At 41.9% G+C, this 263,042-nt stretch overlaps 15 protein-coding genes, 1 non-coding gene and 3 pseudogenes across 28 annotated transcripts; 10 read left to right on the top strand and 9 right to left on the bottom strand.

Annotated features, from left to right (window-relative positions):
- Nucleotides 1–1,186: 1,186 nt before the first annotated feature.
- GTF3C2 (general transcription factor IIIC subunit 2) lies at nucleotides 1,187–21,800 on the bottom strand. 3 transcript variants are annotated; one of them, XM_036225130.1, is made up of 19 exons: nucleotides 21,375–21,800; nucleotides 13,492–13,761; nucleotides 13,008–13,329; nucleotides 12,138–12,423; nucleotides 10,003–10,097; nucleotides 9,563–9,640; nucleotides 9,316–9,414; nucleotides 7,985–8,080; nucleotides 7,692–7,803; nucleotides 7,367–7,475; nucleotides 6,272–6,297; nucleotides 5,957–6,086; nucleotides 4,209–4,353; nucleotides 3,946–4,107; nucleotides 3,666–3,753; nucleotides 3,277–3,405; nucleotides 2,822–2,974; nucleotides 2,565–2,672; nucleotides 1,187–2,256 (listed from the first exon to the last, which is right to left on the bottom strand). In XM_036225130.1, the coding sequence occupies exons 2-19, from the start codon at nucleotides 13,736–13,738 to the stop codon at nucleotides 2,038–2,040; spliced, it is 2,604 nt and encodes an 867-aa protein (XP_036081023.1). In that variant the 5' UTR covers nucleotides 13,739–13,761; nucleotides 21,375–21,800; the 3' UTR covers nucleotides 1,187–2,037. The 3 variants fall into 3 exon arrangements, with proteins under 3 accessions (XP_036081023.1, XP_015984497.2, XP_015984496.2); XM_016129011.2 differs by having other exon boundaries at nucleotides 7,985–8,212; XM_016129010.2 differs by lacking the exon at nucleotides 21,375–21,800 and having other exon boundaries at nucleotides 7,985–8,212; nucleotides 13,492–13,781.
- Nucleotides 21,801–25,561: 3,761 nt separating this feature from the next.
- On the bottom strand, nucleotides 25,562–30,151 carry EIF2B4 (eukaryotic translation initiation factor 2B subunit delta). 5 transcript variants are annotated; one of them, XM_016129014.2, is made up of 13 exons: nucleotides 30,043–30,151; nucleotides 29,618–29,661; nucleotides 29,145–29,280; nucleotides 28,735–28,938; nucleotides 28,398–28,480; nucleotides 28,068–28,159; nucleotides 27,718–27,832; nucleotides 27,443–27,519; nucleotides 27,176–27,278; nucleotides 26,785–26,912; nucleotides 26,486–26,663; nucleotides 25,912–26,092; nucleotides 25,562–25,793 (listed from the first exon to the last, which is right to left on the bottom strand). In XM_016129014.2, the coding sequence occupies exons 1-13, from the start codon at nucleotides 30,071–30,073 to the stop codon at nucleotides 25,594–25,596; spliced, it is 1,572 nt and encodes a 523-aa protein (XP_015984500.1). In that variant the 5' UTR covers nucleotides 30,074–30,151; the 3' UTR covers nucleotides 25,562–25,593. The 5 variants fall into 5 exon arrangements, with proteins under 5 accessions (XP_015984500.1, XP_015984499.1, XP_015984502.1 ...); XM_016129013.2 differs by having other exon boundaries at nucleotides 28,735–28,941; nucleotides 30,043–30,149; XM_016129016.2 differs by lacking the exon at nucleotides 30,043–30,151 and having other exon boundaries at nucleotides 29,618–30,006.
- A 102-nt stretch (nucleotides 30,152–30,253) lies between these two features.
- Nucleotides 30,254–36,007, top strand: SNX17 (sorting nexin 17). The gene is made up of 15 exons (XM_016129022.2): nucleotides 30,254–30,533; nucleotides 30,998–31,072; nucleotides 32,091–32,208; nucleotides 32,709–32,773; nucleotides 33,038–33,148; nucleotides 33,251–33,341; nucleotides 33,497–33,584; nucleotides 33,832–33,901; nucleotides 34,171–34,263; nucleotides 34,355–34,558; nucleotides 34,696–34,821; nucleotides 34,986–35,063; nucleotides 35,212–35,286; nucleotides 35,371–35,412; nucleotides 35,504–36,007. Exons 1-15 carry the CDS (start codon nucleotides 30,471–30,473, stop codon nucleotides 35,615–35,617), a joined length of 1,413 nt encoding a protein of 470 aa, XP_015984508.1. The 5' UTR covers nucleotides 30,254–30,470; the 3' UTR covers nucleotides 35,618–36,007.
- Nucleotides 36,008–36,109: 102 nt separating this feature from the next.
- Nucleotides 36,110–39,588, bottom strand: ZNF513 (zinc finger protein 513). The gene is made up of 4 exons (XM_016129020.2): nucleotides 39,336–39,588; nucleotides 38,931–39,092; nucleotides 37,370–37,957; nucleotides 36,110–37,279 (listed from the first exon to the last, which is right to left on the bottom strand). Exons 1-4 carry the CDS (start codon nucleotides 39,388–39,390, stop codon nucleotides 36,453–36,455), a joined length of 1,632 nt encoding a protein of 543 aa, XP_015984506.1. The 5' UTR covers nucleotides 39,391–39,588; the 3' UTR covers nucleotides 36,110–36,452.
- A 538-nt stretch (nucleotides 39,589–40,126) lies between these two features.
- On the bottom strand, nucleotides 40,127–57,710 carry PPM1G (protein phosphatase, Mg2+/Mn2+ dependent 1G). Its single transcript, XM_016129070.2, has 10 exons — nucleotides 57,334–57,710; nucleotides 45,296–45,365; nucleotides 44,736–44,821; nucleotides 44,267–44,399; nucleotides 43,170–43,585; nucleotides 42,468–42,602; nucleotides 41,913–42,147; nucleotides 41,417–41,546; nucleotides 41,019–41,121; nucleotides 40,127–40,745 (listed from the first exon to the last, which is right to left on the bottom strand). Exons 1-10 carry the CDS (start codon nucleotides 57,451–57,453, stop codon nucleotides 40,539–40,541), a joined length of 1,635 nt encoding a protein of 544 aa, XP_015984556.1. The 5' UTR covers nucleotides 57,454–57,710; the 3' UTR covers nucleotides 40,127–40,538.
- Nucleotides 57,711–63,288: 5,578 nt separating this feature from the next.
- Nucleotides 63,289–63,407, bottom strand: LOC118606003 (annotated as a pseudogene).
- A 6,950-nt stretch (nucleotides 63,408–70,357) lies between these two features.
- NRBP1 (nuclear receptor binding protein 1) lies at nucleotides 70,358–80,771 on the top strand. Its single transcript, XM_016129078.2, has 18 exons — nucleotides 70,358–70,458; nucleotides 73,151–73,380; nucleotides 73,568–73,690; nucleotides 73,909–74,010; nucleotides 74,381–74,470; nucleotides 74,618–74,658; nucleotides 75,028–75,122; nucleotides 76,572–76,655; nucleotides 76,854–76,912; nucleotides 77,083–77,181; nucleotides 78,608–78,740; nucleotides 78,917–79,022; nucleotides 79,167–79,217; nucleotides 79,312–79,447; nucleotides 79,618–79,671; nucleotides 79,761–79,824; nucleotides 80,087–80,142; nucleotides 80,220–80,771. Exons 2-18 carry the CDS (start codon nucleotides 73,171–73,173, stop codon nucleotides 80,322–80,324), a joined length of 1,608 nt encoding a protein of 535 aa, XP_015984564.1. The 5' UTR covers nucleotides 70,358–70,458; nucleotides 73,151–73,170; the 3' UTR covers nucleotides 80,325–80,771.
- KRTCAP3 (keratinocyte associated protein 3) lies at nucleotides 80,771–82,536 on the top strand. 3 transcript variants are annotated; one of them, XM_016145373.2, is made up of 6 exons: nucleotides 80,771–80,959; nucleotides 81,103–81,287; nucleotides 81,371–81,430; nucleotides 81,600–81,806; nucleotides 81,928–82,265; nucleotides 82,386–82,536. In XM_016145373.2, the coding sequence occupies exons 1-5, from the start codon at nucleotides 80,932–80,934 to the stop codon at nucleotides 82,258–82,260; spliced, it is 813 nt and encodes a 270-aa protein (XP_016000859.2). In that variant the 5' UTR covers nucleotides 80,771–80,931; the 3' UTR covers nucleotides 82,261–82,265; nucleotides 82,386–82,536. The 3 variants fall into 3 exon arrangements, with proteins under 3 accessions (XP_016000859.2, XP_016000862.2, XP_016000858.2); XM_016145376.2 differs by having other exon boundaries at nucleotides 81,928–82,062; nucleotides 82,153–82,523; XM_016145372.2 differs by having other exon boundaries at nucleotides 81,928–82,536.
- Nucleotides 82,537–82,548: 12 nt separating this feature from the next.
- IFT172 (intraflagellar transport 172) lies at nucleotides 82,549–115,116 on the bottom strand. The gene is made up of 48 exons (XM_016145370.2): nucleotides 113,785–115,116; nucleotides 111,096–111,239; nucleotides 110,778–110,890; nucleotides 110,313–110,352; nucleotides 109,945–110,010; nucleotides 109,671–109,750; nucleotides 109,360–109,447; nucleotides 108,355–108,569; nucleotides 107,351–107,474; nucleotides 106,836–106,931; nucleotides 105,825–105,986; nucleotides 105,416–105,469; nucleotides 105,073–105,176; nucleotides 104,813–104,898; nucleotides 101,961–102,073; nucleotides 100,936–101,103; nucleotides 98,216–98,352; nucleotides 97,871–97,978; nucleotides 96,416–96,500; nucleotides 96,035–96,127; nucleotides 95,450–95,527; nucleotides 94,959–95,207; nucleotides 94,706–94,784; nucleotides 94,373–94,493; nucleotides 94,043–94,187; nucleotides 92,667–92,756; nucleotides 91,995–92,092; nucleotides 91,684–91,819; nucleotides 91,482–91,598; nucleotides 91,035–91,177; nucleotides 89,877–89,970; nucleotides 89,656–89,720; nucleotides 89,283–89,463; nucleotides 88,934–89,043; nucleotides 88,686–88,815; nucleotides 86,772–86,870; nucleotides 86,458–86,567; nucleotides 86,264–86,327; nucleotides 86,061–86,147; nucleotides 85,668–85,784; nucleotides 84,997–85,107; nucleotides 84,703–84,822; nucleotides 84,079–84,174; nucleotides 83,822–83,881; nucleotides 83,638–83,736; nucleotides 83,179–83,332; nucleotides 82,897–82,988; nucleotides 82,549–82,690 (listed from the first exon to the last, which is right to left on the bottom strand). The coding sequence occupies exons 1-48, from the start codon at nucleotides 113,821–113,823 to the stop codon at nucleotides 82,601–82,603; spliced, it is 5,250 nt and encodes a 1,749-aa protein (XP_016000856.2). The 5' UTR covers nucleotides 113,824–115,116; the 3' UTR covers nucleotides 82,549–82,600.
- Nucleotides 90,109–90,227, top strand: LOC118606223 (annotated as a pseudogene).
- Nucleotides 115,117–115,782: 666 nt separating the features above from the next.
- On the bottom strand, nucleotides 115,783–118,935 carry FNDC4 (fibronectin type III domain containing 4). Its single transcript, XM_016145377.2, has 7 exons — nucleotides 118,562–118,935; nucleotides 118,234–118,378; nucleotides 118,032–118,147; nucleotides 117,564–117,768; nucleotides 117,010–117,099; nucleotides 116,560–116,684; nucleotides 115,783–116,396 (listed from the first exon to the last, which is right to left on the bottom strand). The coding sequence occupies exons 2-7, from the start codon at nucleotides 118,352–118,354 to the stop codon at nucleotides 116,361–116,363; spliced, it is 693 nt and encodes a 230-aa protein (XP_016000863.1). The 5' UTR covers nucleotides 118,355–118,378; nucleotides 118,562–118,935; the 3' UTR covers nucleotides 115,783–116,360.
- An 8,622-nt stretch (nucleotides 118,936–127,557) lies between these two features.
- LOC107511174 lies at nucleotides 127,558–160,783 on the top strand. Its single transcript, XM_016145357.2, has 5 exons — nucleotides 127,558–127,796; nucleotides 143,568–143,610; nucleotides 144,246–144,300; nucleotides 144,522–144,617; nucleotides 145,025–160,783. The coding sequence occupies exon 5, from the start codon at nucleotides 145,035–145,037 to the stop codon at nucleotides 160,671–160,673; it is 15,639 nt and encodes a 5,212-aa protein (XP_016000843.2). The 5' UTR covers nucleotides 127,558–127,796; nucleotides 143,568–143,610; nucleotides 144,246–144,300; nucleotides 144,522–144,617; nucleotides 145,025–145,034; the 3' UTR covers nucleotides 160,674–160,783.
- Nucleotides 138,610–138,716, top strand: LOC118605844. Its single transcript, XR_004952252.1, has one exon. It is a non-coding gene; the product is annotated as a U6 spliceosomal RNA (small nuclear RNA).
- Nucleotides 160,784–161,064: 281 nt separating the features above from the next.
- On the top strand, nucleotides 161,065–186,597 carry ZNF512 (zinc finger protein 512). Of its 4 annotated transcripts, none has more exons than XM_016145362.2 (14): nucleotides 161,065–161,269; nucleotides 161,788–161,846; nucleotides 170,482–170,669; nucleotides 171,360–171,455; nucleotides 171,742–171,825; nucleotides 172,476–172,600; nucleotides 173,144–173,230; nucleotides 173,651–173,749; nucleotides 174,350–174,517; nucleotides 176,914–177,108; nucleotides 179,960–180,061; nucleotides 180,911–180,973; nucleotides 182,120–182,218; nucleotides 184,609–186,597. In XM_016145362.2, exons 1-14 carry the CDS (start codon nucleotides 161,240–161,242, stop codon nucleotides 184,915–184,917), a joined length of 1,704 nt encoding a protein of 567 aa, XP_016000848.2. In that variant the 5' UTR covers nucleotides 161,065–161,239; the 3' UTR covers nucleotides 184,918–186,597. The 4 variants fall into 4 exon arrangements, with proteins under 4 accessions (XP_016000848.2, XP_016000849.2, XP_016000850.2 ...); XM_016145363.2 differs by having other exon boundaries at nucleotides 161,145–161,269; nucleotides 170,485–170,669; XM_016145364.2 differs by lacking the exon at nucleotides 180,911–180,973 and having other exon boundaries at nucleotides 161,145–161,269.
- Nucleotides 186,598–190,497: 3,900 nt separating this feature from the next.
- Nucleotides 190,498–192,436, bottom strand: CCDC121 (coiled-coil domain containing 121). Its single transcript, XM_016145365.2, has 2 exons — nucleotides 191,899–192,436; nucleotides 190,498–191,471 (listed from the first exon to the last, which is right to left on the bottom strand). Exons 1-2 carry the CDS (start codon nucleotides 192,324–192,326, stop codon nucleotides 190,520–190,522), a joined length of 1,380 nt encoding a protein of 459 aa, XP_016000851.2. The 5' UTR covers nucleotides 192,327–192,436; the 3' UTR covers nucleotides 190,498–190,519.
- A 2-nt stretch (nucleotides 192,437–192,438) lies between these two features.
- On the top strand, nucleotides 192,439–206,999 carry GPN1 (GPN-loop GTPase 1). 2 transcript variants are annotated; one of them, XM_016145369.2, is made up of 14 exons: nucleotides 192,439–192,548; nucleotides 193,652–193,745; nucleotides 195,138–195,177; nucleotides 195,961–196,027; nucleotides 196,764–196,801; nucleotides 198,513–198,591; nucleotides 198,783–198,877; nucleotides 200,020–200,065; nucleotides 200,736–200,882; nucleotides 201,587–201,669; nucleotides 202,928–202,967; nucleotides 203,615–203,705; nucleotides 204,807–204,914; nucleotides 205,738–206,999. In XM_016145369.2, the coding sequence occupies exons 1-14, from the start codon at nucleotides 192,492–192,494 to the stop codon at nucleotides 205,821–205,823; spliced, it is 1,071 nt and encodes a 356-aa protein (XP_016000855.1). In that variant the 5' UTR covers nucleotides 192,439–192,491; the 3' UTR covers nucleotides 205,824–206,999. The 2 variants fall into 2 exon arrangements, with proteins under 2 accessions (XP_016000855.1, XP_016000854.1); XM_016145368.2 differs by having other exon boundaries at nucleotides 192,440–192,602.
- On the top strand, nucleotides 199,573–199,688 carry LOC118605711 (annotated as a pseudogene).
- Nucleotides 207,000–208,218: 1,219 nt separating the features above from the next.
- SUPT7L (SPT7 like, STAGA complex subunit gamma) lies at nucleotides 208,219–216,690 on the bottom strand. The gene is made up of 5 exons (XM_016145367.2): nucleotides 216,395–216,690; nucleotides 214,395–215,008; nucleotides 211,265–211,589; nucleotides 210,076–210,313; nucleotides 208,219–208,896 (listed from the first exon to the last, which is right to left on the bottom strand). Exons 2-5 carry the CDS (start codon nucleotides 214,805–214,807, stop codon nucleotides 208,634–208,636), a joined length of 1,239 nt encoding a protein of 412 aa, XP_016000853.1. The 5' UTR covers nucleotides 214,808–215,008; nucleotides 216,395–216,690; the 3' UTR covers nucleotides 208,219–208,633.
- A 96-nt stretch (nucleotides 216,691–216,786) lies between these two features.
- LOC107511175 (solute carrier family 4 member 1 adaptor protein) lies at nucleotides 216,787–236,598 on the top strand. Its single transcript, XM_016145360.2, has 14 exons — nucleotides 216,787–217,650; nucleotides 217,870–218,062; nucleotides 219,488–219,610; nucleotides 220,462–220,522; nucleotides 220,874–221,013; nucleotides 225,282–225,442; nucleotides 226,191–226,260; nucleotides 226,639–226,825; nucleotides 230,418–230,529; nucleotides 231,043–231,283; nucleotides 232,934–233,020; nucleotides 233,740–233,807; nucleotides 235,147–235,216; nucleotides 236,255–236,598. Exons 1-14 carry the CDS (start codon nucleotides 216,991–216,993, stop codon nucleotides 236,302–236,304), a joined length of 2,223 nt encoding a protein of 740 aa, XP_016000846.2. The 5' UTR covers nucleotides 216,787–216,990; the 3' UTR covers nucleotides 236,305–236,598.
- The last annotated feature ends 26,444 nt before the right edge of the window (nucleotides 236,599–263,042 follow it).

Below are 263,042 nucleotides of genomic sequence, written 5' to 3' on the forward strand. Positions count from 1 at the left end.
GAAAAGGACACTTGTAAGAGGAGGGGATAGTGCCAGAAAAGGAACAAAGGAAGAAAAGTGCAGGAACTCATAGATAGTATAAAATGGATATATTGGGAGGGAAGGTTAGAAGGGGAGTGGCCTGGGAAAGAAAGGGTTATGGTAGAAAATGAGAGCAAGGGCTGAAGGCATCTTCTGGATTTTCTTTTGGCAGTCACGACTAAGGCTGAGACTCAGCAGCAGGACAGAGCTGCCCAGCACCAATCTACAGACTCAATAGCGTGGGTCCCCAAGTGCCATCTTTTTTTTTTTTTTGCCACGGAAAGTAGGATTTCATAATGCTATGTCAAGGGTCTACTGTATAGAATGGGCAAAACTTCTCTACAACAGAAGGCACTTCTCTACCAGTCAGCTCAAAAACAACTGGCATAACCTGAGCTGGATCACAATAGGATGGTGCAATATTTGACTCCTTTGTACTGGCGTGGGTTGTAGTCCCTCTGCTACTAATGGTCTGGGTTGCCTCCAGGTCCATTTCCTCTTCTGTACAGGAATGGAACTGAAGTACTTGATTTCTTTCTTAAAGGATATTTTCTGACATATGATAAATTCCCTACACTTAAGAGGCAGAAAGCTGTTCCCAGATATTTATTTGGGCAATAAGTCTAGAGTGCCAAAGGGCTTCGTTCCAGGTAGGCACTAAACTAATCTCCACTTCCTTCAATAGCAGCTGGCTATATATTTTTCTCTATAATAGTTTCTGAGGTCATCTGACTACTTACCCCAAATCTCAGATTATACTCCTATACATTCCAAGACTATGGTTTGCCTGCTTCCCATTGCTGGGGTACATCTTTGCTTAGGAGGCAGTATTGCAGTCATGATGAGTCTGCAGCATCCCACAAGAGGACTCTAACAAATGAGCTATAATTTAGCAGGTCCTCAAATAACGTCATTTCATTCAATGTTGTTTCATTACAATGTTGATGAGATGCCATAGGAACTTAACTCTTGTTTATATCAAGTAGCCTATGGTAAAATTGGTTTTGTTATACATTATTTCAAAGTTGCAGAACCTATAGATGATGTTAAGTGAGGACCTACTGTACATTACTGTATTTAGGCTCTAAACACTTCCTATATAGTTGAAATAAAGTAGCTAAACATGTTTAATAAGTATCAAAAATCATGAGGTATAAAAGAATGGTTATGGTAACTGAAGATATTTAATCTAGAGAAGATGTCTTGGGAAACACATGATCGCTATTTTTAAATACTTAAAAGGGAAATCACAGGGAAGAATGACTAGATTTCCTAATACCCATGGTAAAATTTATAGAGGTATACTCTCTGACTTGATGTAAAGATATTTTAAAACCTGACTGTCTACAAGTGCTCAAGTAGGGTCAGATGACCAGTGATTGGGAATATTTCAAAAGCAGGAGCAAGTAAGATCTGAGCCACTGTTCTATTGGTCGGATGTTTGTGCTGTTCCTTAAATAACTATTATAAGCAGCTTCAGTCCAATAAATTACTATCACCCTGTCATGGACCTGTGTGTTGGTTACTCTAAAGAGGAAGGTAGGGAGGCAGTCATTTTGGATCCTGCAATATAGTCAGACAGGGGCCTTCATGCAGATACCCTTTCCAGTTCTCCAAACATCCACTCGCATGTGGTCTCAAAAACACCCGGTACCTTTACTTAGCTTTACCCACTTCACAATAGGCTCAATATGAGCCATTTGACTCCCAAGCATATGTCAGGCCTGAGTGTTTCTTGTGAGCCATAGTTTTAGGCTGAGGAACCTTGAGAGTTGAGGAGGGTGAGCCCCCCTGCCCGCAGGGGGCTGTGATGATAAGAGAAGTCTGTGGAAGGGGGGCTGTGATGACAAGAGAAGTCTGTGGAAGGAGAGGTATCTATGGAATCCTGGGGAGGCAAGTCTAAAGGTCCAGGCCTGGCAGCATCACTGTCCAGGAAGGCCCCAGTTCCTATGGCCTGTGCATAGGGGCCATTTGTTCTTGGCAGACTTCATTCCAAGGGTCCTATGTGGATCACAACTAGGGACTAGGTAGAAGGCAATGGCTGGTTGGAGAGAAGCCAGGCTCTTTAGTAGGGGAGGATGGTTGGAACATAGCATTGAAGTGAGCTCGGCTTTCAAGTTGCATACGATGGCCCAGTGGGGAGGTGAGTCCACGGAGAAAATGGATCCGAACCAGCCCCGACTGTCCCCCAGATACCAGCCATCCATAGGAGTCCAGGTTTGGGCTAAAACGTACCTGTGAAGAGAATAGAAAACCAAAGAAAGATGCTCATAGTTGGTGCTTTCGGGTGAATCCTAGATGTAAGAACAAACAACAAGAGCCACAATCTGAAAGGCGAGCACTATGATGGGGTAAGGCAAGTAAGAATGAGAAGACAATGAATGAGGTACATCTATCATGCTCTTGAAGATGAGCCTGCCAGAGCTATTTTCCCTCCTTAGCTAACTCTGTTGCCTTTTCATCTCTGATTTCACTGAGCACAGTCTCAGAGCTGGAAGAAAATGAGAGTGAAGTATAGAGACGATGAGACCTACGATTCTTACCTTATGAATAGCCTCCAGCTGCAGCCTGTCCAGGCAGAGCTGCGAGTGTCCCTCTCCCTCCTGCATGCGTAGCATTGGTTCTCTATGGAGCAGGTCGTGGAATGATCCCTGGGGAGGTTTGTAACAGGAGAGGGAAAGCGAGCAGCCTCTTAAGTTTTGCATCTTTGTGCTGGAACTTCTTAGGATCCCCTACCATACAAGGACTAAAGTTTTCTACCTTTTCTAATGCCACACCCACTTTCCCGGTCTCAATTTACCAAATCTGTGTCTTGAAAAAGCAAGTAGTGATGGTTGACAGTTTCAGGATAAGTTCGAGCCTTTGGAGGGTTGGGGGCCCCAGATGAAGCAGAAGAGTGGCCTTGACCTTCAGGATTGTCCTGATATGGCATCAGATCTGCTTTATATATAGGCTAGAAAGGAGACCATGAGATTAGGTTTCATAATACTGAAGACAGAATAAAATTAAAAGAGAAAGAAAATTAGTTTTGGGCAGGAGACTCTTAAAGATGGAAGAAAGTAATGTGTTTAGACATATGTTCAGATGCACTAGGGTAGAGAAGATTACATGCAACTCTGTGCTAAGACTTCTGGGGTTAATATCAGGGCTGGGAGACTAATCTGTACACTAGTACTAATTTGTAGTACTAATTAGGGAAGTCATGTGGATTAGGACCCGTGAGACGGTGCTACCATTAAATAGTCATATACTTACGAATCTTCGCTCTATAGGTCGCTTGACATTTATTGGGTTCAGTGCCATATCAGGCAATATAGCTGCAATGAGCTCCCCGGATATGTCTCCTGCGGCTATTGTCCCAAGCCAGTCAGATCCTGAAAGACTCTAATAGGAAGAAATGGATCTCTTTCATTCATTCATTCATTCATTCATTCAGTTCTATAAACTGGTAATAACTGAAGTCTCAGGTGGGGAGAGACACACACACAAACAAAAATGAGTTTCTCATAACCCATATCTTTGATGATAAAGTTACTACAAACCTATCTTCTTCTCTCCAAAACTACTATCTTTTCCTAACCACCATTAAGTGGGTAAAGGAATTGTTTTCCTGTGTAATGAAGGTTTTGTAGAGAGGGGCTCACCCAGACGGTGCCTTTTCGAGGAGCAGTGAAGTAGGCCTTAAAACCAAGGTAACCAGCATCAATGTAATGAATCCCACAGAGTCCATAACTATAAGAGAAAAAGAAAGTAAAATCTTCCTTTTTCTAAAATTAGATTAATTTCTTCTCCCCACTTCCTTCCAGAATTCAACCTCAGTGAAACAATCCCCAACTCTCCTCTCCCCACAACAATCTGGCACACTTTGCACCCCAACCCTTAGGGCGTGTCCCCAGAGCTCCTCCTATGTCCATCCTGCCGTACGAGGCGTAACAGTTGTCCTGAGCCACAGTGACACCATTGTAGGGGAGCAGCCAGGCCAGCTCTGTACTCAAGAAGCGCTTGATTGAGTTTATTGGTTCATAAGGTCGTCGAAGATCCCAGAATTTGATTTTCCGGTCGCTCCCTGCAGAGACTATGAAATGACTGTGGAAAGATGGAAGAGGGAGAAAATCAAATCTGAAAAGTTTGGAAGAGTCAGTCTACCCCGGCTTTACTTCCTACTTCCACAGCTCTCCTGCTCCAACCTGTTGGCTTTGCACCACTGGAGGGTACGCACAGCCTGGTCATGGGCTAGGAAACACTGGAAGGGGTAGAGCTTCAAGGAGCCATCAGAGAGTCGTATCCGCTGCAGTGGCGAGTTAGTAGGAAGGTTCCAGAAAACCACCATGCCTGAGGTAGGGACAGAATGTGTAGGTATTAAGGCAGGTTCTCTCTTCCTCACCCTTATTTCTTTCTCTGTCTTCTACCCTCAGATCTGATCCCTTATGAAAGGATACAGGGATCATGATTAGTAACCAACATTTCTCTGTAGTTTAAAGATTAAATCTAATATTTTTAGTTCTAATTCTCAGCCACAAAAAAAGCGATAGCTTAGTCTGGGACCTGTAGTTGAAGGATAAGTTGAATGCGCCCAGTAGCCTCTACTCTCTGTTAAATAAAAGTAAAGATATTTTTAAAAAACATAAATCCTCTAGGGCAGATTTAGTAAACTACAGCCCAGGGGCCAAATATAGTCTGCTGGCCTATTTTTGTAAATAAAGTTTGACTGGAACACAGCCATACTCATTTGTTTACCCAACGTCTATGGCTGCTTTCACTTTACAATGGCAGAGTCGAATAGATCTGACAATAGCCAAACAGCCCACACAACATAATCACTATCTGGACCTTTACAGAAATGTTTGCCAACTCTGCTCTAAGACAAAGAACAGGCAAGCAGCCAAAAGAAACAAAATATAAAGGAACAGAAAACAAATGGACAAACAGAAATTAACTCAGCTGACCCAAAACAAGTTGACCCCTGACCAGGCTGGCAAAGGAGGAATTAATCAAAAGTATAACTTTGATAAAAATAAACAATAAATTAAAGAACAATAAGAATTTAATAAATAAAGTTTTAGAAAAATATGTGTAGCTACAACTTCTTTTATACATAAATTCAGGAAATGTAGCACCTATGAACTTTTCTTGAAAAAAAGAACATACTGACAATAAATTACAGCTAAGCGATATAAATAATCCAGCAATGGAGGGGGAGACAGATAAAAGGACTGGTAGAGTTTTACAATTATTTCAATATAAAATTAAGATTAAATGACTTTGGGGATTAAGATAGCAAAACAGCATCAAGTATCATGTACCTTGACAATGTAAGACTAAAATCATCAAAAGAAACAGAATTAGAAGATGTGGGAGGGATGATAAGAAGAATATGAATGCTCATTGCCTTAACCCAGGAGAATAAAGTCTATTGATGTCTAAAAATGAACTTGTTATTAAAAAACAACAACAACCTAGTAACTCCAACTAGTTAATATTATTTATAATCTCTTTGATTCTTTTTTAATCTTAAAAATATCTTTAAAGAACTACTGTCTCTGTGATAAAGGAACATTTATTGGGAGCTTAGTTAATCTTTCAGTTTCATTTGTCTTTTTCTTCTGTAAAATTAAAGTTTAATTAAACATAATATCTTTTATTTTAAAACAGCTTATAGAGTATGATCCCATTTTTATAGAATTACTTCTCTCTTCATCTAATCTTGTTACCTTTATATATGCATAGAGAACTGCATGAAATTATGTTCATCTACTCAATTATTTTTGAGTGAAAACATTCTAGTGACTTTTTTGTTTGTATTTTTTTTACAGTGCTTGAATATTTATAATTACGTAATGCCTAACACTAAATCAAAGAAGAAACAACGACCCAAAACAAGCACGTATCAAAGCTTAAAGAGCAACAGCTCCTTACGTTTTGTTTTGTTTTTTACCATTATAGTATCCAGCAGCCAGGTGGTGGTGGGGCCGCGTGGGCATCCAGGCCAGGCTAAGGCACTGACCACACTCAGAGGGGTCTGAAGCTTGCATAGACCCCACCTGAAGAGTTGCCACACATTGTACCTGCAGAGACAGAAGAGACAGGACTAGGGTTAGGGACACTGACTGTTTGGAACTAAGACTCAAATCAGTGTTTAATCCAGCAGGATGGAGAGATTTTTCAGAGTTAGAAGGAGATACACTACAGAATCAGTAAAGGAGGCTCTAGAAGACGGAGCCTCAGCGAAGACAGCAGGTTCCTCACTCACCTTATAGATGGCGGGTTTCATTGCATCTGTGAAGAAAAAAGAGCAGTAACTGACACTCTGGATCCAGTGGACTAAGGTTCTAATCAGCCTTGCTTAGATCGGCACTCTGCCCTTTCAATAATGACCTCCCCCTTACACTCCTATCTTTCCACCACCAAATGTATGAACCTTTCTCTGCCCTATCTTCTTTTACTCTCCTGTTATACCTAGTAGTATCCTTCCTCCTGTCAGAATGGCTGATCCCTCCACTCTGCTCTCTTCTCATCATCTACCACCTTTTCCAGAACTTTACTATTTGGTTACTCTTCCTTTCTCCTGCATTATTCACTTTCTCTCTCCCTAGGGGTCATTCTCATATTCACATGTAAACATGCACTACTGTCTCCTATTTAAACCAACCAAACAAATAAAATCCTTCCTTTACCTCCAGCCGCCACCCTGAGTTATGTGATCCCCTTTACAGCCACACTTCCGGAAATGCTGTCTGCCCATTCTATCTTCACTTCCTCGCCTCCCACTCCCTCCTCAACCCACTTCTCCACCAGACCATGAAATACGGGATTTCTCAGAGTTTGAACCTGGATGCCCTCCTCCACACTCAGTATAGTTGAAAAGCAAATAAATTAAACAAATAAGAGCTGCCTGTTGCTCATCTTCAGCTCTATATTCTCTCCCTCTCATCGCAACAAAGACCGTGTTTCTGTGTATGTGTGGTGGTGAGGGCAAGAGAGGCTGAAGACAGGATTAGAGACAAGCCCCATCCACCAGCCTCAGCCTGCAGCAGCTCTTTACACATCCAAGTACCTGGCAATAAGATGGAGGAAGCCTGAGAACACAGGAGAATAGGGAAGAGGGAGATATGAAGGCAATGTGTTGAAAGAGTGCAGTTCTAAGTTTACAAAAGAGAGTACCAGTTGTAGGCTGTAAAAGAGAGAGGTCAGTACGAAATGTGGGAAGTCAGAATGGGAGGTGTGACTGAATAAGGTTTTGTACTAGAAAGACGGGGCCTAGAGGAGTTTCAGGGGAGATGGGACAGGCTCTACTAGGCTCTGGTCACAGCTACAGCAGCCCCATTCTCCTTGCTGTGCTACTCACCTGGAGGCTGCTGAGCTTGGAGGGCCTCAGGATGGGGCAGACTGAACAGCAGCACCTTCCCGTCTGAGCAGGCGAGAGCCAAGAGACCCAATCGAGGCAGGAGAGGAGCCTAGAGGGTGAGACCAGACCTGCGCTGAAGCTTGTTGCCTCAGGCTTCTCTCAGAAAACTTTGGAGGTTCTGGTCTCTGAAAATATGATATGGAACTGCTAGAAAAAGATCCATCCACCACTCTCCAACCTCCCTTCCTCCAATTCTGGGAACGCCCAGTGCCTCTTTGTCCTGGTTCTGAGTCCTAGGGCCATCCCATAATCGACTTGGAGGTACCTTCCGAGGGGTGCCTGGAAGCTCCCATGCTCCACTGGGGCAGAACTTGAGGTCCCAGATGCAGCCGTGGTCACAAGCAATGCCATAGACAAAGTGCGCCCTGTTGCCAGGACTGAGGAGAGAAAGCACGTGGGGAGAATGGGTAGGAAGGAGAGGCCTAGGGCTGCCAGAGCCTGTGGTCCTCTCGTCTCAAGCCAAACCAAGCCCTTTGCACCTGTCCCCAAGCCTGCCCAGCCCCATCGTCCTCTCCTCCTCAACCACCCTCCCATGGCAGTGTCCCAGCCCCACCTCACCAGCTTTCTTGCTGCAAGGTCCCAAGGCCCCAGAGCTGGAGCAACCCAGGGCCCGAATGAAGTTGGCTTAGTGGGTGTGTTTCATTCATATCAGGGCTGGAGAAAAGGGCCACATACTGTGAGGCTGCTGCCCCCTCTGGCACTGGGCACCAGTCCAGAGCCCAGAGAGGTCCCCCTGTGAAGAAGGACACATCCCAGCGCTCTGGGTGTGCTGTGATCGAGCTAAATCTAGAGAAAAGTCAAACATGGGATAAAGAAAGGAGTTAATAAAAGATAATAAAAACTTCGTTGGTGAATGGATAAATAAACTGTGATACATCCAGACAATGGAATATTATTTGGCACTAAAAAGAAATAAGCTTGATATCAAGCCATGAAAAGGTATGGGAGAACCTTAAATGCATATCACTGAATGAAAGAAGTCCATCTGAAAAAGCTACATACTATATTCCAACTACATGACATTCTGTAAAAGGCAAAACTATGGAGAGAGTAAAAAGATCAGTGACAGGTTTGGTGGGGAGGGATAAATAAGTGGAGCACAGAGAATTTTTAGGGCAATGAAAATACTCTGGTGATACTATAATGATGAATACATGTCATTAAACATTTGTCTGAGCCCATAGAATATACACCAAAAATGAACCCTAGTGTATGGACTTTGAGTGACTGTGATATATCAATGTAAGTTCATCAGTTGTAATGCACCACTCTGGTGGGGGATGTTGATAGAAGGGGAGGTTATATGAGGATAGGGGCTAGTGATATACAGGAAATCTCTGTACCTTCCTCTCAATTTTCCTGTGATCCTAAACTGCTCTAAAGAAAATTAAGCCTTAAAAAAAAATGGTAATAAGGACAGAACGGGAGCTCCATGGGGAGCTAGTATGAACTGGCTTAAGCAGGCGCCAGAATATCAAGAACAGTCTACAAGTGAGAACGGTCCCAGCCACCTTTTGTATTTTCCTCCTTTCCTTCCCCAAGTCAGTCTAGCTCTAGCTTACCTTCAGAGATGATGGGGTGTGCATTTTGTTTACTACAGTGCTCTCTCTAGGGCCAGTCTCTCAGAGAATGTTCTGAGTAGGTGTGACCTTGTAAACAGGTTTAACCTCCCATCTCCTTAGCTTCCCTGTCTGGCCAGCAGCAATGAGCACTGAAAAGTAGAGGGGACTGACCAGATCTAGCCAGGACTCTTACCCTTGGGACCAAGTGGACCAGCATCAGGGGAAGAACTGGGTCAATCTGTCACCCCTTTCAACATGCATTTTTCTTATTTACATCTCCTAGAAGCAGAAAAAGAAATGTAAAATCTCTTTTGATGTAATCTTCACCTGTTTATTCGGTAGAGTGTGCCATCTTCAGGAAGTCCTTCCCGGTGTACAGAAAACAGTGGAGACTTCTCCTCCTGGGGCAGGTAGGGAGCTGCCTCACTAGGGAAAAGCAAAGGGAACAACAGCCTGAACTTGGAAAAGTGTCCTCCATCCCAGGATATTCATCACAACTCAAGAGCCCTCTGCCACCCTTCCATCATCAGTGGGGTCACCCCCTCTAGGCTTCAAAGATGTCTCTTCGACTTACAGTTCAGATAACAAGTGCCACTTCCAGGCTAAAGGAATCCATTCTGCAAACTCCCAGTATGAATGCTTCTGTTCTCGGCTGAGGAAACAGAAGTGTTAGTGAAGGAGGAGAGAAATTCTGGAGCAGTGTTGTCCAAAGAAAGTTTCTGTGATGATGGAGGTGACCTATTATCTGTCCAATATACTAGCTGCTAGTTGGACACTAGACATACGACTAGTGCAACTGAGAAACTGGACTTTCGAGTTTATTTAATTTTAATTAATTTAAAATTAAAGGGCCATGTGAAGCTAGTAGCGACCATATTGGACAGCACATATCTAGAGCTCTTGCCTATGAATGTCTTCAGTGTTCTGCCCTCTTTCCCACGGCCCCACTTCTAGATTACCCTTTGCACTCCACCACCAGCTTTTCATCCCCAGGCCCCATTTCCCAAGTCTCACAGGTCCTTGGTAAGATGGAGGCACTTCCAAACAGGAGCCATGATGTGATTTGGTAAGCCATTGGGAGCCACTCCCCGGCAGTGTGGCTTCTGCTTCTGAGGATTGAATTGAAGAAAGTGTAAAGGTAAGAATTTTATAGGCTGGAGAAAGTCCCTAGGAGACAGCTTTTACTTTTCTTGGTACTACTTCCTTTCTAACCTCTGCTCACAATCTTAAAAGGTTTATGTTTCAACCAATACAATGACTTCTCTACCTTCCGCTTCTACTCCTCTCCATCAAAACTGCAAAACCTTTATCTATTTTCTGATCATCTGCATGCACTTGATTCAACAGGTTCCCATTTACTTCTTAAAACTCCTGTCCTATGGAGCCTCTCCTTATTCCTCCCACCCTTCTAATATTCCTTCATGGGCTCTCCTTCCTCTAATAGGTTTAACTGATGATGGTACAGCCCAGAGCCTCCCTCATTTTTTTGCAACCCTCTATATACATATCGTTGGTCATCTTGTCCCATGGCTTTGATCACCATCATTACACCTGATTATCAAGTTTATATCTTAGAAAATTTAAACCTATTCGGTTTCAACTTTTCTAGACATATAGGGTGGCATTGAGCCATACTAGAGTATGAGGCAAAAGGAAAAATCAGTAATACAGTTCCTGTCTTTATTTAAAATTTTGATATTTTGTTCATTATAGATTTGTTGAATTTTGATTTTTTTAAATGTTACATCAAAATATTTATCTTGATTTCTGAGGAATCTGCTGCTCCTCAATGTTGCACTGGAGACAAGTAAGGCACTAGTCCTTTATGTGTGACCAGTAACCGGATATCCCTAGAAGAATGGCAATGGCTGACAGACTCCCCCAACTCAATCTGTCAGAAAGTGAGCTCATCGCTGGCCCTGTCCACCTTCACCCTTCCTGCATCCTCCACTCTTCCTGTGTTCCCAAGACCAGTGCATGAGAGCACCATCTAAACTGGAAACTCCCATGCCTTCTTTTCCTTCTACTCCTAAGTACTATTAATGCTCTTATATGCCTCTTGAACCTGCACCCCTTACCTCTCCTCCTTCACTGCTTGATTCTGGCCCTCACAATCTCTCATCTGGATCACTGAAAGTGTCTTTTAATTGTCAACTGCAAACTGATCTATTTTCTTAACTGACTGTGTTATTTTTCTACTTAAACACCTTTGTTGTATAGAGTTTTTATTTGGGATGATGAAAAAGTCTAGGAAATGGATAGCAATGATGGTTGACAACACTGTGAAGGCACTGAATGCCACTGAACTGTACATTTTGTAAATGGTAAATTTTCAGTTATATATATTTTACCACAATTAAACACACAGACAGACACCTTTGTTGGCTCCTCCCAATCTTAGTCCTTTCATCCTCTCTAGTGTAATCTCCCCACCACTTTACACCCAGCCCTATACCGCAGCCATAACCAGTTCCTGGGAAAACCCATCAAACTTCCATTCACCTTTCAAGACCTAGCTTCAGGGTGGGTGAAAAAGGGGAAAAGATTAAAAAAGTACAAATTGGTAATTACAAAACAGTCATGCGGATGCAAAGTATGGCATAAGGAATTTAGTCAATAATACTGCAATAATTATATAAGATGGGTACTATATCTATCAGGGTGATCACTTCGTAAGTTATATTAATGTCTGATCACTATGCTGTACACCTAAATCTAATATAATATTGTATGCCGACTATAATTGAAAAATCAAAAAATTATTTTTAAAAGAGGAAAAAAAAGACCTAGCTCAACTACCATTCCTCTGTGAAGCCTAAGCAGTTAATCACCCCTCCTCTATATGCCCAAAGCATTTTGTTCACTCCTAGTCTAGCACTTAGCACACTGAACTTTGAGAGGCAGGATTCTTGTCTAATCCACATTTGTGTTTCCCAGCACAGAGCAGATACTCAGTATACGAATGAATGATCTTGTTTACTCATATCCTCAGCCCCTGCAATTTCAACTGTATTTGAAGTTGTGCTTTCCTTCTTTTACCTCTTTTAGCCCTCACTGTTAGTAGGCCAAAGCCTTCCTCTTGGGCACCCTGCTGACGCCCCTAATAATCCTACTATTTCCCCATCTTCTTTCTTGTCCATTCAGGTTACCGCTGAAGTGGATCCTCGTGGGGTGCTTCGGGGCATGGCAGGCTCAGGGTCAGATGAGCTCTCACTTGGGGCCTCGCTTTCTTCTCCATCTTCAGCCTCAACCTGGAGAACGAAGTCTTCATCCCGTGCGGTGTCATCCTCTTCTTCTCCACCTTGACAGGCTGCCTGTTGCCGGGTTTTCTTTGGTTTGGTGGGGCTGCTCACCTTGGGGCTCTCAGGACAGGATACTGGAGCAGGCAGGGCTGTTGAGAGCTCTTCAGCCAGCTCCTGAAGATACAGAAGTGCCCTGTGGGATGGGGCAAAGTCAGAGCCATACTCGAACACTTAACTAAGAGCCCACTTTTCCAGACACTTGGCTGATTCTTATCTCACTGGATCCTCCCGGCAATCTTGTGAAGCAGATATTAATTTCCCTTTCCCTTTTGATAGAGACGAAAAAACAGAAATCCAGGAAAGTTAACTGGCTTCTCCAAGATAGCATATGTGGCATCTAAACCCAGGTCTTCTGACTCTAAGTCCATAGCACTTTTCACTCTCCCACAGTCAAAAATCATGAAGGGCAAAGGAAAAGAATGGAAGGGCACAAATAGACTTATATATATTGGGTGGTAAAATTACAATGAAGACCTGGGGGGAAATTGTGAAAAATGTGATAGGATACAAGGTACAGAAAGAAACCTCCCAGACAAAGTTAGCAACAGAAAAATTGTGTTGTGGCCAGAGCTAGAAGAATGCTCAAGCCTCCAAAACCCAGACACCGTTCCCGCTTACCCGATGCCTCATCTTGTCTTCTCATCACTCCAACATCTGCCCCACCCTGATCCCTTCACCCCAAACCCCCTCCACCAAGCTGTGCCCAACAATCCTTACACTTGGGCAGCCCTTCGGCGGGGTCGTTCCCCAGGCGGGGTCTCAAAGTCCTCAGGGGGCCTCTTAGGAGGTGGAGACTCTGGCTGATCTAGGCCTTTGGACAACTTCAGCAGCAGCAGCTCTGCCTTGGACTTTCGACCTCGTTTCTTAGGCATGGGAGTGGATAGAGGGTTGGATTGATCTAAGAGACCAGGAACCAGAGGGGCTGATGGAGGATTAGGTTGTTGGGGCCTTTTTGGGCCTCTCCGTGTCCTACCACCTCTCTTCCGGCCAGGCTTTGAGGCCTTGGGCTTTGAGACTTTTGACATCTCTGAAGAAAGATCTGTAGAGAAGAATATGGGTCTGTGAAATGACACCAGAGCTCAAACCTCTTTGGAGTAGACTATACCATACCCAGGTCTGTAAGGTCCTATGAGCTCAACCTGCTCACTTTCATCTTAAGCTAAGCATGGGGAGAGAAACAGATGAAAGGACAGGTACATACCTTGCTGTTCCAGTCTGGAGAGGCTTTCCTGCTCTGGAAGGAACTTCCTCTCATCGAGAGAATCCTCAAATCCAGACAAAGGGGTGGGTAAAGACATCTCTACAGAAGTCTCCGTACTGGTTGTTTCTGAAGAGGTCTTGCCATCAAGCTGGTTTAGCACCTCTTGTCCAGGAGAGTCTACTATAGTCATGTTCCCCACGGGGCCGGCCTCCCCCAGGGCAACACAGCCGACCCCGCAGGTATCCATCAGCACCCCTAAAATGGCAGCCCCTGCATACAGAGACATACAAATGAGTTGAAGGCAAAAGCTACTTGCATTGGCTCAGAGTTTTCTATTTTCCTGCATTTTCTCCCCTCACCTCCACCCTTCCTAACCAGAAACCTAAGCTCTTTGATCATTCATTCATTCATTTAACAATAATTACCAAACATCTTCCACATGTCAGGCACTGTTCTAGAAACTGGTAATATAATAAATAAGCAAGACAGACAAAGTCCCTTCCCTTATGGAATTTACATGTTAGTGGAGCTGATAATAAATAATAATGAAGCTACCATTTATTAAATGCTTACTATGTGCCAAGCACATACTAAGTGCTTTATTTACATTATTTAATTTAAAGCTCATAAGTTTTCTTACAAGGATACTACAATGAATGCCTAGAGCTAACATATATCTTTGTGACTATTAGTCAAGGAACAGATTTATTCAAAAATAAGTAAAACAGTTCTCTAGTGCCATGCCATTAATCTTTCACCTGGATGGGGGAGGTGGTAGGCTTTGAGACAATTAAGGAACATCCTACTATGTTAAGAGACCTTTTCCACATTGAAGAACAGACTAAAAAATAGTCATGCATTTTCATTTTCTTCAAACCCAGGAAATTAGTTGTGAACCATGGATGAAAGTAAATGGACAGAGGTAAACAAAACATTCATTACCAAACCAAAAACCTAAGCAAATAGAACTGAGCAAGGGCATAGTTTTCTGGTCTGTGACAAAGAGAAAAAAATAGCTCAAATCCCCGGAGGAAACCTCCAACAGGTCTTTCTATGTCTTGAGCATAAAGAAATCATCAGCTTCAGTGGCAATGTGTGTAGTAATATAAACTCCTTAAGAAATGTCATACAAATTAAAGTCCCCCCAACTGTCTCTCTTAAAGAAACTACAATCTAAGCAGATTATAAACTGTAACGACAGCGAACCCTCTGAAGCAGGTGCTGCGATAAAACATAAAAATCATGTGCTAAAGATAGAATACAACAATGTCAAGGTAAACATAGGTCAGTGAGAATTTACCTACATTGTTCTTTGGTAAATAGCAAGTCATGGCAGAGCCACTCTATTCAAAATTAGTAATCAGCAAAAAGGATCCAAATGGGATCTATGCATAGCTACTACAGAAAGAATATGACACAAACAAATGAAAAAAAGAAAGAGAAATGTACCTTTCAAAGAAAGTCTCCAGAAAACAGAAGAAAATTTCTAACAAAAGCTTCTATATTTTCAAAAAAACAGACTGTATAATTCGAAAAACAAGAGATCAAAGAAAAGATAAAACAATGGCAATGTAAAAAATGAGCTGGCAGTCATGAGAAACTGAGCAAAAGAATAAAATTATAGAAACGAAAACCAGAGATGCAAAATGTTGAAATTATACTGCTGAAAAGGAAATGAATGATGTGAAGGATGGGTTTCAGAAAATGCACACAGGTTGCAAAGAGATAAAAGTGATTAGTGAGATGATATGGATGGAATAAAGAAAATGGGAAGCCAACATATGAAAAACTGATAAAGAGAAGAGAGAAGAGAAATGGTAACAGAAAAAAAAAAAAACTACAAAAATTGAATAAAAGAAAATTTCCTGAAATAAAAAATAGAATACTATCCTAAAATGAAAGAAGACCTCGGTCTATAGATCCAAAGGGCTTACAGTGTCAATGGGAAACAAAAATCAACAAAGAATCAACCGGATGAAGAAATAACTTAATGAACATACTAAATTTGTTCTACAAAGTGGGGGAAAAATCAGGGTAGCCTTAGAGTTCTCAAAAACAATTGATTCCAGAAGATAAAGAAACATTAAAACAATCGAGAATTCTTTACTTAACTGGGATGTCATTCGTGTAAAAGCAACAAAATGACGTTCTCAGTGTTTAGGAATTACAAAATTTATGCATAGTCCTTAAAAATAATCCACTTGAAGACCTACTTTAGCCAATTAAAGATAAATCAATATAAAGAACTTGCTAATGGAGAAGTTGTGGTATAAAGACTGGCAATAACCATTTACCCTAGTCATAAAGGCAACTGAGTTTCAACAACCATGATAACCACAGCTATAAAACAGATCCTAACTTAAAAATTTTAAAGGCCCCTAATGTAAAAATAACAGTGTTCTGGTTGTAATGGACCAAGACAAAAGAAGTATCCTAATTTTGCTTCTAAGGCCAGTAAATTAAAAAAATGTAAGTTTATCAATACCATTTATATGTTTAATACAACTAAAAACGGTATACTATATTGCTTCCAAAATATGCAGTAGGCCATAAGAACCAGAGGAATTTTTTAAAAGACTACACAATAAAAGATTAATAAGGAAGCACACATACAGAGATGATGGAAGCAAGATAAAACATTTAGTATAATAAACATATATCAGATAAATTCAGCCATTAAAAGAAAGAATAAAGGATGTGGTGCCATAGTGTAGTGGTTAGCACGTCTGCTTTACATGCAGAAGGTCCTGGGTTCGTGTCCCAGTGGAGCCATAGTCCATGGTTTACGGCCATGACACCCTGACCAAGCCTGATGTCTTATCTCGGAAGCGAAGCAGGGTCGGGCCTGGTTAGTACTTGAATGGGAGACCACCTAGAAAGACCAGGTGCTGTAGGCATAAATAATAACAAATAATAAAAAAGAAAGAATAAAGATTCAGATTGATTTAAAAAGTCAAACAACTACATGCTTTTTAAGAAATGTCTAAACTAAAGGAACTCAAAATGCTGAAAGTAAAAAGAATTAAAATATACCAGGCAAACGTAAGCAAAAAGAAAAGTTTTGATGGTAATGGCAAAGTTGAATTCAGGAGAAAGAGTATTAAATGGAACAAAAAGAAAGTACTTTATAATGAACAAAACTTCAAATTAGGAGATGGCTCCATAGTGTAGTAGTTAGCACGTCTGCTTTACATGCAGAAGGTCCTGGGTTTTGGCCCCATGTGGAGCCACGGACCATACCACAGGTGTGCCAGGTTCCCCAGGTGCACGCCATGAGCGTGTGGGGTGAGACACTCCGCCTTCCGAGATCCTGTTCTTGAAAAAGGGAGACACCCGCCTTCAGAGATTCAGTTCTTAAAAAAGGGAAGTGGCAACATCCATAGGTCAGGGATGGAAGTTTGGGGGTGTGGAATTAAAGAAGGGAGAAAAAAAAAGAAGTTGGGGGTAATTAAAGAGAAAAGAAAGAAAAAACAAACTTCAAATCATATAAATGCCATGAACCTTTAGATATCGAACAATACAGCATCAAAACACATAAAGCAAAATCTACAGGAAATTCAAAAACTACTTCCTTTAATCATTGACAGATCAAGTAGGTAAGGACAGAGAAGATGTGAATAAAATGAATATTGCCCTCTATATTGGTCAAGGTTCAGCTGCACAGAACACAATCCTCTCTAGTCAGTTCAAGCTAAAAGAGGCTTAATAATTAAAAGGTATTAAATGATTCACATCAGTGGGTCTCAAAGTGTGGTCCAAGAACTGGCAGCCTCAGTAACACTTGGAAATCCTACCCCAGATCTACTGAATCAGAAACTCTGGGATGGAGCTAGGCCTTCAGGGAATTCTGATGCACACACAAGTTTGAGAATCACAGATGGATCATTAGGAGGGGTGGAGTGGGGTGAGGGACAGTTTAGGAATAAGTGCTTGTCAAATTGAGGAGCTGTTTTAAAGCTGCTGATTCAAGAACCACATGGCCTCTCCTATGCCATGATGGGGAGCCACCTGTTGAATCAAGAAGCTCCTGCTTACAGCTGATGGCTCCATAAACAGGTTGCCTCTGCGATAATCAGAAAGTGACCTGAGTAAATGCGGAAGACCATTCTCTGGCTCCCGGATCCAGAAACATACCACTGCCATGATCTGCACCAGCAAAATGCATACCTTCTGGCCTGCCTCTCTCCTCTCTAAATTCAAGTCCAAATTTGAGTTCTTCAAGAGCACATCTGATTGGCAAGACCTAAATCATATTTGGAATCTTGGATTGTAAATTTCCAGGAAATGAAATTTCTAGCTTTCCAGGCTCTCAAGAGGAGGCTGCTCATTCTCTCGCATCCCACTTACCCCCAGGAAAGAAAGTGGGATCAGTGTTTTCTCAATTCCGCTACAATGCCTCTTCTTGACCAGCAGTCCTTCCCCTCCTGTAAAAACCTTGTTCCTTTGAAGCTTATAACATTGAGGTGAAGCACTGCTAATCACTACACTGTCACACCCTGGACCTTGTCATCACATAAAACCTTTTAACCTCCAAAATCACTAAAACATCCATTATCTGATCACAACCTCCCATCATTACAGCTAGACTGCTCAACTACTATCACTGTATCTATTCTTCAACCATATCGAGCCACTCTATCCATTGATCTCTCCAATTTCTCCCTATGGAGAGATCACATCCAATCTTGCTTGGATTCCTTTATTTTCATCAGATTCTTCTTATTATGAAGTTCCTTTCTTGTCTTTTTGTTCCACACTCCTGGCAAAATTCAAGTCCTGGATGAACCAAATCATCTGTCTTCTCCATGTGTGCATCTAAGCTGCCAAGCGCTAGCAATCACACTTTCTCTCTACTCCAGTGTCTTATCCCCTGGTTCTCAGCAGATGACTTTGTGATTTCTGAAACAAAAACCAAAGCTAGTAGATGGGAGATACTTCAATTTCTTGTCAAGTAGCCTAACACTCTCTGCATCTGAACCCTTCCCTCATCTACTTTCTAAGGCTAAACCTTGCACTTGTGTTCTAGACCCATTACCCGACACCTCCTAAGGAAACTGGAGGTGTTTATCCTTTCCTTTCCATTGGTTCCTTCCAAACAGCCTTTAAATGTTTATAATTCTCATCTTAACACACAGTTATCCTTCAACCCATATTCCTCCTCCAACTAATATCCTCCTCTTCCCTCTCACAGTTAAACCTTTGAAAGAATTGTCTGCCCTTACGTTTTAATTACCCTGCTTCATCCTAACTAGCATATTGCCCCCAACTAATCACTGAAGCGAAAGTCATTAATTACTGTTAGTTAATCCAATTGACACTTCTCAGTCTCCTTTAACTTGACTTCTCAGCAGCAAGGAGCACCAGAGACTACTTACTTCTTTTCTTGAAAGACACTTTTGAGAAGCAATTTAAGTGCAGTAACCTTCCAAATTTTTATAAATGTTCCTCAATCTTTTACAGTTATTTCAATAACACCTATTTGGCAGCTCTTTTGCTTGTTTGCAAACTCATCTCTTTTATGTTTCCAAAGCATTCAACTTAGTTTGCTTTCTTTTCTGTTTTAGAATTGTTTTAATAAAAATTTCACTTGATACAAAAGTTATAAATGTGTAGAATATAAAGAATAACAATAAAACACCTGTTTATCTTCCATATCTCAGCTTAGTTTTAATACAGACAATAAGTCATACTCAAATTCCTTTAAAATTTAAATATATAACATAATATATAAATATAATGACAAACTAACTGACACAAATTCAGGAATCAATACGAGTCTTGGTAAGTATTCAACTGAACTAGTGGGAGTAGAATGACTAGGCCTAAAAGAGAAAAGCCTACATGATTTTGAGCATTCAGTGTGCCATGGGCATCGGTCTGTATGCTTTACAAAGGAAATGGGGAACATCGGTTAACATAAAGTTAAATGGAGATCAGCTAAGAGAACTTCTATGTATGCCTTAAAGATTTTCCATACTAGTATGCATACATCTATCTCATTCTTAATTACTATATGCTGTCCCATAGAATTATAGCTTATTTAGCTATTCTCCATTTAAGGATAATCGAGTTATACTGTTACAAATAATACTGCAATGTGTATTCCAGTAAAGATGTCTTCATTAATGAAAAATTATTTTTCTAGAATGAGCACCTGAAGTGAAATTAGTGCGCTGGGTTGAAGGATATGCACATATCTAAATTTAATGAAACCAATTTATATTCCCACTAACTGTATTGCAGTAAGCATTTTATCACCCTTGCCAATCTTTAATTTTTGCCAATTTGATGGGTGAAAGAATTCTTCCTTATTGTATTTTCATTGACCTGATAATAATTGAAGTTAATTTCTTTTATATGTTGGACATTTATATGTCTTTTATGACCTACCTGTGCATATACTTTGCCTGTATTTCTAGGGCAAATTGATCTTTTCCTCACTGATCTGTTGAGTTAATTGTGTTGCAAATAGTTTCTCTCTGTATCTACCTTTTTTTTTTTTTTTTAACTTTGTTTATAATGTTCTTCTGAAACCGAAGTTAAATTAGTTAAATTTCTCAATTTTCTTTATGGTTTGTTTTGTGTCTTAAAAAGGCATTTTCTACCTTACTGATATAAACATATCCTATTTTATTTTCTTCTAATATTTTTCTAGTTTTGAATCTTACCTGTAGCTGAAGGCAACAGCACCATATGATGGTTAATTTCCATTTATGACTTCACAATACAAATTTTGGACACAGTAAAGGAAGGATGTTTAGTAAATTTATAATAGAGTTTATAAAATTTTACATTTGTATCCTGATTTGTCTGGGTCCCATGCTGTTCCAGGCTGCCAGCCTGACCTCCTCAGCCAAGGGAAATAATTAGATGTTCCTCAAATAAGGAGTTTCTTTAAACACACAATTTCTAATAAACTGTTTCCCAAAGTGTTCCTATGGTACAACTGGTGGTATGCAAAACGATTTTCATGGTACGAAAATGAACAATTTTGACGATTGTTTTTATTTTAACTTGTTTAAAAAACTGTAACAAGCCCATGACCCCCATGGTTTCACCTATATTGGTTAGAGACTAAAGCACTTAAATTTTAAAAATAAATCAAAGAACTATTAAGAAAATAATTGTACAGTTGATAAGAATGGGTGGCAAAAAGTGACGATGTACAGGAATGACTTAAGTTTGTGTAACAATACGCCACAGAGGCAAAGAGGCTTGTCTATACCCTACGCCACTCAAACAAAGTGGGTTATCAGGGGTGGAGTTGAAGTCGTCACCTCTACCTTCCCCAGCAGGCTGCCAACTTGCTATGTGATAAAAGGACCAAACAGGGAAACATAACTGGCCCTTGGCTACGCCAATGGGGTTGCAGCGCGCGGGGCACAACCCCCAGGGCTAGAAAAACCTCAGTGAGGAAGAGGCTACGACATAGCAGAATGAGGAGACTGAACCTCAACTACTAGAGGAGTGACCACCTGCCCGCTCTCACTTCTGGGCGTGGGGGCAGCTTTCACCACTAGCAGGTGCCGAGGTGAGCCCTGAATTGTCTAAGGCTGAGGACTACTGTACGCTCAGAGTCGATGGAGTGTAACGTGAAAGGCACCGAGGCAAGAACACAGGATGCCGCGTTACGGACACCGCGTGGGGGAAGGAGGCAAGACCCGTTGTTAGCAGAGATGGGGATGCACGCTTGCCACCGTGGGGAAGAAAGTGGGGAGGATGATGGTTTCTGTAGCGGCGCGGGGGCTGGAGGGCGCGATTTCGTGCAGAGAGGGAATAGCGGAGCCGGGAGTTCATTCCCAATATCTTAGTGCTACGGCAAAAGGAGAAGGGAGAGAAATAATCGTGAGGCCCCCCCGCACACCCCGCTGCGGTACACTCACCCTCACCAAAGTCCTTCCGGAAGTCCAAGTTCGAAGATGGCGCCGCCCGTCTGGTCGCGGTTTTATGACGAAATCTGATAGCTACTCTTCATAGATGCTCTCCCATTCCCCCCGCCCTGCCGCCGCAGCCAGTGCAAAGGTAAACACGTCAGCTTGGTTGGGAGTTTGTGCCCAAAGGCGTTTTTTGTTAGACTATGTATTCCATGATGCAGTGCGGGGAGAGTTCCCCAGCCCTTTCAGAGCCGGGTAAGCTCCTGGGCTTCAGCGGAGCAGGGGACGCTGAATGGCCTTATGGGAACTGCAGTGTCAAGAAAGGAAGATTGACGATTGACGCCTGCGCAGTTGCTCTGGAGCGCTGAATATCGGCTGTCCTTCAAGACTACCGGACTATGGCCCTCAGGGGCAGGCGTGTTTTTTTTTTTTCTTTTTTTTATACCCACAACAACTGGTCTTCCTAGGTGGTCTCCCATCCAAGTACTAACCAGGCCCGACCCTGCTTAGCTTCCAAGAGATAGGACTTGGATGGCATGGCTGTAGACCAAAGGCTGTAGCTCCACTGGGGCAGGAACCGAGCACCTTCTGTGTGTAAAGCAGGTGGGCTAACCGCTACACTATGGAACCATGTCCTGGACGTGGATCTTAACCTGCAAGTTTAATGCTGTTTGAGCCGAAGACGGAGGCTGGGAGACTAAGGAACCCTTGCTGCTGGCAACCAAAGGACGACTCTGGCCTCCGGTGCGCAGCGGCACTCCCCCTCCCTCCACACACACTAGTGAAGTCAAAGATGGGCGGGACATGGAATCACAATGAAAGGGGATTTGGGGAAAGGACAAGATAGGGAAAGAGCAGGAGTAGAAAAACCTGGCATGGGGATGGTGCACTCGAGTTACACTGGAGCTTGGCCCCTCGCCTTGGTCATAGGTTTTGCCCCACTTCCTCACTGGGAGGTGGGATAGGAGAGAATAAATTTCTACCCTTTCCTGAAGCATTTAAAGCCACATAAATTTCATACGTCTCCACAAATCTAGTGGGAGTGAACAGGATGTATGAATGATGAACTGGAAGGGATGACGTAAACCCTTTTTCTTCCCAAATAATCTCACTCATTAAATTTCATTTACACAAAACATTTAAGAAAAGCATGGGAAGAGCTAGCTAGGATTTATAAACTGGAGTAAAGGGACTCCCATCTCTTCCCCCATTCGCCCCAGTGACCTAAAGACAAGTTAAGGCTGTACTGTAGTTTAGGAACAACTTTGTGAGAGCGCAAACCTGGGTATACTTGAGGCTTCGGTTCCCCCAATACATCATATCTTAAATGCCTGTCTGATGGACAGCTCTCGGTTTCAAACGTTTACTTCTGTTATGAAAAGATCTGTCTCCTCCATTCCTGTTGCCTCAGATTAGGCTATCTTGGACTATTGCAAAATCTTTTTATATTAATAATTGTATTTATTTTTGTAATAAGATATTCACATGGCTCAAAGTTCAAGATAAGGGTGTAAAGTGAAGACTCTCTTCCACCTGTCTCCAGCCTCCCAGACCACATGTACACAAGCAGTGTTTCCTGTTACAGGTCCAAGATATTTTATGTATTTATATGCATATGCAAGTATATATCTTTCCCTCTTTTATTTTCAAAAGCAATTATACACATCTTGCACTTTGCTTTTCACTGAGTGTACCTTGGAGACTTCCATTTCTGAACATAAAAACCTCATTCTTTGTTATGACTGCTTAATATTTAATTATATTAATGTAATTTAACTTAGTCTCTTATTAATATTAATGGCTATTTAGGTGGTTTCCAGTCTTTTGCAATTATGAACAGTGCTGCTGTAAATAACATTGCACACAAGTTACTTCAAATGTGCAACTATAAGTGTAGCATAAATTCCTAGAAGCAGGATTACTGGACCAAAGTTTAGGTGCATTTATAATTTTGATAGGCAATATAAACATTTAGCACAGATTTTTGTGTCAACGTGTCTTCATACTTCAAGTGTTAATTGTCAGTTATAGTATTTGTACATAACACCACACCACAGATTTTTTTCCTGGTTGACTCATAGTGATGAAGACACCCCTGGTGTTTAAGTGTCCAGTAATTGCCCAGGAAGGGGCCATGAGTTTTGGAAATCCAACAAAAGCAAACCATATGGTTCTTGCCATGAGGAATTTATCATCTATTGGGGAAGTAATGTTCAAGTAACACTGAAATAAGACAACACTGCATCAACCTTTTAACTGCTCTGTTTCTCGCTTCTAATCTCTACCAGTTAACTTTCTAAAGCAAAGAGCTGACCCTGTTGAACCTCTGCTTAATTTTGATGACTGAGTGGTATGTTCAATATATAAAAACCACAAATCCATAATGATCTTTTTAAAAAGAAAAAGCCAAAAAATCAACTAGTCATTGTATACCACTGGAAGTACCTGGTGATCAATTCCTGAAAAATGGCAAATGAAGGTAACAATTAAGTATTTATCCTGCCTTTCCAGTGTGAACTGTAATTCAGAATAATAGATGATGAGAGGGAGTTCTTTAGAAATGACTGTCAGCTTGTAAATGTGAAAAGAATGATAGAATTCGGAGGGAAAAAATCACCATTTTGTATCATCTCCTAATGACAATCTAGGCAACAATCACCAGTGGACAAAACCACTAAATGAAAGCTTGTTGGGAAACTAAAATGTCTGGACCTACCTAACACTGAAAATGGAACGAACAACCATTATTTGTCTCCTGATGTGAGGAAGTATGAAACATGGTCAAACTGGTTTCTCAAGTCGATGCCATGAGAAAAGAGGAAGAGAGGGGAAGACTGATTTTGATTACAAGAAATTTAAAACAATAACCAATGTGTGGTTTTGTTTGGATCCTGATTCAAGCAAACCAACTATAAAAAACCATTTTTGAGACAAGGAATCGATTATGGACTAGACAACAACAATGTAATAAATAATAAAATGGTAAATTTTCCTTTTAGAGATTCATAGTCAAATTTGTAGGAGTGAAGTGATATAATGTCAGAGATTTGCTCTAAGTAACTTAAGTAAGGAAAAAAAGGGAAACAAAAGCAAATGTGGCAAATCTGGACAATTATTGCATCTGGTGATGTGAATTCTTTGTATATAACTTACTTTTGTGCTCCTTGAAATTTTTCAATAAAACACACACATACACTAAATGAACTCTCCATTTTTTTTTTTTTTTTTTTATTCTAACCACAGTGGTTAGAGTCTTACTCTGGTCCCAACCCAAACAACTTTTGCAGCTTTATCACTTACTGTCCACATAAGCCTTGGTTCTAGCCTCACTGCTCATTTTAAGGCCTATTCTGTCTTTGTGTCCAAGTTACTTCCTCTGGTGATCTGCCTTCCCCTTCTTTTGCAACTGGGAAACTTATCCATCAAGAACTAGGTCAGAAGTTACCTGTGACTTACTAAGACTTACTAAGACTTACTAAGTCTTCTCCAACCTTATTAGATTTCTTGGCATCAAACTTGGTTGCTGTTCATAGGAACTCTGTTCATACTAATAGTAGAATTTATGCTATACTGTAGATATTGTCTGTCTTCATTCATCATGATGAGTGTTCCTTAACGGCAGATCGCATAAGAGTTAAGGGCACAGTCTCTGGTTTCAGAATGCCTGAGATTGCATACTGGTTTAGTTACTGATTGTGTTATCCAGGGTAAATAACTTAACTTCTCTGTGCCTTAGCTGTGTTGCCTTGGCAAACAACAACTTTATGCCTCAGTTTTCTCATCTCTAAAATCTCACCATAGAACTGGATTAATCCTAAACAGATAAAAAAGGGGTTAGAACCATTTGACACACAATACTCAATACTAAGAACACCAATAACTTATTACTAATATATAATTATTTAATATAAATGTTAATATATTAATTCGTAACACTAAAGCTAGGGTTCTTATTTGTCCTTATATTCCTCCCATATCTAGCTCAGTGTCTGACACACAGATGCTCAATAAATGGTTGATGACTCGGGATAGTTTTTGGTCTTCCACACTAACCTTCACTTTGGCCCCAAAGCACTGGTATGGAGCTAGTGACCTGAGAGAGTCTCCATAAAGGTCTGAGGTGGGCAGCAAGTGCTAAGAGGGTTAAGAAGTCTGGACTCCTAAGTGTTGATGATGCTAAAAGAGACAAAGGCAGCTGGGCGTACGGAATACATCTTTATTGACCTACTCACTGGTCACTACTCTTGACTCGTAAGACAACAGGTACAGAACTACATGGGATCATCCCCAGCTCCGTGATCACCAGGTCCACGAGCTCTGGAGGAGTCACATCATAGACCAGATTTAACAACCGTAGGGATGGGTGGTTTTGCCAGTTAGCCAGAGCCACATGTTCTCCTCGCTCACACAGAAGGTCATCAGGGTCATCTACAATGGGAGGAGTACTCATTTACATCCTTTCAGAAAACAAGTTGTTTAAACTCCCCTCTCCCCAAATCTTCTCAGGTCCCTGGAACCTTCTCTTTTGCCCTCCTGGGCCTCTTACCTAGCTCATTGGAGACAAAGGCGTCAGTCTGCACACGCTCACAGAACTTGTATGTTTCACAGCAGACTAGCACTGGAACATTATGGGCTCGTGCCACTAGGGCCAGCTGTGCTGTCCCTACCCGTGACATCACAGACCCATTGGCCAGGAGTGCATGAGCTCCCAATAGCACCTTAGAAACCTATTTTGGAGAGTAGAGAGGAGAAAAAAATGTCATATGATCAATGCGGAAAGAGGTTCCCCACTCCTGCCCAGGACAATATTAAGACAATGAATAACAAATTTTAATGCTGACTCTTGGAAAACACCTGACCAAAATGACCTACCACACCTCCCACAGAAAAACTAAACTCTGAAGGTATTTTTTGTCTTGTTCCCTCTTGGTGGTTGCTAGTTTAATATGTTCCTCAATAGCTAGACTGCTATAACATGCTGTAGAGGCTTTCCCCATTAAATATAAACAGGACTATATAATTCTAATCTTTCTAAATAATTGTAACCCTTGGAAGGTGGCATTGTCTATCCTGGTAAACCTTTTTACTCCAACTTTGGAGTCCCTTTCTTTTGCCCTCACCTCTGGGAGCACATAAGAGGCTGCAGGAATCAGCAAGTAGGAGGCAGGGACCCCAGCACGGACCAGAGAACGTAGCATGTGCCTTCCCTCCAGCCGTGGCCTGCTGTCCACCACTACCACCCGAAATCGCCGGCCCTCAACCCAAGCCTCCTGAAGAATTCGTGAAACCAGAGATGAGCTGGAGTGAATAGAGAGGATTGTTATAATGTCACTAACTCCTAAAGGGCAAAGGGGTCGTCCCTTCTTCAGATCATTTCAACCTCCCCAACCTGTACTCAGTCATAACGTCTGGACCATACCATCCATATACCAGGATCACATCTCCATTACTGATCTTCTTATAAGCAAAGCGTGAAATTGCCTGAGCTGCCAGCACAATCTTCTCGTTTACGTAGCGATCAATGGCTGATCGAAGTTCTGACTTGGCCTAAATGCAGTCAGATGGACAGGGAACAAGAAATGGACACATTTCTTCCTCTGATGATCGTGCCAGATTTTTGAATATGTGCATAATGATGGGCTCAAGGGGAACCTAAAGGGGACCCAAAGTTGGCGCAAGTCAGAGAGCCCAACCACTTCCTTAACCCTTGATCAGGGCAGAATGGCCGAGCTGCCCCTCCTAGGAGTCCTGAATATGTTTCTCAGCTCTACCCCCAGGTGCATGCCTTGCTCATTCCTCATATTCATCACCTCCTCTTCCCGCTTGGAGCTGCTCACACCCGTGATTTCCTTGTTAAGGAACTTGATGGCGTTGCACATACTCGCCGACAGGGGACGGCACTGAGTCAGGAAGCTAGAACAACATTTGTGTGACTCTTAACTTAAAAGCTTCCACATTTAAAAAATACTTTAAAAATAAGACAGAAAATAGAGAAATGAAAAAAGAGAAGAAAAAAAGAAAGAGTATAAGAAAAGAACTAGGTGAGCTAGGAGTGGACTTGTTATGGCTGTCCTTACCTGAAGTAGGGCTTTAGTTTGTTCACTAGGTCCCTTGAGAGTTCCTCATTGGGCGGTGTTGTGTAATCCTGAATCACCTATAGTGTACACAAGTTGATCAGTAAAATGACCCCTAATAAAGGTCTCTGAAGGGGGGGATAGGGTAAGCTTCACTGAGGAAGTGTTCTAAAGGTGGAGTCGTTTCCTCTTTCCCCCAGATTAATTTAGGTTATAAAAGCTAGGGTAGTTTTGGGGAAGGTGGGGATGGGTCATAAGAGGGGACAGGTGGGACATACCTGCTGCAAGGCATGAAGCAGGGCAATACACCGGGCATTGGAGCCACTGACCAGGCCCTGGGAGTACTGTAGGCCGAGTCGCACCATGGCTGGGTGGATCACAGAGGATGGGATGCTGATGGGATGGCGGTGTCACACACTTTGCAAGGGAGCTTGAGCACCTACTGCCCACCTGCCCCTGATAAAAAGGAACTTCCTTCACTAGCACAAACACCCCCATTTTTTCTGGAGTTCTGCCTTGTGTTCATGCTTCTTCCCATAAATCCAATCTCACATTTCCAGTCACTTTCACTACAGAATTACTAAAACCCTTCAGGTGTAAAAGTTATGACAATTTCATAAGATCCTACCTCATATACTGGGTCAAAGAGTTTTGTCTGCTGTACTGGGGTAGGTGGGAGAAGAGACTGACTTTAGATCCATAATCTTTTCGTGTCGGAACCTTGAAAAAATAGGAGAACAGGACCAATGCCCAGAGTTTAAAACATGGGGTGAATGTGCTCGCTTCAACAGCACATACACTAAAACATGGGATGAAACTGGAAAGGAAGTAAACAATGAAACTACTTAAACCCAAAAACCCGGCCATCTCCAGGGTCTCATTTTTCCCCAAGCACCTTTCCTCCCTCTATCCCGTCTCCCTAGGCTCTTTCTGGCCACAAACCAAACTCACTTCCTACCTGTTGTCGCTCTGGTTTTTTAATAAGCCGCCTCAGAAGTGTAGAGTCATCAACCTGCCTGTGCTCAGGAAGACGCTTCACTCCTAAAAGATAACAATCATGTTTTCAAGACTCTGTAGGTGATGTTGGAAAATATGTTTTTATGGCACAGAAGGCATCAAGAAAAACTGGACAGAGGCAGGAGAAAAAAAAAAGAGAAGAAATAGGGATAGAATGAGGTTGAGGGGAGAATTCTGAACTCTAGAAACCAAGAATGGGAGAGCTGTTTTACTACGGAAAAGCCTGAGCTAACCTAAGAATTAGAATCAATAGAGATCTTGAAGTGAAAAGAAGATACCTGAGGGGGTTTCTCCAGCTGTGCTGGGGCAGGCCTGAGGAGGTGTTCCTCCTTGTTCGCCTTTTCTTGCCTGTTTCAATGCCCGCTGGGCCTCCTGCTTTGCCCGCCGTTCAGCACGAAGTTCAGCTTTACTCCGAGCAGCTGGAACTTTCTCCCCAGCAGTGCCCAACTGATTGCTGGATCCTGGCAGTTCTTTGGTTGCCCCTACTAAAGGTAGAAGGAAGAGATGTCCAAGCCTCAAGAAGGTAATATTTATGCCCCCATCAAAGCTTCTCTCCCTATTTATCTAAACTTTCTCACTCTTTTCTTGCTCCAAACAACTTTGTCCTGTCTCTCCCTCTTCTCGGTCACACAGTCACACATCGCTCTCCCAGCTCCACACCCTGGCCCTTTATAAAAAGCCCCTGCACCTTGACTTTGGGCTGCAGATAGAGGAGAACCAGTTTCTGGTTCTGCCCCCTTTTCCTCCTTCCGTTTCTTCTTCTGCTGTTTCTTTTCCTTCCGCAGCTGCAGCTTCTCTTCTTGGGTCATCTCCCTCCCTGCTGCCTGAAACACATGGAATACTGCTCTTCCCCAACAATCTCAAAGGTGAATAAATAAAATAGCTAAGTATGTCCACAAAGTATTCTCACAAGAATTCCCACAAGGCGAAGTCCCTAATCCTCCCTCTCACCGGGTACCCATTACAAGTTTACATCCTACAGGGATCGAAGCTTCTCTTCCAGGGTCAGGGTCACATACCGTTGGCGCGTAAAGAATTCTAAAACCTCTTAGCTTTACCGAGAAATAAAGTGAGACAGGGATGGAGGCTGGGGCGGAATGAAGTTGACATGGCCTCCTACATAGCGTTTGACAGGCGGCTAGGGAGAGCACACTCACTTACCCCAGGCCGGGGAGAGAGCTCCGCCTTCATCCCGGATCCCGAGTCTGCATCAGAAAACAGGGCACAGAGTGAGCCAGAGAGGCTCCGGGAGGGTTTGGGGTGACACGTACAAGGCGCTGCTGGCTGCTGGGTGGGCATGACCACGACTCCGCGGCCAGGCTAGAGGCGAGCCAAGGATCCGCGTGGGGACGCACTGCACGGCAGGATCAAAGGGCGGGCGGAGGAGGGAGAAAGGAGGAGCACCCACCCTTCTCATGGGAACCAGCCGGTGCGCGACTCCCGGCTGCGCCCGAGGCAGTGCGGCCCAGCGTCCGGCGTGGCGCGGGAACTTAACCACAGCGGCCAGAGGGGCTCAGGGCCCAGCGGCAGCTGTCCGGGATCTGTCGGCTCACGTACCTGTCGGAGCGCCCTGGCCCTTCACTTACCCTTGCGAACAACCACAGCCACGGCAGCCATCACCCTCGTTCCTCCGTTCCGCCCGCCGCAGTCACAGGGACTACAGCGCCGCCTGGCCGGACACTCTCGGCGCGCAGCACCAAGCCGACTACAATCTCCGACATGCACTGGGGCTCCGCCCCGGGCTACGGGTGGCGATGAGGGCCATATTAGGTCTTCCAGTCGTTGCGGGCTCCTCCTGCCCTTTAAACTACAGTTCCCAGTATGCTGGCGATGCTGGGCCCCAGAGCGTAGGTCCCACAGCCCTTCCCACATCCGATCTCAGCTACTCCCCCGCCCCTACCCCCCGCAAAATGGCGAGTGAGGCTTCGGGGACTCGCTGAGCAACGGAGGCGAGCGTGCAAACCCTCTGCGGCCCTCACAGTCCGGACCCCGGCCGGGCTCTGCCGCAAGGAGCATGCACTTTTCCATTCCCGAAACCGAATCCCGCAGCGGAGACAGCGGCGGCTCCGCCTACGTGGTGAGGAGCGGCGGGAGCCAGGCCGGGCTGGGGCGGGGATAACGGGCCAGAGTCCTTTCCGAGCGGCCTCGGAGGCCAGGCCGCCACCCTTCGGGCCCGGCCGCAGTCTGCCGACTCCCGACGGCCTTGCTGGGAGCTTCTGTCACGTCTCACAGTCGTCCAGAGGTCGCCCCAGCTCCTGTAGGTTCTTTGTTCTGCCGCGTCGCCTACCCATGCTGGGCCGCGGCTGCTCTGGTGGGCGTTACTGGCCTGTTGGGGAGGGAGACTGCGACACCAGCGCCCGAGTTTCCCCCAGAGGGTCCTTCTGCTTTGGGACCTGACCCTGGGGAAACAGACTGAGAACCCCTTGAAAGGTCTTGGCGCGTTACTCAGGCGGAGCTGTGCCAGGCAACTTATGCTCAGGGTTCTCTAAGGGGTCGTCCGGGTAACGACCCTAAAACGCTTGCCTACTTTTGTGTTCTCAGGCCTATAACATTCACGTGAATGGAGTCCTGCACTGTCGGGTGCGCTACAGCCAGCTCCTGGGGTTGCACGAGCAGGTGGGACTAGCACCCCTGCCTTGAGGCAGCTTCAAGCCCTTCTCTACGAGGCATCAAGATCTCTATTTTCCCTCTCGCTTTCCTGTAGGCTGTAGTTCCCCTTTAATCACTGCCACAGGGGAGGATCTGACACCTTATCTTATCGTTTGACATTTCCGGGGACTCCCTAAGAAGCTTAATGTCTGCCCTCTAACTGCTCCTTTCTATACTCATATCTTTCTTTCTGCTTCCTCTGTCTCCTGGCTTACTTCAGGGTCCGCCTGGGCAAGGAAAAAGCGACCTCCCTCTCCACCTTTGCACTGCCAAAGCACATTCCTTCTGTCATCTGAGCTGCAACTTGAAATTTTTTTTCCTGCTCATACAAACCATTAACCTATTTCCTTCTGTGTTCTTTGGCTCATTTCAGTGTGTGTAGCTGTTCTAGTTATCCTTATGTATCTGTGATTCAATGTTTCTCTGTTCTCACCAGTGTGAACTCTTTATTTAATTCAGTTTAGAGTCCTGGTTCTACTGGTAACTAGTTGTGCAACCTTGAGCAAGTTACTAATTTCATTGAGCCTCTCAGTTTCTACAACTGCTACAACTGAAAAATGGATTTGTTGATTTGTAAAGTCCCTATACATCCCAAGATGTTTTGTGGACATACTTAGCTATTATTTAACTATTTGTACACTTAAATTTTCCTTATAAAGCTCTTCGTGTCCTATGAGGGTGTAATGAACAGTCTTGGTAGATAGTCAAGGGGCTCCCTAGGCCCTGGCCCCATACAAACCCTCCCCACACTGTGAAGGAGCTGACTTGGACACAGTAAAATAGGAACGAGCTTATATCTAGGCGGAAAGAACGGCTTTCTTGGAATACTGTCTCTGCCAAAGGAATTGCTTCCCAGATGACCAGCATAGATTGGGGATCAGGGACTAAGGGAAGGGCAGGGGAGCCCAAAAGAACATGTGAGTGTGGATTGCCTATTCTCATTTGCTGTGTTTATGTGAAGGGTTGTATCTCTTTCTCTAAATAGCTTCGGAAGGAGTATGGGGCCAATGTGCTTCCTGCATTTCCCCCAAAGAAGCTTTTCTCTCTGACACCTGCTGAGGTAGAACAGAGGAGAGAACAGTTAGAGAAGTACATGCAAGCTGGTGAGTGGTTGGAGGGAACTTTAGGCTGGCTGTGTTGAGGACTATGGGGAGAGACCAGGCAGCTGGTACTGTAGAAGGTTCTAAATTCTAGACCTGGGAAGCCTCTTGTTTGATCTGTTATTTAATTAGCAAAAGCAAGCAGTATGCAAGGATGCTTTAGATACTAGCAAAGCAATTTGCGCACTAATGCCTGAGAAATACTAGTATACTAAATAATCTTAAAGCGATTTAGATTTAGATCTGTGGAGAGAACTTAATTTGTATCTGATGGGCTTTTGATTGACATCATTGTTATTTCCCTAGTTCTGTAGACTGGACTCAACTAGATGGCAGCCAAGGGTGGGGCAGGTGAAGAATTTATGCAAACAGTGAGTGAGGTGAGGCCAGTTGGGGATATGACAGGCCACCATCAACCCAGGAAATGAGGTCTGGGAGGACCTACTTGGAGGAGCCAGGAAGGAGTCCTAAGTTACTGGAACATCATTCTCTTGTCCCCACAGTTCGGCAAGACCCATTGCTTGGGAGCAGTGAGACCTTCAATAGTTTCCTGCGTCGGGCGCAACAGGTAAGGCTTTGAGTGGGACCAAGGTTTAAGGGAAGTACCTTTCTGTAGGTCATGTCATTATAATGAGGTAGCTACAGAGGAGTCATCCTGGTTTGCTTTTTATGGAATGGGGCTTTTGCTGTATCAGTGAAATCAGGGAAACCCAGTAATTAAGCAGCTGAGACTAGACACCAGAGGGACCTGGACATGGGGATGGGTCTGAGCTGGATTCTGTACAAGGGTTAACAAAGAATGCCTTCCATTCTCATATATGCCGACAACCAGGAGACACAACAGGTCCCCACAGAAGAGGTGTCCTTGGAAGTGCTGCTCAGCAATGGGCAGAAAGTTCTTGTCAGTGTGCTAACTTCAGATCAGACCGAAGATGTCCTGGAGGTGAGGTGCTTGTTCTGGACTGCCCTGCACCCCAGGGTCCAGGGTTGGGGCAAGATTGGAACCAGCCAGTATGATGAAATGCACTTCCTTTCCTACCCTCAGGCTGTGGCTGCAAAGCTGGATCTTCCAGATGACTTAATTGGATACTTTAGTCTCTTTCTAGTTCGAGAAAAAGAGGATGGAGCCTTTTCCTGTAAGTTTCTCCATACTTGACTGCTTCTTTGTGCTTCTGGTAGTGAATTTGCCTCCCTGTCTCCCCCCAGAATGTGGCATTTCCTCAGGGCCTCCCTCTTGATTTTCCTCCCCTTGAGTCTCATGACATTTTCCTTTTGTTTTTTTAACCCACAGTTGTACGGAAATTGCAAGAGTTCGAACTACCTTATGTGTCTGTGACCAGTCTTCGGAGTCAAGAGTATAAGATTGTGCTAAGAAAGAGGTCAGGGCTGGGCTTGGAGGAGGGAGAGGGTGCTAGATTGGCTTATTGGGCCATGTATTGAGACAGAATAACCTGGCTAAGGCGGTAGCACCGGGTGTTTCTAGCAGGCCTTTCGAGCTGCCTCCCACCCCACCACCATTAGCCTAGTAGTTCCAGATTGCTCCTGTTTTGCCCCTATTTTCCATTCTACCTCTTGCCTTACCCCCAGCTTAGCCCCATTACCCCTTTCCACCCCTTGGCCTCACAGTTATTGGGACTCTGCCTATGATGACGATGTCATGGAGAACCGGGTTGGCCTGAACCTGCTTTATGCTCAGGTGAGCTTGGAGCTGACTTAGAACCCTTCCCCTGAAAATGACTCTGGTGTCCCCCTATGCCAAGAAAACTCCTTTCATGTTTTTCTTCCAAGTTCATGGGGAAGTTCTAAAATACTATCAGGGTACCTGGCACAACTTCTACAGTCCCTACTTTATAAGCTGATTACAGTCAAGTACTCACTGCAAAGAATGTGGACAGAGAGAACTGGACACTTTTCTGGACCTCTGACAGGGGACTCTGAACTCTCCACCCCTTGTCTCCACTATAGACAGTATCAGACATTGAGCGTGGGTGGATCCTGGTCACGAAGGAGCAGCACCGGCAGCTCAAATCTTTGCAAGAGAAGGTCTCTAAGAAGGAGGTAAGCAGCCGTGCCTGCCTTCCAAGGGCTGCCTTCTCCGAGCTGCCCTGCTTCCCCTCCTGACGCACCCCATGTGATGACTGGGTTTCAGTTCCTGCGGCTGGCCCAGACACTGCGGCACTATGGCTACTTGCGCTTCGATGCCTGTGTGGCTGACTTCCCAGAGAAGGACTGTCCTGTGGTGGTGAGCGCAGGCAACAGTGAGCTCAGCCTTCAGCTCCGCCTGCCTGGCCAGCAACTCCGAGAAGGCTCCTTCCGGGTCACCCGCATGCGGTGCTGGCGGGTCACCTCCTCTGTGAGTTGGGGTAGGAGGGGGAGGTCTTTAGGATAAGGACCTGGTAAGCCTTGAGCTTCAGAAATGGTCTGCAGTGAGTCATAGAGGGAGGCAGCTTGGTCATAATGAACTCAGCCTAATTCCCCTTCCTCTCCCAGGTGCCATTGCCCAGTGGAGGCACAAGCAGCCCAGGCCGGGGCCGGGGTGAGGTGCGCCTAGAACTGGCTTTCGAATACCTCATGAGCAAGGACCGGCTCCAGTGGGTCACCATCACCAGCCCCCAGGTGTGAGCGCACCCTCAGACCTCCTCTGGACCCCATTGCACTGCCTCTCTTAGATACCCAAGTCTAGGGTTCCCAGCACTCCATGTGAGTTGGAGCCCTTGTCTTAGGGATGCTGGGCTCAGGATGACAACTCTAGTCAGGCTGAGCTCTCCTCTTGCCCTCAGGCTATCATGATGAGCATCTGCTTGCAGTCCATGGTAGATGAACTGATGGTGAAGAAATCTGGGGGCAGTATCAGGAAGGTAAGCAGCAAGCGTGGACCAGGCAGTTTCGGTGGTTGTGTTCTCCCTGCCTCGTCCCAGGTGTGAGGCTTTCCCTGAGAAGGGAAGTGATGGAGATTCCACAGGGAGTGATTCTGCCCTTACCAGTGCCTTGTGTCTCCATCCGCAGATGCTACGCAGGAGGGTGGGGGGCACCCTGAGACGCTCAGACAGCCAGCAAGCAGTGAAGTCCCCACCACTGCTTGTAAGTGTTACTCCTTATCAGTACCCCAGCTCTCCCCATCTCCCCTCAGTGAGGTTTCTGACCCCTGTGCCGCCTCTTCCCCAGGAGTCACCTGATGCCAGCCGGGAGTCCATGGTCAAACTCTCAGTGAGTTTCCCACGAGGGTTGGTGAGGTTGGTATTTGGAGGGGGATCTTGGGAGGCTCGAGCCCTCTGACCCCACCCTGCCTTTGTTACAGAGCAAGCTGAGTGCCGTGAGCTTGCGAGGGATTGGCAGTCCCAGCACAGATGCCAGTGCCAGTGATGTCCACGGCAATTTCGCCTTTGAGGGCATTGGAGATGAGGATCTGTGATCTCCAGTTCTAGGACGTCTGCCCTCTACCCCAGAGGAGTGTTCAAAAACTTGCCCTATGCCTGTATCTCCCAAGCTGGGGGGTCTTTTCCTTCCCATCTTCTCCTTTTCTCTTCTCGGCCACGGGCCTCCTAACCTACCTTCCCCTTCCCTTCCTCCTTGGCTAGCTGTACAAAGGATTATCCCCTTTTCAGAGCTGGCCCTCAATGCCAAATTAGCATTTAGTATTTTGCACAAAGTCCACGGGACCATGGCTACCTGCCTTGGGGAGGAACCACAGCTCCCCCCAGCTGCTTCTGGCTTCTTGGGCCATGGGCCAAGGGGATGGGCAGAGGTCTCTGTATGGTCTGGCCCAGCTTCCCATCATTAAACTCAGCCTGATTGCTGCCTACCTCTGCTTCCCTCACTGCCCCTGCTCCCCCCTAGTGCGGGCTGCTGTGCTAAGGGTAAGGCCGGGCTGTGTTTGCCACTGCTAACTCAGCATAGACATGGCTTTGTTAGTGTTTCCTTTATTATAAAGCACTGAAATAAGTTAAATAAACAGGTGGGAGGCTGGGCAGTCCCCCAACCAGTTCCTCCACAGCCCCTGGGAGTAGTGGAGGTAAACACAGGGCCCTTCTGAGCTCATGAAGTGCATCAGTCAGGGCGAGGCCCCCTGGTCCATATGGGCCCCCTGCCCATGGGGTTTGGGCTGGTCCATATAGTGCCTAGGTTAGTCTGTATGGAGCCCCTGGCCAGCGGGGGAAGAAAGAGAAGGTGGTTTCTGGTCCATCTGTATAAAACATACAGGAGGGTCAGGGCTAATCCATAGGGCCCTGGCGGGAGAAAGGCCTAGTTCAGGGTGAGTCTGTATGGAGAGCACGGCTACCAGTGGTGCCCAGGGCTGTTGGACCCCGAGAGCTCAAAACGGAAGTGGGGCTGTGAGGTGGAGCCCAGCCTTCAGAGGCAGAGAGGCCCGGTCCTCCTGCCCCACCATGCCCATGCACCTTCTGGTGGCGTTTGTAGTTGTCCCAGTGGCCTGTGGTGTAGGCGCAGGTGGTACAGCGGAAGGGCTTCTCGCCTGTGTGCCGCAGCATGTGGCGTTTGAGGTTCATACTCTGGTTGCAGCTGTAGTTGCAAAGGCTACACCGAAAAGGTTTGTCCCCAGAGTGGATGCGACCATGACGCTTGAGGTTGGCCAGGTTGCCACAGGCATAGGGACAGAGGGGGCACTTGTACGGCTTCTCTCCTGTGTGGACACGCTGGTGCCGTTTCAGGTTATCCAGATGAGCAGAGGCATAGGGACAGCGGGCACAGCGGAAGGGCTTCTCGCCACTGTGTGTCTTCATGTGCCGGGCCAGGTGGTTGGGATAATGAGTGGCAAAGGGGCAGAGACTACAGGCAAAGCCTTTGTCACTGGGGCCCTGGGGCCCCCCACTAGCACCTCCTCCAGCCTCTCCTCGCATGCAGCGCCCACACATGGCAGCTCCTAGTCGACTACCCTCCCCCTCCTCCAGCTCTTGTCCACAGTTCCGGCAGGTCCAAGGGAACAGCAGCTCTGGCAGTGGTTCTGATCCAGTCCCACAGAGGCCCTCCCCTTCACCCTGCAGCTGCCCACAGTCCGGCAGGAAACTGGCACCACTTGGCGGCACATGGAGGTTCAAATCTGGAAGCAGCAGAGCATCTGTGGGAAAATGAGACCTGGGCTATGAATCCAAGTACCCCTATGGCCACCAGCCCATTTCCCAAGATTCTTTGGTCCCTAGCTTTTTACCTTCAGGTCGCCGGGGCACTGCCCCCTCCTGCTCTGTGGGACTGGGAGGCCGGGTTGGACGTGGAGCACAGCAGCGAAAGCCACAGGTCGGGCAGGGAGGAGTGGGGGGCCCCGCATGGGTGCGCTGATGCCGCCTCAGGTTGCCCAGGCTGCTGCAGGCAAAGGGGCAGTGGGGACAGCGGTACGGCTTCTCGCCAGTGTGGGTGCGGGTATGTCGCGTCAGGTTGACGAGCTGGGCTGAGGCGTAGGGGCAGCGACCACAGCGGAACGGCTTCTCCCCGCTGTGTGTCTGCATGTGCCGCTTCAGGTGGCTCGAGTAGTGGGACACGAAGGCGCAGAGGCGGCATGAGTATAGTAGCCGTGGGGGCAGCGGGGGCCCCCCACCCGGCCCTCCTGCCCCACAACATGGCCCCTCACCTGTCAGCCCCCCACACAGCTGGCAGGCTGGGCCTGGCCTCTCACCCCTGGCCTCCCCTGGACCCCGGGCTGGCTCCTCAACTTCACTCTCGGCACTTAGTGCCCGGCCACCCCCAGACTCGTCGTCACTCAGCCCGTAGGGAAGCCCAGGCCTGGCCCCCAGAGAGTCTCCTGGTGAGACAGACAGGAGAAGAGACATCAACATGTGTGTTAGGACCAGGCTCCAAATTCCCTCTCTCGCTGTGGTTTCCCTATTTGCTTGGCCCCACTCTTCCCCCTTCAATCATCCCAACAAGTCAATATGAATTGTGTACTACCTAGCCTGGACTACCATAGTGAAGACAAGAATCGTACCTAGTTCCACTTAATGGAAAAAGATCAAGGGCTCAGTGGTCCACAGACTGAATCAGTAATGTAATTAACTACTTCTTGAGATAATGTAAAAATACACAAGGCAGAGACCTGAGACTTTTTTTTAAAACTCTATATTAGTAAAGTACCTTTATAGTATGGAACCGATTATAAAATCAAAACTCTCAAGACGCAAAATTTGGAAATAAAAACGAAGTAATGTATAATACTTCTAAGCCTAAAGGATGGATTCTCTTACATGGATTCCTTCAATGACTTTCAAAAATATCCTTCATTAGTGGCATGAGTGGGTAGAGCAATTTAGCATGGAGTGGTACTAAGATTACAGGGAAGAGGAATGTGGAAGGGTACTTGAAGGTAGAGTAAAACCTCAGTACAAAAAGAGCTTATGCTGCAGGTGAAAGGGAGCTGGACATAAGTACTAGCTTAAATGAGTTGTTTCCCTGAAACTCAGAAATAAACTCATGTAAGGAATGGGCTAAGGAGTGGTATATGGTTATAAGGATATTTACTTTTAACCAGCTGCTCCAAGTGATTCATTCACTGTCCTAGTCATACCACCTTTGGACCAGGCCCCAGAACACATCAACAAAATGATGGAGCTGATTGGACAATCGGGCAAATGAAGAAACTAGCTCAAACCTAACCTGAAGCAGCCCTAGGCTGTTGGCAGGAAACGGTGTTTTGCTCACTGACACTAAGTCCTAACCCACCTCCTGAAGGACTAGGTTTCAGTGGTAACTAATCCTTAACCAAGTCTCACAAAACCCACCTTCAGAGTCTCTCTCGAAGCCCATGAGCTGGTCGCTGTTGCCGTCACCTTCCTCCTCTTCCTCTTCCTCTTCCTCCTCAAACTCCAGATCCTGGCCTAGTAGCAAATCACTCTCCAATACCAAGGCCCCTGGTCCTTCGTCGAGGGAATCTTCGGCATCCACTGAAGAAGGGACGGGGCTTGTAGATTCTCCTTCAGGAGCCATGCCCATCACCCGCGCCCAGGGTCCAGTCCTTCTGCACCGTACTGCCAGGACTCGTAGACCCTCCCGGATTCCCCTAGCACCTCGGTAGGAAGCTGGGAGTCTTGATCGCCCACCCTATCCCTCAGGAGTCCTCCTCCACCCCGACCTAAACCCACTCCATTGACCCCACCCCTGTTCCTCCCCTCATCGCGACCCCTGACCTTTGACCCCCTCGCATTTCACGGGTTGCGGGTGGCTTTGCTTCCTTCGGGGCATCGTGACCGGCTCCAGCCCGACGAGCCTCCGGCCTGCGGCCGCCTGGCCCCGCCCCTTCCAATTCGGCCCACCTCCCGCCCTTTCTCTCAGGGCCCGCGGGCCGCCCCCATGCAGCGGCGCGGGCCCCGGGCAGCCCCTGGCCCTGGCCCTGGCGCCCAGCTCAGGCCGCTCCCGCCGCCACCGCCACCGCCGCCGCGTCCATTCATGGAGCCCCTCTACCCCCCCTCTACGACCAGCTGGTACCTCCGTGCTCGCTTCCGCTTCCGCTGCCGCAGAGCCACACGGGACACGTAGTCCCCGCAAATCAGAGGCGGCAAGTCTTTCGCAGCGTGACCAGGAAGTGATTGTGACGAAAGCAAGCAGCGAGCCAGTCACAAATCACAGAGAAACCGGCTGGGGTGGATGCCAGAAACCCAGCCCTTGGTTTCCCTGTAAGGGCCGCCCGGCGGGTCCTGACCCCTCCCTAGAGGAACAAGGAAATCATTCCTGACTCCAGTAGGGGGTGAGGATGAGCCGTGACGCCAGACTAGCCTGCCAGCATCTTTGGGGAGTTATAATACCCGGGTCACCCCCCCCCCCACACACACACACACACACACGCACACACACGCACGCACGCACGCACCCACACGCGAACTGCACAGGTAGGGGCTGGGTAGATGCTGGGTCAAATCTAGGGTCCGGCACCCTGGGTGGCTCAGACAGGACAGCAGCAGAGAAAAAAGGACACCATGGGCACAATTAGGTTTTGGCCTTTAGTCTGAAAAAGTGTTGATTGAAAGTGTACAACAGAGAGCAGGTGCAAGCGGCCGGGGGCCATGGAGCCGCCAATAAAAAAGAATGTCCTTAAATAAAGTTCACAGAGTAAAAACCAGAACCGCCAGTCCTTCCCTCCAACACAACAGAGCACAGGCACAGAACCGGCGATGAGCCCCAAGGAGCAAGAAGGAAGGAGGCTGGGGAAGACAGCAGAGGCTCCCGGGTTGCTGTGTGGAGAGAGAGCCCTCTTTGGAATGGGCTGAGTAAAGCAACTCAGCTCCCCCTGCACACCTCACAACCACTGCTAAGGCTAAAAGAAAAAGACAAAACTCAGTCTCAGGTCCAGAGGGCTCAGAAAACAGTCTCGGTGGGCAGGGGTCTGGAAACCGCTAGTCCCGCTTAGCCTTCTTCTTGTTGTCACTGTTGCCATTTTCTTCAGCCCCCTCAGTAGAAAGCACCTCCTCCAGTTTCCGCTTGCCACTCTCTGGCTGAAGCTCTGCTGTATTTCGGGGCTTGAAGCAAATGATAATGCAGGTCATGTTGTCACACCCTGTACCATCCCCAGAAGTGTCTGGTGCCAGGCACTGATCCAGCAGCTACGAAAACAATGGGAGAGTACAGCTTCAGGGTTTGAACATATTTCTGGAAAACTAAAGTCCCACTAGAGGGCTGGCCCTGTCAGATAGGGTGGCAGAAAGAGGGAAATAGGCAACAGGTATCACTAAAGAGCCCATTTGCTAGTCCATGAGGCACAAAGATAAGGCCAGGAAATGAGAGAAGATGGAACTTTTCTAGTCAGGGTTTGGCAACTGGTCTTAAGAAAAGCTTGTCTGTGCAGACCACTCATTATCCTCTGTTCTGGGACTCACCTCTTCCACAATGGATGACAATAACCGAAGCTCCCCATTTTCATCACGCTGGCTGATCTTTGATTGAATAAAGTCTATAACTTCCTGGCTGCTCATCACATTCCTGGGCAAAAACAATAGTCAGAATTGTCTTTAGTCCCACCAAAGCAGAGCAAAGGAGTATAGACAGAGGTGACAACCTGGGCCAACGTGAACACCCACAGAGATTGTCCTTAGCTCTGCCTCAGGCTCGGGGCCTTGACACCAAGATATGTGCCTAGGTTCTAATCCTACAGCAGCTTGAGTAAAGGTGCTGAACGTAGCCTAGAGGAATGATAAAGCCAGCACAACTCAGAGGCCCACACGAGAAGCAATGCTGCAGAAAAAAGGAAAAGTTAAGGCATTCTGCTAGTGCTTACCAAATGCCATCACAGGCAATAACCATGAATTCATGGTCATCGGTGAGAGTCAGCACTTTGATGTCAGGAAGGGCTGAAATCATCTGTTCCTCAGGTGGCAAGTTCTTGTTTCTCTTATAGAAGTGGTCTCCTGAAGAAAAGAAATGGTTGATGAGTAGTTTGGGCACTTCCTACAGACTTGTGTTTGACACCTTGCCATTCATTTTCCTTCTTCACAAAGTTCCATAACTTAGTGGAATAGGGAACTGAGTTCTAGTTTTTCTAGTTCCAGCCTTGACTTTAGGTTGCTGAACCTTATATAAGTCATTAACCTGTCTTTTTCATCATCCAGAAATAACTATCTTACCTATCTCATAGTGACATTTAAGTGCAAAGGTAGTAAACAGAAAAGTACTCAGAAAGATACAAGGGCTATGAAGATTAAAGCTTGCCACTACATTGTTTGGAATAGCGAACAAGACCCCAGAAAACTTTCCCATAGTTTTCTGGCCCTTACCAATGGCTCTGGAGAGGTTGAGGCCCCCGTTGACTCGCCCATCCATGGTGACCTTGCCACCAGCATTCTTGATGCGTGCTAGCTCCACTTCATCCTCTGGTTTGTGGTCATAGGACATGTCTAAAGCTTTGCCAGCCTCAGATACCACACAGCGAGAGTCTCCTGCATTGGCTACAATCAACTGCTTCCCTCGTATCAGAGCCACCACTGCTGTTGTGCCACTGTCAGAGCCAGGCTTAAGAGGAAGAAAAAGCATCATGGGAGCTTCTGGACACAAGCTCCTCATGGGTGCTCCCCATGCTTTCTCCTCTGACTAGGACCACCAAGAAAGTGTCAACAAACAGGAGGAGCACAGATTTTAATCCTTCTTCAGACAACAGCATGCTTCTTCCCTTTTCTGAAAAAATTCTACCCAAAAGACCTTTGCAGAACCTCCCCATAACCATGACTTCAGTACGAAGATAACAAGGGGATCCCCACTCCCAAAATAAAAATCAGGGGATGCATACCTGTCTCTTGGTTTTTCTAAATTCACTGTTTCCCTTTCCCACACACCTCCTCTTTGCCTTCCATTCCAGGCACCATCATCTCCTCTTCTTCCTCATCCTCTTCAGCCTCCTCAGTGTCATCTTCATCTTCCTCATTCTCTGCCTCTTCACTGCTGTAGCCATCTTCTTCCTCACTGCATTCCTGCCAGAGGGATGATCCCAGGCCACTGAGACTGGGATGACCTCCTGCCTACCTCCTCTAACTCCTACTCAAAACAAGAGGCTCTGACTGAACACAGGTCCTCAAAACACTGAAAGATGCAACTATATGATCAGGACATAAAATCTGAGGGAGGAGAGAAAACTAGGATGGGTATAACTGATATCCTGAACTGGGCTCAGCAGTTACTATCAGGAAGCCTTGGGGAAGGCGAGGGCTATCAGCAAATAACACCTTCCAGGCAACATGACCAGAAAATAAGTTGCCAAGAAAACAACCAAATAACCAAAGTAACAACTACCATCCTCTTGTTCTCTCTCTAGGAGATAGACTCTGAAAGGCCAGAACTAGATCTATTTGTTAGTTTATCAACAAAGAAAGAAGAGGGCTAATGGCATCTGTGTTGGTGGAGATAAGGAATTCAAGAAAAGCTTAGTATATAGTGGGTCTTGGGGGATAATGTCAAAATAGAAGAGTCAAAAGCTATGGATGGCAACCAACGGGCCTTCTCTGCAACTTGAGCATCTATCTGCCTCCATAGGCCCTTACCTCGCTGTCTTCCTCTTCCTCCTCCGCCTCATCTGACTCATCCTCACTGTCCTCAAAGAACTTGGACTTAGCAACTCGAGGCAGCTTGTCGGAGGCTGAAGAGCAGGAAGGCCCAGCCTCACCAGTGGGAGTGCCAGGCTCACCACCTTGGCCTGCCTCTGTCCCACGTTCCGAGCTGGAGGAAAGGCCTGTGTGGGCCTTGGCTGTGGGGCCATTTTCCTCTGAAGAAGATTCCCTAGATGGGTCCTCAGATCCTGCCTCCCCATTGAGGCCCTGGGACCCTGGTTCCTCGCCTGTCCCAGCTCCAGATTTGCTGTGGGGAGCACCCTTGTGACAGTTCTGCCCGTAGCGTGTCAGCAGCTCTTCAATAGTCATGGTTGCCTCTTCATGCAGCAGTGCAGCTTCCTCATTGTCCACTGCAGGTAAGAGGCTAAATCAGCGCCCCCATGCCAGACTCCTCATGGGTTTAGTCCCTCTCACTACCTCTACTGCCCTTGAGCCTGAGTATCAACTTCCCCACCACTTCCTATTCTTAAGGCTCCTCTCACTTATCAAGTCTCAGAAAAACATGCCTTTGCTTCCTTCGTAAGTAACATCTGCCTCCATAAACTTTCTTTGGTCTTTGTCTTTCACCCACTTTAGTCAAAAGAACACCAATTACTATATTTTCCTTATCACCTCTCAATCTTTATTAGTAAGTTGGAACCTCTATGCTGGCTGAGGACCTAGGAAGCCCATAGTTTAGGCCTATGGCCCAGGCTTAATGACTGGCTGCTGGGGCTAATAACAGCTCTGGTCTTGAAAAAAGGTGGCATAAACATTAATAGGAATCAGAAAGACCCCATTACAATGACAAAATAAATAAATAAATAAATGCATATAAAAATGTTTACAACTACAGCACTAGGCACTCAACAAAGGTTAATTCTTTCTCCTTTCCATAACCAAATGTGGTGCTGGAGAACACAGGCTTATTTACGTGAGGACTCTCCAGGTTCCTAGGAAGTCATCCTCTCTTAGAATTTATATAGTAACATATACTGAAGAATAGTACTTTAAAATGTTTTCTCCCTCTCAAACAAGGGAGCCATACTCACCATCATCTTCATCAGCTACTTTTTCTTTTTCATCTTCATCCTCAGTGGGTCGCCCTGCAATCTGCGCTAGCTCCTTAATGACTTCCTCAGTGGTCAATTTGGCATCGATAGCCAAGAAGGCATCTTCCAAAGCCTGAATAAAAGCAAAATAGTATGATGCAAGTGCAGGAAAAAATACAGCAGGTATAAAATGAATTGCCTATATACGACTCTGCTCACAAGGTTCGGATGCAAACTAGGGTGTGATCCGCCATACTAGGAGACACTCATATATAAATAATAGTTAGGAGACCTGGGAATAACAAAACAGCTCTAAAAAGGCCCAAGTGGGAATAAACTCGTTTTAGGCAGAATACTTTAAGAAGAAATGCAGCAAGAAGCTATGTAGCAAAGAGATAGGAAAAGCCAAGGACTGGAAAACAAGGGAAAACCTACGGAAGTGAAAAATGAATATTGTGGGAAGACAGACCTTCTGTAGCTTGCCTTCTTTGTAGGCCTTCTGATCTTTGATGATATCAGGAAGATATTTGGCACAGTACAAGGCAACTTCCTCCCCTAGAAGAAAGGTAAGGTCACCTGGAGCACTGCTCCCCAAACACACAAAGTGATATAATATCCGTATGCCATATTGGAGTGAACTCTCAAGGGTTGAGATGAATATCTTAGCATAGCTCAGAGCTATTTGAAAGACAATGTTTAGGAAGTTGATTCAGAAAACAGACTTCACCATCACCTCTCTCAGGGTCATATTAATATATCTTTTGTCTTTTCTCATTTATACTAGTTTTCAGTGAAAAAGAAAAAAAAGATAAATCCAAGAGGCCTTCTTGGATTAAAACAAGGCCTGGTGAGATTATGAACCAATACATTGCGAAGGAAGAATGTCAGAATGGAGAAAAACAGTACCAGGCAAGAAATGATGACCTGAGGATCAGAACCTTGGAAAATAAAAGAACAAAGGACTTGTTCTTGCTGTTAAATCTGGAATTGGGGTGTTAGAATGTTACCGATATGATTTGCTAAAGTTACCTCCATGTCCATCATAGACAGAAAACATGGCTGTCTCACTGTCCAGCTCAGGAATACAGTTGTGAGCATCCTAGGAAAAAGAAGATCATAATTAGCACTTCTCAAGGTTAAAGAATAGTCTTTGTGCACCTCTGGTCATGAGGATCAAGTTCATACCTTAATCTCACTAACCCTTCCCTATGTGGCCTAAAAATAAGAAAGGAAGATGGAATAAGAAACTAAGAAAAGAAGTACAGGGGAGAGAAGAAAAGGAAAGAAAGGTCACTAGCTCTGCAGTCTAGCAGCCTTGGCCTAGGAGGAGGTCTCGGTCTCAGTCTAGATGGCAGAATGTTTGGCTGTTGGAACTCTAGACCTGATCCTTTTGGACTTGTGGCAACTATGGGAAGAACCAGAATAAACAATCTTTAAAGTCACTCCCAGATTCATTCCATGAATAGTGAACTTCAAGGAAGAAAATGTTATGGAAGGTAGCAAAATGAGACCGTGAGGCACTACCATCTGGAAAAATTTCTAGAATTCTAAGACTGCCTAAGTGAAAGCACTAGAAATTTGTACAGCTATATACATTTACACCCCGTCCTTCTCCCCCCATCAAAAAATCCCATCTATATAAATTATTCCCTTCTTCCTTCAAAGTTTTAACTCACATAAGAAGTTACCCTTAGGATAGGTGGAGGATATATTCACAAAAGAATATCTTCCCAACAAATAATGCTACTAAACTACACTGTGTTTAGGACTTATTAACTGGAATTTACGATACCCTATATAATCGGCCTGCCCATCTCCTACCCCCAAGCCAGAACTGAGATATCATTCCATCCTGATGGTACAGCACACTGAAGAGAGGTTTGCAACTGTTTTGCCACACCAAATTCTGGTTGGAAGGCTGGGCTTGACCAAATTTTTCTAATAACAAAACTCTGACACCCCAAACTAATATTCTAGGCTAAGCCATAGTTCAGCCAAGACTGTCAGATGCAGGTAAAAATGTGCCACAGCTGGCTCTGCCCTATCTTGGAAAATAATCCAACCTTCCTTTCAGGTACTTTCTACAAACAAAAAGTTTCTGTAAGTTAGTAGTTCTCCTTCCTCTTTTTGACATTAGGATTTTAAAATTTCTAATTTTATTAATAGTTAGAAAATGTGAGTACAATGGTTAAATTATCCCTGAAATAAGGCTATGCTTTCATTACACAAGTCTAGAAGATAAGTTATTTTAAGGTAGGAAGGAGAGCATTGAAAAATAACCAGTTCTATTTTTCCTTTTGATTGCTCCAAAAGTAATGGGCTTCCCTGGATGGCCCTTGATGGCCTATCTAAGGTCATCGCCAACTGCCACTTAGCCTCATCCCCAGGATCTAAGAGCACCACAGACCAAAGGTCACCTTGCCCCTCTTCCAAACACTTTACCACCAGCCACGATGGCCTCCCTCCCTTCTAAGTCAGGGTTTATTTTACTGGGTCTTCTTCTCTCACATCTCCACCTTCTTGCCTGTTTTTATAATCGTCTATTCCTCCAGCATCCTCTACCAGTAGTTCTCAGACTTTAATGTGCTTAAGAATTCATTTGTGGACATGATTCCATAGTGTAGTGGTTAGCATGTCTGCTTTACATGCAGAAGGTCCTGGGTTCGCATCCCAGTGGAACCACAGTCCATGGTCTATGGCCATGCCACCCTGAACAAGCCAGATGGCTGATCTTGGAAGTTAAACTGGGTCAGGCCTAGTTAGTACTTGGATGGGAGACCACCTAGGAAGACCAGGTGCTGTAAGCATAAATAATAATAATAATAATTCATTTGTTCATTCATTCATTCATTCATCAAAAATTCGAGTATTCATTATGTGCCATGATGAGTTCCGAGTACTTAGGATGAATATCGGTGAATAAAATAAAGACTCGTACTTCATAAAAAACATATTCTAATGAGGGATACACAAAATAAACACAATAAATAAGTAAATCATATAGAAAAAGTAGAACAAAGTAAGGCGGACTAGGATGGATTACAGAAAAGCAGTAGAACTGAAATGGCATGAGACAGTGTGGTATAGGCTTACTAAACCCATTAAGAAACTGTATCTCTTAAAAAAAAAAAAACAACAAAACTGTACCTCAGTTACTACCTAAGTCATGCTGTGTCTAATTAGCTTCAGTGTCATATTAGCACTAATATTAATCCTGTTGATTTTGTAGTATGGTTTGTTGGCATAATGTCCATCTTATATTTGTATACATTTAAATAACATTAAATTAAAATCATTTTAGTAAATATCATTGTTCCATAAATATTGCTTTCCTTTAAAAAAAATTTATGGCAGATCTCTAAGATATTATTATTAAATAAGGAAAGCCAAGTGCAGAGTCATATATTTAGTAAGCTGCCTTTTGTCTAAAAAGAGGAAACACAGGGATAGATATCTGCTTTTTCATACTATAATATAAGGATACACAGAAATGGGAGGGCATGAGGGTGCAAAGGGATGGACTGAACAATGGGAATGTTTAGCTTTTTCAAAAGTAAATTAAATGCTTTTAAAACATATAACTAAACTTTAAGAAACTGGCCCAACTAATTCTACTTTTTTGGTAGAGGATGAGGAATAGTCATCCTGTACACTCCTTTCTAGTGGAATAAGAGAATCAACTCGTCTCTCTCCATCCTTCAGTGCCACTCTAGATTACAGCTATCCCATCTGTTTTGAACCCACACCTTTATTCAAACCATCTTTTTGACTTCCTCATCTGTTTCTCACAAGAGTATGTGTGATCTTGAAGCAGAATATCTAGTGCCACAGTGAACATATGAAAAAATATTTAACTTCAACAGCATCAAAGAAATGCACATTAAAAACAAGAAAATATCCCTTTGTGCAAATTAGGATGAAAAAGATTAATAATATCCTGTGGTAGTAAGAGTGAAGTAAAAACCCATTCTCATATCGTTATCAACAGGCATATAAATTAGTACAGCTTTCCTAGAAGGCAGTTTGGTAAGATTTATCGAAATTTTAAATGTCCATGTCCTTTAACCTAAGTAATTCCACCTCTAAGTTTATTTTATGGAAGTAATAAGGGTATAAAGATATGTATAATAATGTTCATTACAGTATTATTTATAATAAAACAATTATAGCCATCTAAATTTCCACAAATAGATTAGATTACAAATGGTATATCCCTCCTCCAATGGAATATATGCAGCTGTTAGAAATGATGAATATGTGTTAGTTTGGAAATAAGTTCACAATATATTAAGTAATAAAAAGAAAAAAAAGTAACTGTATGAATATGCTAGAGGTCTGGAAGATCATATATCCATCTTACTGGAGAGTGAGATTTGGGTAATAGTTACTTGCTACTTTTCTACATTTTTTATTTTTGTACAATAAGCCATATTGTTCCATTCTAAATAATAATGACAACAAAACAAACCTATTGGCCTTGACTTGCCATGCTGCCATATAACTCACAATCTCTGGCCAGCTATCTCTTGATGTGCCTTGATTTTATGCTTTTTAATAGAATAAGACTATCTACATAGCCCACAACGTCACAGGATGATTGTGAGGATGATGCTAAACATGTAAAGGTGCTTCATAAATTGGAATTTAACATATAAATATATGTTCTCTGAAATTTAGCATCTGGCTCACATTTTTCTTCTCTATCCTTATTCTCAAAGAGGAACGCGCACCATAAAGATTCATCTTATGCCTTGAGGTCTCGGGCCCTAGAACTACCCCACATTTCCTTCTCCCCCACTTCTTGGTGAGGCTTTGAATCTATACTATCAATTGTAACTTCTCTTTCTCTAAGCACTTCAATTTTCCCCTTTACCTCTTTGTTAATAGCCTCCTTACCTTTTGCCTGTCTTTCTTTCTCCTTGTCCCTTTTTGAGCCAGAGCCAAGTATTTCAACACAGTCTCTGATCAATCTAGAAAACCTCATCCAACCTTGTATAACCCGACCAACTGCTTTCTTTACCCCTAAATCAGAGCCACTAAGTACTGTAGTCATAAGATGTCATGAAATCATGTTGACTGTGGCCACTACTTCCATTTCGCATTTCTCTGTATTCTCCACTGACTCTTAAATATATTAACCACAGTCATGACTCTTAAATATATTAACCACAGTCATAAATCTTTCCCACACTGTTCAAATTATCAATGATATTCCCCTGTCACTCTTAGCAGATGAGCTAACCTTTCTTTACTTAGATCAAGGTCATACATAGTTCAAGAACTATCTCATCTTCCCTATTCTACCTCAAAATTTCTCCAGCTTTAATCTCTGCTTCACTTCTGCCTTGAAAATAGCATGTCTCCTCTACAGATTAACATTTCCTCTTAAATTCCTAATCTTCAAACCCTTTTTCTTCAAGATTTTACTTTACAGAGCAGGCAATAACCCTAATAGCAATCCAAATAACTATTTTTCAGGCTTCATTCTCTCCAGCCATTGTATATAATCAAATAGAACAAACCATGTCAGCTTTCTTGAAAGTTCTTTTGGGTACTGTGAAGAACTATAGTTCTATACTTCCAATTACCTGTTTCTATTGGATGTTCCTTCACCTCCAATTTAACATACACAAAGAGGAACTCAACAGTCTCCAAAAAAATCAGAGCTTCCCCCACAGGTTTCATTCCTGTTAATGGAATCTTAACTCTCCCAAGGCAACACCTACTACAGGTCCTCCTTGACTTCCTGGCTATCTTCCACTGTCCATTAATGAGTCCTGAAGAGTTTTCCTTAATAACTCTGTTCCTGGACTACTTTACTCTTAATAGTTTTTTTTTAACTCCTCTACTCTACTCTCTCTTTGACTCTTGTAATCCAGCTGCCAAATTCATCTTCCTAATATAACATTTTATTGCTAGAACCTTCAATGGATTCTACTGCATATAAGACTGATTCCACACAATTTACTGGAAATTTAAGGCACTCAATCATCATTCTCACTCATCTCTATAACCTAATCTCTTGGCTCTCTTAACCATTCCCCAAAATAAACTACTCCACTCTTGACACTGACCACTCCAGCCCGGCATAGTAAGCAGGTCTGCCTTAGAATCTTTCCTCCTAATACATGTTACTCTCTTATTATCCTCATTTGTCTGTTACACTATTTCCTTAAGGTCTGTTAGTCTCACCACCTCCAAGAGATCTTTCTCAATCATACCAATACTCTATGATCATTCCCCCCTCTAACCTTTTAATGTTTACTGCCTCTACCAATAATGTGGCAATCAGTATGTGCTATCCTGCATTGCTATCCAACATTCCATGGGGGAAAAGAGAATCCTAGGTCCAAAACTGTATTGTAAACTATCACGAAAGCAAAGACCATCTTAAATTTCTTTATAACTCTGGGGCCTATCAGTATGCTCTGCAACACAGCAGGACTTCCATGTGTGCATATATAATGGTGAGTTCTCAGATGCCTCAGGACAAATACCTTATGGATACATCCTCCTTCATTCTTTCATTTCCTACTCCAAACCCAGAGATGTATCATAACACAATAACCATTGAGATGGTCTGGAAGAGATGACTCAGCATACATAGGTCACCTGAGCCAGGGCTCTTAGGCTTTGCCTTACTAATTCATATATCACACAGACCCTTCTGGCATTCTAGAGAATCAGTGGATCTTTATTAATAAATCTGGTTATCCTCCTGATGTTAATCTCCTAAGGTTATAAATATATCCAAAACATTCCTGTATCACTAGATCAATCATCTGAATTTATGACACATAATCTAAATCTTTACACATCAAGATGAAAAAATTTGAAGGTGGTTGGGAAGGGAATTATGTTTTGGTATTACTATCTGACTTTTAAAATTATCTGTATGTGTTATCACTGTGCTATAGACTAAATGTTTTGCTTCCCCTAAAATTCAGATGTTGAAAATCCCCAGTGTGATAGTATTGGGAGGTGGAGCCTTTGAGAGGTCATGAGGGAAAAGTCCTCATGAATGAGATTAGTGCCCTTATAAAAGAGGCCCCAAAGTGCTCCCTTGTCTTATGAAGACACAGATAGAAGGCAGCCATCTATGAAACAGGAAGTGGGCCCTCATCAGACACCCTGATCTTGGACTTCTCATCAGTGTCTCAAAGAGATATTTGTATACACATGTTCATAGCCAAAAGGTAGAAACAACCAAAGAGTCCATCAACATATGAACAAAATGTGATATATATACACGAAAGTATTAGTCATCCTTAAAAAGTAAAGAAATTCTGACACATGCTATAACATGAATGAATCTTGAAGATATTATGCTAATTGAAATAAGCTAGTCACAAAAAGACAATTCTGTCTTTATATGAGGAGAGTTTATATGAGGATTATGGTTCAACATCTGAACTTTAGGAGGATGCAAAACATTCCATCTATAGCACAGTGGTAATACATTCATAATATTTTAAAAGTCAGATAGTAATACCAAAACATAATTTCTTTTCCAACTACCTAGAGTAGTCAAATTCATAGAGACAAAGTAGAAGAGTGGTTGTCGGGGCTAGGGGCAGGTGGAATGGGGAGGTGTTGAATGGGTATGGAGTTTCAGTTTTGCAAGATATAAGAGCTCTGGTGATTGGTTGTACAACAATGTGAATGTACTTAAGACTACTGAAGTACACATTTAAAAATAGTTGCGATGGTAAATTTTATGTTATGTGTATTTCACTACACACACACACACAAACACAAAAAACTTCCCACAAAGAAAAGCTCAGTCTCGGATAGCCTCACTGTTGAATTCTACCAAATATTTAAAAAACTAATACTAATTCTTCATAAAATCTTTTAAAATATAGAAGAGGCAATACTTTCCAACACATTCTATGAGGCCAGTATTATCCTAATACCAAAACCAGGCAAGCACAAGAAAACTACAGACTTAATAATATTAAAGCAGTAATACTCCTCAATTGATCTACAGATTAGCACAACCCCTATCAAAATCCCAGGTGCCTTTTGTACAGAAGTTGACAAGTTGATCCTAAAGTCCATATGGAAATGCAAGGGACCCAGAAAAGGTACAAGAAAAAGAACAAAGTTGGAAATCACACTTTCTGACTTGAAAACTTACCACAAAGCTATAATAACCAAAACAATGTGGTACTGGTATAACAACAGGTACACAGATCAATGAATGGAATTAAGAGTCCAGAAATAAATATCCTATTTGTGGTCAATGGATCTTCAATAATGATGCTAAGGGAATTTAATGAGGGGAAAAAAATAGGCTTTTTAACAAATAATGCCGGGACGACTAGATATCCATGTCAAAGTATGAAGTTGGATCCCTCCCTTACTCCATATACAAAAACATAACTCAAAATGGATCGCAGACCTAAATGTAAAAGCTAAAACTATAAAGCTCTTAATAGATAAACTGGATTTCAAAATTAAAAACTTTTTTGTGCTTCAAAGAACACCAACAAGAAAACAGAAAGGTAGTGTTGGAGACAAATATTTGCAAATCCTATCTGATAAGGGACTTGCATCCAAAATATAGAAAGAACTCTTACATCTCAGAAAAAGATAACTCAATTAAAAATGGATGAAGAATCTTGAGACATTTCTCCAAATATATATAAATGGCCAATAACCACAAGAAAAGATGCTCAAACATCATAAGCCATGAGGGTAAAACAATCAAAACTACGAGATACCATTTCACCTATACTAGAATGGCTATAATAAAAAGATAGACAATAACAAGTGTAGGGAGGATATGGAGAAATTTACATCCTCATATAATGCTGGTTGGAATGTAAAATGGTGCAACCACTTTCGAAAAGTTAGGCATTTTCTCCAAATGTTAAACGTGGAGTTATTATATGACCCAGCAATTCTCCAAATGTTAAACGTGGAGTTATTACATGACCCGGCAATTCTACTCCTAGGTGTTTACTCAAGAGAAATAAAACTTACTTCCACACAAAATTTTGCACATGAATTTCGTAACATCATTATTCATAATAGTCAAAACATGGCAATCTAAACATCCACCAACTGATGGACAAACAAAATGGCCATAAAATGGAATATTCAGCCATTAAAATGAATAAAGTACCAATTAAGAAAACAACATGAATGACTCTTAAAAATATCACATTTAGAAAAGCAGCCAGACATAAAAAGTGACATACTTATGATTCCATTTATATGAAATGTTCAGAATAGGCAAATCCATAGAGACATAATATAAATTGCCAGGATTTAGAGGAGGGGAGCTAGGTAGTGACTTGGTAATGGTTACAAGATTTCTTTTTGAGGTTATGAAAATTGACAGAGGTGATGACTACAGAATTCTGAATATATTGACCATTGACATGTATACTCTACATGTATATGGTAAGTTATATCACAAAGGTGTTTAAAAAGTGACTTGTATATATATTTTCAAATATTATATATGATTGATATATTCCATCTTTGAACTAGATGTACAGAGAAACAGAAAACGACTCCTTCCAGAATCAGTACTGAGTCTACATCATGCCATTAAACATCAGCGATAAAAACATCAGTGATGTTTTAAGTTCAGTTCTAAAGATCTGTGCTTCCCAGAAGGCATAATTTTAACAGCAGCTTAAAATAGGAAGAGCTATTGATCAAATTTGATAAATATCTACACTCGAATTCAAGTCCTTACCTCTCAAAGTACAATTCCAAGATGATAATCCAACAGAGGATCACGGGTGGAGAAGAAATTGCTAGGGGACTAGGCAATAGAAATAATTTATGTAAAATATTCTTGAAATCTTAAGGAATAAATTCTGATTGTACCTCAAGCCAGTTGTTTGAGAACTTATAAATGCACAGTACGGTAGCAAACAATTTCTCCATATTCATGAGCATATCTTTGGTATCATTTCATACTATCTTTGAATTGTGAAGAGGCACTGCATGCTAATCAAATAAAAAGAATGCCCTTTTATAAATGTTGTTTAACTGTATCCTAGACAAAGGAGTTTTGACCTGGTTCACTAAGCTACAGAGATGAGACACTAATCTGAGGATCAGACATAAATGCTCTTTATCCTCAGATGCCCTCTCTCAAGTGGAACCCCACAGAATGCTTGAGGTAGCTCATTTTATATTTTTCTCCATTAATAGAATGATTGAAACTGTCATGCAGATATCTTAAGAATTTTCTGCTAAACATTATCTACATTCAATTCTTTATGGCCATTAATAACCCAGCTTCTATATGGCAGTGAACAGTTAGCCTAATCAAGATTATACTCTAGAGGTATTGATACTGCCTTTAAAAAAACGGCAAATATAATTTATAGAATTTTTTAAGACAATCCTAACTTTCCATAGAAAGCAATTTTGTCACTTCCAAAGAACCTCACAACCAAAAAAGGTAAGTACCTTTGTCCCTTTAAGACTACATCAATAGCTTCTCGGCCTTTGGCTAAGATCAAGTGAAGACTACATCAATAAAAACTGTTTTCAAACAGTTGGACTTCTCATTAGCCAACAAAAACTCAGAACCTTTCCAAATATATTTCTCAAGCACCCTTCCACAACCTACCTCTTAACCCCCCAAATACATACCTCAACCAGCTTGAGGGTTCCTCCAAACCATGGAGAAGGAAGAAAGGAAGGGAACATCAACTGTAGTATTTTGATTACCCCTCCTCAAAACACCCTGGTTCCACAGCAACAGGGGCTGGAGAGAGGCAGAAAGTATAAAATGCCAGCTATTGATAGTTGCCATCCTTGCCTCAAGAAAAGGGGTAAAATAGTACTAAGGCTGAATCAATGCATCATCAGGATTTTAGCAACCTTTATAGTGTGTATTGGTATGATAAACTTACCTCAACTGAATCATTAGGACCAAGCAAATTAGGTCAATAGATTTAATTGGTGGAATTAAACCCTAAAGGTTAAGAGGAACAGAAGCACACTTTGTGAACAGATAAGATTACTCGAGAGCCTAGAAGTCATAATTATTTTCTTGCCATACCAAAGAAACTAAGTTATACTTTGGGGAGAAAGGAAACAAAGCCAGAAGGAAAAATACTTCGGAAGCAGAAAAGGATTCCCAAAACAGGATCTCAAGAGGATTTGTTTAAGTACATTTAACTGTTCAAAGGTAAATTCAGAAACAGAATAGAGGGAAGATTTTAACACCCTGAGCGGTTACCTCTCAGGAGGAAGATTAGTTTTTAAGAAATAGTCTAGCAAGGCCTCTAAAACTCAAACAGCATCTAATGAAAAAAGTCATTTTCTAATAACCACAGGAGAAATAAAGGGAAATGCCCTGCATATAAGAAAGCAAACGGCACAGAATCACTGGGCAAATGACTTGGAAAACTGAATATCCAAGCAACTCAACTGATAAAACTAGAAAGAAGAGTACTAAAGAGATGGGAAAACCACAGCAGAGAGGAAAATGGAAAATAGAGAATGAGAAATCTGAAGGAAAAGCCTTACTGTGAGATGAGACAGTCAAATCTTACATTAACAGAAAATGCCATAGAAATGGAACCTCCAAACTACCAACTAACCCAAACCCCAGCCTAGCATGTTTTCCTTTTGAAACTATATCCGGATATTTCTAACAGCTAATAACATTTACTGACTATTCAGTTAAGCTCGATACTGTGCACCACAATGACATATGAATACTATACTTCATGTTGACACAGATGATAAATGTCCAGTGTCTTGATTTCATCCTACAGATTATCTGCACCAAAACGTAAGTGTCCTAACTTTTCTAGGCCTCGAATTCTGAGCTGTAAAATGTGGAAGCCAAACTAGCCCAGATAAGCTACAGGATCCCCTCCTATCTTGAAACTTACACGTAATGATAGAACTGTTTTAAAAGTCTGCTGTGGGTATAAAATTTGAGTCTGAGAACAAACCTTTTAAGTTTATACTGTCATTCCAGAGCTAACCACAGGGAGGAGCATAAGATTTGAAGAAATTCCCAAGGGAGACAGTATTTGGCTGTTACCTGAAGCCCACCCAGTAAGTGGATAAATCCTCAATCCCAGACATAAGTAGAGCATTTCTCTGGCCCCTCTGCCTAGATCAAACAATACTCTTCACAAAGGCACATCTTACACATGTGTTTCTCCCTTTCCTTCTAGCATAGTTTTCCCTGTTCTCCTTTGTAGTTTCACATCCATTTTGTCCAATAGTACTCCTTTTTATCCACTTTTTCCTTTTCCCCATTTACCCAGAGTGAAGTTTTCTAGAAGGAAAAAATCACTTTTCTGTCAATTAAGACAAAAAATATCGAAATTATTGATAATTAAGGAAACTATAAACTACAACAAGCACAAGCAAATGACAATTACTAAGTTTTCAAAAAATCCCGAGGAAAAATATCAAGCATAATTTTTTGAAAACAGGAAAAATACTGACACATTTAAGTTTTCCAAAAGCCGTAAAGGGCCCTGAAGAGATTACAAGTAATTCTTGGAGGTCAGGTTCAGCCTCTGCAATTAACATGGCCAGGCAACTAGGTGTTCAGAACTTGAAATGGACTATTTACCCGGCTCCATTCCCTGTCAAACTCTTCGCCCAAATAGGTCTCTCACATATTTAAAATTAAAAAAAAAAAAATTTTTTTTTGAAGTAGTCATTCACATCTATCGCTCTTCCTTGCAAAAGTAAATAAATATAAAATACTCCTTTTCATTTTTACTTCCACATTAAACCTCACACCGTTTGCCTGGAGGGCTGTGCTGGCACGAGAGGATGGCGCGAAGGCACGGGGAGAGGGCGGTCAGTGGGCGGAAGGTGCTTCTCCCCACATGGCCAAAACCTCGCGGCCAAGCTGGCACCGGCACACGGTCCCCCAGCACCGGGAGCTCTCTCTCACCCACGGGCCCGCTCTCGGTGCCGTCCCCCGCCCCCCAAACTGCTGCTGGGGCCGCAGGCTCTTCCTTCGGACCCTTCCCCGGTGATGACCCCATCCCCCAGTTCCCTTTCTCCAACGGGTTCCCGCCCTACAGCGGCCAGCCTGTGGGCCCCTCCCGCCTCACCTCCATGGAGACACGCCAGCCTTGCATGGCGGAGAAGCCGTAGGGTAGCGGCAAGCGCGGTGCGCCTACCCCGTCCCCAGAGCACTTCACCGTGTTGGGCTGGGAAAGGTAGGCACCCATGGCGGCAGCTGGCCGGCGGCCTCAAGGGTAAGTTGAGCGAGGCGCGACCCGTGCCGGCGCCGAAGCCGGGAGCCCCGGGGACGCGCGTAGCAAGAGCTGGCTCGGCGGCGCGGCGACGCAAGGTGCCGGTGAAAGGCGCGAGGCCGGCCAGGAGGCGGTAACGGGACAGGAGCAGAGAGGGAGCGGAAGCGGAAACGGCGCCGCTCCAGACCCCGCCCGGCCGCCGCGGCGCGGCGCGGCGCTCGGGGCAGTCATTTCCTTAGCAACTCGCCCCGCCCGCGCGGACAACGGCCGGCCCAACGGCCGCTGTCGCGAGACCGGCGTGGCCACGCCCACCAACGGCTGCCGCCGGCCTCTCGCGGCCCCACGGGCTGCTGAGCTCGTGTAGGTGTTCCCTGCCGTCGCCGGTCTTTGCCCCTCTGCCCCGGCTTCTCGCGTGGTTGTCTGAAGCTCATTTTTGTGGTGGCGCTTCCGGTCCATCCTCCAGTGTGTCAGTTCCCTCTTTTCCCCACCGCACTCTCAGGCTCCGCAAACCCCCGTCCGATTCGATTCAGTTCAAATGGGCTCGTGAGCGCACAGAGTACCTGACCAGGCTTTATGAAGCCTATACGAGTAGAATGTGGGAGAGTCTTATCCGGCAAAAGAAAATAAAAACCTCTGTTTGTGATATCATTCGAGTTAAAATAGTGCAGAAATGTTTGTCACCTTTTATACTGGTGGGAAGAAACGAGAGGATGACGCTCTGTTGCTTGAGTTCTCAGGCTGCCCCAGGAGTGCATTATGTTGGAAAAGAAGGGAATAATGTGAGGTTACAGGGGTGAGGAAAGACTAAACTGCATTTGCGAAGATTTTTGAGGAAGCTGGCTGGCCTCGTTGGAAAGTAATTTTAAGTAGTATATTAGGATAGAAATGGTCATAAGTGCTAAAATGGGTGATTTAGACTTCACTTATCCTGGTGTAGCATTTTAGGACTGTTAATCTAGTTTTTGTGTGCAATGTAGATTGGGAGGAGAAGGTCTGGAGAATAATTTGTTAAAGGGCTCATAAGCATAAAGTGAGAAGGGCTGGGACTAGGGTGGTGGCAGTGGGAATAGAGATGAACGACTTACACAATTAGAAATCGACAGGATTTGGCAATAGATTGGATTCGGGGAATGGAAGGGGAAGGAAACGTTCTTCAAACTATGAGCAGATCGATATTGAAAATACAAGACTAAAAATGGCTTCCTCCTCCTCCTCAGAGACGTGCTCCAAATTCCTTAAGAGTTTACCAGACCCTTCATGCCTGAACCGATTCCAGCACATTTCCCCCCCTTTCCATTTCCACTACAATTTAGTGCTTCGGCACTATGTCCTTGGAGGTGCTTTCTCTTCCCATGGAGCAAACTTCCCCACCCACCCCCTTTATTTTCACTTCCTCGGGGAAGTCTTCCCTAATATCCCTACGCTAGTTTCAGTCCCCACTTGTTTGTCTTTCCTGATAGACTATAAGCCTTTATGAAGGCAGAAACTCCATCAAACTTACCACTGTATACCCCAGCAATATTTAAAGATTTGTTGAATGAATAAACACCAAGGTTTTGATCCTAAATGACAAAAATTGGTGGAGCCATCAACAAAAAATAGTGTGGTGTTGGGAGGATGCTAATTCTGGGGGAAAATTATGTATTCAGTTTAAGAATGACAACTAGATATACAAACATTAAAAAATATTGAAGTTAGACTACAAGAGTAGAAGAGATGTTAATTAGGCTTTTAGATCATCATAAACCTGGATAAGATCTCTGACAAAGCAGTATAAAAAGAACATGAGACTCTTTTTTTTTTTCTAAAAATGAAAAAAGCATGAGTTTTGATACATATTCCCTATGTGATTTTCTACAAGTTACTTATTCTCTCTCAGGCTCAGTTCCTCATCTATAAAACAGACATGCAATATCTACTTTTCCAGATTGCTTTAAGGTTAAGAGGAGCTGAATATTAAGTGCTGAGTTTGCTTGAATGTTGTATTGTTATTCAACCAAAAGACTACCATTTATTAAGTATCCATAATCACATGCTAAATAAGGGATGGAAATAACATTAAATTATTAAATTATGTTCTCAAAAAATAGATTTCCTGAGGGGAAATAATGGAAGAAAAATAGAGAAGGAGAAAAGCGGAAAAAATATGATTAGGAAAAAGTGAGGCCACTGGGAGGGCAATGGTGTCTCGGAGAGGGGCAATGGAGATACTAAGGGGCTCATGGAAAGAGATGGGAAGAGGGACAAAGAATATGAAGATTATCCTGTCTCTTCTCCATCCCCATTTCCCCTCAAACCACTACAGTACACTTTCCAAGGACACAAAGGTTTCATGCTTTGATGAGGGGGTGTGTGTGTGGAGGAGGTAACTAAAACAAACAAAAAAAACCCCACATTCACAGGTTTATTTTCCTGAGTCTGTTATTAAAGTATGAGTTTCAAAAATCTGACTAATCATACATAGTAACAGAAGCGACTCCTAAACATCTAGGGGCTGGCTTGAATTAAAAAAAAAAAATGGGTCTCTGAAATATACACCAAATTTATTCGACAAGGGATAAAGATATGGGATTAGTTTGTTGTATATAGAAAATGACTAATTCCAAGCATTTGGTAATTATATATATTCATAATTATATACCACAGTATCATCTTTGCTTTATTTTTTAAGAAATCACTAACTTGCTTATATATTCTTGTCTCTCGAATTAGTCAAACTACGAAGATAAACTAAAAAATACTAGACATTTTTAAAACCTTTTTTGAGCCTCTCATGATCCTCTTTCCAGTTACCTCTCATGAGAGAAAGGAAAAAGAGAAGGTGGTTTAAGCCAGTGTTTTCCAAACATGAGAAATTGTGAACCACTGAGATATGCTTCTGCAGATCCCAAGGAATTCAAGAGACCCCAGGCCAGGCAACATTGCCTTAAAAGTTAAATGTTAACTTTAGGCTATGATGTGACACCAATCCAATTGTAAACTTAAACACAAGATCATTCAAAACTATAATGTGTTAATCTAGATGATCCCAAATATGCTAAAATGCTTATATTATAAAACTTAAAGCACGTTTTAAAATTCTTATAGTGCCTTGGAAATACAAGACCCCCAGAGGGTAATAGACCATTGATTGAAAAACCCTGACCTACATATGGAAGATGTTAAGTGAGGAGAGAAAGAGAAAAGAGAAGTTGGGAAGTGGGTCCTCCAAACAACCCCTTAACCCAGGCTTTTCCTGTGGTTCCTAATTCAGTTTTTGACACTTCTTATACTTCCTTCACTTATTTTATACTAGTCATAAAATATTACCTTTGGAAGCTCAGCAGTTTTAATACTATATTTCTTCCTGTGTGTGATTAAAGGTGAAAGATTAGGGGGAAAGGGGGTGGGGTTAAGATTTAGGGCTAAAAAGAAGGAATACAGATATTTCAAAGTTACTAGGAGAGGGGAAAGAGTTCATTTCTGAGGTTCTGGGCTAGGCCATACTCTGTACTCATGTTTTAAAGAGTGCATTTTTATATTTCTAGAAGGCAAGATATAATTTTGAAGCAGTCTGCCTTTTATCAGAGACATTACCAGAAATGAACCCTCTATACATACATAAAGAAATACCCACCTTTATCCTAAAGATAGTTTTGAAACGACCATTAATCACAATTCAAATCTTTTGGACTGAGATACTGGGGTTAATTTATTTGTTAGTAATATAAACTATCTCTCAGGACTGTGTCCTTGCAGGAAGAAAGAGCTAATTTCTTTCCCCTAAATAATAATATAGACTTGAATGTCTCTTAATATCCTTATTTGTTTTTAGGAAACCTATGTATGTTTTTATACGAGTGTTTTTTCACGGGCAATGACAAAACTGGAGCCACCCTGAAGAGTGTGCCAATCTTATTTTTGCACCTCACATAAGAGGACATGCTGGACTGAACCACTGATACCTCACAAAGTGGTGTTATGTAAAGCCAAATTATCTCAAGTCTGGAAAGTGTCTCCTGAAATCACATCAACCAGGCCAAGGTAGAAGTGAGTTTTTTTCACACGAGGAAAAGATACTCCCTCAGTCAGACTTTCTAGAGTAGAAATAAGCAGGCCTTAAACTGGAAAAGAAAGATTCTGTTTGGACTCATGCCTGTTGCTGGCATTAGGATTCCAAAATGTGGCACAGTCTGGAGATTCCTGTTGAGGTAAGAGGGCAGACTGAGCCAACTCTGCCTTATCAGGAATCTGAAGAATAGTCACTTCTAGTGTCAGTCATAGACTTTTTCTTTTCTTCCTCCCTCCCTCCCTCCCTCCCTCCCTCCCTCCCTCCCTCCCTCCCTTCCTTCCTTCCTTCCTTCCTTCCTTCCTTCTTTCCTACCTTCCTTCCTTCCTTCTTTCCTTCTTTCCGTGCTTTCTCTCTCTCTCTCTCTCTCTCTCTCTCTCAATTTCTTTCTTTCTTTCTTTTTTTTTTTTTTTTAATGTCTGTGCCTCTGTGTCTTGTTAAATAGCCTGAACTGAACTGAGCTTTGGGGAATACAGTCAGGAGATCTATGTCCATTAGGATGGGGTCAGGTGCAGAGCCTGAAGAAGGTGGTGGCAGAGTTCAAGAACAGCAGTGGTCTGGATCAAGGACAGCTGGCAAAAGCAATAGTAATTTCCAGGGAGGATCTGTGGCACTCTTAGTCATTCCTCAAAATCCTTTGGTAAGAGAACGCCTTTGCCATATTGGCTACTGAGAACTGGGGACACAACAAATTGAATCAGACAGATTGGCCCAAGAGAACCATAGTATGTCTTAGAAAAGTCCTGCTGCTGCTTATAATCATCATAAGGGCAAAAGTTCTTAACCGAAGCTCATGTTCAAAGTAACAAGTGACTACACATTTGTAATCACTTAGCTTTACAATTTTCTTGGGACAAAAGAACAAACAGCAATAAAAAGAAATCTGCCAGTGGGGAATCCTGCTACCCTGTCCATCAAAGTGGCTTTCGTTTGAAGATTGTTCCGTCTACTCCTCTCAAATGTTTCTCAACCGTGGTAGTTTTCTCATGTGTATGTTTTAGCTCTGGCAAAATCTTGAGACGGTCTTTCTGGAGAGCTCCATAGTTCTCTTTGTGTACAGCTCCATCCTTCCTGGTACTCTGAAAATGTTAGCCACCTTAGCCTCCCTGAACTCCAAACTCTGTCCTCTCAGTGTAGTGAGATTGTCAGGCTCTATTTGGGTTTCCTTTCTACAAAGTGGTCTGAAAATGCTTTCTGGGCAGTAAGCTGGGGTACTCTTAGGATTTACTTCATTTGTTTTCCTTCTCTTGGAGATTACTATCCTGTTCTGCCTGTTAGCCAATGTCTGAAAACTATTGCTTTATATCTTTTGTCTAGTTTTCTAGATAATTAAGGCAGGAGGGTAAATTTGGTTGCTGTTATACCATCATGGCCAGAAGTGGAAATCTGCCCAATGAGTTTTATAAATTGTTATTTATAAATAGGCCTTTCAGTGATTTTTTGGGGGATATTTTAAATCTCTTAATTGTTTCTGCTATATCAAACTGTATTTTGCCTCGTTCATTCTGGGTTTACAGGGAAGTCTTTCATCAGTCTGACTGTTCTTTCTTAGGTAATCTGATTTTTTTCTCCCATCTCTGATATCTTTTATTTCTCTTCGTTCTTGGTGTTATGCAAATGTTCCTATGATGTATTAGTACTAAAAGCTCAATTTTATATTTATTTGTTTGTTCGTTTATTTTTTAGACAAGGCAACCCTTGGTTGACCTCACAGATTACAAGGACCTTGTCGATTTACAGTCCCTTATTTTTTTTATTTTTTACGCCTACAGCACCTGGTCTTCCTAGGTGGTCTCCCATCCAAGTACTAACCAGGCCCGACCCTGCTTAGCTTCTGAGATCAGATGGGATTGGGCTTGTTTAGGGTAGCATGGTCATAGACTAAAAGCTTATTTTTTAAATTTGAGGACTAATGTATTTCATTAATACTTAAAAATTCTTATCTCATGTTTTCAAACACTGTTTCATCATTATTCTCTTTTTCTTCTAGAACTCTCATTATACATGTTAGGGCTCTCAATCTATCCTCCCTCTTTCTTAAATATATACTGTATATCCTTGTGTCTCTGTGCTGGATTCTGAGTGAATTAATTTATTTTCTTTCAATTACACCTAGTTTAGAACTCTTTTTGTTTCTCTTAGTTGCAAACAATCGGGCAAGGAGTTCTTTTATCTGTTTTTGGGGAGGGCTTTGTCACTCTCTTCCCAAGCTTGTTCCAAAAATAAAGTGTCCTTATCAGATTCTCTCTGTAGTTTTCTTATTTACTCTCTTAAGACTGTTCTCCCTGGAGAGTTTCCTCTTCTCCCCCAGATGTAAGAAACTTTGTAAAAACAAAGATTAAATTTCAAACCGAAAAACCAAAGGTGAAGTAAAGGGAAAAAAAATAACATCTATGTTGGAAATCTTCAAGTCTTACTGGTGAAAAGTAAGGCATATGTCACAAAACTTGGAGTGGAAAAATAGTAGGATTTATGGTCCAATTTTCTATCTTCTGAGACTGGAGAGTCAGAGAAAAAGAGAGGTCAGTCTTCTCTGGTCTGTCCTTCTCTCCCTTCACTGCTAGTTGAATTCCTATTCATCCTTTACAACGCAGGTCAGACAGGCATCAGCCTTGCTGTCCATGAAACCTTATGCATTAGTTTCCTGTGGCTGCTCTAACACATTACCACAGCTTAAACCACCATGAATTTATTTTCTTACAGTTCTGAAGGCAAGATGTCTGAAATCAGTTTCACTGGTATAAAGTTAAGGTGTCAGTGGTCCTAGTTCCTTCCGGGGGATCTAGAAAAGAATCCATTTTCTTGCCTTTTCTTGCTTCCGGAGGCTGCCTGCGTTTCTTGGCATCACTCCAACCTCTTGCTTCCATGGTTACATTTCTTTTTTTTCTGTAGTCAATTCTCCCTCTGCCCCACTTTTTATGGGCATTTGTAATTACATTTAGGGCCTATACTGATAATCCAGGATAATTTCTCCATTTCAAAATCATTAATTTAATTATAACTGCCAAGTCTCTTTTGCCAAATGAGATAACAGTCATGAATTCCAGAGATTAGGACATGGATATCTTTGGGAATCATTATTCAGCCTATCACATCTTCCCAGGTATCTTTGATCTACGAAGTCAGTCATGGACTTCCCTGTTCAGCGTATGGAACTTTGTACTTATTTCTGTTGTTGCACCTGTTAGTATTGTAACTTTTTTGTTTACACAGATATTTTCCCAAATAAATATGAATTCTTTGAGGACAGGAACTTTGCGTACTGCTTAGCTTGGTGCCTGGTACATAGTCGACACTAAATAAGTTTTTGTTTAATTGAATTTTGCTCTCTGATCCAAGCCTGCCAGTACAGCCGTGAGCAGTGAAACAGTGGAGTCCTAGACTTCTAGTGCTAAAAGATCTCCAAAGCCTTTCCTTACAGTCTGATGTGTTTTTACAGGAAATAACTTTAGATTTAGGAAAGTTAACTTTATTACCATAACAAAGGTAAATTAAGTATATGAAAATAAACAGAAAAGGTATACATTAGGGCTTTTGGCCCAGGAAAAACTGTAGAATGACCTGATAATTATTTTAAATTTACAATATCCATGTGAGATAAGACAGGTATTACTTTTATGCCACTAAAACACAGAACAAAATAAATAATAAATTTGATTTCAATATAATTGAATACAATTGTGGAAATCAAGTTATCTCGGGTGAATTCTTAATTTAGATGGGCTGTTTTTTTATTCGATAGTGTCCCTATTTATCTATTATGTTTATCTTAGAGGTTGACTCAACTTCTTATGACAGAGGTATCGAGTTAAATAATGTCCCTATTTCATAACTTACATCACGAATCTCAGATGCCTAAGTTTTGAAATGATGTCCCAAGGAATCATTCCTAAATAGGGATAAGGCATGAGCTAGGGTGATGATTACCATCCTTCAGCCTAATGAAAGGTCAGGCTATCTGCATCAGAATTATCTGGGAAGATTCTTAGACATACAGATACTCAAGACTTCCCCACCCCACCAGGTTCATATTTGATTGATCCAGAAAAGATCCTGGAATGTGCATGTTTTAAAGCACCTCAGATCTTTCACAATTATTAAGAAATCTAGGTTTCTCTTAGCTCAAATACCTGCAGAAATGTAAGTGCCAAGCCTAAGGCAAAGGAACATTTTTGTTTCTTTGATTATGCCTTCATTTTGAAAAGAGATTCTTTTGGAAGAGAGGATCCCTAGAGAAATGATTTGATTCGGGGCATGATTAACAAGGAAGAAAAGCTTAGAGCAGAAACCCAACAGATTTTCCAATTACCTTGATTTATGGAAACTAAGATCTCTAAAGATTCTGGACAGCTTTATTGGGATGTAATTTCAAACCATAAGATTAACTCACTGTGAATTCAATGATTTTTAGTAGATTTTTAGGTTCGTGCAACCAGCATGTCACAATGCAAGCTATAGTCCCCTTGGGAGATGAGGTCAGCGGGTCACTCGGGAAGCTTGGAAATACACAAATAGATATGGGTAGTCTTAAGGCATTGCCTTTCTTTACAATTGTTTAATAAATTATTTGCTAAATATTGTTTCTTTTTTGGATAAAAAATACATGTGGCACAATGTTCAAAAGGCAGAATGGGTATATAAGTTTCCCCCTCACTCTGTCGCCCAGCCATCTGGCTTCCATTTCCAATAAATTGGTTCTTGAGGTGGATGAATGACCTGCAATAGAAATCTTTAGGCAAATTACATTTAAAGTGATAGTGGAGCATCCAATATTATATTGGCATTTGGGCAAGAAGTGAGGGCTAGAGATAAATATAAATATCATTCAAGTGAAATAATGGAAGCTTATCAGCTGATATAATTTCTAAAGGATGGTGTAGAGAGAACAAAGAATACAACTTTGGGCACATTAACAGGCTAATTAATAATTAGAGGGAAAGAACAGAAAGTAAAGATAGAGGAGAAAATAAAAGGATAAGACATTGAGAGAGAAATGAAATAAATCAGTATTATGAAAAGCAAGAAAGGAGTTTTAAGAATATGCTGTTCAATGATCCCAAATGCTAAAGAGGTCATGAAGATGAGGAATGAGAAAGGGTTTTTGGAGTAGAAATTTGTAGTAAACTGAGAGTAAAGCTTTAGTAGAGATAGAGATAGGAGGGGATTCATATTGTAGGAGATTGAGAAGACAATGGCATTTTTCTAGTATATGAAGAGCTTTGACAAGCCAATTAAAAAAAGATGATCAACCCAATAAAATATACACAAAGAACTTGAACAGGCGCGAAAATAAAGAGAAAATGCACCCGAGCAAGAAATACATAAAATAATGATGCTTGAACAACTGGATATCCACACGTAAAAAGTGGACCTCAGTATAGACCTTACACCCTTCACAAAAATTAACTCAAAGTGGATCACAGACCTAAATGTAAAGTGCAAAACTATAAAACTCCTAGAAGATAACAGGGGAGAAAACCTAGATAAACTTGTGTGTGGTAATACTTTTTTAAGACACAACACCAAAGATGCAACTCATAAAAGAAATAATAATCTAGACTTCAGTAAAATTAAAAACTTTTGTTTTGATAAAGACAATGTCAAGAGAATTAGAAGGCAAGCCAAAAAATGGGAGAAAACGTTTGCGAAAGACACAAAAGACACACACGATAAAGGACTATTATTCAAAAAAACTATTATACAAAAAAACTCTTAAAACAACAATAAGAAAACAATCTGATTTTTTTTAAAAAGGGCCAAAAACCTTAGCAGACACCTCACCAAAGAAGATATGCAAATGGGAAGTAAGCATATGAAAAGATGCTCCACCTTGTACGTCATCAGGGAAATGGAAATTAAAACAATAAAGTACCACTGCACATCCATTAGGATGGCCAAAGTCCAGAACACTAACGCCACCAAATGCTGGCGAGGATGTGGAGCAGCAGGAACTCTCATTCATTGCTGGTGGGAATGCAAAATGGCAAAGCCACTTAGGAAGACAGTTCTGTGGTTTCTTATAAAGCTAAACATAGTCTTAATGCAATCTAGTAATTGCATTCCTTGGTATTTACCCAAAGGAGCTGAAAGTTTATGTTCACACAAAAACCTGCACATGGATGTTTATAGGAGCTTTATTCATATTTGCAAAAACTTGGAAGCAACCAAGATGTCCTTTGGTAGGTGGACAAATAAATTGTAGTATGTCCAGACAATGGAATATTATTCTATGCTAAAAAGAAATGATCAAGCCATGAAAAAACATGAAAGAATATTAAATGTATATTGCTAAGTGAAAGAAGCTAATCTGAAAAGACTACATACTATATAATTTCAACTATATGACATTCTGGAAAAGACAATAAGATTGGTAGTTGCAAAGGATGGGTAGGCAGAGCACAGAGGATTATTAGAGCAATAAAAATATTCCGTATGATATTATAATGATGGATATATGTCTATTATACATTTGTCCAGATCCATAGAATGTACAACACTGAGAGTGAACCTTAAACTATGAACCTTGTGTGATCATGAGTCAATGTAGGTTTATTCTTGGTTAAAAAAAATACATGTATGTATATATATGCACATACGCATACCATTATAGTGAGTGATATTGATAATGGGTGGGTGTACATATGTGGTGGCAGGAATAATATAAGAAATCTATGTACCTTCCTCTCATTTGGTTGTAAACCTAAAACTGCTCTAAAAAAGTCTTTAAAAAGGTGTTTAACCTCACTCCTAATTAAATATATGAAAATTAAAATAGCAAGATATTTTTTTCTTAATATATTATCGAAGTTGAAAAGATAGATAATACCCAATGTTGGTTAAGAACGTTGGGGAACAGATACCTTAACATATGCTTGGTGTTACTGTTATTCAATACTTTTTTGAAGAGCAACTTGGCAATATCTATTCAAGTTAAAACGTTCTTAGCCTTTGATATGGCAAGCAATTTCACTTTTAAGAATGCATGAAAATCATTTTCACAAGTAGGCAAAGATGTATGTAGCAATATGTTCATTATGGCTTTATTTATAATAATGAGTGTTGGAAATAACCCCAATGTCCGTTGGTAGTTTTTAATTAAACACTGACATATTTGGCCAATGGAATACTCTACGGTGGTTAAAAAATTAAAGTAGTGGTATACATGCTACCATGGGAGAGAGTGAAAAGAGTAAATAGAAATATACATCAAAATCTTAATTATTGTGCTGAAGTAGGATTACAAGAGATTTGTACTTTCCACTGTAATTGTTAATTCACAATATTTGTAGGATTGTTGAGGATTAAATGAGTTAATGTATTATAAGGCAATAAAAACTGGAACATAGCACATAGAAGCTACTATCTAAGTTTTGTTAAATATTTTGAAATGTTTTAATTGTTTACAATAAGCATGCATTTTTAAAGCAGGACAAAATAAAATGAGGTGGTAAAAATGCTGGCAGTATTTGAGTATTTTAAACATGAATGAAAGGTTAAAAATAAAATGATAGCTTAAGGATGCCAATGGGTCCTCTATGCATAGTTGAAAGGGGATAGGTCGATAATGCTAAGGCCCAGAGAGAAAAGAATGGGAAACTATAAGGATAGTATTGACTGATATTTAACGAATGTTTACCATGGGCCAGGTGTTCCAATTGCTCTGGAGCCCAAAGGGAAACAAGGTTAACCTGCAAAGAGGAAGAACGTTCTTTCTTTGAGATTAGAATAAAGATTCTTAACCTCAATTCCCTGAAATTATATGCTAACTTTGGTGGGCACATGTATTTTTTTAAAATCCAAAACAAAGTTTATAACTTTCATTAGATTTCTGAGAGTGAGCTTTCTCTTTCAAAGGTAATAGAATCAAAAAAGGACGAACGGCTGCTTTTAAAATAAATATTTTGAGGAGAAGAGATGAGAAAATGAGAGTTTTGCTAGATATCCTATCAGTTAAATAGGATGAAAGATTCCCTTTAAGGGCAGTGAAATTTGGCGATTATGACATTCACAAATTCTGATGATGGGCTTATCCTCCTCCCTCCATAATACGTGTCTATTGGCATAATGAACTTCTATCCTTTAGGTTCCGTGTTAAGTTTTTGCAGATCACCCAGAATCTATTTTCTTTTCTCCTCCTCGCAATCTAAATTCTTTCCAAACGTATTTTCAAATAAGTCTTATTTCATGAATCTGTTTTGGATTCTAGATTTGGCTCTTATCGACTTTTGATGAATAGCTTAATGCCTGTAATTCAGCTTTTTGCATTTGTCAACTATCACTGATAATTTCAATTTCTTATGAGACTCAAAGGAGTTATCTGTGAAAACCTCTTGCAAAGTTTCGGCGAATATCAGTGCTATGCATTCACGAAGAGTCAACTATTTTGTGTTAATATGTTCAGTAATTTTTTAAACCTTTGTGAATAATTGGTGTCCTGCGCAGTCTCGCTCCCAAATAATAAAAGTGGGTGGTCTCCTCTTGGATTGAGGATACGTCTTTTGCTCCTTTTGTCTTTTAGTCAGACTAGAACTGTCATGGCGCCTTCAGAAGAAGGAGAAGGCCTTCCGTTCACCCAGCAGAATTATTGGGAGCACCTGGAGTGGATTGAGGGGTGTACAGAGATGAACCCCAGTTGAGACCAAAAACAGCAAAACCTTGGAGATGTTTCGGCCGGACAGGCTCAAGAGACAACCGGGTTAAGGACTACCCCTGCGAGCGACAGTCTGCCCAGGGCACCGCCCACCCCGGCCGCCTTGTCCAATGGAAACCCAACGGCAGTGCGGCACCGCCCATCTGTTGGTCCGGACGCCGCGAGGGCGGGGCCCACAGTTCGGTTGCTCTGCGGAGCGCAGCTGTGAGGGAGTCTGTCTGGTCCGCGGCCCCAGAACCCGAGCTGAAGCGGTAGCGCAGGCTGCGGGAAGCTGAGTCGGGAGGTGAGCACCGAGGGAAATGAGGGGTAGGCAGGGGCCCGGCGGGAGGACAGAAGGATCGGCCTCCGCGGCCCAGGGCGGTGGGACCCCGTCAGGCGGGTGTCTGGAGGCGGCCCTGCTCACTCGGCGGCCCAGATCCGGCCCACCGGAGCCGAGGGGCAGCCTCGGCCCCACAGTCCCTGCCCGGCCCTCCACCAGCTCCCCTGAGTGGCGGCGACGGCGGCCCGGAATTCTGCTGGCGCGGGGCGCGAGGCCCTGGGGTTCGTGTAGAACTCGGGCTGGCGAGAGGCGGGGCCGGCGGCGGGGGCGACGGCCGCGGGCTCGGCGGTCTGCGGAAGCGCAGCGTCGGGGCCGCGCCTGCTCGCGGGGTCGACGCGCCGACTGCGCGGGGGCGTGGCTTGCGCCCCTGGCGGCGCCGCGGGGCCCGCCCGTGATGAGGTGGCCGGCGCTCGCTCCGCTGGCCGGCTTGGCGGGTCGGCGCTCCCTTGCCAGCACCCGGCAGGGCGACCTGTTGAGTGTGAAATTTTTCCCTTGAGCGTGCTGTCTGTCTGGCCGCACAGTCTTGTAGGTCTCAGAGGCCCTCTTTGGTCCACTCAGTGTGAGCGCAGCCGAGGCCTGTGGCCTGCGAGCTGTTTCCGAGGAGTTGGAAAGCAGACGGGTTGCAGTCCAAGGAATCAAGTCTTGAAGGAAAACTTTGTAGGACACTCTACCTACATTGCTCAGAAGTGAACGCACTGTGCATATCGGGATGGCTGGAGGCGGCGAGGAGATTCCTTTTAGGGGCTTAAGTGGTCTTTTCCGTATATGATCTCATTTAAACCTCTGAACGACCCTGGACTAAACTCCTAGCTTTGCAAAGATTTCATCAGGGGCGGTGCGGTGGGTCTTGGGCATTGCCTTCATTTTTGCCTACTGGGGAAGGAGAGGACAAGCACGTTCCAAGGGCATCTCTATGACTGGAAACTGATGAAAGTTTGACTTTTCTTTTACCGTACTGTGGATTAATTGTCCGTGCCCTGGGTCTAGAGGTTTTTTTCAGAGTTCAATGTTTACAGGCTTCTTGTATTAAATTCCACCAGTATTTCGTCGTGTAATCTAGCTGGAAATTTTACTTAGTTCAGATTCAGGATCCATTCTATAAATATAACTCCTCTAGAAAGTGATCCATATGAACTTTTCTTACTGTTAGCTACTTTTCAGGGAAAGAAAGATGAAAATGGTCTCTAACTCCTTTTCTGATAGATTACTAAGACGTGCAGATTGTAGCTTTCCTGACCGGTTGAATAAAATCTATGATAGTCAAGACACTAGAAAATAACAGGAAAAATATCTTGCAAGATTTTTTCTATAGTACTTTGTTGCTCTCTGGTATTTACTAGAATGTCATCTAATAAAAGTCTCCTAACTTGAATTAAGCACAATGTAGGTTGGGGACTGAGAGGGGCAGAAGGGGCATCTGAAAATTCTAAAAAGTCATGAAGCTTTTTCAAAAGGTTGGTATTCATCAGAGGCTCCTGTATTCTGAACTGACTTAGGGAAGCAACTGTACTTTCCAAGATATCATTGTCATACTGGAGAGCACTCCTTTGACTCCAGCACATGTTGGTTTCAACTCCAAAGCCTTTCTAGAATAACATTCTATGGTTATTCTATTACTCTAAGAATAGTTAGTAACATTTAACTTTTGACAATTCTTTTTTCTTCAAATAGTCATGTTCTTGAAAAAAATGTTATACTATATAGTACTTTTTCCTTTAAAGGCTGTATCTTGAGTTATTTGTATTTGAAAGGAGTACATTTGTCAGATCCAGTGCTCCAGGGTATGATGCTTTTAAGTCATGTTGATTAAACGAAAGCTGACACTTTAAAGTGTCAGATCTGCCTTCAATTTGTGGCTCCATGGGCATGAGCATCTGTTTTGATTTTCACCATTGTATCTCAAGCACCTAGCACAGTGCCTGGCCCACAGTAAATATTTAATAAACATTTGTTGAATGAGCGAATGAAAAAAAAATGTTCACTCATACCCATTTGACACTCTTACATCACAGGGAAGGTGAGATCATCAGAGATGACATCACTAACACTGCCAGTCACCTGGCTTTGGGTAGCCTCACCATGGAATGGTAGGCTTATTCTGTGTGTAGAAGGGATGGATAGTAAATGCCAAGGTTAGTTCTAGAGGAATAAATCAGCTGAGGGTTTCAGGAGGAGAACTGTTTGAGTGCGCTACAGGTCTAGCCTTCAGGCTGGTTTAGTGGAACATTTTGGAGTCTGGAGTCATCTGTTCTGAACCGTGCCCTTGTAGCTTGGCTTTTGAGCTCAGTGCAGATAGGGGTAGGTGAGGATTCAAAGGAAAGGCTGTTAGGTGAGTATTTCCTCAGAATGAATGAGGGCCCTGATTTTGCTGTTCATTTGGATCTCACTAAGGGTGGGTTATACTGCCATAAATCTTATGTTCTCCCCTCTCCCTGCCTGGGGTGGGTCATCTTCAACCACAATAACTTCCCTTCTCTAGACTAGGAGAGTAGTTAATTTTTTAATGTTCGGACAAGACTAATTCTGATTTTGGATTTAAAGAAAGCATATGTTTTACTTTATTTTTAACCCACATGAGGTTTTTAGGATTAAATTTTTATAGATCAGTCCTGATCCTCTCTGTCTTCTCCTTCTATCCGTTCCCCAACCAATGTAGGCGTGAGTGTTTGTTCAAGCATGTCGGAGGGGGAGTCCCAGACAGTACTCAGCAGTGGCTCAGACACAAAGGTAGAATCCTCGTCTTCAGCTCCTGGCCTGACATCAGTGTCACCTCCTGTGACCTCCACAACCTCAGCTGCTTCCCCAGAGGAAGAAGAAGAAAGTGAAGATGAGTCCGAGATCTTGGAAGAGTCACCCTGTGGGCGCTGGCAGAAGAGGCGAGAAGAGGTAAGGTGATGGTAGTGTTACTTTTGGGAGAGTGAATTCTAAGAGGTGAGAAGCAGAGGGGCAAATTCACAGACAGGCAGACCAGACTTCAACCGGTCAGAGCCTAGGAGAAGATGATCATACGAAGCATTAAAATTGAGGGTTCATGAGGTAACTTTAACTCCCTTCCATTTGAATTTCTTCTCAGGTAAATCAGCGGAATGTACCAGGTATTGACAGTGCATACCTGGCCATGGATACAGAGGAGGGTGTAGAGGTTGTATGGAATGAGGTACAATTCTCTGAGCGCAAGAACTACAAGCTGCAGGAGGTAGGTAATGGTGAAATGATGGAGCTCATGGGGTGTTAGAATGCTGGCGTTAAAAAGGAATTGGTATTGAGAAGTTGGCTAAGAGTATGTTGGGGCTAGAGCATTTATGGGGAAGAGTATGTTGGGGTTAGAGCATTTATGGGGAAGGGTAGGGTAGGGAGAGCTCTTCAGGATTACAGTGATTTCTAACCTAGTGTCTATCCCAATGTCTCCCCCAGGAAAAGGTCCGTGCTGTATTCGATAATCTGATTCAATTGGAACATCTCAACATTGTTAAGTTTCACAAATATTGGGCTGACATTAAAGAGAACAAGGCCAGGGTAAGAACTTTTTCCTGAGCTTGCAGCAGAGACTAGTTACATTTATTGTTCCTTTTACATTCAAACATTAAAACAAAATCGTTTTGTAACAACTGGAATCAGTTGGTGTGGAGATGAGAGTAAGGTTTTGACTACCACCTATGCCTTTTGTTTGGTTATAGATTGGGCAGAAATGAATGAACTTTTGTTTCCTTTCCCATAGCTCAGTAGTTTTCATTGTCCTATTAAATCTAAGGAAGTGGTATTAACGACAAGAGAGAAACTTAACAAAAAACAGAGCTTCCAAATGTGACATATTTCTGGTGTGTATGTCACCAGGTAGGGGATCATTTCTACTATAAGGCCTTATTTGTGTGTTTTGCCTCTTCAGGTCATTTTTATCACAGAATACATGTCATCTGGGAGTCTTAAGCAATTTCTGAAGAAGACCAAAAAAAACCACAAGACTATGAATGAAAAGGTATGGAGGGAGAGCAATTTTAAGCTGGTTTGAGGATTTAAAAAGATTATGTTAATTATGAAGCCGACCAGGAAGGGATAGAGGGAATTGTATGGAGGGTTGAGAGAGGGAGATTACTGTTGACTCTTTGATCACATTCTTTTCCAGGCTTGGAAGCGCTGGTGCACACAGATCCTCTCTGCCCTAAGGTAAGTAGGATCTAGTTAGTGTCTTTCCCATATCTCCTGACTTAGTTCCTCCAGATTTCAGAGCACTATTCTGCTGTTCTTTGCTGCCTCTCCCCACTTTCTTTTGAGTCATATACTGTCAAGACTAGGCCCCCTTGGGTCTTTTAAAGGGTCCATCCTAATGCCCTAACCACGATACTGTCTTCCCACCTCTTTCTCCTAGTGCTCATCCAGCTATTTAACTCATCAGGTGTAATGGAGATTCAGAGTGTGGGGATTATTTTTGTGGTGACCAGCAGGAGACCACCAGGCCCTTGCTTCTCTTAACTCTTGGGTTCCCCCTGCCCTTAATTTCCCAGTGGCCCCTCTAACAGCCCAGTGCCCCCACAGCTACCTGCACTCCTGTGACCCCCCCATCATCCATGGGAACCTGACCTGTGACACCATCTTCATCCAGCACAACGGACTCATCAAGATTGGCTCTGGTGAGGGGAGGGAGAGGTTCTGGGCAGGGGAGCCTCGGGAATTTGGGACCCATGGGGGTAAGATGAAAAGATTGGGGAGAACAAAGCACAATTCTGAGGTGTGGGCTGGTGATAAGAGAAAGGAACTTTCTAGGAGTAATTCATAGGAAGAGGCCAGTTAGTGGAAACTGGGTAAATACAGAGATCTTGATAAGAGATTGGGAAAGGGCAAGAGATGGGTGTAAGGTCTAACTTGAGCCTCTGGGGCCGGACCCTACCAAAGGAAGTTCTAGGCTGTGCCTGCTGTGAGTGCTTTCATTTGCTGTGTACCTGTGTGCAGTGTCTAACATCTCTGTGTGCCGTGTCTGTGTGATGTTTGTGTGGCCATTTGTCTGGGGCTTGGCTGCTCCATTGCTCACAACTTTTCTCTGTTTTCCTCCCTCCCGCTTACGGGCTGCTCTGTTCCCAACAGTCTTTCATAGGATTTTTGCTAATGGTGAGAGCTCCCTCTGCCCCAGTTGGGGCTCTGTTTGTGCTTCTTTTGCTCCCCTTTGCGGCTGCCCAGTGCATGCAGTCGCGGGAGCAAGCCCTGTTCCCCTACCTTCCCTGCTTAATTATGCCTGCTTGGCTTCTTCCCTATCAGCCCTCCACCTGCTTGCCCTTCCATAACCTGCTTGTTTCCTGTGGATTCTGCCTGGCTGGCTACTTAGTTCTGGATTCTTATTCCCCCTCATCATCAGGCTGGTTTCCCCAAACCATACTGTGCTCCCAGACTTTCTGTGACTTGTAGTCATTGTTTATGATCCAAGTGAGTCCAAATCGGGCCTGGCCCTGGTTTCTCATTCAGCCCTGTGGCAGGCAATGTTGAGGTGGATAAGAGCACATAAGGGGTCTGAAATTTTTGGTGGGTTAAAAGTGAAACTGATTCGTATTGATTCAGTTTTGAGCTATTTCTGAGTTTCAGTCAGCAGAGGTGGATAAGGAGGAGGATATCTACTTGTTGTATCTTTCTTATTCTTTATCCAAGTTTCTGAGGTATCTAATTATCCCACATTAGGAAGGGCTACCTGTTATTTTATGCTATTTGCAGGGCGGATGAAAGAACTAGACCAAACATATTCATGTCTTCAGGGATTAGATGTACTTGGGCTTTGGGGAAGGTGAACAGGTCACGAGTAAAAGTTTTTCCTTAGCCTGCGTTGCTCCTTGACTAGCTCAAAGCCCACATGGACCTGTTAGTTTAGTGTGGAGCCTTTGTTATTGAATTAGGGACCTTAGGTAAGCAGTAGACCTGAGAAAAGGGAGGTAGGTGATGATCATGTTTAGTCTGTAGTTCATGATGGGAAAGGGATAAGTTTGCGCCTGTTGAGGGTTAGAGACTTGAGAGAATTTGGCTTTTGGGGGCCTTTCTGGAGTGAGACTATGCTTTGTTGATGGTGGTCAGATTGTGGGTGTCTCCCCTACTCCCAGTGGCTCCTGACACTATCAACAATCATGTGAAGACTTGTCGGGAAGAGCAGAAGAATCTACACTTCTTCGCACCAGAGTATGGAGGTGAGGCATCCAAGTTTTTCTGCCTTCTCCCCATGCCCCAGGGTTTCTACCTTATAACCTGAGGGACAGGAGTAACATTGCTGAAACTTCTAGCCTTCCTCTTGAACAGCATGAAAAAATTCAGGAAGCTTTCAAAGGCATTTTGCCACCCCCTGCTCTCATTCTCTGATTTACCAAAGCCTTACCTGTTTTCTCTAGAAGTCACTAATGTAACAACGGCAGTGGACATCTATTCCTTTGGCATGTGTGCACTGGAGGTGAGGAACCCTCAAGGGGGAGGGGTGGTGGTGGTGGAAAGGGGTCAGATTAGAAGATGGAAGGGGGAAATGGAGGGAGGACAAGTAAGGTACTGGTCTTAAGGGAGGGATTGTGGGAACACCGAGGTTCTTAGGTCTCTTCTTTTCTTTTTATCCCCTGCTTGCCGCAGATGGCAGTGCTGGAGATTCAGGGCAATGGAGAGTCCTCGTATGTGCCACAGGAAGCCATCAGCAGTGCCATCCAGCTTCTAGAAGACCCATTACAGAGGGTAAGTCTCTTCAGGGTCACTCTCTCAACAGAACTTTGAAGTGTCTTCAGTTGTTCTTTCTTTCTACCTACTGGGAATATGCTCTCTTCTAAGAGCAAGAGTACATAACACAGAGAGAGGACAGGCAAAAGCAGTGGTGTCTATCATGTCTTTCTGTATATATACGCAGGTTAGGGGTTTAAGATGGGTAATATGGGGTTAAAGGTTACGCATTTACTTTAAATGTATCTGTGTATTTAATTGATGGTTACCTCAGATAATCAACACACTCAGTCATCTTGATATTTTTAAATAAATCACTCAGTTTGAATGGATAAAATCAGTCATTTTGGGTTTTATATTTATATACAGTTGACCCTTGAACAATGCAGGGGTTAAGGGTACTGACGCTTCCTTACCTTGAAGTCAAAAACCTGCACATATCTTTGACTCCTCAAAAACTTATGTTATCCCTTGGTATCTGCGGGGAATTGGTTCCAGGATCCCCTGTGGATACCAAAATCTGCGCATGATCAAGTTCCTTGTATAAAATAGTTTAGAACAATACATACAGCTTGCCCTCCATGTCTGTGGATTCCCAACCACAGATCGAAAACATTTCAGGTATTTATTGAAAACATTCTATGTATAAGTGGACCTGTGCCATTTAGACTTGTGTTGTTCAAGGGCCAACTGTAGTTTTAGTTAGGGAAAGTGCCCTGAAATAATGAGCTAATATTTAAAGGATATAAATGTTGTGAATTAGTAGATACAGAAAGCAGAGTCAGGACAGGGGAGTCCAGACAAGGATAGTTTGTAAATTATTAGGTAAATGTGAAAGGAAGCAGGAGAGAAAAGAAAGGGTAGGGGGAAGCCTTGAGGCTATTGTGGAATATGTTTCTAGTTTATCGTTAGGGTCAGTTAGGGGAAAGATAGGTATATGACCTTGTTGGCCTTCAAGATTGAAAAGAAGAAAGCAGGTTAATTATATAGGAGGTGGGGAAGGTGGGGTTTAGAAGATGCATGGAGAAATCCAGCGTATTTAATAAATGACTGTAGTAGAAATTGTGGTACAGCGCTTGGGAAATAAAAAGATGGTGAATTTTATTGACCACAATGAGTAAGTTTGAGAAGACAGAAGGTAAATTTGATGAGGGTTAGAAAAGGTAGGCAGGCAATGAATGGGATAATAAAGCAGAAAATAAGGGGAAAAATCATAAGTCTGAATAGTAAAAGAGAGAGCTTGTGGTTAGCAGAAAAATAATTAAAACCAAAAAGACAATGACACCTTTTATGTAATACTTTATAGTTTTCAAAGTCTTTAGCAATTTGTTCCTTCAGCCTGAGTTGAGCACCTAGTATGTCCAAATCTTGTGCTAAATATATTGAGATAAAGGTGAACACAGTGGGGTGATTGTCAAACTCCTTCACTTGTTCTGTTTTCTAGGAGTTCATTCAAAAGTGCCTGCAGTCTGAGCCTGCTCGCAGACCAACAGCCAGAGAACTTTTGTTCCACCCAGCACTGTTTGAAGTGCCCTCACTCAAACTTCTTGCTGCTCACTGCATTGTGGGACATCAACGTGAGTTCCCTTGGCCCTCCCAGGAATTTTCTTCCAGTATGGAGCCTTGTAACTATCACTGGCATGCTGTCTTTCCTCTTTTACTTCCAAAGGGATTCTTTACCCCACAGGACCTCTGTTTTATGACATTAATATGATTATCCATCAATAACTTCCTGTTCCATCATGCCCTCCAGATATGATCCCAGAGAATGCACTGGAGGAGATCACCAAAAACATGGATACCAGTGCTGTACTGGCTGAAATCCCTGCTGGACCAGGAAGAGAACCGGTTCAGACTTTGTGAGTAACTAACTGAGAAGGTCTGAAAGGGACAGATTGGTTACCACCATCCTGAGGGTTTTGTCACCTGTCCATTGTCTGGGAATGGTTGAATCTGCTATTTTGCTTATTTCCATTTTTTTTTCTCTATCTTTGCTCTTCCAGGTACTCTCAATCACCAGCTCTGGAATTGGATAAATTCCTTGAAGACGTCAGGTGAGGGAAGAGAGAGAAGGCTTCCTTGAGGAAGCAGGTATGGGTGACTTAAGGTATCCACAGAGCCCATGTGACATATCTAATTTCCTTTTAGGAATGGGATCTACCCGCTGACAGCCTTTGGGCTGCCTCGGCCCCAACAGCCACAGCAGGAGGAGGTGACATCACCTGTGGTGCCCCCTTCTGTCAAGACTCCAACCCCTGAACCAGCTGAGGTGGAGACCCGAAAGGTGGGGCTGTGTGGATGTGGATGTGGGTGTGGTCACAGTCACGGTCACGGTGGAAGAGAGAGAGGACATCTTAAATAAGGCTTTGTCTATTAGAGAAAATAATGTGTTTCTATTCCCTGGCAAACACGTCATTCACTGGTCTCTAGTAACCCTCTGTCCCCTCTTCCTAGGTGGTGCTGATGCAATGCAACATTGAATCAGTGGAGGAGGGAGTCAAACACCACGTAAGGCTGAGGGCCAGGGCTGCTTATAGGGCTGGGTGGCCAGAGGGCAGGGCAGAGGAGCCTCAATTTCTCACTGTTCTGTTATCCAGCTAACGCTTCTGCTGAAGCTGGAGGACAAACTGAACCGGCACCTGAGCTGTGACCTGATGCCAAGTGAGTCTCTCCTTTCCCTCAGAGGATGGGAAAGTCTATGAGCGTTATCTGTGAGGGACATATTCAGGGGTGGGGAAGGTGACAGAGCAGTAACACACTGACTTACATAAAATGAATATATTAGCCCTTAGAATTAAAGGTGGATCTGACAGCTTTGCTTGTATCATTCTTTCCCAGCCAGGGTAACCTGACTGGGGTTATGCAAAAGGCCCTGTGCCCCTCACTCCCACACCATACTCACCCTCTCCTGTTGCTCTGTCAGATGAGAACATCCCTGAGTTGGCGGCTGAGCTGGTGCAGCTGGGCTTCATAAGTGAGGTGAGGTTTCTGCCTTCAGCTGCCCTGGCTACCTCCATTCTGCTCTCAGCACATCTCACTGAGCTCTCCTCCCCCAGGCTGACCAGAGCCGGCTGACTTCTCTGCTAGAAGAGACCCTGAACAAGTTCAATTTTGCCAGGAACAGCACCCTCAACTCAGCCGCTGTCACCGTCTCCTCTTAGAGCTCACTTGGGCCAGGCCTCTAATCTGAGCTGTGGCTGTCGCTAGATATGCTGCAGCTTCCCGCCCGTCCCCCCCAGTCAGTATTACCCTGTGAAGCCCCTTCTCTCCTTTATTATTCAGGAGGGCTTTGGGGCTCCCTGGTTCTGAGCATCAACCTACCCCTTCCCCTTTTATTCCTCCCCTCAGCACTTTGTTTACTTGTTTTGCACAGACGGGGGCCTGGGCCTTCTCAGCAGCCGCCTTCTAGTTGGGGGCTAGTAGCTGATCTGCCGGCTCCTGGCCTACCTGTGTGGAAAGGGGGCCCACGGGCGCTGGGGGAGCCGAATTCTACAATCCCGCTGGGGCGGACGGGGCGGGAGAGAAGGGTGGTGCTGCAGTGGTGGCCCTAGGGGGCCATTCGATTCGCCTCAGTTGCTGCTGTAATAAAAGTCTACTTTTTGCTAAAAGCGTCCTGTGTGTTTGCGCCTTCTCCCCGCTAGGGGGAGCGGGGCGCGGATGTTGGTCCTTCAGGTAGTGATCGGGCGGAACTAGGCGGAACTGGCCTGCGAGCAAGGGAGGGGCCGGGGCCAGGTATAACTGCCTGGCGGCCCTGCGCGGAGGAACGCGATGAGGTGCTGCCGTTTCTGCAGATTCGGTAACTTCCGGTCCCTTTGGTCTTGTTCCCCTGCACCCATTTCTCTACTTGTCCTGTGGCCTCCGGTTATTTTGGGGTGGCCAGGAGGGCCCTCTCGGTTCCTTTCTCCAGGCTCAGGCCTGCCCCTCCCCCATGCTTCGTAGACGCAGCCCGGGGCCCTTGGCGGCTTATGCGCGTGGGCCTTGCGCTGATCCTGGTGGGCCATGTGAACCTGCTGCTGGGCGCCGTGCTGCACGGCACCGTTCTTCGGCATGTAGCTAATCCTCGCGGTGCCGTCACTCCGGAGTACACCACAGCCAATATCATCTCTGTGGGCTCGGGGCTCCTGGTGAGATCAGCGCGCGGGCCAGAGTCGGGTCCTGGCCGGGCGGGTGGCAGAGAGCGGCTGGGGCATCAGGCTTTGTCTTCCAGAGTGTTTCCGTGGGACTTGTGGCCCTGTTGGCATCCAGGAATCTTCTTCGTCCACGACTGGTGAGGGGGATTTCTGGAGCTTTAACGAGGGGGCCTTATGTCAGGGAAATGGGGGGCTGACTCAATTTCATCTTTAAGTGGTAAGTGGAGAGGAGTCCTCTCAAATGGAGAGTGAGCTGGGAGAGGGCCCTCCCTACAGGCTGCTCACCTGATCTTCTGCCCCTGCCAGCACTGGGCCCTGCTAGTACTAGCTGTGGTGAACCTGCTCTTGTCCACTGCCTGCTCCCTGGGGCTCCTTCTTGCTGCATCACTCACTGTGGCCAATGGTGGCCGCCGTCTTATTGCCGACTGCCATCCAGGACTGCTGGACCCTTCCATACCACTAGATCAGGGGCCTGGACACTCTGACTGCCCCTTTGACCCCACAAGAATCTATGTGAGTGTTCTCAGTGTTTTTGCAGTCCACAAAGCCTTGATCTGCCCTTTTAATCACTCCAACTTGTCACTTCTGCCCTCCTCCCTACTAGTCCTCCCGATCTATCCTCTTCACATTTTAGGATACAGCCTTGGCTCTCTGGATCCCTTCTTTGCTCATGTCTGCAGCAGAGGCTGTTCTATCTGGTTACTGCTGTGTGGCAGCACTCACCCTCCGTGGGGTTGGGCCCTGCAGGAAGGAAGGGCTACAGAGGCAGGTAAGGATGATGAACAAGAAGGGTTCAATACAAAAGATGCTGAACTGTATAATTCAGAGCCAGAGTACTAACTACACCCCTCTTCTGCAGCTAGAGGAACTGACAGAGCTTGAACATCCTAAATGTAAAAGGCAAGATAATGAACAGCTACTTGTTCAAAATCAAGAAATCCAGGCATCACAGAAAAGTTGGGCTTAGGGCAGGTAATGGGCCATGAGGACTGTGGCCATGAGGGTGGGGGCAGGGAACTGCTCTTAACACTGGCTCTAGTCTGTTGCTATGCTGCTTGCCTTTCTACCCGGGCTCTCCATTCTGTCAAGCAGGTGCTGATCCAGAGACTCAATCCAGTTTCCCACTGACCCCTAGGATGATATAAATGGTTGTAATAAAAGAACTTCTCTTCTTGATTCTGATTCTGATTTGGGAGGAAAAGGGCACTGGGCTGGTGTTGGGGGTGATCTTGATCAAAGAATACAGTGGTCTCAGTTACTTACAAGACTTTAATAACAGAGAGAACTTAATATTCTTCCCTGAGTATTTACTGAAAGGAAAAGCTGGTGCTGGGTAGCCCTCCACACCACTGACTGATGAATTTCAGCACATCCTGGCACACTGGGCTGTGGGAGGTCTGTGAGTAAACAAAAAGAACAAGAGAGGAACTCATCAGTGCTGAAAAAAACATTCCTGCTATAAAGAAAATCAGCTCTAGCTCAGTATGCACAGCAGGGCTTAGGACCTGCACCTGCCTTCTTGACGATCCCACCCTTCCAGTGGGATTGTTTGTCCAGTGCTGCCTGCCCTCCCTGCCCCATCCTTCAGGTCTCCCTCTCTAACCTTGATAGCCATAAGGAACTTATTCCAGTTGTCCTTGTTAGCTGCCTTCCCTGGCCGCTTAAATTCAATTTTGTTCCTCAGAATGGGGTATCCTATGGGGGAAGAAAAAAAGATGAACTGAGGTTTGATAGGGATTGAGGGTGAAAACTAATTAAGGGGTAGAAAGTAGGATGTTCTTATCCTCTTCATCCTTTACTGAATCACAGTAAAAGTTTCTTGATCCAGCTGCTTTTCCCTCCTTTCCACCCACCACAGAATGGGGAGTGCTATAGGGTTCTGTACCTGTAATGAGGCAGGGCAGTGCCCGGACTCCAGTGCTTGCTGCCACCAGGGAAGCCTCATAGGCACCGCGCTCATCCCGAGGCAGAACCTGCTCCAGCCGCTGGTCCATAGAGACTGTGAGCACCCAGTCTCGAACCTCTTCTCTCTGGGCCTCCTGGGAAGAACAGAGGAAACAGCAGCTTTATGCAGGGCAAATGGAGGGTGGTGAGTGTGTGTGGCAGGGGACGGTCTCTGAGCTATCCTTTTAATGATAAATGATGCTCGTGGATTGGGGGTCACAGTCACGGCCTCAGCTGTTTCCTTTGCTTCTGCTTTTCCTGAAGGAGTGATGAGGGCAGAGGCCCTTCCAAGGGTGTTGCTGACTGATGCCCAGAGTGGGGAGGACCAACCTAAAGTGCCTCCTTTCTCAGTGCACTCAACACTGGTGAGGCCTCCTGTTCTCCAATCCTGTGCCCTTACCGGTACATGCTGCTTGGCTGGGAGTGGCACCTCAAAGGGAATGTCTGTATCCTGAAAGTCAGAGTGGTCAAGGGCATCCAGAGTCCCCTCTTCGATTGCCTGCAGCAGAGTGGGCAGCCATGGGATAGGGACGGCTTATGACAGGCAAAACCTCCCAAACTCTGGGCACTACTTCCCTACTCACATCAGTCAGATCCAAAAAGCGGTTGAGGAAGATGAATGCCATGTTCTCCCAGCCGACTGCCTACAAAAAAGTTGCAAGTGGGAGTGAGCAGCTGGGCTTAGATGCTGCTCCAGAATGCAGGCAGGGGGAAGAAATCAGAAAGATACAGGAAAACGATATTCTCCTTAACATCAGCCCCACACTCAGATGGGACATTATACCTTCCAATTTTTGATTTCCTTACCTCCTCTACCCCACCCTTCCTCATCTCAGCTCACCTTGGCAGCAATGCCTGCTTCATAGAAGGCCTTGTCTGCAGGTAGCAGCTGGGTGTGACGCAAGAGCGAAACTGAAAGCCTGGCAGCCACAGTTTCCTATGGATTAAAGTCAAAGCATTATGATCCTGGCACTACAGTGACTGAGCCACCACACCCAATTACCTTATAACTAAGGCAGCCACAGAACCAGAAAATCAACAATCAATATTAAACTGCTCTGGATCTCAAGCAGTTTGGGGTCTTAGTTTTTCCACTTGCATGGTAGAGCTGGGCATAGGTTATTTCTAAATTTCCTTCCAACTCTAGAATTCAATCATCCAAGTACATGAAATGAACAATTACTATCATGAATAAGCCAAAGGTATGTGTATAAGGGGTCAAAACAAATGAGATTTGAAAGTTTAAGCATAATGAGGCTGGAGCTATATGGGCACAGAGCCCTAAAGAGATCAAAGGAGTATGGGAAGAAAACCACCTCAGCAAGGCTTAAAGCTTTATTTAAACAGAGAGAAGTTAGGAGAAAAGTGGGCCATGCTTGAGAATCCAGAACTTGAATTCATTTGACTTCGTACATTTGAATGTGGCATCCTTACGACTCGAGTGCTCCTCCCCCCTCCGTCTTACCAGCTGTTTGACACTCTGGGCTGCAGAGCGAGTAGCATAGTAATGAGCGATCAGCAGCATTGTCTCAAATTCTTCGTGGGCTGGAGAGTTTGCCTCACTGGACTTCACCAGGTTTTCACACTAGAGTAGGAAGAAAGCACAGCCTGGGTCAGAGGAGTACCAGGGCCACAGAGTGGTCAACTCCTGGCCACCTGGACAGAGGAAGGTATAATAAGATATATATGCATGAAAGAAGAGACAAGGACAGGCACAGGTGGAGTAGCCTTATCACTGTTGTCGACCCGACTTCCTCACCAGGTTGAAGAGGACATCCCGAAGATCAGCCCAGTTGTGATAGGCCTCAGCACTGTTGGTCCCAGGAGAGCTCACCATGTCAGTGAAGATCCTTTTGTAGATGTTGAAGTTCTGAAGGTAGAGGGGGTAAAAGGAGCTGAGTGAGGCCAGTGGACGTGGGTTCAAAGATGGTAGAACAGGCTATAAATGTGTATGTGTGGAGGAGCTAGGGGCCAGTGATGTAAAATTGTGTTGATTATTTTTTAGGGAAGAGAAAAAAGAGGAAGAAAATAATTTTTTACTAACTGGTGCTGTGACTGTGGACAAATGTGTGAATGTGAATACATAGTCCCAGTGTGAATGGGCTAATATTCCAGAGAGCTGTGATGCTCAGATAGGAGAGCAGTAGCCATTCACCAGAGGAAGTCAATGAAGCCCTAGAGGTGTATGTGGGATTTATCCCTGAAAGACTATTCTCTGTGTGCCAGCTAAGAGCTTGGGAGGTAGTTGGTGTTTTTCAATGGTTAAATCCTCTAGAGAGGCTATATGCTTCAGAAGAGAGTAGGTGCAGTCTCTGGGCATGATGCTGATCAAAGAATCCTTTAAGACAGTTTTTGAGGGAGTGGGTGGTTCTTGAGGAGAAGGAAACAATCTCCTTGAGGATACATTCATCCCCAGGTGCAAGCCGGTACCTGTGGGTTAGCAGGGGCTCCGTGTTGCACATACAGGGCCAGTGCCTGGGCATAGCCACCCTCTCGGATCAGATGCGTCGCATACAAAGCCACGTACTTGTGCAGAATCTTGTAGTTCTGTCCCGGGGGTGGAGGAAAAATATGGGGGAGGATGGGATCAGTAAGCCTGGACAGTGAGGCTGGGGTGGTGACTTGAGGCTGCGGATTTGTTCAGGAGGCAAAGGGTATATGCAAGCCAGGCCTAGCCTGGCCTCTGACCCCAACTTCAGAGTGAGGAAGACTGAGCTCTTTGATATTGATTAGGCATCTTTGGGGTTTGGGCTTTGGAGAGATACAGCTCTGGGCAAGGGAACATGTACAGGAGGGCTGGGAACGGGAGGAAGAGGGCATTACCTGCTTGGTAGCCGTTTCAATGCACTTGTCCCACTGGCCCTGCTCCACATACAGGTCCAAAGCAGCCACCACATCCACACCCACCAGCTATGGATCAATTAAAAAGACAGAGTTATGCAAGGAAAGAGGTGACGTGTCGGGCAAGAGAGAATCTCTTGAGCCTCGCCACGTGTTCTGCCCCGTGCTAACTCCCCAAGCCTCACCGAGTCCACTTTGCCCTGGTTCTTGAGGAACTCTTTATAGTGCTGGTCCACATAGTCTTCATACCTGTGAAGGTGTGTAGAAATCTCACACTTGATGGTCCCGGGATGCAAACCTTTCCCATGAGAACTTTCTCCCAGTCTTTACAAAAGGAAGTAAAAGAGAATTTCCCAGTGAGAAGGGGGCGTGTGCTTACCGGGGATCTAACTCCTTGGCCACACGCTTGGCCTTGTTCCACTCCTCCCCCTCAATGAAAGCATCGATGGCTTCCTTGACCAGGTCCAGGTTCAGATAGAGCTCTGCGGCCTGAGGTGGGAAATCAGAGACTGGAGGGAAATCTTTCCCCTCCGCTTCTTAGTCTCCCCTCTGTAAACTCTCTCCTCTGTTTCCCCCAAACCACGTGTCACACCTGCCAAGAGGCCCACCTCACACACTTCCCTGCGCGTAGGCATCACCATTCCACCTGTCTCTGTGGAGTCGATGCCTTTTCAGTCCCCGCACCCTACTTACTGCGCTGTGCTTTCCAATTCCGATCAGCTGGGGTCCTACAGCCCGAACTACTTCCAGACTGCGTTGGGGCGGCAGAAACTTGATAGAGAGTTCAGCTGCCTGGGTGGTTGAACAGAAGATGGAGTCCTTGGCTTGATCTGGTTTTTCCTCTAGCTGCCAACTTCCTTAAACTCCCTCACCTTCTGCCCTCCTGGGAAAGGCCTGCCTCATGGTCCATCGGAGCCTTTTAAATGCCCATCAGAGAACCTATCTAGTACCTCTTAGCTCAGCCTCCTTCAGGCACTCTCTTTGCTGTCTAAGGTCACTGCATTTGGTCCTGCCATCTTTGACAAACTGGTTTCTCAAGTGCTTTGCCACAGATAGAATCTTGATAGCATAGTATAGAGAAAGACACCCTAAAATAGGAGTCCAGGACATTCTGTAAATATTTGTGTTGGGTTTTTCTGAGCCTTAGTTTCTTCATTGTAAGAGTGATGGTTGGTTTAGATTTGTACTATCCAGAATAGTAGCCACTAGTCACATGTAGTTAGTCCCAACCGAGATGGGCTACAAGGTTAAACACGCAGTGAAAGTCAAAGACTTAGCATGAAAAAAGGAATGTACAATATCTCAATAAATTCTTATATTAATTACATGTTGAAATAATAGTTTAGATATATTGGGTTAAATAAAATGTTATAATTATTTTCACTTGTTTCTTTTTACGTATTTGAATTCAGCTAATCAGAAAATTTTAAATAGCATGTGACATACCTCTGCGACCTGCACTACATTTCTATTGGATGGTGCTGGTCTACGTATCTTGGAAACACCTTCCAAACCTGTAACTCAGTAATTCTACAAACTCAAAATTCTATAAGCTCACTCTGTTCCCACTGTGATGCTGACATCCTTACCAGATTTTAACTTCCACAGGGTTTAGTTTAGTTATAGATTATGCTAATCCTCCTGGTCTTTTCCTCACTTATTCTTGCCTCTCTTTCTTTACCTGCCAAACCCTTCAAGGCTTAAAGTGCCCTCCATCCAGGAAGCCATCCTCTGACCAATCTGAAGGTCTAGTCATGCACAGACCCATGTAAACAATGCCCCAGAGTAAGACACAGCAGATGCTTAATAAATACTTGCTGATTAAAATCTGCTAAACTCTCATAACCAATCATCAGTCCTTCGTTCTACTTCCTTCCCCTCCAACTTTAAGGGGCTATTCAATCACAAGGCCTCAGAAGCCTAAGGGAAATTTTGCAAGGGCATCATCACATCAACATTTTGTTTAGAGGGCTGATCAATCTTGCCCCCTCATAACTCCTAATACCATATTTCCCTGAATTTAAAGCACATCGTTTAAACTGTATGTGTATCCTGATCTCAAAGATACTAAGATGTGATTTTATATATATGTCTTAGAACTGATGAACCATATTGGCTTGGCTTAATCTCCTCGAGGCTCTTTTCAGGAGCTCCTGGGGAGAAGACTCTGTTTTCTTCATGGCTTCCATCTGGCCTCAGCTCAGGGTCTAGATTTGCCCTTCCAGCTCTGGTCCCAGGTCTATCTTCTCCCTCACAAAGCCTCCCTGACTCCTTTAGCCCAGGAAGATCTCACCCTTCTCTGAACTGCACTTTGAATTATAGACTTTAGTGACCACTAAACGATCACTCAGATACAGTATTAATTAACTGAGCCACATGTTAGCCTAACTCCTCCCAAATTCTGGCTGTCAGGGTTCTATCTTACATGCCCATTTATAGCCTTCATAGGTTCTGGATCTATCAGCCAGCAAGCACTCAATGGATACCTACTACCTGATTGAAAACAAAAAGGCACAGGAGGAAAAAGACGAATGTCTGAGAAGGAATGCTGGGTGTGAACAGCGGCCTGGGGAAGCGGAGGGCCAGGAGAGGTGTGGCGGACCTCACCTTCATCCAGCACTTCTCCACCAGGCTGCTGCTTCCTGAGTCCCGCACTTTGAGGTAGCAGTCAACTGCACGACTATACTCTCCGGCCTGCTCCCACTGTCGCGCTTGTTCCACGAGTCCCTCCATGCCCCTGTAGAGGCGGGAGTGCTTATGACCAGGAATGGCGAGAGGCAGTGTGGCCTATCCTCTGCACACCTTATGACCCACTGCTTAGCCCTGCCAACATTTCCGGGCCCCCGGCTTCATACCTGGCCCCCTTCTTGGAAGCTTCCCGCTCATACTCTTCCTGTAGCGCCTCTAGCTGGCCAGGTACATAGTCCTTGCAAATCCGCAGGGCATCGCTCCATAATCCAGCCTCCTGCTCAGAGTTGCAGGTATCAGGAGGGTCGAGGCAGGTATGACAGCTTCCGACTGCTACACGTGTGCTATGGTCCACTGATTCCTGGCTATTTGGACCTCTCTTCTCATTCCTTTCTCTCCTTCCGCCTCCCCAGTGCTAACCTCCTGATCTTTCTCAGTATCAGAGGTCGGTGTAGTGTTCTGTGGGCTCTCATACACTCTCACCCTCCCCTCATGGGCCTGAATCCAGTGCCTGACCTTATAATAATTGAGGGCCAGGCCTGGTCTCTGGGCCCGAAGCAGTAGTCCTTCCGCTTTCTGAAAGTCCTTCTCCTCCAAGGCCCCCCGGGCCTGTCCCACAAGCACCTCAGCGACGCTGTCAGGGTCATGGGCCTCGGCCACACGCTGAGCAGCCTCCCAATCCTGGTTATGGACAAACCTGCTTCCAGATGGGGACATGGGAGAGGCTAAGTATAGGACTGAGGTCTCAACAGTGGGAGGCAAACAACCATGTCACTGAAGGGGTACAAGAGTTATTGGTACTAGCTTTAGATGAAGGTAAGGATGATAATAAAAGATCCTAGGGCTAGCCCTGGGAGGACAGGATGAAGGAATTCATGGAGCGACTCACATGAGGACTGCTTCCTTGGGTTTACCGGCCCTGATGAATTCAGCTTCAGCCTCTTCAAATTTACCCTATAGGGAAAGAAAGACAGCCATACAGGATGAAGAGACTGGCATCACAAGCAGTCATGAGACAGGAGGTGTGAATGCCTGGCAGCAGTGTGCTAGGGGTGGAAAGGAGGGCTCTATGGCCAGGATCAAAGCAACGGAGAAGAATCACATTCATACCTCGTCCTCCAGGTACATAGCATATCTGAGATGAATCTCAGGAGTTTTGTGCTTGAGGGCCAGCCGAGAGAGTTCAAAAGCAAATTCAAAGGAGCTGAAAGAGAAGGTGCAGATAAGGTTTGCCTACTCAATACTTTCTACTGTAAAAGGAAAAGAGGAAGAGAGGGCAAGAGAAAACAGAAACGGCAAGAATTGACGGGAAGAATAGGGACAGATTAAGAAAAACAATTGAGTCTATGGCCATGCCACCCTGAACGTGCCCAATCTCATCCGATCTCAGGAGCTGAGCAGGGTCGGGCCTGGTTAGTACTTGGATGGGGGACCACCTAGGAATATCAGGCACTGTAGGTGTTTTAAATAAATAAGGAAAGAAGGGAGGGAGGGAGGGATAGAGGAGGAGGGAGGGAGCAAGGGAGGGAGGGAGGGGGAGAGAGAGGGGGGAAGGAAGGAAGGAAGGAAGGAAGGAAGGAAGGAAGGAAGGAAGGAAGGAAGGAAGGAAGAGAAAGAAAGTGAGCATTGATATGAAGTGCTAGAGAAACAGACAGATGTAAAGGAAGATAGGCAGGCGGCCCTGTGATGATTGCATCACCGTGGATCAGGAGACACGTGAAAAAGCCTGTGTTTCCCCTGAGAGAGTGTGAAGGAGTGGATGGGCGGTGGGGGGGGGGGGAAGGAGGAGTGAGCCTCTTAGCACTGTGCTATCCTAGTGCTCCCCCCTCCTCCTGAGCCACATCTACATTAGCAGAAAGAGACTCTCGAAAAGAGTAAGGCTGCCCGCAGTGCTCAGACAGGATGCACATTACTACTGGCATTGCTAACATTTACTGAAGAAAAGCTAATTTTGCATTTAATGGAATCACACTTGCATTACTCAGAAGTTACTGGTTCAGTGCATTTTAGCTTTCAAAGCTGTTCTCTCTCTACCCTTCTCCTTAGAACAGCCAAAGATAAAACACTGTTCTGAGCCTTCGGGGAACGGGAGCAGAGTTACTAATCCATTCTTGCCTCTCCACAGGTCCTTCCAAGGATCTCTCTTGTTCATATTTCTTCACTCTGCCTTAGCTTTTGGAAGCACTTTTGAGTTATATGTCAATTTTCTTTTTCTATGTAGAGGCTCTGTCTGGAAAGGGGTCAGTTGAGAGAAAGGTAGGGCCTCACCAGTTGTCAGCAGCATGGTCAACAGCAGCTTCCAGGAGTCCCAGCTTATTAAGCAGTCTAACTGCAGCCTCTCCTCCCAGGCTCTTGGCCCACAGATAGGCCACATGTTTGTGGGCATTAGCTCCTCCATGAGCCTTGGCCACCTGTAAAGCAAAGCCATTCAGCAATCCTCCAGTGCAAGGAGTACCTGGCTGCTCCCTTCTCATCTCTGACCTGACCTTGGCTAGACAAAGATCAGGTACCTGGGTTAGAACGACAGCATCTCTTAAATAGCTTAGGGTCCAAGGATGGATTTTGGGTAGTCCACAAACCCTTAAAATTACATGAGAATTTCTGTGTGTAGGTGTGGACATCTTTCAAAGAAACCACAGTCAGGTTAGAACTAGATGGTCACTTGAGAGTGAGGAGAAGGATGGCTGTACCCCTAGTGTGGCTTGGACTCCTTACCCGGTAGGCCTCTTCCCAAAGCCCATTGGACCGGTACATGTTCACTGTTGCCTTCCATTCCTGGGCCTCGAGGTAGTGATACTCAGCCTCCTGTAGTCGGCCTTCAGTCTCCAGCTCCTGGGGAAAAGTGGGTCAGGATGGAGAGAGGGGAAGGTGGAGCCTATTTGAGGAAGAGATGGGCAGGGACAGGAGAAGGGCTCACCTTGCCCAGATGCAGGTGTGTGTCACTAAGGAGATCTGGGTGGTGCTTCCCTACCAGGCGGATCATGTCATCATACAGCTTGTGCTTTTTGAACATGGTGATGGCAAGATCGGGCTCTTCCACTGTCACGTACAGCCTGGGGATGGGAGATACACCTGGGGCCTCCTAGACCCAAGTTCCTGCTGCCAGATTGTTCCTAAGAAGTCCTATCACTGCCTTCTGGGCAGAGGGCACAAACCTTCTGACCCCATCCAACCCTCCAGCCCTAAAGACTCATCTCCCTCCACACCTACTGTGGGGCCTTGGCTCACCTTTCAGCCTCGCGGTACTTGCCCTGCTTCTCCATCTCCTGAGCCTGGGTGATGTACAGCACCGACACATCTTCTGGTCTCATGCACTTCATCGCCAGCTGTGCACATAGCAAGAGTAGCCTCAGGTGCCAATTCCCAAGAGAAGCAGAGGGTTATGCAGAGCGATCAGGGAAGTGGGGCTTAAGGAAACCCATTTTCTCAGGAACTCTGAACTTTACCAGCAGCCACAGGAGTTTGGTTTACACCCACTCTCCTAGTCAGCTCAGGGAATTTTAAGTACATAAGGAGTAAGGTAAGAACTACATTCCGCTAAGGCAGGAGGGTCAGAGGTACCCGGTGCTGGGGGCGCATGTTCCCGTTACCATCCTCCTACTGCATTCTGGGAGGAGGAGCGAGAACGCAGTTGCCCAGGTCACTAGAGTGTCAGGGGTGGTATTCCAGACTCTCCAGCTCTCAAACCCATCTGCTCTTCAGAATTACAGGTTTGGGAATACAGCCTCTCTTCATTCTTGCCTTTCCCTGCGGCTAGGGCTCAAAGTTACCCAGGCCATATTCCGGTACTTGCTCAGCTTTCTGGGAACACATGGAGGTGGGAGATGGGAGACTAAGGAAAGTGGCACCGCGGCCACGAAGGCAGAATTCTCTTATCGCGAACTCCATGCCCTTGTCTACCTTGTGGGCCTGCTCCCAGCGGCCGGCCTGGGTGTACATGTCTATCGCATCTTTTGTCCGGTCTCCCTTAATGTAGAGCTCCTCCGCAATCTGTGGATGAGAGAGGCAGATGCAAAATGTTAGAACGACAGAGTTAAGGCAGCCTGCAGGAGGAAAGAACCACCGTAGCCGGGAGGGAGCGGAGCCTGGGATATCACAACTGTACAGTAACAGAGGAGAAAAGATGACTATGGGTGTCTCGGACTTTCCACCGTTTTGAAAAAAAAGACCAGCCAAAAAACAGCATGAAGACAATACAACAGGAATTCAAAAGGGCCTCGCCTTAGGATGTGGAGAAAAGGGAACCCACTATTGGTGGGATTGCAAATTGGTACAGCCACCATGGGAAACAGTCTGGAGGTACCTCAAAAAATTAAAAATAGAACTGCCTTATGACCCAGCAATTCCACTTCTGGGCATTTATTTGAAGAAATCCAGAACACTAATTCGAAAAAATATGTGCACCTGTATGTTCACTCCAGTGTTATTTATAATAGCCAAGATATAAATGCCACCTAAGTGTCCATCAATAGACAACTGGGTAAAGAAGGTGGAGTACGTATAGACAATGGACTGGTACTCGGCCATGAAAAAGAATGAAATCTTACCATTTGTGACAACCTGGATGAACTTGGAGTGTGTTTTGCTAAGTGAAATAAGTCAGACAGAGAAAGACAAATACTATATGATTTCACTTATATGCGAAATCTAAAGAACAAAATAAATGAACAAACAAAACAGAAACAGACTCATAGATACAGAGAACAAACTGATGATTGCCCGGTGGGAGTGGGGTTATGGGGCTGGCAGAAAAAGGTGAAGGGATTAAGAAGTACGATTGCTAGTTACAAAACAGTCATGGGGATATAAAGTACAGCATTGTAAAAACTATGCATAGTGCCAGGTGGGTGCTAATTGGGGGGATCACTTCGTAAAGGATGTAAACATCTAATTACTATGCTGTATACCTGAAACTAATATAGAATAATCCTGAATATCAACTGTAATTAAAAAATAAAATAAAATAAAATAAAATAAAAGGCTTCGAATTTCTGCAATGCAAGGCAATTCTATATCATAACTCAGTTGGAATTATTCATGAAGAATCACTCACATTGGCACAGGAGAGTTAGAGACTTGCTCTGTATCTTTGGTAGAGGGGTTTGTGTCATGTTGGAATGAAATAAGGCAGTGAACTGCTTTCTTCCCATTCAGGATGGTGATGCTGCTGGGCCCCAGAAAGGATTTGGTGAGGTGGCTTCCATTTCCTGCTCTGGGTTCTCCCCCGTTATCCTGGACTGCATGGCCTCAGGCTGCAGAAAGGGGCTCTTCCTCACCTCATACTCCTGCAGAGATGCATAGTGTTGGGCCACCCGAGGATAGTATTTGGACGCAGTGTTCCGGTCCTGTAGATCTAATATATAAATTGCCTTCTTCCACTGGCGGGCACCCAAGGCAGCCTCAATTGCCTTAATGGAGCACCTGGCATAGTTGGGAAAGACATAAATAGGTCTGAGGAAAGGGGAAGACAGATGGGCGTAAAGAGGCACCTCGCACATACTCCACCTTATGTTTTGAGCTCTCTCTCCCTTTAGGCCTTAGTGCCATTACTTGCCCAGCACCTCTCGCCTCATGCCAATCTCCTTTACGTCCCCAGACCACCATACCTGGCTTCAATATAGTGATTAATGGCTGCATCGAGCTGCTTCTGCTGCACCAAGTGGTCGCCCCACGCCTCCTCCAGTCTCACCACCTCCACTGGGAACGCCAACCGAGCCAGCTCCACCGCTGCCGGACATGGAGAGGCAACTCAGCTCAGACTTCCAAGGAGAGGACTCAGGAAAAGTAAGACAGGGAAGTGAGGTGTGGAAAACAGGTGAGAAGTTGAGCTGTGGAGAACTGAAGCCAGTCATCCTGAACAGATGCACCGAAACAGGTGCTGGGAAACTGTTTGGTTAAGAGTCTACAACACTGAAGGATGGGTTGTGGACGGCTAGTACCTTTCATGAAGGCGTTGCCTTTACAGTAGCACTCCAGGGCCCGCTGTGGATTTCGAATCTTCTCAAAGAGATCACCTGCCTGTTAACACATACTATATCATAACAATACCCCTACTATATAGGGAATCAAGTGTCAATGCTAAAAGGAAGAGAATAGCCAGTCAGGGTGGGCTATGAACACTAAGACTCCTCTGGCTAGGACAGTGACACTGAGCCCTGGAGACAAGGGACAGGAACAGGAAGCCAGCCATACCCTTTCGTACAGTTCCCCCTTAATAAGGGCTGCGGTGATGTGTTCTACCAGCTCGGTGTTGGCTAGCAGTTCCTCTCGGGTCAGCACCAGCCGAGCAGCTCTGGCAGGGAGCCCTGCTTTCAGGTAGAGGCTGATGGCTGCCAGCCCATCCCCTTGGCTCTCCTGTAGTTCACCTGCTCGCTCCTCTTGCTGCGTGTCCATCAGCCACTGGTAGTAACCTCGACGCAGCTTCTCCAGGGCAGGGTGCCCCTGGACACACAACAGAAGAGAACTAGGAATCACATCCCTCCTTCTCGCTCTGCTGCTTCCCATGCTTCTCCGGTCCCACCATAACCACGGAAATCCTCCTGGACAGCAATGTTCTAAGTCCTCACCAGATCAGCTCTGAGCCCCAACCCCGCTGCAGTTCCTACAGCCTCCATGGCAAGAGCAGGTTTCTGATATTGGTGGAACCGAGTTCCGAACCACTGTGGAGAAGACAGAACCAGTACCTTAGCCTCAGCCACGGCGATACACTCGTCCCAACGGTGTAGCTCCTGGTACATGTCCATGGCCTCCTCGACAGCATTCTAGAGGAACCCGCGCAGAGGAAAGAGGAACATCAGGAAGATATGAGGATAAGAAATCAGGAAGCTCTCCTCATCCTGGCTAGGATGGCAGCCCACATGGCCTTTACTTGTACACAAGCAGAGGTGGATTTATTGTGAACTAAAAGAAACTTAAGCTTCAGGGCACCTTATGCTGAAGGAACCAAGGCAGTTTTACTTAAAAAGGGCTCCTCACATTGTACAAGCTTTGGACCCCACAAAACCTGGATCTACCTCCACGCACAAGAATTACAAAGACAGGCTCCGGAGTATGAAGGGAGACAGACTTTTTACGAAAGAAACAGTAATTCTAAGGAGTAATGCAGAGGAGGAAAATGAGGAGCAAAATTAATGGTATAAACATTTCTGAAAGTTCTCCCCAAATCTTCGGAAGCCCGGCCAACCGGTGCTCTTTCCTCCCCTGAGTTTGCCTCATTTTTTTTTCCCCCTCTGGTCTCTTCTTCTGTCAGGTCTCTCTTCTCCTATTACCTGTTCCAAGAAGATCATTTCGGCCAATTTGTAGTTCTTCTCCAGCATAGCTAGACGGGCTCGGACCTGATAAAAGTCAGTTCCTTCTCCACCCTGCAGGGAAAAGGGAGGTCCTGGTTATCCTGTTATTCTGTCTGTGCGGGCTGAGACAGGAAGGCAAGAGAGTCATGGAAGCTAAAAGATTTGGGAAGCTGAAAAACTTTGCGGGGCTTAGAGGCTGGAGGTTTGACAAGCAATTCCAAAATGGTCCAACTTAAGGTGCAGGTGGGGTGGGCAGGGTAGAAGAAATTAGCTATGGCTGGAAAGCTAGGAACCGTGGAGCTGAGGACTAAGAGAAATCTCAGCTGGAGAAACTGAGTAAATCAGGAGGATGATACTTGCGTATTCCCGAGACACTTGATCTGCAATCTCATTGGTCTCATGCAGGAACCGAGCTTTGGCTACATGGCCCAAAGCAGAAAAGCACCTGGAGTACGAAAGTAATAACAGTAATGTTATCATAGGATCATCATTAATTCAACGGCTTAGCACCGTTCTTACCAGAACTAGAGATACAAAGGGGTTAAGACAGATGAGGGCCTTGCTCTCAGGGAACTTACTTTCTAGCGGAAATGAATAATTAGTAGATGAGTAAACAAAGATAATTTGAGAAAATGAAAAAAAAATGTATGATATGATGGACAGTAACTGAGGGGACTATTTAAGTTGGTAGTCAGAAAAGGCCTATGGAGCTGACATTTGAGCTGAGACCTGAAATCATGAAAGAGGCAGTAATGGTAAGAGGAGGAAAAATTATTCCAGGCCGAGAGGACAGCTAGCATAAAAGCTCTATGGTAGCAGTGAGCTTGGCATGCTCGAAGGGCCAAAAGGATGCCAGTGCAGCTGGAGACCAGTGGGCAGGTTGGGACCTGGTATGACAAGGAAGAAGAGGCCAACTATCGTAGGGCCTTGGGACATGGCAAAAAGTTTCGCTTTTCTAAGTACGATAGTAAATTACTGGTAGGTGCTGAGCAAGTAAATGACATAATCAAATTTATGGGGTTTTTTGTTTTTTTTGTTTTTGTTTCTTAGCTGCTATGGGACGAATGGATCATAGGGGTATACGAATAGTCTTAGTGAGGTTACTTAAGAGGCTTTTGTAACCCTGCAGGTAGGAGATGGTGGTGGCCGGTTCTAGGGTGGAGACAATAGAGTTGAACAAATTAGAGATTCAGCGTATATTTTGAAGACCATGGGTCAGAGTCTCTAGGACTTGCTGATAGTCTAGCTGTGGCGGGTATGGGGGAAAAAAGGATTAAGGATGACTCCTGCCCAAAGCAACAGTAGTCGACGTTTACGGAGCGCTTACCATCTGTGCTCTCTTACTTGTTCTTCACTACCACTACCATTCTTCTCTACTGTCCTCTCAGGCAAATTCTAATATCCCTATTTTACATTGAGAAAATCGAGAAACCAAGGCTTCGGAAGATTATATAATCTCTCCAAGGTTACATAAGCGGGTAAATGGAACCAAGATTTGAACTCAAAGAATCTGGACTCCCAAGTTTGTCCCTATTAACTGCACTCGTATACCATACTCAGAATATATACATCGATGCATGGACTGTGGGGGTATGGGTGTTACAGACTTTGAAGGGGCACACCTAGTTACTCGAAGGGACAGCGAAAACAGTAAAAGACATAATCTAGGATTTCCTGTGGAAGGGTTCTATTACATTTGTAGGCATGGGAAGGGAAGCAGTGCCTTAATAATAGATAAGAGCAGCCCACACATAAAACACCCACGTGGTCGGCCCTTGTAGCCACTGGGCACCTCGGCCCTACAGCCCTCCTCACCTCTCGGCAATGTGTAGCTGCCTTGCCTCTAGTGCCAGTTTACTCAAGGTTTTCCACATTGCCTCTGTTTCTGGGGTCATTTCCAGAGTCTCCAAAAAGGCTGTTGCCCTGGGGAAGGAAGGAACCGAAGCACAAAGGATGAGTCCAGGGTCAGGAGGACAAACAAGGAATACTGGTGATGGGGCGTGGCCGGGAAGACCAGGCGATTTTTTGTCCTTTTTGTCTAATCTCTTTCGATCACTCGGTCCTGTTTAGATACGGCCAATTTTACAACCCACCCCAGGTTTTCCTCTCTCAGAACCAGGCTTTCCCATCACCTTGCTGGTTACCAGCCCATCCCCTCACCGGGTGTAGTTGCCGTCATCAATGGCTGTTCCAAACTCGATAAGGCCCTCGTCCAGTGTGTAGGCAACTGTAGTCACACCTTCGGTCACCATCACCTCGGTCTTTCCCCCGCCCCGCTCCAGACCTATGACATCACCCTGTAAAAATTCACCCCGCCCCGAATTTCAGGTTAGTTGTTTCCACTGCAGAACAGACCCACTCTCACCCAATGCTAGTGGTCGCACAGAGGGCATTATAGTGGCCCTCGTTTTCTTAACATTTAACTTCTCTCAAGAAGATAAAACTTCCTTATCGATGGTACTGTTCTTGGGTTAAAGCACACTCACAGCTATGAAGGCGCTAATGCATGGAGGTAAGGTGACGAAGGGTGGCATCTACGCCTGCTTCCAGTAATACTATAACTAGGTATTCTTAAGGATCCTCCCCTTAAAATACAGCTTGTACCTGGCATACTTTTTAATGCACTGCTGAGTTCAAATGGAGAAATCACAATGAATGCTTCCTACCCCCTCTGCCACCCTTCCCCCTGAAAGGAAGGAAGGAAGGAAGAAGAAATGAAAGCAAAATAGATGAAAGGAAAGCAAAGGAAGGGAAGAGAAAAGGAAACAGGTCAGGAAGCTAAAACCTGAGCAGGAAAATATGAGAGGTGAGCAAGTGGGAAGGGCACAGTTGCTCTGAAGGCAAACACAGTATTGGGAGAATAATAAACCTTGGGTCCTCCAGCAGGACGGGGAGGTCAAATGTGAGACTCCCTCATTAGACCTGGGATCCTCTCTTCAGTAAAGGGAACAAAATTAATATGCCTGATTCCTGCAGAAGCAAACACAAATCATGTCTGGAGGAAAATGTCCATTTTAGGTCTTTGGGATTCCAAAAAATTCAATGTGATATGAGCTTGTAATAAAAAAATATACTAAAATACAAGTTAACAGACCACTATAAAGAGTAAACAATAATTACAAACAACAATTTGGACCTCCAAGGATTTCAGATATTAAAAATATCAGTTCTTAAACAAGTCATGGAATATAAAATAATTATAAGTGGAATGTTTGAAGACCTAAAAGACAAAACAAAAAAATTAAGCAAGGAACAAGAAACTATCAAAAATGATCAGGCATATTGGAGGAAAAAATATATAACCATATAAAAAATTAAATTTTTAAAGTGAAAAACTCAATGGATGGTTTAAATAGCAGATTAGACAATGATGAAAGTGAATCAATGAACTGAAATGTGTACCTAAAGAAATTATCCAGAAGGTTGCATGGAGAGAGGAGAAAGGAAATATGAAAGAGGTTAAAAAAGGAATAAAAGACAGGACAAGAAATCTAACATATGCCTAATTGGAGTTCTGCTGGAGAGACTAGAGAATGCAAGAGAAACAGCAATGTTTGAAGAGATAATGGCTGAGACATTTCCAAGACTGATAAAAATCTGTATACTCAGAAGTACAGAAAGCATAATTCATACCAAACAGGATAAATACAATAGAATTTATATTAAGACACACTGCAGTAAAACTTCAAAACACCTAAGAAAAAGATTTTAAAAGCAACCAGAGAGAAAAGACAGATCACCTACATGGAAAGGACTGTTAAGATTCTCAGAACCACAAAGGAAGTCAATCAATGGGCCAAGAAAAATTAACTGCCAATCTAGAATTGGGTAGTGAGCCCAAGCATCTTTCCAGAATAAAAAGGTTTTCAGATCATCAAAACTGAGCATTTATTATCAAAAGACTTTCTTTCAAGAAGAAAAATAACTTCAGAGGGAAGACTGGCAATGCAAAAATAAAGGGTGAACAGAGAAACTGGCACCATGATGGTGAATCTAAACAAATTCTGTCTGTAGAAAATAATAATGTCTCACTTTGGAGATAATGAAAGAGAACTAAAATACTGGACAACGATGGCAAAGGAGAAGTCATCAACATTGAAGTCATGTAAGGTCCTTGTATTGTTTGTGGGTTTGGGGGTGTTGGGGGGATGGGTGTGGGTGAGAGGGTGATCCCGATCAACCTTAGTCTTTGTTAATTTAGGTACAAGGTAAATTTTCAAGGGTAACCACTATAGAAACAGGATGTGTAACTGCCAAAGCAAAAAAAAAAAAAAAAAAAGTGAAAAATGAGTGTTTAGAAAAGGACAAACGAACCAAAATATCCAACCTTAATCAGTCTAAAATGAGGCAAGAAAGGAGAAAAAAGAATATAGAAAAAGAACAAAAAGAGAGTATCAAGTGCTCTAGCCACACCCATCAGTCATCCTAGCCTGGCGCAGGGGCCTCTCTTCTATTTTCACGGGTTCCTCCCAGATTTTGGAAGATTACTTGAGTGTACGTGATATAATAGGATAGGACAGAGGGTCTGATCTGCAGTCTGAGAAAAAAGGAACTGCAACTCTGAATGGCTTATAAGGGAGAATCAGCACATGAGGACATGACAAAACTGCCCCTCCGAGCTGGGATCTTCCAGCCTAAGGGAATTCCTAGTTATGATGTGATGAATTCTCAGGGCCACTGTCAGAGAGACCCAAACTCCAAGCATCTAATAATATAATGTCAGGAGTCTGGGGCCTGGTTCACTATGCGGAAGAAGTCTAAGCTGATCGACTCCATCGCAGGAATTATGGGTGGTGGGCAACAAGTAACCTTTGGAGCCTCATCAGTGCTCTAATTAATCAGCCTGACACTATGTCTGAGGTGGCCTGGTGTTGACATACCCTTATAGAGGACATGGTGACTCTCTCAGGTGCCTCAATGTTGTACCACACACAGAGGCTATTTCGGTTCTGAGCTACCAGCACATCACTTCCTGGGACCCACTGCACGTAGGAGCAGAAGTTGAGGATCATTGTCTTAGAGCAGCTTTCAATATCATATAGATGCAACTGAAAATGGAAGAGGTAGACAGCATGATTAGAAGAGGTTATAAGGTGTCTTCTGATCTTGACCATTTCCCCAATGGTAAAATGTGGCGAGCGAACCCACCGGTTGGGTATATGCTGAATTTCAAAACTTATTGACCTGCAATCCTTGAAGTTTAGGCAGGGATGGCATATTCTGACTCTGGCCAAATAAGAGCAAAGATATACATCCTAGTAATTTGACTTAGGTGAAGGTCAAACTTTCATTCTGTGAATAACTCTGGGCTGGGGTTATCAGACTGGATTACAAAATTAAGGCCACCAGACAAATTAAATGGTCTGGAAATGTGACATGGCTTTCATATCCAATGAAAATAAAATGGAAAATCACCAGGTAGTCTCTCTGTCCCTGAGGCTGAACTCTCTGGTGATACCATGTTGAGATCAAAATCAATAAGGGTTAGGAGAACGCTGTCCTCAAGCCAGCTGCGATGCTGTCTAACAAGTGAAGCTAAAGAGCACTGAAGCAGTGGTTGTGGGGAAAGGTCAGCTAGGCCCGAGGAAGAGGGACACAGGGGTAAGGACGTTTCAGCACAGCACAGACTGGTGAAAACAGAGAAACCAACTCCCAGATTTCCCTCCTGACCTTGGTGCCATCATGATACCATCTCTTTATGGGTAATATTGGATGGCTTGTGATATCAGATCGTTGATATCAGATCAGATCAAAGAATGTTGATTCTTCTGTGCCTTTTGCTATGCTAATGGCATAGCAACAAGAAAGTATGTCCCATTCTGCCCCCCACAATCCCTGGTAGCAGCTAGTACCACATCCTCTACAGACAAGCCAATGCTAAAACCTTAGTAACAACCCTCCTCACACGAAGTTTGCGGTCCCTGAAGAGAAGCTTGTGCCCAGTCTCATTAAGTTCCAGCCAATCGACCCGGCTCTCATGGCTGACAGTGCCAATGTTGTAGCCACCAATCAAATCCACTAGAGAGTAAAGGAGACAGGGTTAAGAAGAGGCATTCCATATAATCATACACAGGACATGAGGCAGCCTGCAGAAGTCTGGCCTTATAATCATACATTGGGCTTTATGAATGTTTTATTAGTCTAGACTATGTCCTAAGGGATGCAAATGACCAATACAATAAAACCTTCTAAAATCATATAGGTTTTGTTTAACTCTGTAGTTAACTCCAAAGGTCTAGACCCATCAAAAAGAGTCTCTGGGACCCTTGGAGTTGTCTGATAGTAGTTTGGAACTACAGAACAACTGGCTTCTACTATTCACAAAACCCCTGGAAGGCAGTACTGAGCACATTAAGGAGGTGCACCAGGAAGAAAAAGCCGATGAATGAAATGACCTTGAGGATCATATTTGCTCCAAGGAGTTACCTGCACACTTGAGTGCCAGTGATGTAAGAGCACTGAGGGGCCAACAGTGGCGAAGGCCCACATACAGAATTGGAGAAACCTCTGACCAAAGTTAGGCTGGTCAGGGCAGAGGATGGATATTGTGGTTGGGTCTGAATCTTGTAGACAACATAAGAAATAATGACACTTAGGCCACGCAGGGCTGGGAGGACGCTTTCAGGGAGTCTCTTGAGTAAAGTCCATTAGCAACTCTTATTGATACACATTATTAATGAGCAATGTACCTGCCTTTGTTAGGTAAGCTAGAGCTAAAGACTGAATGCCAGCTAATGTCTACAACTGAGAAGACCAACTTAAAAATGAATTTTCTTTTAATTAAAAAGTAAAATGATAATGCCATGTTTGCTGTTCCAATTATAAGTAGAATCACAGAATGCTAGAGCTGTGGGGACCTTATTTCTGTGAACATCTGAAAATATGCACTAAATTATGTGTGTATCTTTGTTTTTCTGGGAAAAGATCTATACTTTTCATTAGATACTCAAAGAGGTCAGTGACCTAGAGAGGTTAAGAGAAGAACTCTGTCATTTTACATACACTGAAGATAAAACCTACAGAGTGAGGTGACTTTCAGTCTTGTAGCTCATTATTGCCACTAGAACTTAGGCCATTGGACTATATTATTATTTCCACTATAGATAACATTCTGAGCACAGCAATCTAATGTGAAATATAAAATTCATGAAATGTAAAGATACCTTAAAAACAGACCCACATGTATATGGAAACTTGATTTATGAGAAATGACATTACAAACAACTATGTGAAGAAAGGGCTTTCAATAAATGGTAAAACATGTGGAAAAAATAAAACTATATCCCTACTCATATTATACACAAAAATAAATTCCAGGTGAAAGCAAAATTTTCAAATGTTAAAATATACCAGGGAGTAGGGAAGGATTTCTTAAAAAAGACCTCGAAAAGCACAAACTACTTCTTAAAAAGTGATAAAATGGACACTAAAAATTTTAAATGTCTTAACATAACAAGATGCTGAAAAGGAGAGAAAAGACAAGTCACAATTAAGATAAAATATCAAAGGCTATAAATGAACACACACAGAACTCCTTAAAAGTAAATTAAAAAAAGACAACATGATTTTTAAAAACTGGCAGTTCACAGAAAAAGAAATCCAAACAGCCAGTAAACAAATGAACAACAACAAAATAATACAATGAGGTATTATTATTTCACATAAATTAGATTGAGCCAAATTACGAAGTCAGGAAATTTCAAGTACTAGAGAGAATGTGGAACGAGGGGAACTCCAACTGCTGGTAGGAACATAAATTGGTACAATCTCTTTGGAGAGCAATTTGGAAATATTTAAGGAACCTGAAGATGTACCTTTTCTATGATTCAGCAATACCTCTCTAGGTATAAACCTTAGTGAACTGAAATATTATAACAGTGAAAAACCAACGACTTAAATGTCTTCAATAAGAGGATAAAAGACCCCAGGTAAATAAAATAAAATGTTAGGATTTGACAGAATTGGGTATGCGTATACAAGTAATAATAATAATATTAATACTAATAGCTAACATTTATGAAGCACTTATGCACCAGGCATTACTAACCTAAGTGCTTTTCATTTGAGGTATATACTATTTTTACCCCCATTTTGTAGATGAGGAAACTGAGACACAGAAAGGTTAAGTAACTTACTGCAGATCACACAGGTACTAAGTAGAGACATGGGAGGTCTGACTCCAGAGTCCTGTTCTTTACAACTATATTATAAAGGTATGTAATTCTCTATACATCTTAGTGAATACTATGCCATTCTCTATACTTTTTTCCCATGCTTGAAACATTTCATGATAAAAAATTAACAACTAATAGATAAAAAATAAGATTTATAAATGAAACATCTGTGAAATGACAATAGTTTGTCATCACTAGTTACTAATGACAAAACATAAAGAAAATAAGGCCTCTTCAAGTTCTAAGAGTCTATGATCTATGAAGTCTAAACAGGAGAATTCATAAATTTGCTAATTATTGTTCTCTACAATTCTCAATTTTCCAGCCCTAAGATACATACCTAGAGAACATGAATAATTATATAGGCAGGCCTGTATATGGACCAGTATTTCTGCATTTAGACATCTAGATATAGAACGTCTTTATGGATTTGAATATCTGACATATCCACTATAGAGTAGGGTCACACATTTACCTGATGCCTCTCGGACTCCTGGATGCTCCAGTACACCCAATCCTGTGATATGGAACTGCACTATAAACATCCACTTTGTTATTAAAATTATGAGAGAGTCTTACTCACCTATAGCAATAGTCTTAATATCAACAAGATAAGCCAATTTCTTATTCTCTTCCATTCCTCGCTGACGCCTCTCATTAATACGAACACTGAAACATGAAGGGTAAGGTAAGGCAAAATGGGCCAGGGCAGTTGGGATGCTTACCAAGGGTTCTGAGGTACCATTTGGGATGAAGTTTTCAGATTAACATGAGGACATAGGGGTTAGAAGTCAAAAAGGAATTCTTTCGGGTTTTAAATTTTAGAGAACCTTGTGGGGTTACCTGATGAGGTGGGGGTTCATGAATTCAGTACGTACAGAACCCAGGGTATCATTACTCCCATATTCCACTAAGGTTAGCTCGCCAGCATTGAAGATCATGCATACCTGGGGATGAATGGAATTGTTATATGGTGGAAAGGCTGCATGAAGAAAGAGAAAAACAGTGGAGAGAGGTGTACTCAGTTCAAAGTGACTCCCACCTTTCTCTCTATTTTGTTCCTTTGCTGATTTCACCCTCCCCCTTTATCTGCTGTCTCCTTGACCCCTTGACACTTGCTATCCTCTGACACAGGAACTGGAAGGAGGCTTAATGAGATGGTGATGGTGACTCAAGCTCTACTCACATTTTCATTTTCAAAGAAATACTTCTCATTGCCACCAGATCCTTGCCAAGCGACCTGTAAAAGGGGGAGAAGACAGGAAACAATGTGGATAACGATTCAAGACAATGCTGAAAGGACAGGGTGAGAAGCAGAGAGATCGAGTTTGGGGAGGCTTTGACATTACATAAAAGAGGTGCTATGTCAGATTTTGCCCTAGTCCCTATGTTTCTGAGGGATGGTGTAAAAATGGTCCAACAGTGGCGATTCATGTTCCAGGAGTCTAAACCTCCTGGGTCTCATTCCCTGAAACCAGGTCCCCAACACCAGAATGTAAGAGCTTCCCAGGAATATCTTCTCCCTAGAAACTCTGGCTCCCCCAAAATACCAACTCAAGATACCCCCTTCCCCATCCTTCCATTTTGGTTCATACCTCGCTAAGACGATTAGTGTTCAGGTCCCCCAGCAGCAGTGTGTCTGACGTGTGGGCCACCAGATAACGTTCCTTTCCCAGGATTTTTACTTCTTCCACCTCATAGCCATAGTGTGACTTGAGTATCACTCGGGTCCCCGATGATAAGTTCTTCACAATCACCTTGGTAAGGGGACAAGTGTGAGATTCCTGGGCTTCCCCCAACCCACGAGAGTGATGAACATCCTGTGCCCTTTGCCCACCTCCACAGTGCTAAATGAAGCTAATATCTACTTTGCTCACCTGGCCTAGGATAGTGTTGGTAATAAGGACACCTGACACATAGTGCTTTACTATTTATGAAATGCTTTCACATGTTATCGCTTTTGATGCTTATAGTACAGATGATTCTAAAAGTTCCACTGGGTAAAACCAATCACTCTCCCTATGTTCCCACAGCTATTTGTACACACTTTCATGATAACTTTTACCACAGTGTATTATGTGAGTTTTTTGATATGTTTGTCTCCTCTGCTAGAATAACCTTCTCCATTAAAGGACAGTGTATTGTCTTTGAATTCTCAATGCCTATAACAGTGCTGACCCATAGTGTCTGGAGAAAATGAAAGAATGAAGTAATCAATTAATAATAAATGGAAGAAAAGGAGTGTAGAGACAGAGAAAAAAGAAAAGTGGGCTTGGGAACTAAGAAATTAGTTTACAACATTATACACAGTGAGTTCAGAGGCCCTAAAACTATAATAGAATTCACCCTTATAAGCTTACTTATCAACTTCCCCAGCTGACATCATCTGGGCAGTGAAGAGTTAAATCAGGAAGATATAAGTGGCGATCTCTATACATCTTAAGCCTGGTGTTTAAACCTTTTCTTATAATAAGCTGGAAGAACTATAGTAGGAAAGTGGCAGAGGTTAAACTGGACACGGTGGCTATGGACAGAAGGCAGACAAGTACTCCAAGGATGAATGAGCCGCGACAAGACCTTGGTGCAGCAGGCTTTTAGATGCTTACCTGGCTAGGTCCCACATATGTCAACTCGAACTTGTTCTTGTAAATGCTCCTTCGGAGGCAGCAGTCAAACTGTTCCACTCCACCGCAGAGTGTGCCCTGCGAGGGAAAGTGACATAAAGGGAAATACACACAGTACACGGGCATGGGGCGGGATCTAGGAACAGCCTTAAAACTCAGGTTTGAGAATCCAGAGGAGAGGTGGCGGAAAAAGGGTAGTTTTTGGTAGTTTTTGGAAGTGCCAGCAGGAAAAGAGGTGGCAATCACAGGACTCAAGGGCATCACATAGCGATGAGACATAGAGAGAAATCAGTCCTGCCTGTACAATTCTTTACCCCTTCTGGCCTCCAACCAAGTATGAATATCTCTTTCCTGTCTGTAACATCAGATTTTTAGGCTGGGGTCAAACGGGAAGAGGAGATTCTCTAGTGTCAGGAGAGAATGCTTTAGAATAAGGCAGGATTTTTCCTTGTTTGGAGAAAGTCACCAATGCAGGAAGGGGTTAATTTACAACATACCGCACAGAGTCGTGAGCCATCCCGCTTCCAGGCCAAGGCAGTGACAGTGTATAAGTTGGCGATCTCCTTAGGCTTCGCCTCTTCCCAGATACTTCTTCGAGGGCTCCAGTTGAGTACCCGAAGTCTGAAATAAAGTATGTGGCTTTTAGAAGAGATGGAGGCTGAGAAAAAGAGGGAAAGTGGGCTGGCGACTGAAGGAAATTTGTCTTGTTAAAGCAGAGAAAGAAGGAAAAATAAAAGAGAACAAAGACACCTCAGAGTCTATAGGAGAGGACAAAAAAGTCCAAAGGAAGTTGAGAAAATCGAGTCAAAAATAAAATGGAGTAAGAGGGATGGAAGTGGAGAAAACAAATGGAGAACATGCCTAGTGAAAAAAAAATGAGGGGTTAGCTGTAGACAAATATGGAAAAAGAGAAATGGTGGAATTAAGAGAAGAAAGGAAAAAACAGGGAGACACAAATAAGACTGAAAGAGACAGAAAGAACTGACAAAGCTGGGGCTAAAAGTACTCCGAGGAAGTGATGGGACCAGACCCCAGCTGTTTATCTACTGTTCCATCATTTATTCATTCGCCAAACATTTGAGCATCTATTATGTACTAGATGCAAACCTAGCCACTGGAGATAAAAAGATGAGTAGGCCCTCTTCTCAAGGGCTTTTCAATTTAGCCAGATAGATTTAAACACCAAAGCATAATATAATGTGATAAACACTAAGCTAGTGGTCTGAAAAGGGGCAATGGGAACACAAAGAAAGTAGAGCTAAATTCTAGTGTGGAATCCCAGGGAGAGGCATAGAGACACGACAAGAGCATATGCATTTTGGAACTGCCAATGAATGGCAGGAACAGGAAGAGGAAAGTGCATGAATTTAAACCTGAGAATGTCTTTCAGCATGCACTTGATTATGGTCCAGTCTCCCACTCTGGTTGCGAATAACTGGGCTAAGCAAAAAGTGTACACAGAAAGAAGGCAGGAAGGAGATGCACTGGAAAGGGGACCCACCTGTCATAACTTCCCAGCACAACAGACTGACCCCCTGGACTTGTTGCAGCTGTGGTGAACTCCCGCTCCTGAGGGTCACGGCTATAATCGAAAGTTTGTAGCACATGGCCCTCCTTTCCATAGGCCACAATCCTCCGATCACAGCCTGCAGCCACTATGCTGTGGGTTGCCCAAGCCAGGGCATAGGGTGGGCACGGATGGTTAACCAACTTCCCCTAAGACAGAAGTAGAGGGTTTCAATGTCTCTGACTCTGAAGACTCCATCCCGGAAATTTCTCATTCCTAGCACCTGACATAATCACTCTAACCATGCTACACTGCAGAAATCTTTCTCCCAACATTTTCCCACCCCACTACACCCTAACCCTGAAAGTTTCACACACTGTCTTTCTGCTGTATACTTGCACACACATATATATGACATATGTATGAACTTACTGACCTTGTGCTCAAGAGGAAACCTTAAAATAGTTGTGTGTTGCAGATCTTTAATGTGCACCTAATAAGGGCCCCGAAAGGGAGACGTTCTACACATTAACCAACACCATGTGGGCCTACAGAAAGCGGTGGCTCCTTTTTTCTTTTTTTTTTTTTTTCAGAGGGATAAATTTGATGATTACACAAGTAATTCTTACTATAAATGATTCAAACCAATGCCAAACATGAACACTCTTCTTATCCTCCATTTTTTCCCCTTTTAAACTCTTTCTTCTATGAATTTATATACATATTTTTCACAAAAATGAGAATTTTCACTTTTCATTACTTCAGGAGTCTATTTCCCTTTGTCTCAAGTCCCTTGCACCTGATTCACCCTTTCCCATAATTTAAGCTCTGGCCTCCTAAACACAAATCCTCTCTGTGGCCACAGCCAACTCCCTCTCTCCCTGAGGTCTCGCTCCTGTAGCCAACTCTTCCAGCATCTCAAAATAAATTCCTTAACATCTACCCTCCCCTATGAGGGCTCTTGGGATATCTTTATCCCAAAGCACCCATAATTCTTACTTGTGACTCTCCAGACCCTTCATCGTCAAAGAAATACCTAACGATGGTGCCATCTGCATGACCAGAAAGAATTCCTTTCCCAGAGCAACTGAAAAAGGGGGAAAGGAGGAAAGGAGAGAAATATAGGAAGAGGTTAGAGGGTTTGTCTCACCAAGAAAGTCCCCTTTCTCTGTCAAACAATGCCCAACCTGTGATTCCTACTACCGGTCCCCCGCACCTGGCACACTATGGACTCCCATTCCAGACTTCCCCATAGCGTTTTCCTACCATTTTCATGCTCTTGGGATGCCATACCACTCTTCCTTACTCACTTTGTTGTCAGTGACACCACGTAAGAATCTGTCCCGTAGATGGTAGATGACTTATTAGTTTTAGTGTTTGCTAAACGAACCTGAAAATGGGAGGATGGACACAAGTCTGGTTAGGCTACTTTCAATTTCGCCCAGGTCCTAAGGAAAGAAAAAGAAAAAAGAAAAAACTAGCCCCTTTGTATTCCCCACTAAGGGAGAAGATTGACCATATTCCTCTCTCCAGAAGCATCGTCCCCACCCACAACCTCTCCTGTGTTTCTGGTCCCTCCCTCACCTTCCCTTCCGCCAGTCCAAAGACAATGATATACTCTGCTGGCCACTGCAGGCAAATAACAGCACTCTGTAAGAAAGAAATAATGGAAAGGATAACCCCATTGATGTATGTTAGCACATTTATAACTGAATCTGAACAGCCTAGATACCCTGCCATGTGCCACTACCCCAATTGCCTGTAGGGAAGGAAAGGAGGGGACACGACTGGGCTCTCAGGAAGAAAGCCAATGAGAATGAGCAGCAGCCAAGTAGCACCGTCCTTGCAGTAGGAAAAGTCAGATACGCATGTTAAAAAATGCAACTCCTGGTTGTATTCGTAAGCAGGTATACTGATACACATTTGTTCATCCCAATATCCCTGAACTTTACCGTCTGGATGAACTTGTTACAGATGACTTTCTTGTCACCCCTGCCAAATAAAAGGAGAGAAAGCATATTAAAAACGACTTCTATAAATAAACTGAGACAAATAATGCTGGGGGAAAGGAAGAAGCAGCATGGACTTTCCTGGCCCACTAGTGTTTCCTGCCACTCCACAGGTGCCCTGAAAGGAGGGAGCCTGTGTAGCTTGGGAGCAGTCACAAAGATGCTACATCAGCTGGGGCTCCCCAGGACCTCCCAGGGCCTCCCTGTTGACCTCAGCCTGACTCCTCCAGGGATGGGATTGCAGAACGCGGAGGGCGGGCAAAGGCAGGGGAGCAGCAATAGACTCCGGAAGGCTTCTGCCTCCCATGCTCCAGTTTGGCTCCTCGTCCTCTCTATTCCTCTCCCCAGTGAGGCATTTCTTCCTGCCTTCCGCATCTTTTCACCCCATCTCCCAATTTCTATCCTCACCAATCTTCTCCGATCTTGTAGACATAGATGATGTTGTCAGTCTGTCCTATGGCAATTTTAGTGGAATCAGGAGAAAAAGCCATGCCCTTCACCATATAGCTCTTCCTGCCATACTAAGAGTTAAAGAAAAAAAAAGTAGTGAGTATATGTGAAAGAGAAATGGGAAGAAAAGTATGTGTGACTATAATGGGCTTGAGGGATTTATACTGAGAAAAGTAGGGGCAGGCCATGCCTATGGCTAGGAAATGAGTTAGGGAAGTTTTCTAGGTTCAAAAGGATCCATCAACTGGCTAAGATACACATGAGAACTCTCTTCACCTTCATGTCAGCTGGTTTGGTGGAGAATTTATCTCTCCGCTCCCCATGTTCATCATATAGCAACACCACTCTGTCCACTGTGCAGACAGCAAATTTGGCATTGTTCTGGGACCAAGCCATACAGGTCACCTTTGCAGCTCCATCCTGCAGAGGCAAAGGAAGGAAAAAATAAACCCAGGTGCTGGTCTGGAATGCCAAAAGCATTTCCAGTGAAAATTTTCTAGTGAAAATTTGGTCACTTTTCCTTAAAACAAAGAGATATCCATGATCCATCCTGGTCTCGAAGGCCATAAAACCCTAGACTGTGAGAACAAGGTGCTTCTAGAAACCCATAATGCAAAGGTACTAAGAGGTGACATTCTTAGTCAACTGTACCAATGTGTCCCTGTAATGGCCTTGTTCCCTCATATCCTAGGTCTGCTACTGAAATAAATTTAATTTATCTAAGTTTTGGTCTTTAGCCATTCATTCATTAACACTTTTTAAGTGGCTCACTGAGAAAGACACTTGGCCAGGGGCTGAGAAGGAGACAAAGAGAAAAACATGATTCCTGCCCCAGGATCTAATAAGATGGTACAAAAATAGGAACGGTTTCATAAGAGAGGTATGTCCAAGGCACTATAATAGTTTGGAGAAGCCCGAGATAATTTTATGTTTATATGATCAACATTAAGTTTTGAAGAATAAATGCAGCTGAGTGAGGAAATTATCTGAGGTAGAAGGAATGGTATGAATAAAGGCAAGCATGGTCAAGAAATAGTAATTTAATTTAGCCGAAATGATCTTGTAAATAGCAGAATAGAAGAGGTAAGGCAGGAAAAACAGACTGAGGCCAGCTCAAGGAGGATCTTCAAAGCTAGACTGAGTTTGGGCTTGTTTGATATAAAAGGGAAAGACTGAAAGTTTTGGAATAGGGAGTAAAATAGTCAGAGTTGAGATTTAGGATGAACAATGCCAGCTTATTTTTCTTTTTTTCCTTAACTGTTCACTACCCAGTTCACAAAAGCCTGAGTTAGAAGTGATCATCTCCCAGTGAATTATTCTTGGCACATCTCTCCCCTCCACCGCCAGCCCTGGTCCCCTATGATTCTGCACTAAGGATTTCCCTCCTTGAAATAAAAAATTTAGTTTGTTTTAATTGTTTGATTAATTTCCTGGGCTCTAGAGTGCAGGTTTAACTGTTACTTCTTACTTCTAATCCACTTGTCTCCAAAGTCAGAGGAAAAGAAAGGCTTTGTTTCATCAAAATCTTCAAACCAGAGTCAGAAAATAGCCATGCCACCACCATTACCACCCTCTAATTCTTGATTAAATTAGGTTAGAAGGGCTGAGGACTCCTCAACAACTGTTGCTGAGCATCCTTCATCACTTTGTCTGCTCCCGGACACTTGGCCCTTTCCTGCATTATGACATCATCTTATTTTGAAAATTGGAAAGAGGATTTCATTTCCAATTATTCCATTAAAGGAATTTTTAAATTACAGATTCAGAGGGCAGTTTACTGAGCAATGAGCACATAACTCTTTTGTTCTAATTTCCTTCTATTCTCCTAATGCCACATCCTCTGTGAAGCCTTCCGGATTCCCATCATCAATCAATTCTCCTTTCTCTGCAATACGTACCTCACAGGACTGTCATGAGGATTAAATGAAGTATGGAATAGAACCATAATAGCTAAACTTTAACAAGCACTTAAAATAGATTGGGCATTTTGATAAGTGCTTGTATTATCTCGTCTTACTTCATAACTCTAAAGTAGATGCTATTATTATACATCTTTTGCAGATGGAGAAACTGAGGCACCAGAAGGTTAAGTAATTTGCTCAAGTTTACATACCGTTTGCAGGTGGCAGGACCACGATTTAAATCCATGTATACCTGACTCCATAAACTGCAATTTTAACTTCTTTACTTATGCTGCCCGTGTACATATTAAAGTTATGGCAGATATTATTCTTATTAGCTTTGTATTATTCTGTCATTTGAATTTTTATGCTGTTTTTCGGTTTACAATGTTCTTTCATTTATTTCTTCCTTTCACTCTTCCCAAATCTCCTAAAGTTGCTATTATTATTAATCCCATTTTCTAAATGAAAAAGTTGGGTCAGTGCTCAGGGAGGCTGAGTGATAACGGCTAAAGTCAGCGGTATCAGGTCATTTATTTAAAATAGTTGGGGCGCTAGGACTTGAATTCTGGTCTCCCTACTCCTAAACCCAGCTTTTCTTCCCCATGTTTCAGGATTCCTCCCCCCGTACCCGGACTCTTCTGGATATGAGATCTTAACCGTTAGAACGAACAGTGCAGTTTTCTGCACTTGCTCTTTGGGACTTGAACCTAAAGCGCTTATTTACTTCGGTGTAGATTTGTGTTGTTGTTTACACGTGCGCCTCTCCCGTTAGTACGAGCCTCCTGAAGGTGGGGGCAATAACTGAGCTAGTTCTGGATCCCTACGAGCCCCAGCACGGGGCCTGGTACACACAACTGATGTTCAATGAAACGCAATGACAGCTACAGCAGTTAGTGGCTCATCTCGCCTACTGAACACTATCGACAGAACAGTCCAAATTATCGCTACAGACGTCAGTCTTCTGCACACAGTAGGTGCTAAACATTATTAATCTTCAGCCCTCCCACTTTTCTTGGAGCATTAAGGCGAGCAGGAGAGGGAAGAGGCACGCAACTCCTCACCTGAGGGCTCAGCAGGGTCCTCAGGTGCTTCAACTGCATGACGAACTGCTGTCTTTCAGATGCCACCAGACAGCGACAACTCCCGTGGTTACCTGGACAACCCCGCCACGCAGCCGCAGCGACGCCGCTGACGCAACTGCGACCAGAGCGAAACACAAGTCGCAAGGTCACCACGTAGATTCGCGGTGAAACAAACAGAGCGTGCGCAGGCGCAGTGAGACTTAAGGCGGGACCCTGTCAAGCTTTGATGAATTCTCTCCTTGACCAATCACGTCGCTCCATGCAAACTCAAGCTCAAGCCGCGCCTACAAGCAAGCCTGCAAACCTCGAGTCTAGTAACCGCAGTGCTTCTCGCTTTTTGATGTGCGGTAGCGTGATTAGTGCATTTTTTTAATCCTCACGACCCTAAAGGAAAGCAGGGCTGTTGCTATTCTAGGCCTTTTACAGTTGACGAAATTGAACCCAAATAGGTTATATGGGACCACATGGAATCCCATATAACTTACATGGGATCCCAAGGCTCATATTTAAACAGTAAATACTCAGTATGTGTCTGCCAGGTGTACTGTGCAGTGTTGCACATGCATTATCTCATTTAACCTCAAAACTGCCTTTTGAAGGGATAGCATTATTAGTCCCATTTTACATAACAAGAGATTCAGGATTAGAAGGTCATTGGCCCAAAGTCAGTTAAGGGCTGAACTGGGATTCAATCCAGAGTTGGTGCATTTAAACACCCTTCATATTTCTTCTCAACTCCTAGCTTATTTCCATCCCATGCTACTATACCCAGTGGCACTTGCATCCCAAGAAATGATGACGTGTCCAGCCTGAGAAGTGAGTGTTTTGGAACCAGTAGCCTGGAAGAGGTAAGGTAACCTGCTTCTAAATTAGGTAAATGGTGGGTTAAGACTGCTGCTTAGACGGAGATGCTTTTGTGGTTCAGAGTGAAGGGCAAACCAGAGCTTGGCTCAGAGCTTGGCTGATAGATTGTTATACCTTGTGACACCTGGAGCTGGAGCTTGGTTGAGTAGAAAACATATTGACTTCTTTACCTTTGTTTGGATTCAGATCCTTTTTGGAATCATTGGTCTAATTTCTTATAACATACCAGAGAGATCAAGATACAGAAAAAGAGAGTTATTCATATGCCTTCTCTGGAAAGACCCAAAGTTGAGAAGTCCTGTAACCCTCCAGAAAGTACAGCATATGCTTTCCGGCCAGATTCTAGGTTCTGAAGCCTTTCCACCAAAGCGGTTGCAAATGTCAAGAGATATTTCTCTCACTGGCACCAACAATTCTTGGAACTTAGGGAAGAGTAGAGGACAGCCCTATTTTCACAGAAAACAGGAAGGCCCCAGAGCTCAAATTATAATACTTCCGACAGGGAAGTTCCAACCCTTCAGCTTTATGTCCAGAATCTGCCTCTGGATCTAGTGGCAGAGTGAATGTAAAGTCGTGTATGCTTACAATTGTTATTGACTTTGACAGAATGAACAGACACAGAGACAGACAGAGACAAAGGGGAAAGTGAGGGCAGGAAAGAATGGGCACAAGAATGCACAGGCAAGAAACATGTGGCACCAAGGGACCCATTAGTGTAGCTACTTTCATTTGTCCTAAGATACTGTTCACTCCTTCTCTGAGAATTAGCTCAAGATTGATGGAGGAGTCAGAGGAATAAATGATGAGGAGCTGGGCTGCTGATTTGTCCAGTGAAGATAAAAAGGCTACTGGCCCTCTCATGTGACTAGTTTTCTCTAGTGCGGAAAGAATTTATATCTTCATCTTTCCTTTTTCCCCAACAAAGCAAACAGAACTAGGGCTGTAGTTTTCTACGCCCTCTTCTGGCCCCTCTCTACCCATTCCAGGCTGGAGAATGAAAGCAAGCACCTTAAAATGAGAGTCTGCACCTGTCAAGTTGATAGTGGCGTGAGGGGCCCTTGTAGTCAGGAGATAAAAGGTGGGGAAATGTCTTCAGTATACTATACAGTCAGCTCCAGTTTGTCCAAGAACCTTTATTGGAAAAATGTCCAAGGGGTGAGATCACCAGCAGCTGGGGGTGCTGCCAGTGGAGAGAGGGAGCACCTGAGGCTCCATGGAAGACATTGGAGTAGTGCAGTGCAGTGTCTGTCTTGAGGCCCAGACTATTCCTTTTATTTGCTGAGGGAGGGGCAGAACCTACAGAAACACCCCTCTCTGAGACCCAGAGGCAAGATATGGGGGCAGCTGGGGATGCTCAGAGTCCCGATGCAGGTGAAATGGGGGCCCCATTTGGGACCTAGTGAGATAGGGTTTAACAAATGATTCTCCCCTGGACCTGGGGGATGGAAGGACATATCCTATCTGATATCCACTTCCCAGGTCCAGGGGTGCAGACCCTAACAGACCTACCTTCTGGCCCTGCTCACAGTGGAAAGAGGACGGGTACCAGGCCTGAGATTGTGAGAGTGTCATTATCTTCTGAGAGACTGTGGGATTCTTCAGTCTTGGGCAGATCACCATCTTAGGCTCTCCCTGACCCCATCCCTATCCCCAGGTTGTAGTGCATCTCTCTTCTGGTTCTGTTTCTTCACTTATACGTCAATAGTGTTGATGGATGGTGACTTTTTCTGTGAAAGAAAATGGCTTGAGTCTCTAATTTCAGGAAGATAATAGACTCCTCCATCCCAAATTTCCATTCTCCCTCTCTTCTGTCCCTTCTTGGCTTTTCCCCTTTCCCTGCTGCTCCTAGAGGCAAAATCACCCTTCCCTCCCTCCCTGGCCCCACATCACCTGTCTTGACCCAACTGGCCTTCCCTGAGGACTTTGTTCTGGCCCCTTCCCCTTCTCCTTGGGGTTGTTGTTAGAGTCATTGTCCTTGATGATATCGTACTGACGGCAGAACAGCCCGATTACAGCTGAAACACAACAATACAATCTGAGCCTTGATTCCAACCTCCCCACTCACAGCCTTGTAGGGCAGTGAGATATCCACAGTTTCTAGAAAATCTGAGAAGAAAATCCTTGAATTCCTGGTGCCCGTGACAAGCACCATTCTCTTAACTTTCCTCTCTGGGCTCCCCACAGCCTCCTCTCCCTCTCTTCAAACTTCTCTTGCTCATCCCCCTCAACTAAGCATCTTCCCACTCTCATCCCCTTTTCTCCCAACGACCCTCACCACCTCCCACCTCCTCTGAGCCCCATTCCTTCTATCATTGGTACCCCATCCAGCCGCTCACTCACCAGCCCACATGAGCAACACCACTACAATGATGACTACTTCTCCAGTCTGTAGTGGTCGCTCTCCATCCAGACCCTCCACTGTGATGTCACCTGAGAAGGAAGGAGAGAGACTCCAGGCTGTGGGGCGGTTAGAGTTGTATATGGGTAAGGATGGAGATGCTGGGGATTAGAGTCAGGACAGACCCATTACAGGGTTGCTCCTGGTAGCCCCTCTTTGAGAAGCTGTTGGTGGACAGGTGGTCAGGGGCCAAAAAGCAAGAGGGCTGCAGGTCAGGTACTCACACACACAGGCTGCATCTGCTGTGAACTGAGGTTGGGTAAGAGGAAGTTTAAAAGCCCTTCCCCCAAACGATTCATTACCAGTCTGTCTATACCCGAATCCCTTGCCAAACTGCTTTCCTTCCTTTCCTGGCAGTACAACGAATTAAATCATCCTTCTATTCATCTAAGCTAGACTGTTGCTTGCTTTGGGGAAGTAAACAAGAGGCTGATGTCCAAATAAAAAGCCAGAGAATGCAAAGCTTTAAGGGGTGGGGAATAGCTGAGACCCTCACCTGGGCTTGAGCTATTTGAAGGCAGCCGGTCTGACCCCTTGAGAGTTCGGAAGTGCACCCGAGGCCCTGGGGGGCTCTCTCCCCGGAGGCCGATGCTCCTGACCTGCACTGTGTAGTCGCTGTCTTCAGCCAGGCCCCAGAGGGCACAGGCCCGAGTGGTGGTGTTCACCTCCCTGATCACACGCTGTCCAGGGCCATTCTGTCGCTGCAAGAAGACCATGAGAAAGAGAAGCGCAGCCTCACCCCAGTCCCAGGCCATAGGCTCAACCCAAATAACCTGAACATCCAAGCACTCCAACGGACTGGGGTGAAAAGGGCAGCTGAAGCTAGAGGACACCAGCTTCCAGATTCTCCCATTGCTAGGAGGAAGGTTGCCAGAGGTGGGGGCGGGGAGGGGAGATGGGAGGTTACCAAAGGAATGTTCAGAGATCCAAGGACACAAGTTGGGGAGCAGAAGGTGATTCATACTTGCTGGGAAATGGAGTAGCCAATGACGATGTTGCCTTCTGGGACGTCCCAAGACACAGTGGCCGAGTTGGCTCTGAGGTGAGTGACTGTCACATTCACAGGAGATGGAGGCCGGTCTGCAAGTGCCAGTGTGTTAACAGTTTAACAGTTTCCCCCCACAGACTAGTTCTGGTTAATCCCCATCCCGTCCCCCTTTACTCACCTGCTCGCACAAAGCCCAGGTCACAACTGACCAGCAGGAGAACCGTGGGGCTTAAATACGGGGAGAGGGGCATCAGCGAAGTCATGGTCCACACCGAGTCCGCTAGGAGGCACTGGGGCATCCGCTTGACATCCAGGCGGAGCTCCTGGAGGCGGCAGGGGTTGTGTGTGGCGGGGTGTCAAAGATGCCCAGAATGCACGGGTAGGCAGCAGCTCTTCCGGGCTCCCCAAGACCCACAGGAGCCCAGAAATCCCCCTTTCCCTATGCCTTCCCCGCCCCCGCATCACCCCGGCGCCCCAGTGCGCGGCTCTGCCTTGCTCACACCCACCTCTGCCGGTCTTCTGGGTTAGTCAGGCCTCGGGGGGCTGCTCGGTGCCCAGTGGGCGGCCCATCGCCCGACTTGGTGGTGCTGCCCCTACCCCATGCCGGCGCGGGCCCGGCGAAGCGGGCGGCGCAGGACTCAGCTGCAGGCAGAGGGCGGAGGCGTAGCGGGCACCGGCTGCTGGGCTGCGGGGCCCCCAGAGCTCGGACCCGCGGCGCTGTCTGTAGATGAGCAACGGGCAGTTTCAGCGCGGCCCGGCCGCTGTCCTGGGTACCCGGCGCGGTAGGCAGTGCGGCTGCCTCCGCCAGCCGCTGCAGCGAGATGTGACCGTCCCGGCGAGCCAGACGACTCCCGCAGAGCTGGCCCCGTTCTCTTCGCCGCAGCCTGGCCGGGACTTGCCGGCCCGCCCCGCCCCGCTCCGCTGGGGTTCCTGCCGCCGTCATCCCCCTCCCGCCCCTCCACCCGGTTCTCTCGGGGCTCCTCCCACGCCCCTCCCTTTGGCGCCCCCTCCACCCCCCGTCCCGGCGGGCCCCCATCTGTTCAGATTCTGGCCCAATCCCATGAGCCCGCGGGGGCGATGGGAAAGGTACAGGTGCGAGGGTCTCAGGCACCTGGGAGGGCCCCTCCCTCCCAGATGGAATTAGCCAAGTTGGGAGGAGGAATTGCATCTCCAGGGCGGGAGGGGACAGAGTGACGGAGATAATAACTGTTTTAACAATTTCTTGCAGACTGCGTCAGCTTTTAAGTCTCTTCCTCATTCATAATGTGATATCGATTCCCTTCACTCTCATTCATTCTTTCATTTATTAAGTACATATTTACTGAGCGTCTCATGTGTCTGGCATGTTAAGAGATGGAGATATAGGGATTATTAAGAATACTGGGTTTATAGGGGGGAAATTTGAAGAGCAACGACCTATATGTCTTGTCTTAGCTCTGCAATTTACTGCGTGGCCTTGGGGAAATTGGTTAATCCAAGTCTCAGTTTTCCCATATGTAAATTCGAGCGTCCAAAACATCACAGGGCTGTTGTGAGGATCAAATGAGACGATGTTGGGGAATGATCTTTACAAATCTTACAACACTGCGTGAATGAGAAGTTATTAATTTGCACTACTTTGTTACTTAATTCATTTAATAAACATACAATAAGTCCTCATGTTATTTCATGCTTTTGCTGAGCATGAGATCTACAGTTGGAATCCGGGTGTGGGTCCCCATTCTGTCAGCTGCATGATTTTTAACCACTGACAACGTCTCTGGGCCTCAACTTGATCATCTGAAAAACGATAGTTAGTATTATCTTCTTAGTGTTAATGTATCTAATGATACGGTATGTGAAAAGTGCATTGTTCAATGTAAATAAATGTTGGTTAACATATTTAGGACAGAGACTTTGGTTTTAAATTCTCATTGCGGTATTTCTATTTCTGTAGCACTTTCCCCTGTAATATCCAGTTCACTGTGCACATCTCTGGGGCTCTAAAGCTTTTCTGTTCTCTTACTTCTGAGAGGAGAGAGTGAAATGGGGCAAGTGGGGGCAGGGAGGACTGTGTGCATTGAGCATGTGATCAAGCCATGGCCTTGGGATTCTGACCTCTGTTGACCCTGAAGACGATATCAGGTTTCCCGATGCATCCTGGTCCCAGAGCACTCTTGCCCGGGTATCTTACTGCCCTGGGATTGGGCCTGAGTATGGTCTTGGACTTCTAGGCTCCGGGCTAGCCAGAGAAGAGGGCATTGTACCCAAAGGGCAAGAGTAGTGAACCTTGGGTCTTCCTCTTTGGGGGCAAAGCAGAGGTTGGGGAGGCCACGTGCATGCAGAGAGGGTCCCTGGGGTTTATCAGATGTCTGGGGGCCTCCTAACCAGGAAAGGGTACTGGTTAGAGGTGCTTGGTGGGGGGTGGGGCTCAGAGAGGCCAGGGTACTTCAATTAATCATCACTGTGGCTCAGATAAGGCCTTGCCAGCTGGAAGCAGAGTCAGTGTGACAGAAGGGTTTGAGTGGCTGAAGAGACAGGCAGGACAGTGTGTCCATAGCATGGGACCATGCTGGGCTCAAAACAATTTTAACATATGATTGAGATGACGGAGCTCAGCAAGTGGGAGGTGAGACCCTTCTTTATGTTGGCCTTCTGTACTGATTCCTAGAATCATTTCTCACTTTGACTTCCCTCTACCCCTAGGTTTCTGCTCTTCCCCTCCTCCTTCCCATCTTCCTTCTGGAACTTCTTTTACTAACAGTCTCAGAGTACAAGTGCAGGCTAAGTCCATGGTGTGTGTGCGTACTAACACTGCCCGCTGCCACTTCCACCTTCAGTTCAGTTGGCATGAATAAGGCTTTGGCTTCCTGCCTACATCCTTGTTCCCCCTTCCCTCTCGTTGCCTGGGCATGAGACAGTCCTGTCAACCACAGAGAAGTAAAACTTACTGACCTGGGACCTAGATAAAGCAGATGCTGAGGAAATTGTTTAATTGCTGGGGCAATGTAATACTAAGATCTTCCAGGAGGAGGGGCAAGCTATGCCCACATACCAGGTAATCCAGATCCACCCTAGACAATGCAAATAAGATGCCAGCCCCAAACTCCACCTTTACCTCTACCATTTCAGACCATGATCCCTAATTTTAAAAATCCCGAGTTCTTCTGCCCCACCTCCATTTCCAATCCATTGTCTTTTTCTTGTCTTCTGATTCCTGACCGTTTCCTGCAGTGACTTTACAATGAATCAGTTCTGACCACCATGGTACAAGTGGCTGGAGAAGTTCAGGAAGTGCTGGAGGTACTAACTTTCCATCTGTTCCCTGCCTAAACTTCTATTTCCTTCTATTTAGCTCTTTCGTTGGTCTCCATTTCTCTCTTTTACAGATCTCAGTTCTCCCTTCTCCCAGGTCTCCTTCTTGGATACTTATTGTCATTTTATTCATCAATAGTAATTTTAATAATTATTATCTGCATAGTAATTTATAATTGACAATGCACTTTCATACACATTGCCTCCACAAAAACCTGTGAAGTTGGTGTTACTATCTATTTTTTTTTTGGATGGGAAAACAAAGACTGAGGATAACCACAGTAGTTTATCCAAATACATCCAGCTGATAGTTTCTAGATAATGCTGCTTTCATTTATTTATACATTTAAAAATTTCATTTATTTATTTATTTGTTTGTTTGTTTGTTTATAGTTAAATGATAAAACTGTTTTCAATCATTTCTGAAATAAGTAAGGGTTTGAATAAATAGCTAGGTCGGAGTTGGAAGTCAGACTGAAATTTCTTCCTCATATCCAATATTCTCTTTGTTGTACCACACTGCCTTTGTTCTGTTTACCTTTGTAATAAGAAGATGATTAAGGAGCCTCCCCAATTCCTCTTCAGTTACTGGCAAAGAAAAGAATATGCTTCCCCCACCCTGAGCTAAGCTCTGGTGACCTGGGCATTTTTCCTTCTTCAGGAGCCTAACGGGGTGCTGGTGGTGCTGAGTGGAGGGGGCACCTGTGGCAGGATGGCATTCTGCATGTGGGTGAGGACTCTAATCCCTGATTTTACTTCCTCTGCCTTCTTGGGGTGACTCAGGACCATACAGGTCATCATAGCTAAGTAAACTCCTAGGTGAACCCTTCCAAAAGCTAGATATTACCATAGAGTCCCATTTCTTCTTAGCTCATCTGAACTCCACCAGTCTATTGCCAACATCTTTAGATCCCATGTACCCTCAATTGATCATCTCCAAGTAGCATCTTTAAATGCCAGATTCCAAGCAGTACTGGCTTAAACATTGGCCCAAGAACATCACTATACAGCCTCTAACCTCTATGTATTAAAAATGCAAGATGGTTTTTCCTTCACCATCATTACTACTTCATGTCCTCTCCTCTGGACAGGTGTCACTGAACCAGCTGATGAAAGATCTAGGACAGAAACTTCTTTATACCTACCTACTTTGTTGTAGGAAGTGATAGATAAGCCAGGTCGGCCTATGAAGATTTCATTTGGCCTGAATAGTATTTTTTAGAAATCAAATTTGAATACTTTTAGTTGGAGATTGTGTTGTTTCTTTAGGTCCTTACCATCGCTTACTGCCTTCTACTTGGCCTACTTCACATATTTATGTTGCCCGACTAGCCCTCATAGGTATTTGAACTTTTCATCCTTACGGAGTATCTACCATGGTGCCCAACAATGGCAGATGCTCATTCAATGATACTCTTCCCTTCATTTCTGTCTCTCACAGCAGCCTGTCCTAATAAACTCATAGGCTTCTCCTTCCCAGTGAGTGCCGCTGACCTTGAGTCTGTCCTCTTAGGTCTGTGTTGGCCTCTAGGGAGGGGACAGAAGAGTACCTAGCATAGGATCGAGGAACCAAAGGTCTCTGTTTCCAACTGACCTCTATAGTTTCTTCTCATGGGGACATGAAATCCCCAATAGCCAGCCAAAGCCTATTGCCTCCTCCTGGTTTTGTCCCTGACATCTCCACACAATAGGTTTGTCCCCTAGACTCCTCTTGGTGGCATTCACTCACCTAGCCTGCTCTCCTAGGTGGCTGCTGGAAAGAAGAGGGTGATTGTCATTGGCACTTTGATGGGACTCTCTGAGAGTGTGAAGATGGACTGGGTGTATTGATTTTACAGGAAGGAAGGGGATAGGAATGGAATAGCATGAAAGATAGATGGCAGGTACTAGAAAACAGAAAGGGTTTGCACAAGACATTACAATTTTATTCTCACTAATTTTCAGTTGAATGAACGTGGGAAGAGAGGGGAAGGGATCCTATCTCTGTGTATCAATCCATTCAATAACTAAGATAGGTGAACTAGTCCAGGAGTCAGCAAACTATGCTGGCAGGTCAATTCGGCTGCTGCCTAAGAATCCCCTGAGCCTAGCAGAGCTAGATGTGGAAGGAGGCACATAAGTAGAGCAGGACACTCATCTCAAGGAGCTTACAGTTTAGTCAGTAGTTTTTAAACTTTACATTGCAGAAGAGTCTATTGGGGGAAACTTGTTTAAAATGGAGGTCCATGGGCTCTCCCATTCAAAATCGGATCCAGTAGATCTTAACTGGGCCCAGGAATCTGCATTACTAACAAGCATAGTAGGAGATTCAGATGCAAATGGGCCTTGGGCAACACTAGAGTAATAATGCCCCCATCATGCCTCTCTAACTCTACCACCTTTTGGCAGGCCAGAGGGACTACTGTAGGGAGAACTCAGCCATCTTCTTGCCAGTGCTGGTTAGTTTTACCAGTGAGGTGAGTCTTTGGCGATGAAGGGTGGTGACTGGCCAGACCCCTGGGGAGACTGTGAGGGAACCTATCAAAATCTATAGTAAAATCGCAAAGGAGAGGGAAGAGTGAATATGGTTTTGTTCACCAAATCTCAGAATATTAAAATAAATATGGGGTGTCCCTAAGCTTATGAGGTTTTTGTTGTTGTTGTTGTTCATAGTTTATTTAATAGTTCTCTCATTTCAGAAAGGATTGAAGGCAGCTTATAAAGGATGCATAAAATTCAAGGAAGCATACATTCAAAATAGAACTGAAGACACAAGGAAAACATGGGCCAGAGGATAGAATGGGGTCAGGAAAATGCATTCCACAAGGATCTGTACTCGCATTTGAGGTGGGGCCCAAGCATCTATTTAAAGAAGAAGTAATGAGTGCTGAGTGACTTCCTCTCTTTTGCCCAGCTCCTTAATTTTAGTGCTCATTCTTTATCATTCCAGACACCCCTTTGGTCCCCTCTGGTTACTTAAATCCCCCACCCCGTTCTCCTTTCTTGAGAGTGCTGTGTTTCCAAATCGCCTCCCGTTTATTCTCTATCTAAATGGCCACTTTGATCTCAGAGAAATTCAGCACATTAAACCAATAGTGCTTGGTGTGGTCCTGTGGATGAGTTATTTGCCTTGAGAGTGTTTTTTTAAAAAATAAGAAAGTAGATTCTAGCCCTTGGTGTGAGAGCTTTGATATCGCCGGTTTGGGGCAAGGCCTTGAAATATCTATTTTTTGAAAGCATCCCTGGAGATTCTGAAGCACAGCCAGACTTAGGGAACTCTGCTAAATAAACCATTGGAGTGGGCCACCTGATGAAGCCTAGGACTTCCTGTCACTGGAGGCATTCCAGCTGAGGCTTATTGATTACTCAAGAGCAGTATTGAGTATTTAGTGGTGGTCTTGGGATGAGGGATGAGCTGGGTTCTTTCTGAGGTACTTGTTTCAACTTGATTCCAAGCTTGTAGTGTAATTCATACGAAAGTATAAATGAATCTGAAATATTCTTAACCCTGATCCTTTTAATGGAGCCCTTTCCTTCACCAAAAATGTATCTGCTGCAGTGGATGCTAATTTCAGGCACCATGACTAAGTGAAATGAAGGATTTCAAACAATGTAGGCGTGGAGATCTTCCAGCTGTTACTTAAATCAGTGGCTCCCAAATTTGGCTGATCTTCAGAGTCGTCTGGGAAGCATTTTAAAAATACAGATCTTTGGGCTCTACTCCAGAACTACTGAAGCTGATTCTTGGGAGTGGGGGTGGGGGATGCCCAGAAATGGGTAGTTTTTAAAAAACAAAACTCCGTAGGTGATCCTGGTGACCAGCCAAGTTTGGGAATCTCGGTTTTAAACCACACAATAAACACTCTCTCCTCTCTCTGCTCAGTCTCCTTTGTCTTAGGTCTCTAGGAAGTTTCAGAAGTAGATTGAGGACGAATGATAGGAAAACACTTTACACAATGAGTATGTGATATGTGAAACTTGTTTGTTCTAGAGGTAATACGGATAGAAAAAAATATAAAAATGGTTAAAGAAGGGACGGAAATTTTGCAGGGATGGAATGATAAGAGGAAGTTAGGGAGGCCACGTACAGAGGCAACTGAGGTCCTAACACAATGGATGCTTCACAAATATCCCCTAGCGAGGTAGTACAGGTCAACTACAGAAGATCCCCATTCTTTGAGTTCCGCGGTTGTACCTAGACAGATAACAAGCCTGTTGCTCTCTTGCATCATTAGCACATTGAGTTTTTTGTTCATGGTTAATTTATTTAAGAAATGTTTGCCCACCATTTGGTGCTACTCTTCATACCTTACAGCTTGGTTACTTGCATTTGGAACTGTTACTCCTCCCTCAGGTAGTGAGGAGTTTACTATTTGGAGAAATTTCCAGAATATATTTTCAGGAATGGGAAGAGCTTCTGCTGGACCCTAAGACTGAAAATAAGGTGCCGATCTTGATATTCAGATGATAGGCATTCCCCTCAGGGAGCCACAGTGTGTGTGGCTAGTGTGGCCATGGCAAGTGGGACATGTGAAAGGACCAGGATACAATAAAGTTCTGGTCTCAGGCTGAGAGTTGGCTTTGCTCTGGGATTAGATTGCTGAATGTGTTATTAACCCTTGTCCTTAGGGATCAGGCGCACAGTGTCCCTACGAGCTCCAAAGCACATCTCTTTAGAAGGTTGTTGACCTCTGACTCCAATCCCAATGTGGCCTTTGATCCTGACTCCCATCTGAGGCCCTTCCTTTAGGTCCTCACAGACAGTCCCCACGTCTGTCTTTCTCTGGGCCCCAGAAGCGACCCCATTGAAGACAGGAGTTCCACATTCCAACAAATAGCAGAGCGGCTGCAGAAACTGCAAGAGGAACAGGAAGCTTTTGTGCTCAATCCTGCCACTGGGGTAGGATCTCCTCTCGCTCCTACCCCCTTGGGATTGCTTGCCGCTTTCTGAGGGCCTCTGATTTTAGGATCTGTTACACCTTGTCTAAATTCCTACTATCGTGTGCCAACTAAAATGCTGTAAATCAAATCTTATTTTCTTGTTTCCTTTTTTTTTACCTTAAAATATTTTATTTCCACCCCTATCCTATCTCTTAAATCAGTAATTATAAAACACCTATGGTCTAGGGCAGTTTCTGTTTAAAGAAGCTTTGTGCATCTGTGTGTAGAACATATGAAATAGAATGGTGAATTGCTTTATGTCTCGTTTATATGTTTAAATTTCAAATATGGACTTTTTTTTTTTTTTTAAATGGTATGCCGTTTCACTCTTCTGCCTTTCTGATCCTCTCCAAAATTGGGGTGGGCCATATACACCTCAACAGCTCAGTTCCTTTTGCCATCTGCCCTTCCTTTAATTTTACGAAGGCCTTAGCCATATCCCTGCCCATGTTTCTCTGCGCCAGTGATGGGCACATCTGTGACAGTCTCCTTAATCTTCCTTTTACGAGATAGAAAGGCAGGAATTCCATATTACAAGAAAGTTCCATATCTTTCATTTCCCAGATGCTCATCTCTCCTCCTGCCTGTAATTGCTTACTTTTAATCTCCTTTCCTCAGATACTGCTTTTATCATTCTTTTTGCTGTAACCTCTTTATCTGTTTGATGTGTTACATATCTGTACCATTACAATGGGTGTCATCAGCTCCTCAGCCTGAGGGCCTCAGCGGCTCCTCCCAAATGAAAGGTGGAAGTGCCACCAAGGTCCTGCTGGGAACCCTGTTACTTGCAGCCCACAAGACCGTGGACTGTGGCATTGCAGCCTCTCAGAGATAGGAAGAGTCAGGTAGGGGGTGGGATGGCACAGGTGGGGGAATGGCAGGTCCAAATTCAGAGACTGGGCTGGTAGCAGCAAGACCGATGCCCTGCCACTCCTCTGGGGGGACGCTGCTATTCCTAGTACAAAGTCACGAAGTCCAGGTTCTTTCCAGTGGACCCTGGATTCCTCAGGTTCAGACCTAATTCCTGTGCTTACCTGGGACATTCAACACTAACCTAGCTTCTGAAAGTCTTTGATTTGGAGATGATCTAGGTCATGCAGGGTAGAGCTCATGCTGCTATAGGCCGACTTCCCTTACCAGGGTTTCTAGCCTAGCTTCCAGACTGCTCACTTACCTCTCCACTAACTCTCTGATCCCATCCACCTCCGAGCACTCTCTTGATGCCCTATTGGTCTCTTTGCTCTTTGGTTTTCTGCTCACTGAAGCCCTTTCTGCCCCTCAAGAACACCATCTGGCTCTACTCACTGCACCTACACTGGGGACCAGCAGAACTTAGTTGTAAGGGAGCTGTGCCTTCCCTGATGGAGAGATACCCAGGCTTTCTGAGGGGGCACAGGCCCACACTGGGAGCTTGTGACCTTTCTCCTAGATGCCTCCTGGAAGTCTACAGACATTTGAGAGGGCTCATCAGGTAATTTACAGTCAAAGCCCCAAGATTGAATCCCTGATGAAGCAAGGCGGCACCAGGTATGTGGAAATGTGTTTGGAGGTGGGGAAGTGGTCTGGGTGAGGAATGCCCTGAGAGCAGAGGAAACTCCATGAGACATGTTAACATGGTGAGGGGAACGATCTACAGGTTGGAGGGTTGTGGTAGGCTTTTTATTAGCATATTCCTATGCTGTTCCATCTTTCTCTGATCTCTGGCCTTTTTACACTGTGATCTCCCTTCTCGTGTCCTGACCCTTGGCTCATTCTCAGCATAGAGAAAAAAGGCCGAGTGTACCTGGTTGGCTGGCAGACCCTGGCATCACTGACATCATGGATGGAGTAGAGTGCATCCACACCTTTGATGCTGGTGGGACCTCAGTCCAGGCTTTTTTCCTGGTTCCTCCTGATCCAAACCAATTGGTCTACTATGCAAACTCTTTCCTACTTCCAACCCATGGAGGTTCCTCATCCAATGTCCAATCTACCCTGTCTAAATAGGCATTTCAGTCAAATCCTCCTTTCTTTGGACCCCTGCTCAGCCCTTGATCCCTCAGCTCCGTGCTTAGCTATGGCCTCTCATGTGTGTTATTCTACACCGCATTTGCCATTTTCCTCCCAGCCCCACCCACTGACAACCTCCTAAGCCTAGATGCTTCTTTTCCTATAACGCATAATGCAAGGCAGTAAAGAATATAGTATGCTACCCTTTGCATAAGGGAAAAGGGGATTTTTTTTTTCCAAAAAGAAATACAGCAGAGTGTTCAAATAGTAATGTGGAAATGTCACAAGGACATAGAGGCCAGCTTGACTGAGCTCTCGTTTTGAGCATTAAAATGAATGACGACAAGAATGGAATAAAACATATTTAACAACAACAAAAAATGCATGAGTTCATACTGATACTAAACAAATGTAGATGCAGCAGGGAGGGAAGAGAATGATTATCTTTATAGAAGAATGCCAACTAATAAATGTAGACAGAAGGATAAAAATAGAAAAATCACCATTTTAAAACCACCATAGTAATAACTGATTTAACCAAGAATCATCAGTGGATGGTAAAACTATTGGAGAAAAGACTGCTGAGGTATAGAATATGAAGAATGTAAGAGACACCACCTTGACCAAATGATCAAACCAATAAAGGGACAAATTGATATCAGGCATCTCTTGAAATGATACACTGATAAAGACACGGCCTCATCTATACAGTACTCCTGCCAAAAAAAAATTCACCCTAATATAATGAAGAAATAATCTGGCAAATCCAAAGTGAGGCACGTAAGATTCCTAAAATATCAATGTCATGAAGGACATAAACAGCTGAGGAACTAATCTAGATTAAAGGAAACTGAAGAAACCTGATACTAAATGCAATGTATTAGCCTTGATTGAATCCTGGATCTGGAAAATAAAAACAATACAGAGATAATTGGGGAAATTTGAATAGTCTGTACATTAGATAATTGTATTGTCTTGTCGCTTTCCTGAATGTGATAATTATATTGTAGCCATGTAGATAAATGCCCTTGTTCTTAGAGGATACAGTAATTTGTGTCAAGTGTCATAATACCTCTAATTATCTTTCAAATAATTCTGTGGGTAAAGAGAGATGAAGTAGATGTGGCAAAATGTTAATGATTGATGAATCTAGGGAAAGCAAATGGGTATTCATTGTTCAATTCTTGCAATTTTTCTGTAGGTTTGAAATTTTTCAAAATAAATGTGTGGGGAGAGTTTATATCAAAAATATTTCTACAGCTAAAGATTTACAAGCCCTAATGGAAGCCTCCTTATTTCAAACAGTTTTAATTTAGAAAGATAAAAACCAGAATTGAGCAAAAGACAAAAACCACAAAAAAAGGATAAATTTGACTACATAAAAATATAATCAATTTTTAATCTTTCTCATCTATTTGTTAACTTAATTTATAGAGACTGCACCCACTCTCTTTAGAAAAGAGCAATGTGACAAAATGCAGTGAAATGTGGTTTCAACTCACTAGAGGTTGACCCCTACACACTTGGGTGCATTACAGGACAGTCGGAAATGAATGAGTGTCACGTTGCTAGGGAAATCCAGAAACTTTCAGGGTTCCAAAGACAATTTACAGTTTGTAACAAAATACAAATGTGCTTTAATAATAGTTTCTGCCTTTTGATATTATATGAAATACTTAAAATTCTTAGGGTTATATGTGAATATTTTGTTGAAATAGTTAATTCATAAGAACTTTGAAAAATGTAGAGATCATTTTACTATCTCTACCTTTTATCAAAATTATCATCAACTTAGGTATGTGACTTGATGTCTAAAAGTTTTGGATTGAATTATGTAGCTGTAGAATAACAGTTATAGAAACACATACAAGAACCAAAGGTCCTTGATATTTAATAATATGTCAATATTTTGTTTACTTGTAGTTAGAAACTAACCTGAAAAATTCTTAGGTTTCATAAATATTGAATTCATGATAGCCTCAGAAATTAGTCTTTATTGTGTGGAATTAGAATATTTTATTCCAGCACAATAAATACACCCAGAAAAATCAAGATTTTGGTAGATGTAGATTAATTCATTATTATTTCCATCACCGTAAAACTTTAAATACCCACCTGCCTGAAGGTATTACTTTGAACATTTTCAAGCCAAATACTATAGGATAAAAGCAACAAATGAGCAAGACAAACAAACAAAAACTCATAGACACAGACAACAGTTTAGTGGTTACCAGAGGGAAAAGGGGGAGGGAGGAGGTAGGTAAGGGGAAAGGGGCTCAAATATATGGTGACGGAAGGAGATTTGACTTTGGGTGGTGAACACACGATGCAATATACAGATGATGTATTATAAAATCGTACACTTGAAACCTTTAAAAAATTTAAATAAAATGTCTCTATATCAAAAACATAGAAATAAAAAATAATAATAAACTGGAGAAAGTATAGAACAGAAAAAAGGCTACTGTTTTTGTTATATATATACTCTCTCCTACAAATTAGTAAGAAAAAAAAAACCACCAAAAGAATAGGTGAATATGCCCAAAAGATATGAAGAAGCAGTATAATAAAGAAAAAGGGTATTTTTAAGTAGCCAATCTCTATAGTAATTAAATGTAAATTGAAACAACACTAAACTGCCTTTTGTCTTGTTTTACTTTTTTTTGCTTTGCTGATTTGCAAAGATTAAAAAGAACAATGGTACCCAGGATATTAAGGGTGTTGGAGAGCAAGCAATTTCACACTTTGCTTGTTTATCGATCTCTTTGGCAGCCAATTTGACCACGTGTATCAAAAAGCTCACAGCCACAAATACACGTGCACACATACATACACACTCCATTTCTACACAGAATCACACAAACAAGGAAAGGTGGTACTTAGATAATTCCAGGGGAAGAGGACAGAAATGGCATCCCCAGCATAGGACACCTAGAAAAAAAGACAATCCCAATTAGGCATGACAGGATCCTTATCACTAGAATGAATGCTGCATTCACACATTAGACCACAGTTACATTCCCTGCCCAGTATTTGTGAGGAAGACTTGAAGAACTCTGAGGGCGCCGAACACCCTGTGGTGGTGGGACCCAAGAAACCCAGTGTGCATATTTTAGACCTCAGCTGTCACCTGTTTTGACAAATCAAAGTCACCCTTACTCATCATAGAACCATGCCAGCTCTTCAGTGCCGATGACTATTACTCTAATAGTAGAGAGCTGGCTCCCCCTTGTGCCTGAGAAATATTCAGCTAATAGACACCCAGGTACCCTGGGGACAAACCTCTCTGAAGCTCACTTGAACCTTTAGGCAGGAGGGTGACTGCTAAATAGCCAAAAGGATTTTGGTTTTATGAGGAGTAAAAATTCTTAGGGTTATATGTGAATATAACCCTCTATATATCTGTGGGCCTCCAGCCTCTCTCTGAGCTGTCTTTTCCTATTCTACATCTATATTTACATGACTACTATAGATCTTTAACCAATGCCCCTTTCCTCGACCGACGCTCCCATAGACCTTCTGAGTGTTTGGTTTTCATCCTCCACAATCACCTCTTCCTACAACTTGAGATGGGTAAAGTTAGAAAAGAATCCTGTGAAGGCTCTCTTCTTTTTATCCACAACTCTCTCTGATGCACTTTCATTGGATAAATTCCTCTCTCATCTTGGCATCATGAGCAGGGTCAAGTCAGAGAGGGCAAAGTACCCCTTGATTCTGTTGATGAGGCCTATTTGTGCAGTAGTCTTACTCCCACATGTGGAATTGATATGATACAGGGTCGGATTTACCCAAGGCCAGATACAGGAGACCTCTAGAAGTCCAGAGGTTTTTCTTTTGTTTGTTTGTTTTTTTTTTTAAACTTGCCAGGTACTTGGATGGTACAAAGGCATCAAGTGAATTCAGCTCTTATATGGTTGCGTGTGATATTCAGGTGTTATGAACAAGGTGGAATACTGCTCACATTGGAGGACTTTAGAGGCTGGCTACACTCTGGCACTGTGGAGGAGACAAAGATGACTAAGATCTGATCCCTAACCCCTAGGAACTCACAAGCACATATGAACAATTTCAACATAAGACAGAGACTTGAAGTGGGTTGGAACAGCTGGCTAGGTACAGAGAACTGCCAGAACGGTTTTAGGAGATTACAGGGCAGGCCAAGAATCGAGGAAAATTTCAGAAGAAAGGAGGTGCGGGCGGGGTGAGGGAATATCCAAAGAAAACCTGAGAATGTTTGGTGGCTTGCACTGGTGCGTGGATCCAGTATCAGAGAGTCAGGACATTGTCACTGGAACCTGAGCTCTAGGTAGAGCTAAAGAGAGTCAAAGATTTTTCTAGAGTAATCCAGAGAGAAATGGTAGGGTGACAACTTTTACCATTATTTGGAGAAAGCAAACATCTGAGGGCAAGAACAGCTGGAGAGTAATCTATTATCAACACGAGGCAGTAATTATGCTGAAATGACTAATGAGTCTATCCCAGAAAACTGGGTTGGATTGAGGAAGATGAAGGAAACAATTTCTTACTATACCTATTTGCCAGATCAAAAGTCAGAGGTGAAAGGGCAGAAGTTATTTGGATATTGCATATACTTCGGACTTAATATATAAAAAATGGAACCCATGACCTCTCCTCCACATCAGCTGCTTTTTTCATAACTGAGGTGGTCTTGAATATTAAACAGGTTGGTGCGAGGTCGCATGGGACAATAAGGTTGAAGGAGTCACGTAGGAGATGGAGGGGCTCCGAGCTGGCTCCAGGGATAGGCCCTACAAGCACAGCAAAATGTCTAATATCCAATCCAAATTCAGGTATGGTTTGGATAGTTGGGCCAAATCCAAGGGGCGAGAGGACAGGCACTGCATCTAGGCAGTAAAATGCTTCCATCCGAGACGAGAGGAGAATCGGGCTTACCCGTAAACTGGTGACTGAGGCGCTGTGGTGTGGGAGAAAGAGGCAAGAAGAGGAGCAGGGAACATCTTATAGTGCCAGAAAGTAAACAAATGCTCATAAACACAAAAGGATGGTGGGGTCATGTCAAAGGGATATAGGAGCCCACCCGAAAAAGTTTCCAATGGCCAAAGCTGGAAAAATTATAGCAAAAAAATAAATAATGGAGTATCGGACTATAACATAAAGTACAAAATAAGTATATATGAGTTCACAAAATAATTGAATAAATTAGAGGAGGAGACAAGTCTTCTTCTGCAAATATCCCAAATAATATATATAGATACACCCCCCTCAGGGAGATGGAGCTTAATAACCCCCCCACTCCCTACAACTCACTATGCTATCTTTGAAATTTTACGCTAAAACTAAAATTATTCCAAATTCCAAATTAAGTTTATTAAAAAAATAAAATTAAAATTCCTTACTACAATAATGTATATGTTGGAAGGGGTAAATAGAGCTAAAATATTCTAAGGGCCTTGATTTATCCATAAAGAAGACAAAAGTTTTGATTAATTTAAGAATTTGATAAGTTAAATGTGCATATTGCATTTTAAAAGCTATCCACTAAATTTGGGTTGGGCAAATTTTTTCTGTAAAAAGATAGATAATAAACATTTTCGTTTTTGCAGGTCCCTTGTGGGCATGTTATAACTACTCAATGGTACTGTTGTAGCGTGAAAGTAGACATGACCAATTGATAAATGGATATGGCTGTGTTCCAATAAATCTTTATTTACAAAAACAAACAACAAGATAGATTTGACCCACAGGCCATAGTTTCCCAACCCTTGAAAGTAAAAGAATGGGAAAAGATACACTATACAAATACTATCTATAAGAAAATTACTGTAGCAGTATTAATATCAGACAAAATAACTTAAGGCAGAAAGTATTACTAGAGATAAAGAGAGTCTCTTAATTCACCAGGAGTAGGTTATAATTTTAAATAACAATTTAAAATATATAAAGCCAAAATTTGCAATACTCAAAGGAGAATTAACTGATCCACAATACGTGGGAAAATTTACATGCTTGTCTTAGTCACTGGTGGAAAAAACCACACAAAAGGTCAGGATAATATAGTTTTGAACATTAAGATGAGAAGAATTGTCCAAATGGGCATAGAGAAATACTATTTCCACTGCCCCCAACACACACACAGGCAGAAGGGGAAGCTCTGAAGAAATATTATTTTTAACACTTGCCAAAAACATCTTAATTTTAAGTACACAACAAATATTTTCAGTTGACCATGAACTGGGAATAAAGTCTTAAAACATTTTAAAGGTTTGAAATGAAAGTATGTATTATAATCACAGTGTAGCTTTGTTAGATAACCAGAAAATCCACATTCCATTTGAAATTTTCAAAATGTACTAAATAGCCCATGAATCAAAGAAGAAATCATTATAGAAATTAGAAAATAGTTGGAATAGAAGGATAAAAATTGTACATATCATAATTTGTGGAATGAAGCTAAAGTAATTCTAAGGAGGAAATTTATATCCTCAAATGCCTGTATAAGGGGAAAAGGGCTAACAGTGAATGATCTAGGCATTTATCTTAAGAAGTTAGGAAAAACCCAGAAAAATAAATCAAAGAAAGTAGAAGTAGTTATATCTCAAGTATATTTCAATAAATCTGGAGGAGAGAAAACAAGTGGAAATAAGGAAATAATAAGGACAAAGGAAGAAATTGTTGAAATAGAAAACAAACATTCAGAAAGTTGGCTCCTTGAAGGGAATAATTAAAATGGACACATCTCTAGCAAAATAGATCAAGGAAAAGCAAAAAAAAGAGAAGACACAAATAATCAATATCATAAAAACAAAGCAGACAGTACTACTCTGGAATAACTTTATATTAATACATTTGATAATGTAGATTAAATAGAAAAAAAATCCTAGAAAATGTAACTCTCCAAAACTGACAAAAAATTTTACAAATTCTCAATAGTATTATAATCTTTAAATAAACTGAAATTTGCAGTTAAAAACTTTCACTCAAAGAAAACTCCAGGCTTGTATGGCTTGCTGACGAGTTGTATCAAATGTTGAGGAATCAAATAGTTCCAATCTTATACAAAATCTTTCGGAGCATAAAAACATTGCTCAACTCATGAGTCTAGCATAATCATGATACCAAAAACCTGACAAGGACAAAACAAGGGAGGAAAATTATAAGCTGGTCTTACCATGAAAACGGGTTAAAAAAAAAAATCCTAAACTAAAGATTAGCAATTGGAATGTAGTGCCAGCAATATATTGACTTATAGAAACGTGTTCACAAGTTAGTAATTATTGGTAATCAGTGAAATGTAACATAAAACCACAATGAAATACATTACTACATATACAAATTGGCTAAAATTAAACAGTTTGCCAATACCACATGTTGACATGAGAATAGCATGAGAACTGCCATTCACCACTGGTGGAAGTATTAACATAACCACTTAGGAAAAACAGTTTGGCACTGTCTACTAAACTTTTAAGTTACGTATACTCTATTACCCAGTAAATCTACTCTTTGGGCAGATACCCTAGAGCAGGGATCCTCAGAGTGGTCCCTGGACCAACAGCATCAGCATCAGCATCACCTGGAAACTTACTAGAAATGCCAGATTCTTGGGCTCCACTCCAAACTTACTCAATCAGCAACTCTAGGGGTAGAGCCCAGCGATCTGTGTTTTCAAGCCCTCCAGATGATTCTGAGGCATGTCAAAGCTTGAGAAACCCTGTTGCACAGAAATAGGAATATATGTCTACCAAGATACATGAACAAGGATGTTTTTAACACCATTGTTTATAATAGCCAAATACAGAAAACAAGACAAATGTCTATCAGTATAATGGACAAATAGGTTAGGGCATGGTTATGTAAAACAATGAAGTAGTAAAAATGAATAAATCTCAGTTATATAAGATAATTTACATAAATGACTCTCAAACATAATGGTGGGTAAATATTTAAGACACAAATAATACATTTCTGTATACATATAGAAAAAGGTTCTTATCAAACTGTACCTATATATTTTAAGAACCCAAACTGTATCTCCAGCCCTAACCTTTTCTTAAAACTTTGGGTTGGCATATAAGTAGTACCTGATGCATAATGTGTGCTCATTATGAGAGGTCTCATTCTTTATCATTATAATCTTTATAGTGACTCGGAGTATTTCATAATATGGATATACCATATTTATTTAACCACTTCCTTGATGATGGGCTTTTTAAGAATAGTACTTTGCCCCAATAGACTGAAAATTCTATGAGGTAAGAGACCATGTCTGTCTTCTAAGACAGTGCCTGCTATTCAAAAGTTATTTAATTGAATTGATTTTCCAGACTAACTTTCCTATAAGAAAAAAAAAAATGTCTTGACCAGTTTTATCTTTCTTGTACCATAAATTGATTCCTTATATACATCTGGTATATGTAAATATTCTTACATCTGGTATATGTAAATTTTATTCATGGTGTATTAAACCCAGAGAATCCAGTCAATTCGGGATGTAATGACAAAATAAATGTTCTAGACTTGGAAAATTAAACCATGGATTCTGGAGTAGAGGGAGCCTCTAAGATGATTTAATTTCCCTACGTGACATCTCTTGTCTCATTGCAACAACAACTAGGAAATGTGTCAAGCCTTAGAGTTTGGAAACCATGGATCTCGCATTTTCTGAGAGTAACTACTTAAAATATCCTGGCTTTTTAAAATGTACTTGATTCATTCTAATTTGTGATTTGGAACCTATGACACCATACCTGGACCTCTAGGGAATGACTGGCTCCAGAAAAGATGCTTACAGGGCAGGACAGGCCCCTTGGAAGTCCTGCTCCTTTGAAAACTTGTCTCCATATTCTACTTTATGACAAGTTGCCCAGCCCGAGCCTAGAAGAGAGTTGTAAAGGAGCTCTTCCCTGAGCAGTGGCTGTCAGAGCAAAGCCCATGGGCAGCCTCAGGTAAGGGGAAGCAGATGGGCATGGCTCAGAGAAGAGACTCAAGCAGCATACACAATGGTTGGAACCTGCCAAGTTCACCTTGGAATGCCCATTGTGATGTCATATGGAGTCACAGCCTTGAAGGAGAAAACTGTTTGGCTGAGAGGGGCATGGGGTTGAGTAATGGCGCCGATTTGGGGGCTGACCATCCCACTGCCACCATATGTCAGCCTTCTGTTATTATTTGGTTTACTTGTATGGGGGCTTTGGGTGCTGTGTTCTGGGAAACAGAGCAGGGAGCATGTGGCAGTGGAGACAGACTCTGAGGTATGTGATGCAACACTTTCTTGAAACTCACTGCTCCCTGCCCCTGAAGCCACACAAACTCCTACATCGTTGGCCATGAGGAAAATTCGGTGGGCGAAAGAGAGGACTTGAGATAATGCTTTTGGATATCTTCCTATAGTTACTCTCAAATCTTTTCCTTTTGATTCATTTCAACAAACTTTGGGCACATATTACATAACAGCATACTAGACATTGAAGAATAAAACATCATCCTTACCTTCTAGGAGATTGAGGCGAAGTGGGGAAAATAGTCAGACAGATATATACATAACTCAAGGAAAGAGAAAGTGATATTAGAGGTATAAATATGGCTAAAGAGATGGGAGATCGAGTATTTTTGACTAGGGGGATCTATGAAATGTCATCTGGGAGAGCTCAGTTTGAGTTGTGCTTCAAAGGAAGGGGTTCGAAAGGTAGGTTGGGTAGGTGCAGGAGAGCAGTGGAAGATTTTTCAGAATGAAAGAATAGATTGGAGAAAATCATGGGAAGAAGAGTGTTGGCAGAGTTTGAAGAGAGGTGAAGACACCTATCTGGATGGAATGTAAAAGTATAGGGAACTCAGTGAGAGAAAAGGTTAAAAAACTGATGGAGTTCAGATTGTAAAGAGCTTCGAATGCCAGGCTGAATACTTTGTAGTATAAATATTATTCTGTATGCAACTGAAAGACATCAAAGATTTTAAAGCCAGGTAAAAATGTGCTTAGATCTGTGCATTAGAGCAGTGTTTCTCAAACTTTAATGTGCACATGAATCAGAAAGCAGATTCTGATTCAAGTATGGCATAGAAATTGAGATTTTCCATTTCTAACAAGCTCCCAGGTGGACTGAGAACCACATTTTGAGATTGAGACTCGAAAATAACTCCAATAAGTATATATGGTAGTTAGTTCTCTGACACAGCTAAGCCAATAGGAGGTTATATTAATGATGGTATGAAGGAGAGAAAAGGAAATGAAAGAATCAGAGCAGTAAGATGGAAAACAGGCCCTGGCTTCATTCTCCAAATGTTTATCCATCACCACCACCATGTACAAGGCACTGTTCTAGGCACTATAGATACAGAGGTAAATGGAAGGGAAAAAAATCCTCTGTCCTCAGTGCTCGCTTCGGCAGCATAGATACTAAAACTGGACCTATGTAGAGAAGATTAACACAGCCTCTGTGCAAGAATGACATGCAAATTCACGAGGAAGTCCATATTTTTATAATTTTATCAACCAAAGTCAAATTTAATTTTAAAAATCTCTGCCCTCAGAGATGCGAAAGAGGAGGGGTGTACTGTGGCGAGAGCTTGGATGTGGGAAGTGAGGCAATCTCAAACTTCTTTCATTGTCATCATTTGTCAACCCCCTTAGGAACTTGAAAATCATTTTGTCTCTTTTTCATTACATATAAGTGATCGTAGGTAAATAATTTTATTTTCAGGTTGTTCACTACTTGTGTATAGACATACAACTGATTTTTGTGTATTGATGTTATATACTATAACTTTGCTAATTTCATCTCTTAGCTTTAACATAAGATTGTCATCTACAAATATAGTTCTATTTTTTCTTTTTCAGTTTGGATGCCTTTTATTTCTTTTTCTTACCTAATTGTTCTGGTCAGAGCTTCTAGCACAATGTAGAGCTGTAGTGAAAGCAGGTATCCTTGTCTTATTCTTCATCTTAGAGAGAGAGCTTTCAGTCTTTCACTATTAAGTATGTTATTAGCTGTGGGTTTTTCATAAATGCCCTTTATCATGTTGTCCCTTATGTCTCTTTTAACATGTTTTCTCTCGTTTTTTCTCTCCATGCTTCAATATGAATATTTTCTTCAGACTTCTCTTCAACTGTGACTAATCTACTGTATACTAATTTTTAGTTCTCTATTTTTTTTTCTGTTGTAGAATTTCCATTAGTTTTTATAAAATCGTTTCTAGTTTTTGGCTAAATTTCTCCATCTTGTCATCTACTTCTTGAGCATATTAATCATACATATTTTAAAGTCCATGTCTTTTAACAATGTATGGATTGCCTGTGAGTTTGTTTACATTGTCCATGTTCATCTTAGTTTTCAATCATTCACTCTTATGTTCTAGCAGTTTTTTATTTAATACAGACATGTTATAAGTAAAGTTGAGAGATAATTCAAGGCTCTGGGCGAAGTTACTTTCCTCTACACAGTAGAGTTATTTTTTGTTTTTGGAAGCCATTTAGAACAAACTCATCTTAATCCAATCAGGAATTGAACTCATCAGAGTCTGAGCTTCAATTTTTTGAGCCCATTTTTTTTTTCAGGTTTATACCTATTCCTAGGTATAATCCTTTGGGGGGTGGGGTCTCAACTGAAAGCTTGAGATATTTAATAGGGCCCCTCCTCCGTAGTCCTTAAAGTCATTTTTTTTTTTGGTCCATCTGCACCCATAAACTACTGAACGTTTTGCTTAGCTTTTCAGCCTGTCAGCCATGGCTTGAAAATTGACAACTGCTTTGAGGAGGAAAGCTGGGATCATTTTTCTACATTTTCTTTTTCTCTGGAATCTCGGCTCCTCCGGTCCTTGATGTCTTGATAGCTCTTCAATGACTTCAAATAGACGTTAAAAATTTATTTTTGTTTATTTTCATTTGGAGGATTAATACCGTTGTTGTAAACAAATCCTGGATTTCTTTTCTTTTCTCTCCATTTCCCCCCTTCTACTAGCTTGGAAGTTATCCATTTTGTTTCTGTTCTTTCAGTGGTTACTCCAAGAATTTCAGTATGCATATCCAATTCTCTATTTAGAAGCATTTTATTAATGCTGCTAAATCCACCCATTGAGGTTTTAATTTTAGTACTGGATTCTTAATTTCTAGAAGTAACATTTGAGTCTCTTTTAAATGTGCTAGATCACCTTTTATGGTTTTCCATTCCTTACAAATACATTTAAGCTTGCCTTTTATTTCTTTACAATATACAATATACATTATTTTCTAATCTAGATCCAATAATTCCAATACTTGACATTTCCATAGGTTTCCGCTTTCTGTTTGACACATGTGCTTATTTTTAAATATTTAACATTTCTGAAATCGAGAAATGTCTTAAAATTGATGTTGTTTCATAATTTAATTGGTAGTGTGTTTTATTTTCTTAGTAGCATGTAAAATAATGATACATTTTATAATCAGTAGCATCTTAGATTTAATGAAGTGCGGTTTTCATGGGAGTTTGTAAAAGCCTAGAATGAAGATCTTCCTCAGAGAGTATTTCATTTGCTTTTGACTATGACACTGCACCATCAGTCCAGGACCACTTTAAATTCATGGCTTGAGGGTTTTTTGGAACATGTAGATAACATGAACTTGAGCTGCGAATTACACAAACATTAACCTGTGGCTACGACCTCCCAGAGACTTCCCTTCAGTCCTTCGAACTTCTCAATGTCAAAGCAACTTTCCCTGCAGTTCCTTAGGGTTAGGACCGAGTGGCAATTTTGTCATTTTGAGGTTCCAGCTGAATGTGGTAGGGTCTTCTACTGGAATTTTTTTTTTTTTTTGCCTCGTGGTTTGTATTTTTGAAGTTTTATTTAAGAAGTTCTTCTGTGCTCTAGGTCACAAATTTTCTTCTACATTTTTTCAATGTTCCAGTCTTACCTTTCACATTTTAGTTTTTAATATATTTGGAGTCCACCTCTAGATACGGTATAAAAAAATGATCCCATTTTATTTTTCCCTTTATACTAAGCCAGTTTTCTCAGCACTATCTGCTAAAGGATTTTTTCCTCATTGATTTACAGAACTCCCTTTATCATATTCATTTGCTATATACATAAGCCTATCTTTGGGTTCCTGATTCTGTTCCATTGCTGTTTGCTCCTGCATATATTGCCATAATAGGTAGTGTGTCTTAATGTTTGGTACAGTAGGTTCCTTCTTTACTCTTCTTTTTAAGGTTGACTTAGCTATTAGTGGACATTTCTTTTGTCATATAAATTTTAGAGTTGACAAGTTCCCGAAACATTCCAACTGAAATTTAGATTAGGAATGTATTAAAGTAAAATTTCACTTGGGGATAATGATACCTTTATAATTTTAAATTATTCCAACCAAGAGCCTACAATGTCTCTCCATTTATTCAGATCATCTTCTATGTTCTTTATTAGAGTTTTCTGCATGAAGGTCTTCTATATTCCAGGTTAACTTAATACCTCGATACTCTATCATTTTTATTGCTATTGTGAGGGATATATCTTTTATTATTTTAAATTGTTTTTTTTTCTAGTTTTTTTTTTTTTTGGCTGCACTGGAGAAATGCTATTGATATTTGTAAGTTGTTCTTATATTTAGAAAACTTGGTGAATTCTTTTATTAGGTCTGATGGAGAAAGTCTTTGACTATCATTTCAATTGTTTCATACCTATCAGTCTACTCAAATAGTCTTTTTTTAAAACCACTTTTGGAATTTTATATTTTTTCTAAGAATTTAACCATTTCATCAGCTATTTCTCATTTATTAATGTATAGTTATTCAAACTATATTCTTTCTCCTTCCTCTTCTATTTCCAAGAAGATTTTATATTTACTTTTGCCTTCGGGACCCCTTTTATTTTCTGTTTGAGGGTTCCTGGCTATACACAGTGAGTATAAATTAGTTTTCTAAACTAGTATGAGGATAGACTCTTGCTTAAAATTCTCAGGGAAGACTTTTCCCTTACCCCTACCCAGAACTCGAGCTTCATTATTTGACGGGCAGATTTTTTTCTAGCCACCTTTTTACTGAGTGTGTAGCAATTTCAGAATCCTGCCTTTTCTCTCCTCCAGGATCTCAATTCCAAATGCGCACTTCACCTGGGCCTTGTTTTTGATCTCTACTTTGTCATTATCCCAAGTCTCTTAGTGACTGACTCTGCAAATGACCCAAGGCATTGGGTATCAGCTGACTTTCCACTCTTGCTTTCAGTTTCTCCTTACTTTTGGACTTGAGGTTTCCCTTACTCTCTTGTAAAGACCTATATTCTGCATTTAAAAGGATATTTGTTGTATTTTATTCAACATTTCCAAGTGTTTTGTGATAGGAGATTTTTTAGGTCTGTGATATGCAGAGATCATTTTGAGATAAATATATAAAAAGATCATTTGTAAGTATATTAACCTGTATTTCAACATCAGTTTTCCTTTTGCTTGTTGTTTTTAATCAATGGTCCTTTATGATCATAAATAATATGTGACTAATCATAAAATCAATTTAAAACTTTAAAAGTTAAAACTATCGCTGCTCTATGAGTATTCAACTGAGTAATAAACTGAATGACTGAATCATGAGCACATTCATGAGTTTCCCAGTAATTGCTGTGTAGGTTCTTTTAATATCCTCTCAGAGATTGATGTCTGATTTAAAGGAAGAAGTTAAAAATTGTTTTTGTATTTACAATTGTAACAAATGTCATTTCTGCCTTTAAAATGACCTGGAACGCCCTTGCAAAACATCCAGCAGTTTACTAACTACTGGTTGGGAAATTCTGACCTACAGGGCAATATAAAAATTCTGCAGTTTGGCATAACTTGGCTTCTACCTACCTTTTCAACTTCATCTCTCTCTACTTAGCAAACAGGCACTTGAAATTATGACTTTCTAATTTTGGTGATGTTCTCACTTGCCTAGAATATTCTTTCTTTACCTAAAATCCTTCTGCTGATTCTTCAAACTCCAGTACAAATGGCAACCTCTTGAGTAATTCTTTCCTTCTTTCCTGAACAGCTAATGATGTCTGTATTCCCTACCACTTATATTCTGTTACAGCATTTGCCACACAGTATTGTAACTATCTGTTCACATATCTGTTTTCCATACTAGTGTAAGTTCCTACGATACAGGGATCATACTTGTCTTTGTAGTCGTCACATTCCATACAACAGGAAGAACTTAGTAGGTACTCAATAAACGATTTGTGCATAAAGGAATGAGGTGGTAATTGTTGCTGTGGTTATGGATTCTAATTATACTGATATATTTTTCTATGAGATGAAATGCACTTTCAATAAATTCTCTAACCTAGACCATTATCTGATTTTATTTTATTCTTTGTGCTCTGTAGACTTCAAAGCAGCATAATTTCAAAAAGATCGAGAAATTCACAGGTCAGTAAGATATCATTCTTTATTCTTGAGCTGAAGGCTAATGACAGATCAACTGTGGGTTGCTTTAAGAAATTAGCTTTTAACAGCAGGTTGGGATGGGGAAAGATTGAAAAATATTACATAAATGATGGAAAGGTGCATATATTTTCTAGTATCTCTACTTCCAAAGAGATGTAAATGGCTCTATAATTCTTTCTGTGTTTCTTTTCTTCATCCCATTTTGTGGAAAGCTCAAAGAATCAGGACAGAATCTTGGTGAGATTGGAGAATGGAGAAGGGGTAACTTATATCGAGAGTTTGGTGTGGGAAGTTTCAGTACCTTTTTTTCCCTACCATAGACATTGATTAGACTCCTTTAGAGGAAAAAATATATATTATTACCTCTGTTTCCCTCACTTCACCTCCCTACAACCACGATTATTCTTATTCTTTTCAATGACTTACATCTGCTATATGGTAAAGGCAGCAAAGTATAGTTTAAAAAACAAACTAGGTTAAATCTGAGCTCTACCACTAATTAGTTTTATGATCTTGGGGATGACTTCATCTTTGTTTCCTTATTTGCAAATTAAGGGGGTTGGACTAGATAATGTCAATAGTCATGGTACTAATAAATTCTTCACCCACACTTCCAGCTCCACAGTGGGAAGAAAATCTCAGGCTGGGTTACATTGAAACTAACCTGACGTGGTGAGTAAAATCGATCTTCACTGTTTCTATTCTTTCTCTCTTCAGCCTATCATACTGATAAACTCTGTAAAGAAGTTAAGAGTAAGATACCTGAGACTCTGTTTGACTTCCCTCACTATCACAGTTGTCTCCTTTCTAAGCCAAGCCTCTCTTCTTATTTATTTCCTTACCAGTACTTTTAATGTCACTTCAATTGCACTGACATACTCTTTTGGATCTAGCTTTTCAGGACTCCCTCTGGGATGGACCCAGGAATATGTACTCTGGTCAATAGACAGGAGTCTTCAACAGATCTTCCAACATCTGGAAAGTGCAAGGTCAGGAAATGCAGTTTCTGAGTGGGTCTGAAGGTGGTAGAGTTTCTAAGAGAGAAGAAGGAAGGGAGTAAAGGAGAAGGGAAGGAGAGAGGAATGGAAGGAGGGAGCTGGAAAGAGTTAGATTTGGGAATGGGGGAAAGTTCTAGGTTCAAAGGCAGTTTAAGAACCACTGTCTATGGATCATTTCTGATTGAAATAGGGACAAATGCCTCCCCTTATCCCGGTGGAAGAATTCTTTCCAAAAGTTGTTGATGTTAGGGAAAGCAGTCATTTTTGATTTTTTATTCTCCTTCATTCTAACATATTTTGCATTTGAAATGGCCATTATCTTTCCCTTTTCCTACTTTTGCTTTTCCCACCTTTTCCTGCTTCAAAGCAAAACAAAACTTTTTGTTTTTATTCCTTAGATCAACTCTTATGGAAATGTGTTTGCCTGAACCACAGGACATGATTTCTTCCTCTCCCTCCTCTGTTTTTGCGGCTCAGGAGCCTAATCTACCCTGTTGTAACTGTAAGAAGGCAAAACGTTTCACTAACAGCACCTCCTCTGGATCATCATGCAACACTTCCAGCCTGTCTCACCTGCCTGTATTTTCTGAAGGAACAACCTGGCAATTCCGGAGCGATAGTTTACCTCTTTTATCCAAAAAGCAACCATCTGTGCTCAAGAATCAAGGCACATCCTTTCCTCCTTTTGGGGTCTCTGAGCTTGGGAAATCGCAACTCTTTCCGAATTTGGCAGCGCTTTCACCTGTAAGACCTCAAAGCTCTTTTATCAACTCTGTTTTTAAATCCCCAGATATCTGTAAACAACAAGTGAAAACAAAGAATGAGAAAAGGATCAAGAATCATTTGACATCGGATCATCGGCCAACTTCTGTTTTAGAGGAGAAATCAAAATTCCCAGTCCGGCTCTCTCCTTCGGCCAGGTGGGAGTTAGAGGGACATATGGCATGGAAGGTTTGTACTTTGCGGAAACAAATAGTGCCTCTGCCTGTGAGAGAATCATGGGCAATGCTGAATTATTTAATAGAGATACAAGGAGGAATCCCTGAACCAGAGAAACCTCAGTTATCTACACCCTTTCCTCAAAGCACTGAGCAAAGTAGCAATAATAAATCCCCGGACCTTCCGTCATTTCAGCTCCATGTGAACATTGGAGTGGAATCTGGATTAAATAGAACAGAAACAAAAATTTCACAGTCACTTATCCCAAATAAGCAGTCACAACCTGGAGATGGTCCCCAAATCCTTGGATCCAAACCCTTAGTTACATCAACGAGTACTCCACTTCCCACAAGTGTAGGAGTTGACATAATTCAACAGGAAACCACTTTACTGCAGAAGGACCCAAAACATGTGTTAGAGCTTACTATAGAGCAGAGGGTCATAGGTCTTCCAGAAAAAAGCACACAGCAGCATCAGACCCAAGTGAAAAATGTGGAGTTGACCCCAAGGCTATCATATCAAGTCACAGATAACATAAAGGTAACTCCATTGGCATTACTTCAAGTCATGGATTCAATGGGGATGATCCCAGAATCACATCCGGAAGGGAGAGAATCTGTGGGTTTGTTCCCACAGCCAAAGGAAGTTGTGAAACAAATGAAAAAAATGGAAACAGTGACTGTAACCTCAAAACCAGCATATCAAATTATTAAATCTGTGGAAGTAACCCCAAGGCCTCAGCATCAAGTTATGGAATCAAAGAAGAAGACCTCAAGACCACAGAAACAAGTTACAGAAAATGAAAAGGTAACTCCTGTAGCATTGCTTGAAGTCATGGATTCCATGGGGATGATTAAAAAATCACATCCACATATCATAGAATCAGTGGGAATGACCTTGAGACCACAATGTCAAGACAAGGAGTCAGTGCAAATGAACACAGATCATCAAGTCATACAACCAAGAAAGATGAGTCCAAGGTCACAACATACAGTCATGGAAACTGTGGAAATGACCCTGGGACCACAGCATAAAGTTTTGGAATCAGTGGACAGAACCTCAAAGGCACAAAGTCAAGTCGTAGAACAACCAAACATTATTCCAGGGTCAACATGTCAAGAGATAAAATCACTGGAAATGATCCCTAGGCCACTGCATCAAGTCATGGATATCATGAAAGTAACTCCAGTGGTACTATTACAAGCTATGGATTTCATGGGAATAATTCCACCAGCACAGCCACATCATAGAGAGTCTGGGGGTTTGACCCCAGGTTTACAGTCTCATACTTCAAATTTGACCCCAAGGGCAATTCAACTAGATGATTTGACTTCTTCTAGCTCTCCCACTACTATTGGTCCACCTGGAGTTGTAAAATTTGTGGGCTTACCTCCAAAGCCACCACCTAAAATCATAGAATCAGTAGGGAGGCCATCGCATCAATCCATACATTCCGTAAAGATAACCCCAATAGCATTAGGGTCACTAATGGGAGGGATCACAGTACCACAGTCACAAGTTGTAGAAACTCAGAATTTGACCCCAAGGCCAATATCTCAAATCAGAGAATCTCTGGAGTTGACTCCTGGATCATGGATTCAAGTGCTAGATTCTGCAGGGACGACTCCACAGCCACATCATCAAGGCACAAAATCTATGTCATTAATCCCAGGGACACCTCATCAAGTCATGGAATCTTCGAGGCATCAAATCCTGGAAAATTCAGAGAAGAGCCCAGGGCAAAGCCATCAAGGTATAGGAACTATGGGGTTTACCTCCGACACATGGCGACAAATAAAGAAATCTGTAGAGTTGTCACATCATCAAACAGTGGAATCTTTAGGGACAGTCCCAAAGTCATTGGGTCAAGGTACAGAATCTATGAGAATAAGCCAAAAGTCACTGTATCAAGTTACAGAAGCTGCAGTAATGACTACTACATCACTGCTTCAAGGTGTGAAAAATATTGGGGTAAAGCCAATGCCACAACTTAAAGTTATGGATTCTATGTTATCCCCAGGATTTCCAAATATAAAATCTGAGAAACTGGACTTTGGACCAGGGTTGCAAAGTACAAAATCCGTAGACATAAACACAGGTTCAATCCCACAAATAGTAAAATATGGACAGCCGACCCCAACTGTGGACTCTATAGAATTGGCCACAGAACTTCAACTGCAGAGTATAAAATCTGATGAGTTGGACCCCATACCTCAGCTGCAAAGTGGGAAATCTGTGCAGGTAGACCCTGGGTCTCAGCTTCAAAGTGCAAAATCTATCCAATTGACACGAGGACCACAACAAAGTAAAAAATCTGCTGAGTTGTCCCCAGCACCACAGTTGCAAAGTAGGAAATCTATAGATTTGACCCCCAGTTCACAGTTGCAAGGTATGGAATATGTTCATTTGGCCCCACCACCAGAGTTTCCAGGTATAAAAACTGTGGAGTTGACCCTACAGGATGATGTGAAATCTGTGGAATTGGCCCCAAAGCCACGGTTACAAGATATGAGGTCTGAGGAGAAAACCCAGGTATTACTTAAAGATGTTAAAACTCCTCAAATGGTAGCATGTAGGAGACTGATCCCTGAGACATGGGCAGAAGGTATGAAATATGAGGAACTGAGCCTAGGGGCACACAGTCCAGCAGTAAAATCTATAGAGTTGAATTCCAACCCAAATCATCAAGCTGCAGAATCTGAAGGATTGACTCCATGGCATCAAGTTTCAGAATCTTTAGAGATGATTTTAGAGCCAGGATATCTAGAAACAGAAGCAAAGTTGACCTCTGACACTCGTCACCATGAGAAAGAATCTGTGGGGCTGATACAATCATCTTTAGGAAATACCCCAGGGCCACTGAGCCATGCTTCAAAATCTAGGCAGATGAACTCAAGGTCATTCCAAGATATTCCTGAGAAAAAGTTCCAAAGTGTAAAAGCCATGAAGGAGGCTCCAGTGTCACAATATACAATACAAGAATCTCTGGAGTTGGAACCAAGATCAGAGATACGAGGTATGAAATCAGAAGTATTGACCTCAGAATCCCAAGATATAAAGTTTGTTAATCTGAATCTAGGACAATATTCAGAATTTATGAATTATGAGGAGTTGATCTCAAAACTACAATTTCAGAGTATGAAATCTGTGCCACTGACCTCAGAACTACAGCCCCAAAGTATAAAACCTGAGGAGTTGACTCTAGGGTCATTAATACATGTTAATAAATTGGTGGATTCAACTGCATCACTGGAAGAATCTAGAAAGTTAATTCCTGAGACACAGTTATTACATACTGAATCGAGGAAACTGACCATGGAACCACATTTACAAACAATGAAATCTGTGGGTCTAACTTCCAGATCAAGGCATCAAAACACAGCACCTGCAGAGTTAGCTTCTGAGATCTGGCTACAGGAAGAGGAATCTGTGAAGTCAATCCCACAAGTCATGAGAACTGCTGAGATGATTCCCAGGTCACATTTTGAAAATTTCTCAGAGATGACTCGAAAGCCAGGCTATCAAGACAAAGAAATTGTGAGGCTGACTTCTGAAGCTTTGCACCAAGTGGCATTAACACAAAAACCAACAGGTCCAGTTATAGAATCTGCAAGAATGACTCTAAGGCCACATCTTCAAGTTACCGAGTCGTCAGAGGTTCCTTTACAGTCAGGATATGAAAACACGGAAACTGCGGGATTGTTGTCGTCTCAGGTTGAAAACATCCAGGATGCAATGCCAGTACCACCATATTCAGAAAAAAGATCTCCGGAGTTGACTTTAGGATCAGGGGTACAATATGAGAAATCAGAGCCAATACTGCAAAATTTGAAACCTGTAAAGTTAACCTCTGAGTCATCCCCACTAGTTGTAGGATCTAAACAATTTATTACAGGATCAAAACCGCATGTTATGGAGTTGACTCCAGAGCCACAGCCCAAGGGAATACAGTCCAGGCAGTTGGATGCAGAGCCACAATCACAAGATGTGGCATATGTTAATTTAATCCAACAGTCAACTACTACGGGAGACGAAGAATCTGAGAAGCTGATACAAGAGCCAGTACTACAAAGTTTATCAGAGGACTTGACTAAAGGGGCACAGCTCCAAGGTGTGAAATTGACTATAGGACCACAGTTGCAAAGTGTCAGATTTTCAAAGTTATCTCCAGGGCCACTTCTTCAAGGAGAAAAATCTGTAGATTTATTCTCAGGGCTCCCACACCATAGTATGAAATCTGATGGATTGACCTCAGATTCCCCAGAGCCACAACAGCAAAGTGTTATATCTGTACAGTTGACTCCTGAACCACAACCTCAAAATATGAAATCTGCAGAACTAAACTCAGGACCATGTTTGCAAGATATTAAATTTCATGATTTGACCCCAGAATCAAAACATCAAGGTTTTAAACATGTACAGTTTATACCAGGAACACAGCTTCAAGATATAAAGTCAACAGGGCTTACAAACCCTACAGAATCATCTTTGCAGTTAAGCCAAGGGCTCCCAGTTGAAAATATGAGATCTGTTCTGGCTACTGGAGGATCACAATTTCACAGCATGAAATCTGCAAAATTGATCTCAGAAATACAATCTCAAGGTGTTAAATCTGAGGAACTGAACCTAGGGGCAAGGCAGCAAGATATCAAATTTTCTGAATTAACTTCAGGGCCAAAGCTTCAAGGCATCAAATTTGGGAAGCAAACCCCAGAATCAATGTTTCATGGTGGTAATTCAGTGGAGACGACTCCAGATTCAAAATCTATGGAGTTGACTCCTAGGCAACAGTTAGCAAGTATAAACTATTCTGAGTTGACCGGAAGACCACAGTTACAAGGTATGAGATCTGAATCGATCCAAGGGCCACAGTTGAAAGATGTAAAACCTGTGGAGTGGACCCCAAACTCCAAGTTTCAAGGTTTAAAATCTGAGACACTAATCTCAGAGCCACAGCTGGAAGATATGAAATCTGTGGCCTTGACTCCAGGACGAGGTCTAAGAGGTATGAAATCTATGTTGCTAACCCCAAGTCCACAGCCGGAAGGTGAGAAATCTGTGGAGATAAACTCAGGGACACAGACAGAAGTCAAATCTGTGAATGTCACCCCAGATTCCAAACTTCAAGGTCTGAAACCTGTTCAGTTGAATAGGCATTCAAGAATTCAAGAATTTAAAACTGTGAAGTTTGTCTCAAGAACACAACTGCAAGATGTGAAAGATGTGGAATTAAAACTTAAGACAAAGATGCAAGATGAGAATTCTGTGCCTTTTGCACCAGGGCCATTGCTCCAAGGGCCTCAATTGCAAAGTGTGAAACCTGAGGAATTGAGTTCAGAGCCCCAAAAGCAAGACATGAAATTTGTGGAGATCACCCCAGAGCCCCAAAAGCAAGACATGAAATTTGTGGAGATTACCCCTTGTTTAAAGTTAAAGCTTCAAATTTTAAAATCTGTAGAGAAGGCTCCAGATCCAGAGCTGCAATGTGTAAAACCTGTGAAGCTGACCTCAAGGCTAAAGAAGGAGGTAGTAAAGCCTGCGAGCATAACCAGAATACCAGATGTTCAAGGAGTAAAAGCTATGGGTTTAGAGCCAAGGCAACAGTTTCAAGAGATGACATTTGTGAATTTAACTCCTGGGCTAGAACAGGATGGTAAGATATCTGTAATCTTACCACAGCAGCAACATGTGAACTCAGAGCAATTAAAGAGAAGGTCTAAATCAGAAGATGGGATGTCGTTGGAGTTAATTCCAGAGCTAAAATTTAAAGATGGAAAATTAGTAGACCTCAACTTTGAGTTACAATCAAAAGGTATGAAGTCATCTGAATTCACTCCAGAATCAAATATTCAAGGTGTAAAATCTAAAAAGTTCAAACTCGAACCCCAGGTGCAGAGCATACAATCTCCCAAGTCGATCCCAGAACCACAGTTACACCAAGTGAAACCCTCTGTGTCAGCTTCAGGACCACAGCTTCAAGGAGTGAAAACCGTTGAGTTAAAACAAGAGCCACGGCTTGAAAGTACGAGATGTATTCAGTGGATACCAGGACCTGAGTTCCAAGGCGTGAAATCTCTGGGGTTAAATCTTGGATCACAACGTCAAGGTGTCAAATCTGCAAAATTGAAGTCCCTTATACAGTCAAGAGATGTGAAGTCATCTGAAGTGACTCTAGGGCCAAAAATTCAAGGTGCAAAATATACAGAGTTCAATCTTAGGCCACAGTTGCAGAATGTGAAAACCCCAAGACCACAACTGCAAAAAGAGAAATCTTTGGTATCAACATCGGAGCAACAGTTTCAAAGTACAAAAACTATGGAGTTAAACCAAGATCCACGGCAGTGGATGCCTGCACCAGAGTTTCAGTGTGTGAAACCTCTGCTAAATTTCAACTCTGAGTCACAGTGGCAAGGTCTAAAGTCTTCTAAGTTGCCACTTGAGATAAATTCTCAAGATATGAAATTTACCGAGTTGCACCATAGCTCACATTTGCAAGATATAACATCTTCTAACTTGACTGCAGGAACGCAGATTCAAGGTGTCAAACCTATAGATTTCAGTGCTGAGCCATTGTCACAAAGTGTGAAATCTTCTAAAGGGACCTCAGAGACAAAGCTTCAAGATGTAAAACATAAAGAATTCAGCCCCAATTCCCAGATGCAAGTTGTGAAATCTTCTGAGATGATACCAGGAACAAAATTTCAAAAAACGAAATCAATGGAATTCAAATCAGGCTCACAGTTGCAAGAGATGAAATCTTCTAGGTTGGTTATAGGTATAAAGCTTCAAGATGTAAAATCTACAAATTTCAGGTCTGAATCACACTTGGAAGGTATGAAATCTTCTGAAGTGATCCCAACAGAAAAACTTCAAGGTGTGAAATCTGTAGAACTAAAGCCTACTCCAAAGTTACAAAGTGAGGAGCGTGATTTGACCTCGGAGAGAAAGTTTCCAGGTGTGAAATCTATAAAGTTGGATTCAGGTCCAAAGTTACAAAACATAGAATGTTCTGACCTGATCATGGGTATAAAGCTTCAAAACGTAAAATCGATGGGGTTCAGTTCTAGACCACACTCTCAAGGTATGAAATCTTCTGAAGTGATCCCAAGGAAAATGCTTCAAGAAATAAAATCGTTCTTCAACTCTAGACCACAGATACAAAATAAAAAATCTGAGTCAATTCAAGAAACAAAGCTTCAAGATGTGAACTCTTTGAACCACAATCCAAAGTTACAAGGTGGGAAATCTTCTGATTTAACCCAGAAGAGGAAGCTTCAAGGTATGAAATCTGTGGAGGTCAACCCTGGAACACAGAGACAAGGTGAGAAATCTGATTTGACGCTAGAGGAGAAGCATCAAGATTTGCAACCTGTTGAGTTAAAATCTGTTTCACAGTTAGAAGGTGTAACATCTTCTGAGTTAATACCAGAGACAAAGCTTCAAAGTGGAGGATCTGTGGAGTTCATCAATCAGCCAATATGGCAAGGTATAAAATCTTTTGAATTGTCTGTAGGTACAGAGGTACAAAATGTTAAATCTTTGGGGTTTGACTCAACCCCACAGTTACAAGATAGGAAATTGTCTATGTTGACACAAGGCACACACCTTCAAGGTGTGAAATCTATAGAAATCAACCCTGAAGCAAAGTTGCAAGATACAAAATCTAAGTTGTTAAAGCTTCAAATAATGAATTCTACAGGGGTCAACAAGGGCCCAAAATTTCAGGTTGCAAAACCCTCTGAGATGGCCTTGGAATCAAAGGTTCATAGTGTGATATCTTCTGAGTTCAATGCTGCAAAGCAGTGGCAAGATGAGAAATCTTGTAAGTTGAATCCATGGCCAGAGCTTCAAGGTGTAAAATTTATGGTGTTCAATCCTGGGTCACATTCACAACATATAAAATCTTCAGAATTATACAAAGAGACAAAGCTTCAAGGTGTGAAATCTACTGAATTCAATCCTGAACAGCAGTTGCAAGATGTGAAATTTTCTGAGTTTGGCCTGGGAACAAGGCTTCAAGGTGTACAGTCATTGGAGTTCGATGCTGAGCCACAGGTGCAAGAGGTAGGATCTGAGCTGAGCACCAAGGTGAAGCTTCCGGATGAGAAATTACTGGAATTCAAGCATGAGCCTAAATTTCAGGGTAGACGATCCCCTGAACTGAGTCCAGAGTCACAGCTTCCATGTATAAATTTTATGGCATTCAACAGTGGGCCACAGTTGCAAGATGTAGAATCTTCTGAGTTGAAGCCTGGGCCAGAACTTCAAGGTATAAAATCTAAGGTGTTCTGCCTTCAGCCACATTTGCAAGGTGTGAACTCTTCTGAATTAACTTCAGTTTCAAAACTTCAAGGTATGAAGTATTCTGAATTGAATCCAGGTACAGAGATTCAAAGTGAGACATCTATGGTATTCAATCCCAGACCATATTGGCAAGGTTTGAAATCCGAATTGATTCCAGAGTCAACGTTTCCAGGTGTCACACCTATGGAATGCAACACTGGGACACAGATGCAGTGTGTAAATTCTTCTGAGTTGAATCCAGGGCCAAAATTACAATGTGTAGGTTCTATGGAATGCAAACTTGGGCCACCCTTGCAACATGTAAAATCCTTTTATTTGACTTCAGGGACAAAATTTCAAGATATAACAACAACAGAATTCAACTCTGGCTCACAGCTACAAGTTGTGAATTCTTCTGAGTTGAATTCAAAGTCAGAACTTCAATGTATAAACTGTGTGAAGTTTAATTCAGGGCCACAGATACAAGGCATGAAACCCTTTGAATTGAACCTTGGGCAAAAATCTCACAGTACACAGTCTATTTTGTTTAATCCTGGACCACATTTGCAAGGTGTAAAATCTTCTGAGTCAACTCCGGAGACAAAGTTTCCAGAAGTCCAAGTTTTAGAGAACCACCTTGAGTCACAGCAACAAGTTGGGCAATCTGTTTTGGACTCTCAGTTAAATGGTGCAAAATCTGTGTTACCTATACCAGAGCCACTGCTTGAAGAAATAAAGTCTGCGAAGATGAACAAGGAGCCTTTGCTTTGTGGTGCAAATTCTGTGAAACTGATTTCAAGCTCTGAGCTACAAGACTTGAAATGTGAGATGTTTGCACTAGAGTCATGTTTTCAAAAAGTGAAATCTGTGGAGTCAAATCTAGAGCCAAATACTCAAGATATGAATTCTAAGGAGCCATCCACACACCTCAGGCAGCAGAGTGTGAGATCTGTGGTGGTCGCACCAGAACCGTGTTTTCAAAATGTAAAATCTCAAGAGTTAAAACCAGGTCCACAGCCTCAAGATATGAATTCTAAGAAGGTGATTTCTTGCCTCAGGGAGAAATCTGAGGTGCTTGTACCAGAGCCATGTTCTCAGGATGTGAAATCTATGAAGTCAAATCTAGTCCCACAACCTCAAAGCATGAATTCTTTAGGGTTGTCATCATGTCTCAAGTCGCCATGTGTTAAATCTGAGGTCTTTGCAGCAGAGCAATGTGTTCAAGAAGTAAAATCTGTAGAGTTGAAAACAGGGTCTCAAAAACAAGGTATGAATTGCCAAGAGTTGACTTCTGGACAGCAAGGTGTAAAATCAGTGGTGTTGGCATCGGAGCCAATTAAGAAATTCATAGCAAGACCAATACTGTCTAGTGTCAAATCTTCAAATTTGTCTCCACAGTCACAGCAACAAGGTGTGAAATCTTTGGCATTTACTCCAGAACCAAAGTTGCAAGGTATAAACCATATGAAATTGTCTTCATTGCCTCTGCAGCAACATTTAAAATCCTTGGAGTTAGCACCGGGGGCGCTGCTTCAAAGAGTGAAATCTGAGGACCTAACTCCAAGGATAAACTATCAAATCACAGACACCTCTGAGATAATCAATAAGCCAGGGCATCAGTTTGGAGAACATGCAGAGATGATCCCAAAGCCAAGGCATCGAGTCCCTAAATATGCAAATTTAATTTCGATACCAATTTATCAAGTCGCAGATTCTACAGAAATGGCACAAAGGCTGGCATATCGAGGCACAGAAACTGCAGAGAAATCTGTAGGGTTGACTCCAAAGCCAGTAGGCAGAACCATGGAATCCTCAGGGATGCCTCTGGAGCTATGGTACTCTCAGGTACCAGAATTTGTTGATCTGACTCCTATGCTAAAGGATCAAGACTCCAAATCCTCAGATTCAAACCCAGAGAAAAGCTATCAAATCCCAGAAACTCTGAAGTTGCTTTCTCAGTCACGGCCTCAAGTTAAGGATTCCGGGGAATTATATACAAGGCCAGCGCAGCAAGTCATAGAATCTGAAGGGATGACCTCAGAGCCTAAGCATCATATTACAAAAACTATGAGGTTGACACCTGAGGCAAGGTTGCAAGAGGAGGAATTCCTTGAAATGACCCCAAAACCGATTAGTAAAGCCACTGGATCTGCAGAGAGCTCTGCAAGGCCTCATTCTCAAGCCCTAGACTCTGTGGAGGTGATCTCTCAGCAAAGACCGCAACGGGAAGAATCTGTAGCATTGATTACGAAGTCATTATATCATGGCCCCAAATCTTCAGAGATGACACCAGGACTAGGTTATCAAGTTCCCGAATCTGTGGAGTTGACTTCTAAGACAGTGCTGCAAGTGAAGGAAGCTACGGAATTGACCCACAAGTCACCGCATCATGTGGGATCTTCAGAGATAATATTAGGGTTACAACATCAAGTCCTAGAAACTGTGGGTTTGACCTCTAAGCAATGGCTTCAAAGGGAGGAATTATTGGCATTTTCCCCAAAGCAAACAGACCAAGTTGTACAACATGAAGAATCTGTAGAGCTCACCTCTGAGATATGGCAGCAAAGGGAGAGATCAATGGGGCTAAAACAGTCAAGGAATCAAAGTATGAAATATTCAGAGATGGCACCAGGACCTTTGGGTCAAATTATAGAATTTAAGAAGATTAGTCCGAAGCCACTAGATCAGATCACAGAATCTATAAAGACAAAGCTTCAAGTCGCTCAGTCACTAAGGGTAACCCCAGTAGCCCCACCAAAAGTTGTTGAATCTGTGAAAGTTACTCCTGGGCCAGCACTTCAATTTGTAAATTCTGTGAAATTAACACCAGGGCTAACCTCTCAAATGGTAGACTATGTTGAGTTGACTCCCAAACTGCAAGATGTGAGACCTTCAGAGTTTACCTCAGGGCTACGGTTGCAAAATGTGCAATCTAAGAAATTAATCACAGAGCCAACACACCAAATTTTAGAAAGAATGGAGTTGACAGGATTTCAAATCGTAAAGACTGTGTTAATCCCAGGGCCATCACTTCAAATTGTAAAATCTGAGAAATTAGCACCAAGACCAATTCCTCAGATTGTAGAACCAATACCAGTAGCTCCAGGATTGGGGCTTGAAGTAATGAATTGTTTGGATTTACTCCCAAGGCCGCCACATCTTCAAGAACGAGTAGAACCTGTAGAATTAACTCCAAGGCCAAATACTGAAGTGAAATCTGCAGAATTAACCTCACAGCCGACATCTCCATTCAAGGATCCTACAGTGTCGACTCATGAACAAGGGCTTCAGGCTGTGAAATCTCTAGGGATAAAAACAGGACCTCTTCAAGTTATGGAATCTCAGGACTTGAATCCAAGACATATGTGTCAGAATAGGGAATCGGAGGAGTTAACATCAGAAGAGTTACAAATAGGAAATCATTTCTCTAGGTCACACAACTCTTCGAACTCAGTCATCTCAAGCTCTGTCAAAACAATACCTGATTTAGGAAGCCTTTGGGATTCTGAGATGGCAGAACTATCAAGAGCCTTGGATATAAAAAAACTCTGGACAGGCATTTTACAGCCTGAAGAGTCTTTTGTAGCCCCTGCTATGATACAGTCTTCAACCCTTCCCTTATCTCTTCTTAATCAAACCTCTGATAAGACAGCTAACAATGTAGAAACCTCACATTGTGAGATCCCAGGAATGGACGTCATATCTAAGGAGAGGATTCAGAGGAAACAGGAGGCAGAGTTAGAGAACTCACTCCAGAGCTTCTCCCAAAATCCACCACAACGCTGGAGATCATCATCTAGGACCTTCCAGGCAGGATCAGGGGCTGGCAGAGGCCTTACCAGGTCTGTCTTGGGCAGAAGACAGAATGTCTGTGAGAGTCACTCCTGGAGGCAGCGACTACCTAGAAAATATCTCTCTCATATGCTAATGTTGGGAAATGTCTTAGGGACCACTATGGAAAGTAAGCTTAGTTCTCAAACATCTTTAACAGAAATAGCCACTGAAGATACCTGTCAATCTATTCAGAATTTATTTGGAGTTCCAGCTGAATTAATGGAATTTTCCCAGAGACTGCCAGAGAAGGGTCGAGGTACTATTTCTCAGCCTTCAGTGGTCAAACACTATATACAGAGACATACTTCATGCCATGGTTGTGAGAAAAAAATAGCCTTAAGGATGTGGACACGTGGTTGCATGTCTTCTATTATACAGCAATATTCTGGAGCTAGAGTGAAAATAAAGAAAGAAATCTCAAAGCTCAGCGATATGTCCCAGGAAGTCATTCAGCACAAGCCTGTTTCATATACAGGGGGCCAGCTTCCTGACCCAGGGAAGTCTGAGTCTTCCTTCAATACATTTTTCATTATGAAAGATCCTGTTCCAATGGAAGAGAGTGAGGACTCACAGACTGATTCACAGACGAGGATTTTTGAGTCCCAACATTCCATCAAGCCAAGTTGTCTTTCTCAGGCCAAGACTGACTTCTCAGAACAGTTCCAGTTGCTACAAGATCTGCAGCTAAAAATAGCAGCAAAACTGTTAAGAAGTCAAATACCCCCTAATGTACCTCCACCACTAACTTCAGGTCTGGTCCTAAAATACCCTATCTGTCTACAGTGTGGCCGATGTTCAGGATTTAATTGCTGTCATAAATTACAGGCCACTTTTGGGCCTTATCTTCTTATCTATCCACAGCTCCACCTTGTAAGCACTCCTGAAGGCCATGGGGAGATTAGATTGCATCTTGGCTTCAGGTTGAGAATTGGGAAAAGACCCCAAGTCCCAAAGTATCATAGAAGAGATAGACCCATCACACCAAGGAGCCCTATATCCCCATCACTAAGGAAAGCTAAAATCTGTACTCAAGGTTCTAAGAGTCCTGCTTCTACAATAGATTTCCAGTCTGGGTCTTCCCAGTCTCCTGCTCCTGTACAAGTCCACATAAGGCGAAAAAAACGTAGCAGCCCTGACCTTGTAGGAAAGACCGATATTGGAGAGCCTGGGCACTATGAATTCACTAAAGTTCACTCTCTACAAGGGAGTTACTCTGAAAACAATCAGTATGAAAAATGGGCTAAAGTGACAACCAAAAAGACCTCTGACTCAAAATATCCAATGAAAAAAATTGCCAAGGGAGTTAGGACACAAAACAAAAAGTTCTACACAAATAGTAGAACCACAATACAGAGTCCCTCTGGAGAATTACCAGCCCAGTTAAGAAGGAAAAGGAGTGGAGCTTCTCAGACAACTATCACCTCTTTAAGGAGTCAACCTAAGAAATCCTCCCAACCCAAATTCATTCAACTGCTTTTTCAGGGCCTAAAGCAGGCAATCCAAACAGCACACAAAATTATGGCTTTGGTTGGGCAGAAGCCTGAGGACAAGACAAGGACAGATCATTTGTTGTCAAGCAAAAATTACCATCCAAAACAAAATGAGAGAGACTATAGCTTACAAAGAGATATCAAAAGAGATGGAATGCCAGTTATCAAGCTAAAGCCAATAGACTCAACTACTAAGCAGGAAAACATGTTATGGGAAGAAACAGACCAATTCGGATCAGCTCAACAACAAGAAAAAGATAGCTCTTTCCAACCTAGCCTTCTCCAACTGCCCAGGCCCATAGTTTCCCAAAGAACTACGACTTTAAAAAACACCACACTTAGACAGGCTTCGAGTACCATTCAAAGTGACAGTAGCACCAGACCTAAGAAAAACTTGTACAGAAAAGAAATTTCTAGCCAGGAGTCCAAGAACTCCAAAACAGAAACCAGGGTTCAGGCTGGAGGGAGAGCCCTGAATGGTTCCCCTATGAAGAGAACCTCACACAGTCACCTTAAAGAGAAATTCACACATAAGAAACAAAGCCACCACAGCTTCTATAGGAAAAGAACCCCATGTAGTTCCTCTGAGAGGAGCCATCAAATTCCCTCTCAGAGGAGCCATCGCAGTCCTTCTCAGAGAAGCCATCGCAGTCCCTCTCAAAGAGACCATCCCAGTCCCTCTGAGAGGAGCCATCGCAGTTCCTCTGAGAAGAGCCATCAAAGTCCCCCTCGGAGGAGCCATCGCGGTCCTTCTCAGAGAGGCCATCGCAGTCCCTCTCAAAAAGACCATCCCAGTTCTTCTGAGAGGAGCCATCACAGTCCCTCTGAGAGGAGCCATCGCAGTCCCTCTCAGAGAGACCATCGCAGTCCCTCTCAGAGAGACCATCCCACTCCCTCTGAGAGGAGCCATCGCAGTCCCTCTCAGAGAGACCATCCCACTCCCTCTGAGAGGAGCCATCGCAGTCCCTCTCAGAGAGACCATCCCACTCCCTCTGAGAGGAGCCATCGCAGTCCCTCTCAGAGAGACCATCCCACTCCCTCTGAGAGGAGCCATCGCAGTACTTCTGAGAAGAGCCATCAAAGTCCCTCTGAGAGAAGCCATCGCAGTATCTCTGAGAAAAGCCATCGAAGTCCTTCTCCGAGGAGCCATCAAAGTCCCTCTGAGAGGAGATGTCGCAGTCCCTCTGAGAGGAGATGTAGAAGTCCCTCTGAGAAAATCCATCGCAATATCTCTGAGAGGAGAGGACACAGTCTATCTGAGAGAAGACAGCACAGGCCCTCTGAGTGGAGCCAACACAGACTGTCAGAGAAAACCCATAGAAGTCCCTCTGAGAGAATCCATCACGGACCCCCTAAAGAGAGACTCAAGCACAGCTCTCCTACGGAGAGACCCAGACATACTTTGTCTAAAGATTTCAAGAGTTGCTCAAACATGTCTCCTAGGGACCACACAAAAAAACCCAAAGCAGGGCAAGTTTGGAGCCCTGGGGCTAGTAGATGAGATTTCTGTCCCCCATTATTTATTTATTCACTCAAGTCTTCACCAAGCTGCCCTTTCCCGGCTTCTTTCCTGCTCAGCCACTGACTCCAGTTCTCGAGCCCTCACTAATGGAAGAGCTTGTCTCTTCGACCTGCGGGGGAGGGAGGACGGGAATGGGTCTGTAATTCCTCTAAGACAAATAAAGGGGCAATAATTGATCTTCCTGTGCATCTACAAAGACCACTCGTCGTGCCAGAGTCGGGGAATGGAAGGAGGAGGGACAATAGGTGTCGGGCAAACGGGTGGAAGGCGAGGGAGAGGTCCTGAGGCCAGGTTAAGGACCCGCCACTACACAGTCTCCGGGGTTCTACAATGCAATCCGGGGCGGGGTCTCAAAGGAATCGGAGGGCGACTCGTCACGTGACAAACTACGCCCGCAGCCCCCTCGGAAGCCACTAGGCGGAAGTAGACGTTCGGAACAGAGCTCGGCGGCGCCGACTCCACATCCGGGAGAAGAGAGGAGAGCGGAAGTGGCGTCGGTCTGGCCGGAGTCCTTGGGTGAATTTGTTAGGCGTGGAGAGGGAGTGATGTCTTCCAGACTCGGTGCAGTACCCGCCGTGAGTTTCTCGGTTTGAACGTTGTGCTTCAGGGGTAGCGCTGTCGAGCCCGCGACACGCGGTCCCTCGCTTTTGTCCCATCCTCAGAGTTGGTTTTATCAGAGCCCATCGTAGGCCCCACCCTTTTAGGTCAGATCTACTTGTCCCCCCTTTTCTCTCCACTTTCCGCTGCCTGTTTCCCATGCCCTAGGACTCAGTTCCTTGCCAGATTGCCATTAGTTTCTATTGCTTTTGCAGCGCCAGTGTTTCCCTATCCGTTGCGCTCCCGTTTCGTCTCCCTTTTGGAGCCTCCGTCCAGACAGGGCTTTGAGAATGGGGGAGATGAAGATTCTGGTGGTGTCACCTGCCGTGACTCTCTAGGGTAGAACGGCACACTTTCCCTAAAAAGCCCTACCGCCTTCCATTTGAAGTAGTTCCCCCAGGAGAACTTTCATTTCTTCTGGGCACAGGGGTGTTTGTCTTTTTGTGGTTAAGGTTCAGAGGTCCGTAGCATTCACTCATGCGCTTGCTTTTGCTAGACTCCGGGACCCACATCCTTTAAACAGCAGAGGAAAACGAGGATCGTGAGAGCTAAGAAGTAAGTGCGGTTTTCTGATGGCCATTTATGATTGTGTCGCCAGTGCTGTCCAATAGAACTCTCTGTGATGATGAAAATTTTCTATATCCACACTGTCCAGTACTGTAGCCACTGGCCACGTGTGGCTTTTGAGCCTTTGAAATGTGGCTAGTGTGGAGGAACAATTTCAAACTGTATTTAGTTTTAATAGCCACCTGTAGCTAACGTCTACCTGATTAGACAGTGTAGATCTAAACCTAGAGAAAAATTTAGCTTGCAAGAAAAAAGTACGAATTATAATAAAAATGGAACATATGACTCAGTGTACATATGACTGCATTTATGTATTCATGAATACTTTGGTGAACATGAGAAGGACTGATAAAAATAAGAAATTCTTCTATTTTTCAAACTACTTGGCTTCGAGACTGGTGTATTATTGTGTATAGTGAACGTGCTAAGCTTTTCCATATTTGTTAATACCAAAAAGATTGTTAACCAGATACTCATTGGAAGGGATTAATTCATTCAGATAACATTTACTAAATATCTATGTGCCAGCTGTGTAGTAGGTTAGATGTACAGACTTGAAAAACACAAAACAGTTGAAAAAGGGAGGTAGGCGAATAGCTCAGTACAATACAGTGTAATTCAGTATTTTAAAACAGGAATTTAATGTAGCCTTTGGGGAAGAAGAGTGATAGTTTGGAAGGGAAGGGTTGCCAGAGCAAGTTACTCCTGAACAGACTTGAAAGTAAAGAAATAATGCAGTTAGCCAGAAAGGAAAGGTATTTTTTTTTTTTTTCAGAAGAGAAAACAGGATATGAACAGGTAAAATAATTTAATGGGATAGCAAGAAGGTTTTTGTTAAAAAATATAAAGGTTAATAAGCCCTCATCTGTTAATGTGAATCCGAATCATTAGGGTTAGGGTGTTGGCATTTTTATTTTTAACTGGCTCTCTTCTGAGAGACTGTGAAATCTTCAAACCATTGGTGAGAAGTGACAATAGAAGAAAGTAGAAGGGAAACCATGGAGAACAGTATTTAAGGACTGAGTAGAATAAAAGGAGGCTGCAAAGGATACTGAGATGAACTAAAATACTTTTCCAATGAAATCTAAATATTTGTACCTAGAGAATAAACTACGAGTTCTTGAAAATTCTTGGTAGATCAGAAAGGAATCGAAAATAGGTTAAACTTTTTATCTTTGTGATCAGAAGCAGGGACCGAAAGGTCAGCACTACAGACAACACTACAAATTATGATAGTCATTCAAAAATCACTGTAGTTATGATAGTCATTGGTTGAACCAAAAACTTTTTCTGCTCATATTTATGGAGAGGGAAGTTGAGATTAATCTAGTTTTTAACAAATAATCAAATGCTCTGACTTAATAAGTGGATAGTGTAAAATACTTGAGAATTTTTGTTGAGACCTTTAAAAATGAAAAACAGAACATAGAGGGAGGGATTCCCTAATCATATTGACTTAACCCCCAAAATGTTAACCATGCTGATCATATGAACTACAAATTTTTTTTTTACTATGCTAACACTTATTCATGAGAAAGGATGTGACTATATCTGAAACCTACAATGATAGTAAAAAAATTTCTATGAGGACTGTTTCCTAAGAGGCGTCACATGAGACTGGACTCTTAATGGCCTGTTGATACTATCAGGTCTTTCTAGTAGAGATCGTTCCCATTGTTTGGGATGGTGGGTTTTGGCCTTAGAAGACTGCCAATTCTCATTTTAAAATTTTTAATATTTTTATTGAGATATAACTGAAATACAGTAGACTGCACATATTTAAAATATATAATATGATCAGCTTTGACACATGTAAGTACCTGTGAAACTTCCCACAATCGGGATAGTATTTCCATCTCTCCCAAAAGTTTTCATGTCTCTTTGTAATCCATTCCTCCCTCTACTCCTATCCCCAGACACTCTTGACCTGTTTTCTGTCACTGTACAGTAGTTTGCATGTTCTAGAATTTTGTATAAATGAAATCATACAGAATGTTGTCTTTTTGCATGAATTCTTTCACTCAGAATAATGATTTTGAATGAAAAATATTTTTTTAATGCTGAATAGAATTCTATTATGGATATACTGTAATTTGTTTTGCTGTCTACCTTGAACATTTGAGTTATTTTCAATTTTGAGGTATTACAATAAAACTGCTATGAACATTCATATGCAAGTCTCTGTGTGGAAAAATGTTTTCGTTTCTCTTGATAAGTATCTAAGATGGCATTTATTTACTAAGATGTAGTTAGCATTTAAGATGGTTAGGTCATATGTCAGGATTATGTTTATAAGAAATTGTTTGTTTTCCAAAATGGTGGAGTGTTTTACATTCCTACCAGCAGTGTTTGAGAGTAAGTCTTTAATTTTAGCTAATTTAATGGGCATGTAAGTGTTGTTTCATTGTGGTTTTAATTTGCATTTTTTTGATGAGTTTATGTAGAACATCTGTTCATGTGCTTATTGGCTATTCATATGTCCTCTTTTATAAAGTGTCTGTTCATATCTTTTGCTCATTAAAAAAAGTTCTTTGTCTTATTATTAAATTGTAGTATTTTGTAAAAATATTCTGTTCAGTTCTTTGTCTGATATATGTGTTTTGAATACTTCTTCCAGTTTGTGGTTTGCATTTCATTTTCTTAATGGCATCTTGTGAAGAGCAAAAGTTTTAAATTTATAATTAAAAAATGACACAAATTTCATTATTATTATTTTTTCGTCTCATGCTTTTTGTATTCTATTTAAGAAAACTTTGCCATCCCTAAATGCAAAGATTTTCTACTATGTTTTCCTCTAGAAGTTTTGTAGAATTTACATTTAGATCTGTGACTCATTCAGAGTTAATTTTTATGCGTGTATCTTAAGAGTCAATGTTAATTTCCATTTGTATGTCCAGTTGAAAAGACTTTCCCTATTCAATTGCGTTGGCACCTATGTCAAATATCACTTGAACGTGTATATGTGTTTATGTTTCTAGACTCTCCTTATTCTGTTCCACTGATGTGTATATCTGTCTTTTTGTCAATACTAAATTGTCTTGATACCGTAGCATTAGAGTAAATCTTCAAGTTAGATAAAGTCATCTAACTTTGTTGTTCTTTTGAAAAATTGCTTTGTCTATTCTAGGTTCTTTGTGTTTTTATGTAAATTCTACAGTCAGTCAGTTTCTATAAAAAGAAGCATGCTGGAGTATTGATTGGTCTTATTTTGAATCTGTAGATCAATTTGAGAACTGCCATTCTAATAATATTGAGTTTTCTGATTTATAAGCATGCTATATTTTCTCATTTATTTAGATCTTCAATTTCTCTCACCAGTGTGTTATAGTTTTCATTGTAAAAGTCTTGAATGTCTTTTGTTAAGGTTGTTCTTAGGTATTTTATATGTTTTTTATGTCATTGAAATAGTATTATTTTTATAAATTCATTTTCTAGTTGCTTTTTCTAGTATCTAAGAATACAGTTGATTTTTCTGTGTTAACCTTGTATCTTGCCACTTGCTAAATTCATTTTTAGTTCTAATAGTTGTTCTTTATATTCCTTGGGATTTTCTTTGTGAGGAAATACACAGTCTGTAAGTAGGGGCAGTTTTCCTTTTTTCCTTTTGTTCCTTATGCCTCCCTGCCCCTTTTATAAAAATCTTTTTTGCAGTGGCATTTAACAATGGAACTTTCTGGATCTGGAGTTTTCTTTTTGAGAGGGTTTTGATAAATTCAGTTTCTTTAATAGATATAGAGCTTTTCAGATTTCCAGTTTCTTGTGTCAGTTTTGGTAAGTTGTATTTTTCAAGAAATTTGTTTTTAATTTGTCAATTTATGGGTATAAATTGACATAAATTCAAAGTATTCTCTTATTATTTTAATGTCAATATGATAATAACCACTCTCATTCCTGCCATTGGTTATTTGTGGTATCTTTCTTGGTCGGTCTAGCTACAGGGTTGTCAACTTTATCTTTTCAGAGAACCAGATTTTCTTTATTGTTTTCTAATTCATGAATTTCTCCTCTTTATTATGTTTTCTTCTATTTATTTTAAAAAGAAGAATTGTTAAGGTCTCCTAGGATAAAATCTTAAGTCATTGATTTTAGATCTTCTTTTCTAGTACAACCATTTAAAGCTTTTAAATATCCTTCTCAGTACTGCTTTAGTTGAATACCACAAATTTTGATATGTGCATTTTTGTTAATCACTTCAAAATATTTACAGATTTCCCTTGCGATTTCATTTTTGACACATGAATTATTTAGAAGTAGATTGTTTAATTATCAGATTTTTTAAAAAATTACATATCTTCTAGTCTCGATTTCTAATTTAATTCTGATATGGTAAGAACACGTGTAATTTTCATCTTTTTAAATGTAAAGTTTATGGCCCAGCATATGATCTATCTTGGCGAATGTACAATGTGCATTTGACAAGAATGTATATCCTGTAATTGTTGGATGTAGTGTACTATAAATGTCGACTGGAACAAGATTTTGTTTTCCCTGAATTTTTGTCTAGTTCCATCAGTTGCTAAGAGGAAGAGGTCATAAAATTGTCTGCTAAAAGTGTAGAATTGTTTATTTTTTCTTTAATTCTATCAGTTTTGCCTTGTGTACTTTGTTATAGACACATATAATGGGTAATTGTGTATTCCTTATGATTTGTTACTTTTATCATTACGGAGTGTCCCTTTTTATATCTGGCAATGCTCTTTGTCTTGAAGCCTATTTATCTGATATTAAAACAGCTACTCCAGCCTTCTCGTGTTGCTGATTGCATGATCTGATTTTTTTCATCCCTTTACGTTCAATCTATATGTCTTTATATTTAAAGTGTGCCTCTTGTGGCAGCATGTAGTAGAGTATTGCTTTTTTTTTATTCACTCTGAGTCTCATATTTTTAAGTGGAGTATTTAGACCATAAATATTTAAATTAATTATGGATGTGGTTGGATCTAGGTCTACCATTTTATTATCTGTTCTCTGTATCCTGCTTTTTGTTCCTCTATACCTTCTTTCTTGAATGTTTAATGTCCCATTTTAATTTATCTCTTTGATTTTTGGCTTGCTCTTGCTCTCTTCTGTTTGTGTGTGCTTGCTTGTGCTCTCTCTCTCCCTCTCCTTCTCCCCCTCCTCCTCCTCTCTCCCTTCCTCCCTCCCTCCCTCCGTGTGTGTGTGTGTGTGTGTGTGTGTGTGTGTGTGTGTCCCCTCTCTCTCTCTCTCTCTCTCAGTAGTGGTTACTTTAGGAATTACAATATAATCCCTATCTTTCCACAGTCTACTTAGAGTTAATATCCTACTACTTTACTCTCACAACCATAGAGCTTCCTTTAGCCCCAGCCTGCTGACCATTAAGTTATAGCTGTCATATGTATTGTATTTATATATATTGAGAACCTTACCAGATAATGTTAAAAATTTGCTTTAAAGAGTTTTTTATATTAACCCAGGTTATTTACCGTTTCTGTTCCTCTTTCTTTATTCTTAAAAACCCAAATTTCTCATCATTCCTTTAGCTAGAACAGTTTTCTTTAGCATTTCTCGTAGAACAGATCTGCTGACAAATTTTCTTAGTTTTTCTTCATCTGAAGAATTATTCCTAAAGGATATTTTCACTGCATCTTTTCTCTCAGGATTTTAAAGATGTTGCATGGTTTTCTGTCCTACTTGGTTTCTTTTGAGAAATCCGTGATATTTTGAATCACTGTTGCCTGTATGTAATATGTCATTTTTTTCTGGCTGCTTTCTAGATTTTTTTAATGTTTAATTTTGAACAGTTTCATTAAGATGTGTCTAATGTGTGTTTTCTTTCAGTTTATCCTCTAGAGTATTTGTTGAACTCCTTGAATCTGTAAATTCATTTCATTAAATTTGGAGAATTTTTCACCATTATTTTCTTCAAATGTATTTCTGCCTCAGGCTCTTTTTCCTCTCTTTCTGAGATTACAACTACTCTTAAATTAAACCTTTAGATATTGACCCACAGGTTGTTGGGGCTCTGTTGACTGTTTTTCAGTCTTCTTTTCCTTATTCTGTTTGGATAATTTCTGTTGATCTATTAGAGACTCTTTCCTCTGTCATCTGCATTATATTACTAAGACCATCCAGTGAGTTTTTATTTCAGATATTGTATTTTTCAGTTCTAAAATTTCATTTGGTTCTTTTTAAAGGTTTTTTTTTTTACCCTGATAATTATTGCCTTTTTCTTTATTTTAAATGTGTTTTCCTTTATTTCATGGAGCATAGTCAAAATAGCTGCTTTAAAGTCTATGATAGTTAAAATATCTGTATTATCTTGGAGTTGACATCTGTTTACCATCTACGCCTTTGAGAATTGCTCAAATTTTCCTAGTTCTTTGTGTGTTGCATAATTTTGGAATTTATTCTCAAGATTGTGAGTGTTATATATGTAGATTCCGAGTCTTTTTATACTCTACTGGGGAATGTTAATGTTTTTATTTTAACAGGTAACCTGTTTAGGTTCAGACTGTAAGTTCTGTTTTTCTTTCTGTGGGCATTGGTTCAACGTCAGTTCCATTCTTTGAGTCTTTGCTGTTATGGTTTAGGGGTTTTTTTTTGTACACAACTAGCTCAGGGGTTAGTTGAGACCTTTTTTGGGTGTTTCAAATCTTGGTTTGGCTCTCCAAGCTTTTGATACATTGGTTTAGGTCTGTCTTACTGTAGTAGCTCAAGGTTTAGTCTGAGACGTGCATTTGTTCAAATTTTGTTTCACTTTTCAAAGCCTTTAATATGCTTGTTTGGGTATGTTCCACACATATATAGCTCAGGGTAAGCTGTGACTTGTATGAATTCATACATAGAATTATAAGATCCCTTCTCTGCCTCTCTCTTCTCCATGACTCCCAACCTCCTCCCAATCTATAGGAATTCCTTTTTCTGGTTTCTCTGGCCAGAAAGGTGGAGATTCTGTTGGAAACTATTCAAAACTAAACATTGGTGCTCTGCAAATGGGGCCTACCTTTGTCGCAAAGCCCACTGTGAGAGAGCAAAAAACTGGAGGACCTTCTCTCAGTTTTGACTCCTCTCCACAATCCACTTGATTTTGTTTACTTTTCAGAGTCCAGAGTTTTTAGTTGTAATCAGTAGGAGGGATGGGCTGTGATGGGCTTACGCTACCATACCCGAACCGGGACTTCTCTGTATTAAAATTGTATTATTGGACCTTATGTGCAGAGAGGTGAAAATCATTCTTCCCTGTTCATAGCATACTGACATCATCTGTCCCCATTATTGTTTATTATCCCCATTTCCATCCCCTTCCCCCCACAGACAACTGTGTTAACAAGTTTGATATTTACCTTAAATATTTATAAATTCTTGTAAAATAGCTAGTACTGTTTATGTGTATTTGTTTTTAATTTACTGAATTGACATTGTACTATAGATCTTGTTCTGTTTCTCTTTTCTTTCAATGGTACGTTTTTCAGTTATGTTCATGTCTCTATATATAGAAATGATTTGTCGCTTCTGACAACTACCTAGTGTTCCATAGTAGGCACTGACCACAATTTACTTACATATTTTCCTAAGAATGATCACCTGTGTTTCTTTCAACTCTCCACTTCCACAAACCTCTATGTTTAATTCTTATCAGTTCTACCTCTAAAGTGTTATCTTGACTCTGTCAACTTACCATCTTTCCTACAAAACCTTAGTTCAAGCCCTCATCATCTCTTATCCATACAATTGCAGGGAGCTGCTAATTCTTCTTCCTTCCTTCATTCTTTGTCCATGAGTCATCTTCCATACAGCATTCAGAGTGACCTTTCTAAACCACAGATCTAAAGCAGGCCTCACACTTTGAGAACTGTTGCTCTGCAGTATCTTTAGTCACATAGAAGATACTTTGTAGTTTCTCAGTAATGCTTGTTAACTACATACTGACTGGTCTTAAATTTGGGAAATTGGATACAACTCTATACCAGACTTTTCTGGCCAGCTTAACAGACAAGATAGCTCCTTCCTTTTAACTATGGAGCTAAGGATCATGTTGTCTAAGTAAGATAAGGGTGGCCCTGACATCAGGGTTTAGGAAGGAGAAGAAAGATGGGTCAGACTAGGGCTTACAAACTGTTTTCTTCCTTCTTCATTCTCTGGGATATTACTTAGTTACTGTCCCTCTGTCCGGGACAGACATCAGGGTTTAGGAGGAGAAGAAAGATGGGTCAGACTAGGGCTTACAAACTGTTTTCTTCCTTCTTCATTCTCTGGGATATTACTTAGTTACTGTCCCTCTGTCCGGGAAATAGGGAGGCTTGAGCATACTGGATACAGATCCAGGGGGTCTTCTGAGCACAGAGCACCCTATTACTTTGACTACTTTCTTTTCTTTGATGAATCCAGGAAGAAATGCTTACATGGGCTGGAGAGTGACCATTTATGTGAACTGCTTACTCTTTTTAATTACAGTGAAGCATAATAATAGTCGTATGTGTTGTATTAGATCAACCACTGTAATTATTTGAAGATTAGCATTGAAATTTTGTTCTTATTATCAGGCTTCTTAGTTTTTTTTTGCACAGGTAACCAAGTTGGTTGTCTTCTTATGATATATAATAATTAATAGGAACTTTACTTCAGACCCTCCTTTGTGGTATATATCTTTGTTTCATATTAGTAGCAGGACCCAGTGCTCCATAAAGGATAATAGTTTCCAGTACACTATCCCTCATGATGACTCCTTAAGTGGCTCATCATCTGCCTCTTCGTGTGAACCAGCGAGTGATTTTCCAGCATCCTTCCGAAAATCTACCTACTGGATGAAGATGAGAAGAATCAAGCCAGCTGCCACTCCCCATGTTGAAGGTATCAGTATCAGTATCTTATTCCAAATACAGATTACTCTCTAAAGTTATATTTTGAGGTAGCTGTTGTAAAGGGCCCTTAAAGTATTAAGTACCACCACATATGTGTTTTCTCATTAGTGATTAACATTTTATAGAGAGGTTAGGCTATCACATACTGTTACCTTTGAGAACTGTCCCTCTAGTTTACAGAATGAAATTCTTCTGCTCTTATTCCTCCAGGTTCTACTGTTATTAACCTTTCTTCTTCATTATTTGAACTTTTCCTCCATTGTTTAATTTGATCCTCTGTTGAGGCTTTATAGGCTGGTGTAAAGGTTATTCTGGGTAGAATTTTCTTGCTGGTCATAGTCTTAAGGCCTTTTTGTAGCCCTTTGTCTTGAACAATTCTGCTTCAGTGTTAGCCTCAAATCAAAATCAAACAAAGCACACTGTACAAAGGCCCTTATTATTCATAGGGAACAGTTAATCACTTGGGATGGAGAATAATACAAAAGGAAAAGGGGAGGTTGAGTCAGTTGATGAAAAGATATAAAACCTCCCCTAAAAATGTCACAACTGCCTCTGGGAGGCCTATGCTTGCTCATGATCTTTCCTTTTGATGGTCTTGTGAATGATGTTTTGAAGGCAGGCCCAGATGTTCACTTACAAACCATTCTGAGAGTGTTTCTGTTTTTGTATGGTATTGCAGGGTCAGGTGGAGTATCAACCAAAGGAAAAAGGAAACCCAGGCAGGAAGAAGATGAAGACTATCGAGAATTTCCTCAGAAGAAGCATAAGCTCTATGGTAAGGGAGCAACTTTGTAAATTGTTTTTCCCTGGGTGCATGGGCTTTATTCTTTGTGGGAGAAAGACCTTAGGTTTTGCCCTTGGAGCACTTTCGAGCCCTTTGAATATTTTGACAAGGCATGGCCTCCATCCTGCCTTATTTTACCCTTATGTCATAATTTAAGGGAGTCATTTGGTTGAGGGAGTGGAGCATAGAGTGTTGAGAAAAGGAGGGAGAGATTTTGGTACTAGAGAGGGGTTAGCAAAGGTGATATGTTGGCCTTCAAGTTTCTCTCTTGCGTCAGGGAGGAAGCAACGGCCTAAAACTCAGCCTAATCCCAAATCCCAGGCTCGTCGTATTCGGAAGGAACCACCAGCCTATGCAGCAGGTATGCTTTCTGTTGGAAGCTTTGTGGGCTCTAGTTCTCGCATTCTGATTTTTGTTGTTGTTGATAAAGGAATGATGTGCCAAAGCATTACTTTAAGGAAGCAGGTGTTAGGCCATGGGTTTGGAGTCAGACAGACCCTTGTTGAAGTTTCAGCTTTTCATTAATTTTCTGATCTACCTCAATTTATTTAATTTCTGCAAGCTTCAGTTTCCTTGTCTTTAAATAATAATAATAAAGGTAGTCAGAATTGTGAGAATTAAATGAAATAAAATCATTTAACGAACTTTCAAGCATAGGAAATACTCAGCAAACTGGTTGTTACATATCTTAGCATATGATATGCTGCTATGAAAAATGTTGCCCATTGTCAGTTATACCTCAGTAAAGCTGGAAAAAATGTTGCTCCGTTCTTTAAGCCACTGGGCTTTGGATGTTTCTAAGATGGTTTTTATGATGGAGAATTGAATAGGACTTTCAGAAGCTTCTTACTGTCTGAAAAAAATTGTTTCTTCAAGTTATTCACAGTAAGTCTCTTTCCCCAAGAAGGGGAAAAAAATCATTCTGTGATGCTCTTCCTAAATTCTGGGATTGTGCTTTTTGTTTCTGGAAAATACTGCAGATTATATCGTGTTCCTTTCTCTTCTTTGTAGGCAGTTTAGAGGAGCAATGGTACTTAGAAATCGTGGATAAAGGCAGTGTCTCCTGTCCGACCTGCCAGGCAGTGGGGCGGAAGACCATAGAGGGCTTAAAGAAACACATGGAAAACTGCAAACAGGTTCGATATTGTGTAGCATTTCATAACTGTTTTATGTTATGATCTTTTACCCAAACTTTAGACATCTGGCTCCGTGTTGGTTATGCTGATTACTGTGGAGAAGAGTCAGCATTGTGTCATAGGGAAAACAGGCTTTGCAAGTCTGGCAGACTTGGGTTTGAATCTTCACTCAGCCAGTTACTAGTTTTGACATTTAGCTTTTTATGTGTGAACTTCAGTTTCTTCATTTATAAAGTAGAGATAAAATAATTACTACCTTGTGTAGTCCATGAGAAGATAAAAAAGAAATAATCCATGCTAAGTTCCTATCCCATTACTTGGCAAATGTTGGCACTCGATAAATGGTAGTTCTTATTTTTTTAAAAATGAGTTGCCTTCTTTGCTGTCGAGGATGTGACAGTGAACTTGTGGGATTTTTGAAATTCGTTGGTAGTTGAGTTTGGGAAATAAAGGAGATACAGACGAGAGCATTGGTGGAGGACTTCGTGACATTCTGTTTCTCTTTTGAATAGTTTGGCACTGAGCAGTATTTTTTCTCTGTAGGAAATGTTTACTTGCCATCACTGTGGGAAACAGCTTCGTTCACTGGCAGGGATGAAGTATCACGTCATGGCAAATCATAATAGTTTGGTAAGAGTGTCTTCTGTCCTACGCGAGCCTATGTGGTGTTTGGATATCTTAGATGAGTGTAGATAACTTAGTGGAAGTGGCTAAGGCTCTGAGACTTTATAGGAGTGTGAGTAAGAAAGTCCTTTTAATAGAAGAGTTATGTACAATGAAACCTTTGGTGGTGGATGTATAGGTATTTCTGAATTTAGGTTAGTCTCAAAGTTTCATGTCCTGGGAAACAGAGGCTTAGAACTCTTATTTCCACTACAGTCACTTCCTTTTCAATCTGGAAGATAGAGAAAGCCAGGAATTAGATAACTTAGACTTCATGAGCATTAGTGTAGGTGCTGGTCCAGTCCTTGATTCTTCTATGATAAAATTTTTTTTCTGGATCTCTCTTTTCCGTGTATCATCCGCTTGTTTGCTTCTCTTGCTTTCTAGCCCATTTTGAAGGCTGGAGATGAAATAGATGAGCCGAGTGAGAGGGAACGGCTCCGAACAGTTCTAAAGAGACTGGGAAAGCTCAGGTGCATGCGTGAGGTAAGAGCCCAAGGACAGCAACTCCTGCCTCATCTTGGGTCCATGTATTTCTTTTATTCTTTTCTATTTCTCCTTCTCCCTGTAGACCTGGTTCTGTATCATCTTCCAGCATAAGAATGATTTCTGCTTTTCCAGGTCTCCTGAACTTATCAATATCTTATATTTTCTTTCTCATCTCTAAAAATTTATTTTTTTTCCCTTTTCCTTTGTTTGAAGGGGTTTCTTTACCATCCTTTCTTTGGTGTGATGAAGAGGATCCTAGTAACCTCACTGTGAGGAACTTCGATATGGCTGGGTATTTGTTATCGGGGTAGAGTTGCATCATAGACTAAGAAGGAAGCTCTAACACAGAGAAGGTGCACAGTTCTAGTTTATTTAATGTTGTCTAAACATGGAATATGATACGTGGTGGTAGATAGGACAGCCATTGGGACAGAGACAAGAAAGGGTTGCGCCAGTGGGAAATGTTGGAAAGGGTCTGATGATATCAAAAGGTTTATTAATGTGGAGCGGTAGTTGAATGCCTTGTGGCTGTTTAGAAATTTAGAGATCATGTCAAAAGATGTAAGATTATAGTTTAGGTTTCTCTCCTGTGTTCAGAGTTGCTCTAGTAGCTTCACCAGCATCATGGGATACCTGTACCATGTCAGAAAATGTGGCAAAGGGGCTGCAGAACTGGAGAAGATGACTCTGAAGTGTCACCACTGTGGAAAGCCATATAGATCGAAGGCTGGACTTGCGTATCACCTGAGATCAGAGCATGGGCCTGTGAGTACTGATCACTTTCCAGGCCCTGTTTGGGGATATATTCTGTGGTAACTGCTTACCCCTATGTCTTCCCATATATCCTTGGTTCCTCATTTATATCCCTGTTTACTCTGAATGCTTTTGTTCTCTCTTCCTTGTTCTTTGTTCTCTTATTTCTTCCTTTTGAACATTCTTAGTTTAGAGAAATCAAAGTTTGTTGTAGTCTGGGCAGAAGCAAACTCATTATATTTTTAAGTTTAAGGCATACCCCCTTAGCTACAACTTTTGTGGGACTCTGTCCAACTGGTTTCTGACTTTTTTTTTCCTGATTACATTTCTCTACTCCCACCCTACACACCTCATTTTTTTTTAAAGTTAAGTTTCAGGGTATAATTTACATATGGTAATTAATATTTACCATTTTTGGTGTACAGTTGTAAGAGTTTTGACAATTATGTACATCTGTGTAACCACCACCACAGTCAAGATATAGAATAATTTGATCATCCTCCCCAAATTCCCTTCTGTCCCTTTGTAGTCAGCTCTTCTTGCCATCCCTAGCCCCTGGCCACGACTGATCTATTTTCTGTCCCTATAGTTTTTTCATTTTCAGAATGTCATATAAATGGAATCGTACAGTATGGAGCCTTTTGAGTCTGGCTTTTTTCACTTAGCATAATGCATTTGAGATTCATTCATGTGTTGGTATGTATCATTAGTTTATTCCTTTTAATTTCTGTTTAGGATTTCATTGTATGGCTATTTCACTATGAGTTTATTTACCAGGTGAAGGACATTTGAGTTGTTTCCATTTTTTGGCAGTTATGAACAAAGCTTCTGTAAGCATTCACTTAACGATTTTTGTGTGAAAATAAGTTTTAATTTCTCTCGGGTAAATACTTAGGAATGGGATTGCTGGGTCATATGATAAACATATGTTTAACTTTATAAGAAACTACCAAACTGTTTTCCAAAGTGGCTGTGCTATTTTGCATTCTCACCAGCAAGGGATATGAATTCCAGTTGCTTTGCATCCTTGTTAGCACTTGTTATTGTCAGTGTCATTTTACTGTGATTTAAATTTTCATTTCCCTCATGAATAACGATGACTAATGATGTTGGCCATCTTTTCATGTTCTTATTGGCAATGTCAGTCTTTGGCGAAGTATCTTCATTAGTGAAGTTGTCTATTGAGAGCCTCTGTTCGTTTGATTTTTGGAGTTTTTGTTGTTTTACTATTAAGTTTTGAATATATTCTGAATTTTATGTATTTTGGACACAAGTTCTTTATTAGATATGTTTTGCAAATATTTTCTCTGAAATGTGTAGCTTGTCTTCTCATTTTTAATAATGTTTTTCAAAGAGTTCTTAATTTTGATAAAGTTCAATCTTTTTTTTTTCTTTTATGGATAATGTTTTGTTATATATATTTTTGCTCAATCCAATGTATAGTTTTCTATTGCTTCTGTAAAAAAAAAAGTCACCACGAAACTAATGGCTTAAGCAACACAACTGTGTTATGTCACAGTTCATTAGGCCAGAAGTCCAGGTATTGCACGACTTAGCTGGCTTCTCTGCATGGAGCCTCACCAGGCTAGAATCATTGTGTCAGTAGGGCTGTTCCTTATTGGAGTTGAGGAGAGAATCTATTCCTAGTTTCATTAAGATTCTTCAAGAATTCAGTTCCATGCAGTTATAGGACCTCATTTCCTTGCTTCCTCTAGGCCAGGGGTGGTTCTCAGCTTCTAAGGGCTATCTTCATTCCCTGGCTCATGGTTCCCTTCATTTTCAAGTCAGCAGCAGTATGGAATCTCTCTCATGCTTTAAATCTCTCCTGCTTCTTCCGTCATGTCTCTCTTACTTAAAGTCAACTGATTAAGGACTTTAATTAGATCTACAAAATAACTTTGACATTAGCACCTGGATTAATGTTTGAATAACTCATGACTATAGCATAGCCAAGTTGACACATCAAAAAAATCATCTCACCCCTAATATAATATGTCAACTGTAATTTGAAAGTAAATTTAAAAAAGAATGATATCCAGGTCACAAAAATTTTCTCCCTTGGTTTCTTCTAGAAGTTTTATTGTTTTATGGTTTACATTTAAGGCTCTTATCCATTTTGACTTAATTTTTGTATATATTATGAGGTATGTGTTAAGAGTCATTTCTTTGCATATGGCTATTTGTTGACTTTGAACTACTTCCATCGATTACAACAGAATAGATTTTATTCTGCCAAGAAGATTTTTTATCAGTAAGATGTACATTAAGATGGAGGAGCTTTGTGCTAGTGGGCAGCAAGCTGATAAATAGCTTTTTTGATATATAGAGCAAAAACGACAGCCCTTAATCACTGGCTCTCATGGAAGCCACTTCTCAGGCCTGTGTTTTGCTATATCTCATTATTGCAGATCCCCTTCTTTCCAGAATCAGGACAGCCAGAGTGCTTAAAAGAGATGAGCCTGGAGTCAAAGAGTGGGGGCCGAGTTCAGAGGCGTTCTGCCAAGATAGCTGTATACCACCTGCAGGAGCTGGCCTCTGCCGAACTGGCCAAGGAATGGCCTAAGAGGAAGGTTCTTCAGGATCTGGTACCTGATGATCGGAAGGTAAGGTAGAAACCTGTGTTAATTTTGAAGGATTATGTCTGATACTGTGCTTATTACATACAGAAAAGTAAATGCACTTGGGTGAGTACATGGTAAACAGAATTTATTGGAGATGGAGTACATCTGATCCAGCTTCAGTGTTTTGCTTCATGTAGGTCCTAGAGAAAGTCTGTTTCAGAAGTTCCTTAAGGAGTCTCTTAATTTTGGATTTCTTCTGGAGGGAACCTAAATTCCCAGATTAGTTTTTTTTGCTTAGTTTTTGCCTAGTGTGTTTCTACTTTGTTCGTTCACATGTGGTAGTTTATATTTAGTTTAGGGAAATACTAACCACTTGATTAGGGTATGTAGTCCAGTTTTCTCTATGGCAGAATTAGAGTTGTCCCCTTTGTAATTAGTGAATATTTTGTGGGAAGATTAAGACTTCATAACTAACCTGTGTTTGATCATACTTCTACTCACTTACTTTAGCATCCATCAGTGTCATGCCTGAGCAGTTATTTCTGTGGGGTTTCCTTAATGATGATTTTCTGTTTCCATCATTTCTTCTACAGTTGTTCATTGGAATTCTTCTGAGAAAGAGCTGTCCTTTTTTTCTGTTAATTTATTTTATATTAATATAGACTCATGGATATATTTATTCTATGGCCTATGATCTGGTATTGTTGTTATTCTTTTTGCTGCTCAAATTGTCCCAGATTTGGCCATCAAAAGCTCTTTCAAGTGGGCTCCCATATATTTTTTGATACTCCCTTATCGTTTTTTTTGAGCTCTTTTTTACTCTTTGACACCACGAGATACTGTAGGCTCACCTTGCCTTTTTCCTGCCCTAGCCTTGGAATCAACCATTTCTTTAATGAATTCTGGTTCCTTTCATTGGAGAATATATTTAGAAGCCAAGATTTGGGTGCTAGATATATTCATTCCTACTAGAGTGTCATGCTTCTGGGCCTTCTTGGTGGATAGACCTAGGATATATATGTATGTGGATTAATGGATGCATACACACACTCCGTATTTGTTTCTTTGTCTGTCTATATGTTTAAAGCCATGATACTTTTAATTCCAATCCAACACCGCAATTTTCATTCTCGCTTTCCTCTTTTCCTTATTTGTAACTCCTTTCTTCAACAGTGAGGATCCTGGCTCTTGTCTACACTGTATTTACTTTGTTCAACCCTAGTACAACATAAAGTAGTTTCAGAACTGTTAATCTGTACCCCTGTAAAAAAGAACAAATGTATCAACTAGAGAACAATGTGTGTAGTTCTTTTCATCTTTAGCCTTACAGTCAAAATTCTATTTTTCAGTTAACTTAGATTGGGTTATCCCCCATACCCATCATTACGTTTCTCATTTGTAATAATTAGATTCGCATGTCACTCTTATTAATTTTGGGTTCCCCTTACATCCCGTTTAATTTAAACTATTCGTTTATGTAGGGGGTACATAAAGCGTTACCATGCTTCTAAAAATCAGACATATACAAAAAGTTCTTCTCAGAGAAGTGTCACCACTCCCTCTTTCTAACAGTTCTGTTCTAAGTCCCCTTTTATTTCCGTTCTTATCCCACTGCCCCTAAAGACAACCAGACTCAATAGTTTCTGGTTTATCCTTCCTGTATTTTTATGGGATGGATATATGAATATTTTTTTATATCTCCTTTCTTACTATGGATGCCTTTTGTTTGTTTGTTTTGCTTTATTTCACTTAAAATATATCCTGGAAATCACTCTGAATGTGCTCATAGAGATTAACCTTATTTCTTTTTTATAGCTGCATAAATATGATAGTTTGTTATGTGAATGTAATAGTTTCTATAAATATTACCCCATCAGCATAAAAAGATTTTAGTTGGATCCATATATATACTAGCTGCAGAGAAGGGGAGATACCTATAAATAAAGCCATCTCCATGCTCTGATTTCTTTTATAGCTTTATCAGAGTCCCTTTAGTCCGCCTTCCTTACTTCCTCCATTACCTCTGTGGGCTTTGGTTCTTTTTATCTTTCTCAGAGAATTAGCTTCTTTTCAGATACTTCCATTTTTTGAGCAGGAGGATTGTTTACTCACTGGAAATAAACTATTACCCATGGTGGCCTTTGAAAGAACTATCTTTATGGTGCTATCTCTACGGTGCTACAGTTTATAGATGTAAGAAGAGACTAACTTATGTCAAAGCACATGGAAGGAAGTGCTAGGAATAACTCTACTTTTGCAGTCTAAGCAAAGATTATGTGTTTTATTTCTTGAGTTCTCTCATATTCTTGTTTTAGGTTGAACCTTAACTTTTTTGTTAGAATTTAAGTATTGAAAGTTAACATATCATTGAAAAAAAATGAGAAATGCAGATAAGCAGGGAAGAAAACAGTAAAACCACTCAAAATTCTACCACTCAGAGAATACTACAGTTGACATTTTGATTTCTAGCCTTCTAGCCTTTTACCCATCTCTATGTATTTCTATTGACTGTGTTATACGTGTGTGTGTATATATATATATACATGTACTGTGCATAACATATTCATATGTATTATATTTTTAGTGCATATTTGTATCCCCTTATTTTGTAATAGGTATTTTAACTATAATACTGTCACTAGTTTTTTTTCCCAACTGTAAATAGTGTTATATCTGAAAGTTTACTGCCCTCTGTTAAAAACTATTGTTTAGTCTTAGAAACGATTCTAAGACTAAACAATAGACAAATATACTTAGTTTCAAGAACTTTAAAAGGTCTTACATATTACAGTTTTTTTTGACATATGAAAATATACTTATGGAACTTCAGAATTACAGAACCTGAAGACTTGGTTGTGAATATTCCTCCAATAAAGTGTTTCTTGTCTCGTAGTTAAAATATACTCGCCCTGGGCTACCTACGTTCAGCCAGGAAGTGCTACATAAGTGGAAGTCGGATATCAAGAAGTATCATCGCATTCAGTGTCCTAACCAGGTGGTTCTTTCTCATTCTTTTATTCAGTGAATGTTTATCATATATCTGCTGTGGTTTTCAGTTATTTATTCCTTTGCGACAAAGCACCTGAACCTTAGTGGTTTAAAACATTAAATATTTTATTTGTTCACAGTTCTGTAAATTAATAATTCTTGTCAGGGCTCAGGGTAGTTTTCCTGCTGTGTGTAGCATCAGCTGGAAGCTCAGACAGCACCTGAACCCCAAGATAGCTTCTGTGTAGCTAATTCAGCTGGGAGCTTATCTCTCCACGTGGCCTCTTTCTTTAGCAGGGTAGTTGGTGACAGACTTTTCAGAGTATTCCAGGAACATGAAAGTGGAAGCTAAAGATCTTTTAAGGCCTAGCTTCAGAATTCATTCAGCATCTTTCCATGGCATTCTTTTGGTCAAAGGAAGCACAGGGCTAACCCAGATTCAAGGAGAGGGTAAACAGACTCCACAGCGTTTCCAGCCATCTTCAATCTACCCTAGTTATATATGTAATACTTTAGGGAGGAATAGATACATAAGAAATAGAAGATACATTTGTACTAAAGTAAAAGCAGATTAAAAAAAAAAAAATCTAACCATATATATGTCTGTGTTTCTTTAAGTATAAGACATACCAGGGAAGGGAAGCTTTTGTAAACATCATGTTCACCTCTTTTACTTTTTGTTGGTTTTCCTTCCTGCTTCTGTGGCTTGCATATGAATCCTTTTTCTGTTTGGTTTGTGGTACAATTTTTTGGGCTTTGTCCTTCAAATATAGAGTTGGTCAGTGTAAATGACCAGATTGCTAAGAGAAAGATGCTGTTTGGTGTAGTCTTCATGTTATTTCTCCTTTTTTTTCAGGGTTGTGAGGCTGTCTACAGTAGTGTATCTGGCCTTAAAGCTCACCTGGGCTCTTGTACATTGGTTTGTAACTTTGTGAACTATTTTATTCTTAACATGATCTCTGAAATAGTCAGACATAGAAGAGAATTCAGTTTAGGTGAACAGCTAGTTGTCCTGTTTTCTGTTATCTTCTGAGGCTGGTTTAGTTTTTTATGACCCAAAGAATATTGGTCTCTTATTGGGTAGGATGCCAGGGTAGGTCCAAGATGCAGAAAGGCTGACATAGCCATAAATCATATCAATTAAAGAATTTGGAGAAAAATAAACTAGTTCTGAGTCCCTACCAGGGGTTTAACTTCTTCTACATGAGCCTCTCTCACATTGGACCTGCCCTGTCTTATTGGGCCTTAAACTTTCTAGAATCAACTTACATGTACTTATCTGGATTGGTGAGGATCCTCTGAACTCACCTGAATTATACTGGCCTCTGGGGATGGGAGGTGGGATCCCTGGGTGTCAGGCTAACAGCCATTCACCTCACTGAATCTTTTCCATGTTGACCCAGGTGCCCTACAACCCACCAGCCGTGGGGATTGCTGCCACTTTCCAATCCCTTTCAGAAGTATCTCCTCATACAAAATGAGCACCATGGAAACCCGAAGCTTCAGGAGGGGAGAGAAGTCTCAGTTCAAGGCAACAAGGGAGTTGTAGGCACCCAAACCAGATCTATCCAGGAACGTTTAGGAGTTTGTCATCTTGATCTTAGATTCTGAGTCCTTAAACTAGGTATTATGGATGGTACTCTTCTAATTCTGGATTTCCGAGGCCCTTTTTGCAGCAGTGGATTACAGTGGGAAGAATTGCACGTTTACCTCTTTGGAACTTCAGGGGTTTGATCATTTTGGGGGAGGAACCAAGAGAACCTTGGAAGTGAAATGAAAGAAACAAAGGAAGGTAGAAAAATATGACACATTACATAAGTAGGAGAACTTCAGGTCGTGTTGAAAAGGGTAAGGGTGGGGGTGCATTAGGATAGATTTATAGTGGCGATAGTCTGCCCAAACTGATTTTCCTAAATATGTCATTGTTTTAGATTTTCTTTCTTCTTATCTTGCTGAAGTAGAATCCCCTCTTTTCATCTCTGACAATTCCTACACATGGCCCAGGTATGTGTTCCTGAATTTACCAGTAATTCTCTTTCTTTCTTTCTTTCTTTCTTGAAAATAGGGGACATTTGTGGCTGGAAAATACAGGTGTCTTCTGTGTCAAAAAGAATTTGTGTCAGAGAGTGGTGTCAAGTATCACATAAACTCTGTCCATGCTGAGGTGAGATTTCTGCTTTCCCACAGGGTTTTTGTAATTCTCTGGGCCCAATACATAACATCACAGGATAGGTGGATTCTGTGTCTGTTTTTATGAGCTAGGACTGTCAAGGAAAGTAACTCTTAAACTGGTTACCAGAGACATTGTAGTTAAAATACTTTCTAAAATTAGATGTGTAATTATATTTTTCTATAAAAGTATTTGAAATCACTGTGAGAATCCCTGAGCTCTTCTGATTCTCTTAAATCCAGGCATTTGGGAACCAGGCTGAATTTATACCTTTATAATTATTGTTTTACAGCAGTCTTTATACTTCTGTTTTCTAGTATTCTAATGTATTCAAACAGCCTGTTTTTAATTCTGTTAAAAATACTGCATAGAAACAACTATAAAGGACATTATTGAGATAATGGGGGAATTTGAATACTGACTATATTAAATAATAGTAATGTGTCCATGTTAATATTCCCAAATGTGATAATTGTAGTTATGCAGGAGAATGCCCTTGTTCTTAGGCAGATACATTCTGAAGTGTTTAGGGATGAAGTAGCATGATTTCTGCAGCTAACTTGCAAATTGTTCAGAAGGAAGGAGGGAAGAAATAAAGGAAGGAAGAAGAAAGGAAGAGATGAACAATAGCAAATCTAGGTTCATTAAACTATTGTAACTTTTCTGAAGGTTTGTGAATTTTCAAAATTAAAAAAAAATCAGTGTAAAAATGCTTTAAAGTTCAGAAGGTAAAGAGTTTTCTTTCGAGCAAAGTATTTTAGTACTACAGGTGAACAGAGAAATTATTTACTGTAGTTGAAAGGAAGTAGTTGAAAGATAAATATTTTCTGACAAAATCTGGCCTTTATATAGTTAACTTATTTCTCTAGTGTCTTCCTAAAAAGTTGGAACCAACAAATTTCACTTAGTTTGGGGTTTGCTCCCCAAACATTTATTTAATGATTTATGCCTGTATTTATGAATTATATGTGGTGGTGAAACATCTTTACCCTGTTCCTCTATTTCTGTCTCACATTTTCTTATATTAGTTTTTCTTAATAGTATTTTTCAGACGCATGAAAATGGACAGAAAAGTATAATGAACAGCTATAAGAGTCATCAGTGTATGGCCAACCTTGTTTCATTTATAACTACATTCCCTTGACCCTTTGAGGCCTATTTTAAAGCAAATTCCACATACTATGTTATAACCACAACCATCATTACACCTAAAAAAATTAACAATGATTCTTTAATATCATCATATATTCAGTTGTTATTTAAATTTCCTTGTCTCCTTTTTTTTTTCAGTTTATTTAATTCAGGATCTAAAAAAAAAGGTTTATGTACTGCATTGGTCTAATTTAATCTAGAGTAGTGCTATCCAATAGAAATGTAATGTGAGCCATGTATGTAAAAATTTCCAGTAATCACATAAAAAATGTAAACAAAATAGGTGAAACTAACTTTAATAATACATTTTATTTAACCAAGTGTATTGAAAATACTATTTAACATGTAGTCAACAAAATTTTTTGAGCTACTTTACGTTTTTTCATACTAAGTCTTTGAAATTGGCATGTATTTTAAATTGAAAACATAACTCATTTGGATTAGCCACAGTTCAATAGCTTATTCGCCACATGTGGCTAGTGACTATCTCATTGGACAGTGCAGGTCTAGACATTTTCCCTTACTCTTTTTTTTTTTTTTGCCATTTATTTGTTGAAGAAACTGGGTCATTTGTCACATATGTTTACTCACATTCTGGATTTGCTGATTGCATTCCTGTGCTGGTGGTCTTCTGTCCTGGGTAGTTCCTATAAATTGGTTGTTAGACCTAGAAGACTGGTCAGATCACTTGATTTAGGTTGAAATTCATTTTTTTGTTTTTGTTTTTTTTTTTGCAAGAATATTTCATAACTGGTTTCCATGTGTCTCAACTCTTAATTTATAAACTGAGGTTCAAAGAGGTTAAATAATTTTCCCATGGTCACAGAGCTAGAAACACCTGGGATTTGTGCCCAGGTAGTCTGGCTGCAAAACTCATGCTCTTAACCACTATACTGTCATGAAGTAAAAATCTCCCATTGCCCAGTGCGTTACATTTCATGAGGAGGTTTTTACAAAGGGGATAAATGGGTGGATGGTGCTAAGTAAACAGACTTTGTAGGTCCGTTATTGAAGAACCCAAAATCTTGTGCACAATAAATATGTACGATGCCTGCTCTTGTATTGATTTTCTCCAGTTTAAGAGAGTTCTAAGCTCTGGTTCGATGTCTGTTTCCTTGTGTTTAGGGTATTCTGCCCTAAAACCATGCATTTAAAAAAAATTCTTCCTGTACCCCCTCTTTATGCTCTTGTCTGTGTTTTGACTGGATAACGTTTCTATTTTGCCTCTGCAGGATTGGTTTGTTGTAAATCCAACAACAACCAAAAGCTTTGAAAAGCTGATGAAGATAAAGCAGCGGCAGCAAGAAGAAGAAAAGCGGAGGCAGCAGCACAGGAGCAGAAGGTCTCTGAGAAGGCGGCAGCAGGCTGGCATCGAGCTGCCTGAGGCAGAGCTGAGTCTTAGAGTAGGGAAGGATCAGAGGAGGAGTAATGAGGAACTGCTGGTGTCGACCTCCTGTAAGGAACCAGGGCAGGAGCCATTGCCAGCACAGTCCCAGAAAGTAAAGCCCCCAAAGACTAATCATAAACGAGGAAGGAAATAGGCAGGCAGTGTGAAAGCACTCCTGGGAGAGTGGATGTGATGCTGTTGTCACGGGGACCTGTGCTGAGAGGACTGAGTCATGGGGGCTAAGTGAAGAGAAGTGTACTCTTTCAGCCGTTTGTGTGAGGCTGTGACTTTCTCGGCTCCTTCCTCCTGTATAAATTTCACTGTTTTCCCTACTTATTCACTCTGAACCCCCCCTCACACCCTTTTTGGTAGGTTTTCCCACTATTCCTCATTGGAGTCCTCTTGTTTTTCTCTTATCTTGCCCAAAGAGCTCTCTCTTGAGGCCAACTGTAGGCCCCTCTTGCCCTATACAAGACTAAGAAACCTATTTGGTTGTCCTTCTCTTCCTGGGGCGTATAATGTTTTTGGAAGCTCCATTGATTTAGTAGTCATACTCTATCATCTAGCTTATAAAACAATTCCGTTAATTTTTAAAAACCATACTGATTAATCATTTTGTATTTGTGATATAATAAGCCTAGAAGCTGGAAATGTCACTCATATGATAAGGTTACCCTGTCTCTTTGGGAAGCAAACTTTATGGAGGCTGTTTGTTCTCATTATGGTTTTAGGATTGAAAGTAAGTAAATGGACTTAGGATGAAAAAGCTAGAAATTCCCTACACTAGTTTACTGGGAAATGCTTTGTTTGTCCCCAGTAGCAGTGACTAGACCCACAGGCATGAAAATCAGCCTTAGGAATAATGTGTCCCAAACATTAAAATGACTAGAAAGAAGAAAGTAGAAGAAGCAATAAATACTGCCTCAGCTTTCTGGGGCTTGAGGCCCCATTTGTCACTATGATCAGTGTCCTCCTGAAGCTTGTTTTTGCTCCCTCAGTTTTAAGAATTGAGAAATACCACATTGATTGCCCCTGATGTTTTGATACAGAAGCCTAGTGTTCCTGGTAACACCACTAAGTTTGGTAGCCATGGTACACATTCCTTCTCTTTTGAACTTGACCTCACTTGTTAGTCTACATCCCGCTAATTCCTCATCCCTCCTTTTAGCCAACCTCTGAATTTTTGAGAATATTGTCCTCTGTCCTCTTTTATATGTGTTCTATCCTGTTTATATCCTGAGACTTTGACACCAGATGTAGATATTTATCTGGAGTTAGAAAGAAAATTTGTTTTTCTGTACCTCATGCTACCCGATGTCTAATGGACTATTTCTCTCTGAGGCTGACTTTCTCTGGGTCATTGCTTAGAGCAGCTCTGTTGTCGTGTTTCTGGATTCCCTTCCCCTTCTCCATGCGTATTGGTCTTATATATTCTTGCCAATTTTTGTGGCACATGCCACATAAAAAGCAAGGGACCCTTAACCCCGATATTGGCAAGTACTGCCTTTTTAAATTCTGAAAGACTTTTACCAATCTTTAACTGTTCTCTGCTCCTCCATATAGCTTTTAAATGTGGGCTTTTGTGAAGACCACTTTGAAACAAGGGGCATTGAAACCTTATTTGGGTACTGCCAAAATAGGTAGTTTTGAAACAAATGAAGGAAATGATATGATCCACTCTACATCTTCGTTGGCAGTTGTGCCCTCAGAGCCCTTTAAGTAGATGAGGATTGTCAGGGAGGAGAAATGAAGAATCTATGTTAATTTCTGGTGAGTAAGACTTGGGAAATGTTCGGCAATGATGAAAGAAATAAACAACTCTCCGTTAGATTGATGTTTCCAGTTGTTCATTGACTCCGGCCTGCTACTTGATTCCTTGTTGATGCAGTATATGGGGATAAGAAGATGGCTAGAGATGGGAATTAGTTGGAAATAAGTGCCAAATGCAGTTGTCTCAGTCATTCTTTAGCTCCTAAAATATGCTGGTTAAAATGGATAATTTGAGATTAAAGTGAATTGGTATAGGAAACTTCCCGTCTCATCTAGATCCCTGACAGTCACTCCTGTTTGTTTGTTTTTTTCCCATGGCCAGTAATCATCAGGACTCAGTATAGACTATCCTTATCATAGTATCGAGTTTTTAAGATTTTTTTTTTAATTTAATAGAATAATGTAAACTTAAGTTTGATAATATCAGGTATAGCTAGGTTTTGGAGCAATGTGAACTCTCTAATGCATGGTTTGGAATGTAAGATTGGTACAATCACTTTGAAAATGATTTGGTAGTATCTAGCGAAGTTGAAGATATGCCCTAAAACTTAGTTTCACTTCTGGGTATATGCAGAGAAATTCCTCTTGCCATAAACAAGAATGATTATTGCAGTGCAGTTTATAATAGACACTGGAAACAACATATAGCAGAGATTACTAGCTGTCCGTCAAAATCTGCTTTCAACTTGCAGAACTATAGGATTCTAGGACAAATGGCTAGACTACATTTCCCAGCCCTTCACTCGCCTTTCCTAGGGAAGGGGCAGCCAACTAACTTCTCTCCAGTGGAATGTCAGTAGAAGTGATTTGTGTTACTTCCATGCTAGACCTTTTAAGTGAGTGAGTATACCTCCATGCTTTCTTTCCTATTCTTTAGTTTAGATGCAGATGATGGTGGGGCTCTAGGGGATGGTAGAGCATAAAATAGAAGATTGTTGATTCCCTGAATCACCCCATGAAGGACCTCAACTAAGAACATCTATCAGACTACCATATGAGCAAGAAATAAGTGTCTGTTATTTGAGATGTACATTCTTGAGTCTCTTTGTTAGCCTTCTCTAATACATAACCTAATTGTCCATCATTGGGAGGATCAATTGTGACATAGTTCTATAGTAGAATACTATATTGCTGTGAAATTAACTAGAGCTTCTTGTTTCATGAATACATCTTACAAATGTCTAGAAGCAGCAAGTCGTGTACCATTTATATAACATTTAAAAACATGCAAAATGCTCTATGGATATATAAATATCAATGTACATACAAACATATGTTTGTGTTATAAACATAGTATGAAAACACGCACAGGAATGATAAACACCAAATTTAGTATAGTGCTTCTGGGATCCAGAGGGACTACAAGTGAATTTGAAAATTCTTATTTAAGGTAGATAGTAAATTTGTTATAGTTTTATATTTTTTGGATGTCTGAAATATTTTTTTTAGAAATCAGTTCACATGAAAGAAAAATATATTCTGCTTGTCTCCTTCTTCAAAGGAAAACTTTAGAAATGTTTCTTCTGCTTCATTTAACCTTTGATCTTCCCTTCACTCCATAGTCTCCTCCCCTGCCCACCAGTTTTTCTCTTCACTTCTGTGTCTAACATCCCAGTTGGAACCATCACCTCTTGTCTAGACTGCAGTAGCTTCTTAGTTTCCTTCTGCTTTTTACTGGGTTGGACACTCCACATAACAGGTTGTAGTGAGCCTTTACAATTGTAAATCAGACGTCATTCACCTGCTGAAAGCTTAATGATTTCCCAGTGCACTTAGAATAAAAGTCACTCTCTTTACTTGTCCTACAAGGCCCTTTGTGCTCCTACTGCTGACCTTTTAGCCTCATTTTCCTGTTCTACCCATGTTCTCTGACCATTCCCCAACTACACGTTAGCCACACAGACCTTTCTGTTCCTTGAACCTACCAAACTCATTCCCATCTTAGGGCCTTTGTATTCACTCTTCCTCTGCCCGGAATGATTTTTTTTTACCCAGTTTTTGCATTTTATGCTTCATTTTATCATTCACTTCTCAACCTAAGTTTCACCTCAGAGGTCTTTTCTACCTAAACACACTTTCTCTAACATCACTCTGTTTAATTTTCTTCATAGCAAAGCAGACAAAAATTAGATTGAGATCTTAGTCGGCCAACCTGCTGCTCACTTACTGGTAAGATTTCAAAGTACCTTTATCAGATTCGTCCTTTAAAGTCTTCGAGCTCTCAGGGGCTTCACTCTGAAAGGGATAGCCATAAGCAGTACATCAGATCCATTGTCTGGGCCGATAGGAATTAAAACTAAACTGAGATGAGATGGAAGTTATCCACTCCCGAATTAGATTATTGGGACAGCAATGGCAAGAGGGGAATTAATAGCAGTTTAATAAGATTCTAAAATCTTATCAACGTTAGGTATATATTTTCCTAGGGTTTTTGTATCCACAGAGAATAGGGCTTCAAATTTGTCTTGGATACTGTGTTTTTCAAGTGCAGTCTTTCTGTATTTTTAGCTCATGAATTGAAGTATTCAAGTTAATGTACCTGCATTCTTACCGAAAGTCCCGTTTTCAGCATTAAAACTGCAGTTTTATTATTTGCATCCTTGTGTGAATAAGACATGCAGAAGTGGTGAAGTGATGAAGTAGAAAATACTTTACATTGAAACAATAATAAAACCAATAGATAAATTATAATCTAAGTAGGCTTTTGTTTTTTAATAAAAATTTTAATAAAGAAACTACATATTTAACAGAAAATTGTTAAAGCTAGAAGTTAAAGGCACATTGGAGGATGGTCCTTTTTAAATCCAATTTAAAGGAATATGCATATGAATAAAACAAAATTCAAGAAAATTACTTCGAAGTTCTTCATCACTGACAATTTCTAGAAAACATAAAGATTATATTTTCCCATAGAGGAGCGATGTTAAAATAAGGGGTTATATTCCTGTACCAGTATTCAGCATTCAAATAAATCACTGGTCTAAGCATCAATATATCATAAATGCAAAAAATAACCAAAAACTCTACCCTATTAAGTAGGCATAAATATATGGCACATATTACGAAAGGCATTTCAGGTACTATTAAGTGCACATATAGTAAGAAAATAATAGGTGACCTAAAACTAAAGTACTTTATTTAATATTAATCTTAAATGTCATTTTAGAATTTAGGATGTTGCTAGGGAAATAGATGGTTCAAGACTTTTTTTAAAAAGTTCAAATATTTTAAAACGTTCTTTTGATATATTTTCCTAAAATAAGCAAGGCATTCAGCCACCTCAGTAATTCTAGAGGTTATTTCTTTACAGAAAAGCGTTTTCAAAAGAGAGCTGACCTAATATACATGTCCTTTGTATCTTCTCTTCCCTTTTCAATTTATTCAAAGCTAAAATTGTAAGCACAGCAGCAGACAAAAGGCCATTCTGCTTACTTGCTGTTATTAGAGTACTTTTTCACTCATGAGAAAACTATGTCTTCTTGGACACTAGCAAGAACCTTAAAAAAAAAAGCTTAAAAACACTGTCTTTATGTTGAGTTGGCCTACAGGAATGAGGATAAACTGATATTGTTTATGGAGCAGGAAGCCCAATATAAAGTCAGTCTGAAACGCTACCCTTAAAGGTGATTTTCTGTAAAGAAATCTAACTCAGCTAGATGAAATAAATCACACAATTGTTTTCCTTTCATTTCTTCTAGGTGTTTTTCTGGAGATGATTTAATCTATTAGTGTTTAGCATATGGTGTTAGGTTATCTGGAAGTTTGAGGAACATCCTGTTTATTAATAAGAGCTAAAGAAAAACCTAATTAAGGGAAGCTGGTTACAAATATGTAGCAGTATAGCTGAAGTTACCTAATCCTTTATACTAACACATTATAATGGCCATTTTACCATAGCAATGAGATCCAGAAACCTTCCTAACCGGGTATATCCAGCACCTAAGAATACTCGCTCCAGCCCTTATTTAGCAGGGATATTTTAGGAATTACTGTGGATGAATCCGTGATTTAATGCCCAGGTAAGGGTTTTCTGTGGTCTTTGAAGCACCCTGTCTTTTTGGGCCTGAATTATGCCTGCTGTGCAGTCGTCGCCTCCCCCGGATTAAGGACTCAATGTACCACTGTTCCTGTTGCAGCTGCTGCTTCTGATTTTCTAACCGGCTGTGAGTAGCCTGCAGCTCCTGGCATTGCCAAGTTTGCTGCAGTATTTCCTTCTGTAACTGCTCGTTCTGTCTGCGGATGCCGAGGTGGAAGTCAAAAATATACTTATCTGCTGCGGACTGCAAGGCTTGGCCCTTCCTGTGAAGCGCCTTCCTTTCTTCCTTTCCCAAATGGGTTACGTCTGGCTCCCTCAGTTTTTTCTCCAGTAATGCTTTTTCCTGGAGGAACCGGATCGCCACTTCCCGTTTCTTTGCATCTGTTTCAGCTTGGGCTTTCTTTTTCTCCTCCTGTAATGTCTGGATTTGTCTCTCCTGTTTCTCTTTTACTAGTGAAATGTCCTTCATTGCCTGCAACTGCTGCTCCAAATCGAACTGGATCTTTTCCTTCTGTAAGAACTCGCTTTTAAGCTCTTCAGTTTGTTTCGTGTATCTGGAGGCTGATTCTCCTTTCCTTCGTTGAATCTCCCCACTTTTTTGTAAATAGGCTTTCCACAGCTTCTCATATTGCTCTCTACGCGCTTCAGTGTTTTTGGTCAGATATTCCTCAAAGAATTTATTTTCAGCCTGGACACGTAACTTTTCTGTTAACAGCTGCTCGGTTTCCTTTCTTAGCGGTTCTTGCCGGATTTGAGCTTGTTTCACCAGCATGTTCAGCCTCATAATTTCCACTGTCTTTTCTTTAAGCCACATCGCTGCCTTTGTTAGCCTCTGTGACTTGAAAACATTATTCATTAAACTAAGATACGGTGGAGGGGTAACACTGGAGTCCTCAGCAAACCTGAAGAACAGGTAAGACATTCCCCCATCAGTTCTTAATGAAAATTTAGGAAATAAAAGGTGCACAGTTGTACTTTAATTCATACAAGAAAACATTTTTGAGCACCCATTGACACTGCGAGGTACGGGGGCATATAGCTAGGGGTAAAGATAAGGAAATATAGTTTACATTTTACTATATAAACTCGCTACCACCCTGTGAGGTATTATCTCAGTTTTAAAGAGAAAACAGGTTTAGAGACTTGACCACGATTTACACCGCTAGCAAATAGCCTGGGTGTGAACCCTAGATCTGTGACTTAGTAAACAGCTGCAAAGGGACACAAGATAGACTTGGTGTTCGGGAGAAGGGATTTCGCGGCTTTTGCACCACATTTTCAGTTTCCGAGGACGCTTCTGTGGAGGGAAGCGCCTCTTCAAGTACCTACTTGGATTCGCTCCTAACATCTTGCTGTAGTTTTCTGATTCCCGCGTAGCTAGTGCTGGGGGCCTGCATCACACGGAGATGGCGTCCCCGGAGGGGTGGTTTCTCGGTTCTATGCTCAACGGGTCTAGGCTCTGCCCAGTTCCCCATCCGATCCCTGGCCAGTCCAGCCCTGAGCTGCTTAACCTTCTCGGGGGCGGAAGGAACCCTAGCAGTAGGTCCTTTGGCAGCTCTGTTCCCCGCAGTTTGGGGGTCGAAAGTGAAACGCACTCTCTTTATCTTACTGAGGGAGCCCTGCCCTCGGGATCCTGTCTCATCTGGTTCCCTTGGAGACCAGAGCTTTGGCTTTTCCAGGCCCAACCCCATGACGCTGAGCGTCTCTATTTCTGTCACCCTCCAGCGGTCATCCCAGAACCTCCACACCCCCGACATAGTCACTAGTTGGCACCCGAGCCGGGTCGGGACAGGAACAGACTCTGACGCCCACCCCTACGCTCTTCCTTTTCAGTTCTACCCTCGCTCGCAGCCCGGAAGGTCGTGGAAGGCGCTCTAGCCGCGCGACGTCTCAATGGTAGAGTGGGCGGTACCAGGAGAAAGATGGCGGCGCCCGCAGCTGAAGCTGAGCCGCAGGCTTCGGGGGAACACCGGCCCCCAGTGTGTCTTTTGGTGTTGGGCATGGCGGGATCTGGGAAAACCACTTTTGTACAGGTGACCTGCACAGCGCGGGCGTAGTTGGTGTGCGCGAGAGGTTGTGGCGCGTGGAAGGCCAGGGAGAATGGGAGGCAGGTCTCTGGGGCATTAGAGGGGACCAGCGCTGCTTTGGGGGACTTGCCAGGCAACTCTGGTTTCTTCCTGGGCGAAGCCTTCTCGGTTAATTAACGCTCTCTTTTGTGCACCCTCAGTGCATACTTAGCACAGCTAACCACTTGTACTGGAATGGCCTTGGTGATAATATTGCCGACTCTTCGAAGGCAGAAGCTTACAAGTAACTGGCGATACAGTGTTACCATACAGGCTTTCGTGTATATTGCAAAAGAATTACGCTATTTCTTGCGTGCCTACCACATTTCAGATGTGGATGAAGAAGTGCTGTAATAGGCCTGAGATCACAGGGTGATCTGATCATAAATTCCTAACTGGGTAGGGTTTGGCGGATATCATGCCCCAGGCGTAATAAAAGCTTTATCTTTGCCTTAAGCAAGCCCTGTCCATTATTTTTGTGCATCTAGATTAACACACCTTTGAAATCCCTCTTTTTCAAGAGAGCACATAATCTTATTAACTGTCCTGTAGTCCAACTCCTTTCCTTGCTTTCTCTTACCTTCATTTAATCTTCCTTATGCTACCTTCTTAATTCCAAATGCATAAAAGAAACTGCAGAACTCATTCGCAGGAGGATATGAGATCATGCTTCCTGACAGTTGTCATTTTGGCCAAATAAACTTATAAGAATTATCTGTGGGTTTGGACATTTCTTACATTGACACAGGCACTGGTAATACAGCGAAAATGAGGTTGACAAGGTTCCTGCTTTCAGGGAACTACTGTTCAGTGGGGATGATAGGGAAAAAAAACCCCACAAAACGAGTAAATAAGTGATCAAGAGTAGTGGAATCTGAAATGAGTACTAAAGAAAGTTAGCATTTCAACTGAGAGTTGAATGTTGGAGGCGAATATTTCAGATAGAGGGAAATGTTCTTTGTTCCCTTACAATGCTTCCTTTGTCTCACTCAGTCTTTTTCCCTATATTGCCACAGAGGCTCACAGGACACCTGCATAGCCAAGGCTCTCCACCTTATGTGATCAACCTGGACCCAGCTGTGCATGAAGTTCCCTTTCCTGCCAATATTGGTAAGTAAACTGTGCCAGTTCTCTGTGAAATGCCTTAGAATGGAAAGCCTCCAGCCTGCCAGTTTTCAATGCTTTTATTTTTTTCTAAACTATCTACTTTCGTTTCCTTTGCATTTACCAAAATCTTTAAACTTGGCCTCTCGCTTATTCATATTTTCTCTTTATTTACTCCTCTCTCTTTCCTAAACGTGTTTCCTCACCACTCAGTGTTATTTCTTCCCCCTTTCTGATCCAAGGGTGTCATGCTATTGTTTTTTTGGGAAAATGAAGTGACACAAAGTCCTCTCGCTTCTAGGCCATAAAACCTTCAGAAGGCTCTGATACATACACTTTTAACATTTTCTTTTCTCAAAGTTAAGAGTATAGAGTTTTTGTGTAGTAGTTCACTTGCTGATTTATAGGAACCTTCCTTCCACTCTCAAAGTTACATGGGAAACTGTACATATATATATGCATATGTACATTATTTAGGGGAGAGAGTCCCAGTTATCATTAGACTTTGAGAGGAATCTGTGACTCTAAAAAGATTAAAAATGGATGTTATCCAATGTCATGATTCTAGATAGGATCTAGATTTCCTGATTTCTAGGCTATCACTATCTGCTAATTCTCTCCTTTTTTTTAACCTTCTCTTAATCCTATTAAGCTGCTTGTACCCTAAACAAACTAATAAAGGAAGGCCTTGTATTAAAAAGCAGAGATTGTTTTGAGACAAGTTAGGAAAAAAATTACTCACTAAAGATGGATTTCTAATAGTTGATAGAGTAGGTCTTCAGACTGGGAGATAGGTTTTGTTAGATATTACTGGACATATTATTTTTTTTTAAAAACCATGTCTGTATTACCTCTGTTACCAGTAGGGAATTAGTAAGAAATAACCCTTTTTTTCTTGATTTAGATTTCTTTTTCTATGTATATTGTCACCGATAAGGTATTTAAGTTTCATAAAACTTTTCTCCTTGTCTCACACCATCTCTACCATAACTTGAGAGTTCCTAGCCTAATATTCTTCATGGGTTACTTGGTATCTATCTTTGAAAGGAAGGAAACCAGTGTGAAGCTGGGGAAGTTAGTAGAAGAGAATCATAAAGGCTAGTTTCAATTTCTTCCTGGTAGAGAAAGTACTCATAGGGTACCTTTTATACTTCTATTCTCTTCAAAATCTTGCTTCTTTTTCTATCACAATTCAATGATTGCAGCTTAAAAATTAAAAAAGAAAAAAAAATTGAAAAACAACTCAGATACCAAGAGAGAAACTTATTTTTTTCCTTAGAGGAAGCAGAGATGACTTGAAAGACCTATTGGCTTAGAATATTATTGGTGGACGATCTTATGCTATGTTATTTCATGCATGTTAAATTCTAATTAATTCTCTACCCTCCCCATTCCCAGATATTCGTGACACTGTGAAGTATAAAGAAGTCATGAAACAGTATCCTTTTTTACATCTACTTCCGTGTTGACTCATCCCTGGCTAGTTACCATCTGTGTATTTTGTGGCTTGAAAGAGTGTTTTGCATTTCCTTGTGAAATTTATTAGTAGAAACATTTGGTTGCTCTAAAGTAATTTTATTAGGAGGAGGGAAGATGGATGTGGGATAAGTATTGTAGGTATAATTAGAAATACTATTTTAGCATGTGATTTGGTTTTCTTACCATTTTCTCAGATAGCAGGCTCTTGTAATTAGAGAGCTCAGAGAATGAGAGGCTAGCTGGTAGTGTGCCTGGGTCCCAGAAAGTAATATTGCCTTAGAGGATAAATCCATTGGTCACCACCTCTTCAGACTGAGAAACTCAGAAATTAGTAGGTTCAGTGGAGTCAACTTTTAGTACATTACTACGTGAAATGGAAGACTAATTATAATTAGCAGGTTGCTTGATTAATGAGGATCAGAGCAAGGAGTGTTACATAGATGATCTTAATGGCTAATGCCAAAGGCTGTCACTGCCTGATGCATCTGTTAATTATGTTTTGGTCACTTTATTTTCTTCATTTTGTCTGGCCATCCCTAAAATGATAAATGAGGGAAACCTTGATAATGAATATTTCCCTATGAAGTTAAGGTTATGTGCTATATACTTGTCAAGGATTAGCTTGCAAATATCCATTAATGGACCACTAATATAATGCAGTTTGTGCGAATGATATCCTAGGTATGAACTTTATCATTTAAATTGATCTATAAGCAGTTTAAATCCTCAACTTAGTGCCTAGATATGGACTTGGGCCCAATGGCGGCATAGTGACCTCACTCAATCTCTTTGCTACCAGATTTGATCAGGTATGTCTCTCTGTTTTTACTTGTACAGGTACGACTGTGTAAAAACTTTAAATGCCTTGGTTTGATAACATTGGGAAAGAAGAGCAATAAAACTGGATATAAATATAGAAAATAATTTTGATAGAAAAATAGGCTATGAGAGCATGACCAATGTTATAAACACTTCACAATGGATCTTTGTGAGAGCCAATAAAACAAAAATCCAGGAGACCTGGGTTCATTTCTCGATCTGTTATTGGCTTGTAGTATTAGCCAGAGGATGGAGTAGAGAGACGGGAAAGCGGGGATTGTGGGTTGGTGAGACGGGCTAGCCGGCATGGAATGGAAAAATAATGGGGCTTTTAACTTGTGACAAAGTTGTCATCATTTAGATTTTCTCTATCACCTCTTCTTCTGTAAGAGTGTTTTAAGAATGTTTTTTAATCAGTTTTGTTTTACCCTGATGTCACTCTATGAGACAGGTTATTAACATTTTGCTAAAGCAGCAGAAGTGACTTGAAGGTAGCAGATCAAGTCTTCAGCTTCTCTGGGTCTTGCACTGTGCTCCAGGGTGTTGCAGTGCTCTTGATGTGGTTACGTGTCTTTGGTTCAGTGAGTTTATTAATTGCTGCCCTAAAGTTAAGAATACAAAGTTTCAATAGTTGATGGTGTCTATGAGGCAGGCCACCCTGGAGAAGATCCTGTGATTTTTGTGTTGAAATTGGATTCTGATGTAATTGGCATCTTTTTCTTTTAGGTAATGAAATTTATTGAGAAGGCCCAGAACATGTCTAAGTGAGTGATTTTAGTTTTGCACCATTAATTAATTATTCTGTAGTTGACACATTTCTAGGCCTTTTGAAGGATTTTAGGATAGCATCAAGTTTTGAAAGAGTGTCAATTGAGATGGAACCCTTGGAAGTGAAAAAAAATAGGCAGGAAAATCATTAAGTTGCTATCCAGTATAGAGCTAAATTTAGTAGTATCCCACCCACAATTACTTTGTTATATGTCCATGGCTCTTAGAGAGATATTTTGAAACTGTCCAAATTCAGTTATCTACCTCCTTTCTCTTAGGGAACCATAATGTTGGCATTAAAGTCTCTCAAACACCTTTCTAACCCTTGTTTAAATGGATATAATTTACATAATACAGAGAGAATAAGTTTTTAAATTTAAATGTATCAAAATATAAAGTAAAATATTTGTTATTATTACCTACAATTAATTGTTAAATTTTTAATGGTTTTTTTTTAAAAGAAAGATTTTTGTAAAAAAGGATTTATACTCATTATAAAGAATCAGACCATACATAATACTTACAAGATGAAACCATCACCCGTGAGATTTCTGGTAGAAATAACTAATTATTATCATCATCATCATCATCATTATCATCATCATCAGTGGCTATCATTCTATATGTATCTAGGCATATATACATAAATAGAAGGTAAGATGGATGGAATGGATAAGGTGTTTTATAAAAATGAAATCACACTAAAGGTAGTTTTTTAAAAAATAGCTTTATTGGTATATAAATTCACATACCATAAAGTACACTCCTTTATACAATTTAGTGGTTTTTAGTATATTCATAAAATTGTAGATTGATACATACTATCTAATTTCAGAACATTTTCATCACCCCCAAAAGAAGCCCCATATGCATTGGCAGTCATTCCCTAATCTGCCTTTCTTCCAGCTCCTGGTGGCTGCACCATTTTATTATATTCCTACTAGCAGTGCATGAGAGTTCCAATTTCTCCACATCCTTGTCAGTCAATACTTGTTATATCTTCGTTTTTGATTATAGCCACCATAGTGGTGTGAGGTGGTATCACATTGTGGTTTTGATTTGTATTTCCTCAGTGATTAATGACGTTGAGCATCTTTTCCTGTATTCATTGGCCATTGGTATATATTTGGTGAAATGTCTATTTAAATTCTTTGCTCATTTTTAAAAACAGCTTTATTGAGACATAATACACATAATACAATTCACCTTTTTAAAGTCCACAATTCAGTGACTTTTTAGTGTAGTCATAGAATTGTGCAACCATTACCACGATCAATTTTAGAACATTTTCATCACCCAAGAAGAAACCCTGTATGTACTTGATACTCCCCTATCCCTTCATTCCTCCCTCCCCTCCACCTTTCCCCATGCGCGCCCCTAGGCAACCAGATGGTTTCCCAAGAGATTTACATTCTGGTTTTGCCTCTCATTTTTAATGCAGTGTCTTTCTGTAACTATCACAGCTTCCTCGTGATCATTTGCAATAATTTATGGACTGCTGCTTTTTCCCATTAGCATGAATATTGGACATCGAACAAAGCCTGAGGAATGTAGTACACATTTTAAAGGCAGTGGGAGGAAGTTAGACTTGGCAATGGGAAGAGGTTATTCCAATTTTGGATAACCAGGTATTTGGTGTTTTGTGTGACAGAATATTTTCAGCATCGCACAAGTGTAATACTTCTTTAATGGTCTTTCTTGACACAGATATGTCTTGATTGACACACCTGGACAGATTGAAGTATTCACCTGGTCAGCTTCTGGGACAATCATCAGTGAGGCCCTGGTGAGTACTGTAGGACTTGTTACTGAGAGCTAGACTGGATAAGCATCTTTTTATTGCCTAGGACCTTATGTGGGAGTTGTAGAAGCTTTATACATTCTGCCTCAAGTTCTCTTTTGCTAAGGAAGGTAGGAAAAGCTTGGGGACAGGTAATGTACCTTCCGGCTAAGGCTTGGATTATGTTGTGGCTTTAGGCATCCTCATTTCCAACAATTGTCATTTATGTGATGGACACATCGAGAAGTACCAACCCAGTGACCTTCATGTCCAACATGCTCTATGCCTGCAGGTAACTGATTAGGGGTGGGCATGATATTACACCAAGGTATGTTTTTGAGTTGTCTTCTTGTTTGTTTTGGAGTACTGAGTGCTTACCCCCTAGATTTGTGTTCATTCAGATTTGCCCCACAGCTTAGTGGTTGTAAGTTGGGGAGGAATCAGAAGAGAAAACAGGCTGTTGGCATTCTCTGTCAGCATCTTCTCATCTTCCTCCCTTGCTTGCTACAGAAATAGACGGTGTACGAATATGAATCTTCTGGTAGTTACTGTCAGTTGAATGGAACCTAAGTCTAAATAGAATAGAATCCCTTTTCTGTGTTAGGTGGTGTGAAATTATAACATGAGGAGAAATTATGAATAAAAAGATTTATCGATAATTCCAAAACACACAGGTTTGTCCCAAGTGTGGTGACATTAAGAGAGGAAGGACATGCCTCACTCTAGGTTATGTTAGTGCATTAAACCCAGGAGCAAGGCAGATCACTAAAACTGAGAGAATTTGATTTTGGGGATATACAAAAGTCATCACCAACACATTTGTCCCTTCTCATATAACTAGGGATGTCCCCTCTAATTAGATTCAAGAAATCCTAGTCTGATCGAAATTTGATGACTGAGGACATGGTTCCATAGTGTAGCGATTAGCACGTCTGCTTTATATGCAGAAGTTCTTAGGTTCATGCCTCAGTGGAGCCACACCCCATGGTCTGCGGCCATGCCCCCCTGAACAAGTCCAATGTCCGATCTCGGTAGCTAAGCCGGGTTGGGCCTGGTTAGTACTTGGATGGGAGACCACCTAGGAAGACCAGGTGCTGTAGGCATAAATAATAATAAATAATAATAATAAAAAAGAAATTTGATGACTGACAGCATAACAGTTATTTGGTAAAAACAAACAACTGAGCAAACACACACTGAAAACAGGATCAGTAGCAAAGCATTATCTTTCTCCAAGAAACAGTAATTGTGTCGTTTGCTTGATGGTGATGACAGTTTGCCTCTTGGGAGAGGAGAATATGTGCCGAGCAAGAAGGGATACTTATATTTAGAATCCGAATCCACCCCCCTTCTCTTTACTCAGTCCCAACAGACTGACACTGGGTAAACAAGAGCTTAAGTGCTTTTACTAATAATGTGTTGTTTGATTTTCAGCATCTTGTATAAAACCAAGCTGCCTTTCATTGTGGTCATGAATAAAGTAAGTGGATTCTTACTGTTGTGATTCAGTACTGTATCTGTTTTTCATCAGAACCTTGTGTTATTGAAAGATTTGGGTAGGCGAAAAGGGTTATTTCAGATGTTGGAAAGCAGATCAAGCTTAACTAAAACCAAGTCATGATCACTTTGGGGAAGAAGATTCAATCAGATTAAATGACTGTTTATCACTGACTTTCATCCAATGTTATTTTAGCCTAGATAGAGCAGCCCCTCAACCATAGCATATAGGTTATCCTTCAGAATTAAGACCGTGCAAGGAGGGAAAGAGGGAATGGAGTTGCTAGTCTATTGGAAGTGGCAAAACGAACAAAAACAAAACTTCTTTGGTGGTTGATGGCTGGGATAAAAGAGACTACTTGACTTCAGGGCCTGGAAGATGCTGGCCTCCACTGTGGCCATGATCACTTGGCAGTGGATAGTGAAGGATTTGCTTCATCCAAGGAAACACGTATCTTCACTTAGTTATTTACACTATAGAAAGTCTTGGCTTCATGTGGCTTTTGCAGTGGAGGAGGAAATGGGGGAAGCAGAAAAAGAAAATATATGAGTAATTGCCTTTTGCTGTCACCACTTAAAAGAATTTGTTTTGGCCATTGTGTGATGTCTAAACTCATCTCTTGTTGCTAATAATTGACTTCTCTCTGGTACAGACTGACATCATTGATCACAGCTTTGCAGTGGAATGGATGCAAGATTTTGAGGCTTTCCAAGATGCCCTGAATCAAGAGACTACGTATGTCAGTAACCTGACTCGTTCAATGAGCCTGGTGTTAGATGAGTTTTACAGCTCACTCAGGGTAAACTTTCTCTTTTGCTCATACAAACAGTCTCTCCGGGATAACCTCTTAATCCACAGGGCTGGCTTTGAACCTTTCTTAGAAAGGAAGTTCATTACCTTTTGAAAAGTAAATTTTAAAGCATTATCTATTAAAAACTGGAGGTTTAAAAGTTAGATAAGATAGAGATCCTATTCTCAGAGAGTTTATAGTCTAGTTAGAAGAGAAGGCTATACACAGAATTGAAACATGACATATGGAGGTAAGTACCTTAAGAAAGATTGGAAGTTGGATCTGATGGTGGTGAGAGGGAAGGTCACTTTTGAATGAGAGATTTTGGAGGATATAGCATTAGTGATATGCTTTGACGGAAGGGTAAGGTTTTTATAACCAAAGTGGGTATGGGTAGCAGAGAGTATGTTAATTGCCCAAGCAAATCTTTATAGAGAACAGATAATGGTTTGATTTGATAGGGAATAGATAAAAAGTCCTGCTACTTGTTCAGTTCTAATTATCATTCTTTTTCAGTTCTCTATTTTCCATAGACTTATTTCCGTGATGTTTGACTAGGCATGCTGTTTTATTTTAGCTTTACTCTTTGCCAGAGACTTCTTGAAGTGTCTAAAGTTCTTTTATGAAGATTTTATGACATTTGAACAAAATAATGTACTTCATTTAAAAATGTACATTTGTTTCTTCAGTGGCATTAATGTTGCTTTTGACAGGTGGTGGGTGTGTCTGCTGTTCTGGGTACAGGCTTAGATGAACTCTTCATGCAAGTCACCAGTGCTGCAGAAGAATATGAAAGGTGAGGATAAAGGAATGTCCTATTGTTGGCATTCTTAGTAACCCACAATTCCGATATAGTAGTTTTGCCAGCCAAAGCTTTTTGATTTTCATAGCTTATATATTTGCCATGTATACGTGTATTGGATCTGACCACACTTAGGGGTAACGAGTCCCCAGTAACTGTTTTTAGAAGCAAAAGAATAACATCTTCACTCTATTGAACGGTTAAGCGCAGTAGTCATCAGACTTTTCAGTAAAAAGCCAGAATATTTTAGGCTCTGTGGGCCATACGATCTCTGCTGCTACTGCTCCCACTGTTGTAGCATAAAAGCTTCCATAGGCAATTTGTAAATGATTGGGTATGGTTGCGTTCCAGTAACACTTTATTTACAAAAATAAGCAGTGGGCTTGATTTGGCCTATTTGCCACATGGGCTGACCCCCAATTAATAACTTAGACTTTGGAGTTAGACAGGCATGTGTTGGATTTCTGTTTCCTCCACTTAATAAGTGAATGACTTAGCACGTTTTCATCATTTGTAGATCAGGGATAATAGCATTTGTTGCTAAGGTCGCTGTGAGAAAACATCTGAAGCACCTAGTGCAATTGCTGACACCTAGTCAGCACATATCATAATAAATGGTTGTTACAGCTGTTGTCATAGTTAATACTAGAATTCCATTTACCTAAAGGAAAGTAGAGTCCAAGCACGTAGATACTGTCCTTAGGCCCATAGCCTGTTACTTGGCTGCTGATGAGCTTGCTCCTTTGGGTTCATACTTAGCAAGATCCTAACAACCACATCGTGGTTTTCAGACACATTATTTTTATTTTGATTCATCAGACAAGTTTTTTTTTTTTTTTTTGGTGGAGGGTGTTATCAAAGCCTTGGGTTAGACTGATTTGCATGCTTTCCTTGTTGCCCTGCTAAACCACAACATTATATTTTGGGCTTCCTGGAACTAACAGGTCTAGCTTCTGTTCCTTATCCCATATATTTATCCAAAAGAATGATAAGCTCATCAGTCATGCTCCGCAGAGTTAATCTTTCCAGCCCAGCAGTCACTTTTTCTTTTTTTCTAGTTTCAGGGTGAGGGCAGACACCTTGGCTTTTAATTCCATAGGGATAGAATCTCAGTGAGTAACACTTGTTACGTCTGATGCTGAGAAAAGTAAGATCTTTTTTTATTGTCAGAGTCCTAGGAAAATAGAAGTGATGTGGAGGTGGGCAGAACAGATTATTAAGCATAGGAATTTAGAAAGTGTTTGTCTTCCAGGGAATATCGTCCTGAATATGAGCGTCTGAAGAAATCACTGGTAAGATAAAAGGCTGTTTGTATATTTTAGGGCCACTAAAAAACCAAACAAACAGAAACCCCCTTAAACTCTATTCTGATCCTCCTGCTTTTGTTTTGGGCATCAGTGTATCTTTGAGATTCTTCTTAATTTAAGTTTGTAAATTTCTATGTATGCTGTCTGGATGCAGAAAGGCCCCTTATCGATATTTCTTTTCTTTATTTGAAGTTTTAAAAATAGGTTTTTCCTGTTGTATGTGCTAAGCCCTTACTGTGCCCCACACCCACCCCTACTCCAAGGTCCATTTAAAGGCTAGTTGCAGAATTTTGTTTAGGGACAGAGAGGTGGTTCACAGGTTTTATCCCAAGTGATCAGGTGTCCCATCCCCATCTGCTGCGTTGGGCTCCTTCTCATTGAGCCTTCCTGTTATGACTGCTTGAGGGTTCTTTTTGTGTCCAGTTTCTGAAACTTCTAATTCAGTCTACAGAGCCCTTGAGCCTGAATTTCTGCTGTTCTGGGCCCACACTGCTCAGCGTTCCTGCCCCCATGAGCTGTTTCTTATGTTTAGTCTCTACTATTTGTATAATTGGTCATCTCCAGTTGGTAGTCTGGCATCTAACTTGGGCTCCTTTTTGAATATGATGATATATTTTTTTCTCTGTATACAGGCCAGCGCACAGAGCCAGCAGCAGAAAGAACAACTGGAACGCCTCCGGAAAGACATGGGCTCTGTAGCCTTGGACACAGGGACTGCCACAGGTATTAGAGGGTCCTTGATGTTAGGATCTAAACGGGGGGTATACTTATTTCTGCTCAGCAGAAAGATATTGATATTTAAAGGGAGAAAGAGAAGAGGATAAAGTAAATGTGGTTTTAGATCTACCTATCTGGTTCTGCCTTGCATTTAGTTGTCATGTCTTATAGTCGTCTTTAATCTGGAATGGTTCTTTAGTCTTTGTATTTACCACGTTTACTTTATCCAATTTACATTTACATGCATGTATATTTTTGCATTTATATGTATTGCATTATATATATATATATATATATACATACACATGTGGAAAAGCAAAACCCTGAAAGTTGAGTACAACTATATTCCGTTGGTTTCTTTTCAGGTAGTTTTAGCTTTACTTGATGTCCACTTTGTTAGTTTTTTTTAAAGACTTATTTTCCTTTAATCTGGAATGGTTCCTTAGGGTTTTTTTTTTTTTTATTTCATGACATTAACAATTTTGAAGTATAGAGAACAGTTATTTTATGGAATGTTCCTCACTTAGGGTTTATAGGGTGTTTCCTCATGGTTCGATTCCGCTGGTGCATTTTTGGCAGACCTTTACAAAAGTGAAGTTGTGTTTTGTCCATAGGTTATTATATCAGGAGGCACAGGATGTTGATTCGTCCCATTGCAGATGATGTTAACTTTGATCATTTGTTTTAAGTGGTGTCTGCCAGGATTTTTCATTGTAAAGTTGTTATTTTTCCCTTCGTAATAAGTATTTTCTTGGGTTGATGCTTTGAGACTATATGAACGTACTTTTAATTTTCAAATGTTCACTCACTAGTTTTAATACCCGTTAATGTAGTAGGGATAGTATCCATTTTTCTATGATACAGGGTGTAAATATTTTCTTCCCTTTGTCAATAGTCCTTTGACTGGTAAAAGCACTTTGTGAACTAAACTACTATAGAAATGTTAAGTGGTTCTAACAATACACATAGAAGAGGTAAGAAGAGCCTGCATTTTATCATGATCACTTTCATCTTGTCAAATTTATCATCATAGTTACTTATTGATTCAAAACTACCCCTTTAGAGGAGGCATGTGTTCATGACATGCCACTGGTATTTTCTCCGTAGACAGCTTATCTCCTGTGCGGGACCCTTCTGACTTGATCCTGACTCGGGGAACCTTGGATGAAGAGGACGAGGGAGCAGACAGTGACACTGATGATATTGACCACAGAGGTGAGAGGTGGCTAAGGTATTTTTGATAAGTTTTAGCATATTTGTATATGCTAATGAAAGTATTTTATTTTACCATGAAGTGTGTATCTATCTATATCTATATCTATCTATCTATCTATCTATCTATCTATCTATCTATCTATAAAAATATATAGTCTTGTAACCACCATCATAATCAAGATACAGAGCACTTCCATCATGTCAAAAGTTCCTTCATGCCCGTTTTAACTTACTCCCTTCTCACACACCTAGTTCCTGGCAACCACTGATCTGATTTTTGTTCCTATAATTTTGCCTTTTCCAGAATGTCATATAATCGCAATCACAGTATTTAACTTACATTTGACTTTTTTTCACTTGGTGTAATGCTTTTGTGATCCCTCCATGTCGTTGCCACGCATCAGTAGTGTGCTCTTTTTTATTGCTGAGTAATATTCTATTATGTGGAGGTACCACAATTTGTTTATCCGTTTACCACCTGATTGACATTTGGGTTGTTTCCAGATTTTAGCGCTTATAAATAAAGCTGCTATAAATATTCATTAATAGGTCTTTGTGTCAACATACATTTTCATTTCTCTTAGATAAAAATACTGGGGAGTAGTACTTCATCAGGAAGGTGTTCTCCCCACTTACAGATGAAATTTGTATGTTTGGGGCAACATGATAAATGGAGCATGCTTCTGGGAGATATTTCCTTATTGGATGTGAACACTTAAATTTCTTAGAAATAGAGTACTGTTTCTGATGGATGGGTGACAGCAGCTCTAATCCAACTGTCTATTAGGAGAGTTTTTAAAAACTTGAATTTTTTTCTTCGCAGTTACAGAGGAAAGCCATGAAGAGCCAGCATTCCAGAATTTCATGCAAGAATCAATGGCACAGTACTGGAAGAGAAACAATAAATAGTTTCCAGAAGTCCAAAAGTTTGGAACTCTGAAAAAACTGCCCTTACCTGTGATTGGGGGTTACTATAAAGGACAATTTTGTTTAGAATAGCAGAGTTTCTCTTAAGATAATCTCCTGACTCAGGTGAGGCCAGGGATAGAAAACGTTCGGACCTGGCAGGTAGATGCCAATTCCTTTGGATTTTTGTAAGCTTGAAGGATATTCTTTTCTTGGATGCTGATTTTCCTTCAAGTGTAAAACCCCGAGCTATCATTTGAACTTAAGTACTTTTGCTACTGACGGATGGAATAGAGAGTACTTATTGTTCATTTCAGATCTCTATCATGAGACTGGATCCATAGCTTCTACTTTCCTAGCATCTTGCCTTTGACCCAGGAGTTCCATTCCTTTTAGCACTGAGGGAGAGGAGAAACATGAGCTTGTTCAGGGTGGCAGTGGAGTCTCCTTGGCAACCAATCAATGTTAGTATGCACATTACGGGACACCAGGTTTGTTGAAGAAAGTAGGCAAAACATAATAAAAGTCCTGCTTTCAATGGTCACTTGGATAAAGTTTTTAACTTTGTTGTAGGCCTTCCTGTCATAATTTCAAATAAGAAAATTATATAATAAATAGATTCATTTCTGTTCAACAGAGGTTTAAAGCCACATGTCCAAACGTGTCTCAGGAAGAGGTGGTGTTTACTAAAGTTTCACCTGGACACATACTTGGTAACCAGGTACAGAGCCAGGCCCCATTTGTATTGTACTTTGAACTTAATACAGAGTGTCCTTGGTGATTTGCTCAAAAGACCACGGAATGTCAAGTGTACGTTCCTTATATAACAGTCATAAGGGTTTACCCTGCCTCCACGTTCTTCACAATATCTTAAGAGATAGTACACTTAAGGAATTTTATCCCTGCCTAAACTGTACTCTAATTCAGTAGTTTTGTACTACTGGACCAGAAACATAAGCATCACCTGGGAAATTTTTAGAAACTGGACACTGAAGACCTGAATCAGAAACTGGGCATGGGGCCCAGCAATCTCTTTGAACCACTGCTCTTAACTCAAATAGCCTGTAATAATTCCAGGCCAGCTCCTTACATGACCTGCTTTATCTCAGTACCCTAACCTTGACCATCTGGTGCCTATTCTCAAATTTAAATATTCTAAAAATAAATATTTTATTTTACCATGAAGTATTAATTTTAATATTCTATATCTCGGGGAACTACTGGTCTAAAAATTTGAATCTGTTCTTTAGGAGGAAACCATTTGCACAGCAAAACTTGACCATACCTGGCTTTTCCCCTGAGTGCCTTTAAATACTTTTTCTTTAAAGATTATAGCATTGGCTGGCCTGTGCTATAAGCTCCATAAGGGTATGCACAAAGTCTTATTCATCTTTGTATCCTTTGCATAGGACCTAGCACATAATAGGTACTCAATAAATATTTCCTAACTGAATGAATTAAATATTAGATGCCTACTTTCATAAAAGGAAAATGAAGCTAAGCCTGGAACAGGAAGGGTTTAGATAATTGTCCTAAAGATGTGTAATTAGCAAATTCATAAAATGATCAGGTAACAGATTATAACCTTTAATCTATAAAAGCTATTGCATTTATCTTTATTCTCAATGCCTGGGACATTTAAAGCGCTCAGTAATGTACTAATTAACGCTGTGCTTTGACTTTTGGTCTTTATTAAAGGAGTACTCTAAATTTCCTAAGACTGGTATTCTGCACCCAAAAGACGAACTTCAGAAGTATTTAACATGTTGGCATCTATAACCAAGGCATAAAGCACACATTTGCTAATTACTCCTAATTATTCCAGTGCTGCATCATTTACTTAACACTGATGGAGACTATCAGATGCCAAGCAGGGCAGTACTGTGATGGATGAATAACAACAGTAAAGTTCAGGGCACAATGTAAAGTAAGAAGATGCCTATTTTTTTAGAGGCTGTCTATCCAGTAGAAGTACCATGTGCAGATACAGATTTCTGGCAAAGGAATGGACAGCTGTCCTCTGATAGCTAAGCAGATACAACAAATGAAATAAGCACAGCCCTGTCTTTGGACGGGTCATTTTGTCTCCTTCACAAAGGAGACAAATGAAAATGTACATAGTAAAAATTTTTAAAGATCTGAGTGGAAATAAAAAGGATGAAGGTAGATGCAATGAGTCTAGAAAAGGAAGAAGGAAATATGTGATGAGTAGAGGGTTGTCTGAATAAGCAAAAATACTGCTTTACCACAGACCTGATTTTATGAGACTTCATGGGCAGCAAAAACAGTTTAAAAAACACTACTGATAAGTTGTGCAGAATTTAGCTTTTTCCTGTTTGGTATCAGTACTGGATTCCCAAAGACTTGAACCAAAAATGAAACAAATGAAAAACTGACATCTGATACCTGCATATATTTTTACTTGTGAGTTGTTCAAGCATAGCGAAGGTTAATAACATTTCAATTTTACAACATCTCCACAAGGTAAGTCAAAGTGGTATAATTGTTGTGCAAGAGAAACAGCTCTAGAGAAGCTCAGCAACTTTTCTAGTCACAGTAGAGACAGCAGTCAGCGATGCTGCTTTGGTCTGATTACCACCCCAACATTGCAATGCCTGCAAAAAGTGGCTTGGTTGTAGAAAACTACAAAAACAATGCAAAAGTAAAATGCAAACTTGTTTAAGTCCAGTTCCACTGAAATCAGGAAAATCCACTGTGTTTTGAAAAAGAGTCAAATCACTGTTTAAGGAAATAAATTTGAATACATTAAGGTTTTCTGTTGGGTTTGTACAGAAAATCTCCCTCTTTTCCTTTTATATTTTCCTCATCCTCTTCTTGCAGCGCTGGTTGAAAACAGGGGAGGACCCCATGAGGCTATCGGTGGAGTGGGAACCATAGCTGCTGTCTGAGTCATCAGGGCTCTGGGGGATCCCAGCTTCACTCATGCCTGACATGGGCTCTTCGAAAACATCGCTGCCCAGCACACCGTGACCAGAGACATTGCCTTCTTCGCTCTCTTGAGGCTCCATTTTCACGTGGGCCAGATTCCAAAGGGGGGAAGCATTTACCTCTGTACCTAGAATGAAAGAATATATGACTAGTGGTAAGCCAAGGCTGGAATAAAATACAATGAACATATCATCCAGGGCAGACTGATGGCCTTTGAGTTCAGTTTATACAAGGACTCCACCTGTCTGCAGAAGATGGTTGTAATACGTTGCTTCAAAAAGCTACCTACTCTGAATATCTTCCTTTCCACTTCTTCCACCCTCCTTTACCCCATCTCACCCACTATTTTTCTAAACCTGGGAAGTAAAACTATACATGGAGAAAAATTTCCTGTTTCATGGCCCAAATGCAGGCACAACCATGCACTCCTGCCCTGTTAAGATTGCATGTTCTTCCTCTAAAGGGGCTGTCTTGTTTTCCTGCTTTTGTTTGGGTCACTATTCCTCTCTCACATTATGAAGTTAATGATCACTACCAAATGCTGGCAGTTCCCAGTCTGCTGAAAAGCAACACAGTCCCTAAGTCTGCAACAAGGTCCTTCTGTCTATGTTCTAGCAATACTGTTCTGTGGTTATTCTTCCATGGTGAAAGGCTCCCTGCTTAACACTTTAAAAACCATGACCTAATTCTGTTTAGCATGCACTGGAGGCTTTGCTATTTGTATCGTTTGTGCATCGTTTGTAAAGAACTGGGTGTCTAGACTAATTTGTTATCTAATTGACTTAAGGATCAAGTCATCCTAGTTCCGAAGGTAATCACAGAGTCTCCCTGGAAGAAGAGGCTAGCTGCCTCTCAGCTGTAGCCCTATTTCAACCTCTTTCGGCTCCAATTTATTGGGTTACTCTAAGAAGGAAACCCAACTATTCAAATATCCTTGAGCAATTAACACGACTCCATCTATCTAGAAGTTGTCTTAACTGAGTACAAGCACCAGGAAGGACCAATACATAAAACTAAGGGAAGAAGGGGACATTTGCCAACCCAGCCGGGTCAGCTGAATTAACTGGTACTCAACAGGATAATGCATATCGCATTCTAACCAGGAATTACTTTAGCTGTACTAGCTAGCTAATTACAAAGAGAAAAATGTTGGTATTTTTAGGTCAGTGAAGCTATATTTGTTTTTAGGCTTTTCATTCTGCCCACTCCCACTTTTGTTCTTCCATTTTCAGAGTATGATTCCATAAAGTAGAAAGTACCAAGACTGGCAAATCACCCAGAATCAAAGTAAGCTGATTTATCTTACTTGAAGCCTGTGGTGAAGCCTCGACCTCCAGGTTAGATGGGAAGCGCTCACTCTGAGCCCCGAGGACTCCCATGGGCAGTGACTGGTCTCCAGAAGCAAGGTCAGCCTCCAGTTCTTCACTGACAGGGAAAGTGATGTCACTCACAGGTTCCTCCTTGATCTTTACAGGTTTAGTGTCCTCTGTGGCCTTCTCAGGATTGACAATCCTCTCATACTCTTCAGAGAGTTGCTTACTAATCTGTTGGCAAGCAGGAGATAATTTTTTAAGAAAATGTTAAAAGCAAGTTGGATAGTCAGTTTGTGGCATCCCATGGAAAAGTCAATGGAATGTGAATATGAATAAAGCATTCGCTGCCAATGAAAAGAATCTGTTTAAGGTGTTGAGTTTGCATTTGTAAATGATAGAGCTATATAAAGAAAATTTGTTTGCAGAGCATATGTCATTAATTAAAAGTTACATAAATAGACAAAGCTAAATCAGAACTTGGACAAATGATCACATTTTTGGCTATAAAAACTAAGTTGACATTGTGGATAATAAATGGTGCAGGAAATCTGGATCACTTAGCAAAGGTTTTTTTTGTTGGGCATTAAAAATTCCTTATGATATTTTAGATTTGGGGAAACCAAAACAGTGAACAAATGACCTGCATAAGGCCACAAGCTTGAAGAGATATTTCTGGTTCTAACCAAAAATGATGTCTCTTCGTGCTCGTCCACCCTTCGGCAGTATCACCTCACTGTTTTGTTTTTCATAGCCCTGAACACCATCTGAAATTGTTTTGATTATTATTTATTTTTGTTTCTCTCTCAACAAGAATGTAGATTCAAGGAGCGTGTCTTGTTAACTGCTATATCTCACAGTGCCTGACTCACAATAGGCACTCAATAAATGTTTGCTGAATAAAAGCATGCTAACTACATTCTCAAACTCCATATACCTATCTATAATAATTTCTTCCAGAGGAAATATTAACAATTGGGGCCATTCATTGAGTAAAGGAGACCCCTGGGTCTGGCCAGGCCAGGGATGAGGCCAGTGAATCTCAGCTAGGGCCATGGGGAAAGAAGGTTACGTCCACTTTGTTCCAAGACCCTGTGCTCTGCATTCTACAGCAAGTGTTGTGGGATCCTGTTCAACAGCCCTAGACTACACATCTTTACTCACTTCTGCACAGGGTCACCTCACCTGGAGCATGTAACTGTGATAGTCCTTGATGCGATGCTGCCAGAACTTCTGAAGGGAGAGCACACTGCCAATGCCCACTTCGTGGAATACCTGCTCCATGACGTCAGGGAAAGGAGTCTGCCCCAGCCGGGCCTCCCGATCCACAGCAAAGCGCAGCAACTTGGTGAACTTAAGGCAGTACTCATGTGCTACATCAGTTAGGGTCTCCAGGACACTTTCATTTGCACACTCAAAGCCTGCATGGGCCAGGATTGTGGCCACCGCCTGGTAGAGGAGCTGCCGGCAGGAATGCCAACTGAGTTCAGTCACAGGTTCCCCTTTCCCACTGAAAGCAGAGATGGTAGTAATGTTATTAGTGCTCTTGCAAAGGGGTGACCTGTCTTGTCTCTCTAGGAGTTTTATCAATAGGCAATGCATGCCTATAATAAACAGTATAAAAGGGTATCTAGTGAAAAGGAAGTTTCCTTCTGTACCCACTGCTCATTTTGACCACTTTTAGAATCTGACTAATTTTTATAGTATATAGCTCAACTACTAATGGTGCTCAAGTTTTTTCACCAGAACATAGTTTCCTCACATGCTGGGCAACAACACGGCCTTTCAGAAAGTCAGTCCCAATTAGGAGATTTTTATATAACAATAACAGACCATTTGTAAAACTGGGAAAGCAAGTCAATTTTATAAAAGCAATTTAAAACATATACAGCTTACAAAGCATTTTTATCCTCTCCTATGCTGTGAAATGGGTAGGGTCTATATTATTATTCCTATTTGGCAGGTGAGGAAATTGAGTTTCAGAAGGCCTGATTTGCCAAGTTGTTTAGGTATTAGTAATAAGTGGTGGAGCCTCTGACTTCGGATCACATATTCTTCATAATACATCATTTTGCATCCAATCACTACTGCAGAAAACTTTATCTTTCCAAGGAAAAACTTCAAAAAGCTGTCTGATCTCCTAAAAATAACTTTTGATGAGCCTCTAATAATTTATCTGTCTCCTGAAATTTCCTATCTTCTGCCACCCCCCAGACAAAGGAAGTAAATACATACAATAGATAAAAATAAAATAGGGTACAGAAAATCACTCTTCCCTGGTTCATACTTGGCATCTCACCATGTGGTGTACAAAGAGTGCTTGAGGAGCTATCCGCCCACTTTACTATTCTGCTCAGTAGCAACTACTGCAATGCACGTAATAACTGGAAAATAAGAAAACCAACCGCCAAATGACTTTTCATGTACTATTTCCATCATCATTTCCATGGCCAGTCTCTCTGGGTCAAAAGCTACAGGCCTAATTAGAAGTGTCTAATAAACAGAGAACTAAACCAATATTGCTTTGCTTAAGTAATATATGGACCTATATACTTTCAAAGTTAAATAATTTTGGCACTCCCATAGCTGATGTAAATCATTTTCATCACAGTTTTTTAAATAGGTATAAACCTAGGTATACTTTTTGATGTTTATAGCTCTTCTTAACCATTAAAGTTAGAAATTTGACAGCAAACTACAAAATTCTAAGTAACAGCATCAATTTAATATGATGGATGCTATTATTTTGTTACAACTAAATTGCCTTCAAAATGTAAATATTATACTGATTGCTAGAGTGTTTTTAAATTGGGCATATCTATAAGAATATGTGCCATGCATGTAATGACACAGTTATCCCTCCCCTATTCACTATTATAATAACTTCATCTGGCCCAACTGCAACTTTTACATATTAAATCTATTTTTTTTCTCATTCATTTAAGACAATGAAAATAGTAGGAACTATCATCACCAATAAGCCAATGCAATAAGTGATATACAATATTACTTATGTAGTACTTTTGCCAAACAAATTTAACCTGAATCTAATCTTGAGGAAATATCAGCAAATCCAATAAGTGGACTTTCTATAAGACAAATGACTTGAACTCTTAAAAGAGATTAATATCATGTTTTTAAAAAAGAGGCTATTCTGGCTTAAAAGACACAAAAAAAAGGCATAAAACCAAATACAATGCATGTATCTTTGTTAGGTCCTAGACTGTGGTAAATATATCTACAAAAGATATTTCGGGGACAAATGAAGAAAATTGAATATGGACTTATAACATTTAAATAGTGTTCATTTACTTTGGTGTAATAATGATATTGGGATTATACAGGAAAATGTCCTTGGGATAAGGTGAAGAATTAGAGATGAAATATTGTAATGTCTGCAGCTTTAAAATATCTGGCAAAAAAAGTGTAGGATGTGCGTGTACATATATTTATATATTTGTGTGTATATGTGTATACACACACATATGGGAAAAAGCAAATGTTAACAATTGGTGAATCCAGGTTAAGGGTACTTGGGTGTTCACTGCACTATTATTTAAACTTCTCTGAAAGTCTGACAAATTTCAAAACAAAAAGAAAAAAGTAGTTATTTGGCACCAAATGCAAACTTACACAATAAAATTTAGCAGTAGCACTAGGTTATAAGTCAGTCATTCAGAGGATCTGAAGCAGGGCTTCTCAAACTTAAATACACTTGTGAATCTCCTGAAGATTTGTTAAAATGAAGATTCTATCCAGCAGGTCTGGGTGGGGACCTGAGACTGCATTTCTAACAATCTCCCAGGTGATACAGATGCTGCAGGTCTTGAATAAGATTTTGAGTAGCAAGGATCAAGGATGTTTTTATTATTTCTTACACAATTAAAAAATTCTTGTATAGAACTTGTGGATTCCATGAATTAAATTCCATTCAGTGTCCATGAATCTCAAATTAGGGCACTGAGCTAAATCCAGAATATACATTTTAACTGAAAGAGAAAGACTAGATTCTGAGGACTATTAGGCCCAGGCCTGTTTTATGTAACAGTGTAGTACCTTGCTCCTAGTAAAGTGGTTGGTACGTAGTAGGCACTCAATAAATATTTGTTGCATCAAAACATAAAAAAATACAGACTTTAGATTTTGAAGATCAGGGTCCAAGCTTACAGACTTCCCATTAATTAACCTGAGCAACTCTCGTCAAGTCAATTACTCTTATTCTCAGTTTCATCAAGGAAATGTCATTAACATGCTTAATACAGGTGTTAGAACATTTTTTTTGAGAAAAGTAAGATATAGCAAAACCCTGACTTACCGATAAAAGTCACTCTCTGGGTCACTGTGGCGAATCTGGAATGGTGCATTGGGATTCTTACAATCTAAAGGCAGGAGGTCATCAGGAAGAGGAGGTGACCCAGGGCAAGAGGGAAGAGGTTCACTCTCTTCAGTTTTGACACCTTCTGTCTGTTGCTGATTCTGGGCCTGAGCCGTAGCAATGAGGTTACGCAGACGTCGGTTGTGCTGGATCAGCTGAATGGTATGGATGGTGAGGCTGCATGGTTCTGAGGGGATGTCCAACATAGTAGGAGGCTTGGGCTTGTTGGCTGAGGGCTGGTGCAGGGGTGGGTCATGGACTTCCACCAGACGGAATTCCCGTGGCAGTAAGTCAAAAGTACTTCTGTTGGTCTGGCTTGATGAGATTGGTATCTCTCCCCAATATCTCAACATTTTGGAATAAGAAAAGTTTTCAAATTAAATGTAGATGATATCCTAAAAGTAGTGTTTTTAAATCTCTGGCAACTGTAGATTACAGGCTTCTGAAGTGAAAAACATAAAGTCTAGTCAGTTATTTGCATAAAAAGTAGTCTGTTTAAGACCACTTAGAAAAATGTCATCATCAGCAACACTGTAGAACCAAAGATGTTCTCCCTGAAGAAATGAAGAGATTCAAATGTTAGATGACATCAAATCACACACAATGACAATTCCTACTAGACTGAATCATAGATAGAATTTGGGTCAAGAATAATCGCTACAACAGTATGTGGGACTCTAGTGTCTATATTTCCCACCTCACCCCCACTACCTCATTACTAGATTATCATCATTTGCAAAGCCAGATACTTAAATGAGACCTGGAATGTTTCTCAAGAGTATCTTGACACATGTCCTGGATCAGTAGGAGAAAAGGGAGTATAGTTAAAAATAGGAAGAGGTGCTTCTTATTCTGTGTGTTAGGTGCAGGAACCTTTTAACTGGTTCTGGTGGAAAAATGTATTAACCAGTAATCTAAACAGTCTTAATGCGTTCAACTTCTGATATACATATAGGTAGAATCTGAGAGATTTTTGTTAACTCCTAACTGGTATTCCTTCCTCTAGCTTCTCCTTCTACCTAATCTAGTTTCCAGTGCTGTTAGACTTAATCTTTTTAAAAACTCAGATTAATGGCTTTCCACTGAGCCTTAGAACAAGCCAGTCAGAATTCTTTGGCTTACGAAATTCACATCTGGCTCCAATTCACCTTTCTAGAGTCACGGCCCATATGTATTTTCGAATTCAACGAACATTTATTAAATGCCAAGCATTATGGGAGAAGACAAAGACCAACGCAAGATCCCTGACCTGAGGTGAGGGAGAAAAACATAAAAAGAACATTTCAATATGAAAATGTGGTAAGTGCTGTTCTAGAGACACACACATGGAGTAGTGGAAGCACAGAGGAGATTCCTGGAGGAAATGACCACCTTTGTCCTAACAGTAACATACTACTCAATTTCTTGAGAATGCCATGCATGTCCACACTGACCCTTTAAACTGTGATCTCTGACAGAGATTCCCTGCCACCCATCACATCCTTGGTAGATTTGTAAGTCATTCTTAAGTAAGTCACCACCCTCCATAACTTCAGTACATCTCCCTCCATTATATTCTCACAGCACTTTGCATGTTTTCATCACAATATTTATCCCTGAATTTAAACTGCTACTTATCTCAACTAATGTTATTCTCTCATCTATCTCCAAAACCATGATCTTAGTACAGCGTCTGGCTCACGGTAATATCTGGAATTTACTGAGTGCTTACTATGTGCCAGGCTTTGCCTTACTTGTTTAATTCATTTTTCCCAACCACCCAATGAAATAGATACTATCACTATCCCATTTTTCATATATGGAAGCTGAGGCCCACTGTCTCGCTCATTGTCACAAATGGCCAAGGGGGCAAATCGAGATAGGCTCCAGAGTCTGCATACTATGCTGCCTCAATAATCGGCTTCGGAAAGAATAAATGAACGAAGGTACAAAAATCAGACCTCTTCTTTAACTTCACCGAAAGGAGTAGGAAGAACAGGCACCAAGCCCAGGGAATGCTCAGGTCCCTCGGAAGCTCCACCGCTGGTCCAATCACAAGGTCCTGGACTCCTGGAGCCGCCCGATGCCCGGGGCGGCTGGGAGACGAGGTGGTCTGGAGCTGGACGGAGGCAAAGAAGGCGTCACTATTCACTGCCACGTCGCGAGAGCTGGGTTGGGCGGACGCACTACCCTGAAGGGCCTGAGGCGAGGATGACTTCTGGCCCCGAAGGGTGGTTTGTTGATTAGTGGGCCTGGGCTGCCGGAAGCGCTTCTTCCAATCAGTCTCTGCCACAGGAAGTCTTTACGGCCTGCTGTGCAACCTCCAAATATGTCCCCGTTCAGACAGCATGTCGACTGCCTTTTTCTGTTTTTCTTTTATTATGACCTTCCCGTGATACACACTTCTTCACAACGCTCTGGGTCGTGAATGAGCAACTCCATCATCGCTGTCCAGAGAAGCCACAGGAGCTGAGGAGAGAGAGGCGCGGAGAGGAACGTAGAGACAAAAGGGTGAGGTAATCCCAGGACCAAATTTCGAGACTGCACCGGAATAAGGATGGAGGGTAACCCTCCTCTGTCCGAGCCTAAGGCTGCGCAAGAACTGAATGGCGACTTCAAGAAGCCAGCCCTGCCGGTGCCCTCGGCGGTGCGGGGCAAGTTCCCCGCAACCAATCCCTCAAACCCTGAGGAGGCGAAGGAGAAGTCCACGTCGCTGCCGGACCCCGATTCTGGGGAGCCTGATGTCCCACCGGCCCGGCCCGACAGCGCGGAGGTTAAGAGTCCCCTGGGGGAGCAGCCGTCGCCCCCTACAGCGGCTTCTGCCTCTGGCGGCCCAGTCCGGGCTCCCCCTTACCGAGAACCGCCGTGGGGTGGCCCCGCCATGGCCTCTTACTGTCTAGAGACCCTGAAGGGCGGCACCATCCTTGGCACTCGTAGTTTGAAAGGGACGAGTTGCTGCCTTTTCGGGAGGCTGGCTAGCTGCGACGTTTGTCTGGAGCACCCTTCGGTGTCTCGGTACCACGCTGTGCTGCAGCACGGGGCGTCCGGCCCCGACGGAGAATGCGACGGCCATGGGCCCGGCTTCTACCTCTATGATCTGGGGAGCACCCACGGCACTTTTCTCAACAAAACGCGCATCCCACCCCGCTCCTATTGTCGAGTCCGCGTCGGGCATGTTCTTCGCTTTGGCGGCAGTACCCGGCTCTTTATTCTTCAGGTAAGTAGAAAAACCTAGAGTTGACATCTCTGGAGCGCCCCGGGCTGGGCCCCTGAGCTCCTTAAGCTTTCGCTGAGGAAGGAGATTCTCCTAGTCAGCGATTACAAAAGCGGAGGAATCTGGCCGCTTACCCCCAGACCTGAGGACAAATTGCAATATTTCTGAAAGTGACTTCAGCAATCTTGAACTCTAAAAGAATCCTTTTGCTTGGTTCATCAGGGACCAGATGAAGACCAAGAGGCTGAATCCGAGTTGACAGTAACACAGTTGAAGGAATTGCGCAAGAAGCAACAAATGATGTTGGAGAAGAAGATGCTAGGAGAAGACTCAGATGAAGAAGAGGAAATGGATACGTCTGAAAAGAGAAGTACTACTAGTCAAGATGATGAAATGGGCTGCACCTGGGGAATGGGTAAGAAATTAAAATTGTTGCTAGATATTAATATTTTAAATTCATTACTAGTGGTACCCTCAAATGTGTGTGTGTGTTTTTTATCATACAGCTTATTCATGATTCTTTGAGATAGAACCAATTCATTTTGCGCATGAGGTTATCAAAACCCAGAGAGATTAGTGAACTTTTCTGACGTCAAAACTGAATTCCGGGCACTATAGATTTCTTTTAATGTGTTTTACAGTTCATTCCCTTGTTCAAAATTCTTCCTCAGCATAAAATTAATTTAGTATTTTTACCATAAAAATTTTTATCAAGTACTGACCCTGATTATCACTGAAGGTATTGGAACTACATTCAAACAAATGAATAGAATGTTATTCAGTGTAGGATACTTAGATTTTTTGTACTTTGTGTAAATATCCTGAAATGCGAAATATCTAATCAGAGAAATCTGAACCCTTAGGCAAAGGAGCTAGGGAATGGGTATTCAGAAGCTAGGAACATACAATGATAAATAATGGCCTTAATGTGTTGTTGGGAGGACAGGATGAATATTATGAAATTACTGTGGTAAGTCCAAAACAAAAGCTAGAACCCACACTAGAATGAGGGTCCAGAGAAGGAAGCAATCACTGAATACTTAGACCTGCACTGTCCAATATGATAGTCACATGTGGTTATTGGACACTTACAGTGTGGTTTGTCCAAATGGACATGTGCCATAAATTTAAAATACACACTGGATTTCCAAGACTTAGTTTGAAATAAGAATGTAAAATGTCTCATTCATGATATTATTATATTGATTACATGATAATTCACATGTTTTCCTCCATTTTAAATATAGGTACTATAAAACGTGAGATTACATACATAACTTTCATTATATCTCTGTTGGTCAGCACTGTCTTAGATCTTTGGGAAAGTTTATAAGCAGAGGAGTTTTGAGCTAGGACTTAAAGAAAAAGAAAAAGTAGCCCTTAGGAAACTGAGCATTGAGAGTGATGTTCAGGGCATGGATTGATGATTTCAAGGGAGTAATGAATAAACCAGTCTATTTGGCATAGAGAAGTATTAGGAAATTATATTGGAGGTAAAGTATGAGAATTAGAAGGCAGGAGAATTAGAAGGCCAAGCTTAGGAGCTTAGTTTTTTTTTTTTCCATAGAAAACATGGTAATTTTGCTTTTAAAATATACTGATGGAGGAAAAAAACCGTGCCGTGAAAACAAGTTTTAGCTTGTCATGCAATTTAGAAAACCTGAAGGTGTTGTAACTGATAGTTCTTTGGTTGTTCCGCGCACTTCCCCCACCCCCGCCACCACCAACCCCTTTCTTTTCATCACCGATAACTATATACAGCCTAAAAGGATAGTGAGTGTCATTTATATAGTCTCTTCTTATGTCCAATTGTCTTTTCTTTCTTTCCCATATCCTGTAGGAGAAGATGCTGTAGAGGATGAGGCTGAAGAGAATCCCATTGTCCTAGAGTTTCAGCAGGAAAGGGAAGCCTTTTATATAAAGGATCCAAAAAAGGCTCTCCAAGGTTTTTTTGACCGAGAAGGTATGTAAACAAATTCTGATCCTGCCAATAAAATGTATCCATAGCAGTGTTATTTTCTAGATCTTTAGGTATTTAGAAATGCTGTATTTTATTTGCTGTCGTCCTTGTTCATTACTTGTCCTTGTGATCAGTTGCTTTTGAAAATAGTTTTCAATAGGTTTATTTTGAAAATAGTAAAAATCATGTTAGTCTTTCTTCCTATCTTGGTAAAAAGGAAATATTTTTTCCTGACTCACCTCATTCTTCTCAAAAGATCGTGGACTTTGGTGGTAGGAGATTGGCAAGAGGCAGGTGAATATGTGGGAACACTGTTTCTTACAATTTTCGTTTCTAAATCACCTGATCTTTTGTAATTTGTAACATGGATTTTAACTTTATAAGATTTAAAAAATGTTTCCCCAGAGGATTGTTCATTAGAGATACTTCGAGAGAACATCCAGGTGCATGTGTGTGTATGCATATATTGCTGTGTGTGTGAGTATATGAATATCTATATGAAGTGGTTGCGTTCTGTACTTAATATTTATGCTTCTAACGCATACACTTGTGACAAATTAACAACTTAAACCTACAACATAAAAAATAGGAAACCTACTAGACAATGGATAAAGCTGTGTGTGGAGAGTTGATTGTTTTGATCTGAGTTTGCTTTTTTTTTTGTTTCGAGCTCATCTTAATTTTATTATCAGATGATAAGCCCTAGGAATGAGAACTGCAATGCTTTAAAATATAGTATTCAGTGTGGTAGGGGAACTTGATATTTTTATTTAACTTTTGTTCTCTTTTCCCTTTGCATCAACTAGTAATTTTCAGATCATATTAAAATAGTTTTGTCTTTCTTCCTCCTACAGGAGAAGAACTAGAATATGAATTTGATGAACAGGGACATAGCACTTGGCTCTGCAGGGTGAGGTATGTTCCCTTCCCATTAATGTCCATTTCTGCAAAGTGTCCGTCTTCAGGTTAAAATTATGGTTATAGACAACAATCCAAAGAATAACTTTAGTTTTAATTTTATGCTGTTCCTGGTTTTGGTCCTTGATAGTTCAATAACACTTATGTTATTGGTGGGTGGGGCGGAATAGGTAGGAGATGGAAGGAAAAGATGTGAAGTCTAACCTTGGTAAGAGAGAACACAATGAACCAAGAGATTGAAAAACTATCACAAAAAAAATGACTATTACCATAGCATATTAGTTTTTTTTTCCATGAGAATAGGAGCTTAATGGTGGCTGTGCTCTAATTCCCTCCAAACCAATACAGATTACCTGTGGACGATTCAACCGGAAAACAACTGGTGGCTGAGGCCATTCACTCAGGAAAGAAAAAAGAAGCAATGATCCAGTGCTCACTGGAAGCTTGTCGAATCCTCGATACTTTGGGATTGCTGCGGCAAGAGGCAGGTGAGTATGTGGGAACACTTTTTTCTTTAAAGAAAAAGAAAGAAGGAAGGAAATTTTAACATGAAAAATAATAAAAACTTTTTTTTTAGGGAAAAATGTAAATTGTACATAATTCTGTGAAAAAAAAAATTATCTCAGTTCCCTAAAGTAGTCATCGTTTCTATTCTCTCAGACATTTTCTGTGTATACAGATGTGTGTTTAGAACTAGAGCCTTTAACAAAAAACAAACACTAATACACGAATATAGTTATATCGTTTATACTCTTTTGTGACTTCGTTTTTTTAACATAGGAATGTATCATGGCTATTATCAATGTCATTACAGTAAGTTTACTTCATTTAAAAAAAACTGGCTATACCATTATTAATAAGGTTTATGTTACATTTTCATTTATTCTAAAATTAATTTTTATTATTGTAAAATAATTTATGTACAGTTAAACTATCAAAGGCTTGTAACAAAATATACCTGCTCCTTGCTCTATCCTTCCTCAGCCCTCATCCCTAGTCATCTATTAATTCTGTTGAATTAGTATTTAATATTTACATGATTATGCTTACACAAATGTTAGTCACAACTGAACAATTTTTAATTCTTTTTGTTCCAAAGTTAATAATTGTGTTTGTTTTAAATGAAAAAAATAAAACAAACAGTCTCAGACACAGTAAAACATTGATGGTTGTCAGAGGAGATGGGATATGAAGGGAAGGGCAAAAAAGGTGAAGGGGGGCGGAATAAGAGGTACAAATTTCCAGTTAAAAAGCTGTGGGGATGTAATGTACACTGTAGGGAATATAGTCTATTGTATCATAACCTCATATGGTGTCAGATGGTTACTAGACTTATGTGGTGATCACTTCATTAGGTATATAAATGTTGAATAATTATGTTGTACACCTGAAACTAATATATGATATTAACTGTATTTTAACTTAAAAATAATTGTTTGTTTTTCAAGTGTTTCATTTTTTTGGTACCTCTTGTTCATTCTTCCCACGCTTTTCAATAGCCTTTCAGTATGTTTTCCACATAGTCCATCACGTTAAGTAATGTACTGGTTCTAGTTTTTTTTAGAGACATTTCTGCTGAAGAGCACTATTCTTTTAGGGCTTATTGCTCTCTAGACCTGCTGCAGAACTGTCATTTGAAACTTCACTTTACTGTCCTCAAGATTTCCTTTGCGTTTCTCTAGGGTTGGAATTTCAGTTTTTGATTCTCATATTCTCGGGTTTCTTAGCTTCTTATTCCCTTGCTTTGGTGGAGCACATTCTTCTGTAGTTTTAGCAGGTTAAAAGTTTGGTATAACAGTAGAAGGCATGGATGATAATAGTCTTCAGTGGTATTCATATCTTTTGTTTTTCTTGGTCTACTCTCTTGTTTTGGCAGATATCCCCTAATGGATTCCTGAGAAAGGATATATATCAAGCAAACAAACTCCTCATTCTGAATATATAGTTATTCCAGTTTTCCCCTCAGTTAATATAATAGTATGGCTGGGAATAGACTTCTAAATTGGAAATAATATTCCTTCACACCTTTGAAGTCACCGCTCTTATATCCAATGTTGCTATAAAAGTCCTAAACTCTTCAGATTCCTGGTTTATTGTGCGTCATCTCTCCCAACCCTCTCACAAGAAGTTTGTAAGTTTCTCTTTGTTCTCAAGATTTTGAAACTTAAATGTGACAGACTTTTTTGTGGCTCTATTCACCCACTTTTCTGGGTGCTTGTTGTGTCTTTTGATCTGGAAGTCTTGGCATTTCAGGAACATTTCTAGATTTATGCCATTAATCATTTCATCCCCCTGTTAGCTCTCTTCTCTCTGGAATTTTATATAAGTATTGATCCTCTTGGACTGACCATCTAAGTTTCTTGTCTTTTTTCCTTTTATATCTCTGTGTTTTTAATTCTTTGTGGGAGATTTCTGCAACTTTGTTTTTCAGTCTCTATTTTGTTATCAAGACTTTAATTTCCAAAGCTCATTTCCTTTGAATTTTCATTTTTAAAACGTAAAATCCTGTTGTTGTTTTATAGATTGTAATTATCTCATCTCTCTACTAATCTCTTTTCTTCAGGTTGCTTTTTCTTTGCATTTGTTTTGGTCTCTATCCTGCATGTTAGAGATTTTCCTCAGGTATGATGTAATCCTTGGTTGTAGAGTCTCATTTGGGGACAAGGTATTTATATTTGGAATATGTAGATGGGGCTCTTTAATTTTGAGCAACACTACAGAATGATGTAGGCAGGCATTTTGTTGGGGAATTCCTCATGTAAGTATTCTTAGGCTCTTCCTCTTCTGCTGGCAAGATTCCCCAGAGAGAGTACTCGGGGAATCTCCTGCATGACAGGAAAGGACTGACTGTCAACTTTCCTAGAGCTGGTGGAAGATGGCTGAGCAACTTCTCAGCATTCAGCTGTTTTCAGGACGGTACCATTTCTAGATTTTAGTACCCATGCCCTCAACCGTACTAATCAACCCAAAGTCCAGAGACTTTCTGTCCTACCTTTTCTAGAGATTAACCTCTGGATTTTTTCTGGGGGTGGGAGGGAAGTGAGTAGGAAGGAGGGAGGATCTGTTTCTCACTCAGTTCTAGATCCTACAGTACAGTCAGATTGCATATCACCTTGCCCCACTGTTGCTTTAGGATTCATCTTTTTAGTTCTGCTAAGTCAGTTTCCACCATATGTCTGCTTTCTAATATATAAAAATTTGGTGTTTCTGCCCTCTCGTTTCTCCCTGTCTTTGTGGATTAGGGTCTTTAAAAAAGACCTCTTTAATGTAGTTTTAGTGGGGCATGAGGAGAGAGTGAAATTCAAATGTATGTTCAGTGTCCCATCTTAACCTAGAAATTATCAAGCTTATATTAATAATGAGTATTTTGGTTGCAAATAATAGAAACCCAATTCATATGAGCTTGGGGGGAAAGGTTATGGCTTCAGAAGCTGGGAAGAGTAGCTCACAGGATTGAAGGAAGGACTACATGAACTGGGGCCTTAAGTTTTGGAACAAGATCTTTGTTCTACCAAACCAGAACTCAGTGAATGTGTCTGTGAGCAAGTCTGTCTCAGGAGTGTGGATAGATTCTTAACCCCATGAAAAATCTGGAAGCTTACAGCCCTGGATTTATATCCTGTCACTTTAATAACCTCCTTAGAATGAGAAACTCTTTTTCCCCTATATCTAAATATAAACATGAGGGAAGGATTCTTATTGATCTGGCTTTCATCACATGACTTTCCCAATCCTCAGTGGAATGGGGGAGTTTTCTAGAGAAAAGGGGGTACTTTTACTATAACAAGAGGAGTAAGATGGTGTAGGGTAGACAAAAATCTAACAGTTTCCATAGTTGCATAGATTTTCACTGTTACAAATAATGTTGCATTGATATCAATAGAATAAATTCCTAGATGTGGAATTACTGGTTGAATGTATTTTTAATATTGACAGATGTTGCAAAACAGAACACCAAAAGATTATGTCAGTGTACATTCTTACCAACTGTTTGAGTCCATTTCCCTATTCCTTTGCCAAATTGATTTTTATTAGCCTTTTTTATGTTTTTTCCCCCCTAGTGTAATAGGTGAGAAGTGGCTTCTCCTTGTTTTAATTTGTGTTTTTTTAAACTATTTTTTAAAAGTTTAACATTTTCAAATGTATTTTACCATTTATATTTCTTTTATTATGAACTGCTTCTGTTATTTTTGAAATTTTCTTTTGGATTAGCCTTTTCCTCATTCGTTTTTTTCCTTTTTTACTCATTGATTTTTAAGAGCCTTTTGCTTATTAAATTAGCTTTGTTTTAACTTTTTATTGTGGTAAAACATGCATAATATAAAATTCACTGTTTTAAACATTTTTAAGTGTATAGTTCAGTGACATAAAATATATTCACATTGTTGTACAACCATCACATCCATTTCAGATTTTTTTCATCATCCCGTGTCGAACCTTTGTACTCATTAAACACTAACTTTTTATTTTTCCTCCCTCTTGGTCCTTTGTAACCACTGTTCTACTTTCTGTCTTTATGATTGACCACTCGAGTTCTTATGTTAGTGCAATCATGAAATATGTATTCTTTTGTGTCTGGCTTATTTCTCTTAGCAAAGTATCTTCCAGGTTTAGTCCTTTGTTTTTATATGTAGTTTGGCACATTGTTGAATCCTATTTTAATAATTGATGGTGGCATTTTAAGTTTCTTGTCTATTTGCCTTCTTTTCCTTTTTTTTAAACTTTTTTCATTATCATTTATTTTACATACTTCTAGTATCTCGGAAAAGAAAAGCCAAGAACTGGGAAGATGAAGACTTTTATGATAGTGACGATGACACATTTCTTGATCGGACTGGTCTGGTTGAGAAGAAGCGTCTGAATCGAATGAAGAAGGCTGGAAAAATTGATGAGAAGCCAGAGACTTTTGAATCACTGGCAAGTTTTATTTATAGAAGTAATTGTGGTAGTTTGATTTTTTTTTTTTAATAATGTATTTAAATTTTTATAATTATAATTTTTAAAGCAGTAGCGTTGAAATCTGGTACTGAAGTATAACTTTTGTGATGTGTAAATTTGATGGTAAGAAACAACTAGTCTTATGGGAGTTGGAAAAAAGTTTGGCTTGGTGCTAGAGATTATCCACCTCAAGGTGGATATTGGTGCGTTCTTTAGATATGGTATTACTCCCCAAAAAAGGAAGGAAAAAGTTCAAATTAGGACCTTCTGAGATGAAATTGACTTCAAGCTTCTGGCAGTCAAAAATTGTGAAAGGAATTTTGAGGAGTATAGTTTGATAACAGTCTTAAACAATATATCCTTCATGAAATTATCATAAGGTAGCAGGTGTTTTCACTATAGTAAGTTGTGTTCAGAACTTAAAACATTACCCGGCATCTATCCTTTTGATGTATCATTAAAAACAAATATGTTGAGTTTTTCTTTTGAGTAAAATAAAATCTGTATTCTATACATTAATTCTGTTTAATTCTGAGCCCTTTAATTCAGAAATTAATTCAATTAGAATTAAATAAATAAAAATGTTAACTCCATAAGGAACAGATTTAATTGAACTCTGAATTAATCCTCTTAAAATTTATAACGGTAGCGAAAATAATAGGACAAAGCTACCATTATTTTGAAAGAAGAAAAACATTTGCTGAACCTGTTAATTTGGGTGTTACAGGTTGCAAAGTTAAATGATGCTGAAAGGGAACTCTCCGAAATTTCTGAGAGACTGAAAGCCTCAAGTAAAGGTAAGGAAATGACTCAAACATTTATTGAGCATCTACCATATGTAGTGCACTATGCTAGGTACTGGGCTACGATGGTTTATAAAATGCATTGTAAAAAATATGAAGCCTTTCTAAGAAGCAACATAGCATTTTGAAACGAAAAAGAACATTATAAATTACTTGGTGTAACCTGTTTATTTAATAGATGAAGGGAATGAAGCCTGTTGAGGCAAAGGTGACGTCCCACAGTCTCCCAGCTATAACCTGTTTCCTTTTTTTCTGATATCAGTAATGTCCTTTGTCCAGATCTGTGTTAGTGACTTTTCTGTTGAAACTGTGGCTGAATTTTAAAACATTTAAGGCCATCTTTCTAAACATATATCTTCCCTTTTTTGAAAGCTCTATCAGAATCACCATCTCAGGATTCTTTAGATGCGTTCATGTCAGAAATGAAATCAGGGAGTGCATTAGATGGTGTATCTCGGAAGAAACTTCACCTGAGAACTTTTGAACTGAGGAAAGAACAACAGAGACTTAAAGGGTTGATAAAAATTGTTAAACCAGCAGAGATTCCAGAACTAAAAAAGTAAGTCAGTCTTAATTATACTTGGAATTTTATTTTAAAAAGCTTTTTTTCATGTGTAATCACTATTTATTTAAAATTATCATCTGATCTCAGAAGCTAAGCAGGGTCAGGCCTGGTTAGTACTTAGATGGGAGACCACCTAGGAAGACCAAGTGCTGTAGGCATTAAAAACAAAAAAGAGAAAAAAGAAAAACTAAAAAAAAAAAAAAAAATTAAAAAAAAATTTTTTCAGTTACAGTTGACATACAATATTATATTAGTTTCAGGTGTACAACATAGTGATTAGACAGTTATATAACTTCTAAAGTGATCACCCCAATATATACTTGGAATTTTAAATGAGCGTGTTTGCACTGATAACATTTTATATTATATCTTTATCTTAGGTAATCATTTTTGGTTAGAAATAGAATATAAGCAGCCCTTTAAGGGGCAGAAGACAGGGGTTTCATAGAGTAATTAAAAACCCATTTCATTTGTGAAGTATAGATTGCTACAGGATTTTTAGAGAAAACTATGTTAATTCCTCTTTCATTGGAAGGCTCTGAGTTCTTTAATTCATCTTTTAGTGCAGGGTAAACTTCTTTAAAGAGCAACATGTGCAAAAGGCTTATTTCCCTAATATACAAAGACCAAAGAATGATAAGTGGACAACCATCTGCCCAAGAGAAAAATGGGCAAAGGATGTCAACTGACAGGTCACCAACAAGGAAATACAAATAAAAAGATGCTCAACCTCACTCATGCTAAGAGAAATACAAATACAATTTAATGTCATTTTAATCTATGATTTTAAAACCACAGATTAAAAATACGACTATAGGTTGTCATTTTAACACCAGTATCTGTCATTCTTAAGAACCAGTTGACAGCTATTTAGTATACTTTTTTTAAAGTATAATTTCTTCCTTTAAAAAGGGAGAAAGCATAATCCCCTAAAGTTGATTCTATTGTTAACTTGATCTTTGGGAAATTATTGGAAGAGATTAACCCATATTCATTTGTAGACATCTAGAAGATTTTTGAATAATTTGCAAATAAGATTTTGAAACTAATTTTTTGCAGACTTGGCTAGTATTTATGAGAGAGAGAGAAGGAAAGAGAGGAATATGAGAGGAGAGAGATATCCAGAGATATCCAAATATTGTCAACTTGACAATATTTTATTTTTTATTTTTATTTTTTTTTATTTTTTTTGACAGTATTTAAAATTTTTTTTCTACGTGGTCTCAACAAATACTGAAAATGTTGAGTAGTTTGCTTTAGAAATAAGCAACCCTCAGTGAACAGAATCCACGTGGGCATCTCAAAAAATGGTAGTGTCAAAAAGATTCACTCACCTATGAAGGTATTTAACTATAGAAAGTTTCTTGTTTTCTTTAGATCCATGCTGTTAGGTACAACAGCCAATAATCACATATGATATTTAAATTAAATAAAAAATTCACTTCCTCAGTTATTCTAGCCACATTTCAATAGCCACATGTGGCTAGTGACTACTGTATTGCACAGTGCAGATATAGAACATTTTCATCATTGAAGAAGGTTCTGGTGGACATTACTGCTTTAGATGGTCAGTAGGCATTTATTCAGCCCCTTACCCCTGAGTACAAAACCTGCAACTTGATGCTGGGGGCATTGCATAAAAGAGTATCTAGATATTAAGAGGCATCTCTTCTTATAGAGATGTAGAGATAAATATTTCTGGAGCCCTCGACAATCTGTACAGAAAATTGATCTCAAAATGATTAGCAGTTTTGTTCAAGGATTTATGTATAATTTGGATATTTAGTATACTGATTCATAGATCAGTCTACAAAGTTTTACTTGACCCAAATGATATTGAGTTATCTTACTGATAGTGAGGAGGTAGGTTAGCACTAGAGTAAGAGTTCCTGGGGTTCATTCTCAGCTCTTTCAATTACTTTTTTGGGTATTTTGAGGCGAATTATGCAACCTCTTCGATCTTTGCTTTCCTCATCTGTAAATTAGAAGTAGTGATGTTGCAAAGATTAAATGAATAGCATTTAACAAAGTACTGGCATATATGTATTATTGTTGTCATCCTTATCATAATTTTTACTACTTCTTTTATACCTAGCAACTATTTGTAACATCAGTTTTGTGGAGAAAGGGTAAAAATTCAGGAGGCATAGTCCAGGGTAAACAAATTAACAGTGAATTTTAATTACAACTCTTATAATCCTTTAACTTGATAAGTCAGCCCTTTGAGGTGTTCTGGGCTAGAAGATGCATATCAGCTTCCTCCAGAGCCTCTCCCCCTCCTGCTATCTGTGTGTTTGCCTAGCTTCTCTCGCGTTTTCTACTTTAGGTAGTGGTCTTCAGATGCTGTGTATGTTCCCTCTCTTACCACTGGGTTGAACTTTCAAAATTTCTACCTAATTCCATCCTTCCCCTAACACAAGCAACTCTTGATCGTGATTCTATATTTTGTTTTGTCATCTCTTTTGGGCATCTTCATACCGCCTCCTGTTTAATGGAGCTGAAAAATAACTGTGTTGCTTGCTCTTGCCTTTGTCTTTCAATGCAAGCACCTTCCATAGGCCTGTGGGAAGGGGTGGTGAAAGATAATGATTTGGCAAAAGGTCTTTAAGGCCAGGCAGGCAAGATTCTTTCGGTGGCCTTAGTAAGGCAGTGAGTCTGTCTCTGGTAGAGAGAAAGGGCATGAGGCTAGGCCCCAGAGCACCCTGAGGAGGTAAGACTTAGGTAAAAAAAGACAATAGTAGCAAATGGGACTTCAGGCTGGAGCAGGGTGGTTGGTTTTTTGTATGGGTTACTGCGAGTCAGGAGTGCCACTGCTGTTCTTATATTCCAGAATGCAGGGCCATCCTGTGGTCAGTGTGAAGAAAACGTAGGGCTTTCTCATACTATCGTGTCATCGTCACCTCTGTCTGCTCTGAGTGCCTTGTCAATTCAGCTGCCATCCTTTTTGTTTTTGCTGTTCCTTTTTTTCCTCTCACTTTTTTCTAATTTCTACAATCTCTTCATTTTGTTCTGCCTCAGCTTTACCCTAGTGGGCTTTAGCTTTTATTACAATTAATGAGAATGCTGACAAGCTCATGTCTTTATCATTACTCACTACACAGTGTCCCCAGCCTCCTGCCCCCTATACATACTTTTAAAAAAAATTTCTGTGATCAGAGCTGTCGCGTATAGTTATGTGTATGGTGTGTGGACTTCAGATAAGTGCCTTACTTATCTTCAGAGGTTGGTGGAAAAGAGGACTTTACATCTTGGATCTGTCTTCTTCCACTTGGGATGGGGTCATGCTTACATAATCTATTGCCAGTGACCTTTGTACTATAGGCATCATTTTATGACTATGAAGTTGTGTTGCAAATTATCAGACTCAGCTAGCAGCCTCATCTTTCCCTTAATAACTCTGTGTCTGTCAGTAACGTTGCTGTCCATTCAAACTCTGCTGCCATGAGTACCTCTTTCTTATTGGTGTATACTTAGATTTTCATTTTGTGGAAATTTCTGTTTTGCTAAAAAATTTTTTGTCATTGTTATGATGTTTTCAGAGAAATCCTTACCCTCACTAGAATGTGTAATTATTATTTCTTCTTAGGACTGAAAGTCAGACCAAAGATGCTGAAAACAAAGCTTCAAAGCTTACATTGCCTCTCTTTGGTGCCATGAAAGGAGGAAGCAAATTCAAATTAAAAACTGGAACAGTAGGGGTAAGTTGTGGGTCAAGGTGTTAAACTTTTGGCTTTTGAGTTATCGGAGCTAATTTTTCTCTTTTCAAAGTTCAAATGACTCATTCCATGATATGAGTCATTTTTTTCATAGTAATGTGAAAAAGCGTTGTGGATATGGTATGATCACATCTTTCCCAGCACTTGGTTCCTGGATTTTTCTCTTTGGTTTAGGACTTGGTTCCATAGTGTAGCAGTTAGCACATACTCATCTGGAGCAGTTACTCACCTGGAGTAAATGTTTGGGTTCCCTACAAGCTGTTTCAAATGTTTCATACTTCATATTCTTTTGACCCTAGAAACTAATAAAGATACTTTTTAAGGGTCCATAGGTGGATAAAATTTCATGGGAGAGTCCTATGTCCACCAAACTTCTACAGGTTTATCAACCTAGAGAGGTTAGACATTCTATGCTTTTAGCTTAACCCCCTTGAAGAGATTTGTTTCTTTATCATCATGTAGAACTACTTGGTCATAGTTTTGTTTCCCTCACAGAAGTTACCCCCTAAGCGTCCTGAACTCCCTCCAACTCTAATGAGAACGAAGGATGAGCCTGAAGTAGAAGAGGAGGAGGAAGAGGAAGAAGAGGAGGAAGAGGAGAAAGAAAGAGAACAAGAAAAGAAGAAAATGGAGGCTGGAAGCAGCAGGCCACAGCATAAGAGAGCGCCAGAAGAAGCAGTTCAGGGAATGAGTCCTCCCACAGATCTCACATGTTCCGAAGAAACAAAACACCTTGGTAATATTTTTCTTCTCTTTCCTGTGATATTCAGTGGCACATTTGCATTAATTGTGGATGGCTTTGAAAAAGCAAAGCCAGTTCTTTCCTGTGCATTTTGACTTTGTAATACTTTGTGGTATGTGATACAGCTGAGTCTGTGGAAACGTACTTTCTTGGTCTTTCTTTGACTGCCAGTCATTATTATCCTCATTGCAAAATAAGGGCGAGTATTTCTAGTCTGTTCCAGAATTATAGAAAATTAAAAGCTGTGGAATCTGAAACCCCAGCTGCTGCGGGTAATCCTGAGCCACTACCACTGTGTGGTTGGAGGATAGTGGAACATGGTGGATGGTGGGGCCTGATCAGATGGTCTTGGGATAAGGCTTCTCTTACCCATTTTGTTCCCCCGCCCCTAAAACAGATGCTAAGCATAATTGTACCCCCTGGACAGGGAGCATCATGCCTTAGTCATCTTTTTGTACATGGTACCTAGCAAAGAACCTGGCACATAGTATTTATGCACCTCAGCAAAGATTTCATGAAAAATGATGAAAAAGAGAATTGATTGGTTTTTAAAATATCTTTTCTTCTGATTATAAAAGGAATATATGCTCATTTAGAAACTGACTCATGCATAAAAGTCCAAAGAAGAAAAGAGTGCTCTCCCATAATCCCATCCTGAAAGATGATTATCTTTTTAGTGTTCCTTGTCAACTGCAGGAGTTATTCTCCTGTAGTTTGGCAAGACTGCTTAGCAAGATTAAGACTGCACAGAAAATAGGGAGTATGAGGAAAACAAAAGCAGAAACTGACATTAAATGTGTGTGGGGATGCATGCATGTCTTCTTCCAAAACAAACTAGGCTTGTCTGCATAAAAACACCAGGCCTGGTGTGTAGACCTTCTTTTGAATCACTTTCAGTTGTTAGAGGGTGGCACATAAACAGGTCAGCAGGAAGGAGACAATAGTATTGTATTTTTGTATTTTTTTTTTGTTTAAAGAACTAAAGCGAATATATATGTATAAAAATAGATTTAAAATTTGGTACATAAGATACATTAATTAGTAAATCTGCAGCTCATTAGGATTACTCCAGGCTTTTTTTTGTTTTGTTTTTTTCCTACAACGTTGAGATCATATTGTACATGCTATCTTATAACCTATTTTTTCTAGATTTTAAAATATTTTTTAAATGTGGTTTTAATAAGGGACATAGTGGTTCATCACATGCATGTGCCATAATTTATTTGATCAACTCTCTGTTGTTAGACATGTAAGTTATTTGTTAATTTTTTCTGTTATAAACATACTTGCATATAATAAATCTTGGTGCTCATCTCTGATTTTTTTCTTTAAATATATTCCTGGAAGTAGAATTTCTGGGAATATGTACATTTCAAGGAATAGGTACATTTCTAAGGCTTTGGTAGGAATTACTAAACAGTTTTACCTCAGAGGTGGCCAGTGTTTGAAGTGGAAAATTGATGGTTCTCCGTAAGGCATTTGGAGGCACATTTAGTGAAGATATAATTAAATTTAGTTGAAGCTAATAATAGTCAAACTGGAGGATTATGTATGTACTTAGCTTTTTTTGCTTTTGTTTTTGTTTTCTGGGTTCCCCACCATGAGTTAAATCAAAACAATATGCTTTGGTTCTGCATTTTACAGAAAACATGTCTCAACTCAGCCAAGTGGACCAGAATAAAGATTATCAAGAGATTAGTGAAACAGCTGCACCTTGTGAGGAACCCTCAGGCAAGTAGCATAGCCAACCCCACTGCTGCTCCGCACACAAGCAGCCAGCTGGTGTCACAGAGGAGGGGTGGCAGCTGACCTGAAGGAGGACAGAGAATGGTCTTTAAGACACTGGGTAGATTCTGCTGCCAGGACGCTAGACAGAATTGTAATATATGAGAGGTTTATGTTTGATGCCATTCCATTCACCTTTATTCCTCTTCCACCTGCTGGGGTTCCCGCCCCCTGACCCATGAAGCACCTAATGCCATTAGGCTTCCCTCTGGCCATGCAAAGCTCTATGCAGTTTTACATCTCCCAGAGTTGAATATGTGGCTCTCATGGGAGTGATTCCAAAACTGTTAACCGAAATTGGCTGAAAGTTTGGCACATTAAAAAGATTTTTTTTTCTGGTTTTCTACTGCTTTTAACTGTTGGTTAAACTGTAGAATAGTTGGTTAAACTGTAGAATAGTAAAGTCAGCTCATTTTCCTTTACCTTTTCAAATGATGTGATTACATTTAAGCTTATAGGATAGCCTTAGGATTTGAAAACTAGGGTTATTAGTAAGGGGAAAATTCTCTCAATGTATATAGTCTTTACAATAGTAGAAGGAAATTTTGAGAATTGGATTGTTGCATGTTTTCTTCAATAATTATAATTCTTCGGAGGAATTTTTCTTTTCTATTTTACTTATTCTGAAATAGTTCTTGTTTCTTTTTTTCTTTTTCTTAAATTAGCATCAAAGAATGAATACGAGAAAAGAAACGATGAATTAAAGAAAAAGAAAGCTCCTGGTCCAGGCAAAGTAAGTACGTTAGTCATAATCTCCACTTCTCTGGAAGTAAAAATGAATCCCCTCATCATGGACCACATCCAGAGGAGTAAATCTTTGGCAAGTGTCTTGGCAGAGTTCCCAGCTATCTTACACCCTCTATTCTAGAAGCTGGGGCTCTCTTTTATCTTTTGAATTCTCTATTCTTGTCTCCATCCACCCTGCACCCTATAATTGCTCACATACCTCTTTTTTAATTTGTGAATTTTCTTCATATTTTAGTAAGCCATTTGAGTAATATATTCTTATTTTCCTCCTTTTATTATACAAAAGGTAAACTGTAGTGTTCTATATTCTACATCTTGTTCCTGCCACCCCCCCTGCATTGTGGAAATCACTTCCTATCAACACACCAAGACTGTCCTACTGTATGGGTGTGCTCTGTTTATCTGGTTCCCTGTAGATGGGTACTTGGATTGCTTCTAGTTTTTTTTATTACAACAGTGCTATGATGAATAATCTTGTGTATACATAATTTGTATGGATACAGTAAGTTCCCAAAAATGGGATTTCTAGCTTGTGTCGGGAGGTCCTTAAGACTATGTTCAGGCCAGGTAATTCACAAGAGACCTCACAGGACTCAGCATATGGTTGTACTCACAGCCATGATTTAATGCGGCAAAAGTATACCAAGCACAGTCAGCAAAGGGAAAAGGCAAATGGAGTGATGTCTGGAGAACCAAGCATAGGCTTCCAAAGGTCCTTTTCCAGTGGAGTCACACAGAATGTGCTCAGTGCCCCTAGCAGTGAGTTGTGGCAATTTGTGAAATGTTGTTAACCAGAGAAGCTCATTAGAGACTCAGTGCCCAGGATTTTTACTGAGATCTGATCACATAGGCACCCCCTACTGGTGTGTACTCAAATGCCATTCTCCCTGAAGGAACAGGGAGCCGCTCTTTATCAGTTAGGGTAATAGGAACCCTCCTCAAATCCAAGATACCAGCTAAGGGCCAACTTGAAAACAGACCTTTTAAGGGATAGCAGTCAGCCTTGGCTTTGCTAACTTGTTTCTGTACCTAGCTCAAAAGGCAAATGCTAAATTTCCCTCCATGGGGTTTATACCATTTAGAACTTAGACCTGTATTAACTGCCCCTTTTAAAAAACATCACTTCACTCTCAGTGACTGAATATCAGCTTATTGAGGATTTATAGGAAAAAAAAACAAGGCTTAGAGAAAGAATGTTCCCTCATTTTTTGATTAAATATGTCCAGGTCATTAATAGAAACTTCTCTCTTAGTTTTTGTCTGCTGGGACAATAATTCCTAGAGTTAAAATTTTTCTAAGTAAAATAATCTATTTTTTCTTTGCAGCTTCCACCAACGCTTTCCTCCAAATATCCAGAAGATGACCCAGACTACTGTGTGTGGGTCCCGCCTGAAGGTAGATTATTTTCACTTTTCTTTACCTCTAAGATTTTTTTATATTTATGAATTTGTAGTATATATTTAAAGTTCAAAATAAGAAAGTTACAAAGTATGTAAGGGAAAAATCTCTTTCCTGGAGAACAGGTAGATTAAAAGATTTAAAGAGATATATTAAGCAATACATACCATTTCACCACTTTTTTTACATAAATGGAAGCATATTCTAACCTTGCTGTTTTGCACTTAACACTATATGCAGCAGTCGCCAACCTTTTTAGCATCAGAAACAGGTGCTTCTGTGAGAATCTCTTAGCACTGGGGAGCGACTGCAAATACAGATGCTTTGCTCGCTGGCCCCTCACCTCCTGCTGTGCAGCTCAGTTCCTAACAGGCCATGGACTGGTAATGGTCTGTGGCTGGGGATTGGGAACCCCGACTATATGGAAACCCGTCCATAGTTATTTTTAGATTTATTTATTTATTTTCTTTTTAGTAGTAGCATAAAGTTCTTTATGGTGTGGATATACCTTCACTTATTTGGCCAGTTCTCTAAATGAACATTTGCTGTATTTCTAGTCTTTTGCCATTATAAACAATCTGCAATAAGTTACCTACAACATGTAATTTTGCAAGTGTAGGAAAAAAGTTCATAAAAGTTAACATGCTGGATCAGAGGCTATGAACATTTTTAAGGTATTATAATTTGCATTCTGTAGAGACTGTCCCAATTTATGTTCACACATATACCCTTAAAGCAATAGAGGAGATGCTTATTTCCCCATGTGCTCATCACAGGTTGCTTTTTCTATTGTCCAGATTTCTAATATATTAGTAATTAATTAATTAGTAATTAATATATTAGTAATTCCTAGAAATGTTTGCTTTTTTATCTGCTAATAAATATTGGGGTAGAAATTGTACGCAAAAAGTCAAACTTCTCTCATATTAGAAACCTCTTTATCTGTTTTACTTTTGGCCCACTGATGTCTAGGTATCTTTAACTCCTGTTTGGAAAGGTGAATGTATTTCTTTCTTTCTTTATACTCTGATCTAGGCCAAAGTGGAGATGGCAGGACGCATCTTAATGACAAGTATGGCTATTGATTGCTTCTGATTCCTAAAGGAAGACTTTGTGGACCATGTGACATGGAATATTTAGGGTAATATATCAAATTGAATGTTCAGAGGAAGAGTTCAGATGATCATTTGTAAAATCTGGTGACTAGCCTTTTCTTCCATACTCTTGGGTTTCTAAATTTATGTACCCATCAGATTCTCTTGAATTTGCTATTTATGTTTTAAAACTGTTTGTAAAAAGGACCATATATTTTGAGAATTAGTAAAGTGAGAGACATGACTCTTAAAATGTCAAGGTAAAGATGTCCCGTGTATATTTAAGGCCACAGTGTCTTTCATTAAACTTTCGGGAGTATGCGTTTCCTGAGCAGTGGGGTGCTTCTGGCAGTTAGGCTTTAGGATTCACTGATACTGTCTCCTCAAATACGTGTTGAGATATGAGGTCATGTCGTGGGTGTAACCCTGGATATTCCTATCATTCTTGGGACTAAAAATAGATACCTGGTGAGGGTTCCTACTCCCTCCCACTGTAATCCTCCTCCAGGTTTGAGAACAGACCTTGACCTCCCAGAACCCAGTTTAGGACCTTGTACACAGTCCTGATAAAATCTCAGCCCTTTGAATATCCTGGACTCTGACCAATCAGATTAGTCACTCCTTCTCCTGTGGAAAGGTACAGATAAGGTCATAGAATGAAAAGCTGAATATGTTCTGCTCAGTGTGAGGCTTCTCACCTCTGTGGAGAGGGGAATAAAAGTTCCTTCTTTGGAAACATGAAGAAATGCCAGAAGATGTCTTATCTCCCCCCCACCGCACTGTGCCCCCATTGTTAGTGCCTCATTTCCTCAGGGAAGGAAAGCCCGAGAGTGGAAGCAAGGTGGAGAGCCTGTAACTGGGCTTGAGACAGACATAATGAGCAGGCAGGAGAAATGCTGTGGCCTAGCGACAGTGGACCGTATGGTGTGCATGAGGTAGGCAAGAAGTGGTAACGAAACCTTTAGTTACCCTGACAGGTGTGGGAAGTCTGGTCTGTTACAAGTGATATCTTTTCGTTTCCCAAAAACAGTACCAGTGTTGATATTGTGAGAAACTATTATTTTGAACTTCCTTTAGACCAAGAGGGAAGAACTTGGATGATATAATAAGTGATAGGAATTGGGGAACAGAGTGACTAACTGCCATCTTGGATCAAAATAGTGGACAAAGGTCTAAACCAGATCAGTGGTCTTCAAAGGTGAAACTCTTTATTCAGACAAAATTGTATGTGGAATCCTAATACTTGAACTGGTAAAAAATATTTCTGCTCTGGCGGAAGTGAGGGCACAGAGACTGGATCCACACCTACCCACATGCACACATCTTCTCCTCATCTACCCTCTCCGTGACCGTGAAGAATCCTAGGGGCTCCAGGGGAATAGTCTGCTTTAGGAAAGTAGATTTCTAAAGGTTCTGAGGATTGTAGGTATAGTGCTCGTCTGGAGACCCTAAAAGCAAATAGGACCTTATATGCCAAAATAAAATATAAATATGTAAGTTGTATAATTAACATCAGTGGTGGATGAACTTAATTCAGAAGACCTGCCCAGGGGTCTTAGCTCCTCTTTGCTAATTAGGAGACTTTGGGGACATGACTTAAATTCCCTGAGTCTCAATTCTATCAAGTGTGAAGCAGAGACAGCAATGCTTCCTGCTCTTTGAACATCAAATTTGTTCTAAGGGTCAAAGGAGAAAATGTAGATAAATGTGTTTTACAGGGCTTTGTAGATATTAATAATTGTTATTTGTTACAAAAAGCAGACAAATCCTGGCATCTGGGCCTGAGTCCTCATCTTTGAGAGAGGAGGCTGGATTGGATCAGTGGCTGCATATTAGAATCGCCGGGGGAAATTTAAAAAAATTTTTAATTCCAATACTTGGTTCTTATCTCAGATCAATTTAATCAGAATTTCTTAGGTGATCCCTTTAAAAGCAATTCCAGGTGATTTTAATGTGCAGCCCTTCGTGGAGAACTGTTAGAGCAGCAGTCCCCGACCTTTTTGGCACCAGGGACCGATGCTTCTATGAGAATCTAATGCCTGATGATCTGAGGTGGAGCTGAGGCGGTGATGCTAGCGCTGGGGAGCGGCTGCAAATACAGACGAATCTTCGCTCTGCTTGCCCTCCACTCACCTCCTGCTGTGCCGCCCGGTTCCTAACAGGCTGCGGACCGGTACCAACCAGTCCACAGCCCAGAGGTTGGGGACCCCTGCTCTAAAACATGATCAGCAAACCTTTTCTGTTAATGACCATGTTGTTTAGGCTTTACAAGCCATACAGTCTCTGTTGCAACTACTGAACTCTGCTGTTGGAGTACAAATGGTATAGACAATGCACCAACGAATGAGTGTGGCTGTGTTCATTTATAAAAACACATGGCAGGCTAGATTTGGGCCATAGGCCATAGTTGGCCAGCCCCTCCTCTAGAGATGTGGTCATGTGTGTCCCTGTTCACGGATATTTGAAAAGTTTCTCTTTAAAAAGCCGACTATCCCCTCCTAAATGATATGGATTGCAGTTTTATGGTTACCAGCAATCAAGGTAATCCAGTCTCTTCTTGGAAACAAGAGTAAGGTTATTAGTCATCACAAAAAAATATGTTACAGCAAGAACACAGCAAGTTAACTAAAAGCAAGGTGTCAGCTATCTGGCCTCCCCAGGAGTTCTGTTTCATATCTGCCTCTATATTTAAAGAGCAATGGGAAGCCACTGGGGTGTTATTGATGGTGGAATGATCAGATTTGGGTTTTTAAAAGAACACTCAAGCTACAGTGTGAAGGAAGGATGGAAGAGGGCAAGAAGATGCAGGAGGACCAGTTAGAAGTCTGCTGCAAAGTACAGGTGTGAGATTATGACAGTTTGTACTAAGTGGCGATTGAGATGCAAAGAGGTAAATGGTCCTTAATAAATATTAAAAAATAAAATAAAATGACTGAGACTGATTGTCTGGGAGTAGAGGGGAAGGAAGGGTTAGGGGGTGATTACTAGGTTGCTGGCTTGTACATCCGGGGGATGGTGTCGTTCACTGAGATGAGGGGACACTGGAGGAGAATGGGGTAGAGGGTGAAGGATATATAAGTTCAGGTTTGGATAAGCTGAACTTGATGTCCCTTTGAGATATGTAAGTAAAGATGTCCAGAAAGCAGTTGGATATAGAGATTTGGATCTCAGAAGAGGGCTACAGAACAGTTGGTTTTCCACCAGAGAAACCTGAGTCAGGGGCATATGCAGGTGAGGTTAGAGACCAGGCAGCAGGCAGGAATTCGGCAGGCAGACCCCAGTCTGGGACAGCTGATCTCCACATATTTGGCATTGGGGAACAAAGTTTTTCTTGGCTATGGGTACTAATTTGTAAGTGCCACAGAGAGCAACATTCTGGAGAGAAAAGGTCAGGGGTATGTATTTAACATTGAAACAAGTCTCTCTCTGCTTTAGGACATCTCTAAGGATTTTATACAGTGGCTGATAATTCAAAAAATACTTGTTGAGTGCCTGCTATAAGTATTTTCTCTGGAATTGTCCTAATCTAGGATAGGAAGTATAAAGCTCCACCATCTCCTTGTAGCCTAATTCTTTTTTTATTTCTGCTTCACTGGAACTGGATGGAGTTAACTCTTTTGGAAAACATGACACAATTCCCCAAAAAACTTTGAAGCTGTTAGCCACAGCCTGAGGATCTATTGCTTTACCATCGAAATGCTACCACCTCCTGAATAGGGTGTGACAAGTGACCAGCAGCTGTGGTAGACTTCCTGCGTGGGAGCCAGAAGGACGCCTGCCAGCCTTGTGGCAATCAAAAGCAGGAATCCAAGCCCCTTGGAGGGCTGAGTTCCTATTCAGGGTTTGGACCCAACCAGGTTTGATGAACTGCTGGGAAATGACATAAAACTCTGCTTGACCTTTAGAGGGGCAGATCACAGCATCAAACTTGTATGGTGTCTCCTGGTGACAGGCTGCTTTTTGATCTTGAGATTTCTCACTTGATGTTGGGCATTGAGAACAATTTTCAAGATTTCTTCTCTGCAATCTGAATAGACTTAGCTTTGCTTTGATTTTAGAGGTTTGGCACAACTATAGTCCAAGGCTTCCAGTCTGTGGGAGACCAGAAATCTTCCTCCCCCAATAGGACCTGGCCTTGATAATGGTTGGAGGGCTCATCATGTGAGGGAACAGTGGTTCCCACTATGGGCAGCTCCACCTTCTTCATACCCCAAGTCAGTCTTAACTGTCTCTGGGTAGAGGTTTTAAGATTCATCCCTTAGCCTTGCCCACTGCCCCTGCCCAAGCTCCCCTCCCTTCATGGCTCCACACAAATCTTCCTTCCTCTTGTCTCTGCCTCATCAAACTCTCCTCTACACTCTCTGCATTACTAACTCTCTGAATTAGCCTGAAGTACATACCTGAGCAGAATCCTTTGCTCTGAAATTTCAAAAAGTTTTTCATTATTCAAAGGACGCAGTCCAAATTCACTTGAGGTTTTAAAATCCTTTATCATAGGGTTCCTATACTTTCCGATCATAACTACTCCCAGTCATATGCCCTTGTCCCCTCTGTTCTGCCACCTGACCAGGTGTACCCAGTACTTTAATAATAATAGATTATTTGCCCCAAGCGTACTTTTTGCTTTTACTTCCTATGTTTTTTTATTAAGCCTGGCTGTATACATGGTCTTAAGTTTGGTTTCCTTGTCTATTAAATAGATAATACCTACTTCATGGTATTACTGTAGAGATTTAATAACTGAGATATTTATAAAACCCTTAGCCATGCTTGACACCTAATCAGCTTCCATAAAATGTAGTGATTAGTATCATTATGGTCTTCCTTGCTCATGTCTGCTAGGTAAGGTCCTACTCATTTTTTAAAAGTGCAGCTTGAGTGACTCTTACCTTCAGGAAAGCCTGATCCCTATGGTTGTCACTAACTTCTCCTTCCCACCAGCCCTGCTTCTGTGATGGCCCTTACTCCAGTGGTCTGATGTCTGTTAATTATATGCGTGCTTAGGTTATTTATGCTTATAAACTTTGAGTTGGGGACAGGAAATATATATTTTATTTTGTACCCCACTTGTACCCCATGGTACCTACTAGTTTACAAAACAGGTGCGCAGTTAACAGTTGCTTTAAGTGGGTGAGGGTCAGAGGGTGGGTTCTAGTCCCAGCCCTTGCTACCCTTGGGTTTTCCAGGCAGAGAAGGGATACCTCAGAGCCGCCTTCATTCCCAGACAAGCTGGACAGTCTAGGAACTTAACGTTTTAGCAGGGTTAATGCAGACAGAGCCTGGATTCCTGTCCTACTTGGGGCAAAACCAAGCAGAACTGCCCCTTCCCGTCAAGGAGCTCAGGATTCCAGCAGCTGGCTTTAATTGAGCTTTAAGCCCTCTACTGGCCCTGGAAAATCTTGATCTTGAGGGTTGGCTCTGGTTTTCTCAGGCTGTCACGCACACTCCTTAAAAAGGCAGTGTAACTATTGCAGGGAAGTGACCACAAGAGGGCAGTAAAGACCCATTACTATGCCCCAATTTGGCCATGGGGTGGAAAGCTAGGAGACAACTGTTTCAAACAGAAAGGAGAGTGAGAATCAGAGAAGAAAAGCAGGATTCTGAAGGAGTTAAGGGCAGCAAGCTGGTTCAGCTCACCAGTGTCTTCTCTGGCCCAAGACCTGGAAGCTGCATGTTAGTCAGGGACAGAGGTCAGGCCCTAATGGTGCTCCCCAAATCTCTTCCCAACCTGTTGTTTCTGGTGCTCAGTTTCACCTCAAGAAAGTCATTTTCCGGTCATAATTCAGATATTTTTTGGAGGAGTTTGGGTATTACCTATTTAGTACTTATACACAATATTACAGCCTTATAATTTTTTACAGACTATTTTCAGACCCATTTTCCCCCATTTTTACTGGGGTATAATTGACAAAAATTATACACAATTAAGGTGCAAAACTTGATGTTTTGATATGTCACACCCATTTAAAAAATTCGAATCTCCCATCAGTCTTAAAAGGAAAATGAAGACACTATTATCATCTCTGTTTAAGGAAATTGAGGCTCAGAAACATGAAGTGACTTCCTCAAAGGCTCACGAGTTTGTGGTGGGATCAAGTCTAGAGTTTCTCTGACTCTAGATCCTTTGCCTGTTCCTCTAGTTTTCAGTTTTTATGTTTGTAAGCTTTGTATTTTTATGAACAAGGACTACATCTGATTGATCTTTATATCTTTGAATGGTGCCCCTTTAATCTTTAGGACGATGACTGGGAGTGTTGCATAAGGCCCTGCCTCTTAGGAGTTCGATTCCATGATTCCTCTCTTATCCTACACGATTCAGTAATTCTGTGATTTGGAGGCGCAGCCCCAACAACAATGGTGGTGGTCCGGAGTGATCCTACTGGCTGAGCATTTCAGCAAGGGCAGATGCTTAGCGGCTGCCAGCCTGTGAAGATCATCCTTAGTAATGCAGGGCAGGTACTGGACACTTGGACAGTTTCTTAGAATGTGCACTGGTATCCCTGGTGTTTTGAGAGTTGACTTTAGGAGAAGAGGATGAAAATCTTCAATTTTAGCAATGACATATAAATACATATATTAATATCTGTGCATCTATGCACACATATGTATTATTGCTTAGAGCAAGATCAATTTTTAAAGTGAGTTTATTTAAATAAAAAGCATTGAGGAGGTAATAGTAGTGTGGTATGCAGCAAGGCACAAAGTACGAAGAAGGTGTACCAGTGACTGAGGTTCAGGGAACTCTGCTGAGGTGGGGAGATGTTGTAACTGGTACCAAAAAGCTAATTTCAAATCTGGCTCTGTGACCCTTAAGCCATGTACCTCAATTAAGTTGCTGACTTTAAGCCTCAGTTTTCTCATCTATGAAGTTGGAATAGGATTCTCAGCCTCCTTAACTCAAATGAGAATAAATGAAAGCATGCTGAAGCCTGGGAAACCTCTGTGCAAACGCCTGGTGGTGCTAATATCCTGATTCCTTCTGCCACGGTCTGCCCAGGACTTCCTCTTAACCGCCACGGAGGATGTCTCCCAGCCAGCATCCATTTCCCTGGATCCCAAGGACTGAGTCCAGTTCAGTTTGTTGTCCACACCTGGGTCTGCCATTCTGAGGATGGGGAGGAGAGGGGGGTTGGAGAAAGCCTGGAATCTTTGGGAACAAGTCCCAACACATGTTACTGTTTGCTTTGTCATCCTGATTTAATGACCTCATACAAGGAAGGGAGGGAGCAGAAGGAGCTGTTCTCTTCCAGATACCTAAGGAGGCTTCTGACATTACTGTTTTCTTTGGCATGAGAAGAGCAGGCGCCAGGCTGTGATTTTTTAAGGTCTGAGCTAATCTTGGAAGGGCAGGAGAACAGTACCTCCCACAGCTGGCTAGACTCCGCTTGGGGAGCTGCCTGAAGCAAAGTGGGGCAGAGGGGGCTGAAACGGGCATCGGAATGCAGGCTATTGCCTCTGCTCCTTGGAGGGGCTCCAGAATACATGACCCTGTCCCCGGGTTCTCACCAATCTTAGTGCTACTTGGATGAGTGCTAAGGATTGGCATGCCACCCAGTTAGGAAAAAAGCCTGAGGCTAGGACAGCTCCTGACTTGGTTCTTAGCCTGGTCCCCATGGGACTGCCAACTAGGGTTAACAGAGGCTTCAGTGACCCCAGGAGCCAGGGAGTGTCATCATCTTCACATACACATACTTCCTCACACACGCATGGTATTCAATGAATTCTTTCCGAGCTCGCAGTATGTACCAGGCCTTTTGGGGAAATGAGACAGCCATGTGTATCAAAAGGCTATAGGACCTTAGATTCACCTTTTTATCACCACTATTTCTTTTGTCATCCTTTCTTTCTCCCCTCTACCACCCTGGACTCAAGATTTAAATAAATTATTTTGCCAGCCAAAAAAAAAAAAACTCCTGCATGTATTAATTATTCATTTCTAAGTGTTTTTGTAATGAAATATTTATGTAACTGCAAATAAGTTCTTATCAACACAAGATAATAATTAGCATTACTGCACTGAGTTAGTATCCAGTCAGACAAAAGCAAAGAAATTCAGCATTTTAGCTATTCTGTTTATCCTGGTTGGTTTTTTTTTTTTTTTTTTAATTTAAAAAGTAGCTGGCAGACTACCCGGGAGGTCAGTTCAAGGTTTCAGAGGTAGCGATATAACAGCTGGGTTCTGAAGGGTAGGCGGGAGTCCACAGCAGGGAGAAGGAGGTTGCTGCAGGCCGAGGGGGCCGAAGGGCAGGGGCCGAACCCGACGCCTCCATTCCTAGGCTGGTCCAGTGGGTCGGGTTGTGGCTCGAACTCAGTGGGTGGGAGCTGGGGTTTGGAAGGGAGCTAATGAGGATGGCGAGAACCAGTTATCTTATGGTCGAATGTTCTAGTCTTTCCATATCACAGTCCTGGAGAAACCAAGGCAGGAAATCCCATTGGAGTCCCTTTGATTCCCAAGTGCAGAAAGACACAAGACAGCAAAGGATAAGCCAAAACTCTGCTGGCTTGAAACCTGTCTCCCTTCCTGGCTGCCCCACCCCTTAGCTCTAAGAACAAACCATTTTTCTGTGATTTTTTGGCTCATCTCTGAAATGTTCCAGAGTCAGAACAGGCTGTGCCATGGCTGAAACAAACATGTTGAACAAATAAACAAGGCAGGCGGCGGGGCCGGAGAAAGCACCAGGCACGGGCCCCCTACCAGATCCATGGGTTCCGGCCAGTCTATCCTGAACCTGGTCCTCTGTTTCTTCCTTTGAACTTGAGAGGTGAGAGCACGGGAATACGGGGTCCCTTCCAGCTCTGTGATCTAAACAAGTTGCCCGTAGAGGGGAATATTCCAGAGCTGGCAGTTCAGAAGAAGCCTCCTTCCTTTCCACTACATAGTGCGGCTCAGGACTGGGCGAGGGGAGAACTCATGGCGAATACTGAAACCAAAGGACACGAGCTGCTCATTCACTCATCGGACACTGAGTGTCCAGTCCCTGCTGGGCGCTGCGCTGCCCCTTCCGTCAAGGAGCGGACACAGGCCCTAGCACAGGAGGGAATGGAGCAGTTCCCCGCGTGCACCAAGTTCTTGCCCTCCTCGGTGCCTTTGCTTTGCAGTCCTCCCACCCCGACCCCGCTCTTCAGTCTCAGCTTAAGTGTCCTTTCCTCAGTAAGTCTTTCCCTGACCACCCTACGTGTGGTAGGGCTCAACATCTCTCCCCCCACACTCCGTTATCCTCATAGAATTTATGGCAGTTTACAGTTATATATCTACCTGTTCACTTAGGCATTTCTTTTCTTTCTATCTTTTTGACTAGAGTATAAGCTACATGAGGGCAAGAATTCTGCTTGTATTTACCACTTCTGGACCCTTAGCAGCATATCCTTGTAGAATATGTGAGTAATATTTTGGCATGTGGAAGATTTTTTGCAGAAACTAACTCATTTAGCCCTCTTGATGACCCTGAGAGAGGCATTATTGTTATTATCGACATCTCAGAGGGAAGAGGCAGAAGTCAGGGATGTTAAGTATCTTGCAGTTTGAACTCCAGTTTGAACTTCCAAATTGGGCCACTTTCTCCTTCACCGCACTGTGGGGACAAATGACATGAGGCTATACCTAGCTCTAATTCCTGGCTCTGACTTCTTTTCTTTTTTACTTTTTATTTTGAGATAATTTCAACTTACCAAAATGCTGCAAGAATAGTATGAAGGACTCCTGTGTAATCTCCACTCATGTTCGCCAGTTGTTAATATTTTGCCTCGCTTAATATCCTTGGGTGTGTTTTTACATGTTTCTACTTTTCTTTTTTTGAACTATTTTAGAGTAAATTCAGACATTATACGTTTTTACCCTTAAATACTTAAGTGTGAATTTCTTAAGAACAAGTACATTCTTTTACATAAAATCAAAACCAGGGACTTTACATTGATATAATGCTATTATTTAATGTACAGTCCAAATTAAACTTTATCCAATTGTTCCAATAATGTTATTTATAATGACTTTTTTTTTTTAAGTCTAGGATCCAATTCAGGGTAATGCATTCCATTTAATTGTCGTGTCTCGTCAGTTTTTAATTTAGAACAGTTACTCAACCATTCTTTTTCATGACGTTGAAATTTTTCGAGTATAGGCCACTTATTTTGTAGAAGAAGGCCCCTCAGCTTGGGTTAGTCTGATTTTGCTCATGATTAGATTCAGGTTAGGCATTTATTGGAAGGAATCTCACAAAAGTGATACTGTGTTCTTAGTGCATTCTGTCAGGAGCCACATGACGTCTGTGTTGTCTCAGTATTGGTGATGTTAACTTTGATCACTTGGTTAAGGAGGTGCCTGCCACATTTTTCCACTGTAAAGTTACTGTTTATTCTTTTTGTAATTAATAAGTAATTCAGGGAGAGATACTTTAAGCTGTGAATATCCTGTCCTCATCAAACATTTCCATTCAGTCATGATTTTTAACCGAATCAGTTATTAGTATGATGGTTGCAAGATTGAGACTACGGTTCAGATTTTAAGGCTGATGTCTCTATTTCAGGATGATAGGATAGGATGTAAGAGAAGACAGAGCAAGAGACATCTAATTCTGGAAACAGTTGGTTTCTCAAATGTCTATCCTGGAAGGTAGAGAGTGACTGGTATTGACTTTCCAACCTCACAAAGAAAACCACCAAAGAATCAGACTGGATCTTTGATAAAAAAATGTTACTTCCTAATAGGATAACGATTCCCACTTACCTAGCACTTTTTAATCCCAAACACTGCATGAGCCATTTAGCAGACGCGGTTCCACTTAGTCCTCATAACAACTCAGAAAGAGAGTATTGTTATTTTTAATTTATATATGAGGAAACTGACTCAGCAAGGTGAAGGCCTTTGCTTAAAGTCATACAGCTAGGAAACAGAAGAGTCTGCATTCCGACTAAGATCTGCTGGCCTCCAAAGCTCTTGCTCTTTTTAGTGGGAAGGAGCCCTGAGCTGTGTCGTGACATTCAGCCTCAACACTATGCCAGACAGTGCTGGTTTTCAGCTAATTCCCAGTTTATGAGTGAGGTATCCTCTCAAAGTGGGTATTAAGCCCTGGAGCCCACCTTAGTTATCTTCTGACTTGGGGCGGGGGAGTGAGGAAGGGGTCCTTGACCGCAGCAGCCCCTTAGCTGGCAGTGGCCTGAGGACCTCCTGGCCCCCCCTGCTGCTACTCCTCCAGCCCAGGTGGCAGAGCCATCCCCAGACATTGACTCATCAGTTCCTTAGCCCAGCATTGCTGCATCTCCTGTGCTTAGAAAGGCAGGAAACCAACCTCTGGCGTTTTAGAAAGTCTTTCAACAATAAGCTTGATTAAAACTGGATTTTCCAGTTAACCCTGGAAATTTCATTTAACCAATGCTGTATTATAGTCTAGTTCTTTGAAATGTGGCAATCTATGTTTAGTGTGTATTTATGGTAACTCTCAATCGGATGATTCAATTAAACAGGATTTCCCACACCACTTAGGATAAGCCATAGAACCACAAAATTACCAAGTTGAAAAGGTTTTGGGAATCATTTAATAGGATCCTTTATTGCATGGATGAGGAAAGTGAGGCCCAGAGAGGAGATATAACTTACTCAAGGTCACACAGCTCCTGACTGACATAACTGTTAACTAGAAACTCCCAGTCTACAGCACTTTCTATAATATAAATCAATATTATATTGTATGTCAACTATCATTGAAAAATTAAAAATATAAAAATTAAAAAAAGAATAATTACAAAGCAGGAAATCTTTATATCCCAGGTTACCTGCAGGCTGAATTTAGCTTGCAGCTATGTTTTGTTTGGCCTGCTCAGCGTTCTAAAAAATTGGGAAATTTTTTAAAAGACAAATTTGGTGTTTCTTTTGAAAAACTGGATAATGTGGCCACACTAGGCCCAATGGCAATAAAGGACGGCTGGATTGCAGACTGGGGACACGGAAGCTAGATGCCATGTCCCACCACTCCCCGTCATTGTACATCTGCCCCTCATCACCCATTTCCTGACGTGTTGGTCCCCCTAGGCATTGGAACTGGGGCTCTCTGCTTTCTGGTGAAGGGTGCGCCTTGATTAATAAAGTGCTTAAGTAAGCCAGATTGAAAAGGAAGGGAGACAATGAGGAATCAGAAGCATTTGCGTTAAATGCCAGGGTGCAGCACCAGGAATCTTGGCTGGCCCTGGGCAAGCTCAGATCAAGGGCAGTGAAAGAGCTCTAGGAACGTCCCATTTAGGTGAAAAATGTAAAAAGCTAAGTAACAATGGTAGAGTTAGTACTTGGCAAGATAAGATGTACTGGCAAAGTGAATGGAACAGGCGAGATGTGCTGAACAATTTGGGTGGTCAAGAAAGTTAGAATGGAGATGGGTCTTGGCTTAGAAGTTAACCTGTTTTAAAGGATACAGAGGCCATAGGCAGAAAAACCAGCCAGGAAGCTACTGCGGCCATCCAAGTTGAGAGCTAGCATTAGGTGGATGGAAGTGGGAAAAGAAAGGAAGAGGTGGATGCCAGAGAGCGATCCCAAAGCGAGGATGGGCAGGATTTGGTGTCTGCATGGAGATGGGAGGAGAGGAAAAAAGAAGAGTCAAATTAGACAGAGACTTTGTGCTGGGTCATGCCTCAAATAGAAAAGGGAAGTCAGGAGGGAAAGCTGATTTGGGGCAAGAATTTGATTCTATATATGTTGAATTTGAGATGACAACAGAGCTTACAGTTGTCCAGTCGGCAGTTGAAATTGGGACTGAAACTCACAAGAGGTCAGAGCTCGTAGCCCAGAAGAGATAGCCAAAACCACCAGAGTAAGTGAAATCCCTCTCCCAAAGGGCGAGGACAGGGAACTGAGGGCCATGTGATGAACCGTGGGTAATAATAGCACAGAGGAGGAAGAGGAGCCAACAGTAGGGAAGGAGCAATTAGAGAGGAAGAGAATCAAGTTATATATCACTGGAGGAGCTCCGGAGAAGGGAACTTGAGATGAAGAGCCCTCTACAGTGTCAGAAAGTGTGTCCCAGAACTCACGAGAGTGGGGACTGGGAAAAGTCCCTCGATTGGAGAGTTAGGAAGGCAACACACTGTGAATGCACGTTGAGGCCCTCTAGAGACACCTCACAGGGAAGGAACTAAGACTATAAAGCAGAGGGGCCCCTGAGTAACATGGGAAGTGGGAGGGAGGTGTGTCTGTAGGTGATAGGAAAGGGGTCGACCCAGAGGAAAAGATGGAGGTTTCCCTTTTAACATCTGTGGGAAAAGGGGAGATCCTGAATCGAGATCAACCAGACTTCAAAGGCCAATGTCTGCGTTATCTGCTGTGTATTTTTCTGGGGGTGGGCTCTTGATTTCTCACTCATCGTTCTGGAGATATCTCACAGTATTTCCTTATTTTGGTCTATTCCCTATTTTACCTATCTGAATTAAACAAAAGAAAACAAAACTGTATTGGATGCTGCCCTCTCTGAGGAGCAACAGACGAGATCTGAGTGATTCAGAAGTAAACTGGCTCCTTCCTTTGACACAGAAGTACCTGTAAAAGGCGCCTCCGATTGCATCGCCTCATTTAGTCTGGGGAAGGAAGCTTTATTATCAGCTTTATAATCAAGAGTTCCATTGTGTAAGTGAACCGGAGGCTCAGGGAGGTCAAGGTACCAATGCTACCAAGTGTTAAATTTGAACCCGTCTCCCCGAATCCAAGTGCATGTCCTTTCCACCTCCAGAGTTGGATAGGATACAAGTAATGAACTAGACTGGAGACCCAGGGACATGCCTACTACCCCAAATTAGCATTTTACAAACTAACTTCTGTTTGTCCATTTGGGGGTGAAATCCTTTCACATACAAAGACACATCGATTAAATGTAATGAGGCCGATCACAGGACAGGAGAGAGAAGGGAGTAAGTAGTGAGTCTGGTTAGGAAGAAACTGGCTAGAGGAGATGGATCTATGAGATACTCAGGGCCTTTGAGCTGGGGCTTTTAACATGGGGTTTTTGAACCCCCTAGGGTTCCACGCACAACCCGGACATTGTAAGCAGAATTGCAATTTCTGGTCATGTGTGTTGAGGGGGGGTGGGTTTGCATATGGATACTTTCTGGGGAGAGGGTGCAAGTCTTTCATCAGATTCTCAAAGAAGCCCTTGTCCAAAAAACAGTTGAAAACCACTGGTATGGAAGCATCTACAGTCCCCTTGGTGGATCTGAGACACAATGGTATAATTTATACCCAGTCCCTGTCATTTTTTCTAAATCCTTGCTGAGAAACATATTCTAGCTAGACTCTTTCACCCTGCACAGGGGGCAGAGCGCCTCCTCCTAAAAGCCTCTTTGGGGCCATTGTGGCCGAGTGAGTCCCTGAAGTCCCCAGAGAGCAGCGCTGGGCCTCAGGGGTACCTGCTCCCCCAGAGAAGGGTCGAGTTGCTGCTTCCAGGGGGTGGGAGGGGGAGGCGGAGCGGATGTCACAGCTTACCTCAGAGCCAGAATTAGAAGGCTGAAAAAAATCACAGCAGGAAATAATGTGCCTAAAATAGAAGCATCAACTGGGAGAGAGGCCTGGGAGTAGGTGGCATTTGAGGCTCCTGCTGAGTCCTCCCCAGCGGCTGCCTGACAAGTGCCTCTGAGGCGCGCACACGCGTGTGTGTGTGTGTGTGTGTGTGTGTGTGTGTGCGTGCGCGCACGCTGCTTGCCTGCGTTTATGCAGCCAGCCAGAAAAGGCCAGAAAGGCCAAGGCTGCGTTTTTTCTGGGGAAGGAGGGATGCTCTGTAAACAGTCGCACTCTGAGGGGAAGGAAGGGCTGCCCTTTCTGGCCAGGGGCGGGCAGCTGGTCTCCCTTGCCTTACTCTCACCTTCTCCCCCCTCCTCCCTTCTCCCCTCCCTCAGTGTCTCCCCTCCCCTTCCCAAATATCCCTTCCTCCCTCCCCACATTTGGTCTCCCGCCTCCTCTACTGCTTCCGGTTTCACTCTGCCTGCTACCTTCCTTATAACCTTCCTTCTTTCTCCCTCTCGTCCTCCTCTGTTTTCTCCCACATCAGCCCCTCGATTTCGACCCCTCCCCCCAAGCCCTGCCCCCTCTGATCTAAGCATCCCATTGCAAGCACCTTGGCCTCCAGATAGGAAGCTGCTGGAGGCTCTTGGTGCCTTCCTAGGCAATCCAATCAAAGGCCATTCTAGGAGCAGGAACTCTCAGGTCAGTCTCCCACTGCCTGACTGTGGTAACCCCTCTACCACCGCTGATCCCAACACCACCCCCACCTCTGTGAGTCTGCCAGACCCAGTGCCCCAGGGAAGGCCAGCAGGGCAGGGACTCCTTTACCTGGGCCCCTGCCTCCCGGGGATTGAGAGGAAGCAAAAGCTCTGCCCATAGACCTGGGCTGGCCCACCTTGCATGGCCATGTCCACAGGGAGGACCCTCAGAAAGGTCCCTGCCTGGCTGTGAGGATTGCTCAGCAAGGTGCCCAGTGCTACACAAGGTGGCTAAGAGCAAAGAGCCATCTACAAAAACAGGACCCGCCAGAGCTTACAGAGCATTCATATATGTGTACTAACTCAGTCTTCCCAACAAACTCCCAAGCATTATCCCCATCTTCCAGATGACAAAACTAAGACACAAAAAGACGAATTAACTTGGTCATGTTCACAAAGCTAGTCAGGTGCAAGAGCCAGGATTTGGGGCCTGGTGGTCTGCCTGCAGGGCCTTACTCCTGCTGAATTTCACATACCATTGCCTCTTGGCTTAGTGCCCTGCTATTCAGCTCTTCTTTATAAAAAGTGATTTTTGTTTTGTTATTTTTTTTCTGAAAAATAAGCATAAGATATTTGAGGTTCTTAGCTTTATGGGTGCTTAGAGATAAGAGTTCTTTTAAAAATCAGATGTTCTTGCTTTTACTTCTCTGGGTGTTCTTTCCCCCAGCTGTTGCTGTACTGAAAACAAGCATTTTCTTTTTCTGCTACTTTTAATACTGTGCGTCCTCATCACCATCTGGAATGGAATGGGCATTCATGCATGCTCAAATACACTGCACATGCATGCACACACGCACACACACACTCATGTGTGCCCATTTTCCTCCAGCATCACGCCTTTGTTTCACTCTGGGGTGGGTTAATGACTCATGATTTGCCAAACAGAATTCACAGGAAAGGTATGTAGCTAATGTGGCTTCATCCAGGCTTTGCTCCCTAAGCTGGGAGTTGTTAGAATGAGTAGTAAATAGTAGCTGAGTTTGTGAGAAGGGGTCTAAAAGAAATGTCAGAATGAAATAATAACATAGTTAACATTTTTGAATACTTACTAATTGCAAGACTTTGTGCTAAGCGTTTTACAGGAACGGTCTCATAAGTGACACAATAACCCTCTGACATTAATAGTGTCATCACCATTTGACAGAAAACTCGAGGTCACGTGAGGCTTATGGCTGAAGTTCTGATGCACTGAACCGGCACTCTGCTAATGAAAAGGGGGTACTGCTTTATACAAGTTCTTTTCTCCAATATGGAAATATTTTTGTCACTTTGCTAATTATAAAAGTAATACATTCTCATTGTGAAGAATTTAAACACAGAAGTGTATAAAGTAACGAAGTCCTTCCTTATAATGACCCTCTCTGCATGACTTTAATGCACATCTGCATTTTAAGATACCTGGTAGCACATTATCATATTCTTGGGGAACATCTTTGCATGTGTCGCTACACACTTGATGGTTATTTCCATAATTCTCATGGCAGGATTGGTGGGTCAGAAGGTATAAACATTTATATTTTGGTCACTTGTTGAAATGGATGTTATTATTTTAAGTTATGGCATACAACAAAAGGTCAGAATGCAGTCGAAATAGGCCCTTGTATTGCTGGCAACAATTTAATTAGTACAATCTTAAAGTAAGCAATTCGTTAACAGATAGCAAAAGACTTGAAAATGTTCACACTTTTTCCTTGGAGCCACTCCACTTAATAGGAGTTGATCTAACCCAAGGAAATAAATAAATGAAAAAGTAATATTTAGCATTATGATAGACAAAATCTAGGCATAACTGAAACGTCCTTCAATAAAAGAATGGGTAAATAAGTCATGAAAAAATTATGACCATCTCCATGCTGGAATACTATATTGTCATTAAAAACAATGGTTATGAAGACTCTAGTAACATGGTGGAAATGATTAGAAGGTAAAATTAAATGAAAAAAGTAATATACAAAACTATAGAATGTATAATTACAATTACATAAAAAGAAGCTAAAATAGCAAAATTATATCAATAGGGTACTGGAATTGATGTTTTTCTTTTTCATCTTTCTGTAATGTATGTGTAGTTTTTTTCAGTAAAAGTTATATTTGTTCAAAGACTGTAAAATAGATTGAAATTATCAAAGGACTCTGTTTCCTTTTATCTCTCTGCATTTGAGTTTTTACCTCTATAACAGAAGCAGTTAGACTAGAAGTAGATGACTTCTAAGTCATTCCCGACTCTGATACTGTATCTTCTCTGATACAAACAGGTGGCTCTTCTGTTACAGATTCAAAGCCAAAATTTAGCCTTCATGCTGAAAATGGACAGGTCAGACCAGTGCCTGTTTAGTGACCATTAGCTCCGGCTGTACTTACATGTGTCAAAGCTCCGTGTTGATTTGAAGAGGAAGAAAGCAGAATGTTGTTCAGATCTACAGAGATGCATCTTTAGGCTTAGTGCTCCCACTGGGAAGTAATGAGCCCAGACTTGGGAGTTTTGGCACTGGCTGTTTGAGCAGAGACTTCCCAACATGGAGGGGCTGTGTCCTGGACTGGATCCCTCCTTTCCCCTCCTATGAGCCCTGGTGCCAAGGATGCGTGCAGCTCTCCAATGTTCATACTGGCTCACTCCTCTGGAGTGCAGGGCCTGGATGGGAACTGTGTTTCCTCTGTTGAGTGGAGAGCTTCTTAAAGACAAGGACTGGATTTTTATCTCTGGTACCTGAACAACGAATGAATGAGTGAGTGAATGAGCGAGCGAGCGAGTCAGTGGGTGAGTGAGTGAAGAAAGCCCATTACATGGGAAACCTAGTAGGATTTCACTGAACCTGTGAAATAAGTGAAGCTAGCAGTCAGAGGAAACATGTTGTGATTCACTGATCTGGAGAAGTTGTGTGTGTGTGTGTGTGTGTGTGTGTGTGTGTGTGTGTGTGTGTGTGTTGGGAAGGGGCAAGGCTGGAAGAATGCCACTCTCTTGGCACAGCTTTCGTCAGAGCCCTGAAAGGGCTGAGTGGGCTCTGACTCAGCTCCATGACTCACTCTGTATTGCCATTTCTATGCTCTGGGCACATCCTCTGGACCATTTCAGATCAGCCTCAAGTGGAGGAGGGAGAGATTTGGGACAGCACCTCTGGATGACTCATCCTGCTGAGCTGGAAGGAAGAGGCCAAAGCTGTCTGATACTCTAGCCCCCATCACCATCCCTGCCTCCCCAGGGGTTCCCATGAAGTCCCAGACTTCTTGCGTAGGTTATGGCTGCTCCACTAAAGGCCCCACCCAGGCACTACCCATTAACCAAACCTCTCTGCTCAAATAGCCATAGTTTCCTTGGTTCCTTCATTTGGTTGTCCCCTGTGCTTCTTGTGGGCATTTTTGAGGTCAGCTAATAAGGAAGCTTATGGAGCTATCCTGGATTGCCTATCATTCTGTTCCTCACTTCTCACAAAACTCTCCAGCTTACAAAATAATTTTACATCCCTTTTTCTTGTTTGAGTTTCTCTGAGACTTTGGGAAGCCTGGCAAATCACCATTGGACAGGGAAGGACAAAGACAGTGAAAGTGAAAGAACTACTAAACAGATTAATGAAGGGCATTGAGGACTGGAGTGGACCGAGGCTTGCCGGGGAAGGGCAGAGCTGTCAGGGGAACTGCAAGGCACTGGTCGTACAGTGGGCTAGGGAAGAGGGAAGGTGCTGGCTAGCTTGTGACATGACAATACATATGGCTATATGGGGGCAGAAGACAGAGTGTTTGATGTTACCCAAGGTCAATGGGAAGCCACCGAGGGGTTTTAAGCAGGGGCCTTGGTGTGTTTGGCAGGGAACCGGAGCAGAGCAAGCCAGGAGGCTGTCTCCGCAGTCTAGGTGAGAGCGGGTGGTCCGCCGTGTGCAGCTGCTCCTGGGATGCTGTCATCCTTGAGTGAATTGTGTGTGTATTCCACTGTAAAGGGGATGGGAGCGGTCACGAGCCAGGCAGTGGTTGAGATGGCTCAGGGAAAAGGGAGAGGCACTAGGGACACCAACATTTAAGAGCTGAATGAAGGCAAATGTGGCCCCTGTGACAGTACCCTCACAGGAGGAGGTCATGTCATGACTTTAAAGCCCCTGCCCACTGTTGACCTCCACTGATGTGGACAAGGCCCTGAAGGAGACAGGTTACTCTTGCCCGACAAGAGGCCCAGAGTGAAATGACCCGAGGGGACCCTTGTTTCCTCCCTGTGTTGTGGCTCCTCTCCTCCTTCTACCCAATGCTGAGCTGCATGGGTCACCACCCAGGCACCGAGGACACAACCTCGGCAGGCAGCCAGCAAGTGGAACCTAAAGCGGGCGGTGGCTGTGGGCTCTGGGAAGGGGCTGGGCGCCCTGAGCCCTTTAGCCCTGGTGGGTAGTGGGGGAGGTGGGGTTTCCAGATAAAATATGGAATGTCCAGTTACGCTTGAATTTCAGAGGAACAGCAAATAATTTTTAGTATAAGTGTGTCCCAAACATTTCATGGCACATACTAATATTTAAAAAGTATTTGATGCTTATCTGAAAATTCAAGTCTAACTGGTTGTCTGTCTTGTATTTTTATTTGCTAAATTTGGCAACTCATAAGGGGTGCCTCACTGCTCTCATATACCAAGGCCTTGGGGCCTTTGCCTGAGGCCATGGTAAGACCCAGCCTCTGCATCCCTAAGCCTGCTCTGGGACCTCACATGGGGCTCAGGGTTGCATGGGGAGATAAGCCCTGTTCTTGATGGCCTCCCAGCTTCTGGCTCAGTCCAGCAGGCATTTAACCCAAGCTGCTGTGACTTTCCACATGCCAATGACTCCGCACCTGGATGGATAGCCTGCTGCCTGTGATCGTGAGGCATAACAAATGAGGGGACCAGGGCTTTCCTGCTCTGGCCAGCAGCATCTGCCAGGGCGTCCCATCCAGGCCCAGTAGGTGGCCCAGGAGCCTGTAGCCCTCAGCCAGCTGGCAGCTTGCGTTGAGGGGCCCTGACTAAGGACTGGAGGGGAAGGGAGATGTACACTCTGCTGTGGGACTAGGGAAAGAATGGGGTGTGTGCGTGTGCACCACACCTGGCCTGGCCTTTCTGGAGTTCAAGGTGTTTTTGCATGTCTGACCGCATTCAACCCTCATCATATCCTTGTCAGGTGAGCAGGGAAGGTATTTTCAGCTGTCCCTTCCTTTACGGATTAATGAACTGGGCCTGAAACAGGTTAAGTCTTTGCCCAGAGTCACATATTCTAACACATGTGAGAGCCGAGGCTTCACCCCAGCACAGAGGAAAGGGGTAAACAGTGCTTCAACTCTAAGGAGCCTGGAGAAGGGGATGTGTATGGGGTAGGGGGAGGTCGGGAGAGAAATAATGGTGTAGGTGAAGTTCTCCCATTTCCACATTAGGGGGCGGACCTGAGGCCTTGCTTTAAGAAGCAGGTGGACAAGTCCACAGCCTTGCTTTGGCCATAGGCAAAAAGACAGTCCCCAGCTCTCACTGGCGGAGCCTGGAGAGCTTCCTTGGGACCCGTCTTATCTCTGATATGGAAGGGGCAGCAGGGATCTTGGTGAGGACCTACTGGGGCAGCAGGACGGGGCCAAGTTCTGTGAGGACCTGGGTCAGTCACAGAACAGTCAGTTGAATGTTGAACCAGACTTTGAAGGGAGAAGACACAGCGAGTGTGTGGCTGATATTGCATCTGTGAAGATCTATGTATATTTATTGCACGGATAGTTTTCTGAGTATCTACTACATGTCAGACACCATTCTAGATATGGGATACCGCAGGATAGAACAAATATGCACACAGATGCCTCACAGATTGTCCTGTCTTGCTTGTGAGTGGACTAATTTTGACCCCAGCAAATGTAATGTAAAATTCAGCTCCTTTAACAGCTTTCAGAAAAATCCTTTCCTACCAAACATAAGGTGGGGGCTGGGAGGTGGAGGACATTAATTTTACTGCAGGTTTACTGGGTCGTGCTGAGGGGTCATATCGCACCCCTCACAGCCTCTTACTGAATCCTCGGTGTGCATAACCCTTCACCCAAGTCTCCTCTGGCCCTGCGGCCACCCTGGGGGCTTCCCTCCTCCCCTCCATCTCCCACCCCCAAGCTCCAGGCCTGGCCAGCCATAATCCAGCTGTTTCCTCAGACATCCAATCTTGGGATGAAGGCTTTTATTCCTCCCTCTCCCACTGTTAGACCTTGAAGGACACAATCGTTTTCTGCAAGGCCCCTACTTTCTGACATGGGGATGTTGTCCCTATCCCATTACTGTTTCTCAAAATTATTCCTTGGTGAAAGAAACTCGTATCTGAAAAGAGGTGTCCTCAGAACTCTCTAGCACCACGGGTCGTGTCAAACAGAGATGTGCTGGACAGTCCCTTGTCGGTGTTAAATCAGTCAGGGAAAGACCGGGCTCCGGTGTTTTATAAACCAAGACGATTTTCCCCTGTGGGAATAAAGGTTGCGCTGCTCTCCTTTTATTTTGGATTGGATGTAATTTAGCACCTCATTCTCACTCCTTTGTTAATAATAAAAACAACAACAATAAACATATACTGCCATCAGAGGAATGTTGACAGCCTGTGTTTATGTGTTTGTGTTTGTGTCTGTCTCTAAGAAGCTGCAACTGCCATGTAGATTTTTGTAACAAAATGAATTTTCACTCGGCGTTTGGGGGGGAACGATAATTAAAAACACAGAGGGAGAGCTGATTCTTCTGTGTCTTTTCACTGTTGCTCTCTCTCTTCTTTCTTTTTCCTTCTCCTTTAAAACAGAGATGTTGACCAAGGCAGAGAAACTGGGCCCTAAGAGTGTCTGTGTTCGCCCTGCGAAGACTCTTACTGGGGAGGCAGGCAAATGCTCCTTCCATCCTCTGTTCACTGCTCTGCCCTGCCCTCCGTGAAAAAGACCTGAATATGGTGCCTAGGGGGAGAGATGTGTGAATGAGGAGAGCAAGGAAAAAAGAAAAAAGAAAGGAAAGGAAAAAAAAATTTTTTTAAGGAAAAGAAACAACTAGAGAGACTAGAGAATCAGTGTAAACTGTGAATTTAGGGACAAGATGACAGAAACAATGTCATTTTAATCAGGAGTTCAGTTTTGTTTTTGTTTTTTGTTTTTGTCTGAGAGCAATAGAAACACAGCCCTAATTAGCCTGAGCCCCAAAGAGGAAAGTGTTGGCTCACACAAGCTGACCGTGGAGACAGCAGAGAGAGAGCAACTGGGATCAGGGAGCGGGCAGGACACCCTTGGGACTCGGCCTCTCCTCTTGAGTATTGGTTAATCCCCAGCTCTCAGGCTGTGCCAGACAGGGCATCTCTTCCCCCCAGCTCCGGTTAGAAGGCTCCAGCAAACAGCAGCAGCAGTATGCCGTATGTTAGTCATAGACTTCAAAAAAAACGTTTCAACTTCAATATGCTCAACTAGTAGTGAAGGAATAGAAAAATGGGGATCCTAAGACTCTGATACAGTGCTGGAGGGGATATAAATCATCCCAGCCACTTTGGAGGGACATTTGGCACTGCCTATTATGATTTTCAATGTAGATACTATTGATTGATGATGCTACTTCTCAAAATCCAGTCCAGTAACTTTCACACATATGCATAAGGAAATACAGGCAAGGATGTTATTTGAAATGTTATTCGTAGGACAAATTTAGGAATAACTTAAATGTCCATCTTCAAACCATGGTGTATTTCATATGCTAAAAAGATGGAAACTGTTAAAAAGAATGAAATATGGACTGACATAAACCCTAAGACATGTTGGTAATGAAAAAAAGTAATTTCTAGAATGACACGTACAATATGGTATCACTCAAGTATAAACAGATATAAAACCTTGATCTGTAATCATAGATATGTCTGTGTATGTTTATAACATATACGTCTAACTGTATCCAAATGCATAGAAAGGTCAGGTAAGAGACTACGATTAGGGGTGGAGATTGAAGGAGACTCTTAGGTTTGAATTTTTTCAGTGATAGCATATTTATGTATAATTCATATATTTAGAATTAAAATATTAAAGGAAAAAGCTATAGAATTATTCTGAATCGTTCAACTTGGGTCATGTGACAATTCCTAGTCCAATCCATGGGCCAAGGGGGCCCTAGGATTCTATGACTGGCCCCACCTGGGTTACACACTTACCCTACAAACACTGGAGCAATACTTATGATTGGCAGCTCCTTCCATCATTACATGTTGGAGTGGGGACAGAGCTGTCCCCCAAAGAAGGGGGCTGCTGTTCTGGGCTGACAAAAAAGTAACTCTCCAAAATGAAAGCATTCGGGCCAGCAAATGTGGTTATACATATAACATCCAAGGCTGAAATACTTTGTTTAATATATATCTATAACTATATAGGATAAGGGTTTGTTCTGCCCACTGCTATATCCCCAGAACCCATGAAAGTAGGTGCTGAGCTGAATAAGTATTGGTTGAATGGAGACATTGCTACTAGTGTCTATGATTATTTAACAGTAATCTGTGAAGGGACAAAGGCAACTCCTCCAAATACTCTCAGTAGGGGTGGAAGAGAGAAAGGAAGAGGAAGTCAAATTACCAGCCCTGGACTCTTCAAGGCCAGGGAGTCACCATGACACAAACCTGGGACAGTTTGACAATGGCCTGGAGGAGGCATGGGGTTGTGTAGGGGGAGTGTCTTCAGCGCAGTCACTCACACTTCTCATGATTAAGTGGTTCTTCCTTTCCAGCCTCCTGAGAGCTCGTAAATGCTCCATTAGCGGGCGTTATAGCCTCACAGATCAGCTGTAGGAGATGAGGTTACAATGAAGGAAAGATGGCAAAAAGAACCACGTCACCTAAGGTGGGTGGGTGACCCTTGGGGAAGTCACCTAACTCATCTGAATCCTTTCCTGTTCTGCGAAGTGAGGAAAATATAAAAACTTACTTCCTTTCCCAGTGGCGAACATGTCCCTCTACTGTTCATTATGTTGTAAACAGAAGCATCGACCAAAAACCCTGAGGCTGCTCCTTCTGAGGGAGCCCACCGTGGAGAAAGAAGAGCAGAGTCCCAAGTACTGAGCCTTGGAGGGTTACCCCAGCAGGGCAGGAGGATAATGTAAAGGCACAGTGAAAGAAGAAAGCCTGGTTTGAAGGGAAGAGCAATCCCGATCCTGAGGTTTGGAAAGCCAAGATGCCAAGGGTTCCAGGTAGGGGTACCCGCAGGGTTAACACTCCTGCTGTTGGAAGGAAGCCTAAGGGGGTCTACAAAGAGAATGGTTCCAGAAAATAGGTGAGGCTGGAAGCCAGCCTGCAGAGAGGAAAGAAGGAAATAGCTTTCTGTTCTCCCTTGAGAAGTGAGAGAAGGCATTTCCCCCATCTTCCTCTTTCTTTGCCGTATCTAGCCTGTGGGGTGGGCTCTGGCAAGGCTGACAGGGAGTCCCTTTCCCTCTCCCCCTTCCCGCTCCTGGGTGATAGCCTCTGCCTGGGGGAACAACAGCTGTTCTGCCCAGTTCTCCAAGCATGGAATGTCAATCCTGACCCCAGCACTTACCACCCCCTCTACAAGGGAACTGGCTCCTGCTGGGTCCTGCTGGCTCCTGCTAGGACCTCACCCCCTACTGCCAATGGGCTGAGGTTCTGCCTAGAAGGGCCTGACCAGCTGGAACCTTTTTTCCCAGGCCTGGTCTTCCCAGGGCATGATGGTAGGATGAGCTTCCTTTAGCCAGGTCCAGAGTGTGCCTGCCACAGGGCCTCTGTGTCTTGGACCATGTGAGATTATACTCCCTGGAGTCTCTCCTGCTATGCAGAATCCCCTACCCCAGCCCCTGAGTTCCCAGAATGCCTTTCACCTGAGTACATTTCCTGAATGGAGGAATAGGTTGATCTTAAGACAGAGCATTAAAGTATTATAATATTATATAAATACATATATTAATATATAAATATAATATATTGTATAATATGTATATTTCTATATATTCTGTATTTTGGAGTAGACCAGATAAATAGTTTTATTTCTCCCTCTTCCCCCGCCCCCCCTCTTAACACCAAATCACAAGCATTTTTCCAGATCTTTAAAAACTTGTGAAGGTATTTTAATTAAGGCCAAGGGAGACCAGTGTGTATTTGCAGGCAAAAGAGAAGAGGTGAGTGGAGAGAGGATGCTCAAAGATGCTACGGGGTGAAGGAGTTCAGCCAAGTGTCCTCATGCAGCTGGGGCCAGAAGGGAAGGGCGCTGATAGGTTAGGGCTGGAGGTGTCCTGGATGAGGATGCAGATTGCCCCCTGCTTTTGCCCTCACTCCTGAACTAGCTCCAGTGACCCCGTGAGACCAGGCAGTGAGTCCGCATTATTTAGGTTCAATGCATATTCTGGTTGCAACCAAACTGACCTAGTTATTGGACATTGGGCTGAGTTTGGCTTGGCTGTCTTCCATCAGGAACCGAGGGGAGCGAGAGGTGTGCGTGCCTGGTGCGGACTAGATTCTCAAGCGAGACAGCCCGTGAACTGAGCTGACTCCAGAATGCGTTTTCAGACACCTCTCCCTCACTCCCCACCACCTTGTCCCCTCACCAGCCCTGTCCTCACGGGCCACTTTGACTCTCACAGCTGAGACTGCGCCAGAGGAACACCTCCACCCTTCGCTGTGGTCATTACTCATGTTTGATGAATATCATTCATTCATTCAACAAATATTTATTGAGCAGCTGCTGTGTGCCAGATACTATGTTGTGCTGCTATAAGACACATCCTTGTTTTCAAGAAGCTTCCATGTACCCAGCAGCTAACTGAAAGGATCACAGAGATCACCAAAATTTTTGTCTGGGTAATAGAACCCTCTGTGACCTGATGGCAGCTTTGCACACATGTCCCCCCTCCCAGCATAATACACACGTGCACAGAAATCTGCATACAACTGAGGGCAGCATCATTCCTTTGAAGTCCATATATGATTTAAGGGTCTGTGTTCCCCAAGTTACAAACACTCGATCTAATTTCATCTACTCATGTTATAGATCAGGAAACTCGGACCTAAAGAGGGACATGACTTGTCCAAGGTTACGCAGTGGCTTTGAGGCTCCACCAGACTTCCTCTCCCTCCCCTGTTGGTTGGGAGAACCTGTCTGGGGAGGGGTACTAGGCCAGTACCCCTTTCAGCTGCCAAGCCTGAGGCTGCACAGCCTACAGGCCTCTCTTCTCCAGCGTCCCTCAAGCTCCTGGGGGGTGCGGGCCAGTGGTCAGGAGCTCTCTGAACAGTTGCTCTGACCCTGACCACCCCACTGGTTCCCCCTAGACGTCAAGGGAAATGTTCTGGAGGGAACAGGATGTGTTTTCCTGAAAAATCATTTGTCTCACAAGATGATTTGCATACTGCTGGGGACACAAATGCCATTCCCTGCCCATTTCCTCCCTAGAGAAAAATGTTCCCATCACAGCTTTCCCCTCAAGGGAGGAGGCAGCTGTGTGGGCCCAGGCCCAGACCCAGGAGGCAACTTCCTGATAGGGGCAAATCCAATGTTAGTGAGGGCTCCAGGAAGCGAGAAGGCTCGTT

This window comes from Rousettus aegyptiacus, unplaced genomic scaffold, assembly GCF_014176215.1.
Source record: "Rousettus aegyptiacus isolate mRouAeg1 unplaced genomic scaffold, mRouAeg1.p scaffold_m13_p_7, whole genome shotgun sequence".
Taxonomy (NCBI): domain Eukaryota; kingdom Metazoa; phylum Chordata; class Mammalia; order Chiroptera; family Pteropodidae; genus Rousettus; species Rousettus aegyptiacus.

Coding starts and splice junctions, on each gene's coding strand:
- GTF3C2 (XM_016129010.2), bottom strand. CDS start 13,777: ATGTCTCTGTATGCAGGGGCTGCCATTTTAGGGGTGCTGATGGATACC. Junction 7,476..7,691: donor TTCCAGGCACCCCTCGGAAG/GTACCTCCAAGT, acceptor CTCACCCTCTAG/GCTCCTCTCCTGCCTCGATT. Junction 3,754..3,945: donor CAGGACAACTGTTACGCCTC/GTACGGCAGGAT, acceptor TTTCTCTTATAG/TTATGGACTCTGTGGGATTC.
- EIF2B4 (XM_016129015.2), bottom strand. CDS start 29,755: ATGCCCACCCAGCAGCCAGCAGCGCCTTGTACGTGTCACCCCAAACCC. Junction 26,664..26,784: donor GTGATCCTGGTATATGGATG/GTATGGTCCAGA, acceptor TATTCACTCCAG/CTCATCTCTGGTTTCACGAA. Junction 25,794..25,911: donor CTTTGTCTCCAATGAGCTAG/GTAAGAGGCCCA, acceptor CTCCCATTGTAG/ATGACCCTGATGACCTTCTG.
- SNX17 (XM_016129022.2), top strand. CDS start 30,471: ATGCACTTTTCCATTCCCGAAACCGAATCCCGCAGCGGAGACAGCGGC. Junction 30,534..30,997: donor GCGGCGGCTCCGCCTACGTG/GTGAGGAGCGGC, acceptor TTGTGTTCTCAG/GCCTATAACATTCACGTGAA. Junction 33,902..34,170: donor TGAACCTGCTTTATGCTCAG/GTGAGCTTGGAG, acceptor TCTCCACTATAG/ACAGTATCAGACATTGAGCG.
- ZNF513 (XM_016129020.2), bottom strand. CDS start 39,390: ATGCCCCGAAGGAAGCAAAGCCACCCGCAACCCGTGAAATGCGAGGGG. Junction 37,958..38,930: donor CTTCGAGAGAGACTCTGAAG/GTGGGTTTTGTG, acceptor CTGTCTCACCAG/GAGACTCTCTGGGGGCCAGG. Junction 37,280..37,369: donor AGTGCCCCGGCGACCTGAAG/GTAAAAAGCTAG, acceptor ATTTTCCCACAG/ATGCTCTGCTGCTTCCAGAT.
- PPM1G (XM_016129070.2), bottom strand. CDS start 57,453: ATGGGTGCCTACCTTTCCCAGCCCAACACGGTGAAGTGCTCTGGGGAC. Junction 44,822..45,295: donor TGTCTATGATGGACATGGAG/GTAACTTTAGCA, acceptor CCTTTCTTCTAG/GGGAGGAAGTTGCCTTGTAC. Junction 41,122..41,416: donor ATTGCCTGTGATGGCATTTG/GTAAGCACTAGC, acceptor GTTTTTGCCCAG/GAATGTGATGAGCAGCCAGG.
- NRBP1 (XM_016129078.2), top strand. CDS start 73,171: ATGTCGGAGGGGGAGTCCCAGACAGTACTCAGCAGTGGCTCAGACACA. Junction 76,656..76,853: donor CTTCGCACCAGAGTATGGAG/GTGAGGCATCCA, acceptor TGTTTTCTCTAG/AAGTCACTAATGTAACAACG. Junction 79,672..79,760: donor AGGAGGGAGTCAAACACCAC/GTAAGGCTGAGG, acceptor TCTGTTATCCAG/CTAACGCTTCTGCTGAAGCT.
- KRTCAP3 (XM_016145372.2), top strand. CDS start 80,932: ATGAGGTGCTGCCGTTTCTGCAGATTCG. Junction 81,288..81,370: donor CTGTGGGCTCGGGGCTCCTG/GTGAGATCAGCG, acceptor TTTGTCTTCCAG/AGTGTTTCCGTGGGACTTGT. Junction 81,807..81,927: donor TTGACCCCACAAGAATCTAT/GTGAGTGTTCTC, acceptor TTCACATTTTAG/GATACAGCCTTGGCTCTCTG.
- IFT172 (XM_016145370.2), bottom strand. CDS start 113,823: ATGCAGTTGAAGCACCTGAGGACCCTGCTGAGCCCTCAG. Junction 95,208..95,449: donor TCGCCGTGGCTGAGGCTAAG/GTACTGGTTCTG, acceptor TTGTGTGTCCAG/GGGCACCCTGCCCTGGAGAA. Junction 82,989..83,178: donor ACTGCCCTGCCTCATTACAG/GTACAGAACCCT, acceptor CTTCCCCCATAG/GATACCCCATTCTGAGGAAC.
- FNDC4 (XM_016145377.2), bottom strand. CDS start 118,354: ATGCCCCAGTGCCTCCTAGCGGACTCGGTGTGGACCATGACTTCGCTG. Junction 117,100..117,563: donor TTCAAATAGCTCAAGCCCAG/GTGAGGGTCTCA, acceptor CTTCCTTCTCAG/GTGACATCACAGTGGAGGGT. Junction 116,685..117,009: donor GGTGTTGCTCATGTGGGCTG/GTGAGTGAGCGG, acceptor GTTGTGTTTCAG/CTGTAATCGGGCTGTTCTGC.
- LOC107511174 (XM_016145357.2), top strand. CDS start 145,035: ATGGAAATGTGTTTGCCTGAACCACAGGACATGATTTCTTCCTCTCCC.
- ZNF512 (XM_016145362.2), top strand. CDS start 161,240: ATGTCTTCCAGACTCGGTGCAGTACCCGCC. Junction 172,601..173,143: donor ACATGGAAAACTGCAAACAG/GTTCGATATTGT, acceptor TTTTCTCTGTAG/GAAATGTTTACTTGCCATCA. Junction 180,974..182,119: donor ACCTGGGCTCTTGTACATTG/GTTTGTAACTTT, acceptor TCTTGAAAATAG/GGGACATTTGTGGCTGGAAA.
- CCDC121 (XM_016145365.2), bottom strand. CDS start 192,326: ATGTCGGGGGTGTGGAGGTTCTGGGATGACCGCTGGAGGGTGACAGAA. Junction 191,472..191,898: donor GATGTTAGGAGCGAATCCAA/GTAGGTACTTGA, acceptor CCTGTTCTTCAG/GTTTGCTGAGGACTCCAGTG.
- GPN1 (XM_016145368.2), top strand. CDS start 192,492: ATGGCGGCGCCCGCAGCTGAAGCTGAGCCGCAGGCTTCGGGGGAACAC. Junction 193,746..195,137: donor TCCCTTTCCTGCCAATATTG/GTAAGTAAACTG, acceptor CCCCATTCCCAG/ATATTCGTGACACTGTGAAG. Junction 204,915..205,737: donor TGATGATATTGACCACAGAG/GTGAGAGGTGGC, acceptor TTTTCTTCGCAG/TTACAGAGGAAAGCCATGAA.
- SUPT7L (XM_016145367.2), bottom strand. CDS start 214,807: ATGTTGAGATATTGGGGAGAGATACCAATCTCATCAAGCCAGACCAAC. Junction 211,590..214,394: donor CCAGAGAGTGACTTTTATCG/GTAAGTCAGGGT, acceptor CTCTGCTTTCAG/TGGGAAAGGGGAACCTGTGA. Junction 208,897..210,075: donor GGCTTCACCACAGGCTTCAA/GTAAGATAAATC, acceptor CTTTCATTCTAG/GTACAGAGGTAAATGCTTCC.
- LOC107511175 (XM_016145360.2), top strand. CDS start 216,991: ATGGAGGGTAACCCTCCTCTGTCCGAGCCTAAGGCTGCGCAAGAACTG. Junction 230,530..231,042: donor TAAAAACTGGAACAGTAGGG/GTAAGTTGTGGG, acceptor TTTCCCTCACAG/AAGTTACCCCCTAAGCGTCC. Junction 231,284..232,933: donor CGAAGAAACAAAACACCTTG/GTAATATTTTTC, acceptor TGCATTTTACAG/AAAACATGTCTCAACTCAGC.